The sequence below is a fragment of the Trichosurus vulpecula genome, chromosome 5, assembly GCF_011100635.1.
Source record: "Trichosurus vulpecula isolate mTriVul1 chromosome 5, mTriVul1.pri, whole genome shotgun sequence".
Lineage (NCBI taxonomy): Eukaryota > Metazoa > Chordata > Mammalia > Diprotodontia > Phalangeridae > Trichosurus > Trichosurus vulpecula.
Window position 1 is genome coordinate 104,139,263 of NC_050577.1, and position 288,358 is coordinate 104,427,620.

General features: G+C 39.2%; 4 protein-coding genes and 5 gene segments (V, D, J or C); 1 reads left to right on the top strand and 8 right to left on the bottom strand.

The window, feature by feature from the left end:
• Positions 1-641: 641 nt before the first annotated feature.
• LOC118850997 lies at positions 642-13,585 on the bottom strand. The segment is given in 6 exon segments: positions 642-891; positions 1,273-1,379; positions 1,656-1,673; positions 2,323-2,709; positions 8,082-8,210; positions 13,483-13,585. Coding segments are annotated over 6 exon segments (765 nt in total).
• A 2,777-nt stretch (positions 13,586-16,362) lies between these two features.
• LOC118850482 lies at positions 16,363-237,082 on the bottom strand. The segment is given in 8 exon segments: positions 16,363-16,606; positions 16,999-17,105; positions 17,408-17,425; positions 18,155-18,541; positions 23,514-23,560; positions 160,927-160,933; positions 229,528-229,824; positions 236,845-237,082. Coding segments are annotated over 8 exon segments (933 nt in total).
• On the top strand, positions 55,449-59,439 carry LOC118850486 (trypsin-like). Its single transcript, XM_036759918.1, has 5 exons — positions 55,449-55,488; positions 56,744-56,906; positions 57,467-57,720; positions 58,783-58,919; positions 59,287-59,439. The coding sequence occupies exons 1-5, from the start codon at positions 55,449-55,451 to the stop codon at positions 59,437-59,439; spliced, it is 747 nt and encodes a 248-aa protein (XP_036615813.1).
• Positions 88,604-92,599, bottom strand: LOC118850485 (trypsin-like). The gene is made up of 5 exons (XM_036759917.1): positions 92,560-92,599; positions 91,201-91,363; positions 90,333-90,586; positions 89,124-89,260; positions 88,604-88,756 (listed from the first exon to the last, which is right to left on the bottom strand). Exons 1-5 carry the CDS (start codon positions 92,597-92,599, stop codon positions 88,604-88,606), a joined length of 747 nt encoding a protein of 248 aa, XP_036615812.1.
• On the bottom strand, positions 95,260-104,467 carry LOC118850487 (anionic trypsin-like). The gene is made up of 5 exons (XM_036759920.1): positions 104,428-104,467; positions 103,166-103,322; positions 102,270-102,523; positions 95,964-96,100; positions 95,260-95,412 (listed from the first exon to the last, which is right to left on the bottom strand). The coding sequence occupies exons 1-5, from the start codon at positions 104,465-104,467 to the stop codon at positions 95,260-95,262; spliced, it is 741 nt and encodes a 246-aa protein (XP_036615815.1).
• LOC118850483 (trypsin-like) lies at positions 120,689-128,296 on the bottom strand. 2 transcript variants are annotated; one of them, XM_036759916.1, is made up of 5 exons: positions 128,257-128,296; positions 123,290-123,452; positions 122,432-122,685; positions 121,209-121,345; positions 120,689-120,841 (listed from the first exon to the last, which is right to left on the bottom strand). In XM_036759916.1, the coding sequence occupies exons 1-5, from the start codon at positions 128,294-128,296 to the stop codon at positions 120,689-120,691; spliced, it is 747 nt and encodes a 248-aa protein (XP_036615811.1). The 2 variants fall into 2 exon arrangements, with proteins under 2 accessions (XP_036615811.1, XP_036615810.1); XM_036759915.1 differs by lacking the exon at positions 128,257-128,296 and adding an exon at positions 124,797-124,836.
• Positions 237,083-249,684: 12,602 nt separating the features above from the next.
• On the bottom strand, positions 249,685-250,436 carry LOC118850998. The segment is given in 2 exon segments: positions 249,685-250,184; positions 250,321-250,436. Coding segments are annotated over 2 exon segments (549 nt in total).
• A 3,314-nt stretch (positions 250,437-253,750) lies between these two features.
• LOC118850999 lies at positions 253,751-255,526 on the bottom strand. The segment is given in 3 exon segments: positions 253,751-253,828; positions 254,848-255,296; positions 255,434-255,526. Coding segments are annotated over 3 exon segments (576 nt in total).
• Positions 255,527-259,448: 3,922 nt separating this feature from the next.
• LOC118851000 lies at positions 259,449-259,978 on the bottom strand. The segment is given in 2 exon segments: positions 259,449-259,810; positions 259,930-259,978. Coding segments are annotated over 2 exon segments (411 nt in total).
• Positions 259,979-288,358: the final 28,380 nt, after the last annotated feature.

Genomic DNA, 288,358 nt, shown 5'->3' on the forward strand with positions numbered 1-288,358 from the left:
ATTAGATCCCATGGATTCATTTGTCATATTTATTTAGATGAACATCAAATCTATTTATCCCTCTCCTGAACTTCAATCCCAACCTCTAATTCCATGTGAAAATTTCCAAAGTTCAGAACATAAAAATTCAATACCCAAACTGCCACTCAAAGCATACCAACCTTCACATTAGTCCCAGACTTCAACAACCTACTTTTCATTTAAAACCTATTCCAATTTCCTGAACATTCTTTTATATTTTCCTCACTTTCTCAATCCTTTCTCACCTCTTTTGTTTCATTCTTCCAACTAAAATAGGGCTCATCTCTCCTTCATACCAGATTTTTATTTCCTGCCTTTTCTCACATACCCTCTTAATCACTTGGATATTGTGATTCCCCTGTGTACAGCTTTCTCTCCCAAAAATCACAACCTCTAGCAACCATTGGCTTAGCTCTATCTCTGGAGTACCTATGTAAGGACAAATGTGATTGACAATTGAATTTTTCAGGGGGGATGCTAATGTCATAATGGAATAACCTCTTCCTTTGCTCAAGAAGGTTTTCCATTAACTATGCAAATACTTTCTTGAACTCTATACCCCAACATGGAGAAATATTTCCAGATTAAGTCAATGAGAAAAAAGATAGAGACATGACTGGTAACTGCTAAGCTGGGGCAGGCTTTTTTATTTCTTCAAGATTAAACTACCATCCTTTTCCCCTTGGAATTGGAATGTTCTCTTTGGAGAGACCTGTGAAAGATGGGGATGAAGGTTGAGGGAACAATAGCTTTTCTGGAACATAGAATAGGAATAGGGAAAGCAGAAACCAAACTGGGGTGCTGAATCCTTCTGGTCTCTCCTCCCTGTGCTCACCTCCACAGCTGGCATCAGGAATATTTTTTCTTGACCTGAAGAAGACATGCACATATCTCTTGTCAATCTCCCAGGTTGGGAGTGGGGAATAGGACTAAGTAAAGGGACATGTTGCAGAATGGGGAAACTGAGGATTTGGGACTATGTGAAATATTTGTAAGAGACTGGATTCTTGTTAGAATTTGTTGATTGCCTATTTTAATTTTACCTTGAATTACTCCGTTCCTACCAATCCCATTTGTAAACTTGAAAGTTAAAGGCACTTTGGGGTACTTTGTGGGGTGTTAGGGGCTATTTTCTTCCTCCTTCACATTTCCCATACCTTCGATGACTTACAGGTACATCATATTTTCTAGGGCTGGTTTTAGATGATATTTGTGCCCCATTTTCTTCTCTCCTTTTTTGCAATTCCTTACCATGGTTCTCCACACCAGGGCACTGACAAGCAGGCCATACAGCATGGCTTTCCCCAGCAGGATTTCATAAAGGAAGGTGGCAGACTGGATACTGTGCTGATAGGATTCTGTGAAGGTAGAGATCCCATACTGATAAACACATAATTATAGCCTCCTCTAGTCCCACATTGCTATCACTAATGGGACAAGAGAGGAGTATATTTAATCGATCAACCAATAAACATTTATTAACTGTGTACTCATTGCCAGGTCCTTTGCTAAGCTTTGGGGGTACAAAAAGAGGCAAAAAAAATCCCTGACCTCTAGGAGCTTACCCAAAGGATATATGGGTTATGGTTGTTGGCAAAGGGGTAGGGAATAAGGAGAAAAAGAGATTTACTTACCAGAGGTAACACCACAATCTGAAAGAGAAAATTGGGGACATATTTGACAATCCTTGGCTTTCCTAAAGATGCTGTCTTTAAGGTAGGCCACACAGGTTAAATCTATTGGTCTAGGGACCAAAATCAATCCTGAGGCAAGCAAATTTACATATGGTTTTAAAATTTTGGTGCCTTCTGACTTAGCCTTAGCCCTGTACTCCTCTCCTTGCTACTACTTTGAAAAAACATGATATGATTGTGGGCAAACGGAAGGATGGAGGGTCAGAGGAATACTCTGTAAGTTATGCAAATTGGCAGTCTGGGGCTGCTATTTGCAAGACTCTAATTAGGGTTGAAGGAGAAAGTTGAGTCTGGCTTGACACCTAATTCATGCAGGAAGAGGCCTTGATTACCTCCAGGGGAGTGTAGCCTGATAATGCTTTTTCTCTCTAGATCCATGTTGCCAAGGGAGATTCTTGGGGATAGATTATGTTCTTTCTTTTGTTTTCTGTATTTTTGATTCTTTTCCTTCCCTCTATGGTTTTGCTTTTGGACTTTCTTTCATTCTGTATTTGGTCTTTCCTGTCTCTCTTCCCCCAGACCCTATGTCTCTGTCTTGGTCTTCTTTTCTGGGTCTGTTTGCTCACTATACAATCCCCACCCTACTCTGGTTCATGATATTTCTCACCTGCTTTTCCCCAGATTTGGTCACTGACATTCTGGGTGATGGGTTTGCTCCGGTTACTTGTCCAGGGCTCATTCTCTGAGATCCCATTGAATAGTACTTGGCAACGAAAGCTGTTCTTGGGATTGCGCCAGAAGGGAGCAGAAACCCGCAGGCGGCTGCTCAGTGAGTAGGTGGAGAAGTTGTTACTGGGCTGCTCCTTGGAGGGTTGAGGGTCTGTGCTGACCCCAATTTGGGTCTCCTGACCATTCACCCACCATCTCAGCTCCACAAGGTCAGGGTAGAAGCCTGTGGCCAGACAGACCAGTGTGGCCTTTCCCTTCTCCTCCATCTCTTCTTCAGATGGCTGAAACACAGTCACCTTTGGGGGAGTCACCTTGGTCAGGTCATCTGAAAAATGGAAAGGGATTAGTATCCAAGACTGTCTTACTGTAAGAGGAAGGAAGAAGGATGCTTTATGTATTTGTCTATTTGTAGTACTCTGTGAGAATTAAGATATCCTTTTGTCTGTTAAAATCCTATCCATTCTTCAAGGCCTAGTTATCTATTTGAAGCTTGGAAGGACCTCAAAAATCATCTTTTTCAATTTTTTCATTTTACAGATAAGAAACCTGAAAAATCTTTCCTGATCTCACAGATGGAAGTCACAGGATTCCATAAGTCTCTTGTCCACTTGCAATGTTATGTTTTGAATTGTAATTTTTATATGTGCTTTGTATACATAAGTGTAATTTTTGAATACATAACTTATCTTTTCTACTTGAATGCAAATTTCTTGAGTTCAGGTATATTATTTTGTTTACTTTTATATTTCTTCTAGTGCATAGCAAATTACTTTGAATATAGCAGATACTTAAATAAGTGGTGTTGTGGTTTAATTGAAAAGTCTTTTCAGGGATCGTAGATCTAGAATTCTTGAGAAACTTTTCTTTCCTACCATACTTCATATGTATAAAGCTACATTGCTTCTCTCAGTTAAGTCCCAATTCCCTCTCCCTATTCACAGACATCTTTGAGCTGAGCCCTCTAAGCCTATCTCTCTTCCATATCTCCCCATTTCTTTCAAAAGCACAAGTATCCTTATGGACGTTCATCACTGGAGTCATCCTCTCCCTCAATCCTATTATAGGGGGTGTCCCAAAAACCTTATTGCCTGGCACTAATATTTTAGGGACATCTCATATAATGATTGTCAACATTACCTCTGCAACCTCTCCAATATCTGTCCTTTGTTTCTACATTCACTTGGTCTTTACCTTATTTCATGCCCCTATCATCACTTGCTTGTTCTGTTTTTGTAGCTTCCTGATTGGTCTCCCAGCCACTTCTCTAATTCCTCCATATAGTCACTAAATTCATATTCCTAAAGGACGGATCTGACCATGTTTCCTCTTCCCCCAACCCCCTCAAGAATCTTCAATGACTTCCTCTAAGATAAAAACAACATGCTTGGCTGGATATTTAAAATCCTCTACAGTCTTCCCCTCTGGTTTGATTTCATATTGCTACCCTTCAAGCATTTCCTGATCCAACCAAACTTGTACATCACTTTCCATCTACTACCTTGATGCCTTTGCAAAAGTGGTCTCCCATGTTCCCTCCCCTAGCTGGTTAGGGGAATCCCCAGCTTCCTTCAAAGCATGGATCAGGTCTCCCCTTCTGTGCCAAGCCTTCCCTTCCTCCTCTCCACTTATTAGCAGTATTTCCATTTTTAAAGTTCTCTTTATTACTTTGTATATACTCTTGGGCTGGTTATATCTTCTGGTAGGATGTAAGCTATTTAAGGACAGAATGTCTTCTATCTTTCTCTGTGTCCTCTGTATCTAGCACACTCCCTTGCTAATTGACTTCAATCCCAGCAGATTCTACATGTTTACTTCAATTGTTAACCTGGTATATATTGATGGAGTTTTTTTGGTCACGATTCCTTCAGACTGATGAATCTAAGAACATGTTTGCTTGTCAGAATTAGCCTAAGGCAAGGCCCTATGCATCTGCTTTACCTCCACTAGCAGGCCCACAGTTTCTTTATCTGTAAATATCTCTCTACCATGACAACTCAGAATGATCAGCCATTTGAAGTCATGTATCCTGTTCTAGGTCTCTCCTGAATTGCCTCTTCTGAGTCAGTTGGTGGTAGAGTAATGGGCCTGGAGTCTGGAAGACCTTAATTCAAATCTAACCTTAGTACGTACTAGGTATGTGACCTTGGCCTTGGGCAAGTCACTTAACCTTTGTTTGCCTCAGGTTCCTGAATGGCAAAATAGGGATAACAGTGGCACCTACTTCTCAGAGTTGGGAGGATCAAGTGAAACAATATTGGTAAAAAGTACTTGGCACCATGCCTGGCACATAGTAGGGGCTACATATAAACGCTTATTCCCTCCCTCTCTCACGTGAAGACTTCTTTGATTCCTTCCCATTTCCTTAAGGTCTTGTTATTATAGTGGTTTTATCCTTTAATAAACTCAGCTATGTGCAGCAAGGGATAGAGCACCAGGCCTGGAGTCAGGAAGACCTGAGTTCAAATCCAGCCCTCAGAAACTTACAAGCTATGTGACCACGGGCATGTCACTTAATCCTATTGCCTCAGTTTCCTCATCTGTAAAATGAGCTAGAGACAGAAATGGTAAGCCAATCTGGTATCTTTGCCAAGAAAACCCCAAAAGGGGTCAGAAAGAGTCAGACTAGACTGAATAGCAACAACAAACTTAATCAAGCTAAGGGGAGTTCAATGGGGGTGGGGATCCTATCTTATCTTTATAACTTTCATATACCTGAGAGCTAAAATAAGTGTTTATTAAATTGGTCTAGTTCTAAATGTGAATGAAAGAAGACATTTAGTAGAAATCCAACTCTCCCTCCTAGAATCTTGGCATCATAGCTGGAAGTGATCTAAGATCTTTACTGAAGAATGAGGTACATCCTCATCCCCAACAAGTGGCTGTCCAGCTTTTGTTTGAACACCTCCAGGGACAGGGAACTCATCTCCTATTAAAGCATCCTGGTCTATTTTTTGATAGCTCAAACTATAAACTGATCAGAAATCCTTCCCTAGATTGAGCTGAAATATTCTTCCCTAAAATTCCACATATTAATATTAGTTTTCCCCTCTAGTGCCAAGAGTAATAAATATAATCCCTATTCTATAAGAGAGCTCATCAAACATTAGATTCACATCGCACCCTTCTAAAGTAAAATATATACATTTAAAGAGCCTTTATCCTTCCACAGTCCCTTTCTTTTTATCTTTCATCAAACCCAGAGCAGTAACTGTAATGGTGGGGATTTTAGGTCTAGTCCGAGGGAAAGGAGAAATATTTCAGGGCTAGAGAGTCCTGTGGCACTCTTGAGTTAATCACCCAATGGAGACAAGAGCTTACTCCTTCAATTTATATGACTGACTAGTCTGATAGGTGCCCATGGGCAAGGTCTGGTAGTGGTGGTATGGACATGATCCTTACATATCACCTCTATGGGACTCATTTCCTTCATTTCTAAAAAGAAAGATTGGAATGAATAATCTCTAATATTTTTCCAGTTCAAAATCCTATGATTTTTCTCAAGGAACAGGATCCCAAAGCAAGAGAGTGAAGGACTTGGGGAGGGGGAAAGGTAGACTTTGTAATCTATACAGGAGTCTCTTTTGAAAAGTCAAACCCAGCCTAGAACTGGTATTCTCCTATTGCCTGTGTCTGTTGCTCCCATGCTCACTTCCTCTTTGTCCATCAATCATTATCATCTTTCCTCTCCTTCCTCTTTATTAGGATTAAATAAGTAAACATTTAAGTATCCTCTAAGTATAAAGCACTATACTAGATTTTAAGCACTATGTATGCCATTCCATAAATGAAGATGAGAGAAGAAACTAACATTCCAATATTCTCTCTGTCTCTCTCTCTGTCTCTCTCTGTCTCTCTGTCTCTCCATCTCTCTCTGTCTCTCTCTCTCTCTCTCTCTCTCTCTCTCTCTCTCTCTCTCTGTCTCTCCCTCTCTGTCTCTGTCTTTCTCTCTGTCTCTCTCTCTGTCTCTCTGTCTCTCTCTCTCTCTCCCCCTCTCTCTTCTAACTCCTCTGCATTCTTGGCCAACTGTATAGAATAAAGTGATAAAGTTCAGAGCAGGGTTATATCCGGAAGAGATTTTAGAGCTCTTATAGTGCAACCCTCCCATCTTACAAATGATGTACTTGAGGCCCAGAGACACAGAGTAAGTAACTTGTCCAAGGTCACCAAGGTTGGAGATCTGTCTGAATCCAGGTCCTCTTACTCCAAATTCAACGTCTCTTTCATGACTCTACACTACCTGGCTGTCAATCCACACTCACTGCTTGGATCTTTTCCCTTTGACATTTATCTCCCTTTAGACACTATTTTTTTTTGTCCAGTGGAGAAGGCTTGGGAAGCATACTTTCCTCATCTACTAGAAACTGAAAAGAGTGAGACCAGTCCCTTTGCTACCTTCCTCCATTCCCTTTCATCCCGATTTGCCCATGTGCACTCAGATTTCCTTGGAGTAAATCCTTTGTTAGGGAAGGGGGAAGTGTGGAATGGGGGGCACTCAGAGTAGAAACTGATATGGGAGAGGCTGAAACTTTTCCAAAGCTCCCCTCGGGGATTATCCTCCCACCAGGGTAAACTAGCTACTGGACATTGACTGTGCGCAGCCACTGTTGGGAGGTACCGGGCGTTGGTTAGGGGTAGCAGGGAGGTGTATCACCTGTAACCCGCAGCCGGATAGGCAAGCCAAAACACTGCTCCTGGGAAGATTGGCACAGACAAGCCCCGACAGCCAGGTCCTCACGTCTGCCGGGGCTGTGCTCTTGGTCCATCTTAGCCTGCCCCCCTACTCAACTAGCTACTCCCTTACCTTCCACTTAGATCAGGAAAGAATCATCTATGGGGCAGGAGAAAGCGTGCCTAGCGGATGGAAATGGCGCCGGTTCTCTCTCTGCCACAGCTGCTTTCCCTCAGCACCGTCCTTGTCCGTGGCCAGAGGGAGCTGCCCAGCCAAGGATCGGCCAAGCTGTGGTGCCAGGACTCTTCCAGACCCTCAATGCCCTATTAGAAGCTATCCGGGGACACTCACCTATGACGATCAGCCGACTTCCAGGTCCAAAAGACTGGGCTGCGTTACCAGAGTCACAGCCCCCAGGTTCCTCACAAAAATAGGACTCCCAACTGTCCTCTGCTCCTCCTCTCTACCCTAGGAACATCAGTTCTTCCCTGGGGACTCTCCTTTCCTCCAACGGGGGAACGCTTACCTAGAACGAAGAGCCTGGAGCCCGTCCCGAAGTCGAGGAGGTCTGTGCTCACAGCCCAGCGGCCCCGCGCACAGATGGACTGCGGAGGAGAAGGACTATGGGGGTCCCTATTCCAATCCCCAGCTCTTTGCTCGGCTGGGACCAGTTTCCATCTCTGCCCTGTTCCCTGCTCACTGAGAGGGATTAAATGGGAATAGAGGATAGTGGGTGCTCCCCTCTCTTACCCAGAACTGTTAGCCTGGTTCCGGCTCCAAAGTATAACTGCGAGCCGGCGTTAGCACAGAAGCTAGGGCTTCGGCTCAAACTCGGGTATGCTCCGGAGCGACTTCCAGCTCCGTCCCGCGATCCCGGAGCCCTCTGAGTTCCTCCCACGCCCTCCAATCCAGAGGTTCCAGAAGGAGGGTAAGGGGGCTAGGGTAGGTTGGTTTGCATGTCAAGGCCAAGACGCAGCTGCCATTTCCCAACCCCTCTCCCATAAATCCTCGATCCCAATTTTCCTCACCTACAACATTGAGCCTGGTCCCAGGTCCAAAATGAAGCTCATTGTAGCACAGTAGGAAGGGCACGGCCAAGAATTCTTCCCCATCCCCTAGGGGCCTCCCTTGCCTTTTAATTCCCTCTTGTCCTGACGCTCTCCAGGGTCAGCAAGATACGGTGAAATAATTAAAAATAGTTGTGCTCATTTAAAGTCAAATTAACATAAAGATACTATGGGCAGTTACTCTTTGGTTCCTCAGTATTACGGAGGACAATGCTCCTTATTTCATTTTATTACATTATAAAACATTGATTTCTCATTGGAATGGATCCTTTGTGACTGTATTGCCACTCTACCTCTTCTGAATCAACCCTCTGACTCATTAAATCCAAGAGAATGCCTACCATATAATAGTATTCCTTGAGACCTTGACCTGAATCCATGAATTGAGTTGTCAGCTGGAGGAAGGAAAGGGCACTGAGTCCAGGCTACAGTTTAGATAGGAATGGAAAAGAGTCTCTCAGCTATTGCCTCCAGAGACCTCCTTCCCCTCAACAAAACTGTCCTTTTAGACCCCAAGAAGATGGAAGAGAGGGCAAGTAGTGGACACCCTCGGGGTGAGGGATTTTTGTAAAGGCATTTCATAAACTTGAATCATTGTGTGTCCCCCCCCCAGTCCACACAATGATACAGCTTGCTACAAAAATAGCCCCTCCTCCTCATCCCCTTCCCTTAACCCAGAGGAAGTTTTGGGGAGTGCTTGTGGTAAGGACTGGTGGAACAGGGCTTGGGGGAGGAGTAAAGTGGGAAGTGGTAAGGGGACCGAAGAAACAAACTCAGGGGGCCCAGGCAGGGAGTACATGCTCTCCCCCCTGGATGCCACCTGTATAGGAGCATCGACTCTGACAATACCTGTGCCCCTTAGAATCTTATTTATAGAGAAGAAGAGTGGGCAGGGCTAAGGTTCAGGGAAGGTGTTTCTCTTAGCTAAGGGGTTGACACTTGAAATAGCTAGCTATGTCTCAATTAGCAAAGACAGATTATTCTCAAAGGGAGAAAATTCCCAGACAATCACAACCCCTAATGAAGGGAACAGTAGAGTGGAAAAAAGGGGCGCTCAGAGTTGCTGGTCCAATTCTCTACCTTATACCTAATCTCAGAGGTAGCCATAATAACAATAATAATATCTGATGTTTACATAGCACTTTAAAGTTTTGTAAAGTGCTTTACATGCATCATCTCGTTTGATCTTTACAACAGCCCCACAAAGTAGGTACTCTCTTAAAGATAAACAAACTGCCCTGCATATGCTTTGACCTAGCAATATCACTACTAACCGTGTATCCCAAAAGATATAAAAACAAAAAGGAAAAGTACCTATATGTAAAAAAAAATTATAGCAGCTCTTTTCTGAGGGTAAATAATGAGAAGTGGAGGGGATGCCCATCATTTGAGGAATGGCTGAACAAGTCATATGTGATTATGATGGAATACAATCGTACCATAAGAAATGATGAGCAGGATGCTCTCAGAACAACCTGGCAAGACTTGTATAAGCTGATGTAAAGTGAAATGTACTATGTACCAAGTAACAGCAAAATTGCAAGACGAGCAGCCACAAATGACAGCTATTTTCAGCAATACAATAACCCAAGACAACTCTGAAGGACTTATGATGAAAACTGTTATCCATCCCCAGAGAAAGAACTGATGGCATCTAAATATAGATTGAAGCATACTTTTTAAAAACTGTTTTTCTTGGGTTTTTTCTTGTCTATGTTTTCTTTCACAGCATGACTATTATGAATATGTTTTGCAAGACTCCCTATGTATAACCTGTATGGAGTTGCTTGCCTTCTCAGTGGGGTGGGGGGTTGGAGGAAGGGAGAAAATTTGGAACTCAAAGTTTAAATACAAATGTTAAAAATTGTTTGTTCATGTAACTGGGGGAAAACATGCTAAATAAAAGCTTAAAATAAAGAAACCGAGGTTCAGAGAAGTGACATCTGTGGGGCCACATAACTAGTGTCTGAAGTTGGTCTCAAACCCAGGTCTTTCTGGCTCTATTAGAATACAAAGTGTTGAAGGTGTTATTTCTTTTTGTCTTTGCGTCCCCAGTGTTGGGCACATGGTAAGTTCATAATAAATACAAGTTAATTGATTCCAAGTCCAACATGCTATTCACTACAACACTCTCACTGGGGAAGGAGTTCTTATTTTTTCTTTTTTTTTTTAGTGTCATGGGCCCCTTTGACAATTTGGTGAAGCCTATGGGTTCCTACTCATAATAATCTTTTTAAATGCATAAAATAAGATATAAAATACAAAAAACCTATTCTATTGAAATGCAGCTATAATTTTTCTTTAAGTTCTACTCCAAGTTAAGAGCCTTGTTCTAGGATCTGAAATAATTTTCAGTAACAAGTAGGCTGTTGATGCATCAAGGAATAAAAACTGAATCACAATGCAGGCTAGGTTTGTTGTCCTCCCACCTCCTTTTTATGTTCCTCTTCTAACTGCTTGAGTCTCTCTTTTCCCTGCCCTCTCAGATGGAACTTGCTTCCTCCAGATCTCATAGTATCATCTGCAGAGAAAGTAAAAGGAGAGAAGTGATAATTTTACATGATTTGGTCAATTCACACTCCACCTGTTCTATTATGTTCAGCTCTAGGTATCACTTTTCAGAAAGATATTAATCATTTGAATCAAGTTCACAGGAGGGCAACTAAAATAGTCAGGGTACTTGCAATTTTGTTATACACTATGTGGAAGGAAATATTTATCCCTAGAGGGCAGAACCCTAGAAGTACTTCCTAACGATTCAGACTCTCCCTAAAAAGAATAGTGAAATTCCTCAGTGGTTTCTTGTCATTGCAATATTCAAGGTTGATTTGACAACCACGTGGCTGAGAGTGGCCAAATGTGATTGAGAGTCAAATGAGCATTACAGCTGAAATGCATTACTTTTTTCTACTTTTGCCACTTGAGGAAGAAATAGCCCACTTATCACTGAAAATAATCTCAGATATGAGAGCAGAGAATCTTAATCTGGATCCATGGACTTTTTTCATAGATGTTTCAATAACTATTTCAATAGAATGAGTTTCTTTGTAGTCCGATGTGTTTTAAAAACCATTTATTTATTTAAATTCTATTTTAATTTTTTTAAAAAAAAAACATTCACTTTATTTAAGAACATTTATTTATTTATTTAAAATACACAAAAAAGATTAAGGACCTATGGCAAAAACTGGGCATAGACCAATATCTTATACCGTATACCAAAATAAAGTCAAAATGGGTTCATGATTTAGGAGTAAAAGCTGATACTGTAAGTAATTTGGGAAAGCAAGGAATAGTTTACTTATCAGATTTATGGAAAAGTAAGGAATTCATGACCCAACAAGAGATAGAGAGCATTACAAAATGCAAAATGGATAATTTTGATTATGTCAAATTGAAATGTTTTTGTACAAAAAAGCCAATACAACAAGAATTAGGAGGGAAGCAGAAAATTGGGAGAAAATCTTTGCAACTAGTATCTCTGATAAAGGCCTCATATCTAAAATATACAGGGAACTGAGCCAAATATATAGGAATACAAGCCATTCCCGAATTGAGAAATGGTCAAAGGATATGAACAGGCAGTTTTCAGAAGAAGAAATTAAAGCTATCTATAGGCATATGAAAAAAATGCTCTCGATTACTACTGATTAGAGAAACGCAAATCAAAACAACTCTTAGATACCACATCTCTCCTGTCAGATTGGCTAAAGTAACAAAACAGGAAAATGATAAATGCTGGAAAGGATGTGGGGAAATTGGAACATTGTTACATTGCTGGTGGAGTTGTGAGCTGATCCAGCCATTTTGGAGAGCAGTTTGGAACTACACCCAAAGGGCTCTAGAAATGTTCATACCCTTTGACCCAGCAATACCACTTCTAGGGTTGTATCCCAAAGAAATCACATAAGCAGGAAAAGGACCCATATGTACAAAGATATTTATAGCAGCTCTTTTTGTGGTAGCCAAGAATTGGAAATCAAAGGGATGCCCACCAATTGGGGAATGGCTGAACAAGCTGTGGTATATGAAGGTAATGGAATACTATTGTGCCATAAGAAATGGGGATGATATGGACTTCGTAACAACCTGGAAAAACCTACACGACATAATGCTGAGCGAGCGGAGCAGAGCCAGGAGAATGTTGTGCACAGCCACAGATATATGGATTCCGTGAGGACCAACCCTGACATACCTCACTCTTCTCAGCAATGTCAGGTGCAAGGACAACTCCAGGGGACTCACGATGGAGAATGCTGTCTTCATCCAGAGAAAGAACTGTGAAGTTTGAATGCAGATTGAGGTGCACTACATGCTTGCCTTTTCTGCTTCTCTCTTGTTTTTGTTTTTGGGTTTTTTTTTTTTTGGTTCTGTTTCTTCTTTCTCATGATTCATTCCATTGGTCATAACTCTTCTCCACAACTTGACTAGTGTATAAATTAATTCAATGCGAAGTTATACATGGTAGTTATATGAGATTCCGTGCCATCTTGGGAAGGGAGGGGGGAGGGAGGGGAGAAAATCTGGAACTCAAAATTATGTAGAACTGTGTGCGGTAAACTAAAAATAAATAAATAAATTAAAAAAAACATTCACTTTATTTAAGAACATTTATTTATTTATTTAAAATACACAAAAAAGATTAAGGACCTATGGTCTAGAGTTAGGACAGTAGTTTTCACTACAATTTTTACAATTCTTTTCAGAATCCTGGAGTCAAATCAATCAACTAAATTTATAAAGAGCTTACTAAGTGCCCAGCACTGGGGATACAAAGACAACAAGGTCTTCTCTATGGGCTGTTTCCCTGGAGCCAACCACACTGGATTTTTTCCCCCTAAGACCAAAAAGAAGATAAAATCAGTTTGAGAGGTATCATGGATAAATGGATAGAGATTAGGAGACTGTTGGAAAGACAGTTTGAGTCTTGTCTCTGACACATATTAGCTGTGTGACTGGGCAGGTCACAATATCTAAGGGCTCCTTTGACATCTCTATGACAATAAACAGCGGAATAGTGGCTTTGGGGAGTTCTCTTACCAAGGAGGGCCTTCCACCAATACAATGCCATGTACTCATGGAATAAAAAAAGGTTTGTATGAATCTCAAGGTATTCCAAAGAGAGGAAAAGAAGTCAAATAAGAGTGAGAGGTTTGTGTGGCAGTGGGAAGATATAATCCTAGCTCTTTACTTGGCATTGGTGAATATTAATACCCTAATTGTATGAATGTGGACTTTAGGGCATCCTTTCTTCTTAAAATCTCACTCCTTTCTACTCCATTTTCTGCCTCTTTAAGTCACTGCTCAGAAAGGAGGGCCCTCCAAAGTCCTGGGCTTTGGCCCACTGCCCAGCCTATCATACCTTGGTAATGGCTCTTGGATTTCCTCTGACTCCTTTTATCTGATCTATTCTCAGCCCATTCTACAGGAGAAGAATCCTGTATAATGGTGACAATGTAGGCCATAGAACCAGGAAGACCTGGGTTCAAATCCAAGCTTTGTAACTTTGGGAAAGTCACTTAAAGTCTCTGGGCCTTGGTTTCCTCATTTACAAAATAAGGAATTTGTACCACATGACCTCCAAGGTCCCTTGCAGGTCCAAATCCATGATCTTATAATTATAAACATTTGTTCAGACTGAGATAAACCAGGTGTTGAGTCAGAACAGGCTTCCAGGCTCTGAGATAGTCTTTAGTTTCTCTCACCCTGCATATTCTGGCTCACTGAGGAGATATCCTTGGTGGCAGGGGCAGTTGATCACCATGACATTTAGTTAATCACAATTCCTGGGGGGGGGGAGGGATTGAGCAAGGATAAAGGTCATATGTCGAGCAGAAATAGGATGAGGCAGGCCAAATGGGACCCACTCATTATAGGAGTGTAGAAGACCTTCCTAGAGAGGGAGGCAGGAAAAGCTCAAGACACATATATAGACTTATATAAATAAACTTAGTCTGTGTTTTCAAAGATATTGAAGTTTGTAGGGGGAGGAGGGAAGAAGCAAGGATTCCATCCTCATCCATCCAGCTATTAGAGTATAAAGAAAGACAACATAGTTCTAGTCAAGTGAGAGATACAGAAACCAATCTTATAGGAGTTGCAGAGGGGAATAACTCTTGGGCCATTTAGGTGTGCTGAAAACCTTATGCTAAAAAGTAGCCATTTGATCTAGTGATTGTGTGAGTCAGGTCTACCGACATTTCTACTCCCCCTTATAATTTCGCTTTTGAGGCAGTTAGATGGTGCAGTGGTTAGGGCTCTGGGCCTGGAGCCAATAAAACCTGAGTTCAAATCCAACCTCATATACTTCCTAGCTATGTGGCCCCAGGTAAGTCACTTAAACTCCATCTGCCCTGGTTTCTTCAACTATAAAATGAGAATAATAATAGAACCTATCTCTCAGGGTTGTTGTGAGGATTAAATGAGATAATATTTATAAAATGCTTAGCACAGTCCCTGGCACAGAGTAGATGCTTAATAAATGCTTATTTCTTTTCTTCTGACCCTACCATTGAATTGAAACTGTTTTCTCCTAAGTTACAAATGACTGCTTTTTATTTTATTAAAAAAATTATATCATCTTCATTTCTGAATATATGCCTCATTCCTCCTTTATCCCAGTAAGCCGTGACTTGTAAAGAAAAACAACAAAAGAGAATAGACCATGGAATAGAGTAAAACTAGTGAATGCATCAAGCAGGCATGACAGTTTATACAATGCTCCCCACTTTTACAAACAATGAGGTAGGTGTATTTTCCCATTTACTCTGCCAGACCTAACTTAGTTATTATACTTTTACGGTTTGGGTTCTATGTTCTTTCCATTTACATTTCTGTATTTGTTGGATATATTGTTTTTCTTGTTGTGTTTATTTTATTCTGTATCAGTTCATATGTCTTCTCACGCTCCTGAGAATTCTTCATACTCATAGTTTCTTATGCTACAGTAATATTCCATTATATTAATGTAACCTGATTTGTTTAAAGGACATCTATTTAGTTTTCAATTCTTAGTCTTTTATAAAGACTAATCTTATGAATATTTTATGGGACTTTTTTCCTGTCTTTGATGTCCTTGAGATATATGCCTAGTGGTGGTATTTCCAAATTAAAGGGTATGGTCATTTTATTCACTTAATTTTTATTTTAAATCATAATTATAAATTACTCTCCAGAATAGTTGGACCAACTTCCTAGCTCCACCAGTAGTGTATTAGCATGCCTATCTTTCTACAGTCCCTCCAACATCAAGTATTTCCATCTTTTGTCATTTTTGCCAAATTACTTGGTGTGAGTTGAAACTTAAGTATTTGATTTATGTTCTCTTATTGTTAGTGATTTGATTCTGCCATGTTTCCTTTTCTTAGTCTACATTTTCACTCTCTTCAGATTCTTATTAATTTCTATTTGGTTAACTCTGAACTCTATTTATCCAATCCCAATCTCTCCCATTAACTACAATATCCAATTATTAACTCTAGATGAAAATTTTGTATGAACTATGAGCTATATAAAATATTCCTCTCCCTGAATTGTCCCTCATGGAGGCTTTCTCCTCTTCATACTAGGTCCAGATTGCCTTATAGTGTAGTTTTCTTATTTCCAACTTAGTCAATTTACTATTTTTCTCTTCCCTTCCCTTCCCTTCCCTTCCCTTCCCTTCCCTTCCCTTCCCTTCCCTTCCCTTCCCTTCCCTTCCCTTCCCTTCCCTTCCCTTCCCTTCCCTTCCCTTCCCTTCCCTTCCCTTCCCTTCCCTTCCCTTCCTTTCCCTTCCCTTCCTTTCCCTTCCCTTCCCTTTCCCTCCCTTCCCTTCTTCCCTTCATTTTCCACTCTCTAATTTTTTATATCATCTCAAGCCCTTTACTGTAATATGGTTCAACTCTCCTTTATTTTTTTTTGCTTCCTCATATACTGTCTTACTGGTTTGGGTATTGCGATTCCCTTGTGTGCAGCTTTCTCCCCAGTATATCTGTAGCCACTAGCCTCCGTTGGCCTGGATATACCTCTAGAATGCCTGTATAAGGACAGGCGAGATTGTCAACTACATTTTATGACACTCTAAGAGAGGGATGTTAATGTCACAGTGGGTTATCTTCCCATGGTGGTCAAACTCTGCTGACATATTTTTAATGAACTATTCTAATACTTTCATGAACTCTATGTCTCGACTTGGAAGAATATTTCCAAATGTAAGTCAATGATGTGAAAAAAAGAGAAAAGATGGAGACACAGATGGTAACAGCTAAGCAGGGCAAGACCTTTTTTATTTCTTTAGGATTAAGCCACCATCCTTGTCCTCCGTGAGCTTCAGAGTTCTTTTTAAGGAGACCTATGAAACATGACAATGGGAACTGAGGAAATAATAGTTCTTCTGGAACACAGGATAGGAATAGAGAAAGTGTAGCCAAGATAGGGTGCTGAATTCTCCTGCTTTCTCCTCCATGTTGTTATCACCACAGGTAGCCTCAGGAATGCTTTTTCTTGGCCTAAGGAAGAGATATAATTACCACTTTCTAGGTTTTTTGATAACATGGTGAGGAATGGAGCTCAGGGAAGAGACACGTTGCAGAAGGAAAAGCTCAGAAGGCGGAAATACATAAACGGCACCTCTGTAGAAGACCAGACTCTTGTTGGAGTTCTCGGACTCTAGCCCACCCCATATTTGTTTCAATATGAATTTTCCACTCTCCCCAATCTCATTTGTAAGTTCAAAAATTCAAGTCATTTGGGCATATTCTCTGGAGTTCTTGGGATTATTCCCCTCTTCCCTCCCTTCTCCCCCTTTTTCTCCCCCTTTAGTAAATCAAGAAGACTCCCAAGGGCTGCTTCTAGATAACAGACATGTCTCATTTGCCTTCCACCCTTTTCGGGCCCTTACCATGGTTCTCCACACCAGGGCACTGACCAGCAGGCCATACAGCATGGCTTTCCCCAAGAGAATCTCATAGAAGAAGGTGGCAGACTGGATACTTCGTTGATAGGACTCTGTGAGAGTTGAAACCCCATATCTATAAGAAAGCATCTCTAGCCCTCCCAGTCCCATATTCTTACCACTTGATAGGGTGGTAAGGACTTGTTATACATATACACAGTTATTTATATATTGCCTCTTCCATTAGATTGTAAGCTTCTCAAGGGCAGGGACTGACTTTTAGATTTTTTTGATCCTAAGCATTGCATGCAATAGTTAATTAAGAAATATTTATTCACTGACTAACCAGCTGGCTGACCTGGGCTATGGTTGCTGGCACAGGGGTATGAGACAGGAAGAAAAGAGCTTCACTTACCAGAGGTAACACCACAATCTGAAAGAGAAAATTGAGGACATATATGAGAAGCCTTGAGTTTCCCAAGGATGTTGTCTTTTAGGTAGGCCACATAGGTTAATATAAACTTATAGACCTAGGGCCCCAAATAAATCATGAAACAAGTATTCATAATTCAAATAAAATATAAATTTGGATATATTCTGACTTAACTCTTGTCCTGTATTTTTCCCCTTGATATCATCATTAAAAAAAATCCCTGTGATCTTAGGCAAATGGAAGGATGCAAAGTCAATGGATGCTGTGAATTGCTGAGCTGCACAGGTTGACAGGCTGGGGCAGGAGGAGGCTCTCTGTAAGGTTAATTATGACTGAGCAGGAAGGGTGCATCTGGATTGATATCTTATTCACCCAGGAAGTGGCCTTGGTTACCTCCAGGGAAATGATTCTCCCTCTCTCTGAATACCTGAAACCTGGGGAGATTCTTAGAGACAGACTGTTTTGGTTCTCTGTTTATGTGATTATCTCTCTTCCTTCTACTCTGTCTTTGACTCTGGATTTTCTTCTATCCTTTCCTTGACTCTCTTTGACAGTTTCAAGAAAAGGTTTCTCTCTCTCTCTCTCTCTCTCTCTCTCTCTCTCTCTCTCTCTCTCTTTCTCTCTCCTCTCTCTCCCTCTCTCCCCCTCTCCCCTTGGCTTCCTTCTTTGGATCTATCTTTTTCCACACCCATACCATTTCCATCCTGGTTCACCTTATGGTATTCTCACCTGCTTTTCCCCATATCTGGTCACTGACATTCTGGGTGATGGGTTTGCTCCGGTTACTTGTCCAGGGCTCATTCTCTGAGATCCCATTGAACAGTACTTGGCAACGGAAGCTGTTCTTGGGATTGCGCCAGAAGGGAGCAGAAACCCGAAGGCGGCTGCTCAGTGAGTAGGTGGAGAAGTTGTTACCGGGCTGCTCCTTGGAGGGTTGAGGGTCTGTGCTGACCCCAATTTGGGTCTCCTGACCATTCACCCACCATCTCAGCTCCACAAGGTCAGGGTAGAAGCCTGTGGCCAGACAGACCAGTGTGGCCTTTCCCTTCTCCTCCATCTCTTCCTCAGATGGCTGAAATACAGTCACCTTTGGAGGAGTCACCCTGGTCAGGTCATCTGAAAAATGGAAAGAGGTTGGGATCCAGGACTGGTTACAGAGCCACCTTCTTAGGGAATGAAAGGAGAAAGAATGTTAGTCTAACATCACTTATTCAGTCTAGCATCACCTGCTAACTTTTAGATATCTCAAACTAGATGTCCCTTAGGTCTCTCAAAATCAAAATCAGAACTCATTTTTCTATTCTGCCCTCCTCCATTCTTCCCTTCTTCTAATCTTTCCTATTACTCCCAAAATCACCAGCATACCTCATGGTACCCAGGCTTTCAATCTCAGAGTCAGCCTGTATTCTTCCCATTCATTCAATGCAAATATCCACCTTGTTGCCAAGTCTTTTTTTCTACCTTTGCAATGTCTCATATACTTCCCCTTCTCTTCACTCGCACAGCTGCCACCCTAGTGTAGTACCTCATTACCTCACACCTGGACTACTTCAATAACTTTCTGGTCCATCTTCTTGTCTCAAGTCTCTCCCCAGTCCAATCCATCTTCTACCCAGCTTCCAAAGCCATCTTGCTCAGGTGAAGGTCTGACTTGGCACCAATACCACTGTCACCCTCTCCCCCACACTCAGCACATTCCATTGGCTCCCTATTGCCTCTAGGATCAAATATAAAATGCTACATTTGGCTTTTAAAGCCCTTTCTACCTTTTGAGTATTCTTACCCTTGACTTCCCTCCACAAATACTATAATCCAATGACACCAACCTTCTTGTTGTACCTCAGACACAACACTTAATCTCCCTGCTCTGTTCCTTTTTATTGGTTATCATCTTTATTTGGAATGCTCTCCCTCCTCCCTTCTACCTTCTAGTTTCCTTGACTTCCTTTCAGACTCAGCTTGTAAATGCTCTTCTCCAAGAGATCTTTACTTGATACCCTGTCCCCACCCCACCACACCACACCTTCCCTCTAGGATTACTTTCTAATTACTATCTGTCTGTCTGTCTATCATCTATCAATCAATCAATCTGTCTATCTATCTGTCTATCTATCTATCTAACTACCTCTTGTATATACATAATTGTTTGGATGTTGTCTCCCCAATAAGAGTGTAGAGTCCTTGAGTTGGGGACCATGATTTTGCCTTTCTTCATAGCCTTAGGTTTTTGTATAATGCCCAGAATATAGTAAGTGCCTAATAAACTTGACTCACCCAGTACTATCCTGAGGGGAAAATGATAACTCTGTATGTTTTCTGTATTTGTGTTACTCAGGCTAGTAAGAGTTTTTCTTCTTACGTTAAAAAAGTATATTTATTCTCTTATTCAATGCTCACTTTACAGGTCTACAGGTTAACCTACCTTAGGATTCCCAGGTAGTTTAAAATACAAAATAACATGATTATTTAACTTTTTTAGTCAATAAATGTTGCTGTGTATCTATTGTGGTTGTGTATTATTTGCTTATTTTTTTTTTGAGGGAAGCATCGAGGGTCCAAACCTTACCCTCTCCTTTTGCCCAATCTAACGTCCAATAGATGTCATAGAAAACTTGGGGGAAGGAGTTGAGAGAAGAATAGTATTGAAAACTTGGCCCCCGGCATATGCTTATTCAGAGATGAGATTGTCTAATAAGTGGAATAGTCAGACACAGATGATGTCTCCAATTAAAGGAACAATATGCTATTTCCTAAGGAGATACCATTGTAAAGACTGTGAGGCTAGGCTTTTGTGAGCCACCCTTTAAATCTTGCTTCTAAGGAGAGGAAATGTGTTGTAGAGAGGAAATAAGTTACTAGAGGCATGGTGGAATAGTTAAAAAAAAGATGAAAAGTGTTTGAGTCTTGACACTATCTTTGAAATCATCATATATTCCTTACCAGTAAAATAAATAAAGGATTTTAAGATTTTTTTCTAGCTCTAGATAGCAGTGATTACACTTTTCTCTAGCCTAACTTCCACCTCAGAAGGATAGTTTTACCCCTGACCAATGAATCTAGAATGATCAGAGAAAACCGAGTTATTGTTTTATCTTTCCTAGTCTCCGGAGGATATCAGAAGGACTTCCTACAGGGTTCTACTCAGGCTATGAGTATGGGTACTCTCTTATTTGGATCTCCTTCAACTCTTTGTGAAGAGTGGCCCCTGGGATCAGAGACTGAGGCTTCTCTTGGGGCATGATCCCAAGAATTAACTGTGTGCATGCTATCCAAGCGTAATGGGTTATTTGCCAAATACTTGCAAAAAGTAGTGCTGTCCACACCATACCATTATCTACGATCCCTGCAAAGTGATTATTTATTTATACTTATGAGTCGGTAGGCTTCAAACCTCCCTTTCAAACCTTTAGCATATTACCTATTCCTGGGGAATGAGGTATTTGGAGATTTAGCAAATAAAAATCCAAAATTTATCTATTGCCTGCTATGTGGAAAGCACTGGGGCTAGGACCTGGGAACAATCCATGAAATGATTTCCAGCTGTCTGGAGTTGCTAATCGCTCATTTGAATATACATAAAGAACTGAGGTTTTCTTGATCCTTCATGCCAGAATGTCCCCTACTATTACTCTTGCCATTAGAGTGTTCCCTTAATATGGTCTAGGACTCCATGTAATGGTTTCCTCCATTACCAAGATGGAGGAATCTTGGTAATTGCCCAGCCTTCATGAAGGCTATTTACTTGGCGCTTTGGGATTTGGAAGGTGTCCTATCAACAAGTTTTCCTGAAAATTCCCAATCTTGAATATCTTTCAACTTTTCTGCTGAAGAAACTGAGGGAAAGGGACAAATATGGATTGGAAATAGAAGTGGGGAAGCGAGCTCAGCTAACAAGGCCTTTGGCCAGAGAAGATTGTCTGAGCTCACCTCTCTGGATAGGAATCAGATTCCTATGGTATGGTGTAAAGAATGTTGGATATGGAAACAGAGGACCTGGGTTCAAATCCTGCCTCTGCAACTTATTACTTTATGACCAGCCAAGTCTCTCTGGACCCCAGTTTCTGCATATGTAAAATGAGAACTTGTTTGATGATCTCTAAGGTCTCCTCCAGTTCTAAATCTGTGATTCTATGGTCAGACACTTCAAAGGAATATAATGCCTGTATTCACCTTCTGACCCAGACTTAGCCCTGATATTATCTCCTCTCTATCTCCCCCTCCTCCATCCACTCCCCACTACCCTCTTCAGTATTTTCTCAGAGCATGTTACTTAAAGATTTGCTCCATTCCTATTTAGGGAATTTCTCTGTACTTACCCCTGGCAGATATCTTGTCTCTTCCAAGCATAAGTCCTGAGGTTTGGAGAGGGAGGATCACTTTCCTCATCTCTAGGGCTTTCTACTGAGGTAGTTAGTATTTCTAAGCTGAACTGCTCACCTAGTCTTGGTTTTCTAACATGGAATCCAGTACCCACTGAAGCCAGATGCAATTCTGCCCTTATTTAATCTCCTGAAGTTCACAGGTACAGGCAGCCGTAGGTTCCCCCTTTTCTCCTGCACCATTCCCTTTCCCTGCTTTGACCTTGCTGATCTCAATAGACATTATCTCTTGTCTCCTTAAAATTAGCTCAAACAGACTGAAGGAGACTCATGGAGACTGTGAAAGACTGAAACAGAGAGGAGATGAAGAAATAGATGACCGACTAGGGTTGCAGATGAGCTAGAGATGGAGGTAGAAAGAGAAACCAAGTCTGAGAAGACAGAGATAGTTCCAAAGAAGGAGGCATGGATGCAGAATTAAGGGAATGAGTGAAAAGAGGAGAAAAAGGAGAAGAGAAACAGAGGTAAAGAGATAAGCTCAGTAAGAAACTGAAGCTAATCTGGGACCGAGGATATGAAGAAAAGGAGCTACAATACGACCTAGAAGTTCAAAAAAAGAGGTGTTTGTGGTAAAGAGCTCAGCATTATGGAGGAAAGGCAGACAGAACAGATCAAGAAAAATGAGCCAGAGTTGTCCTTGGGAAGGCAGAGAGGAGCACTGCAGATCCAGAAGTGCGGAGTTGTTTCAGACCCCATCTTTTCTCCCACCACTGATTCAAAGAACTGGCCAAGGTGAAATAAAGTCAGATGCCCCCCTGCTTCGATGTGGGATTCCCATACCTGTCACTACCAGCATGGTTCCATCTCCAAAAGTGAGGGGTGAGTTGTTACACAGCCCTAGATTGCTGCTGCAAAACCAGTGCTATATCTCTTTCACTTTCTTCCCTCTCTGAAATGAGGTCCCATTTGAGCTCTGGTGGGAATAGTGATGAGTTCCTGGGCCTAGATGGACTCTCTGTGGACAAAAGCATCTGACCAGAAGAAGATCAGGATGGAAGAAGGGAAAATTTCAGAGCACACTATGGAGAAGTCAGGAGACGGAAGAGAGGGAGACACATCATGGGACCTTTTACATAGAGAATAAATATTTACTGAATGGAATGGACTTGACAGATATTCAAGAAGAAGAGAAAGAGAAGCATAAAAAGGACAAACTGAGAGGTCCATGGGAAAGTGGGCTACAGGATCAAAGAGATGCTGAAGGAACAATGTCTCCTGGACTGGATAAGGATAATTGCATTGGGTGAGTATCACCCAATGTTAAACAGAAGCAGTGACTGAAGATCTGGATAGTGAAAGAGTTAAAGTCCCCTGTGGAGTCTGAGGAAGGGAGGAGAAGAAGGCCTAAGGTACAGTGCCAACCCCTACCATTCTAGACCCCATTCCTTACCCACAACTGTTAGCTGAGACCCCTTTCCGAAGTACTGCTGCTGGTTGTTACACATCAAGACAGGATTGTGGCAAAACCTAGCACGTCTTGAGCAGGGTTCTGTCCTATCAAATTGTGTCCCTTCTAGATTGTCTAGACAAGGGAGAGGGGCCTAGCTCCCATTTTATCCCTCAAGTAGTCATTTTCCCTTTTCTCTTTTCCATTTTCTTTGCCAATGTTCCTCAGTTTCTCGTTCCGCCCCTGTCAGTCTCTTGAGACCTTACCCTGACACCTGTCTGCCCACTGGAATCTATAGCAAAGGAGAAACTGCTTTGCTTACCTGCAACAAACAGCCTAGTACCACTGCCAAAGTACTGTCTTTCATTGCTTGCACACCAATAGAGACTGGAAGAAAAACTACACATGCCTGTTCTACCCTCCTAAACTCAAGTCTCCTCCTGGGTATCCTACTACCATTCCTTAAGGGTATTTTCAATTTGGAGGTAAAAATACACTTTTCATTGTTGATGTCTTTATGGCCACGAAGATATGGTTTGTACAATCCTCATCTCCTTCTCTTATGATTTTGACCCATGGTAGTCACTGAGATATTGAGATTGTTGAGAAGGGAGCCCATGAAATAGTTTTCCCTCAGCATTTGTAAGAACATGTTCATAGAGTCATAGACTTAGGATCTCAGAAACCATCTATTCCAAACACCTCCTCTGAAACTTGCCAAAGGTTATTAAATAACAGAGTCAGAATTTGAACCTTGCCTCCAAAATCTAGCTCTCTTCCACTATACTACACTTTCTCCAGATTGAGTCCCTATCAGTCCAAGAGAAAATAGAGGAAATCCACTGTGATTACTTCAGGATTAATAAGATGACCCCTTCTAGTCTAGTGGTCTGTCTCAAAGCAAGCAGTACCCTGTCCATTCATTGCTAAAATCCCCCTTTTGCTCCTGATCACTAGAGATTGGCATTTGTATTTGCTCAGAAAAAGCAAGCAAAAAAACCCCAGAACCCCCACCCCATTCTTTAGCCCAAGTTCCCCCATCTGAGTATACCATGCCTCTCTTCCCAGTCTTATAACATCTCTAGTGCAGGTTTATACTTACCAACAACGACAAGCTGGGTCCCCATACCAAAGTATTGTGTGTTTCCAGTACACAGTCTCTGACCTTCATTTCAAATCTCCCATTGCTTATATCCCACCCCAATGTCTCCAGTATACACTGAACCATACCTGGGATTTAGAGGGAAGACTTACCAATATCCACAGACCTCTGGTCTCCCTCTCTTGAATGTACACACACACACACACACACACACACACACACACACACACACACACACTTGCAAGATTAGCTCAGGACTTGAGAAAGTTAGGAGAGAGGGGACTCATACTTGTCTCCTGTAAAATTCAAGTTAGAATAGACACATAAAGTCTTCCTGCAGAAAATCCATTGACAGGGAGTACGAATAATGAATTTTCAGGATGTTCCCTTCATATTGCCCCAAGTCTTAAATACTTCACAGAATCATATCATTTTAAAGTTGTAAGGTACCTTAGATGTTATCCAATCTAACTTATGCCAGAAAAAGAATCCACACACTGAACAAGTGATCATCTAGCCTTTGCATGAAGACTTCTAAGGAGAGGAAACCCAACTCATGACCTCCTAAGGCAGCTTATTCCACTTTGGGGTAGTTCTCATTGCCAGGAAGTTTTCCTTTCCCCAGGTTTCCTCTGATTCCTTAGAGGGTCAACATAGACTCATTTCTTTTCCCTACCCTAATACAAACTGTTCAAGCCTCAGGTTGAACAAGGAGACTTCTGAGGATGTTAAGTTTTCATGAGACTCATTCTATATGACACTGAGCCCCATAGATAAATTAGATCATAGGGGCTATACCTTTCCTTCTTTTCAAAGTCCATCTGGTGGTCTTTTCTCCATCCCCCTCCAGCCTCATTCAAAGACCCTCAAAATCTTACCTACAACAGTAAGCTTGGTCCCTGGCCCAAAGAAAGCTTCATAGTTGGCACACCAGGACACAACAATTCTAAAAAGGGAATCTGGGACCAGCCCCACCACAGAATGGCCACAGGGACAAACCAAGAGGTTATCTTACCCAAAACTATGAGTCTTGTGCCTGTTCCAAAGTGAAGATCTGTGTTTGTCACAGTGATACAGTGTGAGGATGAAAGTTAATCCAGGATCCTGGAGCTGTTTACCCTTGGACAGAAGGACAGAATTGCCTCGTCTAGACATGGTGAGGACAGGGACCTCTTTCTGTCCTATACTCCTCAGGGGTGGCCCAAAAAATCCCCAAATTCTCCTACTCCTTGAATCTGTCAGTGGCTATTATAGTTTTAAGAATTTTATCACCCATCTCATCAGAGTCCATCCTTGAGGTGGTCTCCAGGGAAGAAAGGCACTGTTATCCCTTCCTATTGTGCCATATGTACATATTCCTTCTCTAATGAAACAGAACAGAAACAGAAGGCTCATGTCATTGGAAATGGAGATGAATTCTTTCAGAGCAGAGATATCATTAGTTTCTTCCTCTCTGTGTTCAAGGAATGACCCATTATATAAGGCAAATAATCCACTTGATAGACTCTCCAGATCTCAGTGAGGATTTGGGTTGAACTGCAATTATCTTCTCTTCTTCAATTGTGACCTAATAGATGAGATCTTCTTAAGGGTCCCATTCTTTCTTCTGAAGAAGGCTAGGTCTCAATTCAGGCTTAATCTGAAGGACTCCACTTGAGACCTGTACAGAGGTATGGGAATTTTTTCTGTGGCATTGCTGGACTCTCTGGGTTCAACACTGCCACATGTACATGCTCTGGTAGAGGGGCCTTGCTCTACATCTTATGTTCAGGTGCTCTTCAAGTTGGAGACATCTGCCATAGGTTAGAATGGGGACAACTGAGATGCAGACCTATCTGTTCTCCCTAGGGAGGATTTTGTAAAGGCACACCATAGATTTGCATCACTGTGGCCCCCTGTCCACACAATGTTACAGTCTTATACATAAACAGCTCCTCCCTCAGGGTCACCCCTCAGAGCTGGGAAGAAACCACAGAAACAGCTGCTTCTGTGCTCATGTGTGTAGAGAGGTGGGTGGCATTGCAAGTGAATGTAAATATATTGGTGTATGTGGGCTGGGCCAGGGAGCCTCTTCCTCACTCTTGCCATCATTCATAGTATACTCTCAGTAGTGCTGAGTACTATGCTGGGCCCTACAGAGGATGCTGATTTTTCAATAAGTCTTTTGCTCCTCCCTATCCCCTCTTCCCTCCCCCTTCCACCTCCAGATTCTCTGGGTTCCTAAGCTTCAAGACCAGCTCTATCTTTTCTATCTTTCACAAAATATGTAAAAGGTTGATACATTCTACTTTGGATCCAGATGCTCCAACACCCGGGCTGTACACAGTAGAAAACCCAATGGATTCAGAGTCAGAGAAGTCAGCTCTACTACTTAATATGAGTGACCCTGGGCAAGTCAATTTATCTCTACCAGCCAAGGGAATTCTATATTCTATGATCCTTTGACTTTTATTTTTCCAGGAAACAGCAATGCCCCAAAGAAGGATAATGATGAAGTCCTTGGACAATTGTTTTTAAGCTACTTCAAAAGGACATTTGGTTTCCCCAAAGCCAGCTCAAGCAGGGTCTTGTAGCCCAAGAACCTAGTCAGTTGTGGCCCTGATTGTGTCTCACAGAAGTTGGGTGGGGGCCGGTGAGATATTAGAAGCAAATACCAGTTACCTGGATGCTCATTTCCCATATCTCTTTGCTTTCTGGGTTACAGTCATAGGGTAAGATGTGAAAAGGATTACCACAAGAAGGAAGTAAGAACAGCATATGCCATCAATGTGGAGAACTGGTGGAATCAGCTAATAAATATGCAGTAAACCACTTAGTATGTAACACACTGTGTGGAGCACTGGGGATATAAAGATTGATAAAATACAATCTCTGCTTGTAACCTAACAAACAAACAACTATGAACAAACAAGCTATATACAGAATAAATTTGGAGATAATCAACAAAGAGAAGGTGCTAGAGTTAAGAGGGTTGGGGAAAGGCTTCCTGTAGAAAGTGAGATTTTAGCTGGGACTTGAAGGAAACCTTACAAACACTGGCAGAGAAAAATTATCTTTTTTTTCAAAATGGTTGCATGATTTCATATTATTAGTTCCGAACAACAGGAAATTTGTGTTTCCCACAGTTAGGCTTCTTGGTGGTAGTTTATGCTTTGAGGGAGTGTTGAAGATGAACTTTTGAGACCTCATAACTGGAGGGGGTATAGGAATGTGCGAATAACATCAGGTTGATGGGCAAAATCAGAAACAAAACATAATTCTGCCCTGGGGGAAAATAGCTAGATGAATCATGATATTTTTGTGCCCAGGCATAACATAGTTACAAAAAAAGCTGTGTAACTAGCAAGCCACTCTTTATGTGATGCTCCTTAACAACAACAAGAAAAGATATCCTTGAGGAGCTTAATGAAATAAATAAATGAATAATAACAGAGCAGAGCTTCACCATGAGGTTTGTCTAGAGCTCCTATATCCCAAAGTAAAAGGGGTCAAGTAAACAGGAGTAAATGTTTTTGTATCTATTCAAGATAATTGAATTTCAGGTTTTGTTCCATTGATTCAACACAAATGAATCATAGGCTTAGGTACCAGAGATGACATACATACCTGTAAATAAAAAAATAAATACTGTCACTAAGAGCATAACTTGTGCAGAGGGAACCATGGGCTTCTAAGCAGATGCATCTCCTGGGTATCTTTTCAGCTAAGTGGCACAGTAGATAAAGCAATAGATTGGGGGTCAGAAAGAGCAAAAATGATTTTTAGCCTGAGAATTATGGGTAGCCTTGATCAGGGGAAGACTTTCCTAATCCCTAGATAGAAGGGTTGTCTGAGAAAGCTGATAGAATAGATCAGTAACGCTTCCTTGCCAAGGAGAGGCTTTCTAACCACAGAACCCCCAGAGGAGAGTAGAAAGAGTAGCCGGTGATTCTAAAGACTGCACCTCAGTTGAAGACTATAGATAAAGTATGTAGGGAAGTTGAAAGAAATTACTGAAAAAAAAATTATAGCTCTCCCTTCCTGCAGAGAGGTTTATTAATTACAGCATCCCCTGGGTGCACATTATAAGTAATTTTGAAAATGTTTGAGGATCAGAGAGAGCAGAAGTGATGCCCCATAAGGAAAAGCTGAAACTACTTATGCAGAGGAGTCCTAGCACTAAGAAACATAATGACATCATCAGAAGATACAGATAGCTCTGTCAGGCCAGAGGAGTAAGTTGCCCCTTCCCATCTGTACCATAGTTACATATGTTTCTGATGTGCGCACACCACGTGTGATTCCCATTCATATCTATCTCCTCTTCCCACTGAATGTGTGTACATTTATGGGAGAATCACTTTAAGGTTTATGGCGGAAATGTTTTCGTGTGATTTTTAAAAATATGCTATTTTATTAAGTGTCTTTGCTTTGAACTATAATGTGTCCTATAACTCACTAATAAAGATAGAAATATTGGAAGGGGCTCGTTACCTATTTTTTTTCATTACCTATGTTTTAACAGGGATTTTGATCCCCAAAATACTTAGAACATGGGAATACTTTCTGGAGTTCTATGGGTAATTGGGTCATCTAAATGTGACATTAAACAAAATGGTAAGAATCATATCTACAATCAGTCCATAAATCACGTCATTATCACTAAGGCCAAAAAAGTGGGATTATCCAATTTCATTTCTACATATGATCCCTCAGGTTTCATTTTTGTGACTTTTCTTTACTTCAAGACTATGCTTGGTATCATTGGCACTCGATTGGACCTAAGTAAAAGTATTTACTTGGCTGCAATGAGTCAGAATCATCTAGTTCAGCTCCTTTGTTTTGTAGATGGAGAAACTGAGGCCATTAGAGATTAAGAAACTCACTGAAGGTCACGTAAGCGAGTAGGTGGCACAATCAGAATTGTGAACTCATCATTTGACTATTGTTATTATTATTAATTATTATTATTATTGATGTTCAGTTGCTTCAGTTGTGTCTGATTCTTTGTGACCTCATTTGGGGATTCCTTGGTAAAGATACTGGAGTGGTTTGCCATTTCCTTCTCCAGTTCATTTTACAGATGAAGAACTGAGGCAAACACAGTTAAATGACTTGCCCAGGGTCACACAGCTGGAAAGTATCTGAGGCCAGATTTGAACTCAGGAAGATGAGTCTTCTTGACTCCAGGTCCGGGACTCTATCCCTTGTGCTACCTATTTCTCGTGTTCGTTCCTGTGCTTGTTTTTCTTCTTGTTATTATTATTATATTATTCAAATCTAGCATTTTTCCACTGTACCATGCAGCTTAGAATTCTCTTATCTATTGAGGTAAGCCACGACATTTTATTTTGCCAATAAAGACCTTGGTAAAATAAGGTGGTTTATAACCAATGAGTTGTTTTAAAAATAGACTCAACAGAAGAAAACAGTTTGCTAAACTAAGTGGCCATGTACGAAAGAGCGCTATCTAGTGGTAACGTAAGCAAATGGCAAGCACATGACCCTTATAAATCAAACAAAGGATGAAAAAGAGAGCTGTCATTGCTAAATTAACTCATATACAGTAACAGATACCAGTTCAATTTTCTCATTAAAATGGCTAAAGTCAATTTCATTTAATTTGGTTGAATGGTATGTTGCTGACCATTTTTTTTTCTGTTTATACACTAAGCAAATGATCCACAATTTGATGGATTCTGATGACAAGACTGGAGATTTATATCTAGAAGGGGACTTTCTAAATCATTTAGTACAACTTCCATATTTTACACAGGAAGGCATTTGAGACCCAGGAAAGTTAAGTGACCTGCCCAAGGACACAGATAACAAATGGCAAAACCAGCTTTAGAGCTCCTTGTCCTATGATCCTAAATCCAGTATTCTCCCACTGTATCATGCTGATTCTTATGTATTTCAGTTTCCTAATCTCGTGCCTTCTTTACAATAACACCAGAAAACTAGCAACGTTTTGCTCATTCATTATCATAAAATTACCATTTGTACACCTCAAAAAAGATTTACTATAGAGACCTATAGCCCAAATGTACTATAAAACCCTGGCTTTGTAAAACACAGTACCATTATTTGGTTGTGTTGTCTCTTTCAATTCAAGGTGGGATTTATTACAACATTACCAATTGTTGAAGTGGATTTATGATTTTTGGAAGGGATGGGGAAGGTGAGATCTGACATACTGTTCAGCTACTAAATTTTATGATTAGCTCAAACTGAATGACTTTGTACTAGGATTATCCAAGGATGGTGGTGCTGATGGGGGGTGTATTCAGAGAGCTTGGGAACTGGCATCATTCACATATGCATGCAGCAGGGGGAAACCTTTCCCCATTTATCAGTCTGTGGAGTGTTCCCTTCCTTCTGTGGCCACATGAGGGAGTAAGAAAGATGAGAAAGAAGACCTAAGGCCATTACTGCTGAAGTGTTCAACTAGAAGTTGGATCACCACTTCTTGGGAAGGTCACAGAAGAGATTCATACTTCAGGGGGAGGGGGTTGGACTAGATGACTTCTGAGGCTCCTTCCAACTCTCAGCTTTTAGCATTCTATGTCTATGACCAGAACATGGGTCTGATTAGAGAGAGGCAATAGGGGAACTTTAGTCCACAGTCAAGAAAAATGAAATTGTGGACATCAAAGGGTGAGTAGATGAAGAAGGGAAAGAAATTGCTATTCCTTGAATCATTTCAAACAGGAGTTTAACATGACCCAATAAAGAGAGTCAAGTATTTACTCAGGTAGTGGGGAATCCATGAATATCTAGGTAATGTAGGTTTCCCCCTATTTGCAACTGGCATGACAATAAGAACCTGTGGGTTTCATCTTCTGTTCCTTTTCAATACCAATTGACAAACAAATATTTATTAGGCTTTTATTATGATTAAGTTACTAATCCAGACCCTATAAGAGATATAAAGAAGTATTTCTCAAAATACATACAGGCAACAAAAGTGAAATAATAATATAAATGAAACCTCAGGACAGTATAGAGTAAATGTCAAATAAATAGTACTTTGTGTTGTGGGTGTGGGATTATTCTCGTCTCCTCCTCCTGCCAACTTATAGAATGGTGATCTGCAGACTGGGTATTCAGGAGAGGTGGCGTGTTGCATCCCCTTTGCACATAGTGATTTTTTAATATGGATAGAAAGAAAGAATAGTATGGTAGCTGTCTTGCAGGAGGCTGGTGCTAGTCTCCCTCTGATGTCAATAGTAGAACCAAGGCTGGCAGGCAGTCTGTTACGCGTGGTAAAAATATTTGGTGTACTCTAAAATTAAATTTATAAGCTCAGGCTTCTTGTAATTTGCAGAAGACAGAGGAATATGAGGAGAGGTTCAAAATGTTTACCACATCACAGTTAAATTTAAACATTTGATCAAATGAATACAAGTGAAAAGAGCTGAGGCCTGAGGAGTGGAGATGAGGCTTGCCAGAATGCACTCTATCTGAGGAATCCCTAATTCCTCAAGAGGGAGAACATTAGAAACATCCTAGATTCTGAATGTCCATTATAAACTGGATATTGAGGTTAGTAAGAGGTTTTTGTCTAAGCACAAAATGTCTTGATTCCCCTTTCCTGTCCCAGGTATTTGCTGGCTTTCAATGAGAGTACAATCCATAGGGTGATATAGAATTGAGCTTCTGAGTTTGGGGCTTGTATATTAAGAATAAGATCAGTCCAGGAATCAAAAGATTACATGAGCTGGAGAGAGGCTTTTTGGCTGAGTGAATCAATATAATTGTTTTTATTCATTTCTTATCTTATTTTAAAAGTATATGTAATTTCGCCTTTTTAAGTCACTTCGAATGAAATATACCAATGGCAGGAAAGAGGAGAAATTTCTCTGGAATTTAATGGGGGCTAAGCCATGATCTGACCATACAAACACACCAACCTTAGACTATAAGGAAGAATCATGAGGAGCAGAGTGAAAGGGATGAGTCATAGTCTGTAGACAACATTACAGAGCATTTCTAGAAATAGGTGGTATATGTAGCAATACTAAACTTTCCTCTTTGAAACATCTTCCTATTTTTCCTGATTCTTACCTTTGGGTCTAAGAAGAAAAGGTCTAATCCCTTGTCCCCACAACAACCTTTTAAATACTTTAAGATAGCTATAATATCTCTCCTGAATCTCCTCTTCCTTAGTATGAACATTCCTCCTTCCTTCAACTGATAAGGCATCATCTTCATGTTGTTGTCACTTTCATATATTTAAAACAGCCAAATTTTAAGCATTTAAAACTTAGAATTTCATTGGGACTTTGGAGACACCTTTTTGAGGTTCTTGAGACACACCTAACACTTTGAAATTTGTAAATCACTTTCCTTAGAACTACACTCTGGGCTAAGTAGTATGAATGTTAATATCTCCATTTTTGGAAGGAGGAAACTGGGACAGATAAGTAAATTCTCATATGGTGTAGCATGGCAATTAAACTCAAACACTGATAGCTATAAAATGATATACAATCATAATATATTTAATTATAATGTTAATATAAAATTATACATAGAATATATAACATATATACAATTATAATGTTAACATAAATATAATATATACAATATGATATATAATTATAATATTCAATTATAATAATGCAAAATAACATAGTATATGTATAATAGTCACAATTTGCTTTGACCAAAGAAGAATGTAACATTAATATAACCCTTTGTAATAGTAATTAAGGTGGAACTTTTTTGCTGTTCTTCTCTTAAGTGCCTTTAAGGATTCTGGCCTTTGTTTGAATGCGGCAGATAAAGTGGGATTTTACCTTGGAGTGTTTCTCAGCATTAAGACAATTACTCCCTCAGGGCTCTGAACAGGAAATAATTGAGGGGATCTTGGCATTTGACTTTTGGGGCACCCTCATGGAAGCAGTGTTGAGACTCTGGGCAAACTGTAACTGCACCCCGCCCTACCCCCAGCTTCACAACCCAAATATTGGTGTTTCTCTGGTAACTATGAATTGTGTTTTGAAACAGACAAGGTCTGTCTGTTGATGTTTGTAATTTCTGTTTGTATTTACCTTGAAGTTAAGGGAGCTGATCTTTTCCCCCTGAACTGTGAATGATATTTGTATGTTTGATTAAACTGAGATTGTTAATCCCTCAACATTACTTTCCTTAGTAAAGCAGATCAAAGAACCTGTGTTGGCAGCTTTCTATGTGCTCATTGTTGGTTGGTCTTATACCCCTATAGCAGCTGCTTTTCCTTCCTTCTGTTGTGTTTTTTACTTTATTGATAGAGCCTAAGAGGGTTTTTGGTAGTTGTCATGTCACAATATTCATTAATATTTCATTTGCCATCTATCCCTTGGCTCCAATGTCTTTACACACACACACACACACACACACACACACACACACACACACACACACAATGTTGCCTATATGCTTCATCAATCCTACAGTTGAAAAGTCGGCTTACTTAACCCAAAGGTAGACTTTTTATTTATTACAAATTTTGTTTGTTGACCATTGTTCTACCATCTTGAGGCATTTTTGGATCTCCTGATTCTTTTACCCAAGTTATTAGCATTCTCTAACAACTTTTAAGCTTCCACAATTTAATACCTTTGTTTAAATTCCTTTTTTAACATGTACAAATATATTTCCACATTAGTCATGTTGTGAAAGAAGAATCAGAACAAAATGGAAAAGCCACAAGAAAGAAAAAAATAGACAAACAAAAAAGAGAAAATAGTAAGCTTCAATCTGCATTCAAACCCCATAGTTCTTTCTCTGGAAATGGATAACATCATGAATCTTTTGGATTGTCTTAGATCATGGGCATCCTTTTTCACCCCTGATTTTATTGAGAATGTGTCTAGCTTATCCCCATTATATGTAATGCTTGTTGAAGGTTTTAGGTAGATACTGCTTATCATTTTAAGGAAAATTCAACTTATTCCTATGCTCTCTAGTGTTTTTTTTAATATGAATGGGTGCTGTATTTTGTCAAAAGCTTTTTTCTGCATCTATTGAGATAATCATGTGATTTCTGTTAGTTTTCTTATTGATATAGTCAATTATACTGATAATTTTCCTAATATTAACCACCCTGCATCCCTGGTATAAATCTCACTTGGTCATAGTATATTATCTTGGTGATAAGTTGCTGTAATTTCTTTGCTAATATTTTATTTAAAATTTTTCCATCAACATTCATTAGGGAAATTGTTCTATAATTTTTTTGTCTGTTTTGTCTCTTCCTGGTTTAGCACAATATCTATATTGCTTCATAAAAGGAATTCAGTAGGATTCTCTGTAAAATAACAGTGAGAGTAATAGGAATATAACCATTTTTTTGTTTAATGTTTTAGTTTTTCAAAGCATTTTTACTAATGTTATTTCATTTGAATCTTTTAAAATTCTATATGCTAGGCAGGGCAAATGCTATTATACCTTTTTGTAGATTAGGAAGCTAATGCTCAGTAAGGCTTTGACTCATCTAAACAGAGAGGATTTGGCAGATGTAGGATTGTAACCCAAGACTCTAGATTGCAGTGGAGTTTGGGGGAAGACATGGGAAGTGGGAAATAATACAATATGGGAATACCTGCAGGTGACACTTGAGCAAAAGGTTATGGGAGATAATGCCAGAGGAACCCATAGAAGTGGTTCACAATGCCATGACCCTATTGATATTATGTGCTCCACCAGGAAAAACAAGATAAAGAGTTAAATTTTACATGATACTTAACCCCAGCACTTTAGCTTTCCCTAGTACCTGCTGAAGCAGTACCTGTTATGTCTAAGTGGTGAATTATACATAGCACTCTGCTTTTTCCATAAAGTTTGGAAATTAGACAGTGGAGTTTTAAGAAAACAATAGGATAATGGTTCCTTATGAATCAATGTTGTAAATGATGTTTAAGCTGAATTTTATTATTGTTCAACTGTTTCAGTTGTGTCTGACTTTTCATGACCGCATTTGATGTATTTTTTTTTGCAAAGATACTAGAATGATTTGCCATTTCCTTCTCTAACTCATTTTACAAATGAGGAACTGAGGCAAACAGGATTAAGTGACTTGCTCAGGTCACAGATCTAGTATCTGAGACCAGATTTGAACTCAGGAAGATGAATCTTCCTGATTCCAATTCAGTGCTCTATTCACTGTATCACCCAACTGCCCATAATTATGACTAAGCTGAATTATCATATCCAAAGGAGGCAGCTAGGTGGCTCAGCGAATAGAGCTCTGGGCCTGGAATCATGAAGACCTGAGTGCAAATCCCACCTCAAATATGAGGTGTGTGCCCCTGGGCAAGTTGCTTAACCTCTGTTTGTCTTAATTTACTGGAGAAGAAAATGGCAAACAACTCCGGTATGTTTGCGAAGAAAGCCCCATACCAGGTCACAAAGAGTTGGATAAAATCGACTAAATGACTAAAGGTATCCAAATTGTATACTTATCTACAAAGATAGGGGTAGACAGACCATTTAAAAACCTTCCTTCTGAAGCCTAGTGATTCTATACTATCTTTTAGAAAAATGAGGGATACTAAGGCCAAGGAAATCTTCCACCCCAAAAAATAGATGAAATAGAATTTGTCAGACAAATCACCAGCAATGAGTCCACCACAACTGTGTCTAGGATGGAGAGAAGGTAGCAGAAGTTTTGGGGAAGAAGCTAATCAATATCACAAAAGAATGACATTTTCATGCATTTGGATTTCTGGGGTCAGATGGAGTGAATGAGGATAATACAAGGATGCATGGAAGCTGCTACCAAAGCCAGAGAAAAAGAAACAAAGTTCTGGCTGTTACCATTATTATTATGTGTTAGTTGGGAATTTTTAGTTTGCCTTTTTCTATCTTTTTTTGTTGCATGACCATTTCATTGATCTCTTTCTCTTTTTCAGTCTTGTAAGCATTTAGAGATATAACATTTCCCCTAAGAACTTCGTTGGCTGTATCCCATAAGTTTTGGTATGTTATCTCATTGTTGTTCTCTTTGGTGAAATTATTGATTGTTTCTGTGATTTGTTGTTTGACCCACTCATTCTTAAGCATTAGATTATTTAATTTCCAATTAACTTTTAGTCTATCTTTCCATGGCTCTTTATTGCATGTAATTTTTCTTGCATCATGACCTGAAAAGGATGCATTTAAGATTTCTACCTTTCTGCATTTGATTGTTAGAGTTTAATGAACTAACACATGGTCAATGTTTGTGTAGGTGTGATGTACCCCTGAGAAAACAATATAATCCTTTCTATTCCCATTCAATTTTTCTCCAGAGGGTTATCATATCTAACTTTTAAAAAATTCTATTCACCTCCTTCAGTTCTTGTTTATTTTGTGGTTAAATTTATCTTGTTCTGTGAAGGGGAGGTTGAAGCCCCCACTATTATGGTTTTGCTCTCTATTTCTTCCTACAACTCACTTAACTTCTCTGAGAATTGGAATGCTATACCAAACGGTGTATACATCTATAGTCCTGATATTACTTTAATGTCTGTGGTACCTTTTAGCAAGATGTATTTTAGTTCCTTATCTGTTTTCATTGAATCTATTTTTGCTTTTTCTTTTTCTGAGACCAGGATTGCTAGCCCTCTTTTTTTTTAACTTCACCTGAAGTATAATATATTTTGCTCCAGCCTTTTACCATTACTCTGTGTGTATCTCTCTGCTTTCAACATAGTTCTTGTAATCCACATATTGTAGGATTCTGGTTTTGAAGCCACTGCTATCTGCCTCTATTTTTTAATCTTTTTAAAAAAATTTTAGACTTGAATACTAAAACTTAAATATATACTGTTAAAAAGAAACATATAAAAAACTTAAATATTAAAACTTAAATATGAAATAAAAAGGAAAACATTTGCAGAGCAGAATGTAAGAGAGGATTCAAAATATATAACAATAAATTTCCATTACAAGAAAGCATATATATTAAATACTACACATTGTGTTGAAAGCTGTACATCTTGCCTCATTGTACGTTTTCTTCTGTTTTCTGCTGTAAACTTTTTACTTTGTTCTTTTTCCTCCCTTACTGCACCCTCCTGCCCCCAGGCTACAATTAAGGATGGATATATTTATAGATATTGTTGTATACATACAGATATACATACACACATATATACATATATGCATACATAAACATGTACTTTCCCGAAGAGATTCTGCTCCTAATCTTTATTTTTTTTTTTTGCATATCTCTTACTTCCTATCCTTCCTGACTCCTTCACTTTACTTTTACCTGCAATCCTTGGCCTCCTATTATTAACCTATCCCTCCTCCAATGATCCCTCCCTTTTCCTCCCATTTCCATTAATCTAAACACCCTTCTATATCCACTTTTAATCTATTCCTTCATCTTCCTCTCTAAACATCCCCCCCCTCCATGTCTCCTTAGCTTTCTATTTCTTTCTAAATTTAGAAGACTTTTATATTCTTCTAGATTTATTTGTATTATTCCCTCTTGGATACATTCCCAGTGAAAATAGATTTCGAGAACTAACAGCCCTCCTGCCCCATCTAATCCCTCTGTATTGTTTCTTCCTCTCATACCTCATTTGTATAAGATAATTACTCATTTTAGGTGTTCCTGAACAGTTTTACTTTTTGAAGTCATGTCATGCTCAGGTCTACCCCAATTTTTCTTATGAGCTATCCAATTATTAGTAACAATCTTAGACATATGTTTTACATTTTACATACATAAAAGGTATACAGTCTGTCCTTATTGAGTCCCTTGTAATTGGTCTTTATTATGTACCTTATGTTTATCTTGGCTCTTGTATGTCAAATTTTCTATTAAGTTCAGTTTTTTTAAACAAAGTCCTGAAAATCTGCCAATCCATTAAGTGCCCATTTCTTTTTTCATTCAGAATTATGTTAAGCTTCCCTGGGTATGATATTTTCTGCATTAAGCCCAGTTCTTTAACTCTTTGATATATAGTGTGCTAAGACCTGCAGTCTTTTAGTCTCACTGATGCTAGGTCTTGTGTGATTCTAATTTGGCACCATCGTATCTAAATTGTTTTTTTTTTCTTGTCGATCATAATATTTTATTCTTGAGATGGGGTTTTTGGTACTTGACTACTTGAATACTCCTGTGGGTTTTCCTCATAGGATCTCTTTCAAGTGGTGATCAGTGGATTTCCACCTCTAGTTTATGGAAGCATTCATCCCATTTTTATCTACAGTATGATTTCCAACTGTGGATTTCCCTCTATCCTATTTTTCCCTGTTTATGCTTTTCTCCTTCCTTTCATGCTGTCCTTCCTAAACAGAGTTTTGTATTTGATTGCCACCTCCCTCAATCTGCCCTTCCTTCTACCAGCCCCCCTTTTTCTTTCCCCTTCCCCACCTACTTCTGTCCTCCCTTCTGCTCTCCCTTCTATCAGCATCCCCTTTCTCTTTTTGATCCCCTTTCCCCTTCTACTTCACTGTAGGGTAAGATGAATTTCTATACCCAATTGAATGTATGTGTTGTTCCTTCTTTCAGCCAAATCTGATGAGAGTAAGGTTTAAACAATCCCTTTCCTTCTTTCCCTCTACTGTAATACAACTTTTGTACCTCTTCATGTGATGCAATTTACCCTATTCTGCTTCTGCCTTCCCTCTTCTCCCAGTACAACCCTTATTACCATTAATTTTTTTAATATCACCACATCGAAATTACCTTATACCTATATTCTCTATCTAGGTATACTCCTTATAACTGCCCTAATAAGTACACTGTTCTCAAGAGTTACAAGAATCATCTTCCATGTAGGGAAAACAGTTTAAATTTTATTGAATAACATTTTCTTATTTACTTTTCTTATTTACTTTTTTCTGCTTCCCTTGAGTATTGTATTTGAAGTTGTAATTTTCTGTTCAGCTCTTGTCTTTTTATCAGGAAAGTTTGAAAGTCCCCTATTTCATTGAATGTCTATATTTTTCTGTATATATTTTATTTAATATTTTAGTTTCCAACATTGATTTCCACAAGATGTTGAGTTACAAATTTTCTCCCTATTTTTACCCTCCCCCCCATTCCAAAGTGGCATATATTCCGATTGTCCCATTCCCCAGTCAGCCCTCCCCTCTATAGAATGTCCATTTTATCCCCTGAAAGATGATGCTCAATTTTATTGGGTAGTTGGGTAGTTGATTCTTGGTTGTAATCCAAGTTCCTTTGCCTTCTGGAATATCATATTCCAAGCCCTATGATCCTTTAATATAGAAGCTGCTAAGTCCTGTGTAATCTTGACTGTGGCTCCTTGATATTTGACTTGTTTCTTCTGGCTGCTTGAATTAATTTTTCCTTGATCTGATAATTCTGGCATTTGGCTACAATATTCTTTGGAGTTTTTATTTGGGGATTTCTTTCAGGAGGTGATTGGTGGATTCTTTCAATGCCCATTTTACCCTCTGGTTCTAGGATATCAGAACAGTTATCCCTGATAATTTCTTGAAAGATGCCATCCAGGATCTTTCTTGGTCATGACCATCAGGTAGTCTAATAATTCTGAAATTATCTTTCCTCCATCTATTTTCCAGGTCAGTTGTTTTTGCAATGTGGTATTTCATATTTTCTTCTATTTTTCATTCATTCTTTTGATTTTGTTTGACTGATTCCTGATGTTTCCTGGAGTCATTAGCTTCCACTTGAACAACTCTCATTTTTAAGTAATTATTTTCTCCAGTTAGCTTTTATACCTCCTTTTGCATTTGTCCAATTCTACTTTTAAAGGAGTTGTTTTCTTCAGTGGATTTTTTCCATTTCACCAATTCTATTTTTTAAGTAGTTATTTTCTTCAGTCAATTTTTGTGTTTCCTTTTCCAAGGTATTGATTTTTTTTTCAAAATTCTCCTTCATAAGTCTCATTTCTTTTCCCAATTTGTCTTTTACTTCTCTAGATTACCTTCTTTTTTGAGCTCTTACAAGAGGACTTTTGGTGCTCGAGACCAATTCATATTCCCCTTGGAAGCTTCACATGTAGACATTGTGATGTTGTCCTCTTCTGAGTTTGTGTTTTGATCTTCCCTGTCACCATCCTAGCTTTCCATGGTCAGGATTCTCTTCTATTTCTTAACTGTTTTTCTTTTTTTAAAAAATTATTTAATATATTTAGTTTTCAGCATTGATTTTCATGGAAGTTTGAATTACAAATTTTTTCCCCATTTCTACCCTCCCCCCACTCCCAGATGGCATATATTCTGGTTGCCCCATTCCCCAGTCAGTCCTCCCTCTGTCATCCCACTCCCCTCCCATCCCCCTTTCCCTTCTTCTCTTGTAGGGCAAGATCAATTTCTATGCCCCATTGCCTGTGTATCTTATTTCCTAGTTGCATGAAAAAACTTTTTTTTGTTGTTGTTTTTGAACGTCTGTTTTTAAAACTTTGAGTTCCTAAGGTGGAGGTGGTGCAGCCAAGTTGTGCCTGTTGTGCTGGGGTTTTGGGGCCAGTGATTTGCCTTCTGCACTGAGGCTGGAGGCTTCATAGCTGGCCTGCTGAGCAAGGATGACCAAGGTGCCTTGGTTGTTGATCTGTGCTGCAGCTAAGGGCTTCTGGCTGGCTTGTCCACATACCATCTGTGCTGCGTATGTTCACTTTTTACCCAAGTGAGACAAATCTTTCATGAAGTCCTTCTAAGTTATGGCTAAGCTGGAAAACTGTTTCCCTCTGTTTTTTTGTCAGTTTTGTCACTCCAGAATCTATTGAGAGGCTTGATTTAATCTTGGTTTTGAGAGAAACTGGGGAGATCTCAGGCAACTTCCTGGCTTCTGTCTGCCATCTTGGCTCTGCCCCCTCTATTCAAAGTATTGATAAAATTGTTAAGTCCTATATCAAGGAGAATTCCTGATAGTATTGACTAGAAATTTCTTCCCAGTTTGCATTCAACAAATATTATTAAGCTCTTATGACATGTAAGGCACTGTGCTCTGCTCTAGAGATATGAAAAATAAATACTCCCTGCTCTCAAAAATCTCGACATCAATTTATTTGTCACTAATCTTAGTATATGGTCTTACAAAAAGTTTCGGAATATATAACAACATATAGCACCATCATGTACACAAACAATTGATGGGAATTGTTTTCCAATGTATTTGTGAAATCTAGGCATACTCTGTGTTCAATAATGATTTCCAAAAAGAAAGTGAGGTTAGTCTACCATATCTTGTTCTTAGGGGATACTTCACAACTCATAGTGATCACTGCTTTTGTTTCTAAATGAAAACTCATTTAATTATGTGTTCTAGAATTTTGTCAAGAATGGAATTCAAATTTGTAGCTCTATTAACTGAAAAATCTACTTTCTGTTTTTTTTTAATATTGGATAACCTTTGTATGTATCTAGTCCTGGGATGTCTTTCCAATTCTTGATTGTTTTCATGTGTATTTGTTTATATTCTGTTTTTAAAAATCATTGCAAGTGATTTAGCAGTCACATTTGCAATTTTTTTTATTAACTCCAAAAGGAATCCAGGTCTTGTGACTTAAATTCATTTGAGGTGTCTGGTACTCATTTACTTACTCCTCACCTATCTTGGATTTAATTCATTTTTCAATCTGAAGATTATTCTCCTTTATACAGAAAATATATACAAAACAGTAACTGGGTATCTCTGTATTCTTTCCTTTGACCAGTCTGATCATCTCATCTATCCCTTCTTTGATCTACACACACACACACACACACACACACACACATACCCCTTCTATACCTATCTTGGCCTCAGTTCATTCTGGGCTTTAGCTCTCCTGCTAACACTTAGATAGGAATATGTTATTCTTCTCTCTTTATCCTCACTGAACTTTCCATACTTTCTTCTAAATATGTCATTTTAAAATGTAACTTGGAAAGTGAATTCTTTTTATATCTTTTAGCCTCTTTTGACAGCCTCCTCTTTTCTTAGTCATCAGAATTACATTGTGGCAGAGACCAGTAGGAAGGGACTGAGCTTTGAATGACATGTTCTAGAAAAAAGAATTTAAGATGTAAGACTAATAAGTGGAATGCTGGGTAATGGACAGCCATATGTCTCAAGGTCCTGACTACTGACAAAGGTAACCTGAGAAGAAATACAAATTTCTCAAAAATAAAATTATGGAAACACAAAAATAAAATGCTGATGAGTAAACAAAAGTAGGCGCTGACCAAAGAGATTAACACATATAAAATGAATTCATTCTCCAATATACATTTTAAAAGACCACGTCTGTATATGGAGAAGGCAAGTATAGGTCACTGAAGATGGAGAGAAGAGTCATGTATTACTAAGAAAGAGCTAAATCAGCAGAGCTTGATGCCAAAATGAACTGAGACAAATGTTGCATGTGTATGTATGTGTGTGTGTGCGCGCACACACTCTTGCTCGCTCGTGCATTAAATAGGAAGATCAAAGAGGGGGTAGATGGGATAAACACAGAGGTCAAAGGAAAGAAAATTCCTCAATGCCTATTTTGTTGATCTTTGCTCTACAAAGGAGAATGATCTTCATGCTGAATTAAGGATTAAAGTGAATCCCTCCTAATTCTTAAATACTGTAATTGTGCAATTCTATGCCTGATTTCAAGGATCATCCCTATAAAATAAGAGTGGGAAGAATAAGAATATAATCATATTTTTGTTGAATACTTTATTTTTTCAAAGCCTTTTACCAATGTCATTTCATTTGAACCTTTAAAAATCCCATATGGCAGGTAGGACAAATGTCATTCTACCATTATTATAGATCAGGAAATTAACGCTCAGTAAGATTTTGACTTAACCAGACATGCAGGATGTAGAAATGTGGGATTACAACCCAAGACTACAGATTGCAGTGGGAGTTGGGGGAGGACATGGGAAGTGGGCAGTAATGCACTACAGGAATACCTGCAGGTGACATTGGAAAGACAGGTTACTGGAGACAATGGCAAAGGAGCCCATGGAAGTGGTTCACAATGCCATGACCCTGTTGATATCATGTGCTCCACCAGGAAAAACAAGATAATGAGTTAATTTTTCTCATGATACTTAATCCCAGGAATTTCAGTTTGCCATAGTACCTGCTAAAGTACCTGCTAAAGTAGTTCCTGTCATGTATAAGGGGTAAGTGATACACAGTACTTGGCTGTTCCATTAGGTGAGGAAAGTAGACCATGAAATTTTAGGAAAATAATAGGAACATCGATCCTTCTCCATCAATATTAAAAATGACGTCTGTTGATTTTGTTGTTGTTTAGTTGTTTCAATTGTGTCTAACTCTTAGTGACACCAATTTTTTTTTGGCAAAGATACTGGAATGGTTTCCCATTTCCTTCTCCAACTCATTTTATTCATTTATTGATGAACTGAGGCAGATAGGGATAAGTGACTTGTCCAGGGTCACAGAACTAGTAAGTGTCTTAGGCAAGATTTGAACTCAGAAAGATGAATCTTCCTGATTCCAAGTCCATTGCTCTATTCACTGTACCACTAGCTGCCTAACTATAACTAAGCTGGATTATCACAGAAATATCCACAGATAATATCACTTACTTTGACTTTAATGAAGTATCCAAAAAAGCCACTAGGCTCATTACGTAGAGCTCTGGGCCTGGGGTCAGGGAGACCTCAGTTCAAGTGCCACATCACACATGATCTGTGTTGTCCTGGGCAAGTCATTTAAGCTCTGTTTGCCTTACTTTAGTGGAGAAGGAAATGGCAAGCAACTCTGCAATCTTAGCCAAGAAAGTCCCATAACAGGTAACAAAGAGTCAAATATGCTTCCCTGAATGACGAAAAGAATCCAAAATCTATATTTATCTACAATGAGAGGAGTAGATAGATGTTTAAATGCCTTCCTTCTGTAGCTTAGTGATTCTGTACTCCCTTTTAAAAATCTGTGGAGGTATTAAAGCCAAGGATATCTCACACACACATAAACAAAAGAAATAGATGAAGTAGAATTGGTCAGACAAATCACCACCAATGAGTGTACAATAACTGTGTCTAGGTTGGAAAGAAGGTAGTAGAAGTAGTTTTATGTTTTGGAGAGGAAGCTAGTAAATAGGAGACAAACAATGATATTTGTATTTTCTATGCCTTTGGCATTTGGACTTCTGGGGTCAGATGTGCTGTATGGAGATCGTCCAAAGAGACATGGAAAGTGCTAGCAGAGCTAGAGAAGAATAAACAAAGTTCTGGCAGTTACCATTATTACCATGTGTCTAAAGGAGGCACTAAGAGTGAGGTCAAGGGTGGTATTGGGGAAGTCAGCCCAGCTGAGAGATCTTCTGATCTTGAAGCAGAGAATGCTGGGTATTATGAATTCTGTTCAACAGGTCAGGGCAGAAAAACAGCTTTCTCCTTTTTGGTTCATGATTTGAAAACATGTAGTTCATGCTCATTGCACCCATTCTTTTATAGAAACAGTGGGCATCTGAGGTATGAATTGTTCCTCATCCTCACCAAGAAATCTAGGAGGGAAATGGGCAAATGGCAAGGAGAAGGAGATGGATCAAGGCAACTTTAGCCACAGAAGAGTCTTTGTTCCAGCTTCCTTTTCACTTCATTCTGTGAAAACCATTATGGTAAATCTCTGAGTCTATGAATGCACTGGGAAATGGTACGAGAAAATGTAATCCATTACAGGGCCCAGGTGTCTACCTAAATATAAACTGCAGATTTTATATTTTAATATTTTGAATAAGGTTCAGTGTCACCTCCTGTGTTAAAGGCTACAGAAGAGAGAGAGAGAGAATACGAGGGAGCTGTTATGACTGCTAATGGCCATCGTGATAGTCAGAGCTGAACAGACTGTGATGATAGCTGTATTGTGAATTTGTTTTTCAGAAGACCCCAGAAGGGGGTTGCAGAAGTTTTGGGATGATGAGGCTCCATGTTGTGATACTGTGTTTTAAGTTCCTTGCTATTATGATAAAGTAGGCTAACTGGCTGTGGGAGATGAACACTTGGTTATGGGATATGGTTCTCTGGTGTCTGAATAAATGTTGTACTTCTTCTACCTTCTATATGGAGAGTCTCTCATACTTTGTGATACAGAACTACATAGACATATTCAGGATTATGGTTGATGTTGTGTTTATTGCCTTAGTGATACAGCAGCACAGCCCGAGGGCAAACTCTTGCCTCCAGAGATCAATCCAAGTAACTCTGTATATGTAGACAAGAGAGTGGTTCTCTCTGGGATGGGGATATTTCTCTTTGGCTAAAAAATGAAAAAAACATAATACACATATTTTCCCACATGAGTTATACATGGATTAATTTTAGCACCAATCCCTCTTTCCTTGAAACTACTAAGGAGCTGGTGCTATTGGAAGGCTGCCAGGTTATGATAGGCTAACTGGGATACATCCCTCAAGGAAGCCTAGGGAGGTAAGGCTGTGGAGGGGTTATCTACCCCCACTGTTCCTTCATGAAACTATTTTCCTGACTTTGAACCTCTCTCCATCATCCCCTACATCTTCTCCCTTTTAAATCATCTATCAATGTATCCATTCAAAAATCATTTTAGTGACTCCTACTAGACCTTAGGCTGGAGCATAAAAAAATCTTACTTAAGACATAGTCCTAGACCTGTAGCACTTACAGTATAGTATGGAGATAAGAAACAAATGCAGGAAAATATGATACGTTTTATATATATATACATATATATATATACATATATACATCAGAGAGTTGCAGAATAAACTGCTCTAACATCTGAATATATCTGGCACTAGACAAGACATTGATCTCTCTCAGCCCTTTAGTTTTCTCATTTGTAATGTGGAGATCATAATACCACCAACATCACAGGGCTGTTGGAAGGGCAATATGCAAACTTCCTTATAAACCTTAAATGCTATATAAGTGTTAGGTATTATTATATAACTACCACCAGCAGAAATCAGAGAAGGCTTCATGTAGGAGGTAATATTTAAATAAGCCTTTAAAGAGTAGAAGGAATTCAGGAGGGAAAAGAACAGATGTTTCAGGGATCTTTTGGTTTCTCCTCCACCTTTCCAGGTGCTGTGACTCCCAGGCTCTGGGCTTCCAAAAGGACAGTTCCCACTTCTGAGAATATGAATAGTGGCTGGGATATTTTAGCCTGATTAGACTGAGTTGGTAAAGTCAGGGGCTAGGCGTCCTGGGGAGGGAGGTTCTGGAGTTTCTTCAAATGCAATCTAGAAAGAGAGGGGTGCACCGCATGCCTATGAGGAATGCCCCACCACACACACAGAACAAGAAGAAATAAATCGGAGGAACACAGTTCTTTGAACTAGAATAATTTCCAGAAGGATGACATGGCTCTCTGTCTGAGACCCGTCAGGTATGCAATCTGAAGGGAATACAGCATGTCACTATATTAATTATGTAGCAAGGGAGTTTAGTTAGCTGAATGCAACATCTGAATTGCACAAAAAATGAGATTCTACTAGAGCTACTAGCCCTAGCTTTGTCAATTCTCTAGTGTATGTAATTAGTAGCTTTTCCTCTGATCACAGGGAGAAGAGCAGACCTGAGTTGCCAGTCCCATGGGGCTACAATGACACACACTCACACAAATCTTTGACTTATCTCTCCTTGGCAAGGTCCTCATTTAGCCCAGGAGATGAAATGGAATCTTGTTCAAAATATTAAAATATGAAATCTGCTTTTTATATTTAGGTATAAGCCTGGGCCCTGTAATAGATTACATTTTCTCATATCATTTCCCAGTGGATTCAGACTCAGAGATTTACCATAGTTTATTCATAGAATAAAGAAAAAAGGAAGCTCAAACACTCTTGTGTGGCTAAAGCTGCCTTTAACCATCTCCTTTTCCTTGCCATTTGCCCATTTCCCTCCTAGATTTCTGGGAGAGGATGGAGAAAAATTCATACCACACATGCCCACTATTTCTGAAAAGAACAGATGCTACTGGTATGAACTACATGTTTTGAAATCATGAACCAAAAAGGAGAAAGCTGTTTTCCTGTCCTCACCAGTTGAATGGAGTTCCTAATACCCAGCATTCTCTGCTTCAACATGAGAAGGTCTCTCAGCGGTGCTGACTTCCTGATTACCACCTTTTGTACCTCACTCCTACTGCCTCCTTTAGACACATTGTCATAATGGTAATTTCCAGAACTTTGTTTACTTTTCTCTACTTCTGGAAGCAGTTTCCATGCCTTTTTGTATTATCTCCATTCACCCTGTCTGACCCCAGAAGTCCTAATGCCAAAGACACAGAGAGTAGAAATACTGGTATTTTTGTTCTATTGACTAGTTTTCACCCCATAACGAACAAACTGCTGCCGTCTTCTCTCAGTCCTTGATGTAGTTGTGGTAGACTCATTGCTGGTGATGTGTCAGACCAATCCCACATCACCTAATTTTATTTCTTTTGTTGGTGAAAGATGTCTTTGGCCTTAGTATCTCCACAGATTTTTTAAAAGGCAGTGGAGAATCACGGGGCTACAGAAGGAAAGCTTTTAAATAGTCTATCTATCCCTCTCATTGGAGATAAATCTAGATTTTGAATTCTTTTAGTCATTCAGTGAATCATGTTTGACTCTTTGTAACCCCATATGGGGCTTTCTTGACAAAAATTCCAGTCACTTGCCATTTTCTTCTCCTGTTAATTAAGTCAAACATAAGTTAAGAAACTTGCCCAGGGCCACACAGATTATACGTGATGTGGGATTTGAACTCAGGTCTTCCTGAATCCAGGCCCAGAGCTCTATCCATTGAACCACCTAGTTGCCTCCTTTGCACACTCAATTAAAGTTAATTAAGTAATCCTATTCTACTGTGATCAATAGTACTTAGAATAGAATTCATTTGTGAATATTTTTATGATAATTCAACTTAGTTTTAGTTATAAACAGCTAGATGAAGGAGTGAGTAGGCCTCAGATACCTACTAGGACTACGACAGTGGGCAAGTCATTTAACCATGTTTGCCTCAATTCCTCATTTATAGCATGAGTTGGAGACAGAAATGGCAAAACATTCTAGTATCTTGGCCAAAAAAAAAAAAAAACCAAAATGGGATCACAAAGATTTGGACACAACTGAAACAACTGAACAATAAAATCAGCTTAGACATCACTTAGAATATCAATGCATAAGGATGCATTTTCCCCTTATTTCCTTAAAATTTCACTGTCTAGTTTTCTCACTTTATGGAACCAGAAGAGTACCATTTGTCATTCACCAATTAGACATAACAGGGACTACTCCAGCAGGTACTACTGCAAACTGGATTGCTGGGAGTATCATGTCAAAAATTAACTCATTATCTTGTTTTTTCCTAGTGGAGTTCATGATATCAACAAGGTCCTGGTGTTCTGACCCATGTCTATGGGTGCTTCTGGTATTATCTCCAATAACCTTTCTTTTAAATGTCAGCTGCAGGCATTCCCATCATGCATTACTGCCCACTTCCCATGTCCTCCCCCAACCTCCTCTGCAATCTGGAATCTTCTGTTCCAATGCTATATTTCCACATCCCGTCTGTGTGGGCAAGTCAAAGCCTTACTGAGCATTAGCTTCCTGAGCTATAAAAAGGTATAATGACATTTGCCCTGCCTTCCATATGGGATTTTTAAAGGATCAAATGAAATAACATTGTTAAAAATGCTTTGAAAAACTAAACCTTTAAACCAAAATATGTTTGTGTGCTTATTATTCTCACCATTATTTTATAGGGATGATCCCTGAAATGAGGCATAGAATCACACAATTATAGAATTTAAGAATTGGAACATTCAGCATGATGATCATTCTCCTCCACAGAGCAAACATCAACAAAATAAAGGCTGAGTAGTTTTCTTTCCTTTGACCACTGTGATTACCCCATCTACCTCTTCTTCGATCTTCCTATTTAATCCAACATCACAAACACATGAATATTTACACACACACACACACACACCCTTTGCCTTAGTTTATTTTAGGATTTAGCTTTTCTGATTTAGCTCTTTTTAGGAATATATGACTCTTCTCTCTTCACCTTTAGTGACCTATGTGGGCTTTCTTCTATATATGGTCTTTAAAAATATAAATTGGAAAATGAATTCATTTTATATCTGTTAATCCTTTTGATCAGTTTCCCCTTTTCTTCCTCATCAGAACTATTATCTTTGTGTTTTCATAATTTTATTTTTCAGAGCTTTGTATTTCTTTCCAAGTTACCTTCGTCAGTAGTCAGGACCATGAAACAGACCATGAAACAGATGGCTACCCATGACCCGGTATTCCACTTATTCCTCATATCTTAAACTCTTTTTTGTGGGACATGTCACCCTACCTACCGGTCTCTGTCAAAATATAGCTCTGATGACTAAGAAAAAGGGAGGCTGTCTAGAGAGACTAAAAGATATGAAAGGAATTCACTTTCCAACTTCCATTTTTAGATGACAAATTTAAAAGAAAGTATGGAAGGTCAGTGAGGATAAAGAGAGAAGAATCACATATTCCAGAGAACTAAAGTCCAGAGTGAACTGAGGCTGAGATAGATGTAGAAGGGTTGTGTGTGTGTGTGTTTGTGTATGCACATATGGAGTTTAACCTCTGTTGGATTAAAATAGAAGATCAAAGAAAGGACAGATGGGATGATCACAATGGTCAAAGGAAAGAATACAGAGCTACTCAGTTCCTATTTTGTTTATATTTTCTCTATAAAGGAAAATAATCTTCAAACTGAAAAGTAAATTAAATCAAAGATAAGTGAGGAGTTAGTAAATGAGCACCATACACCTCAAATGAGTGTAAGTCACAAGGCCAGGATACCATTTAGGGTTAGTTAAGCAAAAATTGCCAATGTGACTCCTAAATCACTGGTAATGATTTTTAAAACCAAATATAAACAAATACTTGCAAAAGTAATGAAGAATAGGAAAGGTGCCTCAGGGCTAGACATAGCAAAGGTTATCCAAGATTTAAAAAAAGCAGAAAGTAGATTTTTCATACAATAGAGCAGTAAACTTGAATTCCATTCTTTGCAAAATTCTAAAACTCATAATTAAATTATATGTTTGTCTGAGAAACAAAAGCAATGACTACTATGAGTTATGAAGGGTTCACTAAGAACAATGTATACTGAACTATCTTCATTTCTTTTTTGGAAAGTATTATTAAACAGGTAGCATACCTAGATTTCACCAATATATTGGAAAACAACTCTCATTACTTGTTTGTGGACAAGATAGTGCTGTGTCCCTGGAGGTCAGTGTTGTTAGATATGTTCAGAAATTTTTGAAAGACCAAATTCACAGAGTAGTGATTAATGAATTGATGTCAAGATTCTTGAAAGCAGGAAGTATTTATTTTTCATATCTCTAGAGCAGAGCACAGTGCCTTATATATCCTAAGAGTTTAATAAATGTTTGTTGCATGCAACCTGGGAAGATTTCTAGTTAATGCTATAAGGCTCCCTCCTTGATATACTGCTTAACATTTTCATCACTAATTAGAATAAAGGTATCAAATTATGGAGGCTTAAATGTTGTGAGAGAGTGCTAATTACTTGGTAGGAGAATCAGGAGATCCAAAAACATCTCCAGATGGTAGAACAATGATTTGCAAAACAAATTTGTAAAGAATACAAAGTCCTACCTTTTGGTGAAGCAAGTCAACTTTGCACCTGCAGGATGGATGAAACCTGTGTAGACAACTTTGTGAGTGAGTGAGTGAGTGAGTGAGTGTGTGTGTGTGTGTGTGTGTGTGTGTGTCTGTAAAAGATCTTGGGGCCAGGGGATAGATGGCTAATAAAATGTTAGTGAATATTGTGATATGACACCTAGAAAAAACCCCTTAGGCTCTTTCAATGGAGCAAAAAACAACAGAAGGAAGGAAAATGTTGTATTAGCATTACATTCTTCTTTGGTCAAAGCAAATCTCAATTACTGTGGATATACTATGTAATTTTGTATTATAATTATATATTAATTAGGGTCTATCAAATTGTATATATTTATGGTAGCATTATGAATATATAGCACATTATATATTATATTTATAATGATAACATATTACCATTTTTATTATATTTATATTATGATTGTATATTATATATCATATTATAGTTATCAGTATTTGAGTTTAATTCCCATGCTAGACTGTATTTACTTAACTTCTCTTCCCCAGTTTCCTCTTTCCCAAAATGAGGATATTAGAATTCTTACTACTTACCCCAGCGTGTGGTTTTAGGGAAAGTGATTCAGAAACTTGAGAATGTTAGGTGTGTTTCAAGAACCTCAGAAAGGTGTCACGAAAGTCTTAATAAAATTTTAAAATACTTAAATTTTGGCAATTTTAAATATATGATAGTGACAATGACAATGAAGATGATGCCTTATCAGTTGAAGGAAGAGGGAATGTTCAGCCTAAAGAAGAAGAGACTCAGGGATGATATTATAGCTATCTTGAAGGGTTGTTGCAGGGGAAAGATATTAGAACTTTTCTTCTTAGACTCAAAGGTAAGAATCAGGAACAGTAGAAAAATGTTTCAAAGAGGAAAGTTTCAGATTGCTATATACACCACCCATTTTTAGAACGTGCTCTGTAATATTGTCTAGAGACTGTCTGATATCCATCCTGGCTCATCCCTGTCACCCTGCTCCTTATGATTTTTCCTTCTAGTCTCATTGTGTTTGTGTGATCAGATCATGGCTCAGCCTCCATTAAATTCCAGGGAATTTCTCCTCTTTCTCACCCTTGTGTGTTTCATTTGAAGTCACCTAAAAAGGCACAATAGCATGCACTTTTAAAATGAGATTACAAATGAATAAAAACAAGTATATTGATTCACCCAGCCAAGGAGCCTCTCCCCATCTCATGCAATCTCCTGATTTCTGGATTGACCTTACGAAAAGCCCAAAACTCAGAAGCTCATTTCCATATCACCCTATTGATTGTACCCTCATTGAGAGCTAACAAAATGCCTGGGACAGGAAAGGGGGATCAAGTCATTTTGTACTCAGAAAAGATCTCTTAGTAGTATCAATATCCAGTTTTCAATGGAAATTCAGAATCTAGGATGCTTCTAATGTTCTCCTTCTTGAGGAATTAGGGAATGCCCAAATAGAGTGCATCCTGGAAGGACACATCTCCACTTGTCATGCTTAACTCTTTTAATTTGTACTCATTTGATAAAATGTTTAAATTTAACAGTGATGTGGTACATATTTTAACCTTTTATTATCTGTTCCTCTGTCTTCTGAAAATTACAAGAAGCCTGAGCTTGTAAGTGAAATTTCAGAGTACATCAGATATTTTCCCCATGAGTAACAAACTGCCCACCTGCCTCAATCCTACCAATGGCATCAGAGGGAGACTAGCACCAGCCTCCTGAAAGATAGCCACCATGCTCTCTCTCGCTCGCTAGCTCGCGCTCTCTCGCTTTCTCTCTCTCTCTCTCTCTCTCTCTCTCTCTCTCTCTCTCTCTGTCATACACATAGTGTAACAGCAATGTTGCTAGCAGCTACTGCGGCTGTGTAAGACCAATAACACCAGCACACAGAAGGGCTGCTAACAAAGTTTCTTTGATCTGCTTTTCTGAGGAAAGCAACTTTAAGGGGTTAAGAGTCTCAGTTTAATTAAACACACATACATCATTCACTCAGTTCAGGGAGGGAAAAGATCAGCCCCCTGAACTTCAGGGCAAATGCAAACAGAAATTACAACCTTACATTATAAACAGAACAAATAACGAAACCAGTCTATCGGTAGCAATACATACTTACCAGAGAAGCACCATCATCTGTCTGGGTTATCAAAGCCCGGAGCGGGAAGGGGCAGCTTGCACAGAGTTTTGTCACTCTTGTAATGAGTGTTCCCTCAAAAGTCAAACCCTAACCTTCCAGTGCATTTTCCTGTTCAGGGCCCTGGGGGCTTGAGGCTCACCATTTAGGGTGTGGAAACACCAGGGTGTGGGAAAGTTAGTTAATGACTAGTACTACATCATATACATTGTTTCCAAGCAATGACTCTCCCTTGTGTTAGTGCTGAGAAACACTCCAAGACAAAAAATATCCCACTTTACCTGCCCCATTTCAACAAAAGCCTCACTCATCAAAGGCACTTGATTACCTCAGTGCTCCAAAAGGGAAAAGAGTAAAAAAAAAAAAGTCCTACATTGATTACCATTACACAAACACATCTGCAGAAACCCAGATGTAAGATACATTCTGATGTTCCTAGGGAAAACCCTGCTGGGGAGTGGCAGGTTCAAATAAGAAAACATTCTGAGGTTGCAAGGATTGCCCTGGTTAATGTCATGAGACAAAGGATATCTTAAGAGATGCCTCTAGGGGTGGAGCCAAGATGGTGGCTGGAAAGCAGGGACTTGCATGAGCTCCCTGCCAGGTCCCTCCAAAAACCTATTAAAAATGGCTCTGAACAAATTCTAGAGCTGCAGAAGGCACAGAATAGCAGAGGGAAGCAAGGCTCCGGCCCAGGACAGCCTGGATGGTCGCTGGGTAAGGTCTATCGCCAGGAACTGGGAGCAGAGAAAGTAAGTGAAAATGGGATGGGGGGAGTGAGGCGAAAGAAGGGAGGGTTGACTGGGGAAAGGGGCAATCAGAATATATGCCATCTTGGAGTGAGGGAGGGTAGAAAAGGGGAGAAAATTTGTAATTCAAACTCTTGTTAAAATTAATGTTGAAAACTAAAAAATTAAATAAATAAATAATAAAAAAGAAAAAATCACATCAACAAACATTTATGAAATGTTTATAATGTGTCAGTCATCATACTAAGTGTTAGGGGAGAACATAGAGATGCCTCGAAGACTGGATTTTGTCTGTGTAAACCCAGAATGAAGGGTTTTGGAACATTGATTACATACGCTTTCATTCAGGTCATTGAAAAAAATCAATCAGGGCTAATGTAACAGAGCCCCAACATGTTCCTTTAAAGAACTTGCTTCAGTTTCATCCTTAGCTAGTTCTAAAGCCACTTAACCAAACAATTATCTAGTCTAGCTATTTACATTTTATTGATCTGATGGTACAAAATAAATGCTTGAAAGATGTTGTCAAATACTTTGGTAAAATCCAGGCATTCCTTAGTGGTTTATTCACAATCATTCCAGTAATTTAAAAAAACTTAAAAAACAGATGAGATTGCTATTGAGTATATTTTGAGACAAAACTATACTGGCTGAATGTGATCGCTACTTCCAAAAATCATTCTTTTAGCAATGCCTTCCAGAATTTTCTAGAAGTTACATTTCTCATGTCAAACCTTCTTTCCCTTTTTTGCAAATAATAACAGCTTTTGCCTGTGTCCCATGCCCTTCCATTTGTCGTGGTTTTCCAGACATCACTGAGAATAATTCAGCACCTATTTTTGCACGTTTTTTTCAATATCATGTTTTTTTCAATATCAATTCAAACAGTTCTAGTGACCTGACTTGATTGATGGCAGCTAGGTAGTGCTTTGCTATCTTCCCACTTGTGCGAAATTTCAATTCCTTGACAACCATTTTTTCCTGCCTTTCTCAATTTGAATTAGTTTTATGAAAACATGGTCAAAATGATTCAAGACTGTTATTACATGTCTGTCACCCACCCTCAGATACACAAAGTTTGAAGTCACAAGCTGAGATTTCTAAGCTGGCCTGGTATTAATTTCTAAACTTCATTCAACTTTGGTTCTTATGTCCTCAAGATTTGGCTTTTGTCCTAGGAGAACATAACTTCTGTTTAGGGGTGGAAACATGAACAGAGTGACTTATAGAGCCTCCAGGAGCTTCAGGTAAAGGGATCTGTTGCTAAACCAAACCCCCACTTCCTACTTAATTTGTTCAGATGTGGTCAGATATTATCACCCAAACAATTCAATACCAAGACATTAGGGTTTCATAGTGGAGAGAATCAAGACATTGCAGTTCTCTCTTCCTGCTTCTCTTTTTCTTCCTTCTCTTTCTCCGTCTCCTTCTTCCAAACAGTCCTTGATTCCCTTGTATAGAAACTCCCATTCTCTCAGATAATTCTCACAGACATCAATTATTTGGAATGCCCATGGAAATTTCTTTATCATTTAAAAGGTATTTATCTACAAAAAGGGCTAAAACTAGAACTGACACAAGAAGATAAGAAAGGGAAAGGTGACAGGTGTGTGGGAAGGAAGAGGAGAGGAAAGGGGTGACCTTCTGCTTTACAAACACTTTGTACTCCCCCACAAGAATATAAAAAGCTGAGGGCCTCCATCGAAAAGTCAACCAAACCCTGCCAACATGAACCCTCTTCTGATCCTGGCTTTTGTTGGAGCAGCTGGTGAGAGCCCTCCCAATCACCTTATATCCCTTACTGCCCCTGGCCTGTAGAACATTCTGGCCGTTCTTTCAATCTACGCTTCCATCTTCTTCTTCAGTCACTGTTCTTTCACAACCCACCTCCATAACTGTCTAGTTTCTCTCTTCACCTGCCCACCTTTTCTAGCTTCCCATTCCAAGTCCCCCTTCACTTTGTTCACCTCTTTCTGTGCCCAATATGTACAAGTATAGGATCTTCTCACAAGCAAACCTCTGCATGCAGTGATGGAGCTAGAATTGTGCAAAGGAAACTTCTGGGGGGCACAAATTAGGAAGGAAGGAAACAAATACGAGTGGAACAGATCAATGGGTCAACAGCAACAGGGTCCGAGGCCAGAGAGAACCAGTGAATGAGAAGGCTGGTCTGAATAGGAAGGGATGGGAAGAAGGGAAGGGACAGACAGGATCACATTCAAACTAATGAAATGTGAGCTTGTAAAGTGAAGGAAAGATTCAATTTTACCTTTGGATCCTGCAGATCTGACAAGAGTAGGTACTTAATTAATGATTATTGATTGATTCTACTGCCTGTGAAAATGACGATATTCTTCCCTGTGTTTCACATAGGGAGGTAGAATGGAGGAGAGCCTGTGTAAAACAAGGTAGAGCCCAATGCAGAATGCAGCTTGGGGAGAAGCTACAAGAGGCTAATATGACATGAAGGGACAGAAGGAACAATGGAGGGCAGAACAATGTGCAAGAGGATAGAGGACCCTGTCACATAGATGGGGCTTAAAAGATTTCTCAAAAGAACATTGATAAGTGAAGTCATATTTATTACTTGTCATTCTTATACTCATATATATGATTCTAGGACTCCTTTCAGATTGCCCATTTTTTAGGTCTTGAAGAAACAAGGTGAGAGTAAGAAAGAGAATGAAAACAGAGAGACAGAGAAACAGAGAGGGGAGAGAGAGAGAGAGAGAGAGAGAGAGAGAGAGAGAGAGAGAGAGAGAGAGAGAGAGAGAGAGAGATACTGAGACACATGGAAAGAAACAGGAAGAGAAAAAGAGAAAGAAACAAAGACACAAAGACAGAAATAGAAACAGAGACACATAGATAAGGAGACAGAGCTATTGATGATTTTAACCATGACCATAATAGCAATGCTCTGCAGACTTTGAAAGGACTTTGTAGAAGGTAAAATCATTGAAATCAACTCTAGGGCTCAGATTTCACATGCTGCTAAATTCTCTTTTCCAGATTTTCTCCCCAAGTTGCTTTCTCCACTGATGATGATGATAAGATCATCGGGGGCTATACCTGTGCGGCTAACAGCCTTCCCTACCAGGTGTCCCTGAATTGGTATGGTATACATCTCTGTGGTGGCACCCTCATCAATGAACAATGGGTGGTGTCAGCTGGTCATTGCTACGAATCGTAAGTAATAGGAATGGTGCTGTTGTCAGGGTGGGTTCCACAGCCAGCTAGCTATGGTAACTTTTGGAGACCTCACAAAGGACAAGGGGCACAATTATGGTTGAAGAGCAGAAGTTCAGAGAAGTTCAACTTATTAAACTTTGGGGTTGAGTTAAGGGTTGAGTGGAAATATGATAATTCGTAGAGTAAGCTTGGTGTTACATGACTCAAGATGAGTGATACAGAATAAACAAAAGGGCAAAGAGTTAGAAAGAAGGCACGGTTTTCAAATATCTAGGGATAATGTTTCATTCCTCTATGGCATGCTATCACTGAAGCAAGAAATGGGCAGTTTTCAAAGCATCCACAGCCATCCTTTGCATTTCTCCATAGAGCAGGATTGTAGTCAACGCTACTGCACACACACAGACAATCATACACAATTTCACAACACACATCATTTATATTACATTTAATGTGATCCAAGCTGTACAGAATCCGAGGTAGAATATCTATAGAGTTCTAAGAAGAGAGTACCCTTTGTGGACTCATCCAGCATTGAAAATAATTTTACTCATCAGCAAACTTCAGGTGAGACTGGGAGAGCATAACATAGAGGTCCTTGAGGGAAATGAGCAGTTCATAGATGCAGCAAAGGTCATCCGCCACCCAAACTACAATTCAAGGACTGCAGATAATGACATCCTGCTGATCAAGCTGAAAACCCCAGCTGTCCTCAATAGTTATGTGGCCACCATCTCCCTGCCCAAGTCCAGTCCAAGTACAGGCACTCAATGTCTCATCTCTGGTTGGGGAAACACTGCTATCTTTGGTGGTGAGTAACTTTGTCCTGTCCTCTACCTTAGCATCAGATCAACCACCCTGACCTTAGGGCAGCTTCTCATTTCTCCTGTTCTCTATAGCATGCCCCTACATTTCCTCTCCCTTTTTGATTTCAGGAAGCCCATGAAAGAAAGAAATATCTCTTGGATCCTCAGAACAACTAATATAGATAACTCCAAGTCCATTTTCTATATCTAGAGGCACTTGTCAAATTTGTAAAATTGTCAATTCTTTAAACATACAATAATAATAATAACGTGCTATTTTCAGTGAGAATGAAGACAGTAGCATCTTCTTGCAGCTCATAATTAAGCCTCATACTAATATTCACTCATCAAACATCTTCAAGAGACTATTATGGAGAAGGTGCTGTGCTGTGTGCTGTGGAAAATTTATGGAAATGAAAAAAATGGCTTTTTCCCTGAAGGAGGTTACAATCAAGTAGGGATAAAGATAGAGCCTGGATCAGTGATACATAGATAGATGGATAGATAGATAGATAGATAGATATAGATATATGTGTGTATGTACATATGTATGTATGTATTCACTGTATGTATATATACATATATATATTCACTATGTGTGTGTGTTTGTTTTTCTGTATACCCTGTACCATTGCAGAGCCCCTCATTCTCTGCAATTTAACAGTTTTATAGAGAATTGCCTGCAAATCTAAGAAATTAAGTGACCTGCCCCACATCACATGGTTGTATAAATCAAGAACAAGATTTAAATGGTGATCTTCCTGGTTCCAAGGCCCCTCTTTATTCATCCTGCACCACTGCCTTTTTAGTCTAGTAAACGGGATGAAACAATTACACAAATGACCATCATAGAGAGAAATATGAGATGTGCCATGAGAAACATTTGGAAATTATTGGAATTCACAGGAAGGAGAGATTAAACCTGTTTTCTCTTTTCTGTACTAAAGTTCCCAAGCCCCTTTCTCTCACCTCTGATCTTAGGAATTAGCACTATGTTAGGTAGGCTGTGCTTCCTTCTCTAGTCTGACAACTGCTCTGATCCTCCTCCAAATCCATGTTCTTCACAGCTGACTACCCAGACCTTCTGCAGTGTTTGGAAGCTCCCATTCTGTCTGATTCTGATTGCACTAAATCGTATCCTGGTCAAATCACATCAAACATGATCTGTGTTGGCTACCTGGAGGGTGGCAAGGATTCCTGCCAGGTAAGGCACTGCCCTTCTGTAAGCAGAAGAAAACAGCACTTTCATCAAGCCCAACAAGGATCAGGGTTTGGAGAAACACAAAGGTTTCTAAAAAGAAAGAAAATAGAGGGGATGTCCTTAGCAGCACTTTCTCAAGTACATCTAGATGAGTTGAAGGTGGGCTGAATGGGAATAGCCATGAACATCTGGAAGGATAGGAACGCTAAATGGAAGGTGATGTTGGAGAAAGACTAGATGACCGTAGAGGCAGGATTGGGCTCTGAGATCTCTTCCAAGTGTGAGTCTATGACCACAAGCTTCAGACTAAGGTGTGGGCTGCAGTCTCTTCCTTTCCGTCTCCTCACTCTTCCATGTTCTCCATCCCCAGGGTGACTCAGGTGGCCCTGTAGCATGTAACGGAGAACTCCAGGGTATTGTCTCCTGGGGTTATGGCTGTGCTCTGAAGAATTATCCTGGTGTCTACACCAAAGTCTACAACTATGTGGACTGGATTGAGGCAACTATTGCTGCCAATAGCTAAATGCCTGGACCCACGTTTCTGTCCCTTCCATTGGTATTCTGTGTGGGGACATGATGCCAATAAAATGATGCTCTGTTAATTGTTCATGTCACGGCTTGAATTTCTTTTGAGTTTACTTCTAAAAAAATGGGAATGATTTTGGACTGATACATGACAATACAGCACAGCCTGAGGGATAAACTCTTGTCTCCAGAGATCAATTCATGTAACTCCTTATATCTAGACAAGAAAGTTCCTCTCTGTGAGACAGAAATATTTCCTCTTGGTTAACAAACAAAACCAAACATAATAAACCCATTTTTTCCGTGTCAGTTGTACAGGGGGTGAATTTAAACAACAATCCTTCCTTATCTCCACCTACTGAGGAGTTGGTATTTCTAACCGCCAGGTACTATAGGCAAAATGGGAGACATCCTTAAAGCTGGCATATGGACCTATGGCTGTGGAGGGGCTATCTACCACTACTTTTACTTCCTGAAACTATTTCCCATAGTGCTGTCCTTGAGCATCTCTCATTCATCCCCAACATCTTCTCCCTTTTCAATCATCTATTGATTGATTCATTGCAACACCACTTTATTGACTCCTACTAGACTTTAGACTGGGGGATAAAAATCTTAGCTAAGACATGGTCCTAGACCTGTAGAGCTTACAGTATCATACAGAGATAAGAAACAAATGCAGGCAACTAAAATATAAAATATTATATAACTACATTAGAGAGTTGCAGAATAAACTACTAATATCGGAAGCTTTGTGGCACTGGACAAGACACTGACCTCTCTCTGTCCTTTAGTTTTCTCACTTGTAAAGTGGGGATCATAAAAGCACCAACATCGCAGTGTTGTTGGAAGGGCAAGGTGCTAAGTGTTTTATAAATCTTAAAGTGTCATAAAAGTGTTAGCTGTCACTACATTCCTACCACCAGTGTGGTGGTAGAAAGGCTTCATGCAAGAGGTGTTACTTAAATTAGCCTTCAAAGAGCCGAAGTAATTCAGGAGGGAAAAGGAAAGAAAGAAGAGATGTTTCAAGGACCTCATGTTCTCTCTTCCTCCTTGCCAGGCACTTTGACTCGCATGGTGTGGGACTCCAAAAAGACAATTCCCACCTCTGAGAACAGGAATAATGACGGGGGTATTTTTAGGCTGGTGGTGGCAAGTTAGTAGAGCCAGGGGCTAGGGGTCCTGGGAGAAAAGGTTCTGGACTTACTAAGAAGGCAATATAGAAAGAGAGGGGTCTACGATGTGAGGGATTCCAGGGCATAGGTATCTGAATTCCATGAAAAGATAAGAAAGAAAAGAGAAAGACTGCATGCTATATCAGAGGGGTTAAAAAAATATGAGACCCAGTCAGGAGAGATCTCTGTTCAATCCTGTCTCTGATATATATGTATGTATGTATGTGTGTGTGTGTGTGTGTGTGTGTGTGTGTGTGTGTATATATACACACACATACATATATATAAATGCACACAGACAGATGTGTGTGTGTGTGTAAAGTGTGTGACTCTATACAGGTCATTTAATCTACCTAAACTTCAGTTTCCTAACTAATAAAAATGATGATAATGTGATTTTGAGCAACCATTGTACAAACCTCAAAATACTACTTAAATACAAGTTGTTTCTCAGAGTGGTAGGACTCTGACAAGAAGAGATTTTTTAGGCAGCCATGAAAAGACAAATTTAACTTGAACTAAGAGAGAATACAGGCATTTCAGGGAGTCAGACCAAAGAAATCCTGGACTCAGAATAGGCTGGAGTTAGGGCATGAGACCAGCAGACTGTTTTAGGCTGAATGAAATCAGTAAGATATGTTTCCAAAGCTAGACGAAGCAAACCTCAGTGCATCTATGTTCATCTTATCTGCCAACTTACCTTGTTTGTAGTTCTTTCTTCTCTGTGAATTTTTGTCATGTTGAAGACTGGCTAGATCCCATGCTTTGGGGAGGGGAGGAAGCAGGAGAGAGGGCATATAGAAATGGCTACATTCCTAGCATCAGTGGCATGAGAAAGACCCCCAAGACCTTCACTAATGACAGTGGAGAGATTGCTCATGAGTAGATTCATCCCTATGTCTCTAGGACTCTCCTCCTACCTGCCCACAATGTTTATTGTTTCCCATTCTTCCCTGCTTGGCTCTCTTCAAAACATTCATGCTTTTGATGATATTGCAAGCAGAGTTAGAAAGAAGCCTGACCTTCGCATTTCATAAGTGCACAGCATGCCTATGAGGAAGCCCCCATACAGAAAGAAATAAGTCAGAGGAACACAGCTATTTGAACTAGAACCACTCCTACAAGGATGACATGGTTCTCCACCTAGACCTCTTAGTTACATGGTTTGAGTACTATTTCTCTAAGCCTAAGGAAATACAGCCTGTCACTGAATTGATTAGGTAGCAAGGGAGTTTAATTAGCTGAGTTTAACAACTAATTTGATCAACAAACAATATTCTACTTGAACTATTGGCCCAGCCGTTATTAACTCTCTTAGGGCTGTAATGAGAAGTCTCCTCACTGTCCACAGGGAGAACAGAAAATCTGGATTGCCAATCCCCTGGGGCCACAAATGCACATATCACATCTTTGACTTAACTCTCCTTGCCAAGGTCTTGATTTAACACAGGAGGTGACACTGAACCTTATTCAAAATATTAAAATATAAAATCTGCTGTTTATATTTAAGTAGACGCCTGGGCCTTATAATTGATTACATTTTCTCATACCATTTCCCAGTGCATTCATAGACTCAGAGATTTACCATAATGGTTTTCATAGAATAAAGTGAAAAGGAAGCTGGAACAAAGATTCTTCTGTGGCTAAAGTTGCCTTGATCCATTTCCTTCTCCTTGCCATTTGCCCATTTCCATCCTAGATTTCTTGGTGAGGATGGGGAACAATTCATACCTCAAATGCCCACTGTTTCTATAAAAGAATGGGTGCAATGAGCATGAACTACATGTTTTCAAATCATGAACCAAAAAGGAGAAAGCTGTTTTCCTGCCCTGACCTGTTGAACAGAATTCATAATACCCAGCATTCTCTGCTTCAAGATCAGAAGATCTCTCAGCTGGGCTGACTTCCCCAATACCACCCTTGACCTCACTCTTAGTGCCTCCTTTAGACACATGGTAATAATGGTAACTGCCAGAACTTTGTTTATTCTTCTCTAGCTCTGCTAGCACTTTTCGTGTCTCTTTGGACGATCTCCATTCAGCACATCTGACCCCAGAAGTCCAAGTTACAAAGACATAAAAAATACAAATATCATTGTTTGTCTCCTGTTGACTAGCTTCCTCTCCAAAACATAAAACTGCTTCTGCTACCTTCTTTCCAGCCTAGACACAGTTGTGGTACACTCAGTGGTGGTGATTTTTCTGACCAATTCTACTTCATCTATTTCTTTTGTTTGTGTGTGTGTAAGATATCTTCGGCTTTAACACCTCCACAGATTTTTGAAAGGGAGTACAGAATCACTAAGCTACAGAAAGAAATCATTTAAACGTCTATCTACTCCTCTCATTGTAGATAAATATAGATTTTGGATTCTTTTAGTCATTCAGGGAAGCAGAAACAACAACGCCAAAATATATCCTTAGAATTTTGGTCAAGGAAACTACCTTCTTCTGGATCACAATATACACCTTTTGAAAAGCATTTGCTAGCTGCATATTGGGCTTTGACGGAGACTTGACAACTGACTCTGGGCCATGAAGTGATGTTAAGGTGTGGAATCCCAATTATGACTTAGGTAATGAGTACCCCAGCATCTCACAGAATTGGACATGTGAAAGAGGCTAGCACAATTAAATGGAAATGGTATATTCCCAACATTTCCAAAAGGTGCAAGGAGATACAGTATGGTAGAATGAAAGAGAATTGTAATCAGAGAGCTTTTATTCAAAACTTATCTCTGGTACTTATTAGCTGTGTGATCTTATGCAAACCACATCATCTTTTTGGCTTCAGTTTCCTCATCTGTGAAATGAGGAGGTTGAATTAGGTGACTCCTAAGATCCTTTACAATTGTAAAGCTATGATTCCATTTTAAAATATTCCAGAAAAATTTTTATAGTAGAAAAAAATAGAGTGCGGAAAGGAGAGCAAGGTAGATGTCCATGGGTCAGGGAGATTAAACAAAATGTAATATGTGAAAGTCTTGGAATACTTCTACTTTGGTAAATATGAGGCATTTGGAGAAACAATGGGAGACTGTGGTAGTTCTGGCAGTGCTTTGACCCTTCTCCATAGCTGACAGGAAAACATTAGAAGCATCCTAGATTCTGAATGTCCATTGTAGACTGGATATTGAGGTTAGTAACAGGTATTTCTTTAAGTACAACGTGACTTGATTCCCCTTTCCTGTGCCAGGCATTTTGCTAGCTCTCAACAGGAGGTCGATCCATAGGGGGATAGGAACTGAGCTTCTGAGTTTGGGGCTTGTATGTTAAAAGTAAGGTCAATTCAGGAATCAGGAGATTACATGAGCTGGGGAGAGGCTCTTTGACTGGGTGAACCAATATGCTTATTTTTATTCATTTCTAATCTCATTTTTAAAGTGTATGCTATTGTGCCTTTTTAAGTGACTTCAAATGAAACACACCAGGGGTGGGAAAGAGGAGAAATTTCCCTGGAATTTAAAGGGGGCTGAGCCATGATCTGACCATACAAACACAACAATCTGAGATTATAAGGAAGAATCATAGAGAGCAGAGTGAAAGGGATGAGTCATGAGGGGTACCATATAGTCTCTAGATAACATTCCAGAGCAACTCTAGAATTGGGTATTTTACATATAGCAATCCTAAACTTTCCTCTTTGAAACATTTACCTGTTGTTTCTGGTTCTTATCTTTGTGTCTGAGAAGAAAAGGTCTAATCTCTTGTCCCCACAACAACCGTTCAAATACTTCTAGATAGCTTTAATATCCCCTGAGTGTCCTCTTCTTTAGGCTAAACATTCCCCCTTCCTTCCACTGGTAAGGCATCATCTTCATTGTTGTTGTCCCTATCATATAATAAAAATAGCCATATTATCTGCATTTTTCAACTTATAATTTCATTAGTACTTTGGAGACACCCTTTTAAGGCTTTTGAGACAAACCTAACACTTTGAGATGTATAAATCACTTTCCCTACCATCATACTCTGGGGTAAGTAGAATGAATGCTAATATCCCCATTTTGGGAAGGAGGAAACAAGGACAGAGAAGTTAAGTAAATTGTCATACAGCCTAGCATGAGAATTAAACTCAAATAGTGATAACTACAACATATAATATAAACATTATATAAATGTAACATAATAGATAATGATTTTAATATAAATATAGTACATTCAATATGATATATAACATATACAGTCATATTGTTAACACAAATATAATATGTACAATATGTTATACAATTATAACAACTCAAAAATAATGTAACATATGCATAACAGTCCATATTTGCTTTGACCAAAGCATAATGTAATACCACTATAGCTCATTTATTTCCTCCTAATTTACTTTCACTCTATTGAAAGTGGCTCAGGTAGTTTTTTGTAGTTGTCATGTCATAATATTCACCAATATTTCATTTGCCATCTATTCCCTGGCTCCAAGATCTTTCATACACACACACACACAAACACACACACACACCCACATCCACCCACCCACAGACACACACACATGCATATGCACTCACTCTCACACCTACACAATATTGACGATACAAGTTCCAACCATCCTGCAGCTACCAAGTTGGCTTACTTAGCCCAAGGGTAGACTTTGTGTTTATTACAAATTTGGTGTGTTGACCATTGTTTTACCATCATGAGATATTTTTTTTTAAAAAAATTATTTATTTATTTAGTATTTTTAGTTTTCAGCATTGATTTCCACAAGAGCTTGAATTACAAATTTTCTCCCTATTTCTACCCTCCCCTCCACTCCAAGATGGCATGTATTTTGATTGCCCCATTCTCCCGTCAGCCTTCCTTTCTGTCACCCCACTCCCCCCACCCCCTTTTCCCTTCCTTTCTTGTAGGGTAATATAGATTTCTATGTCCCATTGCCTGTATATCTTATTTCCTAGTTGCATGCAAAAACTTTTTTTTTGAACATCTGCTTTTAAAACTTTCAGTTCCAAATTCTCTCCCCTCTTCCCTCCCCACCCACCCTCCCTAAGAAGGCAAGCAATTCAACATAGGCCACATGTGTTTCATTATGCAAAACCCTTCCACAATACTCATGTTGTGAAAGACTAACTATATTTTGCTCCTTCCTATCCTATCCCCCCTTTATTCAGTTTTCTCCCTTGACCCTGTCCCTTTTCAAAAGTGTTTGCTTTTTTGATTACCTCCTCCCCCAACTGCCCTCCTTTCTATCATCCTCCCTTTTTTATCTCCTTCCTCCTTCTTTCCTGTGGGGTAAGATACACAATTGGGTGTGCATGTTATTCCCTCCTCACGTCAAATCTGATGAGAGCAAGATTCACTCATCCCCCCCTCACCTGTCCCCTCTTCCTTTCCAATGAAATGCCTTGTCTTGCCACTTTTATGTGAGATAATTTGCCCCATTCTATCTCACCCTTTCTCCCTCTCTCAATATATTTCTCTCTCATCCCTTAATTTGATTTTATTTTTTTAGCTATCATCCCTTCATATTCAACTCTCCCTGTGCCCTCTGTCTGTATATATTTATATATGTGTATATTCCCTTCAGCTACCCTAATACTAAGGTCTCATGAATTATACACCTCATCTTTCCATGCAGGAATGTAAGCAAAACAGTTCAAATTAAATAAGTCCCTTATGAGTTCTCTTTCTTGTTTACCTTTTCATGCTTTTCCTTATTCTTGTGTTTGAAAGTCAAATTTTCTATTCAGCTCTGGTCTTTTCACTGAGAAAGCTTGAAAGTCCTGTTTTATTGAAAATCCATATTTTGCCTTGGAGCATTATACTCACTCTTGCTGGGCAGGTGATTCTTAGTTTTAATCTTAGCTCCACTGACCTCCAGAATATCATATTCCAAGCCCTTTGATCCCTTAATGGAGAAGATACTACATCTTGTGTTATCCTGATTGTGTTTCCACAATACTCAAATTGTTTCTTTCTGGCTGCTTGCAATATTTTCTCCTTGACTTGGGAGCTCTGGAATTTAGTGACAATATTCCTAGGAATTTTCTTTTTGGGATCTTTTTCAAGAGATGATTGGTCGATTCTTTCAATTTCTATTTTACCCTGTGGCTCTAGAATATCAGGGCAGTTCTCCTTGATAATTTCTTGAAAGGTGATATCTAGGCTCTTTTTTTGTGGCTTTCATGGCTTTCAGGTAGTCTAATAATTTTTAAAATTATCTCTTCTGCATCTATTTTCCAGGTCAATGGATTTTCCAATGAGATATTTCACATTGTCTTCCATTTTTTCATTCCTTTGGTTCTGTTTTATAATATCTTGATTTCTCATCAAGTCACTAGCTTCCACTTGCTCCAATCTAATTTTTAAAGTAGTATTTTCTTTTGTGGTCTTTTGGATCTCCTTTTCCATTTGGCTAATTCTGCCTTTCAAGGCATTCTTCTCCTCATTGGCTTTTTAGAGCTCCTTTGCCATTTGAGTTTGTCTATTTTTTAAGGTGTTATCTTCTTCAGTATTTTTTGGGTCTCCTTTAGCAAGTCATTGACTTGTTTTTCATGGTTTTCTTGCATCATTCTATTTCTCTTCCCAATTGTTCCTCTACTTCTCTAACTTGCTTTTCCAAATCCTTTTTGAGCTGCTCCATGGCCTGAGACAAGTTCGTGTTTTTCTTGGAGGCTTTTGATATTGGCCCTTTGATTTTGTTGACTTCTTCTGGCTGTATGTTTTGGTCTTCTTTGTCACCAAAGAAAGATTCCAAAGTCTGAATGTGAACTTGAGTCTAACTTGAGTCTGTTTATGCTGCCTGTTCATGTTCCCAGCCCTTGAGACTTGACCCTTGAGTTTTTCACTGGGGTATGACTGCTTGTAGAGTAGAGAGTATTTGTCCCAAACTTCAGGTGCTGCACTGTCTTTTTTCAGAGCTATTTCTACACAGCCAGCTGGGCCACCCTGGCACTCCTCCTCACCCAAGAACCAGCAACCCAGACCAAGACTCAGATCTAAGCAGGGTTTGCACTCCTGCTCTGATCCACAACTTAATTCCTCCCACCAGGTGGGCCTGGGGCCAGAAGCAACTGTAGCTGTAGCTCTGGAAGCAGCCTCAGAGCTGCACCACCTCTGTAGCCCCTGGGGCGGTGGCCCACTGCAACCTCCTTTCACTCTGTTCCTGCAGTTTTCACACTAACCTTCTCTGTTGTCTTCGGTGTTTTTGGTTTGAGAAGTCTGGTTACTGCCACAGCTCAGTGATTCAGGGTGCTATGGCCTGTTCTGCCTGGCTCATGGTCTGGTTGGTGCGGGCGCAGCCTACACTGGGCTCTGCTCCGCTCCACTCCCAGTGTGATGTGATAGACCTTACCCAGCAACCATCCAGCCTGTCTGGGAGTGGTGCCTTGCTTGCCGCTGCTATTTCGTGGGTTCTGCAGTTCTAGAATTTGTTGAGACCCATTTTTTATAGGTGTTTGGAGGGTCCCGGGGGAGAGCTTTAAGCAAGTCCCTGCTTTCCAGGTGCCATCTTCGCTCCACCCCATGAGACATTTTTTCATCTTCTGCTTCTTTTATCCAGTTTATTAGCACGGTCTCACAAATTTTATGCCTCCACATTTCGGTATCTCTATTCAAATTATTTTTTTATGTATACAGTCATGTTAAACATATTTCTACATTTGTCATGTTGTGAAAGAAGAGTCAGAAGAAAAGGGAAAAGCCCTGAGAAAAAAACCACACACACAAAAAATGTGAAAATAGCGTGCTTCAGTCTCCTGGGTGTTGTATTTTGTCAAAAGCTTTTTCTGCATCTACTGAGATGATCATATAGTTAGTTAGTTTTGTTGATGATATGATGAATGATGCTCATAGTTTTCATAATATTGAGCCAATCTTTCATTCCTGGAATGAATCCTACCCTGGTTGCAGTGTATTATTCTCATGACAAGTTGCTGCAATCCTTTTGCTAATACTTTATTTAAATTTTTTGCATCAATATTCATTAGGGAAATTGGTCTATAATTTTCTTTCTCTGTTTTGACTCTTCCTGGTTTTTGTATTAGTACTATATTTGTGTCATAAAAAGAATTTTGTAGGACTCCTTCTCCAAAAATTTTCACAAATAGTCTATAAAGTATAGGGATTAATTGTTCTTTTAATGTTTGTTGCAATTCACATGTAAAACCATCTGGTAGGGAGGGCAGAGCCAAGATGTGCCTGGAAAGGAGGAACTTCCTTAAACTCTCCCCCAAATCCCTCCAAACACCTCTAAAATGACTGAACAAATTCTAGATCTGCAGAACCCACAAAATAGCAGAGAGAAGCAGGTCTCCAGCCCAGGACAGCCTGGATGGTTGCGGGTAGGGTCTGTCGCACGGTGCTGGGAGCAGAGCACAGCCAGCATGGGCTTCACTAGGACTAACCAGAATGGGCTGAGCAGGCCTGAGGGCCATGAATCATTGAGGTGTGGCAATTACCAGACTTCTCAATCCACAAATGCCAAAGACAACTGAGCAGGTGGGAAAACTGCTGGATTGTATTAGAGAACTGTCTCAGCCCAGCCCTGGGGGGTGGCAGAGGTGGCATAGTAGTGTCAGTGGCAGCATCAGGAAGCTCTTGTGACTGCTTCCAGTGCTCCAGTGTCAGTTGCTTCTGGAGTCCCTGGCTCACATGGTGGGAGGAATCAAGCAGTGGATCACAGCAGGAGTTTAAGGATTGATTTGCTGGCACAGAGGCAGGTTCTCAGCCCTGCTTGCATCTATGTCACTGCCTTGGTTAGTGGTTCTTGGGGGAGGAGGGGCAGTGTTGTGGTAGAGCTTGCAGTGATGGTGGAGTAGAAGTAGCTCTGAAAACAGCAACACAGACCCTAAAGCTTGGGATAAAGTACACTCTACAAGCAGCCAAACCCTACAAAAAGCTCAAGGGTCAATTAGTTGGCTGGAAACATGAACAGGCAGCAAAAAAGGACATAAACTCAGATTTAGACTTAAAAAATTTTTTTTGGAGGCAAAGAGGGTCAAAACATATAGCCAAAAGAAGCCAACAAAGTCAAAGAGCCTAAATCAAAAGCCTCCAAGAAAAAAATATGAATTGGTCTCAGGTCATGGAAGAGCTCAAAAAAGATTTGGAAAAGCAAATAAGAGAAGTAGAGGAAAAATTGGGAAGAGAAATGAGAGTGATGCAAGAAAATCATGAAAAAATTCAACAACTTACTAAAGAGACCCAAGAAAATACTGAAGAAAATAACACCTTAAAAAATAGACTAACTGAAATGGCAAAAGAGCTCCAAAAAGCCAATGAGGAGAAGAATTCCTTGAAAGGCAGAATTAGTCAAATGAAAAAAGAGGTCCAAAAGACCACTTACATAAATACCACTTTAAAAATTAGATTTGAGGGCTGGAAAGCAGGGACATGCATGAGCTCCCTGCCAGGTCCCTCCAAAAACCTATAAAAATGTCTCTGAAGAAATTCTAGAACTGCAGAACCCACAAAAAGTAGCAGAGGGAAGTAGGGATCCAGCCCAGGACATCCTTGATGGTCGCTGGAAGAGGTTTATCTCTCATGGAGGGGAGGGGAGTGGAGCCCAGCGTGTGCAGTAGCAGGACCAACAAGACCGTGAGTCGAGCGGTACAGGCCCTAGCACCCTGAATCAGTGAGCTGGGGCAGTTACCAGACTTCTCAACCCACAAACAACAAAGACAACAGAGAAGGTTAGTAGGAAAAGCTGCTGGGACAGAGTGAAAAGAGTTTGCGGTTTGGATACTGCCCTGGGGGAAGCGGGGGTGGTGCAGCTACAGAACTGAAAGCTATGATCAAAAAAAGAGCCTAGATATCATCTTTCAAGAAATTATCAAGGAGAACTGCCCTGATATTCTAGAGCCAGAGGGTAAAATAGAAATTGAAAGAATCCACTGATTGCCTCTTGAAAAAGATCCCAAAAGGAAAACTCCTAGGAATATTGTCACCAAATTCCAGAGTTTCCAGGTCAAGCAGGAAATACTCCAAGCAGCTAGAGAGAAACAATTTGACTATTGTGGAAACACAATCAGGGTAATACAAGATCTAGCAGCTTTTACATGAGGGACAGAAGAGCTTGGAATATGATATTCTGGATGTCAAAGGAGCTAGGATTAAATCCAAGAATCATCTACCCAGAAAACTGAGTATAACACTCCAATATGAATTTTCAATAAAATAGATGACTTTAAGCTTTCTCAGTGAAAAGACCACAGGTGAATAGAAAATTTGACTTTCAAATACAAGAATCAAGAGAAGCATGAAAAGGTAAATCAGAAAGAGAAATCATTATGGACTACTAAAGTTGAACTGTTTTGTTTACATTCCTACATGGAAAGATGATGTGTGTAATTTATGAGACCTTTCTTAGTATTAGGATATTTGAAGGGAATATACATGCATACATATATATATATGTATACAAGCATGTATATATATATGTGTACAAGTATGTATATATATATATATATATATATATAGAGAGAGAGAGAGAGAGAGAGAGAGAGACAGAGAGAGAGAGAGAGACAGAGAGAGACAGAGAGAGACAGAGACAGAGAGACAGAAAAAGAGAGAGAGTACACAGGGTGAGTTGAATATGAAGGGATGATATCTAAATAATAAAATGAAATTAAGGAATTAAGGGGTGAGGGAGCAATATATTGAGAGAGGGAGAAAGGGAGAGACAGATGGGGTAAATTAGCTCACATAAAAGTGGCAAGAAAAAGCCGTTCTGTTGGAAGGGAAGATGGGGCGGTAGAGTGGAAATGAGTGAATTTTGCTCTCATTAGATTCGACTTGAGGAGGGAATAACGTACACACCAGATTGGGTATCTTACACCACAAGAAAGTAGCGGAAGGGGACAAAAAGGGGTGATGATAGAAGGGAGGGCAGATAATGGGGAGGAGGTAATCAAAAGCAAACACATTTGAAAAGGGACAGGGTCAGGAGAGAAAATTGAATGAAGTGGGACAGGATAGGATGGAGGGAAATTTAGTTAGTCTTGCACAACATGATTATTGTGGAAGTGTTTTGCATAATGATACGTGTGTGGCCTATGTCAAATTGCTTGCCTTCTTAGGGAGGGTGGGTGGGAAGGGAAGAGGGGAGAGATTTGGAACTCAAAGTTTTAAAAGCGGATGCTACAAAAAAGTTGTTTTTGCATGCAACTGGGAAATAAGATATGGAGGGAATAGTGCATAGAAATCTATCCTGCCCTACAAGAAAGTAAGGGGAAAGGGGAAGTGGGGGATTGGGGTGACAGAAGGTAGGGCTGCCAGGGGAACAGGGCAATCAGAATATGTGACATCTTGGAGTTGGGGGAGGAGGGAAGAAATGTGGAGAAAATTTGTAACACAAAATCTTGTGCAAATCAATGTTGAAAACTAAAATATTAAATAATACAATATAAAAAGAAAAAAAATCTGGTCCTGGATTTTTGCCTAAGGAGTTCATTGTTAGTTTGCTCAATTTCTTTTTCTGAGATGGGGTTATTTAGGTATTTTACTTCCTCTTCTGTTAATGTGAGAAATTTACATTTTTGTAAATATTCATCCATTTACCTAAGGTTTTCAAATTCATTGGTATGCATTTGCGCAAAATAATTCCTAATTATTGTTTTAAATTTCTCTTCATTGGAGGTAAATTCACCATTTTCATTTTTGTTACTGGTAATTTGGTTTTCTGTTTTTTTAAAATCAAATTGACCAAAGGTTTATCAATTTAACTGTTTTTTTTTATTAAACCAGCCCTCGGTTTTATTTATTACTTTAATTGTTTCCTTGATTTCAATTTTTTTAATCTCTCCTTTGATTTTCAGTATTTCTAATTTGTTATTTAATTGGGAATTTTCAATTTGCCATTTTTCTAGCTTTTTCCATCGCATGCCCAATTCATTGATATCCTTTTTATCTATTTTATTCATGTAAGAATTTAGGGATACAAAACTTCTCCTAAGGACTGCTTTTGCTGCATCCCATAACTTTTGGTATGATGTCTCATTATTGTCATTCTCTTGAATGAAGTTATTGTTTCTATGATTTGTACTTTGGCCCACTCATTCTTTAGGATTGTATTATGTGGTTTCCAATTAATTTTTAGTTTATTTTCCATGGTCTTTAATTACATATAATTTTTATTGCATTATGATCTGAAAACAATGCCTTAACTACTTCTGGCTTTCTGCACTGGATTGTGAGGTTTTCATGTCCTAGTACATGGTCAGTTTTTGAGTATGTGCCATGTACCACTGAGAAAATAGTATATCTCTTTTTATCCCCATTCATTTTTCTCCAGAGGTCTATCATATCTTCCTTTTCTAAAATTATATTCACCTCCTTAACTTCTTTCTTGTTTATTTTGAGATTAGATTTATCAAGTTCAGAGAGGGGGAGGTTGATGTCCCCCACTAGTATAGTTTTGCTGTCTATTTCTTCCTGTAATTCCCTTAACTTCCCCTCTAAGAATTTGCATTCTACACCACTTAGTACATGTATTTTAAATAGTGATATTGCCTCATTGCCTTTTAGCAGGATATAGTGTCCTTCCTTATCTCTTTTAATTAGATCGATCTTTTCTTTAACTTTTTTTTTTGTTTTTTTTGGAGGGGGGAAGGCAGGGCAATTGGGGTTAAGTGACTTGCCCAAGGTCACACAGCTAGTGTGTCAAGTGTCTGAGGTCAGATTTGAACTCAGATCCTCCTGCCTCCAAGGCCTGTGCTCTACTCACTACACCACCTAGCTGCCCCGTGATCGATCTTTTCTTTTGCTTTGTCTGAGATTAGGCTTGCTTCCCCTGATTTTTTTTTTACTTTAGCTGAAGCACAATATGTTCTGCTTCAGCCTTTTACCTTTACCCTGTGTGTATACCCTTGTTTCAAATGTGTTGCTTGTAAATAACATATGTAGGATTATATTTTTTAATCCATTCTGCTATCTGCTTCCGTTTTATGGGAGAGTTCATCCCTTTCATATTCACAGTTATGATTACTATCTGTGTCTTTTTTTCTATCCTATTTCCCCCCTTTCATGCTTTTATTTCTCCCTTCTCCCTTTCACTCCTGAAATGAGTTTTGCTTTTGACCACTGTCTTCCTCAGTTTACCCTCCCTCTTGATTCCCCTGCCTTATCTTATCTTTTTCCCCTTGCTGCATCTTCCCTCCCTTCTGACCACTCCTTTCCATTTTCTTTCCCCTTTCCCCTCCGAATGCCTGTAGGACAAGTTTGATTTCTATACTTATCAGAGTATATTATTCTCTTCTTGAACAAAATCTGATGAGAGTAAAGTTCAAATACTGCTCTTCACTCTCCCTTTTTCACTCTACTATTATATGTTTTTGTGCCTCTTCATGTGTTGTAATTTACCCTTTTCTACTACCTCCTTACCTTTTCTCCCAGAACCATTCCTTTATATCTCTTAATTAGGTTTATAATCATTATATCAGTTATTTTATACTGATACCCACAGTCTATGTATATCCCTTTCAATTGTCATAATAACTGTACTATCCTCAAGATTGACATATATATATAAACATATATAAAACAATATAATCTTCCAGAAGTATGTAAACAATTTGCCTTATTGGTTAATGACGTTTTCCCCCCGTTTACCTTTTTATGTCTCTCTTGATTTTTGTATTGAAGATCAAATTTTCCATTGTATTCTGGCCTTTTCATCAGGAAGGTCTGGAATTCCCTTGTTCCATTGAATGTCCATCTCCGTGCCTGAAAAATTATGCTCAGTTTTCCTTAGTAGTTGATCCTCGGTTCTAGTCCAAGCTCCTTTGCCTTTCAGAACATCTTATTCCAATTTCCCCTGTTATTTAATGTAGAAGCTGAAAGATTCTGCATGATCCTGACTGTAGTTCCCTAATATTTGAATTGTTTCTTTCCGGCTGCTTGCAGAATTTTCTCCTTGATGTGATAATTCTGGAATTTGGCTATAATATTTCTTGGAGTTTTCAGTTTGGAATTTCTTTCAGGGGGTGATCCATGGAATCTTTTGATGACGATTTTACCCTCTGGTTCTAGCACCTCAGGGAAGTTATCATTGATGATTTCTTGGAAGACACTGTCCAGGCTCTTTTTCTCATCATGGCTTTTTGGTAGACCAATAATTCTTAGATTGTCTCTCCTGGATCTATTTTCTAGGGCAGTTGTTTTTCCAATCAGACATTTCACATTTTCTCCTATTTTTTCATTGTTTAGATTTTGTTTGACTGATTCTTGATGTCTTATAGTGTCATTAGCTTCGACATGTCCAATTCTCATTTTTAATGTCTTGTTTTCTTCCTTTAGCTTCTCTATCTCCTTTTGCTTTTGGTTGATTTTACTTTGCGATGAGACATTTTCTCCATTTATATTCTGAATCTCCTTAACCATTTCACTGATTTTGCTTTTTAAAGATTTGTTTTCAACAGTGATTTTTTTTCCATTTTTTCCACTTTTTCTTTTACCTCTTTAAGTTGGTTTTTAAAGTCTTCCCTGAGTTCTTCCAGGAATGCTTTTTGGGCTGGAGATCAGTTCACATTCCCTTTTGAGGTTTCAGATGTAGGTATAGTGTTCATGCTGTCATCTTCTGAATTGGTATTTTGATCTTCCCTGTCTCTGTAATACTAATCAATGGTCTGTGGGCTTTTCATGGTGCTTTTTTTTTCCTTCCTATCTTCTAAAGTGCATCTCTGCTTCTGGGTCTCAGGGGCCTCCTCTGTCCCAAGCTTCTTGTGTTTGAATCTGTGGACCCGCTCAATGGCTTTGTGTACTATGGCCTGTGGTTTTATGAGGTGTGGGGGACGGGTGGTCTGGCTGTGGGGCGTCTCCTCTTCCCCAGGACTGCTCTACAGAAGGGTAGTCTCAGCTGTTGTCTGTGTTGGTGTCTGCCACTTCCCCTGGTTGCACAAAGGCAAGTCTGGGGTCTTGGTGTTGATATTTGTTAGCTCCACCCCTCTGGGGCTCAGTTACTCTCGTTGTTTTGCTGAGATGGGGCCTGCTGGGAAACCTCTCTTCCTGCACTAGTTTCCTTCCACAACCCCAAGAAAGGCCCTCTCTCCAACTTCTCTCTCTACTGAAGCCCCACTTCTGACTCTTCTGTTTCTCCTGCGTTAGTGTTCTCAATTTATTCAAGGGAGGGATGATAGCCATTTTGCCTGGCCATCATGGTTCCCGGAAGTTCAAGAAGGTGAGTTTCAAACCCTTATACTGCTGGCTGGAGGCCTCTGGACTAGTTGCTCCTGCAGTCGCAGGCTGTGCACTGGTGTCTCCTGTAGCTTAGACAGACTCCCGTACTAGGCTTGGGGTTTGATCACAGCCATAGCCTGTACTTCCACCATGGGCCTGTTCTTGCTCTGGCTCTATTAGTGGCTTCTAACTCTCAAATTTGCTCAGATTCAGTTTTTTAGATGTATCTGACAGAATTTGGGAGAGAATTCCAGTAGTTCCCTCCTTTCACAGCATCATCTTGGCTCTGCCCCCTGTGAAATACTTTTTGGCATTTTGAATGGTATGTTATTGAATATGTAAATTAATCTAGGTAGAATAGTCATTTTTATTATATTAGCTTGGCTTACTCAGCAGCAATAGATGCAATTCCAATTGTTTAGATCTGACTTTGTTTCTGTGAAAAGTGTTTTGTAATTGTGTTTACATAGTCTTGGCAGGTAGACTTCAAAGTATTTTATATTGTCTACAGTTATTTTAAATGGACTTTCTCTTTCTACCTCTTGTGGCTGTGCTTTGTTGATTTTATATGTGTTTGTGCGTGTGTGTGTGTGTGTGTGTGTGTGTGTACCTCTGATCTTATTGGGAATGCTTCTAGCTTATTCTCATTTCAAAGAATGCCTGTTGAAGGTTTTAGGTAGATCTTATTTATCACGTTAAGGAAAACTCTACTTATTCCTATGCTCTCTAGTGTTTTTAATAGGAATGGGTGCTGCATTTTGTCAAAAGCTTTTTCTGCATCTATTCAGGTAATCATATGATTTCCATGTGTGTTTTTATTGATATAGTCATTTATTCTGATAGTTATTCTAATATTAAAGCAACCTGCATGTCAGGTATAAATCTCACTTGGTCATATTGTATAATTCTGGTGATAAATTGCTATAATCTCTTTGTTAACATTTTATTTAAAAATTTTGCATCTATATTAATTAAAGAAATTGGTCTATAATTTTATTTCTCTGTCTTGGCTGTTCCTGGTTTAGGTATCAGCACCATATTTGGTAGGACTCATTCTTTGCTCATTTTTCCAAATAATTTATATAGTATTGGAATTAATTTTTCTTTAAATTTTTGGTAGAATTCACTTGTAAATCCCTGTGGCCCTGGAGATTTTTTTCTTAAGGAGTTCATTGATGACTTGTCCAATTTCTTTTTCTACAATTGGGTTATTCCTTTTATTTTTTCTTCTGTTAATCTGGGCAATTTATATTTTTGTAAATATTCATCCATTTCACTTATTTAGTTTCTCACATTTAATGACATAGAGTTGGGCAAAATACCTCCTAATTATTTCTTTAATTTCTTCCTTTTTTGATATGGTTTTCATTTTTGATACTGGTATTTTGGTTAATTCTTTTTAAAATAAATCAAATTATCTATTATCAAGTTATCTATTTTATTGTTTTTTTTTGTAAAATCATGTTTTAGATTGATTTATTAGTTGAATAGTTTTCTTATTTTCAGTTTTATTAATTGCTCCATTGATTTTCAGAATTTCTAATTTGGTATTTAGTTGGGAATTTTTAATTTGTCTTTTTCTATCTTTTTTCGTTGCATGCCCAATTCACTGATCTCTTTATCTACTTTAGTCTTGTAAGCATTTGGAGATATAAAATTTCCCCTAAGAACTTTTTTTGTTCTATCCCATAAGTTTTGGTATGTTGTCTCATTGTTCAACTTGGTGAAATTATTGATTGTTTCTGTGATTTGTTGTTTGACCCACTCATTCTTTAGGATTAGATTATTTAATTTCCAATTAACTTTTAGTCTCTCTTTCTGTGGCTCTTTATTACATGTAATTTTTCTTGGATCATGACCTGAAAAGGATACATTTAAGATTTCTACCTTTCTGCATTTGATTGTTAGATTTTTATAAACTAACACATGGTCAATGTTTGTGTAGGTGTGATGTACCCCTGAGAAAATGATATAATCCTTTCTATTCCCATTCAATTTTTCTCCAGAGGTCTATCATATCTAACTTTTAAAAAATTCTGTTCACTTTCTTAATTTCTTGTTTATTTTGTGGTTATATTTATCTTGTTCTGAGAAGGGGAGTTTGAAGTCCCCCACTGTTTTAGTTTTTCTCTTTATTTCTTCCTATAACTCTCTAAGAATTTGAATGCTATACCAAATGGTGTCTACATATATAGTACTGATATTACTTTAGTGTCTGTGGTACCTTTTAGCAAGATGTATTTTACTTCCTTATCTCTTTTCATCGAATCTATTTTTGCTTTTGCTTTGTCTGAGACCAGGATTGCTACCCCTTTTTTTGTTTTTGTTTTTTTTTAACTTCACCTGAAGTATAATATATTTTGCTCCAGCCTTTTACCATTACTCTGTGTGTATCTCTCTGCTTTCAATGTACTTCTTGTAATCCACATATTGTGGGATTCTGGTTTTTAAGCCACTCTGCTATCTGCCTGTATTTTTGTTTTATCTTTTTTGAAAATTTTAGACTTGAATACTAAAACTTAAATATATAATTGTAAAAAGAAACATATAAAAAACTTCAATATGAAATAAAAAAGAAAACATTTGTAGAGCAGAATGTAAGAGAGAATTCAAAATATATAACAATAAATTTCCTTTACAAGAAAGCATATATATTAAATACTACACATTGTGTTGAAAGCTGTACATCTTGCTTCATTGTAGGTTTTCTTCTGTTTTCTGCTATAAACTTTTACTTTGTTCTTTTTCCTCCCTTACTTCACTCTCCTCCCCCAGGCCACAATTAAGCATGAATATATTCATATATATATATACACATATATATATATGTATATATCTATATGTATATATATATATGTATATATATATACACATACAGGTATACGTACATGCAGATATACATGTATGCATACATAAACATGTACTTTCCCGAAGAGATTCTGCTCCTAATCTTTATTTTTTCTGCATATCTCTTACTTCCTATCCTTCCTGTCTCCTTTGCTTTACTTTACTTTTACCTGGTACCTTGGCCTCCTGTTACTTAACCTATCCCTCCTCCAGTAATCGCTCCCTTTTCCTCCCATTCCCATTAATCTAAACACTCTCTATATCCACTTTTGACCTATTACCTCATCCTCTTTCTAAATTAAGAAGCCTTATATATTCTTTTAGATTTATTTGTTTTATTCCCTCTTGGATACATTCGCAGTGAAAGTAGATTTCTAGAACTAACAGCCCTCCTGCCATATCTAATTCATCTCTATTGTTTCTTCTTCTCATTCCTCATTTTTGTAAGATAATTACTCTTTTTTGATGTTCCTAAACAGTTTTACTTTTTGAAGTCATATCATGCTCAGGTCTACCCCAATTTTTCTTATGAGCTATCAAATTATTAGTAATAATCTTAGACATACATTTTACATTTTACGTACATAAAAGGTAAACAGTCTGTCCTTATCGAGTCCCTTATAATTGGGTGTTGTTATGTACCTTATGTTTCTCTTGGCTCTTGTGTGTCAAATCTTCTATTAAGTTCAGTTTTTTTAAACAAAGTTCTGAAAGTCTGAGCATTCATTAAATACCCATTTTTTTCATTCAGGATTATGCTTAGCTTTCCTGGATATGACATTTTCTGCCAGAAGCCCAGTTCTTTTGCTCTTTGATATATGGTATGCTAAGACCTGCAGTCTTTTAGTGTCACTGATGCTAGGACTTGTGGGATTCTAATTTGGCACCTTCATATGCAAATTGTTTTTTTCTTGTTGATCATAATATTTTATTCTTGAAATGGGGTTTTTGGTACTTGACTATGTGAATACTGCTGTGGGTTATCCTCATAGGATCTCTTTCAGGTGGTGATCAATCTATTTCTACCTCTAGTTTATGGAAGAGGTCATCCCATTTATATTTACAGTATGATTTCCAGCTGTGTATTTCCCTCCATCCTATTTTTCCCTGTTAATGCTTTTCTCCTTCCTTTCATGCTGAACTTCCTCAACAGAGTTTTGTATCTGTTCACCACCTCCCTCAATATGCCCTTCCTTCTATCAGTCCCCCCTTTTCTTTCCCCTTTCTCTCCTACTTCTGCCCTCCCTTCTGCTCTCCTTTCTGTCAACATCCACCTTTCTCTTTTTGATCCCCTATCCCCTTCTACTTCCCTATAGGGTAAGATGAATTTCTATATCCAACTGAATGTGTGTGTTATTCCGTCTTTGAGCCAAATCTGATGAGAGTAAGGTTTAAATAATCCTCACCCCTTCTCTTCTTTCCCTGTACTGTAATATGCCTTTTGTACCTCTTCATGTGATGCAATTTACCCTATTCTGCTTCTCCCTTTCCTCCTCTCCCAGTACAACCCTTTTTACCCATTAATATTTTTAATATCACCACGTCAAAGTCACCTTATACCTATACCCTCTATCTATGTATACTCGTTATAACTGCCCTAATAGAGATATTGTTCTCAAGAATTACAAGAATCATCTTCCATGTAGGGAAAACAGTTTAAATTTTATTGAATAACATTGTTTCTTTCTTGTTTACCTTTTTTGCTTCCCTTGAGTATTGTATTTGAAGATCTAATTTTCTGTTCAGCTCTGGTCTTTTCATCAGGAAAGTTTGAATGTCCCCTATTTCAATGAATGACCATATTTTGTTCTGTATATATTTTATTTAGTATTTTAGTTTTCAACACCGATTTCCACAAGCTTTTGAGTTACAAATTTTCTCCCTATTTCTACCCTCCCCCCCATTCCTAGATGGCATATATTCTGATTACCTCGTTCCCTAGTCAGCCCTCCCTTCTGTTGAATGTCCATTTTATACCCTGAAAGATGATGCTCAATTTTAGTGGGTAGTTGATTCTTGGTTGTATTCCAAGCTCCTTTGCCTTCTGGAATATCATATTCCAAGCCCTCTGATCCTTTAATATCAAAGCTGCTAGGTCCTGTGTAATCTTGATTGGGGCTCTTTGATATTTGACTTGTTTCTTTTTGACTGCTTGAATTATTTTTCCCTTGATCTGATAATTCTGGCATTTGGCTACAATATTCCTTGGAGGTTTCATTTGGGGATTTCTTTCAGGAGGTGATTGGTGATTCTTTCAATGCCTATTTTACCCTCTGGTTCTCAGATATCAGAACAGTTTTCCCTGATAATTTCTTGAAAGATGCCATCCAGGATCTTTCTTGGTCATTACCATCAGGTAGTCTAATAATTCCTAATTATCTCTCCTGCATCTATTTTCCAGGTCAGTTGTTTTTCCAATGTGGTATTTAATATTTTCTTCTATTTTTCATTCTTTTGATTTTGTTCGACTGATTCTTGATGTTTCATGGAGTCATTAGCTTCCACTTGACCAACTCTAGTTTTTAAGGAATTATTTTCTTCAGTTAGCTTTTATACCTCCTTTTGCATTTGTCCAATTCTACTTTTAAAAGAGTCATTTTCTTCAGTGGATGTTCTTCCATTTCTTCAATTCTATTTTTAAGTAGTTGTTTTCTTCAGTCATTTTTTGTGTTTTTCCTTTTCCAAGCTGTTGACTTTTTATCCCCTAATTCTCCTTCATACCTCTCATTTCTTTCCCAAATTGTCTTTTACTTCTCTTGAGCTTAATAAGCTTAAGAGCCCTTAGAAGAGGACTTTTGGGGCTTGAGACCAATTCATATTCCCCGTGGAGGCTTCACATGTAGACATTTTATGTTGTCCTCTTCTTGTGTTTTGATCTTCCCTGTCACCATCCTAACTTTCCGTGGTCAGGATTCTCTTCTATTTCTTACTTGTTTTTCAGCCTATTTTGTGACTTTTAAAATTGACCTCTGCTCCTGGGACCCTGGGGCTCTATCCAAAGCTTCTTATGTTAGGCACCAGGGGCCTGGTCACTAGCTTTCTACACCCTGGCCTCAAGTGCTTACAGGTTGCCTCCTAGGGTGGGGATGGTACAACCAAGTTGCACCTGTTGTGCTGGGGTTTTGGGGCTAATAACTTGCCTTCTGTACTGAAGCTGGAGGCTTCACAGCTAGCCTGCTGAGCCAGGATGACCAAGATGCCTTGGTTGCTGATCTGTGCTGTAGCTAAGAGCTTCTGGCTGGCTTGTCCAGATACCATCTGTGTTGGCCTATGCTCACTTTTTACCCAAGTGAGACAGTTCTTTCCTGAAGTCCTTCTAAGTTATGGCTAAACTGGAAAACTGTTTCCCTCTGTCTTTTAGTCAGTTCTGTCAGTCCGGAATCTGTTGAGAGACTTGATTTAATGTTGGTTTTGAGAGAAACTGTGGAGATCTCAGGCAACTTCCTGGCTTCTGTCTGCCATCTTGACTGCCCCCTCTATTCAAAGTATTGATAAAATTAAGTCCTATATCAAGGAGAAAGCCTGATAGTATTGACTAGAAATTTCTTCCTAGTTTGCACTCAACAAATATAATTAAACTCTCATGATATGTAAGGCATTGTGGTCTGCTCTAGAGATATGAAAAATAAGTACTCCCTGCTCTCAAAAACCTTGACATCAATTCATTCATCACTACTCAGAGAATATGGTCTTCCAGAAAATTTCTGAATATAATAACAACATATAGCACCATCGTGTCCACCAACAAATCATGGGAGTTGTTTTCCAATGTATTTGTGAAATCTAGGCATACTCTGTGTTCAATAATGATTTCCAAAAAGAAAGTGAGGTTAGTCTACCATATCTTCTTCTTAGGGGATACTTCACAATTTATAGTGATTGCTGCTTTTGTTTCTAAATGAAAAATCATTTAATTATGTGTTCTAGAATTTTGTCAATAATGGAATTCGAATTTGTAGCTAAATCTATTTACTGAAAAATCTGCTTTCTGCCTTTTTAAAATTTTGGATAACCTTTGTCTTTACCTAGTCCTGGGATACCTTTCCTATTCTTCACTGTTTTTGTATGTATTTGTTTATATTTTGTTTTTAAAAATCATTACCATTGATTTAGCAGTCACGTTTGCAATTTTTTTTATTAACCCCAGATGTATTCCAGGCCTTGTGACTTAAATTCATTTGAGGTATCTGGTAGTCACCTATCTTGGATTTAATTCATTTTTCAATCTGAAGATTATTCTCCTTTATAGAGAAAATATAAACAAAATAGTAACCAGATAGCTTTGTATTCTTTCCTTTGACCATTGTGATCATCCCATCTATCCCTTCTTTGATCTACATGCACACACACACACACACACACACACACACACACACACCCCTTCTACACCTATCTTGGCCTCAGTAAATTCTGGACAACAGTTCTCCTGCTAACACTTAGGTAGGAATATGTGATTCTTCTTTCTTTATCCTCACTGAACTTTCCATACTTTCTTCTAAATATGTCATTTTAAATGTAATTTGGAAAGTGAATTATTTTTATTTGTTTTAGCCTCTTTTGACAGCCTCCTCTTTTCTTAGTCATCAGATTTATATTTTGGCAGAGGCCAGTAGGAAGGGACTGAGCCTTGAGTGATATGTCCTAGAAAAAAGTGTTTAAGATGTAAGACTAATGAGTGGAATTCTGGGTATTGAACAGCCATCTGTCTCAAGGTCCTGACTACTGACAAAGGTAACCTGAGAAGAAATACAAATTTCTCAAAAATAAAATTATGAAAACACAAAAATAAAATTCTGATGAGTAAAGAAAAGTAGAAGCTGACCCAACAGATTAAGAGATATAAAATGGGCCAAGATGGTGGCTGGAAAGCAGGGACTAGTGTGACCTCCCTGCCGAGTCCTTCCAAAAACCTATAAAAATGGCTCTGAACCAATTCTAGAATGGCAGAACCCATAAAACAGCAGAGGGAAGCAGGGCTCCAGCCCAGGACAGCCTGGATGGTCTCTGGGTGAGGTCTATCCCACATGGAGCTGGGAGCTGGGAGCTGGGAACCGAGTGGAGCAGAGCCCAGCCTGAGCGGCATGGACCAACCAGACCAGGAGCTGGGCGGAGGGGGCCCTAGCACCCTGAATCAGTGAGCTGTGGCAGTTACCAGAATTCTCAACCCACAAACAAAAAAGACTGTGGAGAAGGTTAGTGGGAAAAGCTGCAGGAGTAGAAGGAGTTCGCAGTTCGGCTTCCAGCTCCAGGGGCAGCGGAGGTGGGGCAGCTACAGCTGCTGCTGCTTCAGGCTCCAAGCCCACCTGGTGGGAGGAATTAAGTGGCGGATCAGAGCAGGAGTGCACAGCCTGCTGAAGATCTAAGCCCAGTCTGGGTTGGGGGTTCTTGGGGAAGGAGGAGTGCTGGTGTGGCAGAGCTGTCACCTCCCCCCCAAACGTAGAACATAGAACTCTCTAGTCTACAAGCAGTCATACCCCGCTGAAAAACTCAAGGGTCAAGTTAGTTGGTTGGGAATATGGCCAGGCAGCGAAAATGCACCCAGATTCAGTCTCAGACTTTGGATTCTTTCTTTGGTGACAAAGAAGACCAAAACATACAGCCTAAAGAAGTCAACAAAGTGCAAGAGCCTACAACAGAAACCTCCAAGAAAAACACGAACTGGTGTCAGGCCATGCAAGAGCTCAAAAAGGATTTGGAAAAGCAAGTTAGAGAAGTAGAGGAAAAATTGGGAAGAGAAATGAGAAGGATGTGAGAAAACCATGAAAAACAAATCAATGACTTACTAAAGGAGACACAAAAAATACTGAAAAATACACTGAAGAAAACAACACTTTAAAAAACAGACTAACTCAAATGGCAAAAGAGCTCCAAAAAGCAAATGAGGAGAAGAATGCCTTGAAAGGCAGAATTAGCCAAATGGAAAAAGATGTCCAAAAGACCACTGAAGAAAATACTACTTTAAAAATTAGATTGGAGCAAGTGGAAGCTAGTGACTTGATGAGAAATCAAGATATTATAAAACAGAACCAAAGGAATGAAAAAATGGAAGACAATGTGAAATATCTCATTGGAAAAACCATTGACCTGGAAAATAGATCCAGGAGAGATAATTTAAAAATTATTGGACTACCTGAAAACCATGATCAAAAAAAGAGCCTATCATCTTTCAAGAAATTATCAAGGAGAACTGCCCTGATATTCTAGAGCCACAGGGCAAAATAGAAATTGAAAGAATCCATCGATCGCCTCCTTAAATAGATCCCAAAAAGAAATCTCCCAGGAATATTGTCGCCAAATTCCAGAGCTCCGAGATCAAGGAGAAAATACTGCAAGCAGCCAGAAAGAAACAATTTGAGTATTGTGGAAACCCAATCAGAATAACCCAAGATCTGGCAGCCTCTATATTAAGAGATCGAAGGGCTTGGAATACGATATTCCGGAGGTCAATGGAGCTAGGATTAAAACCAAGAATCACCTACCCAGCAAAACTGAATATCATGCTCCAAGGCAAAATATGGATTTTCAATAAAATAGAGGACTTTCAAGCTTTCTCAGTGAAAAGACCAGAACTGAATAGAAAGTTTGACTTTCAAACACAAGAATCAAGAGAAGCATGAAAAAGTAATCAAGAAAAAGAACAAGAAAAAGAAATTGCAAGGGACTTACTAAAGGTGAACTGTTTTGCATACATTCCTACATGGAAAGATGACATGTATGATTCATGACACCTCAGTATTAGGGTAGCTGAAGGGAATATGCATATATATGTTTATGTATATATATATATAAGTGAATGTGTATGTATGTTTATATCTATGTGTATATATATATATATATATATATATATATATATATATATAGAGAGAGAGAGAGAGAGAGAGAGAGAGAGAGAGAGAAAGAGAGAGACAGAGAGAGAGAGAGAGACAGAGAGAGAGAGAGAGCGGACACAGGGTGAGTTGAAGATGAAGGGAAGATATCTAAAAGAAATAAAATCAAATTAAGGGATGAGAGAGGAACATACTGAGAGAGGGAGATAGGGAGACATAAAATGGGGTGGATTATCTTGCATAAAGGTGGCAAGAGGAAGCAGTTCTGTGGGAGGAGGGGAGAGGGCGGGTGAGGGGGGAATGAGTGAAACTTGCTCTCATCAGATTTGGCCTAAGGAGGGAATACCATACATACCCAATTGGGAATCTTACCCCACAGGAAAGAACAGGGAAGAAGATAAAAAAAAGGGGCGATGATGGAGGGGAGGGCAGATGGGGGTAGAGGTAGTCAAAAACAAACACTTTGAAAGGGGACAGGGTCAATGGAGAAAATTCAATAAAGGGGGATGGGTTGGGAAGGAGCAAAATGTAGTTAGTCTTTCACAACATGAGTATTGTGGAAGGGTTATACATGATACACATGTGGCCTAGGTTGAATTGCTTGACTTCTTAGGGAGGGTGGGTGGGAAGGGAAGAGGAGAGAGAATTTTGAACTCAAAGTTTTAAAAAGAGATATTCAAAAGCAAAAAAAAAGTTTTTGCATGCAGCTAGAAAATAAGATGCACAGGCAATGGGGCGTAGAAATTTATCTTGCCCTACAAGAAAGGAAGGGAAAAGGGGATGGGAGGGGAGTGGAGTGACAGAAGGGAGGGCTGGCTGGGGAACAGGGCAACCAGAATATATGCCATCTTGGGATGGGGGGGGGAAGGTAGAAATGGGGAGAAAATTTGTAATTCAAACTCTTGTGAAAATCAATGCTGAAAACTAAATATGTTAAATAAATAAATAAATTTAAATTAAAAAAGAAAAAAAAAGAAGGTAATGGTGAACTACTGAGGAAGTCTGAAGAATTGGATTATAGAAGGCAGTCAATCGTGAGAGTGAAACAGATTGATTATTGCTTTAATTGAAGCCAACCCCTTTTAGTAATGTGGGACTATATCTCTTTAATGTACCTATTTTGTAAGTAGTTTCTCAAGATTCCCTGGTACAATAGCAAAGGAATCTATATATGCCCCAAATGGTTGATTCTGTTTCTTATTTTGCTGGAGATGTGGGAGAAACACAAGGACAATGGTCTGAATTCCCTTTCTCTTTGTAGGAGAAATTACCCTTAAGTTCTTGGCTGGTGTCTGCAGATATTTTGACAGAAAAGGAAACTCAAATGTGGATTAAGATATCTTTTGTTTCAGAGCTCTTCGGGGGTCTATATCTCATTACATTCTACCTCTTAGTCTTACCTAAGCCCTATGTACCTCTCCCCCACTGACCCATTTACACTTACTCCTATGCCCTTTCTCCCATAAAAGGTACCTCCAAAATTACCCCTATTTTCAAATATCTAGAATGTTCAGGGAAAGTGTACTTATTGTTATCTTATGCATCCTCTTCTATCTTTTTTAACCTTTCATTGTATTGTTAATGTATTTTTGCTTAATGGGAAGGTTTGTACAATGGTTGCTCAAAATCACATTATCATCATTTTTATTAGTTAGGAAACTGAAGGTTAGGTAGATTAAATGGCCTGTATAGAGTCACACACTTTACACACACACACACACACACGTGTGTGTGTGTGTGTGTGTGTGTGTGCATTTATATATATATATATGTACATACATACATACATACATACATACATATATATCAGAGACAGGATTGAACCGAGATATCTCCTGACTGGGTCTCATATTTTTTTTTACTCCTCTGATATAGTATGCAGTCTTTCTCTTTTCTTTCTTATCTTTTCATGGAATTCAGATACCTATGCCCTGGAATCCCTCACATCGTAGACCCTCTCTTTCTATATTGCCTTCTTAGTAAGTCCAGAACCTTTTCTCCCAGGACCCCTAGCCCCTGGCTCTACTAACTTGCCACCACCAGCCTAAAAATACCCCCATCATTATTCCTGTTCTCAGAGGTGGGAATTGTCTTTTTGGAGTCCCATAGCATGCGAATCACAGTGCCTGGCAAGGAGGAGGAGAGAACATGAGGTCCTTGAAACATCTCTTCTTTCTCTCCTTTTCCCTCCTGAATTACTTCTGCTCTTTGAAGGCTAATTTAAGTAACACCTCTTGCATGAAGCCTTTCTACCACCACACTGGTGGTAGGAATGTAGTGATAACTAACACTTTTATGCCACTTTAAGGTTTATAAAACACTTAGCACCTTGCCCTTCCAACAATACTGCGATGTTGGTGCTTTTATGATCCCCACTTTACAAGTGAGAAAACTAAAGGACAGAGAGAGGTCAATGTCTTGTCCAGTGCCACAACGCTTCAGACATTAGAGTAGTTTATTCTGCAACTCTCTAATGTAGTTATATAATATTTTATATTTTAGTTGCCTGCATTTATTTCTTATCTCTGTATGATACTGTAAGCTCTACAGGTCTAGGACCATGTCTTAGCTAAGATTTTTATCCCCCAGTCTAAAGTCTAGTAGGAGTCAATAAAGTGGTTTTGGAATGAATCAATCGATAGATGATTGAAAAGGGAGAAGATGTTGGGGATGAATGAGAGAGTCCCAAGGACAGCACTATTGGAAATAGTTTCAGGAAGTAAAAGTAGTGATAGATAGTCCCTCCACAGCCATAGGTCCATATGCTAGCTTTAAGGATGTCTCCCATTTTGCCTATAGTACCTGGCAGGTAGAAACACCAACTCCTCAGTAGGTGGAGATCAAGAAGGATTGTTGTTAAAGTTCACCCCCTGTACAACTGACATGGAAAAAATGGGTTTATTATGTTTGGTTTTGTTTTTTAATGAAGGGGAAATATTTCTATCTGAGAGAGAGGAACTCTCTTGTCTAGATATAAGGAGTTACATGAATTGATCTCTGGAGACAAGAGTTTATCCCTCAGGCTGTGCTGTATTGCCACGTATCAGTCCAAAATTGTTCTCAATTTTTTTAGAAGAAAACTCAAAAGAAACCCAAGCACTGACATGAGCAATTAATAGAGCATCATTTTATTGGCATCATGTCCCCACACAGGATACCAATGGAAGGGACAGAAACACGGGTCCGGGCATTTAGCTATTGGCAGCAATAGTTGACTCAATCCAGCTCACATAGTTGTAGACTTTGGTGTAGACACCAGGATAATTCTTCAGAGCACAGCCATAGCCCCAGGAGACAATACCCTGGAGTTCTCCGTTACATGCTACAGGGCCACCTGAGTCACCCTGGGGATGGAGAACATGGAAGAGTGAGGAGACGGAAAGGAAGAGACTGCAGCCCATACCTTAGTCTGAAGCTTGTGGTCATAGACTCACACTTGGAAGAGATCTCAGAGTCCAATGCTGCCTCTACGGTCATCTAGTCTTTCTCCAACTTCACCTTCCATTTAGCATTCCTATCCTTCCAGATCTTCATGGCTATTCCCATTCAGCCCACCTTCAACTCATCTAGATGTACTTGAGAAAGTGCTGTTAAGGACATCCCCTCTCTTTTCTTTCTTTTTAGAGACCTTGGTGTTTCCCTGAACCCTGATCCCTGTTGGGCTTGATGAAAGTGGTAGTTTATTCTGCTTACAGAAGGGCAGTGCCTTACCTGGCAGGAATCCTTGCCACCCTGCAGGTAGCCAACGCAGATCATGTTTGATGTGATTTGACCAGGATAGGATTTAGTGCAATCAGAATTAGACAGAATGGGAGCTTCCAAACACTGCAGAAGGTCTGGGTAGTCAGCTGTGAAGAAAATGGATTTGGAGGAGGATCAGAGCAGTTGTCAGACTAAAGAACAAAGCACAGCCTACCTAACATAGTGCTAATTCCTAAGATCAGAGGTAAGAGAAAGGAGCTTGGGAACTTTAGTACAGAAAAGAGAAAACAGGTTTAATCTCTCCTTCCTGTGAATTCCAATAATTTCCGAATGTTTCTCATGGCACATCTTATACTTCTCTCTATGATGGTCGTTTGTGTAAGTGTTCCATCCCTTCTACCAGACTAAAAAGGCAGTGGTGCAGAGTGAATAAAGAAGGGCCTTGGAACCAGGAAGATCTCCAGTTAAATCTTGTTCCTGATATATATGGCTATGTGACATGGGGCAGGTCCCTTAACTTCTTAGATTTGCAGGCAATTCCCTCTAAACCTGCTAAGTTGCAGGGAAAGAGCTGCTCTGCAATGGTATAGGGTATACACAAACACAAACACACACACATAGTGAATATATTTATAGTGAATACATATATATATATATATATATATATGTACATACACATATCTATCTATCTCTATCTATCTATCTATCTATCTATCTATCTATCTCTCTATCTATGTATCACTGATCCAGACTCTGCCTTTATCCCTACTTGATTGTAACCTCCTTCAGGAAAAAAGCCATTTTTTTTCATTTCCATATATTTTCCCCAGCACATAGCACAGCACCTTCTACATAATAGGTCCCTGAAATGTTTGATGAGTAAATATTAGTATGAGGCTAAATTATGGGCAGCCATAAGATGCTACTGGCTTCATTCTCACTGAAAATAGCACGTTATTATTATTATTGTGTATTTAAAGCATTCACAATTTTACAAATTTGACAGGTGCTTGTAGATGTAGAAAATGTACTTGGAGTTATCTATATTGGTTGTTCTGAGGATCCAAGAAATATTCATTTCTATTGTGGGCTTCCTGAAACCAGAAAGAGAGAGGAAATTTAGGGGCAGGCTACAGAGAACAGGAGAAATGGGGAGCTGCCCTAAGGTCAGGGTGGTTGATCTGATGCTAAGGTAGGGGACAGGACAAAGTTACTTACCACCATTGATAGCAGTGTTTCCCCAACCAGAGATGAGACACTGAGTGCCTGTACTTGGACTGGACTTGGGCAGGGAGATGGTAGCCACATAACTGTTGAGGACAGCTGCGGTTTTCAGCTTGATCAGCAGGATGTCATTATCCAAGGTTCTCGAGTTGTAGTTTGGGTGTTTGATGATCTTTGCTGCATCTATGAACTGCTCATTTCCCTCAAGGGTCTCTATGTTATGCTCTCCCAGTCTCACCTGAAGTTTGCTGATGAGTAAAATTATTTTCATTGCTGGATGTGTCCACAAAGGGTACTCTCTTCTAAGAATTCTGTACATATTCTATGTCAGATTCTGTACAGCTTGGATCACATTAAATGGAATATAAATAATGTGTGTTGTGAAATTGTGTATGCTTGTGTGTGTGTGTTTGTATGTGCTTGTTTGTGTGTGTGTGTGTGTGTGTGTGTGTGTGTGTGTGTGTGCAGTAACATTGACTACAATCCTGCTCTATGGGGAAATGCAAAGGATGGCTGTGGATGCTTCAAAAACTGTCCATTTCTTGCTTCAGTGATAGCATGCCATAAAGAAATGAAACATTATTCCTAGACATTTGAAAACTACACCTTCTTCCTAACTCTTTGCACTTTTGTTTGCTCTGTATCACTCATTTTGAGTCATGTAACACCAAGCTTAATCTATGAATTATCCTATTTCCACTCAACCCTTAACTCAACCCAAAACCTTAATAAGTTGAACTTCTCTGAATTTCTGTTCTTCAACCAAAATCGTGCCCCTTGTCCTCCATGAGGTCTCCAAAAGTTACCATAGCTAGCTGGCTGTGGAACCCACCCTGAGAACAACACCATTCCTATTACTTACGATTGGTAGCAATGGGCAGCTGACACCACCCATTGTTCATTGATGAGGGATCCACCACAATAATGTCCACCATTATAATTCACGGACACCTGGTAGGGGAGGCTGTTAGCCGAACAGGTGTAGCCCCCGATGATCTTATCATCATCATCAGTGGAGAAAGCAACTTGGAGAGAAAATTGGGAAAAGAGAATTTAGCAGCATGTGAAATCTGAGCCCTAGAGTTGATTTCAATAATTTTACCTTCTTCTAAGTCCCTTCAAAGTCTGGAGAGCATTGCTATTATGACCATGGTTAACATAATCAAGAGATCTGTCTCCTTATCTATGTTATCTATGTGTCTCTCTCTATTTCTCTCTGTGTCTCTGCTTCCTTCTCTGTTTCTCTTCCTGTTTCTGTCTCTTCCTCTCTCTCTGTCTCTCTGTCTGTTTTTCTCTGTCTCTCTGTCTTCATTCTCTATCTTACTCTCACCTTGTTTCTTCAAGACCTAAGCAATGGACAATCTGAAAGGAGCCCTAGAATCATATATATGAGTATAAGAATGACGAGTAATAAATATAACTTCACTTGTCCATGATCTTTTGAGAAATCTTTTAAGCCCCATCTATGCGACAGGGTCCTCTATCCTCTTGGACATTGTTCTTCCCTCCATTGTTCCTTCTGTCCCTTCATGTCATATTAGCCTCTTGTAGCTTCTCCCCAAGCTGCATTCTGCACTGGGCTCTACCTTGTTTTAAACAGGCTCCCCTCCATTCTACCTCCCTAGGTGAAACACAGGGAAGAATATCCTTAGTTTCACAGGCAGTAGAATCTATCAATAATCATTAATTAATTACCTACTCTTGTCATATCTGCAGGATCCAAAGATAAAACTGAATCTTTCCTTCACTTTACAAGCTCACATTTGATTAGTTTGAATGTGATCTTGTCTGTCCCTTCCCTTCTCCCATCCCTTCCTGTTCAGACCAGCCTTCTCATTCACTGGTTCTCTCTGATCTTGGACCCTGTTGCTTTTTGACCCATTGATCTTTTCCACTTGTATTTGTTTCCTTCTTTCCTAATTTGTACCCCCCAGAACTTTCCTTTGCACTATTCTAGCTCCATCACTGCATGCAGAGGTTTGCTTATGAGAAGATCTTATAGTTGTGCATATTGGGGACAGAATGAGGTGAGTGAAGGGGGCCTTGGAATGGGAAGCTAGAAAAGGTGGACAGGTGACGAGAGAAACTAGACAGTTATGGAGGTGGGTTGTGAAAGAACAGTGACTGAAGAAGAAGATGGAAGCGTAGATTGAAAGAATGGCCAGAATGTTCTACAGGCCAGGGGCAGTAAGGGATATAAGGTGATTGGGAGGGCTCTCACCAGCTGCTCCAACAAAAGCCAGGATCAGAAGAGGGTTCATTTTGGCAGGGTTTGGTTGACTTTTCGATGGAGGCCCTCAGCTTTTTATATTCTTGTGGGGGAGTAGAAAGTGTTTGTAAAGCAGAAGGTCACCCCTTTCCTCTCTTCCTCCTTCCCACACACCTGTCACCTTTCCCTTTCCTACCTTCTTGTATCAGTTGTAGTTTTAGCCCCTTTTGTAGATAAATACCTTTTAAATGATAAAGAAATTTCCATGGGCATTCCAAATAATTGAGTCCTGTGAACATAAACAGACATGGAGAGAATGGGAGTTTCTGTACAGCCTCAGTTCACTCCGGACTTTAGCTCTCTTGATAACATTCAGATAGGAATATGTGATTCTTCTCTCTTTATCCTCCCTGTCCTTCCATACTTTCTTTAAAATATGTTATTTAAAAATGTAAGTTGTAAAGTGAATTCCTTTCATATCTTTTAGTCTCTCTAGACAGCCTCCCTTTTTCTTAGTCATCAGAGTTATATTTTGGCAGAGACTGGTAAGTAGTGTGACATGTCCCACAAAAAAAGTTTAAGTTTTTAGTAATAAGTGGAATATTGGGTCATGGATAGTCTCATGGTCTGTTTCATGATCCTGACTACTAACAAAGAGAATTTGGAAATAAATACAAATAAATACAAAGCTCTGAAAAATAAAATTATAAAACACAAAAATATTCTTCTGAGGAGTAAAAAAGGGGAAGCTGATCAAAAGGATTAACAGATATAAAATGAATTAATTTTCCAATTTATGTTCTTAAAGACCATGTATAGAAGAAGAAGGCCCAGATAGGTCACTGCTGATGAAGAGAGAAGAGTCATATATTCTTAAAAAAGAGCTAAATCAGAAAAGTCATTGTAAAATGAACTAAGGCAAAGCTTGTATGAGTGCATGCGTGTTTGCGTGTATATGTGTGTGTGTGTGTGTGTAAATATTCATGTTTTTGTGATGTTGGAATTAATAGAAAGATCAAAGAAGAGGTAGATGGGGTAATCACAGTGGTCAAAGGAAAGAAAACTACTCAATCCCTATTTTGTTGATGTTTCGTCTATGGAGGAGAATGATCATCATGCTGAATATTCCAATTCTTAAATTCTATAATTGTGTGATTCTATGCCTCATTTCAGGGATTATCCCTATAAAATAATGGTGAGAATAATAAGCACATAAACATATTTTGGCTTAAAGGTTTAGTTTTTCAAAGCATTTTTAACAATGTTATTTCATTTGATCCTTTAAAAATCCCATATGGCAGGCAGGGCAAATGTCATTATACCTTTTTTATAGCTCAGGAAACTAATGCTCAGTAAGGCTTTGACTTGCCCACACAGACAGGATGTGGAAATATAGCATTGGAACAGAAGATTCCCGATTGCAGTGGAGGTTGGGGGAGGACATGGGAAGTGGGCAGTAATGCATGATGGGAATGCCTGCAGCTGACATTTAAGAGAAAGTTTACTGGAGATAATACCTGATTAACCCATAGAAATGGGTCAGAACACCAAGATCTTGTTGATATCATGAGCTCCACTAGGAAAAAAACAAGATAAGGAGTTTATTTTTGACATGATACTTAATCTCTGCCCCTCAGTTTGCCATAGTACCTGTTGAAGTAGTCCTTTAGGAAAAATGGGTGAATGATAAATGGTACTCTTCTGGTTGCATCAAGTGAGAAAACTAGACAGTGAAATTTTAAGAAAATAAGGGGAAAATGCATCGTTATGCTTCAATGTTCTAAGTGATGTCTAAGCTGATTTTATTGTTCAGTTGTTTCAGTTGTGTCCAACTCTTTGTGACCCCGTTTTTTTTGATAAAGGTATTGGAATGGTTTGCCATTTCTGTCTTCTGTCTTCTCTTCTGTCTTTCTTTGGTCTCAGTGAGGCTGTAGACATGCCTGGTTCTCAAAAGCTGTAGAGGGGCCTCATAAAGAAACATGTCTTCATATTCAATCAGGATTCCATTGGCACCAAGGCATGGAAGAGAAGGAAAACTTCTGCCAGATACAATACCTTTGGGGGAGTTTCTTTGGGGTGTAAGTGTACTAGTTGCATTCAGAATGCCAAAGAGCCTGACATTTCTGCATTTATTAACGCTTTTCTTTTGTCCTTTCCTTTCCTTCCCTTCCCTTCCCTTCCCTTCCCTTCCCTTCCCTTCCCTTCCCTTCCCTTCCCTTCCCTTCCCTTCCCTTCCCTTCCCTTCCCTTCCCTTCCCTTCCCTTCCCTTCCCTTCCCTTCCCTTTCCTTTCCTTTCCTTTCCTTTCCTTCCCTTCCCTTCCCTTCCCTTCCCTTCCCTTCCCTTCCCTTCCCTTCCCTTCCCTTCCCTTCCCTTCCCTTCCCTTCCCTTCCCTTCCCTTCCCTTCCCTTTCCTTCTTTTCTTTTCTTTGTCAAGATCTCTGATGTGGGTCCTTCTTGATTTGAGGTTTTCAACCTGGCTTTTGTAATTAACCTCTGTGATGGCATTCGTGTTGCAGGGACCTGAGTTCTCCAGCTCCTGAAAGGTTGCAAACCCCAGCTTCACAGGTACAGAACTTCATTCCCATTTTTTTAGAAGAAAAATGAATAGACACTCAAGCAAAAGCATCAACAATTAAGAGAATATCATTTTATTAAAATCATGTCCCAAAACAGAATACCAAAGGAAGGGACAGAAACAGGGATCAAGCGCTTTTAACTGTTGGCAGCAATAGTTGTCTCGATCCATTCTACATACTCACAGACTTTGGTGTAGACACCAGGCTGATTCTTCAGGGCACAACCAGCATCCCAGGAAACAATACCTTGGACCTCTCCTTTACAAAACATAGTGCCACCTGAGTCTAACTAAGGATAGAGAACATGGATAAATGAGGAGAGGGAAAGGAAGAGACTGTGGCCCATACCTTAGTTTGAAATCATCAACTTGGGGTCCTAAACTCAGCCTTGGAAGAGATATCAGAGGTCAACCAGCCCAATCCCTGTATCTATGGTCATCTAGTCTTTCTGCAACATCACCTTGTCCATTTATCATTTCTGTCCCTCCAGATCTTCATGACTATTCCCATTTAGACCACCTTCAATTCACCTTGTGGTTCGTGAGAAGGTGCTGATAAAGACATACTCCCTGTTTTTTGAGGGGGAAAGGCAGGGCAATTGGGGTTAAGTGATTTGCCCAAGGTCACACAACTAGTAAGTATGTCAGGTGTCTGAGGCCAGATTTGAACTCAGGTCCTCCTGACTCCAAAGTCAGTGCTCTACTCACTGACACACCTAGCTGCCCCAATACTTCTTCTTTTTTATCTTTTCTGAGACCTTGATGATTCTCCATACCCTGATCCCTGTTGGGCTAGATGAAAGTGTTGTTTTCTTCCACTTATGGAAAGACAGGTCCTCACCTGGCAGGAATCCTTGCCACCCTCCAGGAAGCCAGCACAGACCATATTTTCTGTGATCTGACCAGGATAGGAGCACTTACATTGGGTATCAGACAGAATGGGAGCATTCAAACACTGCAGAAGGTCTGGGTAGTCAACTGTGAAGAGAATCGGATTCGGAGGAGGGTCGGAGCAGTTGTCAGAGTAAAGAAGGAAGCACAGCTACCTAACAGAGTGCTAATTCCTAAGATCAGAGGTGGGAGAAAGGGGCTTGGGAACTTTACTACACCAAAACCAGTTTGTATGTCTCATTCCTCTGAACTCCTATAATTTCCACATGTTTCTCAAGGCACATCTCATACTTCTCTCTATGGTGGTCATTGGTGCACAATGTTCAAAGGTAGTGGTACAGAAGGGATAGAGAAGTACCCTTGGAACCAGGATGATCTCCATTTAATCTTGTTTCTGACACATATGGGCCATTTGACATGGGGCAGGTCACTTCATTTCTTAGATTTGCAGGCAATTCTCTCTAAGGCTGTTAAATTACAGAGAAGGGGCTGCTCTGGAGGATAGAGGGGGTCATCTCACAGTGGACCTCCCTACCGCAGTGAAATCCCTGGGCCAGGCTCTAGCTTTAGCCCTACTCCAATGTAACCTCTTTCAGGGAAGAACCCAGTTTATTCATGTCCGTATATATTCCATAGTACATAGCACATTGCCTTGTACATAATAGACACCTTAATATGTTTGATGAATGAATATTAGTTTGAGGCCTAATAATGAGCTCTGCTAAGAGTTCCTGTCCTTAACTCTCAGTGGAAATAGCTTGTTATTTTACTGTGTTTTTAAAGCTTTCACAATTTTAACAAATTTAACATATGCCCCTAGAAATAGAAAATGAACTTTTGGAAAACTGCAAAATTGGTTTCTAGGACAGCACCTTGTATACTAGGTCAGGTAGGTCACATAGTGGATAGAGTGCCAGTCCTGCAAACAGAAGACTCAAATTCTTCAGTTCAAATCTGGTCTCAGACTGTTATTAGTTGTGTAACCCTGGGCAAGTCATTTGACCCTGTTTACCACAGTTTCCTTATCTATAAAATGAACTGAAGAAGGACATGCTAAACCAGTCTAGTATTTCTTCCAAGAAAATCCCAAATGGGGTCAAGAAGAGTCAGTCATGAGTGAAACAATAACGACCACAAAAGCATGTGTACTGTAGGTAGTATGTGGGGAAAGGAGGTAACAGGTACCAAGGAGCATGAAGAATTGTGTGGAACTTGTAGAAAATGTATGAATATTGGTTATATTTAGCATCTATCTTTACTTAGCATCTAGTTGAATAAAGATCTACATGAACTTGTGAAGTATGAAACAGCACCTCTCAACTAAAAAAGTGGAAAAGGAAATCTATTGATTTGAGCCACTAGAGGGAAAACTAACTGTTCATATAATCTATAGTCATTTAGCTCTAGATGGGAATTTTGAGGCCATCTTGCCCACCCTCTTCATTTTTACAGGACAGTAAACTGAGTTTCAGAAAGGTAGGGGGAATTGTCCAAGCTCACAGAGGAAGGGAGTCCCAGGACTAGTATTTGAACCAGGGTCCTCTGACCCTAAATTTAGTGCGCCTTTTATTCTGGAGGCCAAAACTGAGGTTAAGGGAGGGGTGGTGTCTCGTCCAAGGTCTCAGAGCTAAGAGATTTAAGAGCTGGGTCTCAAATCCAGGTTTTCTTCATTCTACTTTCCAACACACCTTCTAGCTTGCCTTTCACTCTTTGAAATGGCACAATCATTTCAAGCCACTTAGTCTGGGTTCACGCTTGATATTAGATTAGAAGGCACCGAACTCTATCTAAAGAGAGAATTTTCCTTTGGTTGTTTCAGTCATCTCTAACTCTTTGTGCCCTTGTGGGGATTTCCTGGGAAAGACATATTTCCTTCTCCAGCTCATTTTACAGATGAGAAAGCTGTGGCGATCAGGGTTAACCGACTTGCCCAGTGTCTCATAGCTAGAAAATGTCTGACACTGGATTTGACCTCAGGAAGATGAGACTTTCTCATTCCAAGCCCAGTATACTATCCTTAGTACCACCAAGCTATCCCCAGAAGAGAGAGAACTAGCTTGGTCTAGACCAATAAATGTAGGATATAGATCCAAACATACAGGAGGGAGGTGAATAAGAGGTGATACTAGAATACCAGAGACAGGTGGAATAAAAAAATTAGAGAATTTCTCTGCATCTCTGTAACTTGACTATTTTTTTCAATTTAATTTATTTAATATTTTTAGTTTTCAGCATTGATTTTCATAAGAGTTGGAATTACAGATTTTCTCCCCATTTCTACCCTCCCCCACACCAAAATGACACATATTCTGGTTGCCAATTCCACAGTCAGCCCTCCCTTCTGTCACCCCACTTCCCCCCACCACGGCCTTTTCCCTTACTTTCTTGTAGATCAAGATAAATTTCTATGCCCCATTGCCCATATATCTTATTTCCTAGTTGCATGCAAAAACCTTTTTTTTGAACGTCTGTTTTTAAAACTTTGAGTTCCAAATTCTCTCCCCTTTTCCCTCCCCACCCACCCTCCCTAGGAAGGCAAGCAATTCAACATAGGCCACATGCGAATCATTATGTGAAACCCTTACACAGTACTCATCTTGTGAAGGACTAACTATATTTTGTTCCTTCTTATCCTATCCCCCTTTATTCAATTTTCTCCATTGACACTGTCCCTTTTCAAAGGTGCTCGTTTTTGATTACCTTCTCCCCCTCTCTGCCCTCCCTTCTATTATCCCCCCCCCTTTTTATCTCTTTCCTCCTTCCTTCTTTCCTGTGGGTAAGATACCCAATTGAGTGTGTATGTTACTCCCTCCTCAGGTTGAATGTGATGAGAGCAAGATTCACTCATTCCCCCTCACCTGCCCCCTCTTACCTTCCTACAGAACTGCTTTTTATTACCACTTTTATGTGAGATAATTTACCCCACTCTATCTCTCCCTTTCTCTCTCTCTCCATATATTCCTCTCTCATCCCTTAATTTGATTTTATTTTTTTAGATATTATCCCTTCATATTCAACTCACCCTGTGCTCTCTGTCTACATATATAGACCCCTGGTGCCTAGCATAATAATTTTTGGATAGTGTCCCCAGGGTCCCAGGAGCAGAGGTCTACTTTAAAAGTCACAAAATGGGGCAGCTAGGTGGCATAGTCAGTAGAGCACCGGCCCTGGAGTCAGGAGCACCTGAGTTCAAATCCGGTCTCCGACACTTGACACATGTACTAGCTGTGTGACCTTGGGCAAGTCACTTAACCCCAACTGCCCTGCCAAAAAAAAAGTCACAAAATAGGCTGAAAAATAATTAAGAAATAGAAGAGAATCATGATCATGGAAAGCTATGATGGTGACAGGGAAGACCAAACACAAACTCAGAAGAGGACAACATCAAAATGTCTACATGCAAAGCCTCCAAGGGGAATATGAAGTGGTCTCAAGCCCAAAAAGTCCTCTTGTAAGGGCTCAAAAAAGAAGGTAATCAATAGAAGTAAAAGACAAATTGGGAAAAGAAATGAGAGTTATGAAGGAGAATTATGAAAAAGAAAGTCAACAGCTGGGAAAAGGAAACACAAAAATTGACTGAAGAAAACAACTACTTAAAAAATAGAATTGGTGAAATGGAAAAAAAAATCCAATGAAGAAAACAACTCCTTTAAAAGTAGAATTTGGGAGGGGCAGAGCCAAGATGGCAGCTGGAAAGCAGGTACTTGCTTGAGCTCCCCACCAAGTCCCTCCAAAAAGCTATAAAAAATGGCTCTGGACAAATTCTAGAACTGTAGAACCCACAAAATAGCAGAAGGAAGCAGGGCTCCAGCCCAGGACAGCCTGGATGGTTGCTGGGTAAGGTCTATTGCACAGAACTGGGAGCTGAGTGGAGCAGAGCCCAGTATGAGCCATGCCTGGACCAAGCAGACTGGGAGCCTGGTGGAACAGGCCCTAGTGCCCTGAATCTGTGAGCTGTGGCAGTTACCAGACTTCTCAACCCACAAACACCAAAGATAACAGAGAAGGTTAGTGGGAAAAGCTGCCAAGACAGAGTGATAGGAGTTGTCCATTGGGCCACCACCCCTGGGGAAGCAGGGGTGGTGCAGTTACAGAAGTATAGTTGCAGTTACTCCCAGTCCCAGGCCCACCTGGTGGGATGAATTAAGTGGTGTATCAGAGCAGGAGTGCAGAGTCTGCTTAAGATCTGAGTCTGGTCTGGGTTGGCAGTTCTTGGGGGAAGAGGAGCACTGGTGTGGCAGAGCTGGGTGCTTAGAAATAGCTCTGAAAACAACAGAGCATCCCCTCAAGCTTGGAACAAAGTACTCTATCCTCTACAAGCATACATGCCCTGACTAAAAACTCAAGGGTCAGGTAGTTGGCTAGGAACATGGCCAGGCAATGAAAACTGACTCAGATTCAGACTGACACTTTGGAATCTTTCTTTGGTGACAAAGAAGACCAAAATATTCAGCCAGAAGAAGTCAACAAAGTCAAAGAGCCTACATCAAAAGTCTCCAAGAAAAACATGAACTGGTCTCAGTCCATGGAAGGGCTCAAAAAGGATTTGGAAAAACAAGTTAGAGAAGTAGAGGAAAAATTGGGAAGAGAAATGAGAATGATGTGAGAAAGCTATGAAAAACAAGTCAATGACTTGCTAAAGGAGACCCAAAAAATGCTGAAGAAAACAACACCTTAAAAAATAGACTAACTCAAATGGCAAAAGAGCTCCAAAAAGCCAATGAGGATAAGAATGCCTTGAAAGGCAAAATTAGCCTAATGGGAGGTCCAAAAGACCGCTGAAAAAAAATACTACCTTAAAAATTAGATTGGAGCAAGTGGAAGCTAGTGACTTGATGAGAAATCAAGATATTATAAAACAGAACCAAAGGAATGAAAAAGTGGAAGACAATGTGAAATATCTCATTGGAAAAACCACTGACCTGGAAAATAGATCCAGGAGACATCATTTAAAATTATTGGACTACCTGAAAGCCATGATCAAAAAAAGAACCTAGATATCATCTTTCAAGAAATTATCAAGGAGAGCTGCCCTGATATTCTAGAACCAGAGGGTAAAATGTAAATTGAAAGAATCCACCAATCACCTCCTGAAAAACATCCCAATAAGAAAACACTTAGGAATATTGGTGCCAAATTCCAGAGCTCTCAGATCAAGGAGAAAATACTGCAAGCAGCCAGAAAGAAACAATTTGAGTATTGTGGAAACACAATCAGGATAGCACAAGATCTAGCAGCTTCTACATTAAGGGATCGAAGGACTTGGTATATCATATTTCAGAGGTCAATGGAGCTAGGATTAAAACCAAGAATCACCTACCCAGCAAAACTGAGTGTCATGCTCCAAGGCAAAATGTGGATTTTCAATAAAATAGAGGACTTCCAAGCTTTCTCAGTGAAAAGACCATAGCTGGATAGAAAATTTGACTTTCAAAACAAGAATCAACAGAAGCATGAAAAGGAAAAGAAGAAAGGGAAATCACAAGGGACTTACTAAAGTTGAACTGTTTTGTTTACATTCCTGCATGGAAAGATGATGTGTATAATTCATGAGACCTCAATATTAGGGTAGGTAAAAGGAATGTACATACATACATACATACATACATACATACATATATATATACATATATATATGTATATGTATATATATATGTATATATATATATATATATATATATATATATATATATATATAGAGAGAGAGAGAGAGAGAGAGAGAGAGAGAGGGCACAGAGTGAGTTGAATATGAAGGGATGATATCTAAAAATTAAAATCAAATTAAGGGAGGAGAGAGGAATATATTGAGAGAGGGAGAAAGGGAGAGACAGAGTGGGGTAAATTATCTCACATAAAAGTGGCAAGAAAAAGCAGTTCTGTAACCTGACTATTAAATGCTTCTGGATATCATTTTGACTAATTTTAGTATTTCACCAAATTCCTTTGTAACTTCTTCTTTCCAACAATGTGAAATTCAATAGAAAGTGGGGAAGTGTTAGGAGAGTACCCCACAGGTAGGCTAGTGTTAATGGGAGAGTCAAAAGAAATGAAAACTTTAGAAAAGTCATTTGGAATTTTTCTACTCCATTGGTTGTTTGCAAAATCCAAGAAGTATTTATTTCTATCCTGGGCTTTCTGAGATCAGACAGGGGGAGGAAAGTTAGGAATATAGAGAGAAGAGGAAGAAGGGAGAAGCTGGTGTAAGGTCAGGGGGTTGATGTAATGCAAAGGTATAGGACAGGGCAAAGCTACTCACCACCAAAACCCAGGGTGTTGCTCCAACCAGAAATGAGACACTCAGTGCCTGCAGGTGCACAGGACGTAGGCAGAGAGATGGAAGCCACAAGACTGTTGAGGATAGCTGGGGTTTTCAGCTTGATCAGCATGATGTCATTATCCATAATCTGACTGTTGTACCTTGGATGGAGGATGACTTTTTCTGGATCAATGAACTTTTCATTTCCCTCAAGGACTTCTATGTTATGTTTTCCCAGTCTCACCTGCAGTTGGCTGATGAAGACAATTATTTCTTAATGCTAGATGTGGCCACAAAGGGTACTCTTTTCTCAGAACTGGGTAGGCATTCTACCTAGAATTCTGTACAGCTTGGATCACATTAAATGTAATATAAATATTGTGTGTTGTTGAATTCTGTGTGCCTGCATGCATGCATGTGTCTGTATGTGTGCGTGTGCGTGTATGTGTGTGTGTGTGTGTGTTTATACGTGTGTGTGTCCAGTAGCACCAAGTATAATCCTGTTCTATGGGGAAATGCAAGGGATGGGTGTGGATGTTGCAAAAATCTGCCCACTTTGTGCCTCAGTATTAGGGTGACATAGAGCAATGAAACATTATTCCCAGACATTTAAAAACTGCACCTTTTCCCCAACTCTTTGTGTTTTTGCTTACTCTGTGTCACTCATTTTGAGCCATGTAACACCAAGTTTAATCTATGAATTATCCTGTTTATACTTTACCCTTATCCTTACTCCTTTTGATCCCAGTGTGCAATGTGAACTATGAGTATAACTTCCCTGAATTTCTGCTCTTCAACCAACATTGCACCCATTTTCCTCCCTGAGGTCTCCAAAAGGTACCATCCTAACTGTCTGTGGAACAGATCTTGGGGCCAGCCATAGCTGAATCACTTACTATTTGTAACAATGAGCAGCTGAAACCACCCACTCGTCATTGATGAGGGAGACGCCACAGATATGTTGGCCAGAATTCAGGGACACCTGGGAGGGAAGGCTGTTTGCCTCACAAGTGTAGCCCCAAATGATCTTATCATCATCAGTGGGGAAAGCAACTTGGAGGGAAAATTTGTAGGAAAATTTAGCAACATGTGAAGTCTAAGCCCTAGGGGTGATTTCTAGAATTTATCTGCAACAAAGTCTCTGTTTCTATTTCTTTCTGTCTCTCTCTCTCTGTTTCTCTCCCTGTTTCTTTTTCACCACATGTCTCAGTCTTTCTCTGTCTCTATGTTTCTCTGTATCTGTTTTTTCTCTCTCCCTTTCTTTCATCTGGTTTCTTCAAGACTTTAACAATGGGCAATCAGACAGAAGCCCCAGAGTTATATATAACAATATAATAATGACAAGGAATAAATGCTACTTCACTTATCCATGTTCTTTTAAGAACTCTTTTAAGCCTCATCTATATTATAGGGTCCTCTATCCTCTTGGTCATTCTTCTGCCCTCCATAGTTCCTTCTGTTCCTCCATGGCATATTAGCTTCTTGTAGCTTTCCCCAAGCTGCATCCTGCATTGGGCTGTACCTTATTTTACGCAGGCTCTCCTCCATTCTACCTTCCTAGGGTAAAAACAGAGAAGAATATTCTTATTTTCACAGGCAGTAGAATCAATCAACAATCATTAATTAAACACCTGTTCTTGTTAGGTCTAGAGGATCCAAAGAAAACATGAAGTATTTTCTTACCTTAAAAAGCTCACAATTTACTCCTTTGAATGTGATCCCATCTCTTCCCTTCTCCTGTCCCTTTCTATTCAGACTAGCCTCCTCATTCACTGGTTCTCTCTTATCTTGGACCCTATTGGTTTTTGACCCATTGATTTTTTCTACTTGTTCTTGTTTCCTTCTTTCCTAATTTGTTCCCCCAGAAGTTTCATTTACACAATTTCCAGCTTTATCACTGCTTGCAGAGGTTTGTTTATGAGAAGATCCTATAGTTGTGCATATTGGGGACAGGAAGAGGTGAACAAAGTGAAGGGAGGCTTGTGATGGGAAGCTAGAAGAGGTTGGCAGGTTGGCAGAAAAACTAGGCAGATATGGGTGTGGGATGGAGTGGGGAGAAACGATGGCTGAAGAAGGTGGAATGATAGATTGAGAGAATAGCCAGAATGTTTTGCAGACCAGAGGCAGTAAGAGATATAAGATGATTTGGAGGGCTCACCAGCTGTTCCAACAAAAGCCAGGATCAGAAGAGGGTTCATGTTGGCAGGGTTTGTTGACTTTTCTATCTAGGACCTCGGCTTTCCATATTGTTGTGGGTGAGTTGAAAGTGTTTGTAAAGCAGAAGGTCACCTCTTTCCTCTCCCTCCCCTCCCCACACGCCTGTCACCTTTCCCTGTCCTACCATCTTGTATCAATTCTTCTAGTTTATCTTTTAAATGATAAAGGAATTTTCATGGGCATTCCAAATGAATTATGCGTGTGAGAATTAACTGAGGTGGAATGAATGGGAGTTTCTCTCAAGGGACTGAGCATTTTTCTCATGATCTGTGCTCTTGTAGGATTAACTTATGATGGTAGACATGTTTGGAAGAAGGAGAAGAAGAAGGTTGAGGAAGAGAAAGAGGAAAAGGAAGAGAGAGAATCAGTGTCTTGAGTCTCTCCACTCTACAAGCCTAATATCTTGGTATTAAATTGGTTTGGGGGATATTAGCTGACCATATCTGAACAAACCAAGAAGAAAGTGGGGATTTGGTTTGGTAATAGATTCCTTTACTCAGAGCTTCTGGAGGCTCTATGAGTCACTCCATGCATGTTTCTACCCCTAAAAAGAAGGGATGTTCTCCTAGGACAAATACCAGATCTTTAGGAAGTAAGAACAAAAGTTAAATGGAGTTTAGAACACATTACCAGGCCTGCTTTGGAATCTCAGCTTGTGGCTTCAAGCTTTGTGTATCTTAGGGTGGGTGATGTGTAATAACAGTCTTCAATAAGTTTGGTCATGTTTTCATAAAAGTAATTCTGATTGGGAAAAATGAAAAAACGTTTGTCAAGGAATTGAAGTTCATCACAAGTGGGAAGATAGAAATGCCATACTAACAGCCATTACTGAATTCATTTCACTAAAACTATATGAATTACATGCCATGATATTCAATGAATATGTGAATATGATTACTAGATTACTCTCAGTGACATTTGGAAAACCACAGCAAATGGAAGGGCATGGGAGACAGGCAAAAGTTGTTATTATTTTCAAAAGAGGGAAGGTAGATTTATCAAAAATTCCATTCCTGGAAAATTCTAGAAAGCATTGTTAAAAGAGTAGTTTTTGAAAGTGCCAATCCCATTTATGCTGCATAGTTTTCTCTCCAAATATATGCGATACTAATCTCATTTGCGTTATTTAAGAGTTACTGCAAAAATTATGAAGAAATAGCAAAGGAACATGTAGATTTTAACAAAGTATTTAACAACATCTTCCAACAACTTACCATGTACCATCAGGTGAATAAAATGGAAATAGGTGGACTAGATGAGAGTTTGGTTAGTTGGCTTTAGACTTATATAAGTATCAAATGGAAAAATCTTTAAAGGAGCCTGCTGGGGCTCTGTCCTTAGCACTCTTGGATTTTTTTCAATGACCTGGATGAAAGCATATGTAATTCATGGTCCAGTATCCTTTGTTCTGGGTTTACACAGACAGGATTCAGTCTTAGAAGTATTCCTTAAAATATCCTTTGTGACATTATTCATGGTAACCATTGGATGCTCAGATTATTGACTTATTTGACCCTCTCTCTCTCCACCTGGGTTTTCCTTAGGCACCTCAGTATGTGGTTTATGTTTGGGTCACTGCCGATGTGCATGTCTTCATTTTCTTTTCAGAAAGAGGCACCATGCACCTCTCAACTTAACAATACAAATTGCACACAAGGCACAAGACTTTATTTCACCCCACAGAAAATATAAATCATGTAGAGAATTCACAGAAACCCATAAACATTCAAGATAACTCTCTTCTCCTACTCTGAGCCTCAGCTCTCTGGTGGAGATATATATAGTGCTCCATATTTATGGTGCCACACTGTAGTTGAGACTTCATCTGAAGGGAAATAGCCTTGGGTTCTTAGAATGCCAATCCTCTTCCCATTGAAAAAGCACAAACCAACTAACTTGCAGTGATGGTACAGCAAAGGGTCCGTAATGCTAGTCCATGTCATGACTGACCTTTCTTGTTCTCCCTATCTCTGCAGAGGTCATTTCGTTTCTCTGTAAGAATATTGCTTTTGGAATTCAAGTCAATCTTTTCCTCTTCTCTATGAGCAGCTTCATCTAGGAGTTTGTGTTGTTCCACCATTGCCTCTGGTTGCTTCCTTTCTCTGGAAACTATGCACTTTCCAGCTTTTCTGGGACTTGATTCCCTTCTCCAAACATTGGTTAGCTACTCTGCCAATGGATTTCTATGGCTGCCATCGCTTAGGATGAATATTTTCACAGGCCGCTGTGAAGGCTTCATACCTCCCAGGAACATACTGGTTTTCTGTCAAGTCCCTCTTGTAGGTCTCACAACTTTGTTCTACTCCCTTTAAATTTGTTTAATTGCACTATCACAGGGAAAATACATCCCAGGAATGTGTAGACATAATTTAAAAGCTACTTTCTTGTGAACCTTTGCAGAATCATGAGGAATGAGAGCAGTATCAGAAACTTAGCGTTTATTTCATGTAATCCCCACATTTCCAAAAAGTGCAAGGACATACAGTATGGTGGAATGAAAGAGAATTGTAACTAGAGGGCTTTTATTCAAAGCCTATCTCTGTTCCTTATTAGCTGTGTGATCTCATGCATACCACATCATCATTTTGGCTTCAGTTTCCTCATCTGTGAAATGAGGAGGTTGAATTAGATGACTCCTAAGATCCTTTACAATTGTAAAGCTATGATGCCATTTTAAAATATTCCAGAAAGATTGTTATAGTAGCAAAAATGCAGTAGGCAAAGGAGAACAAGGTAGGTGTCCATGGATCAGAGAGATTGAACAAACTGTAACATGTGAAAGTCTTGGAATACTTCTACTTTGTAACAAATGGTGAATATGAGCCATTTCGAGAAACAATGAGAGATTGTGGTAGTTATGGTGATGCTTTGACCCACCTGCATGGCTGACAGGAGAACATTAGCAGCATCCTAGATTCTGAATGTCCATTGTAGAATGGATACTGAAGTTAGTAAGGGGTGTTTCTTTAAGTACAGCATGACTTGATTCCCCTTTCATTTCCCAGGCATTTTGCTAGCTCTCAACAGGAGGTCAGTCCATAGGGTGATAGGAACCAAGCTTCTGAGTTTGGAGCTTGTATGTTAAAAGTAAGGTCAATTCAGGAACCAGGAGATTACATGAGCTGGGGAGAGGCTCTTTGACTGGGTGAATCAATATGCTTGTTTTTATTCATTTTTAATCTCATTTTTAAACTGTATGCTATTGTGCCTTTTTAAGTGACTTCAAATGAAACACACCAGGGGTGGGAAAGAGGAGAAATTTCCCTGGAATTTAAATGGGGCTGAGCCATGATATGACCATACAAGCACAACAATCAGAGATTATAAGGAAGAATCATAAATATTGGAGTGAAAGGGTTGAGTCAGGAGGGGTACCATACAGTCTCTAGATAACATTCCAGAGCACCTCTAGGAATGGGTGTTTTATGTATAACGATCCTAAACTTTCTTCTTTGAAACATCTGCTTATTGTTCCTGATTCTTATCTTTGTGTCTAAGAAGAAAAGGTCTAATCTCTTGTCCACACAACAACCCTTCAAATACTTCAAGACAGCGTTAATATCACTCCTGAGTGTGCTCTTCTTTAGGCTAAACATTCCCCCTTCCTTCCACTGATAAGGCATCATCTTCATTGTTGTTCTCACTATCATATACTAAAAACAGACAACTTTTAGGCATTTTTCAACTTAAAATTTCAGTAATACTTTGGAGAAACCTTTTTAAGGCTTTTGAGGCAAACCTAACACTTTGAGATTTATAAATCACTTTCCCTGCACTCATACACTGGGGAAAGTACTATGAATGCTATTATCTCCATTTTGGGAAGGAGGAAACAGGGACAATTAAGTAATTTCTGATACTGCCTAGCATGAGAATTAAACTCAAATACTGACAACTATAATATATAATATAAACATAATATAAATGTAATATAATGGATAATGATTTTGATATAAATATAGTACATCCAATATGATACAAAACATATACAGTCATATCATTAACCTAACACAAATCTAATATATGCAATATGATACACAATTATAACAATACAAAAATAATGTAACATATGCCCAACAGTCCATATTTGCTTTGACCAAAGCTTAATGCAATACTACTATAACTCATTTATTTCCTTCTATTTTACTTTTACTTTATTGAAAGCAGCTCAGGTAGTTTTTTTGTAGTTGTCATGTTATAATATTCACCAATATTTCATTTGCCATCTATTCTCTGGCTCCAAGACCTTTCACACACACACACACACACACACACACACACACACACACAAATGTATATGCACACACTCTCACACCTACACAATATTGCCTATAGAAGCTCCAACCATCCTGCTGCTACAAAGTTGGCTTACTTAACCCAAGGGTGGCAGAGCTTGTGGTGATGGTGGAGTACAAGTAGCTCTGAAAACATCACAGACCTTAAAGCTGGAGACAAAGTACTCTCTACTCTACAAGCAGTCATACCCTGACAAAAAGCTCAAGGGTCAAGTAAGTTGGCTGGGAACATGGCCAGGCAGCGACGACTGACTGAGATTCAGTCTCAGACTTTGGAATCTTTTTTTGGTGGCAAAGAAGATCCAAACATACAGCCAGAAGAAGTCAACAAAGTCAAAGAGCCTACATCAAAACCCTCCAAGAAAAATATGAATTGGTCTTAAGCCATGGAAGAGCTCAAAAAAGATTTGGAAAAGCAAGTAAGAGAAGCAGAGGAAAAATTGGGAAGAGAAATGAGAGTGATGCAAGAAAATCATGAAAAAAGTCAGCAACTTACTAACAGAGAGCAAAGAAAATTCTGAAGAAAATAATACCTTAAAAAATAGACTAACCCAAATGACAAAAGGGCTACAAAAAGCCAATGAGGAGAAGAATGCCTTGAAAGGCAGAATTAGCCAAATGGAAAAGGAGGTCCAAAAGACCACTGAAGAAAATACTACCTTAAAAATTAGATTGGAGCAAGTGGAAGCTAGTGACTTGATGAGAAATCAAGATATTATAAAACAGAACCAAAGGATTGAAAAAATGGAAGACAATGTGAAATATGTGGTTGGAAAAACCACTGTCCTGGAGAATAGATCAAGGAGAGCTAAGTTAAAAATTGTTGGACTATCTGAAAGCCATGTTCAGAAAAAGAGCCTACACATCATCTTTCAAGAAATTATCAAGGAAAATTGCCCTGATATTTTAGAACCAGAGGGTAAAATAGATATTGAAAGAAATCACTGACCGCCTCCTGAAAAAGATCACAAAAGTAAAACTCCTAGGAATATTGTTGCAAAATTACAGAGTTCCCAGGAAAAGGAGAAAATACTGCAGTCAGCCAGAAAGAAACAATTTGAGTATTGTGAAAACACAATCAGGATTACACAAGATCTAGCAGCTTCTACCCTAAGGGATCGAAGACTTGGAATATGATATTCCGGAGATCAAAGGAACTAGAATGAAAACCAAGAATCACCTACCCAGCAAAACTGAGTATAGTGCTCCAAGGAAAAAATATGGATTTTCAATAAAATAGAGGACTTTCAAGCTTTCTCAATGAAAAGACCAGAGCTGAATAGAAAATTTGACTTTCAAATACAAGAATCAAGAGAAGCATGAAAAGGTAAACAAGAAAAAGAAATTGCAAGGGACTTACTAAAGTTGAACTGTTTTGTTTACATTCCTGCATGGAAAGATGATGTGTGTAATTCATGAGACCTTTCTCAGTATTAGGTTAGTTGAAGGGAATATACATACATGCATAATACATACATACATATATATACATATATATGTATATGTATATAGACAGAGAGTACAGGTTGAGTTGAATATGAATGGTTGATATTTAAAAAATAAAATGAAATTAAGAGGTGAGAGAGGAATATATTGAGAGAGGTAGAAAGGGAGAGATAGAATGGGCTAAATTATCTCAAATAAAAGTGGCAAGTAAATGCAGTTCTGTTGGAAGGGAAGATGGGGCAAGGGAGGGGAAATGAGTGAATGTTGCTCTCATCAGGTTTGACTTGAGGAGGGAATAACATACACACTCAATTGGGTATCTTACCCCACAAGAAAGCAGGGGAAGGTGATAAAAAGGAGCGATAATAGAAGGGAGGGCAGATTGGGGGAGGAGGTAATCAAAAGCAAACACATTTGAAAAGGGACAGGGTCAAGAGAGAAAAGTGAATGAAGGGGGACAGGATAGGATGGAGGGAAATATAGTTAGTCTTTCACAACATGATTATTGTGAAAGTGTTTTGCATGATGACACATGTGTGGCCTATGTTGAATTGCTTGCCTTCTTAGGGCAGTTGGGTGGGAAGGAAAGAGGTGAGAGAATTTGGAACTCAAAGTTTTAAAAGCAGATGCTCCAAAAACAGTTGTTTTTATATGCAACTGGGAAATGAGACATAGAGGGAATAGTGCATGGAAAGCTATCCTTCCCTACAACAAAATAAGGGGAAAGGGGATGGGGGGAGTAGGGTGACAGAAGGTAGGGCTGCCAGGGGAACAGGGCAATCAGAATATATGCCATCTTGGAGTGGGGGGGAGGGTAGAAATGGGGAGAAAATTTGTAATGCAAAATCTTTTGGAATTCAATGTTGAATACTAAAATATTAAATAATAAAGTATAAAAAGAAAAAAAAAACATGTGGTCCTGGATTTTTTCCTAGGGAGTTCATTGATGGCTTGCTCAATTTCATTTTCTGCGTTGGGGTTATTTAGGTATTTTATTTCCTCTTCTGTTAACCTGGGCTTTTTACATTTTTGTAAATATTCATCCATTTCCTTAAGATTGTGAAATTTATGGGTATACAATTGGGCAAAATAATTCCTAATTATTGTTTTAATTTCCTCTTCATTGGATGTAAATTCGCCATTTTCATTTTTAATACTGGTAATGTGTTTTTTTTTTCTTTTTTTAAACCAAATTGACTGAAGGTTTATCAATTTTATTGGTTGTTTTTTATAAAACCAGCTCTTAGTCTTATTTATTAATTTAATAGTTTCCTTGATTTAAATTTTGTTAATCTCTCCTTTGATTTTCAGTATTTCTAATGTGGTATTTAATCGGGTATTTTCAATTTGTTTTTTTTTTTCTAGCTTTTTCAGTTGCATGCCCAATTCATTAATCTCCTTTTTCTCTATTTTATTCATTTAAGAATTTAGAGATATAAAACTTCTCCTACAAGCTGCTTTGGCTGCATCCTATAAGTTTTGGTATGTTGAGTCATTATTGTCATTCTCTTGACTTAAGTTATTGTTTCTATGATTTGTTCTTTGGCCCACTCATTCTTTATGATTATGTTATGTAGTTTCCAATTAATTTTTAGTTTATTTTTCCGTGGTCCTTTATTACATATAATTTTTATTGCATCATGATCTGAAAACGATGCCTTGATTACTTCTGCCTTTCTGCACTGGATTGTAAGGTTTTCATGTTCTAGTACATGGTCAATTTTTGAATATGTGCCATGTAGCACTGAGATAATAGTATATTTCTTTTTATCCTCATTCAGATTTCTCCAGAGGTCTATCATATCTTCCTTTTCTAAAATTATATTCACCTCCTTAACTTCTTTCTTGTTAATTTTGAGATTAGATTTATCAAGTTCAGAGAGGGGGAGGTTGATGTCCCCCACTAGTATAGTTTTGCTGTCTCTTTCTTCCTGTCACTCCCTTAACTTCTCCTCTAACAATTTGCATTCTATACCACTTGGTGCATATATGTTAAATAACGATATTGCCTCATTGTCTATGGTGCCTTTTAGCAGGATATAGTGTCCTTCCTTATCTCTTTTAGTTAGATCTGTCTTTACTTTTGCTTAGTCTGAGATTGGGATTGCTACCCCTGCTTTTTTACTTTAGCTGAAGCACAATATATTCTACTCCAGCCTTTTACCTTTACCCAGTGTGTATCCCCCTGTTTCAAATGTGTTTCTTGTAAACAACATATTGTAGGATTATGGTTTTTAATCCATTCTGCTATCTGCTTCCGTTTTATGGGAGAGTTAATCCCATTCACATTCACCATTATGATTACTATCTGTGTCTTTTTCTTTATCCTATTTCCCCCCTGTTTATGCTTTTATTTCTCCCTTCTCCCTTTCACTCCTGAAATGAGTTTTGCTTTTGACCACTGCCTTCCTCAGTTTATCCTCCCTCTTGATTCCCCTCCCTTATCCCCTTGCTACTTCTTCCCTCCCTTCTCAACACACCCTCCCATTTCTTTCACCCTGCCCCTCCTACTGCCTGAAGGACAAGTTTGATTTCTATACTTATCAGAGTATGTTATTCTTTTCTTGAACAAAATCTGATGAGAGTAAAGTTCAAATACTGCTCTTCACTCTCCCTTTTTCACTCTACTATTATATGTTTTTGTGCCTCTTCATGTGTTGTAATTTACCCTTTTCTACTACCTCCTTACCTTTTCTCCCAGAACCATCCCTTTATATCTCTTAATTAGGTTTATAATCATTATATCAGTTATTTTATACTGATACCTACAGTCTATGTATATCCCTTTCAATTGTCATAATGACTGCACTATTCTCAAGACTGACATATATACATCTATATATATATTTCTCTGTGTGTGTGTGTATAAAACATATGTAAAACAATATAATCTTCCAGAAGGATGTAAATAATTTGCCTTATTGGTTAACGAGGGTTTTCCCCCCGTTTACCTTTTTATGTCTCTCTTGATTTTTGTATTGAAGATCAAATTTTCCATTGCACTCTGGGCTTTTCATCAGGAAGGGCTGGAATTCCCTTGTTCCATTGAATGTCCATCTCCTTGCCTGAAAAATTATGCTCAGTTTTCCTTAGTAGTTGATCCTCGGTTCTAGTCCAAGCTCCTTTGCCTTTCAGAATATCCTGTTCCAATTTCTCCTGTTATTTAATGTGGAAGCCAAAATATTCTGCATGATCCTGACTGTGGTTCCATGATATTTGAATTGTTTCTTTCTGGCTGCTTGAAGAATTTTCTCCTTGATGTGATAATTCTGGAATTTGGCTATAATATTTCTTGGAGTTTTCAGTTTGGAATTTCTTTCAGGGGGTGATCCATGGAATCTTTTGATGACTATTTTACCCTCTGGTTCTAGCACCTCAGGGAAGTTATCATTGATGAGTTCTTGGAAGACACTGTCCAGGCTCTTTTTTTCATCATGGCTTTTCGGTAGACTAGTAATTCTTAGATTGTCTCTCCTGGATCTATTTTCCAGGTCAGTTGTTTTTACAATCAGATATTTCACATTTTCTTCTATATTTTCATTGTTTAGATTTTGTTTGACTGACTCTTGATGTCTCAAAGAGTCATTAGCTTCTACTTGCCCAATTCTCATTTTTAATATATTGTTTTCTTCCTTTAGCTTCTCTATCTCCCTTTCCATTTGGTTGATTTTACTTTGTGATGAGACATTTTCTCCATTTATATTCTGAATCTCCTTAACCATTGCACTGATTTTGCTTTTTAAAGATTTATTTACATCAGTGATGTTTTTCCATTTTTTACACTTTTTCTTTTACCTCTCTAATTTAGTTTTTAAATATTTGGTCTGTGAAAGTCTGTGAAAAGTGTTTTGTGTTGTGTTTATATAGTTCCTGGGTTTGTCTTGGCAGGTAGACTTCAAAGTATTTTATATTGTCTACACTTATTTTAAATGGACTTTTTCCTTCTACCTCTTGCTTCTGTGCTTTGTTGGTTTAATATATACATATATAATATATATGTATATATGTTTCTCTCTCTGTGTGTGTGTGTGTGTGTGTGTGTGTGTGTGTGTATGTATTTATACCTCTGATCTTATTGGGAAAGTTTCTGGCTTATTCTCATTTCAAATAATGTCGTAGATCCTGTTTATCACGTTAAGGAAAACTCTACTTATTCCTGTGCTGTCTAGTGTTTTTAATAGGAATGGTGCTGCATTTTGTCAAAAGGTTTTTCTGCATCAATTCAGATAATCATATGTTTTCCATTTGTCTTCTTATTGATATGGTCATTTATTCTGATCGTTCTTCCAATATTAAACCAACCTGCATGTCAGGTATAAATCTCACTTGGTCATAGTGTATAATTCTGGTGATAAATTGCTATAATCTCTTTGCTAAAATTTTATTTAAAAATTTTGCATCTATATTAATTAAGGAAATTGGTCTATAATTTTATTTCTCTGTCTTGGCTGTTCCTGGTTTAGGTATCAGCACCATATTTGGTAGGACTCATTCTTTGCTCATTTTCCAAATAATTTATGTAGTATTGGAACTAATTATTCTTTAAATGTTTGGTAGAGTTCACTCGTAAATCCATGTGGCCCTGGAGATTTTTTCTTAAGGAGTTCATTGATGACTTGTCCATTTTTTTTTCTATAATTGGGTTATTCCTTTTATTTTTTCTTCTGTTATCTGGGGAATTTATATTTTTGTACATATTCATCCATTTCACTTATTTAGTTTGTCACATTTAATGACATAGAGTTTGGCAAAATATCTCCTAATTATTTCTTTAATTTCCTCCTTTTTTTGGTATGGTTTTCATTTTTGATACTGGTATTTTGGTTAATTTTTTTAAAAAAATAAATCAAATTACCTATTATCAAATTATCTACTTTATTGATTTTTTTCATAAAATCATATTTTAGATTGATTTATTAGTTGAATAGTTTTCTTATTTTTAGTTTTATTAATTGCTCCTTTGATTTTCAGAATTTCTAATTTGGTATTTAGTTGGGAATTTTTAATTTGTCTTTTTCTATCTTTTTTCATTGCATGCCCAATTCATTGATCTGTTTCTCTATTTTAGTCTTGTAAGCATTTAGAGATATAAAATTTCCCCCTAAGAACTTCTTTGGCTGTATCTCATAAGTTTTGGCATGTTATCTCACTGTTCTCTTTGGTGAAATTATTGATTGTCTCTGATTTGTTGTTTGACCCACTCATTCTTTAGGATTAGATTATTTAATTTCCAAATAACTTTTAGTCTATCTTTCCATGGCGCTTTATTACATATAATTTTTATTGCATCATGACCTGAAAAGCATGCATTTAAGATTTCTACCTTTCGGCATTTGAATGTTAGATTTTTATGAACTAACACATGATCAATGTTTGCGTAGGTGTGATATACCCCTGAGAAAATGATATAGTCGTTTCTATTCCCATTCAAATTTTCTCCAGAGGTCTATCATATCTAACTTTTAAAAAATTCTATTCACCTCCTTAACTTCTTGTTTATTTTTTTTAAATTTATCTTGTTCTGAGAAGGGGAGGTTGAAGTCCCCCACTGTAGTAGTTTTGCTCTCTATTTCTTCCTATAACTCACTTAACTTCTCTAAGAATTTGAATGCTATACCAAATGGTGTATAAATATATAGTACTGATATTACTTTAGTGTCTGTGGTACCTTGTAGCAAGATGTATTTTACTTCCATATCTCTTTTCATTGAATCTATTTTTCCTTTTGCTTTTTCTGAGACCAGGATCGCTACCCCTCTTTTTGTTTTTTTTAACTTCACCTGAAGTATAATATATTTTGCTCCAGCCTTTTACCATTACTCTGTGTGTATCTCTCTACCTTTCAACATATGACAGGCAGGAAAAATGTCATTCTACCTTTTTATAGATCAGAAAATTAATGCTCAGCAAGGCTTTGACTTAACCAGATACACAGGATGTGGAAATGTGGGATTGCAACCCAAGATTCCAGATTGGAATGTGGAAGTGGGGGGAGGACATGGGAAGTTCGGCAGTAATGCACTACAGGAATACCTGAAGGTGACATTGGAAAGACAGGTTACTGGAGAAATGCCAAAGGAAACCATAGAAATGGTTCACAGTGCCATGACCCTGTTGATATCATGTGCTCCACCAGGAAAAACAAGATAATGAGTTAATTTTTCTCATGATACTTAATCCCAGGAATTCAGTTTGCCATAATACCTGCTAACGTAGTTCCTGTCATGTCTAATTGGTGAGTGATAAACAGTATTCAGCTGTTGCATTAGGTGAGGAAAGTAGACTGTGAAATTTTAGGAAAATAATAGGAAAATGGATCCTTCTTCATCCATATTATAAATCACGTTTGTTGATTTTGTTGTTGTTTAGTTGTTTCAGTTGTGTCTAACTCTTGGTGACACCAATTATTTTGTCAAAGATACTGGAATGGCTTGGCATTTCCTTCTCCAACTCCTTTTATTCATGAATTGATGAACTGAGGCAAATAAGGATAAGTGACTTGCCCAGGGTCACAGAACTAGTAAGTGTCTTAGGCAAGATTTGAACTCAGGAAGATGAATCTTCCTGATTCCAAGTCCATTGCTTTATTCACTTTACCACTAGCTGCCTAACTATAACTAAGCTGACTTATCACAGAAATAGTCACAAATAATATCACTTATTTTAACTTTAATGAAGTATCCAAAGAAAGCCACTAGGCTCTTTGGACAGAGCTCTGGGTCTGGGGTCAGGGAAACCTGAGTTCAAGTCCCACATCACACATGATCTGTGTGGTCCTGGGCAAGTCACTTAAGCTGTGTTTTCCTTACTTCAGTGGAGAAGGAAATGGCAAGCAACTCTGCAATCTTAGCCAAGACAGTCCCATACCAGGTAACAAAGACTCAAATATGCTTCATTGAATGACTAAAAGAATCCAAAATCTATATTTATTTACAATGAGAGGGGTAGACAGATGTTTAAATGCCTTCCTTCTGTAGCTTAGTGATTCTGTACTAAAACTCTGTAGAGGTATTAAGGCCAAGGATATCTTACACACACACAAACAAAAAAAATTGGGTGAAATAGAATTGGTCAGAAAAATCACCACCAATGAGTGTACCACAACTGTGTCTAGGCGGGAAAGAAGGTAGCAGAAGCAATTTGATGTTTTGGAGAGGAAGCTAGTCAATAGGACAAAATCAATGATATTTGTACTTTTTATGCCTTTGGCATTTGGACTTCTGGGGTCAGATGTGCTGAATGGAGATGGTCCAAAGAGACATGGAAAGTGCTACCAGAACTAGACAAGAATAAGCAAAGTTCTGGAAGTTACCATTATTACCACGTGTTTAAAGGAGGCACTAAGCGTGAGGTCATGGGTGGTATTAGGGAAGTTGGCCCAGCTGAGAGATCTTCTGATGTAGAAGCAGAGAATGCTGGGTATTATGAATTCTGTTCAGTGGGTCAGAGCAGGAAAACAGCTTTCTCCTTTTTGGTTCATGATTTTAAAACATGTAGTTCATGCTCATTGCATCCATTCTTTTATAGAAACAGTGGGCATTTGAGGTATGAATTGTTCCCCATCCTCACCAAGAAATCTAGGAGGGAAATGGGCAAATGGCAAGGAGAAGGAGATGGATCAAGGCAACTTTAGCCACAGAAGAGTCTTTGTTCCAGCTTCCTTTTCACTTTATTCTATGAAAACCATTATGGTAAATCTCTGAGTCTATGAATGCACTGGGAAATGGCATGAGAAAATGTAATCCATTACAAGGTCCAGGCGTCTACCTAAATATAAACAGCAGATTTTATATTTTAATATTTTGAATAAGGTTCAATGTCATCTCCTGGGTTAAATCAGGACCTCGGCAGGGAGAGATAAGTCAAAGATATTATTTGTGCCATTTGTGGCCCCAGGAGATTGGCAATCCAGGATTTCTGTTCTCCCTGTGGACAGTGGGGAGACTTCTCATTACATCCCTTAGAGAGTTAATAAAGGCTGGGCGAATAGTTCAAGTAGAATGTTGTTTGTTGGTCAAATCAGTTGTTAAACTCCCTTGCTACCTAATCAATACAGTGACATGCTATATTCCCTTAGGCTTAAAGAAATAGTACTCAAACCATGTAACTAAGGGGTCTTAGATGGAGAACCATGTCATCCTTGTAGAAGTTGTTGTAAGGTGGAGAACCATGTCATCTTTGTAGAAGTTGTTGTAGTTCAAGTAGCTGTGTTCCTCTGATTTATTTCCTCTTGTATGGGGGTTTCCTCATAGGCATGCTGTGCACTTATGAAATGTGAAGGTCATGCTTGTTTGTAACTCTGCTTGCAATATCATCAAAAGTATGAATGTTTTGAAGAGAGTCATGTAGGGAGGAATGGGAAACAATAGACATTGTGGGCAGGTAGGAGGAGAGTCCTAGAGACATAGGGATGAAGCTACTCATGAGCAATCTGTCTCCACTGTCATTAGTGAAGGTCTTAGGAGTCTTTCTCATGTCACTGATGCTAGGAATGTAGCCATTTCTAAATACCCTCTCTCCTGCTTCTTCCCATCCCCAAAGCATGCGATCTAGGCAGTCTTCCATATGACAAAATTTTATGGGGAAGAAATAACTACAAACAAGGTAAGTTGGCAAATAAGATGAACATAGATGCACATAGGTTTGCTGCGTCTAGCTTTGGAAACATATCTTACTGAATTCATTCAGTCTAATACATTCTGCCAGTCTGAAGCCCGAACTCCACCCCATTCTGAGTCCAGGATTTCTTTGGTCTGACTCCCTGAAATGCCTGTATTCTCTCTTAGTTCAAGTTAAATTTGTCCTTTCATGGCTGCCCAAAAAATCTTTTCTTGTCAGAGTCCTACCACTCTCAGAAACAACTTGTATTTAAGTAGTATTTTGAGGTTTGTATAATGGTTGCTCAAAATCACATTATCATCATTTTTATTAGTTAGGAAACTGAAGTTTGGGTAGATTAAATGGCCTGTATAGAGTCACACACTTTACACACACACACACGTGTGTGTGTGTGCATTTATATATATATATATATATATATATATATATGTACATACATACATACATACATATATATCAGAGACAGGATTGAACCAAGATATCTCCTGACTGGGTCTCATATTTTTTTTTATTCCTCTGATATAGTATGCAGTATTTCTCTTTTCTTTCTTATCTTTTCGTGGAATTCAGGTACCTATGCCCTGGAATCCCTCACATCCTATACCCCTCTCTTTCTATATTGCTTTCTTAGTAAATCCAGAACCTATTCTCCCAGGACTCCTTGCCCCTGGTTCTACTAACTTGCCACCACCATCCTAAAAACACCCCAGTCATTATTCCTGTTCTCAGAGGTGGGAATTGTCTTTTTGGAGTCCCATAGCATGCGAATCACAGTGCCTGGCAAGGAGGAGGAGAGAACATGAGGTCCTTGAAACATCTCTTCTTTCTCTCCTTTTCCCTCCTGAATTACTTCTGCTCTTTGAAGGCTAATTTAAGTAACACCTCTTGCATGAAGCCTTTCTACCACCACACTGGTGGTAGGAATGTAGTGATAACTAACACTTTTATGCCACTTTAAGGTTTATAAAACACTTAGCACCTTGCCCTTCCAACAATACTGCGATGTTGGTGCTTTTATGATTCCCACTTTACAAGTGAGAAAACTAAAGGACAGAGAGAGGTCAGTGTCTTGTCCAGTGCCACAACACTTCAGACATTAGAGTAGTTTATTCTGCAACTCTCTAATATAGTCATATAATATTTTATATTTTAGTTGCCTGCATTTATTTCTTATCTCTGTATGATACTGTAAGCTCTACTGGTCTAGGACCATGTCTTAGCTAAGATTTTTATCCCCCAGTCTAAAGTCTAGTAGGAGTCAATAAAGTGGTTTTGGAATGAATCAATCGATAAATGATTGAAAAGGGAGAAGATGTTGGGTTTGAATGAGAGAGTCCCAAGGACAGCACTATTGGAAATAGTTTCAGGAAGTAAAAGTAGTGGTAGATAGCCCCTCCACAGCCATAGGTCCATATGCTAGCTTTAAGGATGTCTCCCATTTTGCCTATAGTACCTGGCAGGTAGAAACACCAACTCCTCAGTAGGTGGAGATCAAGAAGGATTGTTGTTAAAGTTCACCCCCTGTACAACTGACATGGAAAAAATGGGTTTATTATGTTTGGTTTTGTTTTTTAATGAAGGGGAAATATTTCTATCTGAGAGAGAGGAACTCTCTTGTCTAGATATAAGGAGTTACATGAATTGATCTCTGGAGACAAGAGTTTATCCCTCAGGCTGTGCTGTATTGCCACGTATCAGTCCAAAATTGTTCTCAATTTTTTTAGAAGAAAACTCAAAAGAAACCCAAGCACTGACATGAGCAATTAATAGAGCATCATTTTATTGGCATCATGTCCCCACACAGGATACCAATGGAAGGGACAGAAACACGGGTCCGGGTATTTAGCTGTTGGCAGCAATAGTTGACTCAATCCAGCTCACATAGTTGTAGACTTTGGTGTAGACACCAGGATAATTCTTCAGAGCACAGCCATAGCCCCAGGAGACAATACCCTGGAGTTCTCCGTTACATGCTACAGGGCCACCTGAGTCACCCTGGGGATGGAGAACATGGAAGAGTGAGGAGACGGAAAGGAAGAGACTGTAGCCCATACCTTAGTCTGAAGCTTGTGGTCATAGACTCACACTTGGAAGAGATCTCAGAGTCCAATGCTGCCTCTACGGTCATCTAGTCTTTCTCCAACTTCACCTTCCATTTAGCATTCCTATCCTTCCAGATCTTCATGGCTATTCCCATTCAGCCCACCTTCAACTCATCTAGATGTACTTGAGAAAGTGCTGTTAAGGACATCCCCTCTCTTTTCTTTCTTTTTAGAGACCTTGGTGTTTCCCTGAACCCTGATCCCTGTTGGGCGTGATGAAAGTGGTAGTTTATTCTGCTTACAGAAGGGCAGTGCCTTACCTGGCAGGAATCCTTGCCACCCTGCAGGTAGCCAACGCAGATCATGTTTGATGTGATTTGACCAGGATAGGATTTAGTGCAATCAGAATTAGACAGAATGGGAGCTTCCAAACACTGCAGAAGGTCTGGGTAGTCAGCTGTGAAGAAAATGGATTTGGAGGAGGATCAGAGCAGTTGTCAGACTAAAGAACAATGCACAGCCTACCTAACATAGTGCTAATTCCTAAAATCAGAGGTAAGAGAAAGGAGCTTGGGAACTTTAGTACAGAAAAGAGAAAACAGGTTTAATCTCTCCTTCCTGTGAATTCCAATAATTTCCAAATGTTTCTCATGGCACATCTTATACTTCTCTCTATGATGTTCATTTGTGTAAGTGTTCCATCCCTTCTACTAGACTAAAAAGGCAGTGGTGCAGAGTGAATAAAGAAGGGTCTTGGAACCAGGAAGATCTCCAGTTAAATCTTGTTCCTGATATATATATGGCTATGTGACATGGGGCAGGTCCCTTAACTTCTTAGATTTGCAGGCAATTCCCTGTAAACCTGCTAAATTGCAGAGAAAGAGCTGCTCTGCAATGGTATAGGGTATACACAAACACAAACACACACACATAGTGAATATATTTATAGTGAATACATAGATATATATATATATATATGTACATACACATATCTATCTATTTCTATATCTATCTATCTATCTATCTATCTATCTATCTATCTATCTATCTCTCTATCTATGTATCACTGATCCAGACTCTGCCTTTATCCCTACTTGATTGTAACCTCCTTCAGGAAAAAAGCCATTTTTTTTCATTTCCATATATTTTCCCCAGCACATAGCACAGCACCTTCTACATAATAGGTCCCTGAAATGTTTGATGAGTAAATATTAGTATGAGGCTAAATTATGGGCAGCCATAAGATGCTACTGGCTTCATTCTCACTGAAAATAGCACGTTATTATTATTATTGTGTATTTAAAGCATTCATAATTTTACAAATTTGACAGGTGCTTGTAGATGTAGAAAATGTACTTGGAGTTATCTATATTGGTTGTTCTGAGGATCCAAGAAATATTCATTTCTATTGTGGGCTTCTTGAAACCAGAAAGAGAGAGGAAATGTAGGGGCAGGCTACAGAGAACAGGAGAAATGGGGAGCTGCCCTAAGGTCAGGGTGGTTGATCTGATGCTAAGGTAGGGGACAGGACAAAGTTACTTACCACCATTGATAGCAGTGTTTCCCCAACCAGAGATGAGACACTGAGTGCCTGTACTTGGACTGGACTTGGGCAGGGAGATGGTAGCCACATAACTGTTGAGGACAGCTGCGGTTTTCAGCTTGATCAGCAGGATGTCATTATCCAAGGTTCTCGAGTTGTAGTTTGGGTGTTTGATGATCTTTGCTGCATCTATGAACTGCTCATTTCCCTCAAGGGTCTCTATGTTATGCTCTCCCAGTCTCACCTGAAGTTTGCTGATGAGTAAAATTATTTTCATTGCTGGATGTGTCCACAAAGGGTACTCTCTTCTAAGAATTCTGTACATATTCTATGTCAGATTCTGTACAGCTTGGATCACATTAAATGGAATATAAATAATGTGTGTTGTGAAATTGTGTATGCTTGTGTGTGTGTGTTTGTATGTGCTTGTTTGTGTGTGTGTGTGTGTGTGTGTGTGTGTGCAATAACATTGACTACAATCCTGCTCTATGGGGAAATGCAAAGGATGGCTGTGGATGCTTCAAAAACTGTCCATTTCTTGCTTCAGTGATAGCATGCCATAAAGAAATGAAACATTATTCCTAGACATTTGAAAACTACACCTTCTTCCTAACTCTTTGCACTTTTGTTTGCTCTGTATCACTCATTTTGAGTCATGTAACACCAAGCTTAATCTATGAATTATCCTATTTCCACTCAACCCTTAACTCAACCCAAAACCTTAATAAGTTGAACTTCTCTGAATTTCTGTTCTTCAACCAAAATCGTGCCCCTTGTCCTCCATGAGGTCTCCAAAAGTTACCATAGCTAGCTGGCTGTGGAACCCACCCTGAGAACAGCACCATTCCTATTACTTACGATTGGTAGCAATGGGCAGCTGACACCACCCATTGTTCATTGATGAGGGATCCACCACAATAATGTCCACCATTATAATTCACGGACACCTGGTAGGGGAGGCTGTTAGCCGAACAGGTGTAGCCCCCGATGATCTTATCATCATCATCAGTGGAGAAAGCAACTTGGAGAGAAAATTGGGAAAAGAGAATTTAGCAGCATGTGAAATCTGAGCCCTAGAGTTGATTTCAATAATTTTACCTTCTACTAAGTCCCTTCAAAGTCTGGAGAGCATTGCTATTATGACCATGGTTAACATAATCAAGAGATCTGTCTCCTTATCTATGTTATCTATGTGTCTCTCTCTATTTCTCTCTGTGTCTCTGCTTCTTTCTCTGTTTCTCTTCCTGTTTCTCTCTCTGTCTCTGTCTCTGTCTTCGTTTCTCTCTCTCTCTCTCTCTCTCTCTCTCTCTCTCTCTCTCTCTCTCTGTCTCTCTCTCTCTGTCTCTTCTCTCTCTCTGCCTCTTTCTGTCTCTCCCTTCCCTCTCTCCCTCTCTGTTTCTCTGTCTCTCTGTCTTCATTCTCTGTCTTACTCTCACCTTGTTTCTTCAAGACCTAAGCAATGGACAATCTGAAAGGAGTCCTAGAATCGTATGTATGAGTATAAGAATGACAAGTAATAAATATGACTTCACTTATCAATGTTCTTTTGAGAAATCTTTTAAGCCCCATCTATGTGACAGGGTCCTCTATCCTCTTGAACATTGTTCTGTCCTCCATTGTTCCTTTTGTCCCTTCATGTCATATTAGCCTCTTGTAGCTTCTCCCCAAGCTGCATTCTGCATTGGGCTCTACCTTGTTTTAAACAGGCTCTCCTCCATTCTACCCCGCCCAGGTGAAACACAGGGAAGAATATCCTTATTTTCATAGGTAGTAGAATCAATTAATAATCATTAATTGATAATTAATAATCTTTTGATGAATTAATAATCATAAACCTACTCTTGTCAGATCTGCAGGATCCAAAGATAAAACTGAATCTTTCCTTCACTTTACAAGCTCACATTTCATTAGTGTGAATGTGATCCTGTCTATCCCTTCCCTTCTCCCATCCCTTCCTATTCAGACCAGCCTTCTCATTCACTGGTTCTCTCTGATCTCGGACCCTGTTGCTTTTTGACCCATTGATCTTTTCCACTTGTATTTGTTTCCTTCCTTCCTCATTTGTGCCCCCCAGAAGTTTCCTTTGCACAATTCTAGCTCCTTCACTGCATGCAGAGGTTTGCTTATGAGAAGAGCCTATAGTTGTGCATATTGGGGACAGAAAGAGGTGAACAAAGTGAAGGGGGCTTGGAATGGGAAGCTAGAAAAGATGAGTAGGTGAAGAGAGAAACTAGACAGTTATGGAGGTGGGTTGTGGAAGAACAGTGACTGAAGAAGAAGATGGAAGCATAGATTGAAAGAATGGCCAGAATGTTCTACAGGCCAGGGGCAGTACGGGATATAAGGTGATTGGGAGGGCTCTCACCAGCTGCTCCAACAAAAGCCAGGATCAGAAGTGGGTTCATGTTGGCAGGGTTTGGTTGACTTTTCGATGGAGGCCCTCAGCTTTTTATATTCTTGTGGGGGAGTAGAAAGTGTTTGTAAAGCAGAAGGTCACCCCTTTCCTCACCTCTTCCTTCCCACACACCTGTCACTTTTCCCTTTCTTACCTTCTTGTGTCAGTTCTAGTTTTAGCCCTTTTTGTAGATAAATAGCTTTTAAATGATAAAGAAATTTCCATGGGCATTCCAAACAATTGAGTCCTGTGAACATAAACAGATGTTTATGGATGGAGATGGAGAGATGGGAGTTTCTGTACAGCGTCAGTTCACTCTGAAGTTTAGTTCTCATTCAGATAGGAATATGTGATTCTTCTCTCTTTATCCTCCCTGACCATCCATACTTTATTTAAAATATGTCATTCAAAAATGTAAGTTGGAAAGTGAATTTCTTTCATATCTTTTAGTCTTTGTAGACAGCCTCCCTTTTTCTTAGTCATCAGAGCTATATTTTGGCAGAGACCGGCAAGTAGTGTGACATGTCCTACAAAAGAGTTTAAGTTTTGAGTAATAAGTGGCATATTGGGTCATGGATAGTCTCATGGTCTGTTTCATGATCCTGACTACTAACAAAGAGAATTTGGAAATAAATACAAATAAATACAAAGCTCTGAAAAATAAAGTTATGAAACTCAAAAATATAGTTCTGATGAGTAAGAAAAGAGGAAGCTGATCAAAAGGATTAACAGATATAAAATGAATTCATTTTCCAATTTATATTTTTAAAGACCATATATAGAAGAAGAAGGCCCGCATAGGTCACTAGAGATGAAGAGAGAAGAGTCATATGTTTTTAAAAAAAGAGCTAAATCAGGAAAAGTCATGCTAAAATGAACTAAGGCAAAGCTTGTGTGCATGTGCGTGTTCGTGGGTGTAAATATTCATGTGTTTGTGATGTTGGATTAAATAGGAAAATCAAAGAAGAGGTAGATGGGGTAATCACAGTGGTCAAAGGAAAGAAAACTACTCAACCTTTATTTTGTTGATGTTTGCTCTGTGGAGGAGAATGATCATCATGCTGAATATTCCAATTCTTAAATTCTGTAATTGTGTCATTCTATGCCTCATTTCAGGGATCATCCCTATAAAATAATGGTGAGAATAATAAGCACACAAACATGTTTTGGTTTAAAGGTTTAGTTTTTCAAAGCATTTTTAACAACGTTATTTCATTTGATCCTTTAAAAATCCCATATGGAAGGCAGGACAAATGTCATTATACCTTTTTTATAGCTCAGGAAGCTAATACTTAGTAAGACAGGATGTGGAAATATAGGACTGGAACAGAAGATTCCAGATTGCAGAGGAGGTTGGGGGAGGGCATGGGAAGTGGGCAGTAATGCATGATGGGAATGCCTGCAGCTGACATTTAAGAGAAAGGTTACTGGAGTTAATGCCAGAAGCACCCATAGACGTGTTAGAACACCAGGACCTTGTTGATATCATGAGCTCCACTAGGAAAAAAACAAGATAAGGAGCTTATTTTTGACATGATACTTAATCCCAGCAATTCAGTTTGCCATAGTACCTGCTGAAGTAGTCCTTTAGGAATAATGGGTGAATGATAAATGGTACTCTTCTAGTTCCATAAAGTAAGAAAACTAGACAGTAAAATTTTAAGAAAATAAGGGGAAAATGCTTCATTATGCGTCAATTTTCTAAGTGATGTCTAACCAGATTTTATTGTTCAGTTGTTTCAGTTGTGTCCAACTCTTTGAGACCCCATTTTGGTTTTTTTTTTGTTTTTTTGATAAAGATACTAGAATGGTTTGCCATTTCTGTCTCCAACTCATGTTATAAATGAGGAATTGAGGCAAACACGGTTAAGTGACTTGCCCATGGTCACAGAGCTAGTAGGTATCTGAGGACAGATTTGAACTCAGGAAGATGAGTCTTCCTGACTCCAAGCCCAGTATTCTATTCACTGCATCTTCTAGCTGTTTATAACTACAACTAAGCTGAATTATCATAGAAATATTCACAGATGAATTGTATCCTAAGTACTGTTGATCACAGTTGAATAGGATCACTTAATTAACTTTAATTGAATATGCAAAGGAGGCAACTAGGTGGCTCAATGGATAGAGCTCTTTGCCTGGATTCAGGAAGACTTGAGTTCAGATCCCACATCACACATAATCTGCATGGCCCTGGGCAAGTTTTTTAACCTATGTTTGCCTTAATTAGCAAGAGAAGAAAATGGCAAATGACTCTGGAATTTTTGTCAAGAAAGCCCCAAATGGGGTTACAAAGAGTCAAACATGATTCACTGAATGACTAAATGAATTCAAAATCTAGATTTATCTCCAATGAGAGGGATGGATAGACTATTTAAAAGCTTTCCTTCTGTAGCCTAGAGATTCTCCACTGCCTTTTAAAAATATCTGTGGAGATACTAAGGCCAAAGACATCTTCCACCAATAAAAGAAATAAAATTAGATGACATAGAATTGGTCTGACACATCACCAACAATGAGTCTACCACAACTATGTCAATAACTGAGAGAAGGCTGCAGCAGTTTTTTTTTTTATTGTTGTTGTGGGGTGAAAGCTAAGCAATAGAACAAAAATACCAGTATTTCTACTTTCTACGTGTTTGGCATTAGGACTTCTGTGGTCAAATAGGGTGAATGGAGATCGTACAAAAAGGCACGGAAACTCCTTCCAGAACTAGAGAAAAGTAAACAAAGTTCCGGAAATTACCCTTATGACCATGTGTCTAAAGGAGCCAGTAGGAGTGAGGTACAAAAGGTGGTAATCAGGAAGTCAGCACAGCTGAGAGACCTTCTCGTGTTGAAGCAGAGAATGCTGGGTATTAGGAACTCCATTCAACTGGTGAGGATGGGAAAACAGCTTTCTCCTTTTTGGTTCATGATTTTAAAACATTTAGTTCATACGAGTAGCATCTGTTCCTTATAGAAACGGTGGGTGCGTGTGGTATGGATTTTTCTCCATCTTCTCCCAGAAATCTAGGAGGGAAATGGAGAAATGGGAAAGAAAAGGAGATGGTTAAAGGTAGCTTTAGCCACACAAGAGTGTTTGTTTGAGCTTCCTTTTTTCTTTATTCTCTGAGTAAACTATGGTAAATCTCTGAGTCTGTGAATCCACTTGGAAATGATATGAGTAAATGTAATCTATTACAGGGCCCAGGCTTATACCTAAATATAAAAAGCAGATTTCATATTTTAACATTTTGAACAAGATTGCATTTCATCTCGTGGGCGAAATGAGGACTTTGCAAAGGAGAGATAAGTCAAAGATTTGTGTGTGTGTGTGTGTGTGTGTGTGTGTGATTGTAGCCCCAGGGGATTGGCAACTCAGGTTTTCTGTTCTCCCTGTGAACAGAGGAGAAGCTACTAACTACATGGACTAGAGAACTGACAAAGCCAAGGCTAGTAGAATTTGTTGTGCAATTCAGATGTTGCATTCAGCTAACTAAACTCCCTTGTTACATAATTAATACAGTGACATGCTGTATTCCCTTAGGCTTAAGGAAAATAGCACTCAGACCGCATACCTGAAGGGTCTTAGGTAGAGAACCATGTCATCCTTCTAAAAATCATTCTAGTTCAAAGAACTGTGTTCCTGTGATTTATTTCTTCTTGCGTGGGTGTGTGTGTGTGGGGGGTGGGTTCCTCATAGGCATACTGTGCACCCCTCTCTTTCTGGATTGCCTTTGTAGAAACTCCAGAACTTCCTAGTCCCTGACTCTACCAACTCCTCCTTATCAGGCTAAAATACCCCAGCCACTATTCCTATTCTCAGAGGTGGGAACTGTCCTTTTGGAAGCCCAGAGCCTGGGAGTCACAGCACCTGGAGAGGGGGAGGAGAAACCAAAAGATCCCTGAAACATCTGTTCTTTTCCCTCCTGAATTCCTTCCACTCTTTAAAGGCTAATTTAAATATTATCTCCTACATGAAGCCTTCCCTGATTACCGCTGTTGGTAATTATATAATAATACCTAATACTCATATAGCATTTAAGGTTTATAAGAAACTTTGCATATTGCCCTTCCAAAAGCCCTGTGATGTTGGTGGTATTATAATCCTCACTTTACAAATGAGAAAACTAAATGTCTGAGAGAGGTCAATGTCTAGTCTAGTACCAGATATATTCAGATGTTAGAGCAGTTTCTTCTGCAGCTTTCTAATGCACACACACACACACACACACACACACACACACACACATATATATTAATTTTCCTGCATTTGTTTCTTATTTCCATACTGTTCTGTAAGCCCTAAAGGCCTAGGACCATGTCTTAATTAAAATTTTTGTGCTCCTGCCTAAGTCTAGTAGGAGTCACTAAAGTGATTTTTGAATGAATACATTGATAGATGATTAAAAAGGGAGAAGTTGTAGGGGTTGATGAAGAGAGGGTTGAGGTCAGGAAAATAGTTTCAGGAAGAAACAGTGGGGGTAGATAACCCCTCCACAGCCTTACCTCCCTAGGCTTCCTTGAAAGATGTCTCACAGTTAGCCTATGATAACCAGTCAGGCTTCCAATACCACCAACTCTTTAATAGTTGGGGAGAAAGAAGGATTGATGCTATAATTAACCCATGTATAACTAATGTGGAAAAATGTATCTGTTATGTTTTTTGTTTTTAAACCAAGGGGAAATATTCCCATTGCAGAGAGAGCCACTCTCTTGTCTACATATAAGGAGTTACATGGATTGATCTCTGGAGGCAAGAGTTTGCCCTCAGGCTGTGCTGCTGTATCAGTAAGGCAATAAGCACAATGATAAGCATGAATATGCCTATGTAGTATGAGAGACTGTCCATATAGAAGTATAACATTTATTAAGACACCAGAGAACCATATCCCATAACCAAATGTTCAGCTCCCACAGCCAGTTACCCCACTTTATCATAACAGTAAGGAACTTAAAACACAATATCACAACATGGAGCCTCACCATCCCAAAACCTCTCCAACCCCCTGCTGGCATCTTTCCAGAAACAAATTCATGGTACAGCTATCATCACCATCTGTTCAGCTCTAACTATCATGATGGCCATTAACAGCCATAGCAGCTCTCTCTCTCTCTCTCAGCATTTCCTGTGACATAACTTCATTCTCCTGTCAGGAAGCTCCTCCCACCACATATGACTGAGGCTTCCTGTGATGTCCCATTAATGGGTGGGAAAGGTCTTCAAATCTAAATTGCTACTGCATTCAGCCCCAAGATCTTTCTTATCCATTACATAGGGCAATGGAAATTTTGGGATAACTGGTGTCAACAGAACTTTACAGAACAATATAACAGGGATAACACAAGATAAGCATATAAAACAATATCATCATAACCCTCTTAGAATTAATGGGGCTTAGAATCTTGTGGTAAGAGGTGAAGGTCTCGTCCTCCAAAGCTTCTTCCTGCTGAAATTGGAGGTAGAGCTGTCACTGCCCCAAGACATTAAGAGTCCCATTCGAGAGGTCAGTTCTTTATCAAGCTGGGATCCAGAACTTATTTGATGCCAGATTCAGGGATGAAAAATCATAGTCATGGACAGGTCCAGAGGTGACAACCAAACACATCAGAGGATGACATCTGGCTTAAGCATTCAGGCATCCGCAGGTGGATGGTGCTAAGCCTGCAGGAAACAAATCTCACAAACAAATTTAACAGACAAAAGCCAAAAAGGAACAAAGAGACTATCATAGCCTCATTCACGATAGAATACATGAGCCAAGGGTCCAAATTTCATAACAATTTCCTCCTGGGTAAACCACTATTACTGTATTGTCTTTCCCATGTGCTATATTTTCTGCAGCCTTTGGAACATTGTCCATCTTCCGCTTTACCTGTAATTTAGCTACTGCTTTTATTCTATCAGTAGAACTGAATCCTTCCTTTCTTCTGATAGTTATTTTGGAAGAAGTGTCAGTTTTCACAAGAGGTATTGTTTCACAAGGAATAATAATCAGTTGAATTATTCTATCATTTTTACACAACTGTATAGGTTCTTCATCTAAATTCTGGAGTGTCACAATAATTTCTCCTAGATAACTAGAATCTATCACTCCAGCCAATACATGTATTCCCTGAGCTGCTAATCCTAATTTAGGTAATATCTATCCAAAATGATTCTTAAGTATTCTCATACATATCCCAGTAGAGATTTTTCTTATCTCTTTTCTATCCAACCAAAAGTCCTCTAAACAATGTCAATTATATCCCGCAGAACCAAGTATTCCTGGATACGGTGGTGGGACATCTTCCCTCACAGTCCAATACTCAATATTTTGGATGTTATGTGATTGCTGTTTTCTAACTGGCAGATTTGGAGTCATCATTCTGGCTAGTGTTGTATTTCCCCCAATGGCCTATTATTCAAATTATGTAAAGCAGTGAATAAATTTTCCTTCCAATGTTGATACGAATTATTAAAACTTAACTTTCTTAAATGTTCTTTCAACAATCCATTAATTCTATCAACACAGATGCTTGTGGATAATATGGAATATGATATATCCATTCTATATTATTTAATACACCATATCTCTTTATGTCATTACCTTCGAAATGCGACCCATTGTCACTTTGAATTTTAAGGAGAAGCCACTAGTACACTGAATAGGTGTCAACACAAATTTACATCCTTCATCTTGGGGCAGTAGTCCAATATAATCTACCTGCCATATCTGGGCTGGAACTTTTCCCCTTGCTATTTCCCCAGTTACTACCCTATAAACAATTTATTCCTTTTCAAATTGACATATATGACATTCCTCTGCTACTGGGTGTAACAATGTATAAGAGATACTAATTCCTCAATCTTGTGCCAACTGGTGTGTGGCCTGGAACCCTAAATGGCTAGCCATTCGGTGGACCCATTTTGCTAATACTGGATCATCAGTTGGTGTCAGAGTAGGGACAATATGTTCAGTAGCAATCTATCCTAGTCGATCAACATGTACCTTGTACTCACATTCTGGCGTAGTACCAAGGCCTGAGAAAGGACAGAAAAATGAGATGACTAGGCCACTGGCTACTTTGTTTTTCTGATCTTTTTTCCTTGAAAAGCACTGCAATTTGGTGTACTCCCCCCTTAATTTTCCTGAGCTATATCACATGTTCTTTAACCATTCCTTGTAGTTGACCCATAAGTTTTTCAGTCATTTCAGTCATGTCTGACTCTGCATAATCCCATTGGGAGTTTTCTCAGCAAAAATGCTAGAGTCGTTTGCTATTTCCTTTTATAGATGAGGAAACTGAGGCAAACAGGGCTAAGTGACTTTCCCTGTGTAGCACAGCTGATAAATTCCTGTGGGCAGACATGAACTCAGGAAGATGAGTCTTCCTGACTCCAGGCCCAGCATTCTGTGCACTATGGTGCTGCCTAACTGACTGGCAAGAGTCCATGACAATGCCTGCACTTCATTTATATGGATGGCTCCCCCCCTCACCTACTGTCTATGTGCCTTTCCTTTCAGTTTCTGAGTGCTGTTTAAATCAATGATCCTCATGAAAGGTTGTGGCTGAGCATTGCAATAGCACAGTAAAAATTAATACAAAATCTGTATTACAAAGCATCAAAGCATAATAATTCATTCGCTCCCAGTTCCAACCAATCACAGGAAAACTAAAACTATAGTAACAATAAAATTTCAGTTTTTTCCCTCTTCAACCAAGAAATTCAGTGTCTCATTATAGAGCTCCCTGGTTCTCTTAATCCTGCCATGAGTGAGAGGGTCACAGTCACCTCAACAATTGGGAAATGCTGTGATTTTCCACTTGAGTTGTTGCGTATATATGCAAAGATGAATCTCATTGAACATGAGAAGGAAGAAGCATTTACAATACACCTACTATGTACCAGGCACTCTGCTTTACAAATACAAATATTCACAACCACCCTGCAATATAGGTGCTGTTATTATCCTCATTTTCTAGTTGAAGTAACTGATGCTACCAGAGTGACTTGCCCAAAGTCACACAGCTAGTAATGGTCCAAGGTTGCATTTGGACTCCTGTCCTCCTAAATCTAGGCCCACTGTTCCATCCGCTACACTACTTAGCTGGTTAAGAAACTAAGAGATCAAGAGCCACAGCTCCAAGGTCCATTGGGTTGGTGCTCAAATCTTCCTGTCTTTCCAGCCCTGCTCAGTGCAAAGAGGCATTGTTCAAAGGGTCTTAGGGACTGGCTGTTTGTCATTAACTTGTCTATCATCTTTTTTATGGATTTCTCTCTGTTTCCTTCAATATTTCTTAATCCACTCATGTTTGCCATTTCTCTCACAAATGTGCATCTCAGCAATGCTCCCGTGGGAACTTTGCATTCTGGGAAAAATAGATAAATGAAAGCCCATTTATAATCTGGCTCTAGAACAGTTTGGCAAGAGTGAAAGATTTTGAATGCACAACCAAAAATTAATTAAAAATATAGGTGTAATGAATCTGAGGTGTTTCTGACAACCCTTGTCCAGGTTGCATTGCACAACTTCACTGCAGCCTTGGTTTTGAACACAAAGCGTGGGTGCTTTTCACTGCACATACACTCTTGCCATGCGATGCCAGTGAAAGCTGCTGAAACATGAAAACGGGTCTCAAGTGGAAAACATTTAAGAAGCCCTGCTCTAAATTAACTTTAAGGATTGATCATATATTACATCTCCTCATGCACTTTACAAACAAATTGGCTTACTTGCTATTCCCTGTTCATGAAATTCCATATGTTGCTCCTGGGCCTTTACATAGGTCACTCCCCATCAAAGGAACACTCAGTTTTTTACCTCTTGGAACCACTAACTCCCTTCATGTCTCCATGGCTCAGTTGAAATTAGTGCCATATCCTCTAAGAGGCCTTTTTTTATCTTCCATGAAGTGCCAAGAAAGACCTATTACAGTGGAAGGAAAGATGGGAAGGTGGTCAATGAGCATTGTTTGAATCTTACTGTCATCAATACTGGCTCAAAGAGAGAATAATATACGCAATCAGTTGAATTTAGAAATCTGTCTTATCCATCAGGGAACTAGGAGGGGAGGTGATCAAGTAAAGGGGGGACTGAGACTGACAGAAGGGAGGGCAGATCAGGGGAGGTGGTAGACAGAATCAAAACACTGGTAAGGAGGGAAAGGTGAAAGGAGAGAGAGGACAAACAGAAGGAAGAATAGGATGGAGGAGTTATCATAACTGTGAATTTTAATGGGATTAACTCTCCCATAAAATGGAAGTGGATATCAGAGTTGATCAAAAGACAGAAATCTACAATATGTTGCTTACTATAAACACACTTGAAGGGGAGAGACACAAACAAAATAAAGCTAACTGACTGGAGCAGAATCTGTTATGCTTCATCTGGAGTAAAAAAAAAAAAGCAGGGGTAGCAATCCTTATCTTAAACAAAATGAAATAAAAAATAGACCTGATTAAAAGAGATAAGGAAGGAAACTACATCTTGCTAAAAGGTACCATAGACAATGAAGCAATCAAATAAGAAGAGCAAGGAAAAGCATACTTGTCAGATCTATGGAGAGCAGAAGAATTCATGACCAAACAAGAGAGAGCATTACAAAATGTAGAACAGGTAATTTTTATTATATTAAATTAAAAAGCTTTTATACAAACAAAACCAAGGCAACCAAGATTAGAAAGAAAGCAGAAAGCTGGGAAACAAACTTTACAGCAAGTGTCTCAGATAAAGGCTTCATTTCTCAAGTATATACAGAACTTAGTCAAAAGTATGACAAGTCATTCCCAGTTTATAAACGCCTCAAAGGATATGAACAGGCATTTGTCAGACGAAGAAATCAAAGCTACCTATAGGCAAATGAAAGGAGTGCTCTAATCACTTTTGATTAGAGAAATGCAAATTTAAACAACTGTGAAATACCATCTCACACCAATTAGATTGGATAATGTGACAAAAAAGGTAAATGATAAATGTTGGAGAGGATGTGGAAAAATTGGGACATGAATGCACTATTGGTGCAGTTGTAAACTGATCCAACCATTCTGGAGAACAATTTAGAAGTATGCTCAAAGGGCAAACAAACTGTGCTTACCATCTGATCCTGCAATACCACTACTAGATCTATATCCCAAAGAGATCATAAAAAAGGAAAAGTATCTACATGTGCAAACATATTGATAGCAGCCCTTTTCATGGTTGCAAAATATTGGAAATTGTGGGGATGCCCATCAATTGGGGAATGGCTGAACAAGATATTGTATATGAATATATTGGAATACTATTGTGCATTAAGAAATAATGAACAGGCAGATTTCTGGAAAACCTGGAAAGACTTGTACAAACTGATGCAAAGTGAAATGAGCAGAACCAGGAAACATTGCACACGGTATCAGCAACATTATGTGATGATCAATTATGAATAACTCGGCTCTTCTCAGCCACACAATGATCCAAGACAAGTACAAAGGATTCACAAAGGAAAATACCGTCTATATCCACTTAAAGAACAGATGGACAGAGGTGGAGCCAAGATGGCGGCTGGAAAGCAGAGACTAGCATGAGCTCCATGCTGAGTCCCTCCAAAAACCTATAAAAATGGCTCTGAACCAATTCTAGAACTGCAGAACCCACAAAACAGCAGAGGGAAGCAGGGCTCCAGCCCACGACAACCTGGATGGTCTCTGCGGGTGTTCTATCCTGCACGGAGCTAGGAGCAGAGTGAAGTGGAGTGGAGCAGAGCCCAGCGTGAGCGGCACGGACCAACTAGACCAGGAGCTGGGCGGAGCGTTCCCTAGCGCCCCGAATCAGTGAGCTGCCCCAATTACCAGACTTCTCAACCCAGTTCGGCCACCGCCCCCGGAGCAGCAGAGGTGGGGCAGCTATAGAAGTTCAGCTGCAGTTGCTTCCGGCCCCAGGCCCACCTGGTGGGAGGAATTAAGTGGCGGATCAGAGCAGGAGTGAAGAGCCTGCTGAAGATCTAAGTTCAGTCTGGGTTGGGGGTTCTTGGGGAAGGAGGAGTGCTGGTGTGGCAGAGCTGGTGTGGCAGAGCTGGTGCATCCCCCCAGGCATGGAACATAGAACGCTTTAGTCTACAAGCAGTCATACCCCGCCGAAAAATTCAAGGGTCAAGTTAGTTGGTTGGGAATATGGCCAGGCAGCAAAAACGCACCCAGATTCAGTCTCAGACTCTGGAATCCTTCTTTGGTGACAAAGAAGACTAAAACATACAGGCAGAAGAAGTCAACAAAGTCATGGAACCTACAACAAAAGCCTCCAAGAAAAACATGAACTGGTCTTAGGCCATGGAAGAGCTCAAAAAGGATTTGGAGAAGCAGGTTAGAGAAGTAGAGGAAAAATTGGGAAGAGAAATGAGACGGATGCAAGAAAACCATGAAAAACAAGTCAATGACTTGCTAAAGGAGACCCAAAAAAATACTGAAAAATACACTGAAGAAAACAACACCTTAAAAATAGACTAACTCAAACGGCAAAAGAGCTCCAAAAAGCCAATGAGGAGAAGAATGCCTTGAAAGGCAGAATTAGCCAAATGGAAAAGGAGGTCCAAAAGACCACTGAAGAAAATACTACCTTAAAATTAGATTGGAGCAAGTGGAAGCTAGTGACTTTATGAGAAATCAAGATATTATAAAGCAGAACCAAAGGAATGAAAAAATGGAACGCAATGTGAAATATCTCATTGGAAAAACCACTGACCTAGAAAATAGATCCAGAAGAGATAATTTTAAAATTATTGGACTACCTGAAATCCATGATAAAAACAGGGCCTAGATATCATCTTTCAAGAAATTATCAAGGAGATCTGCCCTGATATTATAGAGCCACAAGGCAAAATAGAAATTGAAAGAATCCACAGATCACCTCCTCAAATAGATCTCTAAAAGAAATCTCCTAGGAATATTGTCGCCAAATTCCAGAGCTCCCACGTCAAGGAGAAAATACTGCAAGCAGCCAGAAAGAAACAATTTGAGTATTGTGGAAACATAATCCGAATAATCCAAGATCTGGCATCTTCTACATTAAGAGATCGAAGAGCTTGGAATACGATATTCTGGAGGTCAGTGGAGCTAGGATTAAAACCAAGAATCACCTACCCAACAAAACTGAGTATCATGCTCCAAGGCAAAATATGGATTTTCAATAAAATAGAGGACTTTCAAGCTTTCTCAGTGAAAAGACCAGAGCTGAATAGAAAATTGGACTTTCAAACACAAGAATCAAGAGAAGCATGAAAAGGTAATCAAGAAAAAGAACAAGAAAAAGAAATTGCAAGGGACTTACTAAAGTTGAACTGTTTTGTTTACATTCCTACATGGAAAGATGATGTGTAAGATTCATGAGACCTCAGTATTAAGGTAGCTGAAGGGAATATGCATATATATATATTTATGTTTATGTATATATATATATGTATAAGTGAATGTGTATGTACGTATATATGTATGTGTGTGTGTGTGTATATATATATATATATATATATATATACATATATATATGGAGAGAGAGAGAGAGAGAGAGAGAGGGCACAGGGTGAGTTGAAGATGAAGGGAAGATATCTAAAAGAAATAAAATCAAATTAAGGGATGAGAGAGGAATATATCGAGAGAGGGAGATAGGGAGAGATAGAATGGGATGGATTTTCTAGCATAAAGGTGGCAAGAGGAAGCAGTTCTGTGGGAGGAGGGGAGAGGGCAGGTGAGGGGGGAATGAGTGAACCTTGCTCTCATCAGATTTGGCCTGAGGAGGGAATACCATACATACTCAATTGAGTATCTTACCCCACAGGAAAGAAGAGGGAAGAAGATAAAAAAAGGGGGGGATGATGGAGCGGAGGACAGATGGGGGTGGAGGTAATCAAAAACAAACACTTTTAAAAGGGGATAGGGTCAAGGGAGAAAATTCAATAAAGGGGGATGGGTTGGGAAGGAGCAAAATATAGTTAGTCTTTCACAACATGAGTATTGTGGAAGGGTTATACATAATGATACACATGTGGCCTATGTCAAATTGTTTGACTTCTTAGGGAGGGTGGGTAGGAAGTGAAGAAGGGAGAGAATTTGGAACTCAAAGTTTTAAAAACAGATGTTTAAAAACAAAAAAAAAAGTTTTTGCATGGAACTAGAAAATAAGATACACAGACAACGGGGCGTAGAAATTTATCTTGCCCTACAAGAAAGGAAGGGAAAAGGGGATGGGAAGGGAGTGGGATGACAGAAGGGAGGGCTGACTGGGCAAAAGGGCAACCAGAATATACACCATCTTGGAGTGGGGGGGAGGGTAGAAATGGGGAGAAAATTCGTAATTCAAACTCTTGTGAAAATCAATGCTGAAAACTGAATATATTAAATAAATAAATTAACAAAAAAAGAACAGATGGACTCTGAATGCAGATCAAAGAATATTTTTTCACTTTATTCTATTTCATGGTCTTTTTTCCTTTTGATCTGTTTCTCCTTCCAGAACTGTGATGAATATAGAAATATGTTTTACATGATAGCACACGTATGAAATATATCTGGCTGTTGACCATTTTTGGAAGATGGGAAAGGAGGGAGGGATTGAGAAAAGTTTGGAACTCAAAATCTTGTAAAAATGAATGCTAAAATTTTCTTGATATGCAGCAGGGGAAAAATAAAATTTCATTTAAAAAAGAAAAGTAATAAAAGTCATTGTTAACAACTGAGAAAAAAATAAACATTGGATGACCTTTGCTCATATCTAGTCTTGGGATACCTTTCCTATTCAGTATTTTTTTATTTAAAAAAATACACAATAAGAAAAAAAGAAACATATTATAAGCTTAATAGGTGGAAATGCTTGTAATGTACAGCCATCTGTATCATGGTATTAACTACTGACAAAGGTAACGTTGAAAGAAATACAAAGCTCTCAAAAACAAAATTATGGAAGCACAAAAATATAGTTCTGATGAGTAAGAAAAGGGAAGGCTGACCGAAGAGATTAATAGATATAAAATGAATTCATTATCCACTTTACATTTTAAAAGAACGTGTCTATACATGGAAAAGGCAAGTATAGGCCGCTGAAGATAAAGAGATTTGGAGGAGGGTCAGAGCAGTTGTCAGACTAAAGAACAAAGCACAGCCTACCTAACAGACTTCTAGTTCCTAAGGTCAGAGTTGGGAGAAAGGAACTTGGGAACTTTACTACAGAAAAGAGAAAACTGTTTGTATCTCTCCTTTCTCTGAACCCCTATAATTTCTGTATGTTTCTCATGGCGCATCTCATACTTTTCTCTGTGGTGCTCATTTGTGTAATTGTTTCAGCCCTTTTACGATATTGTAGAAAGGCAGTGATGCAGAAGGTATGGAGAAGTGTCCTTGGAACCAGGAAGATCACCATTGAAATCTTTTTCCTGATACATATGGGTTATGTGACCTGGGGCAAGTAACTTCATTTCTTAGTTTTCATGGCAATTCTAAGACTGTGAAATTACAGAGAAGGGGCTTCTCTGGAGGGTAGAGGGGGTCATCTCACTGTGGAGCTCCCTACTGCAGTGAAATCCCTGGGCCAGGCTCTAGCTTTAGCCCTACTCCAGTGAAACCTCCTTCACAGAAGAGCCCAGTTGATTCATGTCCATATGTATTCTATAGCACACAGCATAGCACCTTGTCCATAATAATCACCTGAATATGTTTGGTGAATGAATATTAGTTTAAGGCCTAATTTTATATCTTTTATTCTCTCCAGACAGCCTCCCCTTTTCTTAGTCATCAGAATTATATTTTGATGGAGGCCCATAGGTAGGGTGACATTTCCTAGACAAAAGAGTTTAAGATATATGAGTAATAGGTACACAAGTGTTGGTGTGTTTAACCTATGTTGGATTAAATCAAAAGATCAAAGAACAGATAGATGGGATGAGTACAATAGTCAAAGAAAAGGAAACTACTCAATCACTATTTTGTTGATGTTTTCTTTGTAAAGGAGAATGATCTTCATGCTGAATTAGGGACTTAAGAGAATAGCTTCCAACCCTTGAATTCAATAATTGTGTGCTTGTATGCCTGATTTCGGTGGTGATCCCTGTAAAATAATAGAGTTATAAGGCTATAACCATATTTTCATTTAAAGTTTTAGAGTTTCAAAGTACTTTTACCAATGTTATTTCATCTGAAGTTTCAAAATCTCATATAGCCAGAAGGGCCAATGTTATTATAACTTCTTTTTCTAGATCGGGAAATTAATGCTCAGTAAGGCTTTGAAACTTGCCCAAACAAACAGGATGCAGCAAATTTAGGATTGTAACCCAAGACTCCAGATTTCAGTGGAGGTTTGAGGGAGGACATTGAAAGTGGGCAGTAATGCATGATGGGAATACCAACAGGTGACATTTGAAAGAAAGGTTACTGGAGATAATGCTAGAGGAACCCCCCAAAATGGATCAGAACATCATGATCCTGTTGATATCACATGCTCCACCAAGAGAAAGAAGATAACATGTAAATTTTTTAACATGGTCCTTAATCCCAGCAATTCAGTTTGCCCTGCTGAAGTAGTCCCTGTCATGACTAAGGGGTGAATGATGAATAGTACTCTGTTCCAGAATGAGTGGAAACTAGACAGTGGAGTTTCAAGATAACAGATAATTGCTTAGAGAGCAATGTTGTAAATTGTAAATGCGTTCTAAGCTGATTGAGTTCTTGTTCATCTGTTTCAGGTATTTCTGACTCTTTGTGACCACATTGGTTATTTTTTTTTGGGGGGGGTGCACAGATATTGGAGTGGTTTGCCATTTCCTTCTCCAACTCATTTTACAAATGAGGAACTAAGGGAAACAGGGTTAAGTGACTTGCCCAGAGTCACACAGCTAATAAAGGTCTTAGACTGGATTTTAACTCATGAAGATGAGGATGAGGGATGCTGAGAAAAGATGAGGAATATTCTTGATTCCAAGCCCAGTGTTCTATTCACTGCACCACCTAGCTGCCCATAACTATAACTAAGCTGAATTATCACTAATAGATGAATTATATCCTAGGTGCTATTAATCACAGATGAAAAGTATGAATTAATTTAACTTTAATTAAGTATCCAAAGGAGGCAGCTAGGTGGCTCAGTGGATAGACCTCTGATCCTGGAGTCAGGAAGACCTGAGTTCAAATCCTCAATCAAACATGAGCTGTGTGGCCCTGGGAAAGTCATTTAACCTCTGTTTTCCTTAATTTATAGGAGAAAGAAATGTCAAACCACTCCTATGTCTTTGCCAGAAAGCCTGATACCAGGCCACAAAGAGTCACATATAATTGACTGAATGACTAAAAGGATCCAAAATCCAGATTTATCTACAATGATAGGGATAAATAGACTATTTAAAAGCTTCTCTAGCTTAATGATTCTGCACTACCTTGTAAAAAGCTGCAGAGGTACTAGGCCAAGGACATCTTCCACAAAAAAAATAAATGAAAGAGAATTGGTCAGACACATCACCAGCAATGAGTCTACCACAATTGTGGTTTTGTGTTTTGGGGAGGAAGCTAGTCAATAGGACAAAAAGAAAGATATTTGTACTTTTTATCCCTTTGGCATTTGGACTTTTGGTGTCAGACAGGGTAACTGGAGATAATACGAAGAGGCATGGAAACTGTTGCAAGAACTAGAGAAATATAAACAAAATTCTGGCAGTTGCCATTGTTACCATGTGTCTAAAGGAGGCACTAAGTGTGAGGTAAAAGGTGGTATTGGGGAAGTTAGCCCAGCTGAGACACCTTGTCACCTTGAAGCAGAGAATTCCGGGTATTATGAATTCTGTTCGGCTGGTGAGGGCAGGAAAACAGCTTTCTTGTTCTTGGTTCATGATTTTGAAACATGTAGTTCATGCTCATTGCATCCATTCTTTTATAGAAACAGTGGGCATTTGAGGTATGAATTGTTCCCCATCCTCACCAAGAAATCTAGGACGGAAATGGGCAAATGGCAAGGAAAAGGAGATGGATAAAGGCAGCTTTAGCCAAACAAGTGTGTTTGTTCCAGCTTCCTTTTTACTTTGTTCCATGAATAAACTATGGTAAATCTCTGAGTCTATGAATGCACTGGGAAATGATATGAGAAAACGTAATCCATTACAGGGTCCAGGCACATTGTAGCTAACTGTAAGTAGCAGATTTCATATTTTAATATTTTGAACAGGGTTCCATGTCATCTCCTGGGTTAAAACAGGACCTTGGCAAGGAGAGATAAGTTAAAGATGTTTTTTTTTTTGATATTGTGGCCCCAGGGGATCGGCAACCCAGGTTTTCTGTTATTCTTGTGGATTAAAGAGTTAACAAAGCCTGGGCTGGTAGTTCAAGTAGACTGGCATTTCTTTTGTAAGTCAGATGTTGCACTCAGCTAACCAAACTCCCTTGCTGCATAATTAATACAGTGACATACTGTATTCACTTAGGCTTAAAGAAAATAGCACTCAAACCACATACCTGAAGTGTCTTAAGTAGAGAACCATGCCATCCTTCTAGAAGTCATTCTAGTTCAAAGAACTGTGTTCCTCTGATTTATTTCTTCTTGTGTGTGGGGTTCCTTCATAGGAAGCATGTTGTGCAGTTATGAAATGTGAAGGTCAGGGTTATTTCTGACTATGCTTGCTATGTCCTCAAAGTATGAATGCTTTGAAGAGAGTCATGGACTTCCAGAATATTACAAAATTGGTTTCTTGGATAGTACTCTGTATACCAGGGCAGCTACGTGGCATAGTGAATAGAGTGCCAGGCATAGCATCAGAAGACTCTCCTTTCTGAGTGTAAATCTGGCCTCAGACACTTATTTGCCCTTGGCACATTCCTGTGTTTCACTCATCTCTGACTCTTCATGACCCAGTTTGGGGTTTTCTTGGCAAAGATCCTGGAGTGGTTTGCCATTTCATTCTCCAGCTCGTTTTACAGATGAGGAAATTGGGGCTTGCCCAGGGTCACACAGCTAGTACATGTATGAGGCCAGATTTGAACACAAGAAGATCAGTCTCCCTGATTCCAGCCCTGATACTCTATCTCCTGTGCCACCTAGATGCCCACAAAAGAGAGAAAACTAACTTTTTCTAAACTGATAAGTGTTCAAGTATAAATCTAAACATATAGGAGAGAGGTAAATCAGAGGTAAGACTAGAATACCAGAGAAAGGTAAAATAAAAGAATTGGAAAATGTCTCTACAGCTTTGTAACTTGACATTTAAATGCTTCTGGATGTCATTTGGACTAACTTTACTCTTTTCCCAAATTCCTTCATAAAGTTTCTACTTTGCAACAATGTGACACTCAATGGGAAGTAGGAAGTGATAGGAAAGTACCCTGGAGGTAGGCTAGTGTTAGTGGGATAGTCAAGAAGAAATAAAGTTTTTGGAAAAAGTTCTTCGAAGTTTTTCTGTATTCTTTGTTCTCAGTATCCATTTATTTCCATCATGGGCTTCCTGACTTCAGGAAGGGGAGGAAAGGTAGGGGCATATTATAGAGAACAGGAAGAAGACAGAAGCTGACCTAAAGTCAGGCGGGTTGATCAAATGCTAGGATATGGGACAGGGCAGAGCTACTCACCACCAAAGCTCAGGGTGTTGCCCCAACCAGAGATGAGACACTCAATGCCTGCAGTTGCACAGGATGTGGGCAGAGAGATGGCAGCCACACGACTGTTGATGACAGCTGGGGTTTTCAGCTTGGTCAGCATGATGTCATTATTTGCAGTCTTCCTGCTGTAGTCTGGGTGATGAATGATCTTTTCTGCATGGATGAACTGTTCATTTTCCTCAAGGACCTCTATGTTATGTCCTCCAAGTCTCACCTGAAAGCGGCTGATGAGCATAATTATTTTCAGTGCTAGATGTGGCCACAACACGATGCTGGGTAGACATTCTACCTAAGATTCTATACAGCTTGGATCATTTAAATTTAATGTAAATCATGTATGCTGTGGAATTTTGTGTGTGTGTGTGTGTGTCTAGTAGCACTGACTACAATCCTCCTCTATGGGGAAATGCAAGGGATGAGTGTGGATGTTATAAAACCTGCCCACTTCTTGACTTAGTGATAGGGTGGCAAAAATGAATGAAACATTCCTCCACATTTGAGAACTGCGCCTTCTTCCCAACTCTCTGGGGGTTTGCATACTGTTCTAATGTTAATGAGATTTGAAGATCTTCCCTACCCATTAATAAGCCTCAGGTGGAGCCCATTAAGGGAAGCTTGATAAGGGGGGTGGGGCTTGTTTATAGGAAGGCTCACACCTTTTGCTAATTTCTAAGTAGGCACTGGGTCAGGAGGGTAGTGATGCCCTCTGGCTCTGAGAAGTATATATATATTCTGAGGTTAGCATTTTGCTTTAAGGCTCACTCATTGGAAGAGTGTTCATGTGATTTGGCCAGACAAGACTCTGGGTAGCTCTTAAGGAGCTCTCTGGTTTTGAAAACTCAGATGTTGGTGCTTCTCTCTCTCTCTCTGGTAACTATGTATATGTTGCTTTGGTCTAATGGTTGGATATATCTGTTGATTTGTGCTAATTTCTCAGATAGTTAGAGGCCCTGTCTGTTTGTCTTTACTGTTTGAATTCACTGTGCTTGTAATTTCTGCTAGTAAATTCTGTTTGTATTTTTTCTGCAGTTCAGGTACTGACTTTTCCCCTGAACTAAATGAATGATATATATGTTTAATTAAAGTAAGATTGCTGACCCATTTAAAGTTGCTTTCCTTTAGAAAAGTGGATCAAAGAACTTGTGCTAGCAGCTCTCCTATGTGCTGGTGTTACTGGTCTTATACTTCCACAGTAGCTGCAAGTAGCATTGATACTACAACTGTGTAACACTCATTTTGAGCCTTGTAATATCAAGCTCAATCTAGGAATTATCCTCATTCCACAGCACCTTTAACCTTGTTCCTTCTTATCCCAGTCTTTAGTATCTAATTTCTGTTGCATGAGTCTGACTTCTCTGAATTTCTGCTCTTCAACACAAATTGCACCCATTGTCCTCCATGAAGCCTCCAAAAGGAACCACAGCTAGTTGGCTGTGGAACCCACCCTGGGGGCAGCACCAGTCTTATCATTTACGTTTTGTAGCAATGAGCAGCTGACACCACCCACTGGTCATTGATGAGGGTGCCACTATAGAAATGTCCATAATTCAGGGACACCTGGTAGGGGAGGCTATTTGCCTCACAGGTGTAGCCCCCGACGATCTTATTATCATCATCATCAGAAAGCAACTTGGGGAGAAAATTTGGAGAAGAGAATTTAGCAGTATGTGAAGTCTAAGCCCTACGGGTTATTTCTAGAATTTATTTTGTACAAAGTACTTTCAAAGTTTGAAGATCATTGCTATTATGACCATGATTAGCATAGTCGATAGCTCTATCTACTTGTCTATGTGTCTATGTTTCTAATTCTCTCTGTGTGTCTCCATCTCTTTTTCCATTTCTCTCTGTGTTTCTTTCAATATGTCTCAATATTTCTTTGTCTCTCTGTTGCTTTCTCTCTGGATCTCTTTGTCTCTGTCAGACTCTCTGTCTCCCCGTCTCCCCGTCTCCCCGTCTCCCCGTCTCCCCGTCTCCCCGTCTGTGTGTGTGTGTGTGTCTGTGTGTGTGTGTGTGTGTCTGTGTGTGTGTGTGTGTGTCTCTGTGTGTGTGTGTGTGTCTCTGTGTGTGTGTGTGTCTCTGTGTGTGTGTGTGTCTCTGTGTGTGTGTGTGTGTCTCTGTGTGTGTGTGTCTCTCTGTGTCTCTCTCTGTCTCTGTGTCTCTGTCTCTATGTCTCTGTCTCTGTCTCTGTGTCTCTGTGTGTGTGTGTGTGTCTCTCTCTCTGTGTCTCTGTGTCTGTCTGTCTCCCCTCGCTTTCTTTCTCTCGCCTGATTTCTTCAAGACTTAAACAATGGGCAATCTGAAAGGAGCCTTAGGTTCACATATAAGCTTATCATATATAAGCTTATAAGAATGATAAGGAATAAATGCTACTTCACTTATCCATGTTCTTTTAAGGACTCTTTTAAGACCCATCTACATGACAGGGTCCTCTTTCCTCCTGGAGATTCTTCTGCCCTTCATTGTTGTTTCTGTCCTTCATGTCATATTAGCCTCTTGTAGCTTCTCCCCAAGCTGTATCCTTCATTGGACTCTACCTTATTTTACACAGGCTCTCCTCCATTCTGCCTCCCTAGGGGAGAAACAGGGAGGGCTTATTTTCACAAGCAATAGAATCAATCATTAATTTTGCACTTACTCTTATTGGATCTGAGGAATCTAAAGATAAAAATAAAATATTTTGTTCCCTTAATAAGCTTGCATTTCACTTTGAATGTGATCCTGTGCCTTCCCTTCTCCTTCCTCTTCCTATTCAGACTAGGCTCCTCATTCACTGGTTCTCTCTGGTCTTGGACCCCACTGTTTTTCAACCCATTGATTTTTCCACTTGCTCTTGTTTCCTTCCTTCCTTGTTTATCCCTCCCCCCAAAGTTTTATTTGCACACATTTCCAACTCTATCACTGCATGGAAAGGTTTGGTTAATAGAAGACCCTATAGTTGTGCATACTGGGGAGCAGCAGAGGTGAATGAAGTTGTGAAGGACTTGGAAAGGGTAGCTAGAAGAGTTTGGCAGGTGAACAGGGAAACTAGACAGATATGGGCGTGGGGTCCAGTGGGGAAGAACAGTGACTGAAGAAGAAGATGGAAGCATAGATTGAGAGAATGGCCTGAATGTTCTACAGGCCAGAGGCGGTAAGGAATATAAGGTGATTGGGATGGCTGAAAAGCTGCTCCAACAGAAGCCAGGAACAGAAGAGGGTTCATGTTGGCATGGTTTGGTTGACTTTTCAGTGGAGGCCCTCTGTTTTTTATATTCTTGTGGGGCAGTAGAAAGTATTTGTAAAGCAGAAGGTCGCCTCTTTCCTCTCCCCACTCACCCCACACACCTGCCACTTTTCCCTCTCCTACCATGTTATATCAGTTCTCCTAAGTTTAGCCTTTTCATAGATAAATAGCTTTTAAAGGATAAAGAACTTTCCATGGGTATTCCAAACAATTGAGGCCTGTAAACATTAACTCAGATGGAGAGAATGAGAATTTCTATATAAGGGAATCAAGGGTTTTCCTGGTGGTCTACACTCATCCAGATTAAGCTTGCAGTTGTATGGGCATTTGGAGGAAGGAGGAAGAGAAGGATGAGGAAGAGAAGGAGGAGCAGGAAGAGAGAACGTCAATGAGGCCAGAAGAAAACAGGGAAAAGGCCTGAGAAAGGACAGAAAAATGAGATGACCAGGCCAGCGGCCATTTTGTCTCTCTGATCTTTTTTCCTTGAAAAGCACTGCAATTTGGTTTACTTCCCCCTGTATTTTCCCTAGCTACATCACATGTTCTTTAATCATTCCTTGTAGTTGACTCCTAAGTTGTTGTTTTTCAATCATTTCAGTCAGATAAGTTGTCATTCATTTGCTTCAGTCATGTCTGACTCTTTGTGATCCCCTTTGAGGTTTTCTCAGCAAAGATAATGGAGCAGTTTGCTATTTCCTTTTCCAGATCATTTTACAGATGAGGAAACCGAGGCAAACAGGGCTGTGAAAAGCAGAAGCAGGGGGGCAAGTTGCTGCTGGCCGTGGTCACTTACAGGTGGCTGGAGGTCTTGGTTTTGGTTCTAGGCCAGAGGCACCACCCCATAGGACTAGAGGTGATTAGCTAAACTAAGCCACTACAAATTTTAAAAAGTGCAAAGGCAAAGGAGAAAGAATTAAACCATAGAGAGTTACTGTGGGAATAGAGAAGACTGGGGTTCATCTTCAGAGGAGGCTACTAAAGCAAAAAAAACCTTTTTCAGCCCCCAAAGAGTAATGTCAAATGGTCACCTGCCCAAAAGGATTCATAGAAGAATTTTATAAAGACTTTAAAAATCAAATGAGAGACGTTAAGGAAAAATAAAAACAAATAAGAACAATCCAAGAAAAACAAGATTATGAAAAGAAAGTCAACCAATTAGAAAAGGAGATCCAGAATCCTAAGGAAGAAAATGACTCTTTGAAAATCTGAATTGGGCAAGGGGAAGGTAGAAAAGTTATGAGATCAAGAAATAATAATACACAATATAAAGAATGGACAAATGGAAGAAATATGAAACATCTCATAAGAAAAATAACTAATCTGGAGGACAGATTGTATTGATAATTAAGGTGGGACTTTTTTTTCCCACTGTTTTCTCTTTTAGAATGCTAAAGTAATCAAGTGCCTTTGATTAAGTCTTACTAGGTGCAAAGCCCCAGGCCCACACATTTTGCTGATTAGGTGTGAAGGCTTTGGGCTATAAGAAGGGTATATAAACTCAGAAGTTAGCATTTTGTTTGGGACTCTCACTGACTGGAAATCTTGGTATGGAGACTCTGGGTAGCTATTGTGAAGAGCCCCCCAGCTTTGAAGAAAACCCAGATGTTCATGTCTCCCTTTTTGGTAACTATGTATGTGATATCTTGAACAGACAAAGCCTGTCTGTGGAATTATGGTATTTGATCTGTTGATGTTTTCTGTTTGTAATTTATATTTGTATTTGTTTTGAAGTTCAGGGTGCTGGCTTCCCCCCCCCAACTAAATGAATTATATATGTATGTTTGACTAAAGTGAGATTGTTAGCCCCCTAAAGTTGCTTTTCTTAGAAAAGCAGGTCAAAGAACCTGTGCTGGCAGCTCTTGTTGCTGGTCTTGTTGGGTCTTACACCCCTACAGCAGCTGCTAGCAACATTGTTGTTACACAGATCAAGAAGAGAAAACATAAGAATAATTGGACTATATGGAAACTATGATAAAAAAATCATGGTACAATAATATAAGAAATAAAGAAAATTGTTGTGAAACATTAGAACAAGAGGGGGAAGTAGAAAGGAAAAAAAATCCAGTGATTATCACCTAAAAGAGATCCTATGAGAAAAACCCACAGAAATAGTATAGTCAAACTCCAAAACCCAGAGCTCAAGGATAAAATATTACAAGCAACAAAAAAAAGCCAATTTAAATATGGCAGTGCCACATAAGACCTAGTGGTGGTGACTCTAGGTCTCAGAACAATATATATCAAAGAGTAAAAATCCTGAGGTTCTGGGCCAAAAATAGCATACCCAGAAAAGCTAAGCATAATACTGAGTGGGGGGTGGGGCGGGAAGAACATTAAATGAATTGTCTAACTTTCAGGAATTTGTTAAAAAAAAATAAACCTTAACTTAATATAAGATTTGACATACAAGTGCCAAGAGAAATATAAGTTACATACCTAAGACTAATTACAAAGGACTCAAAAAGAACAGAACCTAAGGACCTAATGTTATTATACTTTTTTCTAGGTCAGGAAATTAATGCTCAGTAAGGCTTTGACTTGCCCACACAGACAGGATGTGTCAAATGTAGGATTGTAACCCCATACTCTGGATTGCAGTAGAGGCTTGGGGAGGACATGGGAGGTGCACAGTAATGCACAATGGGAATACCGGCAGGTGACATTTGAGAGGAAGGTTATTGGAGATAATACTAGAGGAAGCCAAAGTAATGGGTCAGAACATCATGACCTTGTCGATATCATCAGCTCCACCAGGAAAAAGAAGATAACGAGTTAATTTTCTATGAGATACTTAATCCCAGCAATTCAGTTTGCCCTAGTACCTGCTGAAGTAGTCCCTGTCATGACTAAGGGGTGAATGATAAAACAGTACTCTGTCTGTTCCAGAAAGTGTGAAAACTAGATAGTGGAGTAACAAGACAATAATAGGAAAATGGCTCCTTATGCGTCAATGTTGTAAATGAGTTCTAAGCTGATTTAGTCATCGTCCAATTGTTTCAGTTGTGTCTGACTCTTTGTGACCCTATTTGCATTTTGGTGTGTTTTTTTTTTTGGAAATGATACTAGAGTGGCTCACAATTTCCTTCTCCAACTCATTTTACAAATGAGGAGCTAATGCAAACAGGGTTAAATGACTCACCCAGGGTCATGGAGCTAGTAAGTGTCTTAGACTGGATTTTGACTCATAAAGATGAGGGGTCTTCTTGATTCCAAGCCCAGTGTTCTATTCACTGTACCACCTAGCTGCCAGTAACTATAACTAAGCTGAATTATCATTAACAGATGAATTATATCCTTGGTACTATTCATCACAGATGAAAAGTATGAATTACTTTAATTAAATATCCAAAAGAGGCAGCTGGGTGGCTCAGTAGATAGAGCTCTGAACCTGGAGTCAGGAAGACCTGAGTTCAAATCCTGACTCAAATATGACCTGTGTGGTCCTGGGCAAGTCATATAGCCTCTGTTTGCCTTAATTTATAGGAGAAAGAAATGTCAAACCACTCCGGTGTCTTTGCCAAGAAAGCCTCATGCCAGCTCACAAGTAGTCAGATACAATTGACTTAATGACTAAAAGAATCCAAAATCTAGATTTATCTACAATGATAAGGGTAGATAGACTATGTGAAAGCTTCTATGCCTGAATGATTCTGCACTACTTTTTTAAAAAGCTATGTTCAGGGGGGGCGGAGCCAAGATGGCCGCATGAAGGCAGCGTCTTACCGGAGCTCTCTCACAAGGTCTGTCAGATTCCCATAAAAAAGTGAATTTGAGCAGATTTGAGAGAGTCAGAAACCGCGAGCAGTGTGCGTGGGGCAAATTTCCGAGCTGGGAGAGTTTGAAAGACCAGAGGAACGAACCTGCAGGCTCGGAGAGTGCTCGGTGCGGAGCTGCTCCAGACCAAGGCGGAAGCGGCCGGCCGGGAAATCCACGTGGGAGACGGGCTGGGAGAAAGCTGGGCGCCCGAAACCGGCAGAGATCCCCAGGCCTCTCAACACAGGACGGCAGTCTCTGGGAGCGACGAGAGGCAGCGCAACGCCACCAGCTGCGAAAACACCCAGTCCTGACGCTTGCAAAACCCAGGAATTCAGCTTCTTGAACTTCCGGAAGACTCAATGACCAGGTAAACGGCTCTAATCCCTCCCCACCTCATCCAGAGAATTCCTCGGGTAAAAAAAAAGAGAACTGAAACAGAGGAGAGGTAGTGGGGCTTCACAGGACAAATACTAGAAGCTCATTAGTCCCAGAGGGGAAGAGTCGGCAGGGGGCCAAGCCAGGAGCCCAGACGTAACCTTGCTCCCCCAGGGGAAGCACCAGTCATCAGCTCAAACAACAAACAGCTGAGACCATTGCTGAAAAGCAAGTGCTGGAGAGCACCCATAGGGAGTGAGACGCCAGGGAGCCAGACCCCTCCACCACACCTCAGGAAACTGAAGGTTATAATTCTAGACTCACAACCCCCAGAATAAGAAAGCTGGGACAGAAAGCCCTGAGACTCACAGATAGAAATTCGTTGTAAAGCCAGCAAAAGGCAAACCAACATGAAGAAGAACACAAAAAAACCGAGGACAATAGATTCTTTTTATGGAGACAGGCAGGATCAAAATATCGACATAGAAGAAGATAGCAATGACACGGTAGATACATCAGATACCTCAAAAGCTAATATGAACTGGTCTCCATCCCAAAAAGCACTGCTGGAAGAGCTAAAGGAGGATTTTAAAAACCAAATTAGGGAGCTAAAAGAAAATATGGAAAAAATGGAAAAAAGGGAGAAAAAATCCACTGACGAAATCAAGTCCCTAAAGAATAAGATTGGCGAAATGGCTATGGAGATTCAGAATCTAGAGAGAGAAAAGGACACCCTGAGAGGTGAAATCAACCAATTGAAAATGGAGGCTCAAAAGCAAAATGTAAACACTAACTCATTTAAAATTAGACTTGAGCAAGTAGAAGCTAATGAATCTATGAGGCATCAAGAAGTAATAAAACAAAACGTAAAGAATGAAAAAATAGAAAAAAATGTGAAATATCTGATTGGCAAAACAACTGACCTGGAAAATAGATCCAGGAGAGACAATTTGAGAGTTATTGGTCTACCGGAAATCCACGATGAAAAAAGGAGCCTTGACAGTATCTTCGAAGAAATTATCAAAGACAACTGCCCAGAGGTCCTAGAACCAGAGGGCAAAATAGTCATTGAAAGAATTCACCGATCACCCCCTGAAAGAGATCCCAAACTGAAAACACCAAGAAATATTATAGCCAAATTTCAGAGCTATAAACTCAAGGAGAAAATACTGCAAGCAGCCAAAAAGAAGCAATTCAAATATCGTGGAACTACAGTCAGGATCACGCAGGATCTCTCAGCTTCCACATTAAAAGACAGGAGAAATTGGAATATGATATTCCGAAGGGCAAAGGAGCTGGGACTACAACCAAGGATCAACTACCCAGCAAAACTAAGCATAATTTTCCAGGCAAGGCGATGGACATTCAATGAAATAAGGGAATTCCAGACCTTCCTGATGAAAAGGCCAGAACTCAATGGAAAATTTGATCTCCAAATACAAACCTCAAGAGAGACATAAAAAGGTAACCAGGGGGAAAAACCCCACAAACTTCATTAACCAATAAGCTTAGGTTGTTTACATCTTTATGTGGGATTATATCATCTTATGTATGTTTTTTATGTATATATATATATATATATATATATATATATATATATATGTACATATACATATATAAGTCATTCTTGTGAATGGTACAACTATTGTGACAAATGAAAGGGATATACACAGGTTGTGAATGCCTGTATAAATTAACTGATGTAAAGATATAAAATATAAATAAGAGATATAAAGGGAGGGCTATGAGGGAAGTGGTAAGGAGGTTGTAGAAAAGGGTAAATTACACCAAAGGAAGTGGCAAAAAAACATATTATAGTAGAGGGAAAGAAGGGAGGGAGAAGAGCAGTATTTGAGCTTTACTGTCATCTGATCTAGTTCAAGAAGGGAATAACATACTCTGATAAGTTTAGAAATCTAACTTGTCCTACGGGAAGTGGGAGGGAAAGGGGGGAAAAAGGGAGGGGGGAGGGCAGAAGGAAGAGGAGAAGTAGCAAGTGGGTAACGGTAAGATAAGGGAGGGGAATAAAGAGGGAGGGTTAACTGAGGAAAGCGGCGGTCAAAAGCAAAACTTTGTTGGGGAGAAGAAGGGGAAAGGGAGAAATAAAAGCATAAACAGGGGGAATTAGGATGGAGAAAAAGACACAGATAGAAATCATAACCCTGAACGTGCAGGGGATGAACATTCTCACAAAACAGAAGCAGATAGCAGAATGGATTAAAAACCATAATCCCACAATATGCTGTTTACAAGAAACGCATCTGAAACAGGGGGATACACATAGGGTTAAGGTAAAAGGCTGGAGTAAAATATATTGTGCCTCAGCTAAAGTAAAAAAAGCAGGTGTAGCAATCTTAATCTCAGACAAAGCAAAAGTAAAGATAGATCTAATTAAAAGAGATAAGGAAGGACATTATATCCTGCTAAAAGGCACCATAAACAATGAAGCAATATCATTGCTTAACATATATGCACCAAGTGGTAAGGCATACAAATTCTTAGAGGAGAGGTTAAGGGAGTTACAGGAAGAAATAGACAGCAAAACTATAATATTGGGAGACCTCAACTTCCCCCTTTCTGAACTTGATAAATCTAACCTCAAAATAAATAAGAAAAAAGTTAAGGAGGTAAACAGAATTTTAGAAAAGGCACATATGATAGACCTCTGGAGAAAACTGAATGGGGATAAAAAGGAATATACTTTCTTCTCAAAAGTACATGGCACATACTCAAAAATTGACCATGTACTAGAGCATAAAAACCTCACAATCCAGTGCAGAAAAGCAGAAGTAGTCAATGCATCCTTTTCAGATCATGATGCAATAAGAATCATTTTTAATAAAGTACCATGGAAAAATAAGCTAAAAACTAATTGGAAACTAAATAATTTAATTCTAAAGAGTGAGTGGGCCAAAGATCAAATCAGAGAAACAATTAATAATTTCATTCAAGAGAATGACAATAATGAAACAACATACCAAAACTTATGGGATGCAGCAAAAGCAGTTCTTAGGGGAAGTTTTATATCTCTAAATGCCTACATGAATAAAATAGGGAAAGAAGAGATCAATGATCTGGGCATACAGCTGAAAAAGCTAGAAAAAGAGCAAATTGAAAACCCCCAATTAAATACCAAATTAGAAATACTGAAAATCAAAGGAGAGATTAATAAAATTGAAACCAAGAAAACTATTGAATTAATAAATAAAACAAAGAGCTGGTTTTATGAAAAAACCAATAAAATTGACAAACCTTTGGCCAATTTGATTAAAAAAAAGAAAGAAGAAAATCAAATTACCAGTATCAAAAATGAAAAGGGTGAGGTCACCTCTAATGAAGAGGAAATCAAAACAATAATTAGGAATTATTTTGCCCAACTGTATGCCCATAAATTTGACAACCTTAGAGATATGGATGAATATCTACAAAAACATAAACTGCCCAGACTAACAGAGAAGGAAGTGAAATTTCTTAATGACCCCATATCAGAAAAGAAATTGAGCAGGCCATCAACGAACTCCCTAGGAAAAAATCTCCAGGGCCAGATGGTTTTACATGTGAATTCTATCAAACATTTAAAGAACAACTAATTCCAATACTTTGTAGACTATTTGGGAAAATAGGTGAAGAAGGAGTCCTACCAAATTCTTTTTATGACACAAATATGGTACTAATACCCAAACCAGGTAGAGTTAAAACAGAGAAAGAAAATTATAGACCAATTTCTCTAATGAATATTGATGCAAAAATTTTAAATAAAATATTAGCAAAAAGATTGTAGCAACTCATTACGAGAATAATACACCATGACCAGGTAGGATTTATTCCAGGCATGCAAGGCTGGTTCAATATTAGGAAAACTATTAGCATAATTGACCATATGAACAACAAAACTAGCAGAAACCATATGATCATCTCAATAGATGCAGAAAAAGCCTTTGACAAAGTACAACACCCATTCCTATTAAAAACACTAGAAAGCATAGGAATAAGGGGAACCTTCCTCAAAATTATAAATAGCATCTACCTAAAACCATCAACAAGCATTATTTGTAATGGGGATAAACTAGATGCATTCCCAATAAGATCAGGGGTGAAACAAGGATGTCCATTATCACCCCTATTATTCAATTTGGTTCTAGAAACGTTAGCTGTAGCAATAAGAGAAGAAAAAGAAATTGAAGGAATTAGAATAGGAAAAGAAGAAACTAAATTATCACTTTTTGCAGATGATATGATGATTTATCTAGAGAATCCTAGAGAATCAAGTAAAAAACTACTTGAAATAATAAACAACTTTAGCAAAGTTGCAGGATATAAAATAAACCCACATAAATCCTCAGCATTCCTATACATTACTGACAAAGCCCAACAGCAAGAGACAGAAAGAGAAATTCCATTCAAAGTTACTGAAGGCACTATAAAATATTTGGGAGTCTATTTGCCAAGACAAACCCAGGGCCTATATGAACATAACTATGAAACACTTTTCACGCGAATAAAATCAGATCTAAATAAATGGAGAAATATCAGTTGCTCATGGTTAGGCCGAGCTAATATAATAAAAATGACAATTCTACCTAAATTAATCTATCTATTCAGTGCCATACCAATCAAACTACCAAAAAATTTTTTACTGAGCTGGACAAAATAATAACAAAATTCATTTGGAAAAACAAGAGGTCTAGAGTATCTAGGATATTAATGAAAAGACATGCTAGAGATGGTGGTTTAGCCACACCAGATATTAAACTGTACTACACAGCAGCAGTCATCAAAACTGCCTGGTACTGGTTAAGAAACAGGGGTGTGGATCAGTGGAATAGGATAGGTACACAAGTAGGTGAAATCAACAAGTTTAGCAATCTACTCTTTGATAAACCCAAAGAAGCCAGTTTCTGGGCTAATAATTCACTATTTCACAAAAACTGTTGGGAAAATTGGAAAATGGTAGGGCAAAAACTGGGCATAGACCAATATCTTACACCATATACCAAAATAAAGTCAAAATGGGTTCATGATTTAGGAGTAAAAGTTGATACTCTAAGTAATTTGGGAAAGCAAGGAATAGTTTACTTATCAGATTTGTGGAAAAGTAAAGAATTCATGACCCAACAAGAGATAGAGAGCATCACAAAATGCAAAATGGATAATTTTGATTATGTCAAATTGAAATGTTTTTGTACAAAAAAAGCCAATGCAACAAGAATTAGGAGGGAAGCAGAAAATTGGGAGAAAATCTTTGCAACTAGTATCTCTGATAAAGGCCTCATCTCTAAAATATACAGGGAGCTAAGCCAAATATATAGGAATACAAGCCATTCCCCAATTGAGAAATGGTCAAAGGATATGAACAGGCAGTTTTCAGAGGAAGAAATTAAAGCTATCTACAGGCATATGGAAAAATGCTCTGGATTGCTGCTGATTAGAGAAATGCAAATCAAAACAACTCTTAGATACCACATCTCTCCTTCACATTCTTTGCCCCTCTCTTTCTAAATTGCCTTCCTAGAAATTTACTTACGGAACTTACTTACACAGGCCTTCAAGCCCCTATCTTTATTCATCACCACCAGGATAAAAATACCCCAGCCACTATTCCTATTCTCAGAGGTGATAATTGTCTTTTTGGAGTCCCACAGCCTGGGAATCACAGCACCTGGAAAGGGGACGGAGAGATGATGAGATCCCTGAAAGATCTTTCTTTCTCTCTCTTTTTCCTCATGAATTCCTTCTACTCTTTAAAGCCTAATTTAACTATCACCTCCTACACGAAACTACCCCTGATCCACACTGGTGGTAGCAATATAATATTAGCTAACACTTATATAGTGTTTAAGATTTATAAACTATTTTACATGTTGCCCTTCCAACAACACTGTGAGGTGGGTGCTATTATGATTCCACTTTGGAAATGAGAAAACTAAAGGGCTGAGAGAGGTCAATGTCTGCTCAGCATCACATAGCTTTAGACGTTAGAGTACCTTATTCAGCAACTCTCTAAAGTACTATATAATATTTTACATTTTAGTTGCCTTCATTTGTTTTTTATCTCCATACTATACTGTAGCCTCTACAATGGATTATATCTTAGTTAAGATTTCTATCCCCCAGCCTAGAGTCTAGTAGTAGTCACTAAGTGATTCTTGAATGAATAAATTGAAAGATGATCGGAAAGGCAGAAGATGTAGGGGATGAATCAGAGAGGCTCAAAAGCAGCAATATGGGAAATAGTTTCAAATAGAAACGGTATGTAGATAGCTTACTTCCATAGGCTTCCTTTGGGGATGTCTCCCAGTTTGCATATACCACTAACTCCTTGGTAGTTGGAGATAAAGAAGAATGATGTTAAAATTAACCCCCTGTACTTCTGACTGGGGCAAAATGCATCTGTTATGTTTGGTTTTTGTCCCAGAGAGAGCCACTCTCTTGCCCAGATATAAGGAGTAACATGAATTAACATCTGGAGCAGTGATTATGCCCTCAGGCTGTGCTGCCTTGCTCCATATCAGGTTAAAAGCATTCCCCTGTTCTTAGAAGAACAATGAATAAAAACTGAAGCACAGACAGAGCACTTTATGGAGCATAATTTTATCGGCATCATGTCCCAACACAGAATACCAAAGGGACAGAAACAGGGGTCCGGTGCCTCTAGCTGTTGGCAGCAATAGTTGTCTCAATCCAGTCCACATAGTTGCAGAATTTGATGTAGACACCAGCATTATTCTTCAGAGCACAGCCATAGCCCCAGGAGACAACACCCTGGAGCACTCCATTACAAACCTTGGGGCCACCTGAGTCACCCTGGGGATGGAGAACATGGTCGAGTGAGGAGAGGGAAAAGAAGAGACAGCAGCCCGCACCTCAGTCTGAATCTTAGGGTCATAGACTCATCCTTGGAAGAGATCCCAGAGGTCATCCAGCCTAGTCCCTGCCTCTATGGTCATCTAATCTTTCTGCAACATCACCTTCCATTTATCATTTCTGTCCCTCCAGATCTTCATGACTATTCCTATTCAGTCCACCTTCAATTCATCTGGAGGTACTTGAGAAGGTAATGGTAAGGAAATCATCTCTCTTTTCTTTCTTTTCAGAGACCTTGGTGTTTCTCCAAACTCTGATCCCCAATAGGCTTAATGAAAATGCTGTTTTCTTCCACTTATGGAAAGGCAGGGCCTTACCTGGCAGGAATCCTTGCCACCCTCCAGGAAGCCAGCGCAGACCATGTGTTCTGTGATTTCACCAGGATAGGAGGATGTGCACTGGGCGAAAGACAGAATGGGAGCATTCAAACAGTGCAGAAGGTCTGGGTAGTCAGCTGTGAAGAAAATGGATTTGGGGGAGGATCAGAGTGTAGAGGGGGAGAAGAAACCCAGGGATGCAGGGATCCCAAACCAAAGCTCCCAGGAAGGGGCCGCCTGGAATGAATTTGCAGACACAAGCATTCTTTAGGTCAAGGAGGCAAAGATTTATTATACTTTTCCAGCCACAAGAGTTCTTAGGGAACCTGCAACCATAAAGAGGTGCAGGGGGAATCTTTATAGGAGCTAATAGGGGATTAAGGGGTGGAATATGTCAGTTAGGTGTTTGGGGGGTGGGATTAGGGAGTGGTTTAGGGCGTGTTCAAGGAGAGGTTAGTTCTTAAAGGAACATGCACATTTAGTATCTACTGCATAGGCATATTACCCAGAGTTTTCTAGGAAATAGCCCACAGGGGCATTACTGGGGGTGTGGTTTCTACTGTGAAATGTCACTGAGTTCACTATCGGTCGGGGCTAAAGGGGAATAGTTTCTCATCTAGTGTAGTTAGACAAAATATTATGTCTGGGATACATGTTAGAAAGGTCAGTGAATAGTAAATATGGTTATGAATCAGTGTAAAAACCGTTATCAGCATCTGGAAATCAATCTATAATTGCACATAGCTGCTTACAAAGGAAGAAGCAGAGATAAGTTGGGGCAGGCTGCCCTTTAGCTAGAGACAGTCTGAGAGAGAATATGTTTTGAGAACTGTATGTGTTTATGTGAACTGGATGTTTTGGAATTGGGGTTCAGGCACAGGTACCCAAGTAGAGGCTGTTAGAATTTAGGGTGCAAGCACAAGCACTTCATCAAGAGCAGCTGTCAGACTAAAGAAGGAAGCACAGCTACCTAACAGAGTGCTAATTTCCAGGATCAGAGGTGGGAGAAATGGGCTTGGGAACTTTAGTACAGGAAAGAGAAAACAGTTCCTCTAAACTCCTATATATTTCTCGTGGAACATATCATACTTCTCTCTAGGGTGGTAATTTGTGTAGAATGTAGAAAGACAATGGTACAGAAGGGATAGAGAAGTAGCTTTGGAACCAGGAAGATCTCCATTTAAATCTTGTTTCTGACACATACAGGCTATGTGACGTGGGGCAAGTAACTTCATTTCTTAGTTTTGCTGGCAATTCTCTCTAAGACTGTTAAATTACAGAGAAGGGGCTGCTCTGGAAGGTAGAGGGGGATCATCTCACTGTGGAGCTCCCTACTGCAGTGCAATCCCTGGGCCAGGCTCTAGCTTTAGCCCTAGTCCAGTATAACCTCCTTCAGGGAAGAACCCAGTTTACTCACGTCCATATGTTTTCCATAGCACACAACACAGCTCCTTGTACATAATAGACAACTGAATATGTTTGATGAATGAATATTAGTATGAGGCATAATTATGAGCTATGAGAAGATGTTCCTGTCCTTACTCTCACTGGAAATAGCATGTCAATTATTATTGTATGTTTAAAGAATTTGCAATTTCAACAGATTTAATATGTGCCTCTAGAAATAGAAAATGGACTTCCAGAAACTAAAAATGGATTTCTAGGACAGTACCCTGTATACTAGGGCAGCTAGGTGGCATAGTTGGTAGAGTGCCAGGCCTTGAGTCAGAAGACTCTACTTTCTGTGTTCAAATCTGGCCTCAGACACCTATTTGACCCTGGACACATTTGGGCATTTCAATCATCTCTGACTCGTCATAACCCCATTTGCAGTTTTTTTGGCAAAGATATTGGAGTGGTTTGCCATTGTTTTCTCCTGCTCATTTTACAGATGAAGAAACTACGGCAAATTGCCCAGGGTCACACAGCTAGTAAGCGTCTGAAGCCAGTTTTGAACTCAGGAATTTGAGTCTTCTTACTGCAGGCCTGGCACTCTATCCACTGTGCCACCCAATTGCCCCCAAAATAGAGAGAACTAGATCTGTAGAAACCGACAGGTATTAGAGTATAGATCCAAACATAGAGAAGGGAGGTGAATCAGCGGTGAGACTCGAGTGCCAGAGTAGGTCAAACAAAACTTAGAGAATGGCTCTGTATCTTTGTAACTTGACTATTATATGTTTCTGGAAGTCACTCTGACTAATTTTGCTGTTTCCTCAAATTCCTTCATAAAGTTTCTACTTTCCAACAATGTGACATTTAACGGGAAGTGGGGATTGATAGGAAAGTACCCTGGAGATAAGACTAGTGTTAGTGGGAAAATTAAAAGAAATGAAGATGTTGGAAAAGAGCCTTTAGAGTTTTTCTATATTGGTTGTTCTCAGCATTCAAGAAGTATTTATTTCTATCTTCGGCTTCCTGAGATCAGGAAGGGGGAGGAAAGGTAAGGGAATACTATAGAGAACAGGGAAAAGGGAGAAGCTGAGCTAAGGTCAGTGGCGGGGTTGGAGGGGGGAAATCTAATGCAAAGATATAGGACAGGGCAAAGCTCCTCACCACCAAAACTCAGGGTGTTGCCCCAACCAGAGATGAGACACTCAGTGCCTGCAGTTGCACAGGACATGGGCAGAGAGATGGTAGCCACATGACTGTTGATGACAGCTGGGGTTTTTGGCTTGATCAGCATGATGTCATTATTTGCAGTCTTCCTGCTGTAGTCTGGGTGACAAATGATTTTTTCTGCATCGAAGAATTGTTCATTTCCTTCAAGGACTTCTATGTTATGCTCTCGCAGTCTCACCTGAAGGCGGCTGATGAAGACAATTATTTCCAGTGCTGGATGTGACCACAAAGAGTACTCTCTCCTAAGAACTGGGTAGACATTCTGCATAGGATTCTGTACATCTTGGATCACTTTAAATGTAATATAAAGAATGTATCTTGTAGAATTCTGTGTGTGCGCGTGTGTGCGCGCATTTCTGTATGTTCAGTAGCACTGCCTACAATCCTGCTCTATGTGGAAATGCAAGAGATGAGTGTGGATATTTCAAAAAACTGCTCACTTTTTGCCCTGGAGATAGGGTCACATTGAGGAATGAAACATTACTCCTAGACATTTGAAAGCTGTGCCTTCTTACCAATTCTCTGGGGTTTTGCTTACTATGTTATCACTCATTTTAAGCCTGTAACACCAAGCTTAATCTAGGAATTATCTTGTTTCCCCTCCACCATTAACCTTGCTCCTTTTTATCCCAGTCTGCATTATGGATGATGAGTGTAACTTCTCTGAATTTCTGCTCTTCAACCCAAATTGTACCCATTTTCTTCCATGATGCCTCCAAGAGGTACCATGGCTAGTTGGCTATGGAACCCACCATGGGAGCACCACCAGTCTCATCACTTATGATTCATAGCAATGAGCAGCTGACACTACCCACTGGTCATTGATGAGGGTGCCACCACAGATATGTCCACCATAATTCAGGGACACCTGGTAGGGGAGGCTGTTAGCTTTTTTATAGATATGTAACTTTTAAATGACAAAGGAATTTCCATGGGCATTCCAAATAATTGATGCCTGTGAGAATTACCTGAGATGGAGAGAATAGGAGTTCCTCTACAAGGGATATAAGGGTTTTTCTGGTGGTCTACAATCTTTTTTTCTTTTCTTTTTTTTCTAAATCTTAAATTTATTTATTTATTTTTATAAGATTCAGTTCCACAAGCTTTTAAATTTTCTCCCCTCCCCTGCCTTCCCCAAGAAGGCATGTAATCTAATATAGGTTCTATATACGCATTCATATTAAGCATATTTTCACGTTAGTCCTATTGTAAAGGAGAATTATAACCAATGTAATGAACCACAAGAAAGAAGATACAAAACAAAAAAGAGAGAGAGTAAATAGTAAGCTTCAATCTGCATTCGGAGTCCCTAATTCTTTCTCTGGATGTGGATAGCATTTTCCATCGTGAGCCTTTTGGAGTTATCTTAGAATCTTGCATTGCTGAGAAGAGCCAAGTCTATCAAAATTAGTCATCACACAATGTGGCTGTAACTGTGTACAATGTTCTACTGGTTCTGCTCCCCTCACTCAGAATCAGTTCATATAAGTCTTTCCAGGCTTTTCTGAAGTCTGCCTGCTCATCATTTCCTATAGCACAATACTATTCCATTACATTCATATACCGCAATTTGTTCAGCCATTCACCAGTTGATGGGTATCCCCTAAATTTCCGGTTGTTGGCCATCACAAAGAGAGCTGCTATAAATATTTTTGTGCAAGTGGGTCCTTTCACCATTTTTACAATCTCTTTGGGATACAGCCCTGGAAGTGGTATTGCTGGGTCAAAGGGTGTGCACATTTTTATAGCCCTTTGGGCATAGTTCCAAATTGCTCTCTGGAATTGTTGGATAAGATATCCATTTTCAAGTATTTTCAAGGATAGTCATATAGAAGAAACATTAGGTTTATTCTTTTTGCCTAGGCAGAACTGGGAGCCATAGGTAAAAATTGCAAAGAGGCAGATTCTAACTCTTTATAAAGAAAAACTTGCTAATAACTAGAACTATTCAAAATTAGGATGGGCTGGCTCAGGATTTTGTTCAAACAAGTGGATGCTAGATGGTCCTATGGCTACTCATACTTTGCCAGACCACTATGCTGGAATGGTCTCACCCTCTATCTCCTCAATCCTATTCACATGCTATTGAATTGTGTTAAAGAAAGTCATACAAAATCAAGCCAAATGGATCCTCTACAAATTTTTTTATGTTATGTCCCTCAACTAGGGACAAGGCATTCTTTTTTTTTAAATCATTATTTATTTATTTAGTATTTTTAATTTTCAGCACTAATTTTCACAAGAGTTTGAATTACAAATTTTCTCCCCATTTCTACCCTCCTCCACTCCAAGATGGCATATATTCTGATTGCCCCATTTGCCAGTCAGCCCTCCCTTCTGTCACCCCACTACCCCCCATCCCCTTTTCCCTTACTTTCTTGTAGGGCAAGATAGATTTTTATGCCCCATTGCCTGTATATCTTATTTCCTAGTTGCTTGTAAAAAACTTTTTTTTGAACATCTTCTTTTAAAACTTTGAGTTCCAAATTCTTTCCCCTCTTCCCTCCCCACCCAACCTCCTTAACAAGGCAAGCAATTCAACATAGGCCACAGGTGTACAATTATGCAAAACCCTTCCACAATATTCATGTTGTGAAAGATTAACTATATTTTCCTCCTTCCTATCCTATCCCACTTTATCCAGTTTTCTCTCTTGACCCTGTCCCTTTCCAAAAGTGTTTGCTTTTGATTACCTCCTCCTCATATATGCCACCCCTCGTATTGTCCCTCCTTTTTTATTTCTTTCCTCCTTCTTTCCTGTGGGGTAAGATACCCAATTGAGAGTGTATGTTATGCAATGACAGCAAGATTCACTCATTCCCCCTCACCTGCCCACTCTTCCCTCCCAACGGAACTGCTTTTTCTTGTCACTTTCATGCGAGATAATTTACCCCATTCTATCTCTCCCTTTCTCTCTCTCTCAATACATTCCTCTCTCATCCCTTAATTTGGTTTTATTTTTTTACATATCATCCCTTCATATTCAATTCACCCTGTGCCCTCTGTCTATATATATATATATATATATATATATATATATATATATATATATATATATATATATATGTATATTCCCTTCAGCTACCCTAATACTGAGGTCTCATGAATTATACACATCATCTTTCTATGTAGGAATGTAAACAAAACAGTTCAACTTTAGTAAGTCCCTTGCAATTTCTTTTCCTTGTTTACCTTTTCATGCTTCTCTTGATTCTTGTGTTTGAAAGTCAAACTTTCTATTCAGCTCTGGTCTTTTCACTGAGAAAACTTGAAAGTCCTCTATTTTATTGAAAATCCATATTTTGCTTTGGAGCATGATACTCAATTTTGCTGGGTAGGTGATTCTTGGTTTTAATTCTAGCTCCATTGACCTCCGGAATATCATACTCCAAGCCCTTCAGTCCCTTAATGTAGAAGCTGCTAGATCTTGTATTATTCTGATTGTGTTTCCACAATACTCAAATTGTTTCTTTCTGGTTGTTTGCAGTATTTTCTCCTTGATCTGGAAGCTCTGGAATTTGGCGACAATACTCCTAGGAGTTTTCTTTTTGGTATTTTTTTGAGGAGGCGATCTGTGGATTCTTTCAATTTCTATTTTACCCTCTGGCTCTAGAATATTGGGGCAGTTCTCTTTGATAACTTCTTGAAAGATGATATCTAGGCTCTTTTTTTGATCATGGCTTTCAGGTAGTCCAATAATTTTTAAATTATCTCTCCTGGATCTACTTTCCAGGTCAGTGGTTTCTCCAATGAGTTATTTCACGTTGTCTTCCACTTTTTCATTCCTTTGGTTCTGTTTTATAATATCTTGATTTCTCATAAAGTCATTAGCTTCCACTTGCTCAAATCTGATTTTTAAGGTAGTATTTTCTTCAGTGGTCTTTGGGACCTCCTTTTCCATTTGGCTAATTCTGCCTTTCAAGGCATTCTTCTCTTCATTGGCTTTTTGGAGCTCTTATGCCATTTGAGTTTGTCTATTTTTTAAGGTGTCATTTTCTTCAGTATTTTTTTTTGGGTCTCCTTTAGCAAGTCGTTGAGTTGTTTTTCATGGTTTTCCTGCATCACTCTCATTTCTCTTCCCAATTTTTCCTCTACTTCTCTAACTTGCTTTTCCAAATCCTTTTTGAACTCTTTCATGGCCTGAGACCAATTCATGTTTTCCTTGGAGGCTTTTGATGTAGGCTCTTTGACTTTGTTGACTTCTTTTGGCTGTATGTTTTGGTTTTCTTTGTCACCAAAGAAAGATTCCAAAGTCTGAGTCTGAATCTGAGTCTGTTTGCGCTGCCTGGCCATATTCCCAGCCAACTACTTGACCCTTGAGTTTTTCGTTAGGGTATGACTGCTTGTAGAGTAGAGAGTACTTTGTCCCAAGCTTGAGGGGCTGCGCTGTTGTTTTCAGAGCTATTTCTACACAGTAAGCTCTGCCACACCAGTGCTGCTCCTCCCACAAGAACTGCCAACCTGCGCCAGACTTAGATCTTAAGCAGGCTCTGCACTCCTGCTCTGATCTGCCACTTAATTCCTCCCACCAGGTGGGCCTGGGGCCAGAAGCAACTGCAGCTGTACTTCTGTAGCCACACCACCTCCACTGCCCCATCGCAGTGGCAGAACCACGCACTCTATCACCCTGTCCCCACAGCTTTTCCCACTAACCTTCTCTGTTGTCTTTGGTGTTTGTGGGTTGAGAAGTATGTTAACTGCCACAACTCAGTGATTCAGGGTGCTAGGGCCTGTTCAAGCCGGCTCCCATTCTGGTTGGTGCGGGCACAGCCCATGCTAGGCTCTGCTGCACTCTGCTCCCAGCTCCATGTGTGATAGACCTTACCCTGTGACTATCCAGACTGTCCTGTGCTGGAACTCTGCTTCCCTCTGCTATTCCATGAGTTCTGTTGCTCTAGAATTTGTTCAGAGCCATATTTTATTGGTTTTTGGAGGGACCTGGGGGGGACCTCATGCAAGTCCCTGCTTTCCAGCTGCCATGTTGGCTCGCCACCCCCCCCCCCCCCGCCCCGTGGTCTACAATCTTGCAGGATAAACTTGTAGTAGCGATGTTTAGAGGAAGAAGGAGGAGAGGGAGGAGAAAGAGAAAGAGGAAGAGGAGAAGGAAGAGAGAGCATCAATATCTTGAGTCTCTCCACTCTACAAGAGTAACATCTTGGTATTAAATTGGTTTGGGGGATATTAGCTGACTGTATTTGAACAAACCAAGAAGGAAGTAAGAGTTTGGTTTAGTAACAGATTCCTTTACTCAGGGCTCCTGAAGGCTCTATAAGTCACTCTATTCATGTTTCTATGCATAAGCAGAAGGGATGTTCTCCAAAGACAAAGGCCAAATCTTGAAAAAATAAGAACCAAAGTTTCATGGAGTTTAGAAAATATTACCAGACTTGTTTAGGAGTCTCATGTTTTGATTCCAAGCTTTGTGTGTATGGGGGTGGGTGACATGTTACTGTAGACCAATGATAAATTCAATTACTAGAAAATTCTAGAAGGCATTTTTGAAAGAATGGTTTTTGAATGTGGCAATCACTTTCAACCAGCATAGCTTTCTCTCAAAACATACACTGTACTAATCTCATTTATTTATTTTAGACTTTTCTTGACCCTTACTGGAATAGTTGTGAAGAAATCACAAAGGAACACCTGGATTTTTACAAATTATTTGGCAGTGTCTTTCAAGCACTTATCATGTACCATCAGGTGAATAAAATGGAAATAGGTGGGCTAGATGATAGCTTGGTTAGGTGGGACCCCCTTTTCTATTTTGCTAATTCTTCCTTTCAAGGCATTCTTCTCCTCATTGGCTTTTTGGAGATCTGTTGCCATTTGAGTTAGTCTATTTTTTAAGGTGTTATTTTCTTCAGTATTTTTTGGTTCTTCTTTAGCAAATCATTGAGTTGTTTTTCATGGTTTTCCTGCATCACTCTCATTTCTCTTCCCAATTTTTCCTCTATTTCTCTAACTTGCTTTTCCAAATCCTTTTTGAGCTCTTTCATGGCCTGAGACCAATTCATGTTTTCCTTGGAGGCTTTTGATGTAGGCTCTTTGACTTTGTTGACTTCTTTTGGCTGTACATTTTGGTCTTCTTTGTCATCAAAAAAAGATTCCAAAGTCTGAGTCCTTTTTCACTGCCTGTTCATGTTCCCAGGCAACTACTTGACCCTTGAGCTTTTTGTTAAGGTATGACTGCTTGTAGAGTAGAGAGTACTTTGTCCCAAGCTTGAGGGTCTGTGCTGTTGTTTTCAGAGCTATTTCTACACAGCAAGCTGTGCCACACCAGCGCTCCTCCTCCCCCAAGAGCCACCAACCTGGACTCTGATTCAGATCTAAGCAGGCTCTTCACTTCTGCTCTGATCCACCACTTAAATCCTCCAACCAGGTGGGCCTGAAGCCAGAAGCAACTGCAGCTGTAGCTCTCTAAGCAGCTTCAGAGCTGCGCCACCTCTGCTGCCCTTGGGGTGGTGGCCCACCAAGAACTCCTTTCACTCTGTCCCTGAAGTTTTTTTCTCCACTAACCTTTTCTGTTGTCTTTGGTGTTTGTGGGTTGAGAAGTCTGGTAACTGCCACAGCTCATTGATTCAGGGCACTAGCGCCTGTTCCTCCCGGCTCCCAGTCTGGCTTGTCTGGGTGCAGCCCATGCTGGGCTCTGCTCCGCTCTGCTCCCAGCACAGTGCAATAGACCTTACCCAGTGACCATCCAGGCTGTTCTTTGCTGGAGTCCTGCTTCCCTCTGCTATTCCGTGGGTTCTACAGTTCTAGAATTTGTTCAGAGCCATTTTTATAGGTGTTTGGAGGGTCCTGGGGAAGAGCTTTAGGCAAGTTGCTGCTTTCTAGCTGCCATCTTGCAAAAACTCATTATTTAAAGAAAAACTGCTGGGAAACTGGAAAACTATGGCAGAAACTAGGAATAGACCAACATTTCACACTGTATACCAAGATAAGGTCAAAATGGGTACATGATTTGTACATAAAGGGCAATACCATGCACAAAATAAGAGAGCATGGAATAGTTTGTCAGATTTATGGATAAGGAAAGAATTTAGGATTGAAGAACATACAGAGATCATTACAAAATGTAAACTAGATAATTTTGATTATATAAAATTAAAAAGGTTTTACACAAACAAAACCAATGTAATTAAAGTTATGCGGGAAACAGAAAAGTGCGAAAATGTTTTTGCAACAAGTGTCTCTGATAAAGGCCTCATTTCTCAAATATATAGATAATTGAGTCAAATTTATAAAAATAAAAGTCATTCCCCAATTGATAAATCGTCAAAGGATATGAACAGGCAGTTTTCAGACAAAGAAATCAAAGCTATTGACAGTCATATGAAAAAGTTCTCTAAATCACTGTTGATTAGAGAAATGAAAATTAAAATGACTTTGAGGTACCACATCATACATGTCAAATCGGCTAATGTGACAAAAAAGGAAAATGTTGAATGTTGTAAGCGATATGGGAAAACTGGGACACTAATACACTGTTGGTGGTGTTGGGCACTGATCCAACCATTCTGGAGAGCAATTTGGAAGTATACCCAAAGGGCAACCAAACTGTGCATACCTTCTGATTCATCAATACCACTGTTAGGTCTATATCCCAAAGGAATCTAAAAAAAGGGAAAAGGATCTACTTGTACCAAAATGTTTATAGCAGCTCTTTTTGTCATGGCTATGAATTGGAAATCAAAGGGGTGCCCATCAATTGCGAAATGGCAAAACAAGCTATGGTACATTGTAATGAAATTAAGAAATGACAAGCATGAGGATTTCAGAAAAACCTAGAAAGACTTATATGAACTGTTGCATAGTGAACTGAACAAAACCAAGAGAATGTTGTACATAATAACAGCAATATTGTCCAAAGAAAAATTGTGAATGAATTAGCTGTTCTCAGCAATACAAGGATCCAAGACAATCCCAAAGGACTGATGATTAAGCATACTATCTGCCTTCAGAGAAAGAACTGGTAGTATTTGAGCACAGACTGAAACATATTATTTTTCATTCACTTTCTTTTCTTTTATTAGTCTTATTGTATAAAATGACTAGCCTGGAAATGTTTAGCATAATTGCACAAGTCTAACCAATATCTGATTGCTTACTGTCTCAAAAAGGGGGAAAGGGGAGGGAGGTAGTTAGGGATGGAGGGATAGAATTTGAAACTCAAAACTTTAAATAAAAATGTAAAACAAAGACATGTGATCTTAAAGGAAAAGACAGAGAGGAATGAATGGCAAGAAGAATCAATCACTTAAAATATTATAGGGAGCCAAACAGAAAGCAATGGCTCCATGAAAAATTATTAAGTATTAAAATACTAACAACATAATATGACTGTATTAATAAATATTAAAATAAAATAATGAATTAAAATACTGAAGAAAATAAAAGTGTATATATTATCAAAAACAACTGGTTGGAAAGCAGACCAAGGAGAGAACACATAAAACTCATCAGACTATGTGAAAATCATGACCCCTCTCACCACCCCTCCACCCGCCAAAAAAGCTTACACACTAAATCTAAAGAGACCATCAATACAAACTGCCCAGGGAAGAATGAAAAAAGAAGGAACCCACCAATTGACTCCTGAAAGAAACACCAAAATAAATACTCCTAAAGGTGTCATAACCAAAAATCCAGAGCTTCCAGATCAAAGAAAAAGAAATACTGGAAGCAGGCAAAAAGAAAGAGTTCTTCTACCAAGAATCTGGTGTCAGTATCACACAAGATCTGACAGCTACCAAATAAAGGAGAAGAGAGCTTGGCATATAAAGGAAAAGGCTTACAGCCAAGAATCACCTATGGAGACAAATTAAATATAATCCTGCAAAAGGAAAAAAAATAGATTTAAAAAAATGTAATAGAGAACTTCCAGGGATTCCTAAAGAAAAGGCAAGCTCAGCAGAAACTTTGAAATGCCTACATAGATGTTGAGAAATATAGAAATGTAAATACACTTGTGATTGTACGATAACGAGTTATTTATATTCTCATAGGAGGAGGAAAAAACAAGCATCTTCTCAGAACCCTAAAGTTTTGAAAACTCAAAGATAAAATGACTGGCAAAGGCCTAGAGTTGGCATTAATTTTTTTTAGATGGTCTTAGGAGAAGAAGAAAATAGGTTGAATGTAAGAATAAACTGGGAGAAATGAGGAAGGGGTCGGACCTTGTCTTGTATAATAGCAGTACATGAGATGATGACTATTCAAACATAAAGAAGCAAGTGAATGGACATCCCATGAACTTCATTTTCATCTGAACCAGATGTGAAAGTTGAACATATGCAAACACACACACAATAAGAAATGTGCATACAAAAAGCATAGTACGGAAACACATTAATATCCATCAACAGGAAAGTAGGAGGGAAGAGGGAGAGGAGAGTTTAAGAGGTAATGAAGGGTAGGTGAGGGAGTAGTAATAAGCAAAACATTATCAGAAAGTGGAGTGCAAAGTAGGAATTAAAATGAAAGAAAGAATAAAACCTATGACTGGGAGTGAGGAATGAGAAGAAAATATGGGAAACATACCATTAGTGATAAACAAACTCCTTTTACTACCTTATTTCTACAGGATGATGGTGAAGGACAAAGAAAGGGAAAGAGAATGCATGTCAGAGTACTGGTAGGGGCTTGGATGTCTGTCTTACAGCCGTTAGGAGGAAGGGTTTAATAGCGGCTCAGAATATTGGGAAGTGAATATAATATAAAACTTAAAAAGCATTAATAAAACTTTTTTAAAAGAAAGAATAAAGGTGGATTTTCAAAACTGCCAATCAAGGAGATGTTGGTTACTAACAAAATTCCACAACACATTACTTACTAAAGAGATGATTTGTGAGCCTTTAGAAAAGAATGTGTGATTGTTAGGAACAAATGAAGGACAAATCATGACAAATTGTACCCCCCCCTTTCTTTCCCTCCCCTCCCTTTCCCTCCTCTCCCCTTTCCCTTTCCTCCCCTCCCTTTCCCTCCCTTTCCCTTCCCCTCCCCTCCCCCTCTCCTCAATTATCAGAACATCATAGCTATAATGTACCTTAATTAAGGAAAGCTATTGAAAAAGTCTCCAAGTTAGATCTTTGTTAATAAGATTCTGGGATTTGAAATAGTAAAGGATAATTGGATGGATCTTCAGCTGGTTAAATTAGCAACAGTTAGTTAACTACTACTCAGGGGCTTCCTCACTTCTTGAAATCCCAATAAAAAGGACTAAATACACTCCTATGATTATAGCTGGTTTCTTGTGTCTTAGTCCTCTGGTGTCTCCCCAGGGTTCCCCAGGTTGTGCCATGACTCTGCATCCAGACAACCACACACCACTCCTTTGTTTCCTGTACTGGGTTTGTGCATTGAAAGGAGGAGACTGTGTCATACTGTGCCTTTGCCACTGGCACAGAGATACACAGCCAAGTCTTCCACTTCAGTGAAACCAATCTTGATAAAGGGGGATGAGTACTTGGGCCATTTAGCTGTAAACCTAGACTTATCCACCTTCGATTCCACTAGTTTATTATCCCGAAAGTCATACAGGAACTGCATTCTTTGCTCTGATTTCTGTCTGTACCAGTAGAGGATATCATAAGTGGGCATTGGCTTGCACTGCAGGGTTACTTCCTGGCCAGTCCTTGTGATCAGGTATTTGGGGGTCTGGGTGACTCTGGCATTCATAAGGCCTGTGAGGGAAGGAGACAAACACCAGAAGTGAGCTGTTTCAGACAGGTTGGAGCTGAAGCTGATCTGAACTAGCAATGGGATTTTGCATCCATGACCAGAGCTCACCTGCACCTAAGAGACAAAACACTGCACAGCAGAGGCAGTGGATATCCATCGAGAGTTTAGAGGATGAATGAAGCATGTGTCTAGCTCAGGCTCTGCCCCAGTTGGAGGAAGGTCTAGCACTCTGACAATAAGCCAGCCCTTCTATGCAAGATCTGTTTGTGACATCACTCATGTCATGAGCACACACAGCCATGGAATGGTCCCTCCAGAGAGGGCCAGATTCTATGTTCCCAGTATATAATCAGACGCAGCATGTTATAATGGCTAGGGTCCTGAACTCCATGAAGGTCAGGAAGACCTGGGTTCAAATGTCCACTTCAAACACTCCCTGGCCAAGTCATTTAAAGTTTTTGTACCTCAGTTTCTCAGCCAGTAAAATTGAGATAAGACTAACAGCTACCTAATAGGATTGTCATGAGGATCAAATGAGATAATATATGGAAAGTGTTTTACAAACCTTAAAATGTTACATAAATATTATTATTGTTATCCTCGTCCTTAAAATATACCCGTTTTCTAATGATTCAGGCCCATCATGAATGTCTGGGTTCAGGTTAATTCAATAAAGCTTTAGATAAGCATTCCCTCTGAAAAAGTTATGGGCTATGTGCTCCAGGAATCTGCCTGGTAGAGTAGGAAATACACTGGATTTAGAATTAGAAGATCTGAGGTCTAGTTTTGCCTTGGCTACTTTCTAGCCACGGAATTGTAAGTCGCTAATGTCATCTCTGAGACTCAGTTTGTTCATCTGCAAAATGAGGTAATAATAATTGTGCCAGAGACCTGAGACGGTTGTGAGGAACATATTTTTCAATCTCTAAATCTAAACTCTTAATGTATTATAATTGTTCTCATGAGGAGTTAGATCAAGAACAACAGGAGAGCAAGAAGCCTGTGGAGAATCCTTGCTTGAGAAAGACTTTTTTTCATCATTCTTCCTTTGATTGACTTAGTTGAAATTCATTTTATTCAGCTGTATCTTAAATGGAATCATTTAAGGGTCCTGGAGCGAAGAATATGAGAAAAAATACAATTCAGAAGATGCCACTGCCACCTAGTGGAAAACAAGCTAGAAGGAGAAACCCTCAAAAAAGAAGAGGGGTGAAAAAGGCTGGGGATTGGAAATAGGTAGGGAGAGTGAAGGTGCTGCCATATGGGAGGCTGAAAGGCAGACTGGGTCAGTCAATCAATCAATGTATTAATCATACAACCATTTGTTTAGCGTCTAGTGTCCAAGGCACTGTGCTAGATAATGATTAAAAGACAAAAATGAAACAATCCCTGTCTTTAGGGAGGTTAATTTCTTTAATAGACCATAATTCACATACTGGTGGATCTTGTTCCTGAGTAATGTTAGCCAATCAGATTTACAGATTTCTTTCTTCGTGGAGGAATCACTTACTTTATTGTGAAGGACATATGACATAGTAGTCTTTGTTACTGTTCTGTATGGCGTGTTTTGTTTCTGGCAGACTGTATTGCTTTGATTTTAATAAAATAAATTTGAATGAAAAATAATAAAGATAATTTCTATCTTGAAGAATAACATATACATATATTAATATACACAATATATGCATACAAGGTAATTATTAGAAGGAGGAAGTATTTGCTTCTGGGGGTGGGGTAAGGTGGTTTAAGAAAGTTTTCATGAACAGGTAACTGGAGGAAAAATCTTTGCAATGAGTTTCTCTGACAAGGGTCTCATTTCCAAGATATGTAAGGAACTGATTCAAATTCATAATAATAAGATCCATCCCCAATTGATAAATTGTCAAAGGATATGAACAAGAAACTTTCTAAGGAAGTAATAAAAGTTGTCAATAGCCATATAAAAAGGTGTACAAATAAATAAATAATTAGAAAAATTAAATTAAAGCATCTCTCATGAGATTGGCAAAATTGACAAGAAAGGAAAATAACACAGGAGAACAGGCATAGTCATATACTGTTGGTGGAGCTGTGATGTGGTCTGCAAAATAATTTGTTACTATGCCCCCAAACTTCTAAGCTGTCCCAGCAATACTACTATCAGGCCTACCACCAGAAAGAGATTTTGAAAAGAGAAAAAAGGTCCTATAGGCACAAGCAGCTCTTTTTGTGATGATAAAGAATTGGAAACTAAAGCAGTGCTCATCATTTGGGGAATGGTGGAACAAATCATCATATGAATATTGTGGATTGCTATTGTCCTATAAGAAATGATGAATGGGACCATTTCAGAGAAATCTGGGAAGAATTGTATAAACTGATGCATACAACACATCGTAACAAAAAAGAACTTTGAGAGATTTAAGACCTCTTATCAATGCAATGCCCAATCGTTACTTCAAAGCACTAATGAAGAAGCATGTTTACTCATCTCTGGACAGAGAAATGATAGGCTCAGGTGCAGAAAGAGACATATTTTTTGGACATGGCCAATTCAGGAATTTGTTTATTTGACTATACGTATTTGTTGCAAGTGTTTTTATTTTATTTTATTTTTTTGTTTTCTCCACCTTTTCTTTTTTTGTTAGTTTTCTATTTATTTTTATTTTATTTAATTTGTTTAATGTATTTAGTTTTCAACATTGGTTTTCACAAGAGTTTGAATTACGAATTTTCTCCCCATTTCTATCCTCCCCCCCACTCCAAGATGGCATATATTCTGGTTGCCCCGTTCCCCAGTCAGTCCTCCCTCTGTCATCCCACTCTCCTCCCATCCCTCTTTCCCTTTATTCTTGTAGGGCAAGATAAATTTCTACGACCCATTGCCTGTGTATTTTATTTCCTAGTTGCATGCAAAAACTTTTTTTGTTGTTTTTGAACGTCTGTTTTGAAAACTTTGAGTTCCAAGTTCTCTCCCCTCTTCCCTCCCCGTCCACCCTCTCTAAGAAGGCAAGCAATTCAACATAGGCCACCTGCGTGTCATTATGTAAAACCCTTCCACAATACTCACATTGTGAAAGATTGACTATGTTTTGCTCCTTCCTACCTATCCCCGTTTATTGAATTTGCTCCCTTGACCCTGTTCCTTTTCGAAAGTGTTTGTTTTTGATTACCTCCTCCCCCTGTCTGCCCTCCCTTTCCCACCCTTTCTAATGGGGAGGAGGAAGAGAGAGAAAATAAATTAGTGTTAAGTAAAAAATGATAATAATTTTTTTTTAAAAAAAAAAAGCCTTGATGTAGAAGTGACCCTTGAAGTAAATTTTGAAGAAAAAGTAGAGATTATAAGGAGAAGAGGTGAGGAGGTATGCATTGCCTAAGGGACAACCATTGCAAAAGCAAGGAGATAGATAAAACTTATCAAGACTTACAGCACAGAGGAGAAGTGTACCTGGGACTCTAGACATTGCACACTGAAGGCTCCACTGTGACACTTCTAACCTGGCAGGGCTGGGGGTGGGGGGATAACTGGAAGCAATGGAGTGATTTGAAAATTAGAAGGTCCCATTAAGTGATTTCTAAGATCTTTCTATCCCTGAATATATGATCTTGTGGAATTATGCATTAGAACTTTGTAACAGTAAGGCAATGATAATAATGTAGATGATAATTGTCAAAATGCCTATGTAGTCCTGGATCTCAAACTAAACAAGACCTTCCACATAGAAGGCAGAAGAAGTAAACCATTTATTCAGACACCAGAGAAGCATATCCCACATGCCATTTATCCAGTTAGTCATCATAACAGCAAGGAACCCAAAATATTCAATGCACAAGATAACCTGGAGCCTCACAATCCCAAAAACTCTCTGACACCTGGGGTCTTCCCCAAAATAAACTCACAGTACAACTCAGTCAGCCTGTTCAATTCTAACAATCACGAGGGAGGCCATTAGCAGCCATACCATCTCTCTCTCTCTCTCTCTCTCTCTCTCAGCACTTCCTGTGACATAACTTCCTTTTCCTGTCAGGAAGCTCCTTCCACCACATGTGTCTTAGGCTTTCTGTGACATAAGCAGGTCACATGGCCTATTAATGGGTGGGAAAGATTTTCAAACCTAAATTGCTACTGCAAACTTTCTTTTTTTGTTGTTTTTTTTTCTTTTTTTTCTTTTTAGTTTACAACAATCAGTTCTACATAATTTTGAGTTCCAGATTTTCTTCCCTCCCTTCCCCTCCTCCCTCGCCAAGATGGCATGGAATCCCATATAACTTCCATGTATAACTTCGCATTGAATTAATCTGCACACTAGTCAAGTTGTGGAGAAGAATTATGACCAATGGAATGAATCATGAGAAAGAAGAAACAGAACCAAAAAAAAAAAAAAAAACAAGCCAAAAACAAAAAAAAAAAAGAGAGAGAGAAAAAAAAAGGGTGGGGGAAGGTGAGCGTGAAGTGTGCCTCAATCTGCATTCACACTTCATAGTTCTTTCTATGGATGTAGATAGCATTCTCCATTGTGAGTCCTTTGGAGTTGTCTTTGCACCCTGTGTTGCTGAGAAGAGAAAAGTCTGTCAGGGTTAGTCCTCACGGAATCCATATATCGGTGGTTGTGTATAATGTTCTCCTGGCTCTGCTACGCTCACTCAGCATTATGTCGTGTAGGTTTTTCCAGGTTGTTATGAAGTCTGTATCATCCCCATTTCTTATAGCACAATAGTATTCCATTACCTTCATATACCACAACTTGTTCAGCCATTCCCCAATTGATGGGCATCCTTTTGATTTCCAATTCTTTGCTACCACAAAAAGAGCCACTATAAATATTTTTGTACATATGGGTCCTTTTCCCACTTGTGTGATCTCTTTGGGATACAGCCCTAGAAGTGCTATTTCTGGGTCAAAGGGTATGAACATTTTTGTAGCCCTTTGGGCATAGTTCCAAATTCCTCTCCAAAATGGCTGGATCAGTTCACAACTCCACCAGCAAAGTAACAGTGTTCCAATTTTTCCACATCCTCTCCAGAATTTATCATTTTCCTGTTTTGTTATTTTAGCTAATCTGACAGGAGAGATGTGGTATCTAAGAGTTGTTTTGATTTGCATTTCTCTAATCAGTAGTGATTTCAAGCATTTTTTCATATGCTTGTAGATATCTTTAATTACTTCCTGTGAAAACTGCCTGTTCATATCCTTTGACCATTTCTCAGTTGGGGAATGACTTGTATTCCTATATATTTGGCTCAGTTCCCTGTATATTTTATAAATGAGGCCTTTGTCAGAGACACTAGTTGTAAAGATTTTCTTCCAATTTTCTGCTTCCCTCCTAATTTTTGTTGCATTGGCTTTTTTTGTACAAAAACATTTCAATTTAACATAATCAAAATTATCCATTTTGCCTTTTGTAGTGCTCTCTATCTCTTGTTGGGTCATGACTTCTTTTCTTTTCCATAAATCTGATAAGTAAACTATTCCTTGCTCTCCCAAATTGTTTATAGTATCAGCCTTTATTCCTAAATCATGAACCCATTTTGACTTTATTCTGGTATGTGGTGTAAGACATTGGTCTATGCCCAGTTTCTGCCCTACCATTTTCCAATTTTCCCAGCAGTTTTTGTGAAATAGTGAATTCCTAGCCCAGAAGCTGGCCTCTTTGGGTTTATCAAAGAGTAGATTGCTATAGTTGTTGACTTCTCCATCTTGTGTACCTATTCTATTCCACTGATTCACAACTCTGTTTCTTAGCCAGTACCAGGTAGTTTTGATGACTGTGGCTCTATAGTACAGTTTAATATCTGGTATGGCTAGGCCACCTTCTCTAGCATTTCTTTTCATTAGTAGCCTGGATATTCTACACCTCTTGTTCTTCCAGATGAATTTTGTTATTATTTTATCCACTCTGTAAAATAATTCTTTGGTAGTTCAATTGGTATGGCACCGAATGGATAGATTAATTTAGGTAAAATTGTCATTTTTATTATATTAGCTCAGGCTCACCATGAACAACTGATATTTTTCCACTTATTTAGATCTGACTTTATTCGCGTGAAAAGTGTTTCATAATTATGTTCGTATAGGCCCTGGGTTTGTCTTGGCAGATAGACTTCCAAATATTTTATAGTATCTACAGTAACTCTGAATGGAATTTCTCTTTCTATCTCTTGCTGTTGGGCTTTGTTAGTAGTGTATAGGAATGCTGAGGATTTATGTGGGTTTATTTTATATCCTGCAACTTTGCTAAAGTTGTTTATTATTTCAAGTAGTTTTTTACTTGATTCTCTAGGATTCTCTAACTAAATCATCATATCATCTACAAAAAGTGATAATTTAGCTTCTTCTTTGCCTATTCTTATTCCTTCAATTTCTTTTTCTTCTCTTATTGCTACGGCTAATGTTTCTAGTATCAAATTGAATAGTAGGGGTGATAATGGACATCCTTGTTTCATCGCTGATCTTATTGGGAATGCATCTAGCTTATCCCCATTACAAATATTGCTTGTTGATGGTTTTAGGTAGATGCTATTTATAATTTTAAGGAAGGCTCCATTTATTCCTATGGTTTTTAGTGTTTTTAATAGGAATGGGTGTTGTATTTTGTCAAAGGCTTTTTCTGCATCTATTGAGATGATCATATGGTTTCTGTTAGTTTTGTTGTTGATATGGTCAATTAAGCTAACAGTTTTCCTAATATTGAACCAACCTTGCATTCCTGGAATAAATCCTACCTGGTCATAGTGTATTATTCTTGTAATGAGTTGCTGCAATCTTTTTGCTAATATTTTATTTAAAATTTTTGCATCAGTATTCATTAGGGCAATTGGTCTATAATTTTCTTTCTCTGTTTTGAAACTACCTGGTTTGGGTATTAGTGCCATATTTGTGTCATAAAAAGAATTTGGTAGGACTCCTTCTTGACCTATTTTCCCAAATAGCCTACAAAGTATAGGAATTAATTGTTCTTCAGATTTTTGATAGAATTCACACGTAAAACCATCTGGCCCTGGAGATTTTTTCCTAGGGATTTCATTGATGGCTTGCTCAATTTCTTTTTCTGAGGTGGGGTTATTTAGAAATTTTACTTCCTTTTCTGTTAACCTGGGCAATTTATGTTTTTGTAGATATTCATCCATATCTCTAAGGTTGTCAAATTTGTGGGCATACAATTAGGCAAAATAATTCCTAATTATTGTTTTGATTTCCTGTTCTTTAGAGGTGAACTCACCCTTTTCATTTTTGATACTAGTAATTTGATTTTCTTCTTTTTTTAATCAAATTGACCAACAGTTTATCAATTTTATTGTTTTTTTCATAAAACCAGCTCTTTGTCTTATTTATTAATTCAATGGTTTTCTTGGTTTCTATTTTGTTAATCTCTCCTTTGATTTTCAGTATTTCTAATTTGGTATTTAATTGGGGATTTCCAATTTGTTCTTTTTCTAGCTTTTTCAGTTGTATGCCCAAATCATTGATCTCCTTTTTCCTTATTTTATTCATGTAAGCATTTAGAGATATAAAACTTCCCCTAGGAACTGCTTTTGCTGCATCCCATAAGTTTTGGTATGTTGTCTGGTTATTGTCATTCTCTTGAATGAAGTTATTAATTATTTCTCTGATTTGTTCTTTGGCCCACTCATTCTTTAGAATTAGATTATTTAGTTTCCAATTAATTTTTAGCTTATTTTTCCATGGTTCTTTGTTACAAATAATTTTTATTGCATCATGATCTGAAAAGTATGCCTTGACTACTTCTGCCTTTCTGCACTGGATTGTGAGGTTTGCATGCCCTAGTACATGATCAGTTTTTGAGTATGTGCCATGTACCACTGAGAAGAAAGTATATTCCTTTTTATCCCCATTCAGTTTTCTCCAGAGGTCTATCATGTCTGCCTTTTCTAAAATTCTGTTTACCTCCTTAACTTCTTTATTTATTTTGAGGTTAGATTTATCAAGTTCAGAAAGGGGGAGGTTGAGGTCTCCCAGTATTATAGTTTTGCTCTCTATTTCTTCCTGTAACTCCCTTAACCTCTTCTCTAAGAATTTGTATGCCATACCACATGGTGCATATATGTTAAACAATGATATTGCTTCATTGTTTATGGTGCCTTTTAGTAGGATGTAGTGTCCTTCCTTATCTCTTTTAATTAAATCTATCTTTATTTTTGCTTTGTCTGAGATTAGGATTGCTACACCTGCTTTTTTACTTTAGCTGAGGCGCAATATATTTTCCTCCAGCCTTTTACCTTTATCCTGTGTGTATCCCCCTGTTTCAAATGTGTTTCTCGTAAATAGCACATTGTAGGATTATGGTTTTTAATCCATTCTGCTATCTGCTTCTGTTTTATGGGAGAGTTCATCCCATTCACATTCACAGTTATGATTTCTATCTGTGTCTTTTGCTCTATCCTATTTCCCCCTGTTTATGTGTTTATTTCTCCCTTTCCCCTTCTACTCCTCAACAAAGTTTTTCTTTTGACCACTGCCTTCCTCAGTTTACCTTCCCTCTTTATACTATCTATATATCTATATATCTATATCTATATATATACATGTAGTATAAAGTATATATGTATACTTTATATATATACTTTATACTTTACTCCAATATCTTACCATTTCCCACTTGCTACTTCTCCCCTCCCTTCTGACCACCCCCCTCCATTTTTTCCCCCTTTCCCCTCCTACTTCCTGTAGGACAAGTTAGATTTCTATACTTATCAGGGTATTTTATTCCCTTCTTGAACCAGATCAGATTACAGTAAAGCTCAAATACTGCTCTTCTCCCTCCCTTCTTTCCCTCTACTAAAATGTGTTTTTGTGCCTCTTCGTTTGGTGTAATTTACCCTTTTCTACTACCTCCTTACCTCTTCTCTCATATCCCACCCTTTACATCTCTTAATTATGTTTTTTATCCTTATATCAGTTATTTTATACAGACATTCACAATCTATGTGTATCCCTTTCAATTGTCATAATAGCTGTGCTATTCTCAAGACTGACATATATATGTATATATATAAAACATACATAAGATGATATAATCCTATATAAAGATGCAAATAATTTGCCCTTATTGATTAATAAGGTTTGTGGGGGTTTTTCCCCCTGTTTACCTTTTTCTGTCTCTCTAATTTTTGTATTTGGAGATCAAATTTTCCATTGAGTTCTGACATTTTCTTCAGAAAGGTCTAGAATTCCCTTATTCCATTGAATATCCATCTCCTTGCCTGAAAAATTATGCTTAGTTTTTCTGGGCAGTTGATCCTTGGTTGTAGTCCCGGCTCCTTTGCCCTTCAGATATTCCAATTTCTCCTGTCTTTTAATGTAGAAGATGAGAGATCCTGTGTGATCTTGACTGTAGTTCCACGATATTTGAATTGTTTCTTTTTGACTGCTTGCAGTATTTCCTCCTTGACTTTGTAATTCTGAAATTTGGCTATAATATTTCTTGGTGTTTTCAGTTTGAGATCTTTTTCAGGGGGTGATCAGTGAATTCCTTCAATGACTACTTTGCCCTCTGGTTCTAGGACCTCTGGGCAGTTATCTTTGATAATTTCTTCGAAGATACTGTCAAGGCTCTTTTTTTCATCGTGAATTTCCAGTAAACCAATAACTCTTAAATTGTCTCTCCTGGATCTATTTTCCAGGTCAGTTGTTTTCCCAATCAGATATTTCAATTTTTTTCTATTTTTTCATTCTTTACATTTTGTTTTACTACTTCTTGGTGCCTCATAGAGTCATTAGCTTCCACTTGCTCAATTCTAATTTTTAATGAGTTACTGTGTTCATTTTGCTTTTGAGACTCCTTTTCCAGTTGGTTGATTTTACCTCTCAGGGTGTCATTTTCTATATTTAGATTCTGAATCTCCACAGCCATTTTGCCAATCTTATTCTTTAGGGACTTGTTTTCATCAGTGGACTTTTTAAAATCCACTTTTTAAAATCCTCCTTTAGCTCCTCCAGTAATGCTTTTTAGGCCTGAGACCAGTTCACATTACCTTTTGAGGTATCAGATGTGGGTATAGTGTCATTGCTATCCTCTTCCAAATTGGTATTTTGATCATGCCTGTCTCCATAAAAAGAATCAATGGCCCTCGGTTTTTTGTTTTTTTTGTGTGTGTGTTCTTCTTCATGTTGGTTAGCCTCTTCCTGGATTTACAATAAATTTCTGCTTTTGGGACTCAGGGCTCTCTGTCCCACCTTTCTTTTTCTGGGGATTGTGAGTCTAGTTGTTGGCTTTGTGAATTATAGCCTTCAGTTTCATGAGGTGTGGGGGAGGGTCTGGCTGCCTGAAGTCTCTTCCCCTAGGGTTGCTCTCCAGCACTGTTGCTCTTCAGCAATGGTCTCAGCTCTTCGTTGTTTGAGCTGGTGTCTGGCACTTCCCCTGGGGGAGCAAGAGTTTGTCTGGGCTCCTGGTGTTGACCCCTGCTGGCTCTGCCCCTCTGGGATTCAGGAACTCCTACTACTTGACCACTGAAGCCCCACTTCTATCTCCTCTATTCCAGTATTCTTTTTTTCCAAGGAATTCTCTGGGTGAGGTGGGGAGGGATTAGAGCCATTTACCTGGCCATTATGTCTCCCGGAAGTTCAAGAAAACACATTTCATACCTTTGGGTTGCAAGCCTTGGGAGTTGATATCTCACAACCAGTGACATTGCGCTGCCTCTTGTCCCTTCCACAGACTGCCATCCTGTGTTGGGAGGCCTGGGGATCTCCACCGGTTTCGGGTGCCCAGCTTTCTCCCAGCCTGTGTCCCACGTGGGTTTCCCGGCCAGCTGCTTCCACTTTGGTGCTGTCTGGAGCAGCTCCACATGCAGAGCGCTCTCCAAGCTTACAGATACATTCCTTCAGCCTTTCAGACTCTCCTGACTTGGAAATTTGCCCCACTCAGACTGTTCGTGGTTTCTAACTCTCTCAAATCTGCTCAAATTCACTTTTTAATATGAATCTGAGAGAACTTGTGAGAGAGCTCCGGTAAGACACTGTTTTCATGCTGCTATCTTGGCTCCTCACCGTGCTACTGCAAACTTTCATCCAGGTTTGCAATTAATAAGGGCATTTATATGGGTTGTAGAAAAGACATAGAGTAGCTATATCATTAATTAAACTACTCTATACATGTAGAAAGGCAGCTTGGTAGTGCAATAGATAGAATGGTGAACTTGGAGTCAAGAAGACCTGAGTTCAATTCTCAGCTCAGACATTTGTTAGCTGTGAGATTCTTGGCAAGAATTTTACCTCCGTCTGCCTCAGTTTCCCCATCTGTAAAATAGGGATAATAAAAGCACTTACCTCCCAGAAGTTGTCGTGAGGATAAAATTAGATACTTGTAAAATACTTTGTAAAGCTTAAAAACTATGTAAATGCTAGATATCGCCACAACCACCATCATCTTTATTATTGGAATACTGTAATTATAGGTTCTAGGTAAGGAGTTTGTTGTAATTGGGCAGCAGGGGCTCAGCCACTGAATTCTGAGCACATCCTTCCTGTGTGGTTTCCCACTTTCATGAAAGGAAAAGAGAACCACCTGTTAGGTGATGTTGTGTGTTTTTAGACATGTTAACCTATGTTTTGGAGTCAGTATGACTGCTTGTGTTGGTAAGTAAAATGGGCTCCTTAGCACTTAGTTCAACAAGTGCCCTTGAAGAGTTTTGTTTGCTTTGATTAATTCAGTGTATTTCATTGAGTCTTACTAAGTGCTAAGCCCCAGGGCCCAAACCCCTATTAGGTGTAAAACCTTAGTGGGTGTGGATTGGCAACTAAGGAGGGCCCAAGGTAGGGCTAACTCCAGGGAGGGCCTAGTTTACATGTCTGGGAGAGCAGAGGCTCTTAGACCACGTGGGTTTAAGTCACCTCTTTGTGACGATTCTAGGTCACATGGGTGAGTCGCATGTGTGACTCACCCCTGACGCTGAAAAAGATATAAAAACCAGGGGTTGGCTGTCTGTTCTTTGGAGTTCTCTTGCCCACAGCAGTGGTGGTGTGCGTGACTCTGGGCCAGCCCTTGTTCTGAGCTCCCAGGTTGAACCTAGATGTTGGTAACTATGAATCTGTATTTGGTCTGTCTGTTGCTCTCAAGTTCAGTGTGCTGGTCTCTTCCCCAGAACTAAGTGAATGATATTTGTGTGCTGAATTAAAGTAAGCTTGTCAACCCCTTCACCTTGCTTTCCCTAGTTAAGCAGATCAAAAGAACCTGTGTTGTTGGCAGCTTTCTGGGTGCTGGCTGTGGGTGGATCTTACACCCCCACAGAAGCTGCTAGCTGGATTGTGGAAACACTGCTAGGGGTGGAGGGCAGGGGGGAGGGAATGGAGACAGTAATAATAAAATGTGGCTGGGATATCTATCACTCAGAATATTTTTTGAGGGCATTTCTTGCTCTAAGAGTTTGTCTGGATCTGAATCAGGGATGTGCTGATAAGTGTTTAATAAGTGGCTCTCCAGGGGAAAAAAATTCATGTTTGACACATTTTAAAATTTAATTTGCATTATTAACATTTTCTCCATCATTTTCTTAAATCCATACAATCAACAAAAACAATAAGTCAAAACTTGATTTGTACCATCAGATTTCCTGAGGTGTAAATGTTCATATGAAAATTTTAATAATTGGCTCTCTGGATCGTGTATTGACAAGGATTGAGCACCCAGATAATAGGGGCTATGACGTTTAGAGAAAGAGAAGTGACTTGAGTGTATTTGAGAAATAGTAAGATATCTTTACTTCCAAGAGCTAATAATATAAGTAATAATATAACATAATATAAGTCAATCTACTTAGGACAATTTCTCCTCAATTATCAAATCCCTAAGAGCTGAGGAAACCCTTCTAGAAATAGAAATAGAGAGTATACATTGAAGAGATGACAGAATTAGTACAAACCTTTCTGCCAGTTCCCCACCAAGTTATCATGAGAGAGGCACTCATGATAGATATCCATTCAGAGAGAGATTAACAGTATAGATAGGTTATGGGAAGATTTTTAGGAACGATAACGCTAAGTTGATACGTGTCTCTGCAATATTTCCTTCTCTCTCTCTCTCTCTCTCTCTCTCTCTCTCTCTCTCTCTCTCTCTCTCTCTCCCCCTCTTTGTCTCTCTCCCTCCCTCCCTCTCCTCCTCTCTTTCTCTCTCTCCAAGATCTCTATCTTTATTTTCTTTTAGAGTCAGGCTAGATACATCTCAGCCATATTGTCTCTTATGATTGCCATTTTTGTTTAGGAAAGAAGATAATCTGCTATACTGTGGTTAAACTGCTGGCGCAGAAATACTCAGATGTCTGGTTTCTGCTCGTAGACTCCAGCATCAGAAGAAAAAAATGCTGCTTTGTTCTAGAGGGGCTGTAGCCATCTGAGACTTCTCCTTTGTCGGTAAGGCCCACATCAGAAGAATAGTGGATGAGCCTTAGCCCCAACCCTGGGTCTTTTCTATACCAGTACATAGCATCATGTCTCAGATCCTGGTCACATCTCAGTATCACCTTATGTCCTATCCCTTTAACCAAATACCTCAAGTTCTGAGTGACTCCAGCGTCCGTGGGATCTGTGAAGAAAGGATAAACGGTGCTGAGGAACAGTTGAGGAAGAAGCTAGATGTTAGAAACACAAGGAAAAAGGTTCAGAGTTAGATTTGGAAATTTTAAGAAAAGTATTTCTCATCTATATCAGGGACTCACCTACTCCCAGGAGGAAAAAGCCCATGTAGTAGAGGAGCATGGTACCCATTAGGGTAGAAATGAGTGAGAAGTCTTCTGACACAGCCCTGGATGTTTCTGCAACACTTAAAGACTCTAGGGTAAGAGGAAAGAGCTCTAGAAAGAAGTGGCCCCACCCTTCTCCTACATAGTGTCCCATCAATAGCAAAATTTCAGTACCTTAGATTACTGGAACTAGAGTGGATGACAAAAGAATCACAAATCAGAAGGAAGAAATTGAAGCTTAGGTAAGGGGGCTTGCCTATGTTCCCATAGCTAGTTAATGGTGAAGCCAATTCTACATCTACCTTTTTTCCAGTGCACTCCTGTCTCCATACATGTTGTAGACTTACATAGATTTGGAAAACGATATGCTATTCTGTGTTTCTACATGTTCCAACATGTTGTACATATTATTTCCCTATACTTTTGCAGAAGTCATTTTGTGCCTCTTTTAATCTATTGTGATATTGCTTCACCTGTGTATTCAATTTGAATTTTTCCAAATATCTGTATGTTTTGCCTCTGTCATACATACAGGTGGTCTTCTAGAGGTCTTTTAAGACTTTGTTCCCCAAACTTGGTTTCTAATCCCTAACCCTCAAATCGGATCCTAAACAGTCCCCTGTATTGGGCTTGCATTTTTATTGGATGTTCACATACATGCTCCATGAAAGTCCTCTTCTGATACTTTATCATGACATGGAGGTAACCATGGGTCTTAAGTCATATGCCAGAAGAGAACAAAGTTCAGTGGTTCCTTATTAGCTAGAAAGCTTTTGAATTTGGTTCATGGACTATATGTTTGTCATTAAAAAAAATCTTGCTAATGTTGTATTGGTTTATTCCCAGATATTGGTCACCAGGGGATATATTTCTTTTTTGCTCGCAGTAATTCATAAAAGCTGTCTACTGAGGGAGAAGCTATAACACATGTAACCAACAGATGTCACTCTCTGGAAAGGTTTGGCATTTTAGGGTGGAATGAAAAAGCAAACAGAAGAGAAAGTCACTTTTCTGGTTCTTCCTCCCAATGTATGAATCTAGTCAGGGATGATTTCATCCAGACAACTGGTTGTCCCAGGAGGCATAGAACTTGTCTCTACTTTACTTTCTTGTTTCGAAGATTGGAAATTTCCTGAAGTGCCTATACTTTAAGCCAGGGGTGTCAAAGCCAAATAGAAATGGCAGCCACTAATCCATACATAAGGATTCCCGTGGGATGCATATTGACTTAGCTTTAAAATATAGTGCTATCTAGATTTTGTTGGATTTTTATTTATTTCATTAAATACTTCTCAATTGCATTTTAATCTGGTTGAGGCTGCACTCACAAGTATTATGGGCTGCATGTGCATATTTGACATCTCTGCTTAAAGCCACTAGAATAAATTTCACTAAAGACTCTACTGGTTATTAATAAAATCAAAACAATAAATTCCTCTCACAACCGGTGTAGCCCAAACTAAGGAAATATTAGCCTTAGTATTTTGTTTAGAAGCTCAAACCTCTGATTTGTTTTAATTCTGTGTATGTACCAACCTTTTCAACCACAATCATGCTGGAGTCATCACTCTTTTTGCTCCTATAAAATGAAACTCCTAACAGTGTAGGCTGCTACCACTGCCCTACCAGTGGTGGTGACTTGCAGAGGGTCACACAGCTAGTAAGTGTCTGAGGCCAGACTTGAACTCATAAAGATGAGTCTTCCTGACTCTAAGCCTGCCACTCTATCCACTGCACTACCTAGCTTAAGTGACATAGGAGAAACTGGGAAAGGATCTCCCAGCATAGTGGGCCCACATCAAAGAAGGTTCTACATATACTCTATGAGCAAGCAAAATTGCAGTAGTTCAAAAGAAAAGTGAGATATGCAAATTTAGAGATATCTCCCCTCCAAATGTTCATGAAAACTACTTGTGCCTGATCTGTGGACCAAGCTGTATTGGTCTCATTGGCCAGTCAGACATATTATAAACTTGACTCCAAAATAGTAATGTCATTTTGGTTCTCTTTGAGAATGAAGGACAACAACCACCACCAACCACTTGTGGTATGCATCACCATAGACCAGTGGCTAGTACTTCTGCTCCCATCACAGTTGTAACAGCTACTATTCCAGTGGAGAGCATCTGGGTGGATAATACCAATATTCAAATTTTGTACCTAACCACTCTAGCTCACAACCCTTCTCCCCACTGGAGTCACAAACCTCAAGTTCATTGTAACAATTCACAAAGATTCTTGTTTCAACATATGTAATTTTATATTTCATCACATATTTCTTTATTTCTTCAAAGCAAAGGCACTCAGATTATATATGAAACCTCATATTTAAAAGTGAAATTCAGAAGCTGCTAAATGAAAAACAAGAACTTCACAAGGTTTACCAGCAGGAGAGTTCATTCATCTTTAAGAAGGCAGTATTTAACTCCATCAAAAGTAAAGTACAAACAAAGATTAGGGAGATGGAGCATTCTTGGCTCAGTAAGAAGGGAGATGAAATTCAGTTGTGTGCTGATAGTAGCAATACAAAGTGCTTTCATGTCGCCCTGAAGGCTATTTATGGGCCAAAAACATATGTTGCAACTCAACTACTCAGTGCTGGTGGAGTCACATAGATTAGTGACAAGGACATGATTCTGGAAAGATGAGCTGAACATTTACATGGTGTTCTCAACAGACCATCATCAATCTATGCTGAAGCCAGTGACCGTTTACCTCAGGTTGAAGTCAATCCCTCTCTAGAAAAACTTCCAATTGAAAAAGAGGTTTTGAATGCCATTAAGCCCCTTTCATGTGGCAAAGCACCTGGTGTTGATTCTATTCTAGCTAAAATTTAGAAGATGGGGGTTGTCCATTGCTCATACCAAAGCTGACTGAACTTTTCTGGGTTATATGGCAAGAGGACATTATCCCCCAGGAATTCAAGGATGCCTACATTGTTCAACTCTATAAAGGTAAAGGAAATAGATTGTCCTGTGACAATCACAAGGGGGTCTTTCTCCATCACTGCTGGCAAGATTCTTGCCAGAGTCCTCCTTAATAAGCTGATCCTTCACCTGGAAGATGATCATCTACCTGAAGCCACCATGGTTTCAGAAAGGGCCAAGGAACAGTCAATATAGTGTTTTCTGCCCAACAACTCCAGGAGAAATGCCAAGAGCAAAACAGAGGTCTATACACAATGCTTGTAGATCTGACCAAGGCCTTTGATTCTGTCAGTCATGAGGGCTTATGGAAAATTATGTCAAAATTTGGTTGCCTGGAGAAGTTCATTGATATTGTACTTGAGTTTTATGACAGCATGCTTGCCCGGATTCTGGATAATGGACAATGCTCTTGCACTTTCCCAGTCACCAATGGAGTGAAACAAGGCTGTGTACTTGTTCCCATGCTTTTTAGCATGATGTTTTCAGCCATGCTGTCAAATTCCTTCAATGAAGATGAACATAGCTTCAAGGTCAGCTACTGCACTGATGGTAAATTCTCCAACTTGAAAAGGCTACAAGGCAAGACCAACGTGGAGGGAGCATTGGTGCATGATTTTCTGTTTGTAGATGATTATGCACTAAATGTAGCCTCTGAAGCTGAGATACAGCAAATAATAGATTAGTTCTCTGCTGCTTATGCTAATTTTGGCATAACAATTAACACTGAGAAAACACAGGTGCTCCATCAGCCACCCCCACACCATGCATACATATAAATATCAGTTACAGAAAATGGAGAAGTTTTGAATGCTGTGGATAAGTTCATTTACCTTAGTAGTGTACTTTCCAGGGATGTACACATTGATAATGAGGTTGATGCATGCATTTCCAGGGTTAATTCAGTGTTTGAGAGGCTCCAAAGGAAAGTGTGGGAGAGAAGCGTTATTAGAGTGACTGCAAAACTACCTCCTCCATTGTGTGACCTCGTTGTATGCTTGTGAAACCTGGACAGTATACTAGTACCTAGCTAGGAAACTGAATTGCTTCCTTTGAATTGTCTTAGAAAGATTCTGAAGATCACCTGGCAGGATAAGATAGCAGACACTGAGGTCCTTTCTGGAACTAAACTGCCAAGCATTCAAATTCTACTGCAGAGAGCACAACTCCTATGGGCTGGCCATGTTGTTCAAATACCAAGCATATGCTCGCTAAAAGACTGTTTTAGGGAGAACTCACACAGGGCAAGGACTCACATGGTGGTCAGAAAAAGAAATACAAGGACACTCTCAAGGTCTCTCTTAAGAACTTTAGAACTGATTATGTGGCATGGAAGACTCTGGCACAGGTCTGCCCAGCATGGCATGCCCTCATCAGAGAAGATGCCATGTTCTGTGAACAAAGCAGAATTGAAGTAGTTCAAAAGAAATGAAAGATGAGCAAATTGAGAGAATCTGCCCAAATATTCATATGGACTATTTGTGCCCAACTCTACTCTGTGGTAGAGTATTCCAAACTCATATTGGTCTGATCAGCCACAGTTGGACACACTGTAACTTGACCCTAACATAGTGATGCCATTTAAGTCCTCATCAAGAATGAAGGGCAACTCTATCTATGTTCAGAAATTATCTTTTAATACCTGTCATATTTTGGTCCAAACAAATGATTCCCAGAGGTTCCACTCAGGAAAAGTGCAAAGCAGTTGCATCAAACTGTAGTAAAAAGACTCTTCTTGGCCCTCTCCTTCAACCTTGACCATCATCAGACCCTTCATCTTCTATGCAGATCCCAGGTCCTGTTCCAGGTAGAGAAGAATGGAGAGGGATGATGACCTTTGACCTACTCTTAAATGACTATCAGAATTCCTGTCCTCCTTACATTAAATACAAAAAACCTTTAATGTAAGCATCTGTAATAAAATGTAAAGTGAACTGGTTAGGAAAATTTCTCCTCAAGGTCTTGACATGTAAGAGCCCTTTAAGATCCCCTGGACCAAGAACAAAGGGAGATGATGGAGTCAGCACAGTCTCTGCTGTTGGAGTTACCTACTGGCTGGCACCAGATATAGGCATAGGGTAAAAGTACTTCAGATAGAGATTCACAGTATAAATATCCTGTGAGATTTGTAAGCGTCAACAACACTCAAAAAGGTATCTGGATGTGTTCCTAAGCGGACATTTTCCTCCCTGGTTTTGGAGTTGGGTAGAGCTAGGACATCTCACCTTTTCTGATTGTTTTTTTTTCAGAAAGGAGTTGATTTTATGGTGCTGTGGTTGAACTTCTGTGTTTAATCTAAAAACACAAATCAGGTAGCATTACATTTCTGTGTACATTGCTGTCTGGTTTATATTAGTAAATTCCAGGGTTAAGAGAAAGAATGTCTTCTCCTGCTGAAAGACATTGTACTTATTAGGGACTTTTCCTCTGTCAGTGACACAAATATTAATAGAATAATATATCGGCTGTACCCCCAACCTTAGGTCTTGTACAATATCAGTACAATATTTATGCCCCAGATCTTGGTCACATCTCAGTATCACCTCATGTCCTGTCAATGTTACCAAGTATATCAAGTTGTGGGTGATTCCAGTATTCATGGTGGTTTGTGGAGAAAGGAAACAGGAACTGAAAGTCAGGAGAAGAAGGAGCCAGATGCTACAGCCACCTAGAAAAGGTGTAGAGCTGCTGTTTTCAAACTCAGTAAAGGGATTTCTCAGGACTCATCTGCTCCCAGGAGAAAAGTGGTGGGGGTGGAGCCAAGATGGTAGCTGGAAAACAGGGATTAGCGTGAGCTCCCCACCAAGTCCCTCCAAAAACCTATAAAAATGGCTCTGAACCAATTCTAGAACTCCAGAACCCACAAAATAGTGGAGGGAAGCAGGGCTCCAGCCCAGGACAGCCTGGATGGTTGCTGGGTGAGGTCTTTCATGCATGGATCTGGGAGCGGAGCCCAGCATGGGCCGTGGGAACCAGCCAGACCAGGAGCTGGGCAGAGTGGGCCCTAGCACCCTGAATCAGTGAGCTGTGGCAGTTGCCAGACTTCTCAACGCACAAACAACAAAGACAGTAGAGAAGGTTAGTGGAAAAAGCTGCTGGGGACAGAGTGAAAGAAGGAGTTCATGTTTCAGTCACCACCCCGGGGGCAGTGGAGGTGGGGCAGCTACAGAAGTACAGCTGCAGTTGCTTCTGGCCCCAGGCCCACCTGGTGGGAGGAATTAAGTGGCAGATCAGAGCAGGAGTGCAGAGCCTGCTAAAGATCTAAGTCCAGTCCAGGTTGGGGGTTCTTGGGGAAAGAGGAGTGATGGTGTGGCAGAGGTGGCTGTAATAGCTCTGAAATCAACAGCACATTTCCCTAGGCTTGGAACATAGTACTCTTCACTGTACAAGCAGTCATACCCTGCTGAAAAACTCAAGGGTCAAGTAAGTTGGCTGGAAACACGGCCAGGCAGCGAAAACGCACCCAGATTCAGTCTCAGACATTGGATTCTTTCTTTGGTGACAAAGAAGACCAAAACATACAGCCAGAAAAAGTCAACAAAGTCAAAGAGCCTACAACAAAGGCCTCCAAGAAAAACACGAACTGGTCTCAGGCCATTGAAGAGCTCAAAAAGGATTTGGAAAAGCAAGTTAGAGAGAGGAAAAATTGGGAAGAGAAATGAGAAGGATGTGAGAAAACCATGAAAAACAAGTCAATGACTTGCTAAAGGAGACCCAGAAAAATACTGAAAAATATACTGAAGAAAACAACACCTTAAAAAATAGACTAACTCAAATGGCAAAACAGCTCCAAAAAGGAGAAAAGTGGTCACGTCGTTAAGGAACTTGGTGTCCATGGAATGGTCAAGGCAGAAAGGAGTAGAGTGTCCTCTCAGCTCTGAGTTCCAACACCTGAGATATGGGGAATTAGAAAGGCTTCAAATGGAATCTTTCAGTAATATCATTGTCCCTTCCAGATTCCACAGTCCATGATGTTTCTGTTGTGCAGAAAAAGAACAAAGATCTCTGGAAAAATGTGGCTATGCTCACGTGTCCCTTGTTGTCTGATCAAGTGGAGAATTACAGGAATTTTGAGGATTGAAATGGAGAAGCCAGGACTAGAAAGCATTTCTCTTGACTCCTTATCTACTGTTCTACCAATTACACTATTGCACTTCTCTATACTGCCCCCTGGGCCATTAGTTATGTGTGTTGTTTTTCTATTATATTCATTCTGAATATGTCTCTTCTGATGTCCATAAGTGATATATCTTGGTCTTATGTATTGGATTTAAATTGATGTGGTATCTATATTCCTTTTCTTTGTAATAAACATTAGTGAACTTCCTGGGGTCTTCTGAGACTAACTTCATGTGCTCATTGCTATTTCTATTGATTTGTCTTTCTGAAGATTCCATGGAGTATATCAAACCTACCCAAACCTCCTCAGAGGGTAATACAGCGCAGCTTAAAGCCTGGGAGGTTTGTGGCTGCCCATATGTGCATGTGAAAGGCAGAAATTTAGACCAAAGGAGTTGAAATGGAGACTGATTGTCTCATAGTGGCTCCAACTATCTTTTCCTGGTTGTATCCCTCTTTTTTCTCATGGCAGACCCAGGGAATTTTAGAGTTTGAGGATCTTAGTGGTGTAGGCCCATGTAGCCCTTTGCAATACCCTAGAAGGAAACATCGCAAGTTGGGTTAAGTGGAAATGTAGGTTGACTGCTTTATAAAAAAAATCAGGAATTGATGGGAAATTCAAGGGTACTTTGAAACTCTAAAGTAGATAGAGACTTGGGGTAGACACTTTGATCCTGCTAGCAGGATGAAGCAAGTTCAAAAGACTGAGAAAATGCCTATGGATTCTCATTAGCTGGCTGTCAGGTTTTGGTTCCAAAAAAAGCTAAGCCCCTAGGACTTAGACTCTAGGAAGTGACAGATCTTTCTTTATGGAAAGAAAGCTACAACATAGATGAGGTGTTTTTTTTTTTTCTCTAGCCTTATAACAGAATTATAAAAAAGCTGATTTTCTTAGTAAAAAAGCTCAATCTCTGGGCTATAAACTAAAAAAAAAAGAGATGTCAGAATTGTCTCTTCCTCAAATGGGGAAGAAGTAAAAGTACTGATGAAGACAAGAGACAAAGACCTAGTGTATGGCGACAGTGATAGCAACCTAAAGGAAAAAAATAGTGGTACAAAGAATTCCCAAATATAACACTCAGGAGAGAATAGCCCCTATCCACTATCTTGGAGAAACACAATGTCATCACGTAAAGACATAGGTGTAACATAAGAAGCACGTGTTGCCCTTCCAGGCATGTTCTTCAGTCACAATTCTTCCCCACATAATACTCTCTGCTTGTGTGCATTGACCACATGATTTCCCTGTCTGTACCAACCTCTTTTCTTTATGTATAATTCTTATTCATTTCCTCTGAAAGAGAGATGTTTTCCTGTAAGACTGTGACCCAGATGCATAGGCAAAACATTCCATTTCTACTCTTCTCACTATGCTAATTTATTCAGTAGATGTGCTTTGAAATAATGGTTTCCTCTAAATGATTGCTTAAAGTTGGTGAACTAGAGTTTTGAGTGGATATGGACCCATTACATTTTGCAAAATTCTAAGAGTGGAAGAAGTCAGTTGTTACAGTTTCTTATTGGATTTCTTGATCATTATTCAGCCTAGCACAAATTTAATATTTTTGCTGGAGTAAGTATATGGGATTGAATGCTTTCAAACTAGATAAGCTTTTCTTGGGGACCAAGGGAAAGGAAGCCCCAGGTATGTTGTAAATAAATACTTTTAGAAACACACAATCTTGTAGTTGTTAGAGTCCTCAGAGATGATAATAGCTAGTATTTACATATATTATTTCATTTTATCCTCGCAATATCTCTGGGAAGATGTCATTATTTTCCTTTTTTATTGATGAGAAAACTGAGGCAGGCAGAAATTAGGTGACTTGCCCTGTGTCATGCAGTAAGTCTCTGAAGCCAGATTTGAACTCTGTTCGCCCAGACTCCTGGTCCCGCCACTATCCATTGTACAACCTACCAACTCATTGGTCTCCTAGTTCAGATGATTCAGCTGACACCCATTAGGAAAAATAACTCATTCCAAGCCACAGAGCTATTTAATGGAAGAGTTAGCATTAATAATAAAGTATAGTAATTCCCTTTTCACTATTCCACATTATTTTACATCAAGCTTAAATTTTCATCTCTGAAACTTTAACCTTTATTTCCTAGTTCTATCATCTGAGACCACATGTAACAAACCTAATCCCTTTTGTACATAAGAACTCTTTAAATACTTGAAAAAAATTCTATCATGGCCCATCTAATATCTGGCCTAAAGTATGGTACCCAGATCTAACCATAGTCCATTGAAGGTTCCAACATTCCTATTCCAGGACACTGTGTATTTTTTAATGCCACTTACCATTTGCTGTTCTCTTCCACTCGATTCATATGAAGCTTCCAGTCTGTTCAATCATATTTCTTTTTCAGAGGAGCTACTCTTTAATTCTGCCTACTTCATTAAATACTTTGATTTAAGTTACTTATTGTCCCCTTGTGTTAACTATCATTACATTCATTTGTCCAGCCATTCCCAAATTGATGGGCACTCCACTGGATTCTAGGTCTTTGCTCTAATTTCTTTATTTCCTTTTAATTCCCTTCAGGATGAAGATGTGTCCTGTGGTTGGGGCTATTTGCTCCCTGGTATCATCTTCCCTCGTAAAACAACTCTCTCTATCTGGACTTGTTCAATATATGTCTGAATGAAATTGTGTGTGACTGTGTGTGAAATTCTGCAACCATTTCAGATAAAAGTGAAGTTTATCTGATGATTCCTCTATCTCCCCACCTTTTCTCTTGCTGCTCCTAGATATAGAACCCTGAACGCTATAAATGTCTGGCAAATTTTGAACTGTGGTGGATCATATCTCTGGTTCATCAGGAATGGATGGGTAATTTTCTTATTTCTCATGGACTGAATTACATTTTGTAAAGTTCTAAGGGTGGGAGAAGTCACTTATTACAGTTTCTCATTGAATTTCTTGCTTGCTATTCAATCTGGCACAAATTTAATGCTCTTTGTTGGAGTAAGTATATGGGAGCTGGGTGGTTTACCTCCATTGGGGCAGCCATCTTGGCTAAAATCTCCCTGCTTGCTTTTTAAGATGTTCGCTTGCCAGCAGTGGCATAGTGAAGGATGAAGTAACTAACACACACACACACACACACACACACATACATGTGGGGCTAGGCGAGTCATATAGTCTTATAGACTTACTTTAATGGGAATATTGACAATCTTTTATACAGGTTATACTGGCTGTCCACATTCACTAAGCATTCCTTTAGTAATAGATTCTACATTTTTTCTCCAGGAATAGAAGTCCAACTCTCTGGACTATAACTTGCATACTCATGTGTATTCCTTTTTTTTTAAATCAGTCAGCTTTAAGGAATGGCAATACAAAAGGAAGTCAGCTATATAGGGTGTCCCTAAATTCTGGACACATAGGAAAACTGAGAGCAATGTGGAGTTATTGCATAAAGTTCACATGACTCTTGCAAAGTGCATCAACCTTTGCATCACAAGTGATGGAAATCATATTGAAGATATTATTTGTTAATATTCCAATTAAATAAATTGTGGTTGAAAATTTCATTCATTTCATTTCTAGAAAATATGCATTTTTGCCTATTTGTCCAGACCTTAGGAACATCCTGTAGATTCAAGAGAGTGCTAGGGAGTTGAACAGCTCAGGGAAATGCAGGCCAAGTGCTGGTTGTGGAGGATAGCCCTGCTTTTTTTGTTAGGTGACTGTCTTTCTACATCTATGTCTATTTGGAATGTTTGTCTCTGCTCCCTACTACATGCTGCATCTCTTGCTGTTTGAGTAGCTCTCTCTAAAGAGGGAATAGGATAGTGAAAGACAGGCAAAGAGAGAGAATTCCCTTCACTTTCCCTGCAGACATCTCCATAGGTGGTTTTGATCTGCCCTTGCAAACTGCTAAACCCTTCCATGGCTCAGATATTTAAAGCATGGTAAAGGGATGATCTTTTTAGTTCCTTCAATGAGGTCACTGTCACTCTCTTCTGCTCATAAAGGAAAGGAATCACAGTATATTAACACCTTGTTAAAAGATTATAACTATCACCTGTGAGTAAATCTCAAATATTACCTTACATATTTATTATTAGAGTTATTGTTATCATTATTATTAGAAGGTAAGTACTCTAAAAGACAGAGGCAAAGGGCTGGGGGTTACATTCCCAAAATGGAATTTGGGGACAGCTTGTTCAATTACACAGAGATAGGAGATACAATATTATGTATGAAAGACAATGAGAAGGGCATTTCAGTTAGAACTAAGAGGGAGTGAAAAGGAATGATGCTTAATAAGCCTAGAAAGTTAGGTTAGAAGCAAACTCCAAATAGGACATCGTGGGTTGTTTTTCTTAGAAGTAGTACGGAGCCACTGCAGCTTATTCAATGTGGGAGTGACATAGTTATATATCACTTTTACTTTTGGAGTACTATTCTGGCAGCTGTATGGAGAAGGGATCGGAGAGGGGAGAAGTTGGCAGCAGGAAAATCAACATGAAACTATTTCAATACTCAGGGTGAGAAGTTTGAAAAAGAGTGAACTTTTTGAACTCAGTAAGTATATGGAAAGAATTCATGCAAGAGAGATTCTGGATGTGGAAGTGACAGGGCTTGTCAAGTGATTGAAATGTTGAATTAGGAAACCCAAGGTGGCACCTAGGTTTCTTCTTCCTTCGTAGGAGGACAGTTCTGATAAGTCTTCAGTTTGATATCCCCAGGGATCATGTTTCACTCTTTTTTGAAACACTTAGACATGTTTAATATGTTTTTTTTGAACTCTCTCAGGGTCCTATGTGAGTTTGAAATCAGAAAATTCATTTTAATACTTGTTATACCCCTATGAATCCCAGGGCTTCTACCTACGAAAACTGCAAGGACATCAGTGACTGTTTAGTGAGAAGAATAAATCCCCTCTCTCAGATTTAATTGCCACTGAGTCCTTTCATATTTCATGCAAATTCCTAGATAGAGAAGAATAAGAATTACAGGTTATCTTTGCCCTTTCCTTTCTCCCCACACTTACTGGTAACCAAAATTCTTATCCTCCTTACACCAAATATCTATCAAAGTTTGCGGCTGTAACACAAAGTTGTTGTTGTTGGTGTTCAGTCTCTTTAGTCATGTCTGAATCTTCATGACCCCAGTTTGGGTTTTCTTGGCAAAGTTTCTGGAGTGGTTTGCCATATTTCTTCAGCTTATTTTACAGATGAAGAAACTGAGGCAAACAGTGACTTGTCCAGGGTCGCATAGCCAGTAAGGGTCTGAGACCAGATTTGGCCCCATTTGGGGTTTACTTTGCAGAGATACTGGAATGATTTGCCATTTCATTCTCCAGATTATTTTTTAATAATTTTTCAGTCACATCTAACTCTTCATGACCCCATTTGGAGTTTTCTTGGCAAAGATAGTGGAGTGGTTAGCCATTTCTTTCTCGTGCTCATTTTACAGATGAAGAAATTGAGGTAAACACAATTTAGTGACTTGCATTACTAGTACATATCTGCGGCTGGATTTGAACTCAGATCTTCTTCACTCCTGGCCTGGTCCTCTATCCACTGTGCCACCAAGCTGCCCAGTAATGGAAATTAAGACGAACTAATTAGGATCATTTTTTTCCAAGGGCCAAATGCTTAAAAGCTGAGCAAGCCCGCGGAATAAAAACGGTTGTTATTGCTGTTTGCTGCATTGCAGCAGGGGTTCTTAATCTATCTTATGTCATGGACCCTTTGGCAATCTGTTGAAATCTATAAACCCTTCTCAGAATCATGTTTTTAAATGGATGAAATAAAATGCTTAAGAATACAAATCAACAAAAGGAAACTATTATATTGAAATATAGTTATCAAGTTTTTTTCATAACATTCACAGAACCCAGGTTGAGAACTTCTTTATATGACAGTCAGCATGGGTCCTTTTGTTGCTACTACCTGGCTGGCACTAGACAGAGACAAGAGGTAGATATCCATTCAGAGGCTTATAATCCAGAAAGAAACTTTGATAATGAGTCTAAAGATCAACAGTGCTGAAGAGAGTGTCCATGTGTGTCCTGAAATAATATTTCCTTCTCTTATTTTGGAGTAGGGCCAGGTCAGGCTGAACCACTTCACTTTTTCTATTGCCATTTTCGCATAAGGCAGAGGAGACAATGCCATGATGAGGTTATGCATCTGTCTTGTCTGTATATCTAGACTCCAGTGTTAGGAGAAAGAATTTTTGCTCTTCCTGAAAGACATTGTATCTGTCAGAGACTTGTCTTCCGAGCCGCTGATATTAACTGAGTAATGAATATGTTCAGTTTTAACCCCAACCGTGGGTCTTGTTCATACCATGTAGTAGCAATTCGATTTGAAGATCTTTCCCACCCATTAATAGGCCAGGTGATGTGCTTATGTCACGGGAAGCCTAAGACATATGTGGTGGGAGGGGCTTCCTGACAGAAAAAGGAAGTTATGTCACAGGAAAATGCAGAGAGAGAGAGAGAAAGATGTTATGGCTGCTAATGGCCACCCTCGTGATTGTTAGAAGTGAACAGGCTGACTTAGCTGCCCTGTGAGTTTGTTTTGGGGAAGACCTCAGCAGGGGGTCAGACAGGTTTTGGGATAACGGGTTTCCAGGTTCTTATATCGTGTGTGGAATGTTTTGCTGCTGTGGTAGACTGAAAAAATGGCTTATGGGATCTGGTTCCCTGGAATATAAATAAATGGTTTACTTCTACGTTCTATGTGGAGAGTCTCGTATACATTGCGATACAGAACCACATGGGCATATTGACAATTATCATCTACATTGTTATTATTGTTTTATTACTGTTTTATATCAGTACATTTTGTCATGTCCCAGATCCTGTTTTTAGTGTCACTTTATATCCTGTCCCTGTGACCAGGCATTTCAAGTTCTAGGTGATTCCAGAATCAAAGGAAAAAGAAGCTAGTTTTAAGAGATAGTGATTCTCACATCAGTGGAAATGTGGGAACAGAAGCTAGATAATCAGATATCAGGGATGAGAAAGACAGAGTTCCAACAGGTTCTGGCATTGGATAGGGAGTCAGCCTAGATGTGCTGTAAGAACACAGAATCACAGAACCTCAGAACTGCAAGGTACCTCAAACACTATCTATTTCAACTCACACATGAAAAAGAGACCTATACATGGTCTTTGAGCGTTCATAGTACAGCAAGACCTTTGCTTCCTTTGTCCCATACTCCATGCCTTTTTAAATGGAGCCAAGTGTCCAGTAACTTTCTTGGCTATTATATATAACATATATTGAGACACACCAAACTTCTAGTCCATTAAAACCCCAGAGCTTTTTACAGAGGAACTATTGTCTCTCTCATTATACCTCTCTTGTATTTTACGTTTGCAGTCATTTTTTTGCTCTTGTTAGGCATGTGGGTTCTTTTTTCTTAATTAAATTTCACATTATTATATGTATCCCAGTAGTCTAGCTTTTTAGGATATTTTGGATCATGATTTTATCATGCAATGTTTTATTTCTCCCAGATTTGTATTATTTGTATGCTAATTTTGTATGCTAATTTATCAAAATATCTCTTAAATATGATTACTGAAGTCAGTGAGTCAACAAGCATTTATTACATGCTTACTATATGCCGGATACTGTGGTAATCACTGAGGATACAAAGGAAGGCTGAAAGATAATCCCTGCCCTCAAGGAGTTCACAGTCTATCGGTAGAGGTAACATGCATGCAACTGTGTACATGCAAAGTATAGATAGGAAAAATGGGAGGTAACTTCCAAGGAAAGGCACTAGCACTGAAGGCATTTAGAGTGAGATATGAAAGGAAACAATTCCGAATATACCATTGTCCCCAGAGGGAAGCAGGAAATGGAGGAGAGACCTTGGATAAGAGAGAACATTTGTGATGACAGTGACCTGGGAGGATTTGAAATGGACAAGCAGAGTGGGTGCAGGGCACTCTTGTTGAAGGCTGGAATGAATGACAGTGTGTGAGCAAAGCTCAAAAGGATTTGGGGACAGAAAGAAGTAAGGCCATATTTGCAGGGAATACACACTAGAAACAATTTTGCCCTGTCAGGGTTGGAGGGAGGAGGAGAAGGAGGGAAAGAAGAATAAATGGGGCTGCAGTGTGGGCTGATTGTATTAGCTCTTCTACTCTGCATCCCCGTGAGCCTGGGTAATTGTGTGAGTGAAAGAGAAGGTTAAGGAGCTAGTGAACCATTGATCAGTCAACTCTATACATGGCATGGAGTAGAAAAAGTGTATGTATATACTTTTATATATATATCATATATATTGGTTATTATTATAATAATAGGCACAGAAGCCAGGTAAACTTTGGGTGTGGCTGGATATTATGGACCCAGTTGTCACATTCTGGACAAAAAGTCATGCTAGGTGCCTACCCTTGGGACTAATACAATGAGGGTGAAGGCTTTTATACTCAATATTTGGATATGTTATCCTCTGCTTGTAAGCAGGTATACCTGCAGGGGAGTAAAGCAATGATGAGAAGATGTGATCAGATCATTCCTTAGGGCACTTTCTCTTCGGCACTGTTCTCTAAGTGTGCTTTGGTGCCTTGAGCTCTGCAGCCTGATCTCTAAGGGATCAGATAATCTGATGGTCAGGGCTGTGGTGTCTGTGGAGAGAGAAATGGTGGAGACTTTTCCATGTAGTATTCCTAGCATTCATCACATGGCCAGTACATCTTCTCTTTCCCACAAACACGTTTTAATGACATTATTTACCCCTATTCTTCTTCAGAATTCCTTTCAGCCTGCTCACACCCATCAGGCATATTTCCATTGCTTCCTCTAGCCCTTTACCAGAAGTGGTGTTCTACACAAAAGAATATAATTTTAGTTGGGGGCGGGAATTGAGATGAGGAAAACCTCTTGTAGGAGATGGTGCTTGAGCTGGGTTTTGGCAGAAAGCAGGGATTCTGAGAGAATTCTAAGGTGAGAAAGGAGAGCATTGCAGGCTTGTGGGACAGCCTGAGCAGCAACAGAAAGACAGGAGATAGACTATCATGAGTGAAGAATAGCAAGGAGGCCAGTTTGGCTTGATGGAAGAAAGCATGAAGGGCAGTAATGTACGACAAGTCTAGAAAGGTAAGTTGGGGCCACAATGGGAAGGGCTTCAAATAGCCAACAGGGGAGTTTGGATTTGATCTACAGGAAGTAGAGTTTCACTGGAGTTTATCAAGCAGGGTAGTGACCTGGTCCTACCAGTGCTTTAAGAATCTCAGTTGTGTGGCTGATGGATTAGAGAGGAGAGATAGCTGAGGCAGGGAGATTTGAGGCTAGTTTGGAGGTTCTTGAAGTCATGCAGGTAAGAAGCATATGAAGTCTGAAATTAGATGGTGTCCATGTAAGTGGAGAGAATGATATAAAGGATTGCAGAGGGAGTACAGTCTACAAGACGTGGCAATTAGATACATGGATGGAGGAGAATGAGAAGTCCGTGATGATTCCTAGGCTCCTTCTTCCCCCATAGAAGAAGGGATATTATGACTCTTTAATTTGTTTTCTTAAAGCTACATGTCCTTAACTTTTTTAATGGAGCTCCCCCCCACCCAATCTTCTCTCATCCCCTGTCACCTAACTAGACTATCCCTTGTTGTTGTTGTTGAGTTGTTTCAGTCATGTTCAACTCTTTGTGACCCCCATCTGGAGTTTTCTTGGCAAAGATTCTGGAGCGGGTTGTCATTTCCTTCTCCAGCTCATTTTACAGATGAGGAAACTGAGACAAACCAGGTTAAGTGACTTGTCCAAGGTAACACAGCTAGTAAATGTCTGAAGCTAGATTTTAATTCATGAAGATGAGTTTTCCTGACTTCCGACCCAACATGCTATCCACTACGTCATCTCATTTCTAATCAATCTTTTTAACTTACATTTTTTTCCCTAGTGATGTGCTGCAACTGGGTTGTATTGGCTTCAGAGAGTTGGCTATTAAATTTTCATTGTGAGCCTTTACACCTTGGAAATTAGCAAACACTACAAATCAGGGCTTAATTTGTTGTTTTGTTAGTTATCTAGATTTAGGAGAGTGATGAAGAAAGTGGTAATAACAACTCTTGATTAAATCTAAAAGTGGGTCATAATTTTTAGAAATCTGGTTATTAAACATTTATTAGCATTCTTCCTATCAATTCCTTTTATTTTGGACTCCCTTAGGCTCCTCTATGAGTGCATATTCAGAAAATCCTTTTTAATATAGTCTAGAAAGATTGTATGGAATTCATAAGGATCAGCAATACTTGAAAGGGTATCTGCTCAGGTGTTCCTAAAGTGGCATTTTTTCCTGATTTTATGTTGGGACTAAGTAAGGTTGGGTCACCTCACATCTTCTGATAGGTCTTTTTCTTGTGAAGGGAAGAGATGAGTCTGTTGTGCTGTCTCACCACTGGCACAGAAGTACCCAGCTTTTTTGCCTGTATTTGTAGACTCAGGGTTAGCAGAAATCATTTTTTTCTCTTTCTGAGAGACACTATACCCATTAGGGACTTCTCCTTTGTCAATGATGCCAACATCCATCAAATGTATCTTTGACCCTGATTCTTGTCAATACAAGTCCATAACATCATGTCCAATATCCTGGTCACATTCCAGTGTCACCTTATGTTCTGTCACTGTTACCAGGAATCTGAAGTTCTGGGTGGCTCCAGTATCCATGGGGTCTGTGAGGAAAGGAAATAGAAACTGTGACAAAAATGAGGAAGGAGCAGTATGTTACAACCATAGGGGAGAAATTCGTATCTAGAAATGGCAAGCTGAAATGAAGTATTTCCCATCTGCATGCAGCACTCACCTGCTCCTGAATGAAAAATGGACACATAGTGGAGGAGACTGGCACCCGTGATAGAGTCAGAAAAGAAATGATCATTGTAATCTTTGTTCTGGCCTTATATGTTGGGAGACTCGTAAGACTCTAGGTGGAATCTATGAGATTATTGTCCTTACAAGTGCACACAGCCCCAAATTTTTGCATGGTACTCAAAGTCTCTAGACTTCTAGAAAGAAGTGTCCATACCTCCTGCCACTCAGTGTCTCATTCAGTTTAGAACTATAGAATTATAGAAGCTTACAACAAGAATGGATCCCAGAAATAGTACTTCATTTTATAGCAAAAGAAATTGGAGGCCATAGAAGTAAATCACTTGCCCATGAACACACAATGGAGAAGACAGAACTACAATCTAACTAGAAGAAAGAACTAGAAACTCATCTATTTCTCTCTAATATGCAACTCTGCGTGTGTATGTATTTATATATGTATGTATATGTGCATGTGTAATATATGTGTATATGCATGTTAATATATGTATGGTATATATGTATATATAATATATATGTACATATGTAAATATATGTGTTATATACACACATCAGTGTATGTATATATATGTAGAGACATGCCAATCAACAAGAATTCATTAACTGCCTGCTATATTCCAGTTGCTGTGATAAGAACTTGAGATTCAAAGACAAATGTGAAATACTCACTGCCCTCAAAGTGTTTCCATTCAAACAAGGAAAGCTTCATGTTCGTAATAGGATAGATAGAATGCATATCAAAAAATAAAAGGATACAAGTAGGAGTGATGACAGAAGACTACTCTGAGGTTGCAAATATGTGTAAATGGAAGAATGTTGGTGCCCTCAACAGAAATAGAGAAATTAAAAGAGGAGGAGGCAAAGAAATGGTTACCATGTTTGTAATGTCCAATAAGAAGGTAATGATGAGTAAATGGAGCTCAGGAGGAAAAACTAAGACTGGATATGTGTTTTTCCCACATTTAATAATCGCAGAGAGTAGTCTAGGGCATTGAGAAGTTAAGTGACTTGTCTAGTGTCATGTAATCATTATATAACAGAGGCTGGTCTTGAAACCAGGTCTTCCCAACGCAAAGGCATTTTTCCAGTTACTATGCCAAGTTGTCATTCCACTAAACTGGAAGGAATTTAACCAAAAGGATTTTCCCCTAGTCACAGGAATATCCTTTCCCACAGATTGTCATACCACTAGGAGGGAAAGGGACTTATGCAGGTAATATCTGAGACAAGGAATAGGAAGGATGGGCAAGGCACATATGTAGGGAACATCTGATGTTTAGACATACATATCACATGAGTATTGAATGAAAAATGTTAGGTAAAACACTTGGGAAACCTTACAGTGCTGTAAAAATCTGACCTATTTTTGTGCAATCCAGCAGAAAAGGAAGTTACCACTTTATGAAATAATTAACCATCAAAGAGTGGGGAATCTTTAATTACACATCTGCCAGGATGTGATCCTCTCAAGTGAACAGCTAGGTGGTTTCATGGACACCCTTTCAGGTCTCTTCAAATGCTACAGGACCCTCAATGCCCAGCTGAAGGTGGTCAGCATATAAGTTTTTATCCTATCTCCTTCTCCTATTACTCTTGTTTAAGGATGTTCTCCTGGCTAAAAGCAGAATTGCTGTTGATCTAGGAATATGAAAATGAAATGGAGCTTGAAAAAGTAGACAACCTAAATGTTTAGAGTCCCCACTGCTGACATGGGGGGAAATCACCCTATCTCTGTTAATCAACCTCATTGAAATGACCCAGGCAAATAACTTCTGAGCTACATGTTTAATTAAAGTACAGTCAAGTAAAAGTGTAAAGAAGCTGTCTAGAATTCCTCTCTTGTGATTCATTTAACTCAACCATACCTCCAAACCTCCTCCTGTACCTACAAGTTATGAGAAAAATTAAGAGAAGGGACTCCCCCACCCATATTTGGAATCCACTCTGATTGCTCCTATGAACAGTAGGGAGAGCATGGGATTAAGTGCCTGAGGTTAGGATTAGTCTCCTGGGCCACTCTCACCTAGGATGCTATGAGTTTTCAAAGAATCTGCTTCTGCCTGCTGGTATGTCTCTACAACACTTTGGCCTTGTCTCAATAACAGCTTGGTCTATTCCAGGATCTTATACAAGCCACATAACTTCCCTGGGCCTCAGTTTACTCATCTGTAGGATGAAAAGGTTGAGATAGATGGTCTTTAAGATACCTGCTAGCTCTGAAGGGTGGGTCTACAGTCCCCTCAAGGACCAAATATCTAAGAGCTGGCCAGGGCCCTTTGCAATGGGAAGAGAGGGTGGGCACTGAGGAGATAAATCAGGATAGCTTCTTGTAATAATATTACCACTTCATGTCACCAGAGAGAGACCAGGAGCAGGCATTCCTTCAGACAGACTTTACTACAGCCAAATCCCGTGAGAATTCTAAGGATCAACACTACTTGAAATAATGGTTTGCAAAGCACTTTACAAATAATATCTCATTTGATTCTCATAACAGCCTTGGGAGGTAGATGTTATTATCTTCCTTTTCCAGATGGGGAAACTAAGGCAAGTAGAGGTTAAGTGACTTATCTAAAGTTACCCAGGTAGTTAGTGGCAGGACCAATACCGGAATTCAGGTTCTGTGGCTTCCAGACCAGAAGTCTTTCCATTGTAGCATGAATTCTTCCTGAGGCATTCTCTCTCTCTTTTTTTTTAATTTTATTTTAGGCTCAAGGGCCAGAACACAAATACAAAATAGAGAAAAGAAACAAAGTATATCATAAACTTAAATATTGAAACTTAAATACAAAGAAAGAAGAAAAAGCATGACATGTGCATAGCAGAACCTAAGAGAGGATTCAAAATATGTAACAGTACATTTTTATTTCAAGAAAGCATGTATGATAAATAATACATCTCCATTTTTCTTTGCTTCCTTTTGAGTTTTTGTTGTTCTCTGCTGTGCACTTTTTTACCTTGTTCTTTTTTCCCCTCCCCCTACCTCCCAGTATGCTACAGTAAGGTTTAGATATGTTCTCTATAGCTATAGATATATACATACACACATTATATATATACATATATACATACATACATATATATACATATATACATACATATGTGTGTATATATATGTATATATACATATATATATATATATATATATATATATACACACACACACACACACACACACACACATATATATTCTACCCATTACCTTGCCCTCCTATTACTTGCCTACCTCCCTCCAAGGATTCCTTCCCTATCCTCCCATTCCCACAAATATAAATACCCTTCTATTCCCCACCCCTTTACCTATTCCTTCATTCTCCTCTCTAAAATCCCTCCCTTGTCCTCTCCCACCTCCCTATGCTCCTATTTTATTTCTTCTAAATTTAGAATACTCTTCTAAATATATATGTATATGTGTATATGTATAGAATACTCTTCTGAATATATATGTATTATTCCTTCTTAAACCCATTCTGGATGAAAGCAGGTTACCAGAACTACCAGCCCTCCTCCCTCATCTAACTCCTCTGTATCCATTCTTCCTCTTGCACCTCATTTGTATAAAATAATTACTCTTTTTAACTGTTCCTAAATGGTTTTCCCTTTTAAATTCATGTCATAGTCAGGTTTACCTCAATCTTTCTTATGAGCTCGTCAATTATTAATAAGAATCTTAGACATACATTTTATGTTATATAAAAGGTAAGCAGTCTGTTCTTATAAATCCCTTATAGTCAGTCTTCGGCGTGTACCTTATGTTTCTCTTGGTTCCTGTATGTCAAATATTCTATTAAGTGCAGGATTTTTTTTAACAAAGTCTTGAAAGTCTGAGAGTTTATCAAATGTCCATTTTTTTTTCATTCAGAATAATACTTAACTTTGCAGGGTATGACATTTTTGGCTGGAGCGCTACTTCTGCTCTTCGATCTATTGTGTTCCAAGATCTGCAGTCCTTCAATGTCCCTGCTGCTAGGTCTTGTGTAATTCTAACTGTGGCACCATCATATTTAAATTGTTTTAATCTTGATGCTTTTAATATTTTATCCTTGAGCTGGGGGTTTCAGAATTTGACTATGATATTCCTATGAGTTTTCTTCATCGGATCTCTTGTAAGTGGTGATTGGTGGATTTTTCCTATTTCTACTTCCCTGCTTTGTTCTAATGCTTCAGGACAATTTTGTTTAATTATTTCTTATGTTATTGTATCAAGATTCATTTTTTAATCATAACTTGCAGTTAGTCTGATTATTTTTACATTTTCTCTTCTTGATCGATTCTCCAAATCTGTTGTTTTTCCTATATGGTGTTTTACTTTCTCTTCTATTTTTTTCATTACTCATATTTTGTTTAATTATTTCTTGATCTCTACTTTTGGTAGCTTCATTTTGGCGAATTCTAATTTTCAAGGTGTCATTTTCCTCCTTGAGATTCTGGATCTCCTTTTCTAATTGGTTGACTTTCATTTTATAACCTTCTTGTTTTTCTTGGATTATTTTTATTTTTTTTTTAATTTTTTCTCCAACTCTGTCATTTGATTTTTAAAGTCTTTTTTTATAGATCTTCTATAAATTATTTTGGTGACCATTTGACATTGCTCTTTGGGGGTTTCTTTACTTCAATATCCTCCTCTGAAAATGAACCCAGGTCACCTTTGGTCCCTAATAGCTATCTATGGCTGGATTCTTTCTCCTTTGCCTGTGCATTTTTTTGTGGTAATAGCTTGATTTTTGTAATCACCTCTAGCCCTGGGGTTTGGGAAATTGAGTTCTCCCCTCCAGCCTGGAACCAAACCAAACCTCCAACCTCTTGTAAATGCCCACAGCCAGGGGCTGCTGCCCCACTGTTTCTGTACTCCCCGGGCTGATTCCTTCTCCCCCCACCAAAAACCACTCTTTTCACACAGATGGGTCTGGTTTTCCTCATCAGCAGAGGTTCCCTCCATCTTCCTGGGTTCGAATGCCCAATTCCCTTCACTATCCCAGGGGTGAAAAGGACCTGTGGCTGGGGCCCAGGAAGTCCCTCAAACCAACTAACGCCAGGCCTCTCCTCTTGTTAAAACTGAACCTAGCCTGGAGGTGTTTACTCTTTTCAGGGACTCAAACCTCCATCCTGGGGACTTTATTCTAATCTTCTCAAATTGTGCCAGGAAGACACAGTTGGGCCCCATTCTTCTTTCTCTTCACCTGCACTTTATTAGCCATAAGGAGTTATTTTAACTCTTTAGTGGGGGAAAATCTTGAGAGCTTGGAATTTTCTGACATACTCAGCAATCTTCCCAGAATCCTCTCCATTATCTTTATTCTATGTGGCTGGGAGTAGAGGAGAGAGCTGGCAGCCTGTCAGTGGTCATGTGGTCACCACAGGCTGCTTGCTTCTCTTGTTTCAGAGCCACTGAAGCCCAAGGAAGAACAGGAGATGGGAGGGCTGGATCAGATGCTAGAGGTCTGTGCTGCAGAGATAAAGAACCTGAAGCAGGGTCTTCTACATGTGTTCCTCAGATAATAACTCCCTGCCTATTTTTAAGGTGGGGCCTGGTGAGGCCAAGTCATCTCACCTCTTCTGATGGCCTTTTTGTGAAAGGAAGAGGTGGCTCTGTTCTGCTGTGTTTATACTGCTAGCACAGAAAGACTCAGAGGTCTGGTTTGTGTGTGTAGACTGGAGAGTCAGCAGGAAGAATGGCTTTTCTTTCCTAGAGGCCTTGTATCCATGAGGGACTTCTAGGTCAGTGAAGCCAACATTACTGCAATAAGAGATAAGCTGTAGCCCTGACCCTGGGTCCTGTCGATACCAGCACATATAATCATGTCCCAGATCCTGGTCACATCTCAGTGTCACCTCACGTCCTGTGGCTGTTATCAGGGATCTCCAGTTCTGGGTGACACCAGCATCCATGGGGACTGTGGAGGAAAGGAGATAGAAGCTAAGAGTCAGTTGAAGAAGGAGTCCACAAGTTACAGACCAAAATTAAACCTGGAAGTAGCCAACTTAGGAGAGAGATTCATCATTTTAATTGAAAAGTCCAGTGGTAGATGTCATATAGTGCGTCCAGGACTGGCCTTGTCAGGAAATCCTGAATTAAAGTTAGGGTAGACCTGAGTTTGAGTCTTACCTCTGACATACTGACTCTGCAATCTGGCCAAGTCACTTAGCCACTCAATGGCAAGGCCACTTTCTAAGGCTATAGTGACAGAGGAACAACAATTTGCATTGGTGGAGTTTCTTCACCTGAAGTCAATGAAATCACAATTCCAAATAAAATAGACTGGAGTAAAAAGGTTCAAGACTTACCTGCTAGGAGAAGTAAAATGGCTCCCCAACAAATGAGTGACGTGGCCATGACAGCTCTGGCCTTTGGGCCTTTGAGATGCTAGATGGAATCAGTAGCAGACCCTGCGACCTCATGTAGCCCCAGGTATGCATGGTGCTCAGAACTCCAGGGTAAGAGGGAGGAGCTCTAGAAAGCAGGGGCTACTTCCTCCTGCCTCTCCACAAAGCATTTCAATAAAGACAGAAAGAAAAAAAGAACAGTTTGCCTCTAGAGAGACCATAGAAATCATGTTTCACTTTACATAAAAGTAAATGGAAACTCAGAGAGCTGAAATGTTATAGCTCCCACACATTTGGAGGTCACTGGCAAAGCCAGAAATAGAATCCCCGTCTCCCCATATTTCTCCCCATATTTCTCCCCATTTACTCCTATAGCACACTGCCTCTATATACTGCTGATCTACTCAGAATCTCAATTCAGTATGAAATAGTTTGATGTCTCTATGGGTTTCTTCATCTCTATATGTGTTATTTCCTTATTAGTGTACAGGGCTTGAATTTTCAAAACTGTATACTTTGCCTCTTTCTAATAAATGTTAATGATCTCTCTTGAATCCTTTAGGACTTGTCCTTTCAAATGAGTGTAGGAAGCCCTTTGCAATTTACCCACGTGTCTAAATGCAAAATTGCATTCTATGTAGTCCCCTACGTTCACTTTTTTACCTGATGTCACTATATGCTTTCCCCTAAAATCTTATTGTACGTCATCATTGCTTGAAGGAATTGGTTATATTTAACCTGGTACAGTAGATAGAGCACTGGACCCGGAGTGAAGAAGAACCAAGTTCAAATCTGGCCTTAGACACTTGCCTACTATGTGACCCCTGGAAAATCACTTAACCCTGTTTCCCTCAGTTTCCACATCTGTAAAATGGGCTGAAAAAGCAGATGACAAACCACTTAGTATCTTTGCCTACAAAATCCCAAAATAGGGTCAGAAAGAGTCAGACACTACTGGAAGGATTGAACAAAACAAAAGTTATGGGAATAACAGGAAAGATAAGGAGCTCATATATCATTAATTAAGCCACTCTCTACATTTGTAGAAAAGGAAAATGTATGCCAGAGTATGTTAAATACAAAGGCCTGCTAAGGTATTGGGTGTGCTTGGACAGCATGGTACCAATGATAGTCTTCTGGTGATTGGTACTTTCCCCTACGAAGTACGTTAGGGAAATTTTATCTTTTGCACCTGCTAAGTATTGCTCTGTTCCAGGCGGTACTGCCCCCTCTGTTTAGGAGCTGGCATGCCTATAGGGAAGCATGGTACCTTCAGAGCACTTTTTCCCACTGAGACATTTCCCTGTCATAAAACTGTTAATGACCCTTAGTCTCTGGATCTTAGTCTTTTAGGGACTGATCAATCTGACATTTATTGCTCTAGTATCTGTTGAGAGAGATGCAGTGGAGACTTAAGAAAGTGTTAAGAAAACCTGGACATCCCCAAAGTCTTATGGCTAGTTCAGTTTTGATTTTTGGATTAAATATAATACCACTTCCACTCTCCCCACATACTCACACATCTGCATTCTGCTAAAATTTGCCCCAGGCTTAAAATTTGGATTAAATATAATACCACTTCCACTCTCCCCACATACTCACACATCTGCATTCTGCTAAAATTTGCCCCAGGCTTAAAATATGTTGTTGTTCATCATGATCAGTTATATCATGAGCCCCCATCAATGTCTTTTTAGCAACCAACTATCAAAATGCATGAATTAGCAACAGAATATCTAATTAATAACACAGAGCATTCATTCATCAGTTCAATAAGTACTTATTAATGAATATTGTGTCCTAAGGTCTATGCTAGACTCTTTGGTTGCAGAAGACAAAAATGTAACAGGCTTTAATGGCATAGAATTTATTTTATGTTTTGGAAAGGAAAAAGTACACAGCAAATACAATACAACGCATATACTAAGTAATTTATGGATGCTGAATACAGGCAGTGGGAGGGAAGAGATCAGGATAGCTATTCTATAGAAACTGACATAAGATGGGCTTCAAAAGAAGCTAGGGATCTAACAGACAAAGGTGAAGGACAACATCATCATCATTACCATCATCACTTACGTTTATATAATACTATGTCCCAAGCCTTATGCTAAACACTGTAAGAATAAGAATAATAGCTAATATTTATATAGTGACTACTATGTGCCAGGCACTATACTAACCTCTTTATAGCTATTATCTCATTTGATTCTCACGATGACTCTGGGAGGCAGGTGCTATTATTATCTGCTTTCTTCGGATGTTGAACTCAGGCCTTCTTGACTCCAGGCTCAGTGATTTATTCTCTGCACCACCTGGCTACTTCATCCCAAGTAGGGGAACGATTTTTGTGAAAGTATGGATATATAACATGCAGACACTCCAAAGTCTCACATGGGCAATGGAGTTTACCTGCAATATGAAAATGGTCCATGTGAGAGGTTATAAGGGTCTGGGTTAAGGTAATGTCCACTACAGTAGAGATTAGGGGGTTGATGCCATGAATATTGTGAGTATAGAATTGGAAAGACTTGGCAGCTGACAGGATATGAGTTGGAATGATGATGTGTCATTGGAAGAATGGTGGTGTCCTCAACAGAAATAGAGAAATTAAGGGTGGGGGGAGGCAAAGAAAATGCTAATCCAATTTGTGATGTCCAATAAGTAGTTGATGATATACGAATAGAGCTCAAGAGAAAGATGGGAACTAGATATGTACTTTTCCATATTTTATAATGTTAGAGAGTAGCCTAGGGCATTGAGAAGGAAAGTGACTTATCTAGGGTCACATAACCATTATATACATACATATATATATATATATATATATATATATATATATATATATATATATATATATATATATGTGTGTGTGTGTGTGTGTGTGTGTGTGTGTGTGTGTGTGTGTGTGTATGTATATATATTTCCCTGGTTTTGAAAGCAGGTCTTCCTGACTCCAAGGCCAACTTTCTAGCCACTATACCAACTTGGCATTCCACTAAACTGAAACGAATTTAACCAAAATGATTTTCCCCTAGCCACAAGAATATTCTTTTCATCAGATTACCAAACTATCAAGAGGGAAGAGTATTTATGTAGGGAATATGTGAGACAAGAAACTACAATGATGATCAAGACATACACATAGGGCATGTATGATGGCAGAACATATATGTCCAATGAGTATCAAATGGATTATCAAAAAAAAAATTTGAGAAACCATATAATGCTATAAAAATCTGACCTATTTTTCTACAATACAACAGAAAAGGAACTCAAAGTTTTAAAAACAGATGTTCAAAAAGAAAAAAAAAAGTTTTTGCATGCAACTAAAAAATAAGATACACAGGCAATGGGGTGTAGAAATTTATCTTGCCCTACAAGAAAGGAAGGGAAAAGGGGATGGGAGGGGAGTGGGGTGACAGAAGGAAGGGCTGACTGGGGAACACGGCAACCAGAATATATGCCATCTTGGAGTGGGGGGGAGGGTAGAAATGGGGAGAAAATTTGTAATTCAAACTCTTGTGAAAATCAATGCTGAAAACTAAATATATTAAATAAATAAAAAAGAAAAGGAGGTTATCACTTTATGAATTATTTAACCATCAAAGAGTAGATAATCTTTAATTACACATGCGCCAAGATGAGATACTCTCAAGTGAACAGCTGGGTGTTTTCATGGGCAACTTTCAGGTCTCCTCGAAAGCTGTAGTACCCTCAATGCCCAGTTGAGGGTGGTCAGAATATAAGTTTTTATCCTATCTCCTTCTCCTATTACTTTTCTTTTAGGATGTTTTCCTGGTTAAGAGGAGAACTACTGTTGATCTAGGAATATGAAAATGAAATGGAGCTTGAAAAAGGAGACAAGCTAAATGTCTTGAAAAAGGAGACAAGCTAAATGTTTAGAGTCCCCACTGCTGACATGGGGGGGGGGGGAATCACCCGATCTTGGTTAATCAGCCTCATTGAAATGACCCAGTCAAATAACTTCTCAGCTACATGTTTGATTAAAGTACCACAAAGTAAAAGTGTAAAGAAGCTGTCAAGTATTCCTCTCTTGTGATTCATTTAAAATAATCATGCCTCCAAGCTTCCTTCTGTGCCTATAAGTTATGACAAAGATTAAGAGAAGTGATTTCCCTCCCCGCATATTTGGAATCCACTCTGATTGCCCCTTTGAACAGCAGAGAGAGCATGAAATGACTTTTCTGAGGTTAGGATTAGACTCCCAGGCTAATCTCACCTAGGATGCTCTGAGGTTTCAAAGAATCTGCTTCTGCTTACTAGTCTGTCTCTACAATTGCTTGGCATTGTCTCCATTCCAGGGACTTAGGCAAGTCACATAACTTCCCTGGGCCTCAATTTACTCATGTGTAGGATGAAGAGGTTGGGCTAGATGGTCTTTAAGATACCTGTTAGCTCTGGATCCATAATGCTCTGAAGAGTGGGTCTGCAGTCCACTCAAGGGCCAAATACCTAAGAGCTGACCCACAGGGTTTGAAAGGGGAAGAAAGAGTAGGCACTGAGGAGATAACAGTCAGGACAGCCTCTTGCAATAATTACCATGGCATGTCACCAGAGAAAGAAGCCAGGAGTAGGCGTTCCTTCAGATAGACATTGCTACAGCCAAATCCTGGGAGAGTTCTAAGGATCAACATTGCTTGAAACAATAGCTAGAATTCAGATAGTGATTAATGGTGTGCAAATCACTTTACAAATATTATCTCACTTGATCCTCACAGCATCTCTAGGAGGTAGATGTTATTATCTTCCTTTTCCAGATGGGGAAAGTGAGGCAAGCAGAGATTAAACGACTTGTCCAAGGTTACCTAGGTAGTAAGTGGCAGGCCAATACTGGAACTCAGGTTCTGTGACTTCTAGACCTGAAGTCTTTCCACTGTAGCATGCATTCTTCCTGAGGCATTCTCTTTATTCTACACGGCTTGGAGTAGAGGAGACAGCTAGCAGACTGTCAATGGTCACATGGTCATCACCTGCTGCTTGCTTCTCTTTGCTCAGAACCACAGCAGCCCAAGCAAGAACAGGAGATGGGAGGGCTGGAGAAGATCCTAGAGGTCTGTGCTGCAGAGATGAAGGGCCTGAAACAGGGTCTTCTACATATGTTCCTCAGATAGTCTCTCCCTGCCTTTTTAAGAGGGGGCCTGGTGAGACCAAGCCATCTCAACTCTTCTCATGGCCTTTTTGTGCAACGAAGAGGTGGGTCTGTTCTGCTGTGGTTATGCTGCTAGCACAGAAGTACCCAGATGTCTGGTTTGTGTGTGTAGACTGGAGAATTAGCAGGAAGAATGACTTTTCTCTCCTAGAGGCATTGTATCCGTGAGGGACTTCTAGTTCATTGGAGCCAACATTAAGAGAATAAGAGATTAGCTGTAGCCCCAACCCTGGGTCCTGTCGATACCAGTACATATAATCATGTCCCAGATCCTGGTCACATCTCAGTGTCACCTCACGTCCTGTGGCTGTTATCAGGTATCTCCAGTTCTGGGTGACTCCAGCATCCATGGGGACTGTGGGGGAAGGAGATAGAAGCTAGGAGTCAGTTGAAGAAGGAGTCCACATGTTACAGACCAAAAGTAACACTGGAAGTAGCCAACTCAGGAGAGAGATTCACCATTTGTATTCAAGACTCCAGTGGCAGATATCATATAATAGATACAGGGCTGGCCTTGTCAGGAGGTCCTGAGTTAAAGCTAAGGAAGACTTGAATTTGGGACTTGCCTCTGACATACTACCTGCAGTCCTGGGAAAGTCACTTAGCCACTCAATATGCAAGACAACTTTCTCAGACTATAGTGACAGAGGAACAACCAATTCCCATTGGAGGAGTTTCTTCACTTGAGGAATGATATCACAATTCAAAATAAAACAGATTAGAAGAAAAAGGTTCAAGACTTACCTGCTATGAGAAGTAAAATGGCTCCCCAACAAAGGAGTGAGGTGGCCATGACAGCTCTGGCCTTTGGTCCTTTGAGATGCTGGATGGAATCAGCACCTGACCCTGCAAGCTTCCTTGGCTCCAGTTATGCTAGGTTCTCAGAACTCCAAGGTAAGAGGGAGGATCTCTAGAAGGTAGTGGCCACACCCTCCTGCCTCTCCACAAAACATTTCAACAAAGACAGAAAGAAACAAAATACATTTTGCCTCTACAGAGACCATAGAAATCATGTTTCACTTTACATAAAAGTAAATGGAAGCTCAGAGAACTTAAATGCTATAGCTCCCACACATTTGGAGGTCACTGGCAAAGCCAGAAATAGAATCCATGTCTCCCCATATTTCTCCCCACTTTCTCCTATAGCACACTGCCTCTATATACTGCTGATCTACTCAGAATCTCAATTCAGTATGCAATAGTTTGATGTCTCTATGGATTTCCCCATCTCGATGGGTGTTTTTCCTCATTGGTGTACAGGGCTTGAATTTTTCAAATAACTGTATACTTGGCCTCTTTGTAATAAATGTTAATGATCTCTCCCTGGAATCCTTTAAGACTTGTCACCTCAAATGACTATAGGAAGCCTTTCTCAATTTACCCAGAGATCCAAATGCAAAACTAAATTCTTTGTCATCCCCTATGTTCACTTTTTACCTGGTGTCCCTATATGCTTTCCACTAAAGTCTTCATGTTTTACCTAATCATTGGTTGAAGGAATTGCTTATATTTAACCTGGTGTAGTTGATAGAATACTGGGCCTGGAGTTAAGAAGACTCAAATTCAAATCTGGCCTCAAACATTTACCAGCCACGTGGCCCTGGGCAAATCACTTTACCCTGTTTGCCTCATTTTACTCATCTGTAAAATGAGCTGAAAAAGCAAATGACAAACTATTCAGTATCCTTGCTAACAAAACACTAAAATACGGTCAGAAAGAGTCAGACAGTATTGAAAGGACTGAAGAACAACAAAATTTATGGGACTAAAAAGAATGACAAGTAGCTAATATATCATTAAGCAAGTCAGTCTCTCCATCTGTAGAAGTGGTATTATAAAGGGTATTATAAAGACAAAGGCCCAGTAAAGTATCGGGTGTGCTTGGTACCAATGGTACCAATGATAACATGGCACCAATAATAGTCTTCTGGTGTTTGGTGCCTTCCCCTGGGAAGTGCATAAGGGAAATTGTGTCGTTTGCATCTGTTTGTTGTTGCTGTTGTTGCAGCATAAAATATCCTCTGTTTAGGAGCTGGCATACCTATAGACAAGTAAGGTACCTTCAGACACTGTTGTTTTTCTTTGAGACATTTCCCCATCATAAAATTGATAATGAACCTTAATCTCTGTCTCATGACCTTCTAGGGACTGATCAATTTGACATTTATTGCTCTAGTATCTGTTGAGAGAGATGCAGTGGGCTAGCGCAGTTTGGATTTTTTTGACTAAATATAATACCACGTCCACTCTCCCCATATACAGCACATACTCACACATCTGCACTCCCCTGAATGCTTCCCCAGGTTTAAAACATGTTCCTGTTTCTTGTCATGATCAGTTAGATCATGAGCCCCCACCAAAATCTTTTTAGCAAACAACTGCCAAAACATATGAATTAGCAACAGACTAACTAAATAGCACAGCAGAATTCGTTCATTCAGTAAGCATTTACTAAATGAATAGTGTGTTGCAGAGTCTATGCTGGACTCTTCAGAGTCTATGCTGACAAGAAGATAAAAATGAAACAGTCCTTTACTTCATAGAATTTATTTTATATCTTGGAAAAGAAAAAGGAAATAGAAAATAAAATGCAATGCATACACTAAGTAATTTATAGATGCTGAATACTAACAACAGGTAGGAGGAGGGAGGAAATCAGGATAGCTTTTCCATAGAAACTGATATAAGATGAGCTTCAAAGGAAGCTTGGGATCTGTCATGCAGAGGTGAGGAAGGACATCACCATCATCAGCATCAGCATCATCAGCATCATCATTATTATCATTGCTAACATTTATATAATACTACGTCCCAAGCACTATGCTAAACACTTTAAGAATAAGAATAATAGCTATATAGTGACTACTAGGTGCCAGGCACTGTGCTAACCACTTTATAACTATTACCTCATTCGATCCTTACAATGACCCTGGGAGGCAGGTGCTATTATTATCTGCTTTCTTCATATAAGGAAAATAAGGCAAACAACAGATGAGTGACTTCTGCGAAGTGTGTGAGGCCATATTTTAAACTCAGACCTTCTTGATTGCAGGCTCAGTAATTTATTCTCTGCTCCACCTAGTTACTTCATTCCAAGTATGGGGACGATTTATGTGAAAGTATGGATATAACACATAGATGTTCCAAATTCCCACATGTGTAATGCAATTTACCTGCAATATGCATTTTGTGAAGGATGGTACAATAAAATAAGTCTGAAAAGTTTTGCTGGAGTCAAGCTGCAAAAATCTTAAATTCCAGAGAGAGAAGTTTGTGTCTTTTTCTTAATGGAAAAGTTACTGGAACAGGTGAATGACAAAGTCAGGTCTGTGTTTTAAGGATGACGCCTTGGCAAATATGTGACAAGTATGTAGTTAAGGGGAGAGACAGGATGCAGGGGAAACAATTAAGAGACTAGTGAAACCATCAGTGTGAGAGGTTATAAGAGCCTGAGTTAGGGTAATGTCCACTACAGTAGAGATTAGGGCATTGATGCAATCAATATTGTGAATGTAGAATTGGAAAGACTTGGCAGCCAACCGGATATGAGTCAGAGTGATAACTGAGGATGACTCTGAGGTTGAAAATATGTGCAAGTGGATGAATGGTGGTGTCCTTAACAGAAATAGAGAAATTAAAAGGGGGGAAGCAAAGAAAATGTTAATCCAGTTTGCAATGTCCAATAAGCAATTGATGATGTGTAAATCGAGCTCAAGACAAAGACTAGGACTAGATATGTACTTTCCCCACATTTGATAAGCTTGTTGAGTGGCCAAGAGCATTGAGAAGTTAAGTGACTTGTCTAGGGTCACATAATCAGTATATATCAGAGGCTGGTCTTGAAATCAGGTCTTCCTGACTCCAAGGTCATCTTTCTAGCTACTATACCAAGTTGGCATTCCACTAAGCTGGAACAAATTTAACCACAAAGATTTTCCGTAACCACAGGATATCATTTTGCACAGGCTACCACACTACCAGGAAAGAAGGGTAATTATGTAGGTAATATGTGAGACAAGAAACAGGAAGGATGAGCAAGGCACATACATAAAGAACATCTGATGCTCAGACACATGTGTCACATGAGTATCAAATGAAAAAATTAAGTAAAACACTTGGGATATCTTATAGTGCTGTAAAAATCTGACCTGTTTTCTGCAATACAACAGAAAAGGAATTAAGTAACTATCAAAGAGTAGGTAACTTTTAATTACACATCCACCAAGATGTGATGGTCTCAGTGAACAATTGGGTGGTTTCGTGGGCAACCTTCAGCTCTCCTCAATGAGCAGACAAGGGTGGTCAGCATAGAAGTTTTTGTCCTATCTCCCTCTCCTTTTACTCTTCTTTATGGTTCTGGTTAAAAGCACATTTATCAGTGATCTAGGAATATGAAAATGAAGTGAGGCTCAAAAAAGAAGGCAACCTAGATTTCTAGAGTCCCCATTTTTGATGTGGGGGGGAAATCACCTGATCTCTGTTAATCAACCTCATTGAAATGACCCAGGCAAATAACTTCTGAGCTACATGTTTAATTAAAATACAGCCAAGTAAATGTGTAAAAAATCTGTCAAGAATCCCTCTCTTGTGATTCATTTAATCCAACCATGCCTCCAAGCCTCCTCTTGTACTTGCAAGTTATGATAAAAATTAAGAGAAGGGACATCCCCCCCCCATATTTGGAATCCACTCTAATTGCCCCTGTGAATAGTAGGGAGAGCATGGGATGAAGTGCCTGAGGTTAGGATTAGCCTCCCAGGCCAATCTCACCTAGGATGTTATGAGGTTTCAAAGAATCTGCTTCTGCCTGCTTGTCCGTCTCTACAACACCTTGGCTTTGTCTCCATTCCAGGGACTTAGGCAAGCCACATAACTTCCCTAGTCGTCAGTTTACTCCTCTGTAAGATGAAGGGGTTGGACTAGATGGTCTTTAAGATACCTGCTAACTCTGGATCCATAATGCTCTGCAGGGTGGGTCTACAATCCCCTCAAGGGCCAAATATCTAAGAGCTGGCCAGGGCCCTTTGCAATGGAAAGAGAGGGTAGGCACTGAGGAGATAAGTCAGGAGAGAGACCAGGAGCAGGTGTTCCTTCAGACAGACATTACTACAGCCAAATCCTGTGAGAATTGTAAGGATCAGCACTACTTGAAACAATATCTAGTGTTCATATAGTGCTTGAAGGTTTGCAAGCACTTTGCCAATATTATGTCACCTGATCCTCACAACATCTCTAGGAGGTAGATGTTATTATCTTCCTTTTCCAGATGGGGAAAGTGAGGCAAGCAGAGGTTAAACGACTTGTCCAAGGTTACCTAGGTAGTAAGTGGCAGGCCAATACTGGAACTCAGGTTCTGTGACTTCTAGACCTGAAGTCTTTCCATTGTAGCATGCATTCTTCCTGAGGCAGTCTCTTTATTCTACATGGCTTGGAGTAGAGGAGAGAGCTGGCAGACTGTCAGTGGTCACGTGGTCACCACAGGTTGCTTGCTTCTCTTGGCTGAGAGCCACAGCAGCCCAAGCAAGAACAGGAGATGGGAGGGCTGGATGAAATCCTAGAGGTCTGTGCTGCAGAGATGAAGGGCCTGAAGCATGTTCTTCTATATATGTTCCTCAGATAGTATACCCCTGACTTTTTAAGTGGGGACTGGTGAGGCCAAGTCATCTCACTTCTTCTGATGGGCTTTTTTTCAAGGAAGTGGTGACTCTGTTCTGCTGTGGTTATACTGCTAGCACAGAAGTACTCAGATGTCTGGTTTGTGTGTGTAGATTGGAGAGTTAGCAGGAAGAATGTCTTTTTTCCCCTAGAGGCCTTGTATCCATGAGGGACTTCTAGTTCAGCAGAGTTAACATCATGGGAATAAGAGATCAGCTGTAGCCCCGACCCTGGGTCCTGTCGATACCAGTACATAGAGTTATGTCCCAGATCCTGGTCACATTTCAGTGTCACCTCATGTCTTGTGGCTGTTATCAGGTATCTCCAGTTCTGGGTGACTCCAGCATCCATGGGGACTGTGGGGGAAGGAGGTAGAAGCTAGGAGTCAGTTGAAAAAGGAGTCCACACGTTACAGTCTAGGCAAAAGTTTTACACTAGAAGTTGCCAACTCAGGGGAGAGATTTACCACTTTTATTGAAGACTCCAGTAGCGGATATCATATAGTGGAGACAGGGCTGGCCTTGTCAAGAAGTCCTGAGTTCAAGTCAGGAAGACCTGAATTTGAGTCTTGCCTATGACATACTAATTGCAATCCAGGGAAAGTCACTTAGCTATTCAATGTGTAAGGCAACTTTCTCAGTCTATAGTGACAGAGGAACAACCGATTCCCATTGGTGGAGTTTCTTCCCTTGAAATCAATGAAATCACAATTCAAAATAAAACAGATTAGAATAAAAAGCTCCAAGACTTACCTGCTATGAGAAGTAAAATTGCTCCCCAACAAAGGAGTGAGGTGGCCATGACAACTCTGGCCTTCGGTCCTTTGAGATGCTGGATAGAATCAGTACCAGAGCCTGCCAGATCCCTTGCCCCTAGGTATGCATGGTGCTCAGAACTCCATGGTAAGAGGAAGAAGCTGTAGAAAGCAGTGGCCACACCCTCCTGCCTCTCCACAAAGCATTTCAACAAAGACAGAAAGAGAAAAATATTTTGCCTCTAGAGAGACCATAGAAATCATGTTTCACTTTACATGAAAGTAAATGGAAGCTCAGAGAACTGAAATGCTATAGCTCTCACACATTTGGAGGTCACTGGCAAAGCCAGAAATAGAATCCACATCTCCCCATGTTTCTCCCCATTTTCTCCTACAGCACATTGCCTCTGTACATTGCTGATCTGCTCAGAATCTCTATTCACTACAAAATAGTTTGATGTCTCCATGGATTTCCCCATCTCTGTAGGTGTTTTTCCCCATTGGTGCACAGGGCTTGAATTTTTCAAATAATTGTGTACTTTGTCTCCTTGTAATAAATGTTAATGATCTCTCTGGAATCCTTTAAGACCTGTCCCCTCAAATGACCATAGGAAGCCTTTCTCAATCTGCCCAGAGGTCCAAATGCAAAACTGAATTCTATGTAGTCCCCTATGTTCACTTTTTACCTTGTGTCCCTATATGCTTTCCACTAAAATCTTCATGTTGTAACTCATCATTGGTTGAAGGAATTTGTCATATTTAACCTGGTGCAGTGGGTAAAGCACAGGGCCTAGAGTAAAGAAGACCCAAGTTCAAATCCGGCCTCAGATATTTACCAGCTCATGACCCTGGACAAATCACTTTGCCCTGTTTGCCACAATTTCCTCATCTGTAAAATGAGCTGAAAAAGCGAAGGGCAAAACCCTCTACTATCTTTTTCAAAAAAACTCCAAAATGAACTCATGAAGAGTCAAACTTGACTAAATATAAAAAACAACAACAATCCCCTAAAGATTCAGGAGAGAGTTAGCAACTACCCTCACGTATTTGAAGTAGGGATTAGCCTTGTTCTATGTGATCCTCAAAGGCAAACCCAAGAGCAACAAGTAGAAGCTGAAAAGGGGCAAATCTCCATTGGATGTCATGAAAAATTATTTAGTAATTAAAGCTATCCAGCAGTGAAATGGGATGCCTCAGCAGGGAGTGGCCTCTCCCTCCTTGTAGGTCTTCAAGTACAGGCCGTACCATCGTCATGTATTTTATAGTGGGGATTCTATAGGAGGGATTCCTTTTGTACAATAGATTCCTGAGGTCCCTCCCGCTCTCAAATTGTATGGTTCCATCATTACGACATGAACAGTTCTTGAGGATCATACTAACAGATAAAAGCTCTGGTGGGTCTTTCAAATCTGGAAAAGCTTCCTTCTAGCTATCTGGCTACTTCTCAGTCTCCTTTCCTGGTTCTTCATCCATGTCATACCACTAACCCCCTGGTGTTTTCCAAGACTCTATCCTTGGCCTTCTTTGTTTTTATCTCAATATTATCTTACTTGGCGATCTCATTAAACCCCAATGGATTCATTTGTCATCTCTATCAAGATGATTCCCACATCTCTCTGCTAGCCCTTCTTCCTCTCTTAAACTCCTGTCACATCACTAACTGCCTTTTGGACATCTCAAATGCGAAGTCCTATAGGCAACTCAATTCAACCTGTCCAAAACAGAGTTCTTCATTCTTCCCAACTCTCCTTTCTTCCCAACTTTCCTATTACTCTCGAGGACAACACCATCCTCTAGTCACCTAGGCTCATAAACTTGATGGTAATATTCATCTCTTCATTCTCACTCAAGCCACATATCAAATGGATTGCCCAATCTTATTGTTCCTAGCTTCACATTACTCATACATGTCCCCTCTACTCTAGGGAAAATGACTTGTTCAAGGCCACACAACTTTCCTCTTCATTATGCAGCATTGACTTATCTGCTTAATTAAGTTGGATCTTGTGGAGTAATTTTTCCCACCTGAAGCTTAACTAAAATGACCACAGTGATGATAATGGAGCAGTATTATCTATACATCCCCTTCATCTTCTCAACAGTAAATAGCTTTGTCTTTCTTAAGAATCTCTCCTGGTTCATCTTCCCTTCTCTCTCCACATTCCTTTAGCGGTCTCACCAGCTCCTATGGGTTCAAATATGATCTCTGTGCAGACGACTTTCAGAACTACATATTCAGCTCTTTTCTCTCCCTTGTACTCCAGTCCTACATTATCAAACACCTATTAGATATTTACAAATGAATTGTACCATAGACTTCTCAGGCTCAACGTTTAGGGTAAGTCATTGTTATTTCTCCCCAAATGACGGTCTTCTTCATTCGCCTATTTTTGTCAAGGATACTTACCATCTTTCCAGTCACTCAGGTCCCAGCCTTGGAGCCATTCTCCACTTGTCACTATCTTTCATTCTTTATTTCCCATCTATTGTTAAGTCCTGTCAATTCTACCTCCATGATATTTCTCCCATCTGTATCCTTTTATCCACCCACTTAGACACATAGAGTTCTCTCTCTCCTTCTCTCTCAACCATCCTATTTTTCTTTTAACATTTTTTTCATTTAACAAGCTTTTCTTTCCCTTTGACTCCCCCACCCAAACAAAAAATTAAAACAAATATGCATCATTAAGAAAAACAAATTCCAAAAATGTATATCTCATCTTACTTATTGAGCCCATTATCTGTCTATTAAAAAGTTGGTAACATTTTTTATCATCAGTATACTGAAATGATGGTAGGTCATTGCACTGCTCAGAGTTCCTAAGTCTTACAGAGTTGTTTGTATTCACACCATTTTTATTATACAAATTGTTTTTCCAGTTCATTTCTCTGCCTTTTATCATTCTTATGGCACAATGCTATTGAATTACACTATATACTATGATTTATTCAGACATTCCCCAATTGATGAGCACCCTCCTCAGTTTTCAGTTCTTTTTCACCACAAAATGAACTGCTATAAATTTTTTTTTTGCACATATGGGTCCTTTTCACCTTTCTTCAGTCTCTTTGGAGATATAGGCTCTCCGCCTCAAACCTCCCCCTTCCAATCAAACCTCCAAACACCTGCAAAATGATACTCCCAAAGAATAGTTTTGACTATGCTCAATAAGCTCCAATGGCTCCCTATTGCCTCTAGGATAAATTACAGATTCCTCTCTGGCATTTAAAACCATTAACTATCTGTCTCCAGCCTACTCTTCCAGGAATGCTATAGATTACTCCCCTTCACACACTCTAGGTTCTAGCTAAATAGGCCCTCATACATATCTCTGTGCATGTGTACAAGTTCTTCCCCCTGCCAGGAATGTACTTCTTCCTTATGTCTCCCTAAACCTTAATTTTCCTTAAAACTCAGCTTAAACACCTTCTACTACCTGGAGACTTTTTTTGATCCTCCCAGCTGCTAGTGCTTCCATGATGAAATTTCCTCATATTTATGTTGTGTATATTTGGCATTTACCTATGTCCATGCATGTTATTTCCCAAGACAGAATGTAAATTCCTTGTCTTCGCATAACAGTTCCTGGCACTTTGCTTAGTTGTGCATAATAATAGCTTGATGGTGCTTAATACTATTGTTTAATAAATGGTGGTTGAGTAACTAATGACTAAAGGAGAGGTTTTTCCTTTATGAAAAATTATATTACTTGAATATGGGAAAACTCCTAAAGAGAAATTTACAAAGTATATCACTGCCCCCTGTTGCAAGCAATGGGTAGAAGAGACTCAACAATGGAAAATTTCATGAGGGTGGGGATATAAAAGCAAGCAGAAAGGTTAAAGATTAAGAGAGTCCAGTTGCCCAGAGTCAGTATGACATCATAGAGTGCTGGAATTGAGAGAAGGGAAGATTTGGGTTTGAATTCTGCCTCTAACATGAGCTGAGTGACCCTGGGCAAATCCCTTAATCTGTGTTTGCCTCAGTTTCTTCAACTATAAAATGGGAATAATAATAGCACCTATCTCCCAGAGTGCTTAATCATTGCTGGTTTTCTTTCTATAGGTTTTATCCCTGAACAGGGATTTCTCTGAAATTTCTGTTCCTGAACCTGCAGGGGTACAGGAAAATGGGAAGAAGGGGAATTTCTGCGAGTTGTCTCACAGGTAGATATCCGAAACATAAATGACAACAGAATTTTCTTTTTATCACTGAAACCATCTGATCAGTTAATACTGTGACTCTTTTAACTGCTTTCTCATAGGCTTCTCCTCATACAAACTACCCCCAGTATCCTCTAATTCAGTTACACTCATCCAGATGAGGGTGATCCAGCTGATACAGGTCTAGAAACCATGTTATGTGAAGAACTACTAAAAGTACTGGTGGTGTTTAGCCTGGAGAAGAACTGACTTGATGAGGGTAAAGGAACAGAATTAGAAGGCTTATTATATGAAATTAGATTTATTTGGATTAAGTTGGAGCTACAGAGAAAAGACCTAGGACCTAGGTAGATATTACAGAGAAGCAAATTTCAATTCAACACAATGTGTGTATGTATATGTAAATGTATATGTGCTTATGTGTATGTGTATATGCGTATATATGTATGTGTGTATGTCATATATATCTACACATATATGATATAAAGTTAAAATGCAAACATGCAAATTCAATGAGGTACTTTGGGAGAGTGAATATTAGAAGCTGGAGGCATCAGCAAAGGATTCATGCAGAAGTTAGATGCCTAAACTGCATCTTTAATGAAGAGGACTCTTTGAAGTAGAGGTAAAGAGGGAATGCATCCTGGATATGGAGGATGGCAAGAACAAAGGCATGAGAATGGAAGATGGGGTGATCTGTGTGAAGAAGAGGGAAAAGATTAGTTTGTTTGGATCACAGAATGTGGGAGGGGGAATAATTTTCTAGCAGAAACAGTGAACTACTTAAAAATTAAAAGAGCTGAAAATATTCATAGCAGCCCTTTTTTGAAAGCAAAGGACTGGAAACAAAGTAGATATCCATCGATTGGTGAGTACCTAAAATAATTGTTGTACATAGATTTAATAAAACATTAATGTACTATAAAGAATGACAAATGTGGTAAATTATATGGCACTTGAGAACACATATAAACTGACTCATGTCAATTACATGGTAATTACACATGTCAATTACACAAATGACACAATTTATGCATGTCAGCTCTGCCTTTATCCAAGGCATTCATGAAAATGTTAAACTGAGGATGGCCACAAAGGTACTGCTAGTATAGTCCCATAGAGACTTTCTTTCAAGCTAACATTTAACTACCCTGGGTCTAATCATTTGGCCAATTCCAAATACATGTGACAGTATCACCGTTCACTCTATGTCTTTATATTTTCTTTTTTTAAGTTTTTTTGATTGATGAAAATATGCCTTCTCTCCCTTCCCAGCCCACCTCGAGCAATGAATTAAATCATTCTACCGTCTGACTTCAGTTATCATTGTCCCTACTACTAAACAGGAGTCCAGTTCGTTCTGTAATCCTCCATTTCCCCCCAACATAGCTAAAAATCACACACGAAAGTTCAGTGCTCTATTCACTGCACCACCTAGCTATTCATGCATCTTCGATTATGTGCCCTTATTATCTAAAAAGTATTTTTTGTTTTAAATCTAAGTTGATTGATGAGTTCTTTATGCATATACATCATTCTTCTAGAACAACACTCCTTTTCCTTCTCATAGTACTTGTTCATCTTTGTGTCTATAAAATTTTGATCTTCAGAGCTTCCAATCCTTCCTGGGCTGATTTGCCCTCTACAATTTAAATCTATAGGATTAAATCTGTATTTTCTCTGAAATCCTTAAAATCTGTTTTCCCACAACCTAGAATGTATACAAGACTATACCCAGTTTTCCTTTCTTCTTTCACAAATTTTTATATGGAGATGTCACTTTCTCTAAGATTCTCATGATTTCCACCCCAGCAATCTATTTCTTCTTCTTGGTGAAAATCAGATCCCTAATAGAATTTCCCCTGTTTAATTTGCCAACATTTTGAAGAATGAAATTATCATTAAGACAAGTAAAGAAATTTTTAGCTGCTCTGCTTTTAGCAAAGAGAGTGTTCTAGAAGATGTGCAGAAAACTGAAGTTTCAATATCTGCTATATGATGATTCTGTTCCAGGCTCATGATGTTTCTTAAACTCATCATTGATTTTCCACTTTCTGAATGATTTATAGCATATGACAAGAACATTTTTACTCTCTTTTTTTTACTGCCATTGATCTTTTATTTTCCTTTTAAAATATTTTGTTGATGTCCCTTTTTTTAAACATCACTATTATTTCCTCATGACACTCCCACATCAATATAATTCTCTCTTGTAACAAATAAGTTCAGCCAAGCAAAACAAATTGACCATTGTTCATGCTTTAAAATTGATTCTTCATTCTGTGCTTATTATCCACTACTTCACTGCAAAGAGATAGGAGACATTTTTTTCACTCTCAGTCCTCTGAAATCATGTATGGTCACTTTGTTGCCACTAATATTACTTATTTGAACCATATTCTAGACATGGAACTCATTCCACCAAGTCTTAGTGACCTATATGGCCAAATTTTCTTACTCACATGAGGATCTCTACTTCATCTTGTTTATTCTGCCATTTTTACACTTGTTCATTACCACTTGAAGACATTGTTTTATTACTTGTTCCTTTCTTGAACTTTTTCTTCTGTGTACTTCTTTTGCTATTCTTCTCCCTACATTTTAGCTTATCTCTATTGTACCCAGTTTGGTGGTGCTTTTTTTCTCCCTATTGCTTCCGTTTCAGTTTAAAGTACTTGGGATAACTTTTGTAAAACTTCAGGCAAATGTATTCTTAGCAATCTTTCTAAGGTGCATCCCTGACCAGGAATCTGTTATTCCTACATTTTAAGGTGAGGCTCAGAAATGCCAATCAGACATCATCTTCTTAACCAGTTCTTAATCTGACAGATTTTTATTCTCTTAAGAAGACTTCATTTTCAATATACATAAATGTTTCTTCTCTGTAAAATGAGGAATGATATGCTAGATGACTTCTTTGGTCTATTCCAGCTTTTGATCATATATGATCCTACAACAAAAATGCCACCTTTGTCCTTCAATATTCAATTTCTTAATGAAGATTTCATAATTTTAGCTTGTTTTTTAGGTTTCTTCATACAGTGTAATTTGTGCACACAAGTCACTAGAAATGTGTAGTAGTCCTATATTTTGCCATGTCTTGAAATTTTCTCTGTCATATCTTGAATGGATGCCCCAGGAGTACACGAGGCCATATTGTTCCTTATAGGATGATATCTTACTCAAGAGCACCTATGGATCCGCACCATTATTTCTTGGAGAATGAGCAGCTGCTTTCTCTGCAGAGCATCCATCTTGTTCCTCTTCGGATAGAGCCTCATTTTTTTCTTAGCTTCATGTGTTCAGTGTATTTTTTTTCTTCCCTTTCTCCTGTGTGATAGTCTCCTAACCTCCAGCTTTTTGTCACAGATCAGGATCCTCTTTTCTTCAGATGTATTTTCTTCTTTGTTTCATATTCAAGCCCTTCTGGTTTTTGTTTATTTGTTTGTTTAGTCCTTTTTTTCCTTAGGAAAGCAACCAATGTGAATTTTGAACACATTTGAACATATGACTCTTTATCATGACAGAATTACAATCATTTTGCTCTCTACAAGTCACTACAATTCTCTCCACTCCCCATATTTGTTTGAAGCAAGTCCCTGTCTTTCTTGCTAGTAGCTCCCATGAAAAAGAGTGTTAGCACCATGTCTGAAGGCCTCTTTAACTCAGGAGTCTTTACTCTTCTCACTCCATTAGCTCTTTGGCACTCATGCCCAACAAACTGTCCCTTCTTTTATGAGGCTATTGCTTTGACTTAGCCACTTGTCCTATGTTACTGTGTTTTCCCAACTGCTTTCTCCTTGGGTCTTTCTTCTCTGAAAGTTCTGATTGTTCTCCTGCTTCAGCATGAGTCCCTCACCTTCTACTTCTACTGTTTCTCAAGCTTTCTGCTTTAGCTCTCCACCTATAACGAGACTTTCTCACACTAAGAGCTCAAGGACTGGTCCTTTTCTTCTTTCACATCAAATCTCTCTACTCCTTATAGGATCATGGCGTTAAAGCTAAAAGGGACCTCAGAGGTCATCTAGTCCAATTACCTTTTTTAATAGATAAGGAATTGTTGTTGTTTAGTCATTCATTCATGTCTGACTCCTTGTGACCCCATTTGGGGTTTTCTTGGTAAAGATACTAGAGTGGTTTGCCATTTATTTTTTCAATTCATTTTTATAAATGAGGAAACTGAGGCAAACAGGGTTAAGTGATTTGCCCAGGGTCACAAGATAGTAAATGTCTGAGCTTGGATTTGAATCCAGATCTTCCTGATCCAGGCCTGAAAATCTAACCAATGTGCCACTTAGTAACTGATGGTTAAGGAGGTAAAGTGACTGCAGAATGCCTTGCACATAGTAAGTGATTAATTTGCAAAAGGACGTATTATAGATAGTAAATAACAAGGTTGGGATCTGAACTCAGCTCCTCTGACACCAAATTCAACATATTTTCCACTGTACTTCATTGTTTCTTTACCTCTTTTGACTTCTTTTATAGCTCCTTGTTCTCCTTCCCTTTCTCCTCCCCATTTTCTTTTTTTTCTCTTCCTTTGACTTCTTTTTCAGTTTCACCACAAACACTCCAAAATTTATCTTATCCAAATTCATCAAAGCCTGGTGACAGTCTTTCCCTTTGTCTCTAACTGTTATTTCCTCTGTGGTGTTCAGAGGAGGTTTTTGCAAAGAAAAAAGGTGACTTCATAATGTTGTGCCTAGGCTGCTGGAACAGAGATAAACAGCTGAATCCTGAGGCTCGGTGAATTGGATTTTCAAATTAGAGGATGAGTTTCGGGGCCAATCCATTGAGAATCGAGCTTTTGGCACACCTGATTCGTCTAAGACTTTTTCAATCTGAAGGTAACCCATGAACTTCAATTCTTGTCCCAGGAGCTGTTGATACCAAAAAATATAAACGTGTGGCTTGATTGGGTCACACCTCAGCATCACATTCTCTCCTCTTGCTGTGACCAAGTGTCTTGGGGTCTGAGTGACTTTGTCTTCCATATAGCCTATTGGGAAATAAGACAGAAACCAGAGTGATCATGTGCTTCCTAAGTCAGGAAAGGATTTTGAATTGCAACCACAAGTTTTCAACCAGGGCCTGTCAAGTACAGGATAGAAATTTCCAATCTGCATCGAGAATTCACCTGTTCCTAGGAGACAAATGGTCATACAGTATAGAGCCTGGTAACTGTCCATGGTGGGGTTAGGGCAAGAACAGTTTGCTGGTACATAGAGTTAAGAAGAATTTCTGGCAGGCTAAAGATCTCTGAGACTCTTCCATTTATACTAGGTGGGGTCTTTCAGTGATGTCAACATCCTTTCTCTGCCTTACATCGTTTCCAATTATCATTGGAATCATCACTTTTCATCTACTTCACCCACTTCAATCATCACTTTTCAACTACTCAAATACTTTCTGGATAATAGCTTTACCTGTCCATTATCTCAGTCTTACTGCTTTCCTATTTATCTTTACCTTCCTCTTGTCTATCTTTTCCTGCTCCCTACCGTTTTGATTCCCTTCCTATCTTAACTTTCTAAGATTAAAATTTTATAAATTGGGTGGTGGACTTGCATCTAGTTCAAACCCCTCATTAAGCAGATGAAGAAACTTCCTCCCATTGGCCATTCTCTTCCTCTTCAAGTATTTGGTAACTAACTTTTGTTTATTATCTGAGCAAGAAATTTAGTTGAATCAGATAAAAGAGTAGTGAAAACTCCACACAGATTCTAGTGTTTCAAAAGCAGGAACCATTTTACTTTCTCCTCTTCCCACTATAGTATAATCATATTTGAATTGGCTCTTACATCAGGATAAAATAAAATGAAATTTCAGGTTATTAAGTGAACCTCCTGATCCCTGGAGGAGCACTGAAGGGGTCAAATTGAATTAAACATAGCTAGATACTGAAATTCTCAGTTACTATAATTCTCTCTCATCACTCCCCAACTATCAGAAACCTGGATTCCTGTTTTTATTACTTCTTCACTTCTCTTGTCTGCTTGGCTGGGTAGGATCTCATTCATTTCTCTGTCGTTGTCTACTTTCCTTTCTTTTACTTATAATGGGAAATATCTGCTGGGCATGAGGAAAGCTGAGGTATGAAAAAGAAGCCCATCCTGTTACATCATCTATTCCACTGTATCTCCATGGCTAACCTTCACCTTGGAAGTCCTGCACTCAGAGAAGCTCATTCATCTCACATGAGGCCCTAGAAAAAGCCTCCAGGTGTCTCATATTAGGTAGTCACAGATCCTTCCAAAAGATGCAGGCAGCCCCCAGGAACAGATTTATTACTTACATGGGGAAGCTTTACATCTGAGGCCACCATTCTCATTTCTTCCTTCATTGAAGCATTTGGGAATAAGGAAATGTAAGTAATATATGAAGATAATTTATGAGAATTATATCATGGTTCAACAGAGTTCCTTCATATTTTATAATATTTTAATAATTATTTAATTTATGAAATATTTAATATATAAAATATAAATAATTTAATTATCCCCTTTAGGCTGATTTTGTGTGTAAAATAATGTATTGATTTTTGTTTGCTTGTCCTTTAATTTATCTACTTCTCTGCATCTTTATATATGTACATAAATATATAATATGTACATAAACATGAACACATACATACTTACACATATGTACACATATATTACATGTATAAACATCATGGTGTATAGAAATCTGGCCTTTGAGCCAGGAAGACCTAGGTTCCAGCCCCACTGCTAACATATACTGATTATGTGACTCTCTACAATGAAATCACAAGTCCGTATGAATACACACAAATATACATATACATATGTGTGTGTACATATATGCATATATGTATACACACACACACATATATATATGTATATGTATATACACACACACACACACATACCTGGCCTCAGACACTTATTATCTGTGTGACCCTCAGCAAGTCATTTAACCCTGTTTACCTTAGTTCTTCATCTGTAAAGCAAGCTAGAGAAGAAAATGGCAAAGCACTCTAGTATCTTTGCCAAGAAAACCCCACATGTGGCCATGAATATTTGTACACAAATGAAATGAGTGAACAACAATAAAAGTATAGATGTGTGTGTGAGTGTGTGTGTATTAAAAACGTGTGCACACAATATATGCATATGTTACACATATTGTGTATTATGAATTCTTTATTCCAATATATAGATATAGCTAGATAGAACAGTCAGCTTTTTTAGTAACATAAAAATTTTATGGTTTCTGGATTGTGCTTCCTCCCCGAGGTGGTTGAATTCTCAAACTGTAGCACTTAATTGCTCTTCCTCAGCAGAGCTCAGTCCTTTAGCAATGTAGAAACTTAGTGGTTATTGACAGTCTACATATTCTCTGTCTGTCTGCCTCTCTCCCTCTCTCTCTCTCTCTCTCTCTCTCTCTCTCTCTCTCTCTCTCTCGCTCACACACACACACACACATGCACATGCACACACACACACACACACACACACACACACACACACCTGATAGCTAAACTCCAAGGGAGTTTCCTTCCCACTCCTCACCCCCATTCTTACAGGCACAAAAATTCCTAATTATAGCTATTGTCTATGAAGACCAATTGAGAAGTCCACAAGTATTGGCATTAAAAATAGAGAGACAGTAGGAGCTGCCCCCACCAACAGATCTGGGCTACAGGATCACTGGAGAGTAAGTAAAGAAAACCCTAGGTGTACACAAGGTTCCTGTGCTGTATGGTCATTTGTTTATTGGACGTTAGTAAGTCCTGGGAGCAGCTTGCCAGATTCTAGCTCCAAACCTTTACCTAGTAGCTTCAATGCCAACCTTCCGCCTGGGCTTCCTTCCCTCTGTTTCCCTCTCATGGTTCCTATGGATATCGAGGGAACCAGAATCATCCTTGATTCCCAGATACCTAATCACAGGGATGGGTCAGGCAGAGACATGGAGATGTAAAAAGAATTTGGTGTATAACATCATATGCTGGTAACTGACAGGCCTGAGACCAGGAGCTTGAGCTGATCTATTACTCAGAGTACAAGCTTATATTCAGAAAGGACATATTCCTGACTAATATTGGGAACAAGAAGTTTTGTCTTTCACCCTGGAATTACCCTGGAGTAGCACCCCTCTCCCATATACACATACCAAGTCATGCACCACCAAGCAAAGATCTTTGTTATCTCTGGACCAGTAAGGCAAACATAGTGAAGGTCAGCTTCTCTCCATGCACAGAACTCCTCCAGCCTCTAGATCCCTCTCTACAATCCTGTCAAGTGGAAGAGGGATCAGATTTGTACTGGTTGCCTCCAGAGGGCAGTGCTCAGCACAGTGGGTAGAATTTGTAAAGAGGAAAATTTTAGTTTGATATAAGGTAAAACTTCCCTACAGTTAGGGTTATCCAGAAATGTAAGGGCAGATATCTTCTGACCAGAGCATAACGTGTCCCTAGATAGAGATCTTTCACTGTCCAAATATAACACCAAATCAACTGGTTTTGTTGCCAACAGATATGCATGATAAAGACAGGGATGTGGGTGAGGTGAGTGGAGAATACTGACCTTGTCTCCCTGCGTTACCTTTTGTCTCTGCCCAAATGCATTTGTAATTAAGCCAAAGAAGACTTGAAGATTATGCAAGAATGCTTATGCTAAATAGACTTCATTTCCAGTCTAGAACTAGAAGTCAGAAAGGAAAGACACAATTTTAACCTGGAGGTACTCACTTTGCTTTTGTTAGCTGGATGTGATGGACAGAACTAAAGAACTGTTAGCTTACTCATCTTAGGGCAGGTTCCAACCACCATGCCCAAGTAGACTGAAGGCCCAGTAAAGCAGGAACCACAAGCCCAGCAGAGACATATAATGCCCCTTGAGGGGCAAGTAGAGCTTCCACCATGCCCAGCGAGTGCCAAGCCTAGTAGAAACACAGCCCCGCAAGGGCCCAGTGGAGCAATTTTCCCAGAAGAGATGCCATGCTCAGTGGGAGGCAGGCCTACTGAGAGCAATCCAGTAATATCATCAGACATCATCAACTTGATGCATAGGAGTACGAGTAGCATCCCTCTCCCATACAAACATATTCCCCATGTGTCGACCCTTTATGCCCTCTCATGGTTAGTCACTGTGCCTGCTCATTCTCTCCCTATGGTTGTGGCAACTGACAGGGCTGAGACCGGAGCTTGAGCTGATCCATTACTCAGAGTACAAGCTTATATTCAGAAAGGACAGATTCCTGAGTGATATCGGGAACAAGAAATTTTGTCCTTCACCCTGGAGTCACCCTGGAGCTTTTAAGAGTATGTTTATAAGAATATATTGCAAGTCTTCTTACTCTGCTGTTCATTAAATGCCTTTGCTTTGAACTAATTGTGTCCTCTGGATGACTAGATAAAAATGTGTACATATCACTGGGAGTTCCTGAGCTGTAATTTTAAGTAGTTGTAGATCTACAGAGAACCTTGAATCTGGGGTGATTACTCTAGAAATCTCATTCATGAAAACAGGATTTCATAGGTGCTACATAGAGACAGTACCAGAAGTATAAATGTACCTTCCTCATTCTTCTCTTTCTAATGCTAAATGATAATTCAACCGACATTGAAGTACATTTTTCTCCTTCCTGTTATCCTCCTAGCCTTGTAGCACAATGAGGAAGCTTTGGAGAGGATCCTAAATACCTCTTGTGTCCTCTGAAGCCTCTTCTTATGTTCTAGGTCTGACTCCTTCCTGCCTGTCTGCATTCCAGTGAGAGATGAGAGGCAATGCTGTAAGGGCGAGGGACTTTGGCCCTCTTCGTCTGAGGTCAACATGTTGCCCATGAATTCAGGTTTCAGGTGTTGCCTTAACATGAAAAAGATTGAAGGTCATTAGGAGTATCCAAAGGTCAGAGAAAAGAGCCACTAGGAAATCTATGAGTGGAGACCCTGACAAGGTTTGCAGCTTCAAGGCCTGAGAGCAACCCAGCCTAGTGAAAGCTAAGATGTGGATTGATACAGAGGCAATGCCACCTTTTGAACAGTAGCCTTGATGGGGCCAATACTATGAAGAAATTGAGTTATATTTAAGACTACTCTCCCTAGGGATCAAGACAGTATAGGGCAGAATGTGCCCTCCAGGTGTTGGGGAAGGAGGGAATGTTTGTATTTCTCCCTTTGCTATATTTTCAAAGTAAATATAATTTTATAAAATCTAATTGATGTTAAGTGGCTAAATGGATCTGGGACTTTACTCCAAATAGTGGAGAGAACAAACTAGAATGAGAGGTCAAGGTGATAACATTAGAGAAAGACACCCCCAAACCCTCAGGGGCTCCTGAGAAGGAAGATGCAATCAGTCTTTCTCCAGGAAATTGAGCTCAGAGTAACTGCTACACTTGGGGAGGCGGGAAACTTCATCAATTATTCTAGATTTTTCCTTTCACCGTGAAGTGGTGTGAGTGGCCCAATGAGTCCATGGCTCCTGGTATCTCTATGTTCTCTGAGAGCTCTCTGTCTATATTAATTCCAAAGTCTCTGTAGTCCTGGGAGCATTTGCAAACAAAGACTTTTGCTTCTACCCCTCTCCTTTACAAAAAAAAAAAAAAACCCTTGGAATATCTTGAGAATAATTGGAGTAACTCTATTAATTCTCCTCAATGTCTCTCTTAAGTGGTGAAAACCTCACGAGTTCTGTTTTGTACATTCAAATAGATCTAATGACTCTTAGACACAGCTTGGCTGGGAACTAAGAAAGCTTCATTAATGTCTCCGTAGATAACATCACAAGACCACAAATCTAGAGCCAGAAGGGACCTCAGAAGCCATTTAGTCTACTCTCCCTTCACTAATTTCATAGCTGAGTTGAAGCAACTGAGACCAAAGTACACTCAATGACTTACTCTGTTTCACACAGGTAGGAATTTTCAGGGGCAGGACTTGAACTCAGATTCTATTACTCCCACATAGTTGTCTATGTATCATATTGCCACCCTTCAAGGGAGACAATATATATAAAGCACTTTGCAACCCTTATAACACCATAGAATGTTAGATATTGTTATTAATAATAATTCAAATTATTAGTATAACAAATATTTTTAGTTCCTACTATACACAAAGTTTGGGGCAGCTAGGTAGCACAGTGTATAGAGTGCTGGGCTTGGAATCAGGAAGACTCATGAGTTCAAATCTGAGTTCAAATCTGGCTTTAGCTACTTACTAGCTGTGTGGCCCTGGCCAAGTCACTTAATACTGTTTGCCTCAGTTTCCTCAACTGTAAAATGAGCTGGAGAAGGAAATGGCAAACCGCTCCAGTACCTTTGCCAAGACAACCCCAAAATGGGGTCACAGAGGGTTGGACATGACTGAAATGACTGAACAACACTCACAGTTACTTTCAAAGATTTCCTGGTTTATTAAGGGATATTTGATACGTAAAAAAACAAACTGCGATCCATGCCAGAATGCGATAAATACTGTGAGTGGTTTAGTTCACAGTTTTCTTGAAGCAGTAATAGTTTCCTGTATTGGGGGAAGGGTAACAAGTGCCAGGAACATTCAGCACCTCAGAGGTGCAAAGAGGGATGAAGGAGGTTTTTGCATGGAGAAGAGCTAACTTTGCCATACTGTGTCTTTGCTGCTGGCACAGAGATAAAAAGATGTTTGTTTCATTGTGGATGACTGCACAATGAGAGGAAAGGTCTCCTTCTTTTTCCTAGTGGCATTGTACCCCTCAGAAATGTCTCCTTTCTGAATGTCATCAGTTGTTATTGAGAAATAAATGACTTGAAGCCCCTGGCCCTGGTCCTGACGGTACCAATACATGCTCTCATGTCCCAAATTCTGTTCACAATTCAGTGTCACATTCTGTCCTATTCCTGTGATTAGATTTCTTGGGGTTTGGGTGACTCTTGCATCTTTGACATCCATGGGACCTATGGGGGAAGCAGAAATAATCCAAAGAGAGAGATTGACTCTGAATCTCTCAGGGGTAGCAATTCAACCAGAATCTGAAAAGTCTAAGGAAGCAATTTCCCATCAGTGTCTAGGACTTACCTGATCTCAGGAAACAAACGACCATACCCCAAAGAAGCCTGGTGTCCATGGCAGAATCAGGGCAGCAAATGGGGTGGCTTTAGAACAGAGCTCTGCCTCCTGGAGATGGAGAAGAAAAATGGCTGAGCTCTGAGGCACCCCTAGCTTAACACAGGGGATTCAGCATTAACATATCTTCTATAAACCTTGTAGCTAAACAAGTCTTCCCAAGGGGAGCTGGAGCATCTCTTAGAAAAGGGGAAGAAATCTTAGTATTCAGGAGTTATTTTCAGAATAGCACCACTGCTTTTAGCTCTGTAGGTGTGGTTAAAATTTAGGAGCTAGCAGGAACCCTGGTCCTATTTAAATTTAGACTCATTGAAGAAATTGTGTTTTTGTGTATGGGGGTGGAGTTATTTTATTATGCTTATGAGTTGAGGTGGGCTCTAATATCTACTTTCTGGACTTTCTTTTCCTAATTTTCTAAATAGGAGTGGGGTTACACTAGACAGTGTCAAGGCACAGACTGTCTCCCATAGTTGGAATGTGCATATATCCTCATGTGTCCCTCTTGGAATTCCTAATTTCCATCAAGACTAAGTCCAAGTGCCACCTTTCTTGATCCCACTCCCCCCAGCTGCTAGTGCATCTCCTTGGCCCCCATTGCCTTATACTGTACTTCTAATGTGTGTGCATATTTATACATGCATTTGTGTGTGTGTATATATATATATATGTAAACATATACATTTACATGGTATATAAATATGTATAAAAATGTATTACATACATTTATATGTTACATAATAGCTAATAATAGTTTGATGCTGTTGTCCAGTTGTGTCTGAATGACTTTTTGTGACCCCATGGACTATACTGCCCATCAAGTTTTTTTGACAAAGATGCTGCTTCCTTCTTCAATGGATCAAGGCAAATAGAGGTTAAGTGATTTTCCCAGGGTCACACAGTTAGTGTCTATGGCCAAATCTGGACTCAAGTCTTCCTGACTCCAGACCCAGAGCTCTATGCACTGAACCACCTTTCTGCTTCCAAAGCCTATAGTACCTTTCATTTTTACCATGATCTTTCAAATATCCCTGAGAGTGGTCTAGTAATCACAGTGGTCATTTCTGTTAGAACCCAAATATATAATTCATCTAGGCCTGGTGATTTGAATTTTTCAAGGCAGCTTGGTTTGTTCTTACTATTTTCTTTCTTACCTTGGGTAGCAACTCTGTTAGTTATTTTTCTTCTGTTCTTTCCAATATAAAGTTAATTTTCCTTGGCAAAGCAAAGAGTAATAAAATAAGAAATAAGCCGCTCTACTTTGTCTCTTGTCAGTTGTCATCTTGCCATCCAATTGGAGGAAACAGCCCATTTCTTGTTGGATCCTCCCTTTTTCTCCCAAGATAGCTTAAAAAAACCCTAGCTTTTTTATTCCTTCCTCATTCTCTCCCTAGCCTCAGTGAGTACCACGACTAGTAGGGGGAAGGAAGGGAGACACTCAGCTCCCCTTCCCTCTGTTCCTGCATTCCACATTTTCTCTGAACCTTGACTACCTCGAGCTTCTTAGGGCTCAACTTTTTGAATTTATTTAAAAGAGCCTGGTTAATTTGTTGGCTCAGCTAGTTCCTTCTTGACTCAATCAGAAAGGTTTTCACATCTAATAAAGGTATCACCCGAAGTTAGACCTTGCTAAGATATTTAAACCTCATGATGTATGACTACACAATCAATCAACAAGCATTTATTAGATTTATATTATGGAATAAGCCAGAGGTGGAGAACCTGCAGTCTCACGATCACATGTGGCCCTCTAGGTCTTCAAGTGCAGCCCTTTGACTGAATCCAAACTTCACAGAACAAATCCCCTTAATAAAAGGATTTGTTCAGTAAAATTTGGACTCAGTCAAAAGGCCACATGTGGCCTCTAGACCACAGGTTCCCCACCCCTGGTAAGCACTAGGTTGTGTGTAAGGGAAACACACAAAAGGGAAATGATCCCACAGCATGCATTACATCCCAATTGGGGCGAAGGGTAAGTGGTAACAGCAGGCTCATATGTAGATATTTATAAAACATATATAACCTATTGGGGCAGCTAGGTGGTGCACCAGATAGAATGCCAGGCCTGGAGTCAGGAAGACTCATCTTCCTAAATTCAAATGTGTGCTAAGACACTTACTAGCTGTGTGACTCTAGGCAAGTTCCTTAACCCTGTTTGCCTCAGTTTCCTTATCTGCAAAATGAGCTGGAGAAGGAAATGGCAACCACTCCAGTACCTCTGCCAAGAAAACCTCAAATGAGGTCACAAAGAGTCGGACACAACTCAAACTGAACAGCAATGACAACAAAGAAAGTCTGGTGGTGGGGAGGGCAGAGAGATGAAGGCAATAGTCTTGGGGGAGATCTGCTAGGAAACTATGCGACAAGCGGCACTTGAGATGAATCCTGAAGGGATCTTGAAGATGAATCTTGCAACTGCAAGATAATGGAAGAGTTAGGAAGAATATTCCAGGGAGCCAGCGCAAAGTCACTGAGTTGGGAGATGGAGAGCTATGTGTGAGGAAAAGCAAGAAGCCTGCTTTGACCGGACTGCAGATGGCATAGAGCCAAGTAATGTGGCATAATGCATCCTGAATAATTCAAATGCTTTAAAAATAGCTCTATAGAATTTAAGGTGTCCATGAATGGCGCAAAAAACCAAGTGATTCAAAATGTGCTACTGACCCCTTGTGGAGGGTGCAGGATAGGACGAGACTGACCGTGAGAATGAGAAAGTGCAGGAAAAGGCAATGATGTGGGGAGAAATGAATCAAACATGAAGAACAACATGAAATGATAGAATCTGTGGTTTGAAGATGGATAATCATGTATTAATTTATATTGACCTTTACATTGCATCAAGGCATTTTTCATCATCTCCTTTAATCCCCTTAACAGCCAGCCCTCTGCAGCTGATTACAAATTGTATTATTTTGGAGTAGGAAGAGGATTTGGAGATAATTGAGTCCAAGTCTCCTTTTTGGCAATGGAGGAAACTAAGTTCGGAGACATAAAGTGACTTAGCAAGATAGTCTAAGATAATGGTTGCCAAAGTGTGGTCTGGAGGTCTCTAAGACCTTTTTAAGGAGTTCCAAGCTCAAAACTATTTTATATTAATTCTAAGAAGTTTTAATTTCTATGGTAAATATTGATATTTACTTCCATATATAAAACATAGTACCCATATGAAAAAGCTCTTGGGAAGAGTTCTCAATAATTTTTAAGAGTGTAAAAGGATCCTGAGACACCAAAGTCCAAGAATCTTTCTGATCTGAGATAACTCTGGATTTTTTCACCTCTTACTAACTGCAACCTGCTTCTCCCATTAGTGAGTTCCTCATGGGGTTCCATTTTAAGGAAGTACCCAGGCTGGCTTTCCTTCATTCCTTTCTTGGTCTGCTTTTTTTTTTTCAGAATGGATTTGTAAAAATTGTATTTGTTACAGTGCTCACAAATGTTTTATAAACAAATATCGATTTGTTCAAATAAATATAATAATATTAATATTATAATATCATATATAAGAAATAATATATAATAAAATAAATATAAATATGTAATAAACTTAAAATTGTTAAAAATAAATTAAATATCAAAAACTAAATAAACAAATAGCAATACTACATTTACAAAGTTCTTTTTCCCCCTAAAATTTCTTAGGCCACCTCCTTATACTATGTACAGTATTCCTTAATAGAAAAAAATGCACAGTAAAGCAACTGTTTAAAAAGCAGTGACTTAAGAAAACCAACACTAATTTGATCCCACTCTGCTTTTGACTTCTTAGATTTCACCTCCATGCATACCTTTCCCCCACCTGGCAGCTTTCCAACTCCCCCACCCTTTCCCCTCCCACCCTGCTTTAGCTCCTTTTTAGGTAAGGTCTTCTCCCATTAAAATTTAAACTCCTCAAGAGAAGGGACTTTATTTTTGTTTGTATTTATATCCGTAGTGCTTAGCACAGTGCCTGGCACATGGTATGTGCTTAATAAATGCTTTTGACTGATGTATGGACTAATTAATGATCTGACTAGTTAGGATCCTATGTTGAATTAAAGGAAGATTTCCTAACCCCTCCTCACCCCTATGTTTTCACTAAGTAGTACTATCATTGTTAGTATATGAGTTTTAGTTTGATATTTGAATGTATTCTTGATCTCCTTGGGACAGATTTTTAATCCCCACCCCAACACTGTTGCAGATTATAACCTATTCATAACTTCTAACCACATGTAATTTTTGCCCATGACCTCTAATAAACATGACATAAAATCTCTATGGAACAATTCTTTAGACCTTGTAGTGTTTTGCGTGTACCCGTAGGGCACTTGGAATGATACCTATTACCTTAACTCTTAAACATCGGCAGTCTGCTTCCCTTTTTTGGGGGGTGGGAGGCAGGAGGAAGCAATTGGGGTTAAGTGACTTACCCAGGGTCACACAGCTAGTTAAGTGTCTGAGGCTTTGAACTCAGGGGATTTGAATTCAAGGTCTCCTGACTCCAGGGCTGCTGCTCTATCCACTGTACAACCTAACTACCCCCTGCTCCTTTTTTGGATAACATTTTCTTGATGATATGTTTTATGGTTCTTCTTACTTGTAAATCTTCAATGTTCGTATGCTGAAGCTTACTTAGGCATATCGTGGTTTTTCCATTGCTCTCTGGGTCCCTGGAATTCTGATTCTTCAAAAGAACAAGGCGTTTCATTATGCATAGCCATATAGTATTATCTGAGCAATGTTTGTGTTAAAAAAAAAGGATGTGTGTGTGTGTGTGTGTGTGTGTGTGAGTGACAGAGTAGTTAGCAATTATTGATATTCCTGCATTAAATGAAATTAATCCTATTATCCATTTTTTCAGTCATGCTTAGGTCATTGTTATGTCTATGGTAACAATTCTCAATTTTTTAGTCTCAGGAGCCCTTTAAACTTTTGAAAATTTTTGTGCTTTTAAAAAATATTGAAGACCCTGAGGAATTTTCGTTTATGTAAGTTATATCCATGAATATTTGCCACATTAGAAATTAAAGTTACTACTTTAAAAATATCTACTTATTAATTTAAAATAATAAGTCCATTATATAGTAACATACATAACATAATTTTATACAAAATAACTATATTTTCCAAAACAAAAAAAATTAGTGGGAAAAGTAGCATTGATTTTCTTTTTTTTCCCTTTTTTTGCATATTTTTCCAATATCTTGCTTAATGGAAGATAGCTAGATTCTTGTATCTGCTGCCACATTCAATCTCTTGTGATACGTTGTTTCAGTTGAAGTATATGAAGAAAATCCAGCTTCATATAGATAAGTAGTTGGAAAAGGGAGGAGTTTTTTTAATAGTCAAGAAACATCTTGAATACCCACAGAGGTCCAAGGACTATGCTTTGACAAATACTGGTCTGCAGTACTTATATATACTTTGATGTTTCAGTGGTTGAATAATCTCATTGATGCTGGTACAGGCTCCAGTGGTGCATATCACAAGCACAGTGCTTGGCACATTGTAGACATATAATAAATGCTTGTTGATTGAGTAATTGATTTCAATACTCTTTTGGCTTCCTCACTGTGCCAATTGCTGTATAGTATTTATACTTCTTTAGGAAATCTTAATAATCACAGTCAATATCTATCCCTTTATCTATTCCTCCTGTTTCAGAATCAAGGCCAGAATGAAGCTTTTATAATTACATACATATTCAGTGTATTCTTCCCATCTTTATTCAGTCTTGTGATTTGATGTTCATTTTGAATTTTGTTCTAATAAGTTCATGGTCTAATTACACTCAGATATCTAATTAAGAAATGACTTCCATGTCAATCAGTTGATACTGGGTATTTACAAACCTCTTCCCTATGTTGATGCATAAATTAGGATCTTTGGGGAGGATATGGATATTTAGCATTTCCTCCCACCATGTGTATTTATAGCAAAATTAACTTCCTGTGTTGGAGAAGTATGATGAAAGCAGAAAGAATCAACACTTTAGGATTGTAGAGGCTGAAGGAGGTTTGTGTATGGAGAGGAACTGACTTTGCCTTACTGTGTCTCTGCTGCTAGCACAGAGATACAAAGATGTTTGGCTGGTTCTGGATGACGGCAGAATGAGAGGAAAGAGCTCCTTCTTTTCCCGAGTGACATTATATCCCTCAGGAATGTCTCCTTCCCGAAAGTCACCTTTAATTGTAGAGTAATAGATGAGCTGGAGTCCTTGGCCCTGATCTTGTCTATACCAATACATGGCATTATGGTCCATATTCTGTTCACAGCTTAGTGTCACTTTCTGCCCCATTCTTTTGACTATGTGTCTTGGGCTCTGGGTAATTCTTGCATCCTTAGCATCCATGGGACCTATGGTAGAATTAGAAAGGAATGCAGGGAGGACACTGATATTGAAGGTCCCAAGAAAAGATTTGGAGTCAGAACTTGACAAGGCTAAGATGAAATCTCCTCCTCTACTCCTAGGACTCACCTGTTCCCAGGAAATAAACGATGACAGACCAGAAGAGCTTGGTATTCATGGTAAGATCACAGCGGGAACTCAGCTTTCCAATTCACGGTTCTGTCTGAGAGGATAAAAGAAAGTTAAGCTCTGGGCCATTCCCTTGTCCAAAGTACAGGCTTTATCTTTGAAACCTCCACCTTACAGAAGTTAAGCACATCCTTCAGAGAGGGGTGGGAATAGTTCACAGAGAAGGAGAATGAATCATCATTTCTAGTCTAGAGTTACTTTCAGAAGAACACCATTTGCCTTTAAAGCTCTATAGGTGTGGTTATGACTTGGGTACTCATGGGAACCTAAGTTATCCCAGTGGTGATCTTGCTTGGTGACTTTGGTGAAGACATTCAATTGTTCTGTGCCTTAGTTTTCTTACCCGTAAAAAATGGGTGTTGAACAAGATGATGTCTAAGAGACCTTCTAGAGCTAACTCTTCAGTCTAGGATGGCAACATATTATTGTTAATTTGTTTTCATATCCCTTTTTCTCAAGGTTGAGTTAATAGGGAAACACTGTTGCATAGCAAAGTGGCGATTAATTAGACTTTGATTTCAAAGACTTTTCTAATCTGGAAGACTGAAAAACACTTTTTGACAATTTGACTCTTTAGAGGAGATGAGTCTTACATATATATTTATTTGATTTTTATTATTCTGAACTACGCCAACAACAAATAAAATGGGTATTTTCATATACATAGTTAAAAAAGGAACAGTTTATGAAACTTCAAATTGCTATTATGTACAGCTTGCTTTTCTTTTAAAATATATAATTATTTTAACATGTAATTTTCAAAGCTGTTTTTTTCTTCCTGTTCTTCCTTTTTTACTCTTCTATGCATTAAAAAATTATTCCCTGACCCTGTTCTCTTTCTCTCTACCTCTTCTTTTCTCTATCTTCCTTCCTTCCTTCCTTCCTTTCTTCATTCCTTTTCTATGCCTATACCCTCTTCACTCTCCCAAACCCTCAACTGAAAAAATAAAAAAACAGAAAAACAAAACCCTTGTCACAAATACACATACTTAAACAAAACACATATCCACATTAGCTGTGTCTGAAAAAAATATAGTTTATTCTTCATCTTGAATCTATCAGCTTTCTGAAAAGAGGCAAGTAGCATGCTACATAATTATATTTAGGGAAGTGCTTTATCCATTTCTTAGAGTTCTTAAGACTTTTGAAGTTGTTTTTCTTTACAATTATGTTATCATTGTACAAATTGTTTTCTTGGTACTACTTTTTCACTAGGTATCAATTCATGTCATTTTGATGGCATAAAAGAATAGCCAATGAAGGTCCAGTCCTGGGAGTATGCACATATGTTAAGAGAAAACATCTTTTGGCAGTATACAAGGCACATACTCCAAGATTGTTACACTTCAGCTAAAGTTTAAAAAAAAGGCAAAGACAGCAATCATAATCTCAGACAAAGCAAAAGCAAAATTAGACCTAATTAAAAGAAATAAGAAGGGAAGCTACATTTTGCTAAAAAGGCAAGATACAACATAATATCACACAAATCATTAGCATCTCTGTATATTACCAACAAAATCCAACAGGAAGAACTGAAAGAAAAATTACATTTAAAATAACTACAAACAGTATGAACACTTGGAAGTCAACCTCCTGAGACACTCACAAGATTCTATTATAACACATTTTTACGCAAATAAAGACAGTTCTAAACAATCTGAAGAATATTAATTGCTCATGGATAGGTCAAGCCAAAACAATCAAAATGACAACACTGCCTAAATTACTGTACATATTCATTGCTATACTAATCAAACTAGCAAAGAATTACTTTATAGAGTTAGAAAAAATAGTAACAAAATTTCTCTGGAAGAACAAAAGATCAAGAATATCAGGAGAATAGATTTTTAAAAATGGAGAGGAAGGGAGTCTAGTGGTACCAGATCTCAAACTACATTACAAAGCTATAATTGTCAAAAAAATAGGAACTGAGTAAGAAATAAAGACGTTGATTAGTGGAACACATTAGACATACAATATTCAAAAGCAAATGAGTAGAGTAAATTAGTTTGATATATCCAATGATGCCTTCTATTGGGTTAAGAACTCGCTATTCAACAAAAACTGTTTGGAAAACTCAAAAGCAGTGTGGTAGAAACTTTGTTTGGCCAATATCTTAAACCATATCAAGATAACCTCAAAATGTGTACATGATTTAGATATAATGGGTGTTATCATAAGAACTTAGTGGAACATGAAAGAATTTATCTGTCAGATCTATGGATAGGGTAAGAGTTTATGATCAAACAAAAGATAGAGAAATTCACAAGAAGTAAGACATACAATATTGATTACCTAGAATTTAAAAGTTTTGCACGAACAAAATGAAAACAGCTTAAATTAGAAGAAAAGTAGGAAAATTGGGGGGTGTGGTATTTACGGTCATTTGCTCTGATAAGGGTATCATGTCTAATATACATAGGGAATTGAGTCAAATAGACAAGAAAAATCCCATTCCCTAATTGACATATGATAAAAGGATGTGAATAGGTAGGTGTCACAGGAAGAAATACAAGACAGCAATAGCCATATTTTAAAAATACTCTAAGTCACTAATTATTTAAGAAATGCACATTAAAAAAACTCTGCCATGCTATGTCATATCCATCAGATTGGCTAAGATAACAAAAAAAGGAAATTGAGAAATGCTGCAGCGTCTGTGGGAAAGCAGGTACTCCAATGTTTGTGGAGCTGTGAATTAGTCCAACCATTCTGGAAAACAATTTGGAACTAAAAAGCTATTAACTGCACATACTCTTAGAGCTAGCAGTACTGCTACTAGGGCTATACCTCAAAGAGATAGAAGGAAAAGGAAAAGGATCCATATATACAAAAAATATATAGCTTCTCTTTCTGTAAGGGCAAAGAATTAGAAACTGAGAGGATCCTTATCAATTTGGGAATGGCAGAACATGTTATGATATATGAATATAATGGAATACTACTGTGCTACAAGAATGAAAGGAACAGTTTCAGAAAACCTTGGAAAATGTATACGAATTGATGCAAAGTGAAATAGGCAGAACTAGAAGTACAATTAATACAATAACAGCAATATTGTGAAGATAATAAACTTTGAAAAACTTAGCAACACATTGATCAAACACAATTCCAAAGGACTCATAATGAAGCTTTCTGTCCACCTCCAGAGATAGCAGATGGTCTCAAAGTGCAAAGCATCAGTATATTTTTAGCCATGGCTAATGAAGGAATTGGTTTCGTATGATTATACATATTTGTAATGGGTTTTGTTTTTCTTGCCTTCTCAATGTGTGGGGGAGGTAAGGGGGAGGTGGAGAGAATTTGAAACTGAAAAAAATTGAATTTAGAAAAACAATCAAAAAGAAAACCACAGTGCTTTATGATGTGAGAAGCACTGGAAATGGTTATATTTTATGTATACTTCTTTTCTTCTAAATTCTTTTATATTTATAGCAAAATTTTCAACTTGTTAATAAATGTCCTTGCTTTGAACTATGATGGTTCTATGATGGTTGCTATGAATGTATGTTGGTTCATACATAAGAAAGAATGGGATCCTAGGAGCATTAGGCATCTTACTGTGTCAGCAGTGGATCCCAGAATCCCCAAGTTCTAGAATTAATCCCTAGTGAAGTTGGCACCTCCATGAACTAAAGGCTATTTTATCTGGAGGTCAAGACTAAGAATTTGGAAAGGAGTAGCTAAATTCTTCTCAAACTCTGTGAAATAAAAAAAAATTAGGGTATTTGAAAACTTGGGATCATTCTTAGGGAATCAGCTAGAAGGAAGAAAGGAAGGAAACACATTTATTGAGTACCCACGATTTTCCTGGCAATGTACTAAGCACTATAAAAATATTACCTCATTTGATCCTCACAACAAGACTTGATTGGGGGGAGCAGTAGGAGTTATTATTATACCAATTTTACTGTTGAGGAAACTGAAGCAGACTGAGAACAGGTAAGTGAGCTGCCCAGGTCACATAGTTAGTAAATGGCTGAGGTTGGATTTGAACTCAGGTCTTCCTTACTACAGACCCAGTGTTCCATCTACTGGACCACGTAGCTGCTGCTAGATTGGTGGTATTATGTTAGGTGGGAGGCTAGAATGAATTCTGTGGAACTGAGGCATCTCTACTTAAGGCTTACCTCTTAAGCTGTACCCTGAACTCATTATACATGACTTTAAATGTCATATGAATAGTTTTCAACCGTTTTCATCCTCAAATCTATAGTAATGTAACTTGTCAGAAAATATATGGCCATTTTTTTAAGTGAATAGCCTCGGGAAATAGGAGAAGGCTCTTTTCTTGAGACTTCAGCTACAAAATGTGTTTGGAGGGTCACACATACACCCATGCAGTTGGTTCTTGAGCATATATATAGAGGACATATGCAGAGTGTATATGTGGACAGGGCACATGGGTGACCATGGGAATTCTCACCTCCAATACTATGGAGCATCTGATGTCCTTTGGAGATGTCATTGTGTTCTTCCTACGCTGGGTGTAGCATCTCTACTGTGCATTAGATCATCTTTGCTGGACATGGCTCACGCATTCCATCTTTGCCAGACACTGATCTGTTGGTTATCTCTACAATCTATCTACCACAGGTTTGCTAGAAGTAACTAGTGTTCAGCTTTTTAATATCTTTGTGCATTTGCTTCTCTCTGCTGCCATCTGCTGGAATGCAGAAGCTATTACTCATCTACCTTGAAAAGGATGACTAAAATTCTTTTAATCCCTATACTCTCTAAGGTTACAAAAGCTCAACCATCTCGATCTTGGCTTCAGAGGATTCCTGCGACCTAATACGCTAGAGCACACTCATGGTGGGTTTGCTAGAACAAGCTTTATTGATCAACAAATCGACATGGAGAGATGTGATAAGTTCCTAAATGGCCCAAACTAGTCATGGCTACTTTGACATGGTCTCTGGCCCTAATCATTTCTAAAACTTGGAACTAGACAGGAAGTTTGCAGAAGAGTAGAGGTTCTTGATCTTCTTTGTGTCTTGGACTACTTGGGCATTTGGTGAAGTTTCTCGACCCCTTCAAGAGGGTCAAGTGGACAGAGTTCTGGTCAGGAGTTCTAGAGTCAGGAAGACCTGAGTGCAGATCAAGCCTCAGAAACTAGCAGCGTGACCCTGAGCAACTCACATAACCCTATTTGTCACAATTTCTTAATCTGTAAAATGAGTTGGAAAAGGAAATAGAAAACTACTCTAGTGTCTTTGCCAAGAAAACCTCAAAAAGGGCGTCACGAAGAGCTGGGCACAACTAAAAATGACTCAACAGCAACAACAAATGGATCCCTTCCCAGAATGTTCATAAATGCGTAAAATAAAATTCATATCCTTAAAAAGGCAACCAATAATATTGTAAAAGATACAAAAATATATTTGTTTAAAGTTTAGGGACCCCAGTTTAAGAACACCTAGTCTACAGGAATGAGTTAAGACACCTGTACCATTGTGAGACAAATGACCACCTCAGGAATAAGTCGTATAAATCTAGGGGTGTGTTTCCATACCTTGTATCTGAGGCAGTCCTTCGATGAGATGTAAAGGGGCTTCATGCAAGGATTTGATACGAAAGTGATACAAACTGATAGGCCCATTATTTGTCCCATTTCACTCACAAGAACCATTAGGTGCTTTAAATGGACAAATACAAGCCTGGGAGCAAGAAGGGGCAAGATGAGTACAACAGAAGAAGGACAACAAGGCAGCATCTGTTCTCCAACAAGGGCAGTGCCTATGTCCACCAAAACACACTGAGAAAGAGCAAGGAAGGGTTCATCCAAAGATTCCATCTTAGTTTCTGGTTGGATAGTTTCAAGGCTATTGAAGGAGGACAGGGAAGCCCATAATGGTCCAGAGAGAAGCTGCCACTTGGACCTGGACCACCATTTGACTAGGGCCCTGTTGATCACTAGAGACACCACCAAGGTAGCTCAAGGATGCTGAAGTCAAGCAGGTGCTTCATGGAGGGGAGGGGGTCTCATTCATATGTGGTTAATGTCCCACCTCTGATATCACAGTCAGAAAGGAATTGATCAGCAGATGATGACGTGAAAGCCTGAAAGGAGATAGAATAACATCTCCAAACAGAGGTACTCCACCCTGTCACCTCACACTACAACACCATGAAAGGAGAAAAAAGAAGAGGAACAAGAAGAAAATGTAGCATGAATGAATGCAATTTGTTTTTCTTTTTCTTTTCACTAGCTCTCTGATTTCAGCAGAATAGGGTGCTTCTAGTGAGGCCGTTCTGCCAATGCAGACTGACTTTTTCTAATAAATTAGAGAACTGTGTATTAGACCAGTATGAAAACTGAGAGCTACCATCAAAGGTCTGTAGGGTTTGACAATCCCTCCTCCCTCTAGAACCTCCCAGTGTGAGCCAAATCTCTCATGCGGTGACTTCCCTCCCTCCTTTGTTCCTATGCCAGGGCCAGTAGGTTTCTGCACAGCTGGGAGGTGACTCTGCAAGGCTGTGTCTTTGCTGCTGCTACAGAAGTAGGTGGCTGAGTCCTCTGTCTCCACACCATTGATGTCGAGGTTCAACTGGCTTTTCTCTGGTGATGAAGCATTGAAGCGCTGAGGAACAGTTTCATTTAAATTCATCTTTTGATAAGCGTAATAAAACATTAGCTTGGGTCCTTTCTGTGACTCCTGTTGGTACCAGTACATGTGATCATGGTTCAAATATTGTTGACATCTCAGTGTCACCTTTTGCTTCACCCTTGTTACCATGAATCTGGGTGTCTGAGTGATCTTTGCTTCAGTTGGGGCTGTGGGAGGGGAAAAAAAGAAACAGAAATTGGGACACAGAAGGTGGCAGACCTTTGTTTTTTCTAGCAGGGAAAAGGAAATCTCTGAACCTCCTCTCCCCAGAAGGAGGATTTTCCTTCTCTATCCAGCACTCACCTGCTCCAAAGAGAAAAAGGGAGATACAGCAAAAGAGTCTGTTGCCCATGATGGGGTTAGGAGCAGAATGGATTGGGTCCCTGCCTTCCTAACTCTGAGATGTGACCCAATGATGTGGAAGAAGTTCTCTGGGACTCCCTTTCTTGACTGGATCCTTTCCATTTATGGAACTGTTGTCTTCATAGGCTCCCACTAAAAGGCAATTTTTTTTTTGTGTGTGGTGACGGCATAGCGGTTGGTTGGCTGTTAGCTTTTATACCCACCACACAAGCTTCAGTTGTATTAAAATATGGTTATATGAAATATATTGAAGTCCTTCTTACACTGATTGGTCACCATACAAGCACATTCTCAGGCCCATCTTTTGGAGTGTGGTAGTAACTACTTTACTGTAGGAAGCAAGGACAGTATATGTGCACAAGATACTTAGATGTTACACAGCAGAGGTACATATAGACAAGAGAAGTGTGTTCTTTTTGCTTTCAAGGCATGTTATACTGGTTTCTTCATCTCAGCTATTCAGGTTTTCAGAATTTTTTTTCTCTGTCTGACCTTGAACAACCCTATTCTCTCTGGGTCTCAGCTTTTACTCTGGAATGTAAGTTTTCCATGAATTCTAGATGTTTCTGGCTTGTCTTTTCTGATCCATCTTGACCACAGTCACATCCATTCTGGAGAAATGTGAAATTGGGACAGGATTCTTTTCCAAAAGATTTCAGGCTTTGCCATTGAAAACTACTGGGTTGAGAAAGACAGTTGTCTCTTCACTTGTTCATTTGAAAGAAAGAATTGTTTTCCAGATACCAGAGTTTCTTGATAGGGTACCCTTTCTTAGTAGGTATTACAACAGGAAATGTTTTTATTATAATTTTTTATTGTTTTATTTCCTCTAAACTTAACAAACACCACCCAAACGAATTTTCATATGCAAAATAAGCCAGAAAGGGAGAATTGTATATGAAGCCATGACTCACTATTACATACAGCTTGATTTTTAAAGGGAAAAAAGAATATAATAAATTAAAGATTTATTTTCAAACTTGTCCTGACTTTCTGTTTTTCCTTGTGAATTACCTAGTATTCTTGGCTATGCTTTTACGATTTTAGATTTGGAGCTGGAAAGTATTCCACAGACAGCCTAGCCAGTCTGACCCCTTCGTTTTACAGATGAAGAAGGTACATGAGCCCATGAGAGGTTGAGTGATTTGCTCCAGGTTACCGAGGTCATTTGGGAGAGAGGGAAGATTGAAAGGCAGGTCCTCTTACTCCAGATCTGGTGCTCACTTAAATTTAAACCTCAGGGATAGATTATATGATGACTAAGGTCCCTTCTAACTCAAACATTCTATCACCCCGAGACTGTTGCTTTCTAAACTGAGATATTGCCTATTTACTAAGTTAAAATTTAAATAAAAGGCAAAACCCTGTTCTCTTGAGGATTTCAGTCTACTGGGCATTGATAGACCCAAAGCCTGAGACCTTCTGGAATGTCTGGGATGTCAGTTTTCCATGAATTTCTCTTAGCTTCTGGCTTGTCTTTTCTACTTTGTCTTGACCACAGTCACATCCATGCAGGGTATGTATAAACTTGGGGCAGGATTCTTTTCCAAAAGATGTCCAGCCTTACCATTCATTGCAAACCACTGGGTTCAGAAAGACAGTTGCCTTTTGTGCATTGGAAGGAAGGAGTTGTTACCTCTTGTTGCATATGATGAAGATGGAAAAAGGGAAAAAAAACCAATTACGTATGTGACTTCCCTCTTGTGTAGAGAGTAGGCCAGGAGTAGGGAACCTGCAGCTTTAAGGCCACATATGGCTTTCTAGGTCCTGAAGTGCAGCCTTTTAACTGAACCCAAATTTTACAGAACAAATCCTCTTTCACTAGCTGGGTGATCCTGGGCAAGTCACTTAACCCTGTTTGCTTCAATTTCTTCACTGTAAAATTACCTGAAGAAGGAAATGGCAAACCACTCCAGTGTTTTGGCTAAGAAAACCCCAAATGGGGTCACAAAGAGTCAGACATGACTGAAACAACTGAATGGGATAGTTCGGCGGTATAGTGAATAGTACATTGGGCTTGAAATCAGGAAGACTCATCTTTGTAGATTCAAATCTTCACCTCAGATACTTACTAGCTATATGACCCTGAGCAAGTCACTTAACCTTTTTTGCTCCAGTTTCTCATCTGTAAAATGAGGTGGAGAAGGAAATGGCAAACCACTCGAGGATCTTTGCAAAGAAAACCCGGAAATGGGGTTACAAAGTTGGACACAACTGGAAATTACTCAACAACAACAACTAGATCCCTTCTCAGAATGTTTATAAATTAATAAAATAAAATGTATAGCATTACAAAGGTAACCAGTACTATTGAAACAAGCACTAAAATATATTTTTTGAAGTTACAGGACCCAAGGTTCAGAATACCTGCTCTAGAGAAATGGACCGAGACACCTGTCCATTGTGGGATTTTTGTATTAGGGATTATCTCCCATGAAAAGAGAAACTGTCTAAAACAGGGCTGTCCAACCTTAGGTTTTTACTGAAGCAATAGACAATATATTTTGATTTGGCATTTTAGTGAGAGCTCGCGGTAGCTCAGCTTCATTTACTAAAGCATTTATGTCAATTTCTATTCTTGTAGGACGACTGCATAAATCACACTGCAGGCCTCATGGGGCCCATGGGAAACATTTTGGACAGCCCTGGTCTAAAATATAGCCCATCCCACACATTGTCTTCTCCATTTTAAAATATTCTCATGCATCAGCATGATCATGGTTTAGGTAAATCGAGTCTTCTCCTTACTCACCAGCAATATTGAGGACTAGTTCTTAGTTAGAATCATTAAAGGCTTAGTATCATTTCTCATACAATTTCCAACTAAAGTCCTCTCCCTCCCCATTTAATTAGGGCTCCAATTCTTTGAACATTTGATGCATCTGACCTAATTTACAAGTTGGCTAATTAGGTCAATGGGCTGCCCATGAAATATCCGCTACAATTTGGCATTTAGAAAGTCAATCTATAGAGATTCTATGTTGGGTACGGTACAAAGACAAGAATGAGCACTTACACAAAGATGCATTGTTCCTCCTTCATGGTTTTTTTTTTATTTTTGGCAGCGGGGAGGCAATAGGGGTTAAATGACTTGCCCAGGGTCACACACCTAGTAAGTATCAAGTATCTGAGGGCAGATTTGAACTTAGGTCCTCCTGACTCCAGGGCTGGTGCTCTATCAACTTACTCAGATAGCTACCCTTGTCCCTCATTTTCGAAGTGGACCAATGATGTCATGGGTAAGGTTTTTACTTACATGTGAATTGAATTTAAATGAGGCAGAGTTACCTAAAGTCATCAGCCTCACAGTCTCTTCCAGAGTCACCAAAATATGGTGGCAAGTCAAAAGTCAGGAAGACTGGCTATGGTCTCAGGCTGCAGAGGATGACCTTGGCATCTTCAGTGTCTGACGAAGTTCTAAAAGCTCCACAGTGGTGGCTTCAGCCACCTTCATAGCCATTGGAAAAATTGTTCTCATCCAACCATTCTGCCCAGCACAGTGTACACGTGCTTGGGGTAGACTCCCCCAAGTCACCTCTAGCATTGAGGCCTGTTGCTTACACTCGGCCTGGTTTAGCCTTTCTGCTGAGACAGTTTCAGCAGGGTGTGGCTTGTTTACAAGAGGTGCTAGTCCTCCCTCAACACCCCATACATCCCCAAAGATAAATACAGTTTCTATCTGAGGCAATCTTTTGTTGAGACTTAAAGGGGCTTCACATAAAGATTTGATAAGAAAGTCATGCAAACCTATAGGCCCATTATTTGTCCCATTTCACTCACAAGAACCATTAGGTATAAACACACACCTGGGAGCAAGGAGTGGCAAGATGAGAACAACAGAAGAAGGACACCAGGGTAGTATCTGTTCCCCACAAGGCAGTGCTTCTGTCCACCAAAAGGGGCTGGGGGAAGACATGGAAGGGATACTCCCAGGGATGCCATCTTTGCTTTTGGTTGGATAGTTTCCTGGCCATTGAAGGAGAAGAGGGAGGCCAATGATGGTTCAAAGAGAAGCTACCTTTGGGACATTGCCCATCATTTGATTAGGCCCCTCTTCATCTCTAGAGGCACCAAGGCAGTTCAGGGAGGCTAAAGCCAAGCAGATATTTTGCATGGAGGGGAGGGGGTCTCACTCATACATAGCTGATGTCCCACCTCTGATATCATAGATTGGGAGAAGTCAATTAGCAGATGACAAGATGACAACCCAAGAGGAGATAGAACACTTGCTAATATCTCCTAAGAAACAGTTTTCCTTCCCACTGCAACAGCATTGATGGAGAAAAAGAAGTACAAAGAGAAAATGTAGCATGAATGAATGCAATTTGTTTTTCTTTTTCTTTTCACTAGCTCTCTGATTTCAGCAGAATACGGTGCTTCTAGTGAGGCCCTTCTGCCAAGGCAGACTGGCTTTCTCTAATAAATTACAGAATTGTGTATTAGACCAATATGAAAACTGAGAGCTACCATCAAAGGTCTGTGGGGTTTGACAATCCCTCCTCCCTCTAGAACCTCCCAGTGTGAGCCAAATCTCTCATGCAGTGACTTCCCTCCCTCCTTTGTTCCTATGCCAGGGCCAGTAGGTTTCTGCACAGCTTGGAGGTGACTCTGCAAGGCTGTGTCTTTGCTGCTGCTACAGAAGTAGGTGGCTGAGTCCTCTGTCTCCACACCATCGATGTTGAGGTGCAACTGGCTTTTCTCTGGTGATGTAGCATTGAAGCGCTGAGGAACAGTTTCATTTAACTCCATCTTTTGATAAGCGTAATAAAACATTAGCTTGGGTCCTTTCTGTGACTCCTGTTGATACCAGTACATGAAATCATGGTTCAAATGTTGTTTACATTTCAGTGTCACCTTTTGCTTCACCCTTGTGACCATGAATCTGGGTGTCTGAGTGATCTTTGCTTCAGTTGGGGCTGTGGGAGAGGAAAAAAAGGAAACAGAAATTGGGACACAGAAGGTGGCAGACCTTTGTTTTTTCCAGCAGGGAAAAGGAAATCTCTGAACCTCCTCTCCCCAGAAGGAGGGTTTTCCTTCTCTATCCAGCACTCACCTGCTCCAAAGAGAAAAAGGGAGATACAGCAAAAGAGTCTGTTGCCCATGATGGGGTTAGGAGCAGAATGGATTGGGTCCCTGCCTTCCTAACTCTGAGATGTGACCCAATGATGTGGAAGAAGTTCTCTGGGACTCCATTTCTTGGCTGGATCCTTTCCATTTATGGAACTGTTGTCTTCATTGGCTCCCACTAAAACAAAATTGTTTTTTTTGTGGTGACGGCATAGCAGTTGGTTGGCTGTTAGCTTTTATACCCACCACACAAGCTTCAGTTGTATTAAAATATGGTTATGTGAAATATATTGAAGTCCTTCTTACACTGACTTGTCACCATAGCAACATATTCTCAAACCTGTCTTTTGGAGTGTGGTAGTAAGTGCTTTACTGTAGGCAGGAAGGACAGAATATGTGCATAATCTGTTTAGATGTTAGGTAACAGACCTACATATAGACAAGAGAAGTGTTGTTTGTTTTCAAAGCATGTTATACTGTTTCTTCATCTTGGCTCTGAGGGTTGTTAGAATTTTTTCTTCTTTGTCTGCCCTTAAACAACTCTCTTCTCTCTGGGTCTAAGCTTTTACTCTGAGATGTTAGTTTTGCATTTATTTTAGAAGCTTCTGGCTTGTCTTTTCTAATCCATCTTGACCGCAGTCACCTCTGTACTGGGTAAGTGTAGAATCCTCTGAGCATTTCTTTTCTGAAAGATTTCAGGCTTTGCCACAGCAAACTACTGGTTTCAGACAGTCACATATTTATTTGTGTTTTGGGAAGAAGGTGTTGATTTTGAAATGCCTGGTTTCTTGTTGGGCTACTCTTTCACAATAGGTTATCAGAACAGGAAATATTTGTATTATGTATTTCTATTGTTTCTTTGATTCTAAACTTAAGAATCAGCCCCCCTCCAAGTACTTTGCTATGCAAAATAAACCAGAAAGGGAGAATTGTATTTGAAGCTGTGATTCACTATTACAAACAGCTTGATTTTTGAAAGGACAAAAGAATATCATAAGTTTTATATAATAAAAATATAACAAATTTTCAAACCTCTCCTGTTCTGCCTTGTATATTATCTAAGATTCTTATCTGTGCATTTAGGATCTTAGATTGAAACTCTTCAAACAGACTATGCAGTCTGATTCCTTTATTTTATAGATGAGGAAGGTACCCTAGGCCTCGAGAGGTTAAGTGACTTGCTCCAGGACACAGCAGTCATTTGGGAGAGAGAGAGAGGATTTAAATTCAGGTCTTCTCCAAAAACAGTGCTCATTTCACTTTGAACCATTTCAGTGTGATGGCTAAGGTCCGTCTTAGTTCAAACATTCTATGCATCTATGAAACCTGTGTTTTCTAAACTGAGATATTGCATGTTGACTAAGTTAAAATTTAAATAAAGGGCAAAATCATTTTCTTGACTGTTAGTAACTGATAGACCCAAAGCCTGAGACCTGCTGGAATGTCTGGGACATCAGTTTTCCGCGAATTTCTAGAAGCTTCTGACTTGTCTTTTTTAATTTGTCTTGACCACAGTCACACCCATGGTTGATCAGTGTAAAATAGGAGCTCGATTCTAAGATTTCCAGTTTTGCCATTTATTGCAAACTATTGGTTTGAGAAAGACAGTTGCCTGTTCACCTGTGCGTTGTAAGTTAGTAGTTGTTAGTTCTTTTGATCTTGGCCAATCCCATTGCTTAAAAATGATTCTGTGGAATTTAAAGGTTTATCAACGAAGATGAAAGGGAGAAAAAAAAAAAACACTCACACATGCTACTGCCCTCTTGTGGAGAAAATAGGCTATGATGAGATAGATTCCGGGCCACACTAACAATTTTCAGTGAAAAGGATGTGGAATGGGAATGGAGAGGAAAGCAATGAAACCAAACTGAAGAGTGAAGGAGGATTTTGCTCAAGTGAAGGGAATGAGCTAGAGGAAATATTTGTCAGAAGATAACATAGTTATAAGGCATTTTAACTCATCAAACACTTCCACTCTCTCCTTTTATCCTTAGAAGGAGATTACATATCATACTGTGGGAAGAGAATTTAGAGATCATTACATCCAAATTCCTGCTTATATAAAAGGTGGAGGGGGGTGGAGTGGGAGGGAGACCCTGAACAGCAGATCTCGGCTTTCAGAAGATGCATTACTATTTTAAAAAGAGTTGTTCATCCTGTTTTCAAAAAGGACCAATGACATCATCAATGTCTTGACTTGCATGTGAATTGGATTTCAAAGAGGCAGAGGTGCACAAAGTTGTGAGCTTCACTCTCTCTTCCAGACTCATCAAAGTCCAGTGACAAGACAAAAGTCAGGACAACTGGCAATGGCCTGGGATGCAGTGGATGACCTTGGCATCTTTGATGTCTGACCAAGCTCCAAGAACTCCACAGAGCCTGCTTCAGCCTTCTTCAGGGCCATTAGCACAAACTATTTTCCTCGGCACATTCTTACAGTCAAAATCTTCACGTGTTTGGGGCAGACATCCCCCCAACTCAGTGACCAGTTTAAGGCATTTACTAGTTGTGTGACCCTGAGAAAGATACTTAATGTCTGCCTACCTCAGTTTCTTCATCTATAAAATGGGGATGATAATAGCACTTGCCACCCAGAGTTGTTTTGAGCATCAAATGAGATATTTGTAAACCACTTTGCAAATTAAAAGTGCTATATAAATTCTGATAATTGTTGTTGCTGCTATGAGATATTTGATGGGGGCACTGAAGTAATAGAATCAGTGCCAATTAGTTGTGATGCTACTTCCCTTAAGGCCACAGAAAGGCAATGGATCAACACCTTAACTATTAAGCAAGGCAACGTAATATATGAGTTTTCCATCAGATGTTGGTGATGTTGAGCCACCGGGACTGTAGATACCCCACTTCTTGTGCAGTGTAGACTTGGTAAAATCTAACCAAAGTTTTCAGTAACTTCACTGGATACTAGGAAGTTCTCAACCAGAATATCCCTAGCCTAGTCTTCCTCATTCTCTCCCACCCCTTGCCAAGCCCTCATAGCCTTAACTGGGTCTAGAACTTACACTAAAGGATGACACTGAAATATTAGAAATAGGGAAGCTAGGACTCTACGGCACCTAACTCTCCACTCAAACCTGTAGCTGGGATCTCCTCTTTCAGTCTAATAATCTAACACATTCATTAACTGCGCACAGATTCTTGAGGTACAGGGGTGATATAGTTTACTGAACAGAGAAAGAATGAAAGGAAAAATATCAAGTGCTTCTATGTAGAACTCTCAAATTCCCATCATCTTTCCTAACTCCTCCTGCCCTCCAAGCAAGACCTATGAGGTACTGGGGTATAACCTTGAACTTCCTCCAAATATGGAAAGGACTAATGTAGGACTTGGAGATGTGGCACACTTCCCAGGGTTAGGAGCCATACAAAGGGAAAACAAAGGTGAGCACTATGGGACAGAAGTATTTTCCCTTCTATCTCACAGCTCTCTGATGAGAGTTTCAATAACTGCCTGTCCCTGTCACTCTGGACTCCTTCCTATTGCGTTTGTCCATTCTCAGGATGACTGAAGATTCAGGGGAGCACTGGTTGTAATCTTGGCTGTAAAGTTAATAGAGTATTAGACCTTCTGGTTCTGTTCATCAAAATTCAACATTCCCCATTCCAAAACTTCCAAGCATCTTGATTCCCATTCACAAACAGCACCTCCAAATCCCAAGGCCTCAGCCCAATAACAGGAACTAAATATGTGGTAGCTTCAAAAATATCTCTGAAGTCCAACAGAAAGGTGGAAAAGGGAAGCCCATTCAGGCCTGTAGGCTTGCACGTAGCATGGCACAGTGGATCAACTAACACATGTGAAGATTTAATTGATGAGAAGGGCCTGCCATCTTGGGATGTGAACTTTTTTGACTCAAGCATATAGGGTATTCCTCTGACTTTTTTGCTCTTATGTTATATGAAGCATTTTTTGCTTTCTCTCTTGGGATGCTTTTCTTTTGATGACAGTTGCCTGTACTCCCTTCCCTCCCCACCAACTCCTACTTCCTGTGCTTTAGTGGAAGAAAGGGGGTTTGTGCATAGAAATGAGATGCCCTTTTATCGCTGTGGCTGGCACTGCAGAAATACATCCCGGAGTCCCTGGGTTCTGCAGATGTTTTGCTGAGAATAAAATTTTTGGTATCTGGTCTCTGGACGTCAAATCCTTGAGGATCATCTCCCTCCTGCTTATCCCCCTTTCCCAGGGAATAAAGAACAAGCACTAGACCCTCCTTCTCTGGGGTCTGTTGATACCAAAACATTCGAGTATCCTCAGTGTCTTGGACACATCTCATTGTCACTGCCTGTCCCTTCTCTATGATTATATGTCTCGGGTTCTGAGTGATTTTAGCATGCAAAGAATCTGGAAAGAAAAGACACAAAAAGACAGGATGTGAAACTTAGGTAAAAAACTGACATTGTGTCTACAAGGGAATGTGGCCATCCCAATAAAGGTATTTCCTGTCTGTGCCCAGTACTCACCTAATTCCAAGAGAAAGATAACCACACAACAGAAAAGGCTGGTGGCCATGGTGTAATTAAGAAAAGAATGGGACACCTCTCCTGACTGATTTTTCACCCCATTAAGCAATTAGGAAATAGATTTTGGGGGTGGAGCAAAATCACATCAGTTTCTGAGCTGGGTGAAGTCTATCTGTCCCTGAGGACACTCAAAGATCCCAGGTCACACTGCATGGGGGAAGCAGGGGAGCTAAATTCTCTTTCTAAGAACAATCTTAAGAAAGCCTTTTTAACTAAATTTTCATTATCCTTTCTTTCTGCCTCCAAATAATAAACCACCAAGCACTCTTATTCTATGATACTTAATGAAGAGAAGACTGATAGTTGTTATAATTAAATACCCCCCAACTCCCCCTCACGTACGGATGCCTCCAGCTAGCTACTCTAAAGTTACAGTACTTTATGAAAAAGTATGGATCATGAAACCCAGCTGATCTTTATACTTTTACTAGTCAATAAGACAGAATTACTTTAAAGTAAAGACATGTAATAATATCAGAGTTATGAAAGTAGCGGTAGACTTTTTCTTCAGGTTTACTTGGTGTTAACTTCCCTATACAAGCACGCGCACATTATCAGTGGTAAGAGTGGACGTACCAAAGAGTGTCCATATGGAGAGTCAAATATCTGTGGATTATGTGTGTCCAGGGACCATTTTTAGTGGAGCATATATTTAAAGATCCTATATAGTCAAGAAAGAGGCATAGAGAAGCAATTCATACCTCCATTGTTGCAACACAGTCGATGTCTTCTAAAGATATCACTGCAATTTTCCCATGGGGCCTTCTGAATTCTGGTCTCATATGGTCACTGAAGAATGGTGTCCGATGGTCAAATGTGTCTACATGCCTCAGAGCTACTAAGCTCTCAGCCAAGAACTTCTGTGGCTGATTTCTCTATTTTTAATATGTATTTTATTTAATTTTACTTTTTCAAATGAACAAGTATTTGTTTTCTCTCCTTCCTACCTGCCCCTAATTGAAATAAACAAAGAAATATTTTAATAAATATGAATAATAAGCAAAACAAATTCCTCTATTGGCCAATGCCATAATATGTCTTATTCTGCATCATGATTTCATCATATCTCTATTAAGACATAGATAGCATGCTTCATCTGTAGTCCTCTCAAATCATGATTACTCTTGCATTTATCCAGAATTTGCTTAGCTTTCAGAGTTGTCAGTCAAGTCATCAAACAAGTTCTGCATCAATATATGTCAGACACTGTCTTTATAGTGTTGTTGTTACAGAATAAATTGTTCTTCTGGTTCCACTCATTTCACTCTATCATTTCCTACATTAAGAATGAGTCATTTAGTTAATTAGGTATTTGAATTTTACAGGTAAAGTTCATTAATTGCTTAGAGAAAACAACAGTGCATTTATTTTGGTTGTTATGTATTTTTCCCCTCTCTGTAATACAATGGTGTATTCCAAGAAAGATACATAAATAAAAGGATATTTGTGACATGAAAGTGTTCATACTGAGATGTGTACAGTTTCCCAGATCTCCTTAAGTCCCATAAAGATAGATACCCAGGGTTTTTGTTACTGTTCAGTACTGTCCTACTCTTCATGACCCCATTTGGGGTTTTCTTGGCAAAGATACTGGAGTGGATTGCCTTTTCCTTCTCTGGCTCATTTTACAGATGAGGAAACTGAGGTAAACAGGGTTAAATGACTTACTTAGGGTCATAAAGCTAGTAAATATCTAAAGCCAGATTTTAACTCAGACCTTCCTGATACCTACTTACCTCTAGGGGTTGGGGGAAATATCAAGAAAACCCCTTCCTTTTCCTAAAGCCACTGAAAAGAGAGCAGAAGGTAAAGACAAAACTTCCCGGGGCCTATACACTAGATTGCTCATGTTTGTACCTGTGAGTGATATTGTTGGTTATTTAGGGCTAAGGGTTGCTTTTTCAAGAGTTTCTATTCTTTGGATAAACTCTTTTGTTACACCACTAAGGAACAGGTGGCCTTTGGGCAGGTAGGTCTGAGGATCACATGCTGGGCTTGGAGTGGGGAAGATCCAAGAGCAAATCTGGCCTCAGACACTGACTAGTTGTATGACTCCGGGTAAGTCATTTAAAACCTATTTGCCTCAGTTCCTCATCTGTAATATGGAGAAAGAAATGGTAAACTACACCAGATCTATGCTAAGAAAATCTTATGGGAATGACTGAATAAATGTGGCGTTAATGTGATTAAAGATCTTACCTGTCCATTAATCCCCTTAACAGGCCTCAAGTGGAGCTAGTTAAGGGAAGCTTGATTAAAGGAGACTTGTTTTTAGAAAGGCCCACACCATTTTGCTAATTAGGTCAGGAGAAGTGTGAAGCCCTCGGGCCCTAAAAAGGTGTGTGTGTGTGTGTGTGTGTGTGTCTGTGTGTGTGTGTGTGTGTGTGTGTGTGTGTACATATATATATATATATATATATATATATATATATATGTCACTTTGTCACTGGTTCTACATTCTGAGCCCAAGCAGATCACACACAAAGGTTAACACTAACTTAGGCAGTGTCATATTTCCTTCCTTTTCTGAATTTTCTGCAACTACATCCTTCTCAGAGAAGAGAACTATAAGCAGAAGAATAAGTCCAAGACATAGCTTAGGGTTGCCAAACTCTGAAGGATTTCTTCAGAAATATACATACATACATACATACATACATACATACATACATACGTACGTACATACATACATACACATATATATGCATATATGTATATATGTGTATATGTATATATGTGTGTGTATGTATGTATATACATCTATTTGTATATATAATATACACACATGTATATACCCTTTTTAGGTTTTATATGTATATATATATCTGTGTATATATGTGTATATATGTATATATATCTGTGTATATATGTGTATATATATATATGTATATACACACACATATATACACACCCTGAGGGTAGCCGTTAAGCTCTCAGAATTGCAAGCTCTCTCAGAACTGCCTGAGGAGAGGACACAGGCAAGTAGACAGCTAGGATTTGTGAGTGATTGTTTACAGGAAGGTCCCAGCAGAAGAGAAGGTTATGGATGGCTTGGCTCCCTGCTGAGATATTGTGTTTTAATTTCATTACTGTTATCATAAAGTGGGCTTACTGTTTTGGGGGTATAATTGCTGCTATGTTGAATTGTAGTTATTGGTTTTGGGATTTGATCTTCTGGTGTCTAAATAAGCATTTTATTTCTGCCTTCTATATGGAGAGTATCTTATATTCTGCCATACAGAACTATACAGGCATATTAATAGTCACTATCAATATTGTGACACTTGCCTTACAGATACAATAAGTAATGGTATATTATTGTGATGGAATACTATTGTTCCATAAGAAATTACATATAGGATGCTCCCAGAAAAACCTGGGAAGACTTATATGAACTGACACAAAGTGAAGTGATCAGAACCAGGAAAACATTGTATACAATAACAGCAGTAAGGTACAATGAACAATGGTGAATGACTTAGCTATTTTTAGCAACACAATGATCCAAAGGAATCATGATGAAACATATTGTTGACCTGCAGAGAAAAAACTGATGGAGTTTGAAAGTGGATTGAAGCTTTCTTGTTTTTAACTTTCTTTATTTTTCTTTTTTTGTCTAAGTTTTCTTTCCCAACATGATTAATCTGGAAATATGTTTTGCATAAGTATAATCTATATCAAATTGCTTGCCTTCTCAATGAGGGAAGAGGTGTGGGTGAAAGAGAGAATTTAGTGCTCAAAATTTTTAAAAATGAATGTTTAAAATTGTTTTTACATGTACTTGGGAAAAATAAAATATTTTTAAAGTAAAAAATTAATAATAAAAAGAAAACCACAAAGAGCTGGACATGACTGAATAAAAAGAAGAACAACAAAAGCTGTTAGAATCCCACTTTTACCTTTAGAACTTTTGATCTGCTCAGGACCATACCTGTCAACGGGGAGACTGTCTACTTGAGCACATAGAGAGGCGTGCCATGTACAAATTTTTTTGGGTTTCTTAGATATGAGCATAAAAGCCAGGAAAGGCCAGAAAGTTCTCTGAGAAGCACCAGGACTAATTACATCACAGAATCTTACAATTGGAAGAATCCTCAGAGTCCCTGGTCTGCTCCAACTCATACTTGGCCAAGAATCATCTCTATAATACCTGTGACAAGTGATGGAATGAGCCAGTCTGTTTGAAAACTTCTCTTGAGAGGAAACCAATCACTTTCCAAAGTACCTCATGCCGCTTTGGGCTAGCTCTAAGCATTCAGAAGTTTAACCTTCCATTGAGTTAAAGTGTACCTCCCAGACTTTGTCACTGGTTCTGCATTCTGAGCCCAAGCAGATCACACACAAAGGTTAACACTAACTTAGGCAGTGTCATATTTCCTTCCTTTTCTGAATTTTCTGCAACTACATCCTTCTCAGAGAAGAGAACTATAAGCAGAAGAATGAGTCCAAGACATAGCTTAGGGTTGCCAAACTCTGAAGGAGTTCTTCAGAAAGTGCAGAGCCAAGGTATGGGTGAACTAGATGATCTATAGTCACTCTGATGTATTAAATATCAAATTTCCAGGAGAGTAGAAGAATTAGGAGTTATTTCTTCGTGCTTTAAATTTTTGTTAATGTGCATGTAAGAGTGTTGTCTTTTAAATGTGTCTTTTATATGGAGGAAATGAAGGGCTGCAACATATAATATATGCCTTGTACAATAAGTACTTTCCTGGTCTGTTTTGGGGAGGCAGCTATGTGGTACAGTGGACTGAGTATGGGTCCAGGAGTCAAGGAGACCTGAGTTCAAATCTGGACTGAGACACTTACTAGCTATGTGACCCTGACAAGTCAATTAACCCCTTTTGCCTCAGTTTTCTCATGTATGAAATTACCTGGAGAAGCAAATGGCAAACCACTCCAGTGTCTTTGTGAAGAAAACCCCTAAAAGGGGTCACGAAGAGTTAAGCATGGCTGAAAATGACTCAACAGCAGCAATAACTGAATCCCTTCTCAGAATGTGTATAAACGCATAAAATAAAATGCATAGCTTTAGTTACCAATAATATTGAAATAGGTGTAAAAATTAGTTTTGTTTCATATTTTCTTTGTTTTTTCCAGTTCAGTTAAATTCAACAAATATTTATTGAACCAACGTCCAAGGCAGTGTGCTGGGAACCTTCACCTCTCACAGTCATTGTTCTGCTCATCCCAACCACCCTATTTCCAGGCCCTCTGGGGCCTCATACCACTCCTTGGAGCTCAACAGCTATTCACTGTGATGTCCCATCCAGGCCTTTATTCCATGGCAAAACCCTAAGCTTTCCATATTGCTCTCAGTTAACATTTCTTAGAAGCTTTCTGCTAATAATCCGATAAATTAATCCACATTTATTTTTTTCCAAATTTTGTTATTTTGGTCATATGACCCCTCTACTCAAAACCTTTTAACAGTTTCCTGTTATTTAATGGTGAAAATTTAAATTCTGAATCATGATAAAAAAGACCATCCATAAGTCTACCGTTCCAGCTTTATAACATGTTACTTTCCGCTACTGCTCTTTGATTTAAACAAATTGCTCCCATGGGTCAGAGGCCAGTATTTTCTAGCCTCTGTGCTTTTGCCTGTACAATTCCCTCTACCTAGAATGATGGTCTCCCTACTCATGTCCTCTTTTTTTGGAAATGTGTTTAGAACCTTCCATTTGCTACTTGTGTGATCTTGGGCAAAACACTTAATTCTTAAACCTTCATTTTTAAAATTATAGGTTTGGACTACATGACCTCTAAGGTACTTTCAAACTTTGAATCTATGATCCCAGATTCCATTAGGTCTTCAGTTAGTAATGGTGTACCCTTGCTTCAACCACCAAGTATTTATTAAGTACTTACTATATACCAGGCTCTGTGCTAAGCCAAGTTAGAACTCATTATTATACTTATCATATGTTATTGTGTATTATGGTTATTTGTATTTATATCATGTTCATTAGGATGGATAATTTATTGGAATATTATAGCTCCCTTTGAGTCTATCATATACTAGATATTAATGTTTGTTGGACTGAATTGTTGGATAGATTGGTATACTACCATTTAAATATTACACACTTCATCTTAGTATGGACTACTGGGAGACCATGAATCACAGAATCTGAGAGTTGGAAGGGACCATGGGGGCCATTTATAGAAACCTATAACTCACAAGAAATCCCTACTCTATAAGCAAAGGAATGAATCCTATAGTAGATTTTTTAAAAAAAATGAAATGCATGATTTTGGGATGAGGGAAGCTTGCCAAAACAAGAAGAGTGATGTGTAGTGAGTCGTAAACTCAGTATGAGTCAATGGCAACAACCCTCTCCTCACCCAACATTGGCATCCTGGGTCAAAGGTCTATTCTCCTTATTCATTTTCCTTTTGTATGCTTTACATTCTAAGTACTTAGCACAGTGCCTGACATAGGCTAACAACCTGATGATGCTTTTTCGACCAACTTACTGACTGAGCATGGCCTCCAGTTTCCTCACTATTGCGATCAACAGAGCTATGAATAACAGAGCATTTTTTCTCACTTCTCTTGGCTCTTATACTTTTCTCCCCAGCCTCAGAAACCCTGGAAAGTTCTCCTCATGATTCTACCTAGCATACTGAAAACAATATAATTTTCAAACACATCATTCACAATATTTCAGAAGATATATTTTTATTTCAAGAAGAGTTATTGTTCATCCTTTGTTTTTGAAGAGGACCAATGATCTCACCGATGTCTTCACTTGTCCATGAATTGGATTTAAATGAGGCAGAGTTGTACAAAGTCATCGGCCTCACTTTTCTTCCAGAGTCATTGAAGTCCAGTGGCAAGACAAAAGTCAGGACAACTGGTGATGGGCTCAGGATGCGGTGGATGACCTTGGCAACTTCGATTTCCGACCAAGCTCTAAGCGCTCCACAGTGCCTGCTTCAGTGGCTTTAGTGGACATTGGAACAAGTTGTTCTCATCTACTCATTCTGCCAGGGGAAGTCTTCACATGTTTGAGGTAGACATCCCCTTAATTCACTGACGGTTTTGAGGCCCATTGGTTACCCTCTACCTGATTTAGCCCTTTTGCCAAGATGGTTTTCCTGGGGTGTGGCCTGTTCATGTTGTAATTTCCTGGAGTGAGAGTGGGGTAACAGGTGAATATGAAGGGTAGATGAGCAGCCCTGAAAAGGGCTGCAAACCCTCACACCAGAAGTGCTAGTCCTTCCTGAACACCCCAAACAATTGAAACCCATGAATGAGTTACAATTAATATCTCAAATCTACATAAATCCTTCAAGTCACTTGATTCTGAAATATGAGAATGATTTTCTCCCTGTAGTTCCTGGTGGATTGATGGTTTAAGATATTCTTGTCAGCTGTTTGCTACTCTACCTGATACCACTTAGGAGATAATGTGGGATAGTGGAAAGAATAATGAACTTGGGTCTGAGTTTGAATTGTGTCTCCACCATTTACCAACTTTGGGAAAGTCACTTATCCCCTATAGGAATTGAAAACTGGGGGAGGGGGGAGCAAAGGAGAGCATTATGGGACAGAAATGCTTTCCTTTCCATCTCACAGCTGATGAGATTGTCAATAAATTCCAGTCTGTGATGCTCTGGACTCCTTTTCTATTGCATTAGTCTATTCTCAAGGTGACTGCAGATTCAGGGGAGCATTGGTTGTGATCTTGGCTGTGAAGCGAATAGAGCATTGGACCCTCTGCCTCTGGATCATCAAAATCTAACATTCCTCACTCCAAAACTTCTAAGCACTTAGATTCCCATTCATAATCCGCACTTCCAAATGCCAAGGGCTCGCTCATCCAAATCACAGGAACTGTTTGGTGGCTACCAAAATATCTCTGAAATTCAACAGAAGGGGAGAAAGGTAAGCCCATCCAGGCCTGTAGGCCTGCACATACCATGGTACTGTGGTTCCACTAACACATACCAAGACCTAACTTGTGTGATGGACCTATCATCATAGGACGTGGACTTTATTTAACTACCAACTCAAGCATTTAGTGTATTCCTCTGACATTTTGATATTGTGTTATATAAAACATTTTTGCTTTGTCTTTTGGGCAATTTTTATATTTGATGTCAGTTGCCTGCACTCCTTTTCCTCCCCACCAATTCCTACTTCCTGTGCTAAGTTAGAAGGAAGGAAGTTTGTGTATAGAAATGAGATGTCCTTTTATTGCTGTGGCTGGCACTGCAGAAATACATCCCAGAGTCCCTGGGTTCTGCAGATGTTTTGCTGAGAACAAAAATCTTTGTATCTGGTCTCTCGCCTTCAAATCCTTGAGGATCATCCCCCTCCTGCTTATCCCCCTTTCCTATGGAGTAAAAGACAAGCACTAGACTCCTTCTCCCTGGAGTTTGCTGATACCAAAACATTTGAGGATCCTGAGTGTCTTGGACACATCTCATTGTGACTGTCTGTCCCTTCCCTATGATTAGATGCCTCGGGATTTGAGTGACTTTGGCATACGTGGAATCTGGAAAGAAAAGAGACAAAAGGCAGGAGATGAAACTTACATAAAAATCTGACATTATTTCTACAAGGGAATGTGGCCATCCCAATAAAGGTATTTCCCATCTGTGCCCAGGACTCACCTAAATCCAGGAGAAAAATAACCATACAGCAGAGAAGGCTGGTGTCCATGGTGTAATTAAGAAAAGAATGGGACACCTCTCCTGACTGATTTTTCACCCTGCTAAAGACTGAGGAGGTAGAGTCTGGGGGTGGAGCTCAGTTGCATTACTTTCTAAGCTGGGTGGAATTTGTCTGACCCTAGGACTCCTGAGGATCCAGGGCCACTTTGTGAAGGCTTTGCACACTCTTATTTGGGAAGCACAGAAGTCCAATTCCCTTTCTAAGAACAGTCATAAGAAAACTTTTTCTTTAAGTTTTCATTATCCTTAGTTTCTGCCTCCAGCTAACAAACTATGATCCTAGAAGAATAGAGGACTGATGTTCATACTAATTAAGTACCTAGAGCACTCACCCCTCCCCACTCACATATAGTTCCTACTATATACATATATATATATATTATATATATATATGCATATAGCTAGCTACTCTCTACTCAAGATTCATGGTACTCTATGTACCTATAACCACTGAAAAAGTATAGATCATGAGCCTCTCCTGATCTTTGCACTTTTACTAGTCAACAAGAACACAGTATTAGTTACAGTAGAGACATTTAATGAAATCAGAGCTACAAAAGAGCTACAAAAACAATAGATGTTTTTCCTCTTAGGAGATAGTGTGGGGTTGTGGAAAAATGTTTACTTCAGGTTTACCTGGTGTTAACTTCCATATAAATGCACCCATTATCAGTGGCAAGAGTGGACATACCAAAGAAACACATGTGAAGAGACACATATCCATGAAATATGGGTGGCCAGGGATCATTTCTGAAGGGTTATGTATTTAAGGATCTCCTGTAATCAGCAAAGAAGCACAGAGAAACAATTCACACCTGCATTGTTGCAGCCCCATTGATCTCTTCTAGTGATATCATTACACTTTTCCCATTGGACTTTCTGATTTCTGGTCTCACATGGTCATTGAGGAGTGCTGTTCCAGTGATCAAATGTTTCTCATTGTCTCAGAGCTACTAACCTCTCAGCCAAGAACTTCTATGGCTTATTTCTCTATATTTAAGTATGTATTTTATTTAATTTTACTTTTTTAAATGAATAAGTATTTATTTTCTCTCCCTCCCACCTGTCCCTAAATGAAAAAAACAACCTTTTAATAAACATAATTAATGAAGCAAAATAAATTCGCCTATTGGCCAATGACATAACATGTCTCATTATCCATCATGATACGATCACATCTCTTTCAGGAGAAAGGTAGTTAGCATGCTTCATCCTTGTTGCTCTGGAGTCATGGTTAATCATTACATTGATCCAAAATTTACTTATTTTTTGAAGTTGTTTGTTAATCAGTCATGAAACATTTACTGTGTCTATATGTGTCAGACATGATCTTTACGGTGTTATTGTTATTGGATACATTGTTCTCCTGGTTCTCATTTCACTCTGTATCATTTCCTACATTAAGAATGAGTCTTTTAGTTAATTAGGTACTTTAGTTTTATAGTAAAATTCATTAATTGCATAGAGAAAACTACGAGAGGTTTATTTTTATATTATGGTTCTTTTTTCCCCTCCCTGTAGTACTATAGTCTGTTAGAAGAAAGATACATAAGTAAAGGAAGAATTTTGAGGCATAAAGGTGTTCACGGTGGAAGGTGTTCAGCTTCCCTGAAATCCTTGAGTCCTACAAAGATAGATACCCGAGGTTTTTTGTTGTTTTTCAATCATTTCAGTCATGTCTACTCTTCATAACTCCATTTGGGGTTTTCTTGACGTAGATACTGGAGTGGTTTTCCATACCCTTCTCCAGCTCATTTTGCAGTTGAGGAAACTGAGGTAAACAGAGGTAAATGACTTTCCCAGGATCACACAGCTAGTAAGAGCTTAAAGCCACATTTGAACTCAATTCTTTTTGACTCCAGGTGCAGCACCCCATCCACTCCTCCTGCTGTGCCACTTGGCTCCCCAAACACAGGGTACAGAGCTCAGCTGAGAGAGTCGCACCCTTGGGTCAGCTATGACACATTATATTCTGGGAACTGTAAGAGAGAGGGGTTTGTTGGAGTCAGCTTGAACCAGCTTGGGAGAAGTGATTATTAAATTTTCGGTGTGAACATCTATACCTTGAAAATTAGCAAATACTACAAATCAATGCTTAATTTATTTTGTTGATTGCCTAGAGCAGGGTTGTCCAACCTGAGGTTTTTATTGAAACAGTAGACAATATATTTTGACTTGCCATTTTAATGAGAGCTCTGTGATAGCTCGGCTTCATTTACTAAAGCATTTATGTCAAGTGCTATGCTTATAGGCTTTAATCATACTGAGGGCCCCATGAGGTCTGCGGGCTGCATTTTGGACAGCTCTGGCCTAGAGTTAAGAAAGTGATGGAGAAAATCTTAATACTATAGATTAAATTTAAAAGCGTGTCATGCACACATTTTTTTTTCAGAGCCAGTTGTCAAACATTTACCAGCTCACTCTTGGCTATTATGTAACATGAGACATAATAAAACTCATATTCATCACTACCTGTTTGACCTAGAATCAGGGAGCAAATTGCATTATTTGAACAGCGTAGGGACTCTTTCCTTCAGGTTTTGGGGAGAACTAACAAAATATATTGCTTGGATAGTTGGACCTCCAAACACTACTGAGGTTTTTGTACATTATCCTGATCAGCTCTGGTTTAGATTATTGCAACAGATTCCCAATCGGTCACCTTGATTCAGGTATATCAGTAGTCTGGTCCATTCTTCACTCTGCTGCCAGAGTAATTTTCCTCAAGCACAGATGTGACCATGTGATTTTCCTGCTCAAGGGTCCCCATTGGTTTCCTATTGTCTCTAGAATAAAATATAAAGTCTTTGTTTAGTTTTTAAAGTCCTACACAACCTGATGCCACCCTATCTCTCTAACTTCATTGGACAGTGTGGTCATCCAATCAACTGATCTCTTTAGAACAGTGGACTTGTCAGAAATATGGGACCTTATTTTCAGTTCTGCTGCTTACTAATTATGTGGCCTTATTCCTGTAGTTACCAGCTGCCTTAGGAGGATGATTGACACCTTAAGAATATATCCTTTTGAAACTATATAAGAAAACCTGACATAGATCTAGTGGTAGAAAAGACAGAAGGGAAAATTAAGAGAGGGAGAGAGAGAGAGAGAGAGAGACAGGCAGGGGGAGGGAGGGAGGGGGAGAGAGAGAGAGAGGGAGAGAGAGAGAGAGAAAGAGAGAAAGAGAGAGAGAGAAAGAGAGAGAGAGAGAGAGCGAGAGGGAGAGAGAGAGAGAGAGAGAGAGAGAGAATGTGTGTATGTGTATGTATGGGGGAGGTGGGAGAGTGAATAGTAGCCCGTCAACTTGAAGGGCCTCTTTTCTTCAATATTAGCTGTGGATGAATAAATAAATTTCCATTTTAGCTCTCCTGTGTGTACCTGAACCAAAGGCTACACACTTGGGAGCTGCCAGCTCCCCAAAGAGGAGGAATATGGAGGAATATTGCCCTGGAATTGGATCACCTTAGCATAACCTCTCATCCTCTCTCTGTGACCGGGAATCTTGCATTCTGGGTGAATCTAGTGTTAGTGGAGCCAGTGGGCAGAGGAGACAGAAACCAGTAGACAGAGCCTTAGAGGGATCATGGAAGGTTTGGTGCCCGAGCCTGAGTAGGTCTCTGTGAGGATTTCCCACCTGAGTCCAGGACTTACTTGCTTTTAGGAGACAAATGGTCATGCAACAGAAGAAACGGACCCTTACTAAATGATGTCTCTCATTATCTGTGTGTCTTTGTGTCTCTCTGTCATTCTGTCTCTATGTCTCTCTCTGTCTCTTTTACTATTGCATACACACACAGAGGAGGTTTGTTTTCAGTATAGACTGTGCTCAGTCTTGAGCATACTTGAGTATATTATACTTACACTTGGGGATTGTGACTATGTATGGATTAAAAAGGAAAGTCTTTCCTGGGGAAATCCACCCTTGGATCAGTAATCAGGAGAACTAAGCTTCAGTCCTAGCTGCTGTGGCACTAACTCAGTGGGTAGGACACCACCTTTAAAGTCCTTGGTTTCCTAATTCACAGTATCATGTGACTGCTCATGTGTGTTTCAGCTCTAGTGTTCTAAGATAAAGATCATATTAGAGATTTACTCAGAGCTCTAGTGTTTGTCTTGGTTTTCCAGAACATGGAACCCAAGGGTCATTATAGTAGTTTCACTTATTATATTATTTTTATTAGTTATATTATATTAGCTTCATTAGTTATCGTTATTATTATATTATATTGTATTATCATAGCTATTATGTTAGTTTATTAGTTATATTATATTATATTAGTTTCATTAGTAAGAAGCTCTTACCTCTAATTGCATAATATCAGTGATTAAGAAAAATTCCTCTCAGCCAAAATCATATCAATGATTTGAATTAGGAAGACTGAGACAGAAAAATAATATGTAAGCTGCTACTGCCCTCTTGTGGAAATGAGAGTCAATGAGAAGCAGAGTAGTTGAAGTAAGAGACAAAGGAGGAGTAGCAAGAGTACCAGCAGAGGAGAAATGGGAACTCATAAAAACAAGAGGAGTTAAGATTTGCTTCAAGTGGTCCTAGCTCTAGATTTAGAGCTGGTAGGGAACTTAAAGGGGCAGCTAGGTGGTGCAGTGGGTAGAGCACTGGCCCTAGAGTCAGGAAGACTTATCTTCCTCAGTTCAAATCTAGCTTCAGACACTTCCTAGCTATGTGACTCTGGGTAAGTCGCTTAACTCACTTTTCCTCAGTTTCCTCATTTGTAAAATGAGAAGAAAATGGCAAATACTCTAATATCTTTGCCAAGAAAACACCAAATGGGGTCATGAAGAATTAGACATGATGGAAATGACACAACAACATGGGGTCTTAAAGGTCAACTAGTCCAAAGGTGTCAAACTCAGACAGAAATGTATCCCTGCAGACCTCATATTGACTTAGAAAAGCCAATTGTACTGTTGTGTCTTTATTGATCAGTTTTGTGTGTTTATTTTATTAGTCAGTATTGTATTTTATTTAGTCACTTGTATTTTTATTTATTTTGTGGAACATTTCCCAATTCCATTCTAGTCTAGTTTGAGCAGCACAGAAGAGTTTTGTTGGCCAAAGATAGCCAGACAGCCCTAAATTTAACACCTTTGATTCTAGCCCACCCTCCTCATTTTAAAAATAAGAAAATTAAAACCTAAATTTAAATGATTGTTCCAAAATAATTTTGTTATTCAGTCATTTTAGTCATGTCAGACTCTTTGTGACTCCATTTGGGGTTTCTTGGCAAAGATACCGGAGTGGTTCGCCATTTCCTTCTCCAGCTCATTTTATAGATAAGGAAACTAATGCAAAACAGGGTTAAGTGACTTGTCCAGGGTCCCACAGTGTAAAGTCCAGAATTCCCCTGGCTGGGAGATCCTGCACCTCTCCCATAACTGTGGGGTATTCTTTTGGTACCAAAGGAAGAGGCTGAGTAATCAATCATTATGAATGCTTACAAAACCAGGACAATCTGAAGTCTGGGGCAGCAGCCACACAGTTCAGTGGATCCCCACAAACAACCCCCAAATCCCTCTGGTAATTATAGAAAACAGACAAAGGCAGGAGGGACTAGAGAGTACATCATTGCTGATTGGTGGATATTTCTTCTTAGTCATGAGCTTGGGAGTTCACCCAATGCTGTGCCCAAACATAGGTTTATGTATCAATCATGTACTGGTCACATATGCGTCACAATATCCTTATTATGGCTTTCATAGGTCATTTAACATCTTTCACTGGTTTTTTCTTTCCTTCTCAAATTTAAATTTATCCTTATGTAAAGGCTAATTGTTAGAAATCATTTCTATATTATACGTAAACTTGCAAATTCTCAGTGAGCCAAGTCCACTGTTTAGTAACTCCATAACCCAAACAAGCTCTTTCCCCAGGGCTGATGGCCTTGCCCACACAGATGGTTTCCAGGGACCTGGCAAATTTACAAAATAAGGGGAAAAGACAGGGACCCCTGAGAAAGGGCTGATCCCCATGCCCCTGCCTGCCCACCCCCATGATATATTTTTCATCCATACTGATGTAAATCACATACTCTCTGGGCGGAAAGTTCCCTATTTCAGTCTTAATTTAGTTTGTATCTTAAGTTTTGACTCAGTGGCTAAAATATAATTTTGTATCTAAGTTATGATTTTAAGTAGGTCACCATGTTCTGGCTTCTACCTTTCACAGAGTTTCGGTTTTTATGGCTTTCCACTTATTACTGTATTTTATGGCTTTTCCCCAATTGGGACCCAACACAGCTAGTAAGTGTCTGAGTTCAGATTTGAGCTTGGGAAGATGAGCTTCCTTTCTCTAAGCCCAGCACCATGTCCACTGAGCCACCTAGCTCCCCAAAGTAATACAGATGCTAAGTAATGGAGAGATACTACTGGCAGAAAAGAATGAGCAGGGTCTTGTATTTATGAGAAGAGACCAAAAGGCGATTATGTACTGAGAGGCCACACAATACAAGGCTATTGGCCTGAGACTTTGAGATTTTAGTATCGTCTGCTACTTTTGTGACCTAGGACAAAGTTCTGATTCTTCAGTTTACTCAAGTGAAATTGAGGGTGTTGGAAGAAAGGAATTGTGTTGTGAGTAAAGCAAGCTAGTGTTATATTGTCAGAAAGGAGGAGGAAGAGGAGGAGGAGGAGAAAGAGGAAAAACAAGAACAAGAGCATTGAATCATCTTTAAAAATAAAAAAGAACAGAAGGAAATTCTGAGGGAAATACAAATGAGCAAGACAACTTTGAAAACAGCATATCAAATTTATTATATGCATATATATATATATATATACATGAACTGTACATAAAAAAGATCTATAGTTTCATATAATCCTCTTTTTTGTCTTCTCCTTTCAATAAAGAACTATTCTCTTTTGGGGTAGGAGGACATTTGTTAAATACTTGTTTGTTTAACTTCTTTTAAAAAAAATGAGACTGTTGGACTAGAATAGGCCTTTTTAGGTTTTTTTGTGACATGGACCCATTCGATGATTTGGCCAAACCTATGCAGCCTTTCTCAGAAGATTTTTTTCTTCATATTCAAGTTTTTAACTTCATATTCATTAAAATTTAAATTCATTCAAGTTTTTAAATGCACAATGAAGGAAATGCTAAATTTCAGAGAGAGGATAGTGAAAATAACGGTGCAATTTTTTTTTCCTCATGTGGACCCCAGAACTAAATAAACTCCAAGATTCCTTTTAGTTCCATGTCTCCAACCCCATGATTGCATAGCCCATAACCCAAGCCCTTAGGTTGTCCCTTTAACCTCTCTAAGATCTATTTCCTCCAATCATGAAATGAGAAAGTTGGGAGATATGACCTCTAACATTTCTTGCACACTAATGTTTAATGAAAATTGGTAAGATTGGAGGAAGGAAAGGGATGGGAGGGAAGCAAAATTAGAGGGGCATGTCCTCCAGGATGGCCATCTTCAAGTGCTGAATTTCTTCCTGAAGAAATAAGTTAAAGCCCCTTTCCCTGTGATTGTGGATTTTTTCAAACATCTTCATGTTGAAGGTATAAATAGCTAACATGAAATATCTTTGTATGCTTCTGTCCATGGTGAAAAAGTACAGGAAGTTCTCTGTCCTTGGTCAGAATGTGTCAGGTGAGGGAAGATATTACTCTCTGACAATCTTCTGGTAGAATGCCAAAGAGTTTGAGATTTAAGAATCAGGACTGCCCAAGAACTGCAATTTGGAGAACACTAGAGATTTTGTGGACACCAAGTTATGGAGGGGAAAACCTACCCTATCAAGTCTGAAGTGAAAACCAGGGTTGAGGCATAGGGAAAGGGGAGAGGGAAGAGTATAAGAAGTCCAGCAGTGAAAAAGAGAATGCTGGTTTCAGAATGGGTGTTTTATGCTTTTTAAAAAAAGATAACATTGCCTTTCGTTGAAAGCATTGTTTCTTTTAATCACATTTTTAGTGGACTAATAGTTTATAAAAAGAAAAAAATTGTAGTATGTGCTTTATTGCTATAGTTTTGTTTGGTTTTTGTTTTTTTTTTTGGAGCGGGGGCATTGCCTGCTTTGAAGGGTTTCTCTGTTGCCGGATGACATAATTAAAAGAGCAGGGTGGGAAAAAGAGAAAAAATGATTTTTCCCAGTCAGCAATTTCCCCAGACTGGGTAGCAGCTGGAGCCTAAAGCTAGACTGGTTGTGCCACAGTATAATGTCCTAGTGGCTAGAATCTCTTACTGTGTTTGAACCTCTGAGGTAATCCTTATATCAGTATTGAAAATCCTAGCTAAGGGTTGTGCCGTTGCCCTCAGGCTTGGCTACTTCCAGATGCCAACAGGAATGATGACTTAGGGTCTGATCATGTCAGGATTGTATAGTTAGGATTCAGAGTTAAAGCGAATAAAGACTGGCAGTATATTAAGTTTTAAAACTAAGGATAAATTGTTCGTTAAGGACAAACAACAAAAGTAAACTTAAGCAAATGAATAGGTGGTGCTGGGGCATCTGGATAGAGGGCCAGGATATGGATATGGATAGAGTGCCAGGCCTGGAGTCAGGAAGATTCTTCTTCCTGAGTTCGAATGCAGCCTCAGACACTTACTATCTTTGTGACCCTGGGCAAGTCACTTAGCCCTCTTTGCCTCAGTTTCCTCATGTATAAAATGAGCTGGAGAAGGAAATGGCAAACCACTCCAGGATTTTTGCCAAGAAATCCCAAATGGGGTCACAAAGAGCTTGACAGGACTGAAACAAAATAAACAACCAAATTCAAGAAAATGATCGAATTTACCATAATGATAATTCATTTCCTTCTGGGATGTCCTCCAATTCAGTTTGGTCAAGTTCAACAGGCATTTATTAAACTTCTACATTACAGACATTGAGCTAGATGCTTCAGAGACAAAGAGAAAAAGTGTCTGTCCTCAATCTCTCAGAAATCATGCCCATCAACCTCTGACTCTAACAGAATTGTCATTGCATTGTCAGGGTGAAAGACTTGCTCCATGTGAGTTTGTTCTCACTGGTGATAAATTGTTCGTCTGTTAATGTTTCCTTAACTGAACTTACGTAAGAGGAGGCATCATTTCATGGAAAAGCCTGATGCAGAGTGAGCAGAAGCCTGGGTGTGGATTTCATCTTTAACACTAACTGTGTGGCCCTAAGCAAGTCATTTAACCATCTCCAAAAATTACCCCCTCTACAAGATAACGATACCAGTATTACCTACTTCACAGGCTTGTTGTAAGGAAAACAGTTTGTAAATTCCAAATAAATGAGGATTGTACATCATTTTACAACGTAATCTTCCAAGAGAGGCAGCCACTTTGGAGTCAGGAATACCCAAATTTGTCTAGCCTCTGACACATACCAGATGTGTGATCCTGACCAAGTCACCTGATTTAGTACTCCTAAGCAATTATCTAAGACTATAAACTGTAGATTAGTTGTTAAGATTCACTGGTAGAGGAGAATTCCCTCGCTGGCAGTTCCCTATACCAATTAAATCTCAGATTTTGACCTCCAAAAAATCCTTCCAAATATGTTTGACCTACCTTTCTTAGTGATTATTTTCTTCATCACAGAAATTGCTATTTCTATCATGTAGACTTCCTTCTCCTCCTAATTTGGCAAAATGTCATTTCCTTTAAAGGTCTCTGTCAAATTGTCCCTTGTAGTTCAAGTACACACACACACACACACACACACACACACACACACACACGAAGCACAATCTAAAATGACCTCTCTTTTCAACAGCTTTGCCCTTAGGGAGGCTTAAGAAGTTACTCATAAGCTGTTTTTAGCAATAATTTTGGTCAGATGGAAAAAAAGACCGCTAGAATCAGAGCCTAATTTCTGCTCCAGGTCAAGGTGAAGAGAGGAGAACTAGTAAGAATCAGTACTTGGAAATAAGCCCAGGCTGCCCTGGTCAAATGGGGCAGTGGAAAGGCCAAAGTCTGCATCAGGCCAAGTGGAGTCAGGTATAAAAAAGGAATACATGACTAAAGGTTGGCCCAAAGATGGGTCAGTGGCATAGAGGGTGTACTTGAAATGTTAATAGATGGGTTAGAAGTAACCATGAGGGTTACTGTAATAAGAATTTTTAGCAATTCATTAAATCACCATTTATTCATTCATTTGGCATTTACTGAATATTACTTGCAAGGCACCACTCTAGGCACCATGTCCCAAAGAAAGACGCAATTAGCAGGAATCTATAAGACCTGAAAATGATTGCTACTGAAGCTTTACTGTCATGGGGTGATTCAGTCCCTCACAGATCATTATAGATTTTTCAGAATAATTTGGAGGGTGAGAAAGTAGACATATCTTACTAAAGCTATATTACTGCCTTATGGGCAGCTAGGTGGCACAGTGAATAGAGCACTGAACTTGGAACCAGGAAGACTTATCTTCCTTAGTTCAAATCTGATCTCAGATGCTTATAAGCTATGTGACCTTAGGCAAGTCACTTTATCTTTGTGGGCCTTAGTTAATTGTCTGGAAAACCGGGGAGAGGGGTGTGACTTACTGTTCTCTGAAACCCCACAATCCTGCGAATTCTTTAAGTCAGAGTGGGATTCTCTTCAATCAAAGCCCAAGTGGTGGCCAAAGGTCTCCTGGAGATATTTTCATTGGTCTGAGATTTCTATTAGGGATCCTTAAAGAAAGGGTAAGACTATAAGAGGTGTATCAGATTATAATAGGAATAAACAAATAAAAAAATTTTGCTTATTAGTCACAATGAATTGGGACCAGTGGGAAAACCAAATGGAACTTTAAAACCAATGACTAAAACTCCCTTGGAAAATCATTCTAAGAGTTGGAATGATTACTTATAACAAGTATTATTTTTAAGTAAACAAATTCCCACAAGGAGCATACTTGATTGTCACCGATAGAAAATGAAGTTTCCATTAATTTAATATTATAATTACTATTATGTTGTCATAAATATCTTATCATATATTACAAGTTGTATTTCTTCTGGTACCAAATAACACTCATGAATGCACAGAGTATTTCTTATCTCTATCCTACAAGAGAAAATAATAGGAAAAGAGTCCCACAAATCTTCCATCTAGATTGCCAGGAAAATAAAATATTAGAGTATTCTTTAAAATAATGGAAGAAATGTTTCAAGGAGTACAAAATTATATGAAGAGATATGAATAAATCCTGACATGTCAGGAGGTTGGAGGGTGGAAAGATATGACAGAGAGAAAAAGAAGAAAGGACCACTGAATTCTTGAATTTCAATAATAGGGATGAACTATTCTCATAGAGTGTGGAATAATAGTGATACAAATATAAAAACAAAGACATTTCTTGCCCTCAAGAAAGAAGGTGATGATGATGATGATGGTGGTGGTGGTGATAATGATGACGATGAAGGTGATGGTGATGGTGATATTAAATATTAGATATCTAGAGCAGATAACATTATGAAGAAGTGATGGTCATGGATGGTCACTTCGGTCTAAAAAGTTATAGGGTAGGTGAATGAGGGCTAGATTGATATACCCCATTCAGGAATAATTGAAAAGTTGATTTGATCATAGTTTAAGGTTCCAGAAATCAGAAGGGGGTGAGTGTGGGAAGGGGAGTAAAAGGTGGTTGGCTAGGAGGAGATGTAGGAAGTGAAGTGAAGCCTGGTAGCTGTGGATTTCCTGAAACAATGGTCAAAGAGAGGCAGTCACCAATAAGGTAGAGGCTTAAGCAGATTGTCCAAGTCACAACTTGCGTAATATGCTGCTTAATAACCAGCTGAATGTTTATTATCTTCACCAACCACCACCAGCCTCCATCCTAGCTGGGTATTAGAGTATTCTTTTCAACTGTGGTGCTATTGTACCCTTTCAGTCTGGGCACTGATTCTCATCCTTGGCAGAAACCTCTCCTCCTTGACTTCCTCAAAGCCTTGACTTTGAGATACGTGACCTCCAGGAAAAGAGGTGGGAGGAGTGTAGCCTCTCCTGTTGGATAATTTATTTCTAATTCAGATGGAAGTCAGTTTCCATCAGTCAGGGAAATTACTATTATTCATAGAGATTTCCCAGATTTCCACCAGGGCCTTATGCAAATGAGTATCTAGGGATAAAAGTAAGGAGTCTGGGGGAAATTCAGAGTTGGTTTTGTTTTTTTCTTATAAATGACTTATTCAAGCCTCAGATACATTCTAAGATCTAGAATTCTTCCTTTACATGTGAAAAATCTTCCTTTTAACATTTCTTTTTTTTTTGAGGGGGGAAGGCAAGGCAATTGGGGTTAAGTGACTTGTCCAAGGTCACACAGCTAGTAAAGTGTGTCAAGTGTTTGAGGCCAGATTTGAATTCAGGTCCTCCTGACTCTAGGGCTGGTGCTCTACTCACTGTACCACCTAGCTTCCCCCTTCCTTTTTACATTTCAGTATCATTATTTTTTACCCTTCAGAGCCCTTCAACCTTGTTGACATCTAAACTGGGCACCCCTTCATCTTTTCACTTGTCCCCTTCTCATTTTTTCACTATAAATTATTTGGTTGAACCAGTCAGACTGGAATTGTTGAAAGCATATTATGGTATCTTTTAATAAGATCAAAGTGTCCCCTTATGCAGATTCTATATTTGTGGCCGATAGAATAAAAGTTATCTTCTTTGTTGCCTGGGCACAAATTGCTAACATTTAGCGATTTCATTTTATAGCAGAACTCCCCTTTATCAAATATCCTGTAACAAAGCCTCAAGACATCATTTCTACCTCTAATTTTGAAGACTCCAACAATATGTCTTCGGAATGCATTCTCTTCTTTGATATAAATATTACCATATTGTTATTTTGTAACAGAAATGACTTTCTCTAACCTACTTTTACTTTTAGCTCTGGGCTTCTTGACATTTCAGATGTTTCATTTCTAATTAATTTTCATTGATTAGGTTCACCTGATAATTGCCCTTTGCTTCACCACCCTTGGGCTTTTTCTCTGCTCCCATGCTGTCCATTGAAAGAGTGCTATAATTATAGATAATTACTTCTTTAAACAGCAATGTCTTTAGTATGGAAAAGGGCAACTGAACAGTCTATTATATCTTGAATGAGAGAGAATATTGAGCTCTCTTTGCTGGGATATTATGCTCATCTTCAACAACTCATACATGTGGCTATTCTGCCCTGGTAGTACAGATGGAAATCCATACATATCTTTATTTTGTGTTTATTGATCATTTTCCTTCATAAAGCCTTTAAAGAGGATTGATTGGGCTAGAACCTTCCAGTTAGGTATTAAATGTTCCACAGTGATCCACTATTATATTATAGCACATGGGTTGCTACGTTAGAACAATGTCTCAAGGCCTGACCCTAAGCAGGTTAGGATACATTTTCTTAAAAGGTATATAAACTATCCTCAAGATTTAATTTTCTCGGCAGACATAGACTCAGGTTTTTGATGTAGCTTCCTGATCTAGGAGATACAAAAAAAATGTCAAGATATGAGGGGCTGGAGCCCTTCCCACAGGCTTTGGACCCCCAGACTAACAGTATGAACAGGACAGAAGAACTATGCCAAGCAGAATCATCTGTGTTCCTGATAAACATCCTTTCATTGCTATAAATGCCCTTTCTCTGCTATGTTATATGTGCTTCCTTTATTAGTGGTTAGATAGACTGTGAATGCCTTATTCTATTCCAATCATAACAATGAGCCACAACACTGGCCTTTTCAATTCTAGTCCATTACAGGGGCTATGTGCTATCGCATGCTCTTGCTACATCAAACATTTAATGAATGATCTATTATAATACCACATTTTACAGGCAATTTTCTCTTGTACTTCCTTGTTGTGTTAAATAATATTTTTGTACTTTTCTACTAGGGCAGCTAAATGACACAATGGATAGAGTGCTGGGCCTGGAGTGAGGAAGACTCATATTCATGAGCTCAATTCCAGCCTCAGACATTTACTAGCTGTGTGACCCTGGGAAAGTCACCTAATCTTGTTTGCCTCAGTTTCTTCATCTGGAAAATGGGCTGGAGAAGGAAATGCCAAAACACTCCAAGACCTTTTCCAAGAAAACCCCAAATGGGGTGACAAAGAATCAGACCCAACTGAACAACACGTTTCCACTATCTTCCCTCATAACATTCTGCAAATAAGTTTATGTTCTGAACTAATTTGGCAGAGATGGCATTTGGTTTTAGGCAGTTAGGCAAAGTAGTAGAAAGAGCTCTCGACCTAGAATAAGGAAGATCAGAGTTCACAATCACTCTCAGATTCTCACTAGTTGTGTGACCCTGGGCAAGGCGCTTAATCTCTCTTTGCCTCAGTTTCCTCATCTGTAAAATGGAGATAAAATAGGACTTATTTTGTTGGGAAGAAATAATGACATTATTTGTAAAGTGATTTATAAACTTTAAAGCACTATATTAATGCTTGTTATCATCATTATTTTCAGAATGAGGCTCTTTCTGGATTCCTAAACTTGTTCATTGTGGCAATTATCTTACATCAAAACCTCTGTTGGAAAATGTTTTTGTTTTGTTTTCCTTTGTTCATTTGTCAGGCTGGAGCTATTGAAACTCTATATGGTGTCTCTTAGTATTAGCACATGGTCCCCCTTCTGTAGGTACTATCTCTGTGGCCTAAAAGAATCAGATCTTCTGACAGCACGTCGTAGTGGGAAAGGCTCTGCATTTGGAGACAAAAAGACCTAGATTTGAATCCTAGCTCTGCAACTTACCTTCTGTGTGACTGTGTGATCAAGTCCTTTCTACCTCTGAACCCCTGTCATCTAGTCTATAAAAATGAGTTGAACTAGGTGATCTCTATGGTCCCTAAGTTTATGGTCTGGTGCTCTTTTAACATTCAAAGTCTTCAAAAATCAGGTTGCTCCTTATTTCTAGGTTATTTAAAAAGAATCCCTTTCATATGTGTTGTGTTCTAGTCAAACAGAAGTATTGGCTGTTACTGGAGGCTGCCTCTCTGCATTTGCACAGACCTTCTCTCATGCCTGAAACAGACTCTTAATGTGTGTCTCTACTTGTTTACCTTCGTTTCCTTTAAGGCTCAGCTCAGAGCTCACCACCACTCTCACCCCATGAAGTGTTCTCTTCTTTCCAAAGATGAAAGTGACCTTGTCTAGTTGTTTTACAGTCATGTCAGACTCTTTGTGATCTCTTTGGGTTGTTTTGGGTTTTTTTTGGGTAAAGATACTGGAGTGCTTTGCCATTTCCTTCTCCAGTTTCTTTTACAAATGAGGAAACTGAGATTAACAGGGTTAAGTGACTTGCCCAAGGTCACATACCTAGTAAGTGTCTGAGGTCAGATTTGAAGATTAGGAAGATAAGTCTTCCTGACTCAGGCTCTATACTCTATCCACTGTGGCACCTAGCTGCCCCCAAAAGTGATTTATGTCCTATCAAATTCTTCAAAACACCGAGGACCTCTTTCTTTGCATTTATCATAAACTGTCTTGCACATATTTTTACTCTCTGTACCATCCACTATAAGATTAAAAGTTTTTTTTAAGGGCACTGTGACTTTTCCTCTAACATAAGCAGAATGCTTGACACACTGTATGCATTTAAGATACGATTTTTAAAATTGAATTTTCAATTTTAATTGTATGAAAATGCCAGAGGAGATTGATGAATAATATTATAGGAAATGGATGAAGTCTTTGCAGTTCTACTTTGGGAACAGACTTATTACCCCCACAGATCTTTGGGTACCACAGTTAGGTGCTTCAGGGGAAAGGCCATGAAGTTCATAAAATCTGAGTTCTGAATCTGTCTCAGGTGCTTACTAGCTGTCTAACCCTCTTTAAACTCCCCTCAGGATCATTCTTCCTCTGTAAGACAAAGATAATAGTTCTTATCTTGTAGGGCTGTTGCAAGAATCAATGAAATAGTCTATGTAAAGCACTGAATGACTGACTGCTATCACATACCCTGGGCTTTTGCAGCCATTCCAGGAATAGGAGTCATTGCCACCAAATATTTTCTACCCTGGAACTTTAAGAGTTAATGACTAGCCCCCTCATTTGAAACAGGCATCTGCAGCTGCAACCTTGCATCTTCCTGTAAGGACAGAGAAGTTGAGGGCCCCTGGTAGTACTGTTGGGAGGCTGGGAAAACAGCCAGAAGTATGAGGGTTTGTGCACAGAGATCAGATGACTCTACAATGCTGTGGATATACTGCTTGCCCAGAGGAACAAGTCTGAGTTCCCTGGCTCTAGAGAGTGAAGTTTTGGGTGGGAGAATGTTCCTCTGGGCCATCAGCTGAATATCTCTTCAGGGAAAACAATGCTGAATCGTCCAATTTTTCATCGTTCCGGAAGGAAATCAGAAGCTTCAGCTCTTGCCCTTGTGTCTGGCGATACCAGAACAGGGCAGTGTGTGAAGAAATGGGATCACATCGCAGTGTCACATTCTGTTCTTTCTCTTTGACCAGATGCCTGGGGATCTGGGTAACTCTTGTAGCTGTAAGGCCTGTGGGAAGAGACAGAGCCCCTGAGATAGAATCCAGTTAGAACCAACTTAGAGACAAGTCCAGGATAAGGACTTCCCACCCCTTGGGACTTACTTACCCATTCCCATTAGGCTAATGGCTGCCCAGTAGAGGAAGCTGATGTTCATGGAAAGGTCATGGCAGGACATGACCATCTCACCAGCTCAAACATCAAGTCTTCAGGAAATGGAAGAGAATAAGTTGTGTAGCTAACTTTTTCTCCCTGATCAGGTATTTCAGTGACATCACTCTGTCTTGCCAACACCCACAGGCTAAGGAACACCCTCCATGTCTGAAGAGGTACACTTCATGCTCAGGGCAGGAGGCCTTATCCTCAGTGCTGATATGTGAACCCATTAGGCTCTGGGGTCTGTTTGTGATTCACTAAAGGAACACAGCTGAGAGCATCATAGTGCTAACATAAATGTTATTGTAATGGACCTGTGCCTGGAAACTTGTCTGGTGTCTTCTACTTCTCCATTCTACGTCATTCATAAGACTATGGTGTTGAAAGTCCTGCAGGTTCCCCCATTCCCCACCTAGCTCCACACCCACTGCATGAATACATAAAGATGATTGATACAAATGTCATCTATACCTTTATCCAAGGTATGATGAAAATGTCAAAAAACACAGACCCAAGAACAGAATCCCAGGGAATTCCAACAGAGACCTCCTCATGAGTAGATGTCAAACCGTCAATGCCTGATAGATCAGAGATCATTCCATGTGCTGGATTGTTCAAGGCAATGTAAAAGGTATGATGAATGCTAGGAGAGTCTCTCTGTACCTAGTACTGCCACTGCATCTGGCAAAGAAATTTACCATCCTATAATAGCTAGTCTCTGTACGTTACTTTACAATTTACAAATTATATTACCTGGAATCTCATTTATTTCTCACAATAATTTTGTGAGGTAGACACTATCATCGTGATCCCCATTTTACAGAAGAGAAAGCTGAGGCAAAGAGAGAGGTCTCTGTTAGAATGCCTCAGGATTCTTTGCTTGGGTCAGTGCTTTTTGATATATTTCACCAATGACTTGGATAAAGGTATAGATGAGCTTTATATGAAGTGGCTAGATGGCACAAAGCTAAGAGGGGCAGCTGGCACATTGGATGACAGAGCCAAGGCTCAAAAAGATTCTGAACACACTGGGCTGCATGAAATTTTAATGTCTAAGTGTAACCTGAGCATTTGTTGTTCAGTCTTGTCCAACTCCTTGTTACCCTATTGAGGGTTTTCTTGGTAAACATATAGGAGTAGTTTACCATTTCCTTCTCCAGTTCATTTTACAGTTGAGGAAACTGAGGCAAACCAGGTTATATGACTTGCCCAGGATCACACTGCTAGTAAGTGTCTGAGGCTAGATTTGAACTTAGGAAGATCAATCTTCCTGATGTCAGGCCCTGTACTCTTTCCATTGAGCCACCTAGCTGCCCCTGAAAGTGATCTATCCCCCGTCAAATTCAAAACACTCAGAACCTCTTCTTTTCATTTATCATAAACTGCCTTATATAGTACATACTTATGTACATATTTTACCCTCCATACCGTCCACTATTGGATCATAACTTTTTTTGAGGATTGCAACTGTGACATTTTCCTCTAACCTAAGGACAGTGGTTGGCACATAGAATTCATTTAAGATATGAGTTTTGAAATTGAATTTTCAATTTAAAATGAATTGAAAATACCAACAGAGATTGATAAATGGTTGATTGCTTAATCAAATTGATTAAATTAATGGTGATGAATAATGTTATAGGATATTAATGAATTCTTTTTAATCTCCACTTTGGGAACAGATTTATTGGGAAAGGTCATGAAGACCATAAACTTTAAGTTCCAGATCTGCCTCAGAGGCTTACTAGCTGCCTAAACCTCTTTAAACTCCCCTCAGCCTCAATTTCCTCTTCTGTAAGATAAAGATAACCATTCTCTTTATCTCTTAGGGCTGTTGTGAGAATCAAATGAGACAGTCTATGTAATGTACTTTGCAAACTGTGAAGTGCTGAATAATTACTGGCTATTATCAGATACTCTGAACTATCCAAGCCATTCCAGGATTGGGAGTTATCATCACCTAACATTTTCCACCCTGGAACATTAAGAGTTAATTACTTTTAAAAGTTTTTGTAGAAATAAAATAAATGTAGCAATGATCAGAAGGAAAGCAGAAAATTGGGAGGGGGATTTATAGTTTCTCAGATAAAGGTGTCATATCTCAAACATATAAAAACACTTTTTAAAATCTATAAGAATGAGTCATTTGCCAATGGATAAATGGTCAAAAATATGAACAGGCAGTTTTTAGATAAAGAATCAAAACAATTTATAAACATATGAAAAATGCTCTAAGTCATTATTGATTAGAGAAATGAAAATTAAAACAACCTTGAAATATCATTTTACTTCTCTCGGACTGGCTAAAATGATTGAAGCGGAAAGCAACAAATGTCAGAGGGGATGTGGAAAAAATGGGACACTAATTCATTGCTGATGGAGTTGTGAACTTATCCAACTATTTTGGAAAGCAATCTGGAATTATGCCCAAAGAGTTACTAAACTGCCTATACCCTTTGACCCTGCAATATTGCTACTAGGTCTATTTCCAAACATGATTAAGGAAAAAAAGAAAAGAACCATTATGTTCTTAAATATTTGTAGCAGCTCTCTTTGCAGTGGCAAGAACTAGAAATTAAAGGAATGCCCGAGAATTGGGGAATGGTTGAACTAGCTGTGGTATCTGACTGTGATGGAATACTACTGTGCTATAAGAAATGATTAACTCAAAGATCTTAGAAAACCGTGTGTAGACTTACACAAAATAATGAAGAGTGAAATGAGCAGAAGCAAGAGAACACTGTATACAGTAACAGCAAGATTGTTTTAAGAACAACTTTGAGCGAATAAGTCATTTTGGCTATACCCAAATTAACTACAAAGAATGTATAAAGGAAGATGCTATCTGCATCCAGAGAAAGAACTGATAAATAGAAATATGTAAAGAATAACTTCACATATATAGATGTTTGTGTCTAATGACAGCCATCTCTAGGATTGGAATGGGGGAGAGAGAGAAGGAAAAAAGGAAGGGAAAAAAAGAAATTTAGATGACTATGTTATTATATATTGAAAAGGAATAGCAAATTGTGCATAGTAGATTTGCAGTTTCATGTGTAATCATTTTTTATTATACTGTGTAAAGGAAATGCTTATTTTA

Coding starts and splice junctions, on each gene's coding strand:
- LOC118850486 (XM_036759918.1), top strand. CDS start 55,449: ATGAACCCTCTTCTGATCCTGGCTTTTGTTGGAGCAGCTG. Junction 55,489..56,743: donor GGCTTTTGTTGGAGCAGCTG/GTGAGAGCCCTC, acceptor TTTCTCCCCAAG/TTGCTTTCTCCACTGATGAT. Junction 57,721..58,782: donor AAACACTGCTATCTTTGGTG/GTGAGTAACTTT, acceptor TGTTCTTCACAG/CTGACTACCCAGACCTTCTG.
- LOC118850485 (XM_036759917.1), bottom strand. CDS start 92,599: ATGAACCCTCTTCTGATCCTGGCTTTTGTTGGAGCAGCTG. Junction 91,364..92,559: donor GGCTTTTGTTGGAGCAGCTG/GTGAGAGCCCTC, acceptor TTTCTCTCCAAG/TTGCTTTCTCCACTGATGAT. Junction 88,757..89,123: donor GTGGCAAGGATTCCTGCCAG/GTAAGGCACTGC, acceptor CTCCATCCCCAG/GGTGACTCAGGTGGCCCTGT.
- LOC118850487 (XM_036759920.1), bottom strand. CDS start 104,467: ATGAACCCTCTTCTGATCCTGGCTTTTGTTGGAACAGCTG. Junction 102,524..103,165: donor GCTGCTCATTGTTACAAATA/GTAAGTGATTCA, acceptor TGTCTTCATCAG/CCAACTGCAGGTGAGACTGG. Junction 96,101..102,269: donor CAACACCCTGGGTTTTGGTG/GTGAGTAGCTTT, acceptor TTCTCTTCACAG/TTGACTACCCAGACCTTCTG.
- LOC118850483 (XM_036759916.1), bottom strand. CDS start 128,296: ATGCAACATCTGAATTGCACAACAAATTCTACTAGCCTTG. Junction 121,346..122,431: donor AAACACTGCTATCAATGGTG/GTAAGTAACTTT, acceptor TTTTCTTCACAG/CTGACTACCCAGACCTTCTG. Junction 120,842..121,208: donor GTGGCAAGGATTCCTGCCAG/GTAAGGCACTGC, acceptor CTCCATCCCCAG/GGTGACTCAGGTGGCCCTGT.